The 288,358-nt window shown below is 41.4% G+C and overlaps 12 protein-coding genes across 18 annotated transcripts in view; 4 read left to right on the forward strand and 8 right to left on the reverse strand.

The window, feature by feature from the left end:
* Positions 1–9,354: 9,354 nt before the first annotated feature.
* LOC137293850 (BPTI/Kunitz domain-containing protein 4-like) lies at positions 9,355–28,219 on the reverse strand. Its single transcript, XM_067824624.1, has 5 exons — positions 27,852–28,219; positions 24,971–25,129; positions 15,821–15,911; positions 11,281–11,562; positions 9,355–10,823 (listed from the first exon to the last, which is right to left on the reverse strand). Exons 1-5 carry the CDS (start codon positions 27,900–27,902, stop codon positions 10,786–10,788), a joined length of 621 nt encoding a protein of 206 aa, XP_067680725.1. The 5' UTR covers positions 27,903–28,219; the 3' UTR covers positions 9,355–10,785.
* Positions 28,220–85,175: 56,956 nt separating this feature from the next.
* LOC137293630 (dipeptidyl peptidase 3-like) lies at positions 85,176–110,409 on the reverse strand. Of its 3 annotated transcripts, none has more exons than XM_067824291.1 (19): positions 110,345–110,409; positions 108,411–108,578; positions 107,045–107,161; positions 101,700–101,789; positions 101,281–101,418; positions 100,757–100,831; positions 99,603–99,699; positions 96,580–96,734; positions 95,665–95,795; positions 95,420–95,478; positions 94,158–94,352; positions 93,378–93,484; positions 92,396–92,488; positions 91,708–91,770; positions 90,176–90,300; positions 89,233–89,353; positions 88,231–88,410; positions 87,342–87,504; positions 85,176–86,829 (listed from the first exon to the last, which is right to left on the reverse strand). In XM_067824291.1, the coding sequence occupies exons 2-19, from the start codon at positions 108,564–108,566 to the stop codon at positions 86,696–86,698; spliced, it is 2,199 nt and encodes a 732-aa protein (XP_067680392.1). In that variant the 5' UTR covers positions 108,567–108,578; positions 110,345–110,409; the 3' UTR covers positions 85,176–86,695. The 3 variants fall into 3 exon arrangements, with proteins under 3 accessions (XP_067680392.1, XP_067680393.1, XP_067680391.1); XM_067824292.1 differs by having other exon boundaries at positions 110,137–110,391; XM_067824290.1 differs by lacking the exon at positions 110,345–110,409 and adding an exon at positions 110,019–110,122.
* A 1,280-nt stretch (positions 110,410–111,689) lies between these two features.
* On the forward strand, positions 111,690–118,485 carry LOC137293903 (mitochondrial chaperone BCS1-like). 2 transcript variants are annotated; one of them, XM_067824713.1, is made up of 5 exons: positions 111,690–111,996; positions 112,477–113,272; positions 113,789–113,944; positions 117,435–117,552; positions 118,178–118,485. In XM_067824713.1, exons 2-5 carry the CDS (start codon positions 112,540–112,542, stop codon positions 118,431–118,433), a joined length of 1,263 nt encoding a protein of 420 aa, XP_067680814.1. In that variant the 5' UTR covers positions 111,690–111,996; positions 112,477–112,539; the 3' UTR covers positions 118,434–118,485. The 2 variants fall into 2 exon arrangements, with proteins under 2 accessions (XP_067680814.1, XP_067680815.1); XM_067824714.1 differs by having other exon boundaries at positions 111,745–112,146.
* A 3,422-nt stretch (positions 118,486–121,907) lies between these two features.
* On the reverse strand, positions 121,908–127,526 carry LOC137294415 (uncharacterized). Of its 2 annotated transcripts, XM_067825423.1 has the most exons (5): positions 127,474–127,510; positions 124,270–124,435; positions 123,211–123,318; positions 122,902–123,066; positions 121,975–122,080 (listed from the first exon to the last, which is right to left on the reverse strand). In XM_067825423.1, exons 1-5 carry the CDS (start codon positions 127,508–127,510, stop codon positions 121,975–121,977), a joined length of 582 nt encoding a protein of 193 aa, XP_067681524.1. The 2 variants fall into 2 exon arrangements, with proteins under 2 accessions (XP_067681523.1, XP_067681524.1); XM_067825422.1 differs by having other exon boundaries at positions 121,908–122,080; positions 122,902–123,318; positions 127,474–127,526.
* A 3,365-nt stretch (positions 127,527–130,891) lies between these two features.
* LOC137294416 (uncharacterized) lies at positions 130,892–137,432 on the reverse strand. The gene is made up of 4 exons (XM_067825424.1): positions 137,258–137,432; positions 136,127–136,292; positions 133,623–133,931; positions 130,892–131,214 (listed from the first exon to the last, which is right to left on the reverse strand). The coding sequence occupies exons 1-4, from the start codon at positions 137,295–137,297 to the stop codon at positions 131,109–131,111; spliced, it is 621 nt and encodes a 206-aa protein (XP_067681525.1). The 5' UTR covers positions 137,298–137,432; the 3' UTR covers positions 130,892–131,108.
* Positions 137,433–141,420: 3,988 nt separating this feature from the next.
* On the reverse strand, positions 141,421–161,548 carry LOC137293902 (serine/threonine-protein kinase VRK1-like). Its single transcript, XM_067824712.1, has 13 exons — positions 161,438–161,548; positions 158,913–158,975; positions 158,242–158,379; positions 157,492–157,544; positions 156,986–157,055; positions 152,999–153,192; positions 151,823–151,927; positions 151,505–151,637; positions 151,021–151,141; positions 150,709–150,767; positions 149,391–149,566; positions 148,847–149,054; positions 141,421–145,908 (listed from the first exon to the last, which is right to left on the reverse strand). The coding sequence occupies exons 2-13, from the start codon at positions 158,935–158,937 to the stop codon at positions 145,781–145,783; spliced, it is 1,410 nt and encodes a 469-aa protein (XP_067680813.1). The 5' UTR covers positions 158,938–158,975; positions 161,438–161,548; the 3' UTR covers positions 141,421–145,780.
* Positions 161,549–161,645: 97 nt separating this feature from the next.
* On the forward strand, positions 161,646–197,763 carry LOC137295459 (protein phosphatase 1 regulatory subunit 37-like). 2 transcript variants are annotated; one of them, XM_067826839.1, is made up of 13 exons: positions 161,646–162,068; positions 177,259–177,356; positions 178,716–178,761; positions 178,903–179,003; positions 179,772–179,891; positions 180,367–180,517; positions 183,404–183,549; positions 183,732–183,857; positions 184,270–184,411; positions 184,925–185,091; positions 191,492–192,701; positions 194,197–194,280; positions 197,513–197,763. In XM_067826839.1, exons 1-13 carry the CDS (start codon positions 161,753–161,755, stop codon positions 197,560–197,562), a joined length of 2,757 nt encoding a protein of 918 aa, XP_067682940.1. In that variant the 5' UTR covers positions 161,646–161,752; the 3' UTR covers positions 197,563–197,763. The 2 variants fall into 2 exon arrangements, with proteins under 2 accessions (XP_067682940.1, XP_067682941.1); XM_067826840.1 differs by lacking the exon at positions 194,197–194,280.
* A 10,653-nt stretch (positions 197,764–208,416) lies between these two features.
* LOC137295460 (serine/threonine-protein kinase VRK1-like) lies at positions 208,417–219,016 on the forward strand. 2 transcript variants are annotated; one of them, XM_067826842.1, is made up of 11 exons: positions 208,417–208,535; positions 209,292–209,365; positions 209,642–209,773; positions 210,443–210,492; positions 211,660–211,729; positions 212,450–212,643; positions 213,397–213,504; positions 213,962–214,091; positions 214,759–214,879; positions 215,184–215,248; positions 215,811–219,016. In XM_067826842.1, exons 2-11 carry the CDS (start codon positions 209,332–209,334, stop codon positions 216,542–216,544), a joined length of 1,638 nt encoding a protein of 545 aa, XP_067682943.1. In that variant the 5' UTR covers positions 208,417–208,535; positions 209,292–209,331; the 3' UTR covers positions 216,545–219,016. The 2 variants fall into 2 exon arrangements, with proteins under 2 accessions (XP_067682943.1, XP_067682942.1); XM_067826841.1 differs by lacking the exon at positions 208,417–208,535 and adding an exon at positions 208,638–208,769.
* A 1,732-nt stretch (positions 219,017–220,748) lies between these two features.
* Positions 220,749–233,832, forward strand: LOC137295461 (actin-related protein 10-like). The gene is made up of 13 exons (XM_067826844.1): positions 220,749–220,924; positions 221,852–221,924; positions 222,460–222,539; positions 223,857–223,965; positions 224,674–224,781; positions 225,333–225,400; positions 226,457–226,536; positions 227,239–227,274; positions 227,498–227,577; positions 228,512–228,585; positions 231,024–231,105; positions 231,837–232,038; positions 232,679–233,832. Exons 1-13 carry the CDS (start codon positions 220,848–220,850, stop codon positions 232,819–232,821), a joined length of 1,212 nt encoding a protein of 403 aa, XP_067682945.1. The 5' UTR covers positions 220,749–220,847; the 3' UTR covers positions 232,822–233,832.
* Positions 233,833–238,990: 5,158 nt separating this feature from the next.
* On the reverse strand, positions 238,991–248,366 carry LOC137295391 (uncharacterized). The gene is made up of 3 exons (XM_067826730.1): positions 248,046–248,366; positions 241,096–241,174; positions 238,991–239,259 (listed from the first exon to the last, which is right to left on the reverse strand). The coding sequence occupies exons 1-3, from the start codon at positions 248,364–248,366 to the stop codon at positions 238,991–238,993; spliced, it is 669 nt and encodes a 222-aa protein (XP_067682831.1).
* Positions 248,367–278,940: 30,574 nt separating this feature from the next.
* LOC137294453 (uncharacterized) lies at positions 278,941–279,288 on the reverse strand. The gene has a single exon (XM_067825473.1). The coding sequence runs from the start codon at positions 279,286–279,288 to the stop codon at positions 278,941–278,943; it is 348 nt and encodes a 115-aa protein (XP_067681574.1).
* A 2,155-nt stretch (positions 279,289–281,443) lies between these two features.
* LOC137294455 (uncharacterized) overlaps positions 281,444–288,358 on the reverse strand; it is a 17,808-nt gene continuing 10,893 nt past the window's right edge. The window contains exons 3-4 of the mRNA XM_067825475.1: positions 285,856–285,940; positions 281,444–281,718 (exon numbers count right to left, since the gene is read on the reverse strand). Coding sequence (XP_067681576.1) covers positions 281,444–281,718; positions 285,856–285,940 — 360 coding nt within the window. The remainder of the gene's footprint in view (positions 281,719–285,855; positions 285,941–288,358) is intronic.

Consider the following 288,358-nt stretch of genomic DNA (forward strand, 5'->3'; position numbering starts at 1 on the left):
AATGTTAGTAATGACGCAACACTGATGAATTTATACAATCAATCTATTGCTGGCCACCTTAATGTCCTAATGGCCTTTTAGTGGATGACATTAAGTCTCTTTGTAGCCACACATTCAATACAACAGGCAAATGGTAGTTTTTCGACTTCAGACACATATATATTAATAATCCCTGGCACGTAAATACGTCTTCCAGTATCAGGGCATACAAACGCAGATAGTCTCACGTTTCCTTTCTAACAGTTATGACAATATCAAACAAAAACCTTTCAAGTCTTTCAAGTATTTTCGTTTCAGAAAACAAGTTGGTATCGGCACTATTTGATGGTGATTCATAAACTCTGTTATTTTGTCACATGGTACAAATCACTGGATTGTCTTGTCCAGACTCGATTGTTTGAAAACAGCACCGTGCAGCTGTAATACTGATGAAACGACTACATACTCATGATAAAGTCAGAATCATATATATATAATGTGGAAAGGGGTATGTCGCTTTTTGCGATTCAAAGAAGAACTTGATAGCACATCGTTCAGTTGCCAGATTGTTCTTAAATGATAAACGAAGAGGAGAAAGTAGGTTTTCATCTTGTGCATGGATAGATTCTCTTCCTGCTCATATTGCCTCGTCAGAGAGCTCGTATCGGATCCTTTGTCATTAAACGGAACTAATTAATATTGTCACTTGAGGAGGTGGAAAGAGAATTTAAATATAAATGGATATACAGGAAACAGTTTTCAGGTAGCCACGGTCCGTATTTATCGAAATAAAAACACATTCGGGCGTCAAACGTTCAACTGATGTGACTTTAATGGGAATGGAAGACACAGTGTGCGCACTTATGTCAAAACTCCAAAGCAACAGGTTGAGTTAAAGAAGTGGATTCAAAAACAACTAGACCAGAAGCCAATATGAACAGCTGAAGCTACCAAGGTAGTTAAAACATTTAAAGAAAACTGAATGCGGTTGAGATAAGTGCTCCGTAAGAGCAGTGTCGAAAATCTCTGAGATGCACCCCTTGTTCTTTCATCTGCGTCCCGTCTGAAGGTTTACATACGAACATATGTGACAAATATAAGGGTAGGGTTAATAATGTTTGTGTGTCTTCAGAAACTCAGATGTGGGATAAACATATACGTTGCCTCACCCCTACGGAAGATGCCAGCTGGTCACGTTTCTCGTCCTGCGGGGGCGCTCTGGCACCATCAACAGGTGACTCGGGAATTTCATTGATAAACGAGCATACTTCAGAGTTGTTTTGACACGTACAGCTTATTTACGTTGCGCAAATGGTGGGATATAAATTATGAATCATAACAGAAATGTGGATAGGTTGTGAATTACAGGAAAGGAAATGGCTATAGTTAGATTTGTGAATGCCATAAAACAGGAGTGTCGGTGTGGGTTGGGAGGGGGCACCGTTAGGGTCAACGTAGGGGGAACCCGTGTGCGCGTGCCGAGTATTGTGTTTACATGCCTTTAATACATCGCAAAACAGATACTGTCGAATTCTTTAAATAATCTGGAAGATGGGACAGGAATAACGGAGATTATTCTCGGGTCATGTTGTCCTGCACGATGCATCTTTACGAACACAACCATAGACACGTGTTAGGTCTAGGCTCTCCATTTTCTTTCAACACATTTACAGGGGAAAGTTATTAGCTTAGAGTTTAAAAACGGGTATTTCCATTTTGTGGTATTTGGCAAAATGGGCACAAAGATAAGATAAAGCTGTTCTGGATATTTAGGAATGACATAACCGATAACGACCATTCTGCTGCAAGGATTCGAATAAAAAAGCGTCTTCAGACGGTTTTGGAATATGTAACCAGCAAGAGCCGACAATCCAGGGTTAAACCAGTCAACAGTTCTCTCTGCATATTGTACGAGGGCTGGTCAAAAAGAGCTAAGCCTACTCTTCTAGACTGGTGACATCAACTAATCTGAGGAGTGTTGTTTGGCAATGTTCTTCATAAGCATTTCCAGTTATTTTACTCAAACACTCCTAAGATTAGTTGGTGTCACCAGTCTAGAAGTTATGTAGGCTTAGAACGTACTGACCAGCCCTTGTATCATCTAATCACTGGCACTGGTGCTTTGGGACATACAATTCCCATTTGCTGTCTGCACAATTGCTTAAGATAAGAATACAATTAATAGTGAACATGAGTGCCCAAATCCGGTTCGTCAAACATGTCACAAACACACATATAGTTTAATAGCGTACACGCCGTCGTACACACGCAACGCTGGTTATTGCGCATGAGGGACGATTGGGTATCCTAGTGGTTGAAGCGTCCGTTGACCCGGTTCGATTCCCCACTAGGGTACACATGGGTACAATGTGTGAAACCCATTTCTGGTTTACCAGGCCGTGATATCGGCCGTGATATTGCTAAAAGCGGCGTTAAACGAAAGTCACTCACTACTGAACATGCTGTGAACCAGTGGAGTGGTTTGGTCTAGGCAACAGTTGCTTCTCGTTGTATAAATGTGGGACTCAGTTGCAACCCAAAATCATGGTTCATGAAGTGCAACGGGGACAATTGTTCACGGCATTTTACCGCAACGCTGATTTGTTCGATTTGAATCTTAGTAGTCTAAGTGTCAGAAGAAACGCACGAGCGAACTCACCAGCGTTCATCAAAGACAATTTAGGATTCGAACCTATTACCAAATAATCCTGATACACCCACTCATTCTCAAACAAGTAAAATCGCACCGTATGTATTAAGTCATCAATAAAAATCTCTAAAAAATATTTCCAAATCTTGACGTAATAGACGCGGCAGTAAACAAACCAAGATGGCGAACTGTACAGGTAAATTGGATTATATTTTTAAATTGTGGGGGAGTCGTTTCTGTAATCTTGAGCTGGCGAATATAATTTCTGTATGGCAGATGTTTAAATACCTTCCCATTACCTCCGCCATAAATCAGTCGCAAGGTATGTTTACGTGGGAAACTGATGCGTGAAAATTTGTTTGGAATTCTAATCCCCTCTTCACTCCAGCGTGAAAACAGCCGCAAAGAAGCCAATTATTTTGCCTCCTAAAAATACTCCAATACGATCTATTTTAAGTAATCACATTAGAACCTTCATTTAACGAGTGCTTTTATATTGCTGGTTTGATCTCGTGTTTCCCACGAGGCACTACAGTGAAATTCTCCTCTCTGATTTGTATCTTTTCCCTGCACCTGTTTATAACTGCGATTCCCTTACACATTCAACTACATATTTGCGACATTTTATCTGTTGGTTTAATTCATTTTAATACGATTATGTTGGGTGTTGGTTTGACCTTGTCGCATGAACCACGCCCAGGAATGACATTAGATTAGGGAATGTTTAAAGTGTGTGCATGAACTTGTTTAATGTTCACACCTAACGTGCAGGGTAAACAGCACGAGACGAGTTATGCGGCAACTGGAGAAGGGTATCAAAAACTAAGACCGGGTTTCCTGCTGTAGTTGGTATTGTCACTGAATTATGGACTGAAACATACTAAAAGGTTTCTGTATCACGATACGTATTGGTTGTATCACGTGTATTAATTGTATGTCGATATGTATTTCTTGTATCACGATACGTATTGATATGTAGCGATACGTACTGATTGTATCAAGTTACGTGGTGATTGGATATGGATGCGTATAGGTTGATCCAAGATGCGTGTTGATTACGTGACGATACGTATTGATTGCATATCGATGCATGTCAGATGCATAATTTTATATTATGATACGTGTCGATTGTATCCCGATCATACAACGATAAGTATTGATTTATATCAATGCAAAATGAATGTATACCGATACGTATTGTTTTTCGATACGTATTGTTTTTCGATACGTATCGGTCGTTTATCGATTTGTTTCGATTTCTACATGGAACAATATTACTCCGTACAGGTTATTTGTCCGTAACAAAACATGGCTGCTTGGTAACATTTTAAATTTGTAATTACAATGAAACGTACCAAACTAGTATTTACTCCCAGAAACAAAATGTTATCTCATTTATCAATATATATAATTATATATGCGAAAAAACAGGATCCAAACAGAATAATACTTAATTTCTAGAACTCAGGTAATGTAGATTTGGGAATCATTCCTTAAGTGATTTTTTTTGTAATTTATAGGGGTCTGTGTGACTAGTTCCCTGCACAGACCATACGTCTGAGAACGTCTGGATAGTGTTACCTATAGTTGTGACTAGAAATATAATGACGTACATGGTACATTGCGAGACCTTAGTACTTCAACGTTTCAAGCATTTTCGAATGGAGTCGTGGTTATCAGTTGACAGTAAGCAACCGACTGTCCTTACAAAAATAACAAAGTTTTGATCTGACCATCCCCAACTATGACGACTGTCAAGAGCTGTGACAGCCAAGCATGGTTGTTCACTTGGTCCCGTCTAGTAAAGTCCGACTTAGCGGTCGCGCAATTTGGAGCCAGAATAGCTTCATGATGATACGCTTGTCACCGGAAATTTGGTACCGGAATTACGCTATACCCCGGGAATCAGCTTAGTACCGGAAGGAGACTTACAGTACACAGTACAGTACGCAATGGCCATACCACTGACGGATTTTAACGGTATTTCTTAGAGTTGTTGCTTATCTTCCTATTTGATCCTACTATCGTACATGCGTATATTCTCTGTGTGCTGTATGTGCGATATTCACAAGAATTGTAGAACATCTCAGCCATGTAATATATGTGCCAACGTATCACTCAGTGTGTAATATACCGTTGATTCTGTTTGTCTTTACATACCGAAAGGAGACTACACTTGATTCCACTTCCATAAGGGGATTGAGTGAGTTTGGTTTTACGCCGCTTTTAGCAATATTCCAGCAATATGACGGCAGAGGACACCAGAAATGGGCTTCACACATTGTACCAATGTGGGGAATAGAACCCGGATTTTCAGCGTGACGAGCGGACGCTTTCACCACTAGGCTACTCCTCTGCCCTCCATAAGAGGAATCACGGTCGGCGATGGTTAAAATCAATTATTACGTGCTATAGATTTGATATACACACACTGATTATTATTTTCTTCAGTATCAACATTGCAGGACAACAAATATTGCTCACTGTGTCAACCTCTAGTTTGCCTAAACCAGGCTCGCACACATACGCGAACTAATATCGCACTCATGGCTGGACAACCGCTTAAAAGCGAATCACATTCAAACGGTATGGCTTGTGCTATTTAATACCCTGAGACGGATGTTTCTACTATTTGTCAACAACTGAAACTATGTCAGAAAATGGAGGGACATAGCTTTTGTAATAGCACGGAAATTGAAGCCAAAAGCTACGTTAGGATACTTCTACATGTACGTTGCAATGTCAGCCATATCGATAAGATGCTAACAACATTATGTTAAACAGGGATCTCTTTGAGAAGTTCCAGACACTTCAAAAGAGTGTTGTTATGACATGTTGGTGCCATATGATCCTTCCACATCTCCGATGGCTACTAAATGCAATATCAGTAACGGGGCAAATGCTGTCGAAGATTCAAACGCACTAATATTCTTCCACATCGCAATGTTTCGTGGAAGGTAAGTAAGAAGGAAGTTAGAACAAGTTTATTCCTGTATTTTGTGTCAGAGAAGTTCTTAAACTTGATAAGATACTACATATATAACTTTTCATATTCTTACAGGGTGCCTAAGAGGAAATGGTTTAAACTACATGCTTTTAAAAATGACTAAAGACAACAAAAAAGTTAATGTTTTGCACTGGGGCCGATGGGGAATACCATGGATATCGGGGAAATCAAGGAACAAAACTGAGGAAAATTCAATGATATCCAGCCAGAAACCATGCATGCGCTGTGGGTGCTTACGTATAGCATTTTTTGTCATCTTTATGCCGTTTCCAAGTTGTTTCTACAAACTTTAGTTAAATAGATCGTGTCATGTCGTCTTATTTCAAAAATGACATCCAATTTCGATTAAGATCTTCCATTTAAACAAACAAAATGTTTACTTCTTGATGATATGATGTTAACCATGCTTAAACAATTTCTAGAAACGTTCCTATTATTGCAATTGCAGCCCCTACTGGCATTTTGTTATGGCGTATACACTTCTGCTGTCAAGCAGGGCAGATGCTCGGGGCCTATGTTTTGACAAAAGGACGCGTTTGATCAGCTACGCCTCAAGTTCGGCTGTCAGGTCTCCGAAACGTAACCAAAAGAGTTCTTATGTGAGCGTACGATCAGTCTTAACATTTACATCCAGGTAACTGCCCTGGTGCGCGAGGCATGCAGAGTGCTTAGTTTCCTGACGATGAAAAACCGGTGACGAAGTCGTCTCACATTCCTTAGCGCATGTCAATTACGACTTCCGGCATATACCTTACAAGTTCCAGTTACAGATTACTGTGTAACGAGACGTTCAGGGCATGTTTTCTTCAAATGCATGTTGTCCGTCTCGAGTGATCCGCCTCGGGGGATATCAGCAATTTAATTCATTTTAATCCAGTGGCATTTCCTGAACTCATGACAATCAGGATATCGTGTAATAAAAGCACATGCCAACCTATGCACATCGCGGGTTGACATCAATCCTCCTTGCGTAATGTTTGTGGAAGCCTTGAAAAATTACGCGTTTGGGTAGATGGCATTTCTAAGAGATATTTACAGTGGTTTATTGTCCCACTCTCACGTTTTCTCGGCACTGTGAACGAGATCCACGGAGCAGACGACGATCATGGCGCCAGAGTGTGATGTGGGGAGTCGGGCGGTATTTGTGTTATTCCCTTGAGGTGTTTTTTGCCCAGTATGAGTAGATAGAAATGATGGACAAATGATAAGATTCCCCTTTGTTCCTCTCAAAGACTTTCGCTCGTGTCTGCTTTATTATATTCTCCATATCTTATCTCAGGGCCTCCGAAAGTCAGTTTCTCTATGACTTTCCACACATCTCTGAAATAGACATTTTTGACTATGATGTATTTCTCCTCAGCACCGATAGTGTTAGAGCTTTTTGACTTAATGAAGAGTTTTGTGGATGGTTTAGGAGTTTATCAATGTTCATCGTCTATTTCAATACCACAATATCACAAAGCGAGGAAAAACCTCTATTCTCGTCCATCATAAACCGCATGATAGCAAACCCATTTACTTGATCTTTGAATGCAGGACGATACAGGGTAATGGCACAAGTAGTTCAGAATGATTCTGTCAGTGGATTGTAATGGGTTGTAGGCTAGATCAGCGGGTAATACGTCCTTAGTGAAGGTGGAGCGTTGGGGAAGTGTGTCAGTAAAGACGTTCACTTGTACCACCGAAGTCTCAAGTTCGATTCCCCACTCCCCACATGAATACCAGGTGTCCACAATTTCTGTAGGCCCCGCGATTTGCTGTTATAATGCTCAAAGCGCCCTACAACCGTACAAACTCTTCTACCCTTTGGCGTCAGATTTTTAAATAATATTTAAGTCACATACGGACAACAGCAAATATCACCAAAAAAATCATTCAAGTCAAATATGGTAAACATTTTGTATCAACGACCGAGAATACTTGACTAACTGCCGAAACATCCTATGCCACATTTTACGCAAAATATATATTAATAAAGTATGAAAATCCGTGATGACACCTCGTGTTCGTTGAAAATGGTAAACATGTCTGGCCTCAGATCCATTGGTCAGAAGGTTGCCTTACAGGTCTAACTTCGCGCCTCACATTCTGACCACTATATAAAGTGGATTTCTACAAAAAATGTTTGTATACTGAATAACATTCTGCTCAATGCCTTTACAACCCATTAAGGATTTGAAACCAGTACCAATGGTAAGCGAAGGCAGGTACTCCTGAAGAATGTTAAGCTATTTCCGTCTGATACAAGATGAACGTTCCTCGATAAATGTTCGGATGAAATGCTGCTTAATGATATAGCTGACAGATTTGGGTCATGGTCAGGTAATTTGTTATATATCCTTTCTTCGGTTTACCTCATCAGACATTTACTACTCAACATCAGTTCAGTCTCATATTACTTCTGTATTTGAACCATTGTATTGTGGCTGATGGGTGTTGCAACTCACGTCTTTCAAACATTGGGTGTTCTCTAACATGTGTTGATAAACTACGATTGAGTGATTTCAACCAGAGGTGGTAGTCATGGCACAGATTCTCGTGTTTGAGTAGATTATATCGAAGATTCAAAATCAGTTTTCCAGTGTAAACTAACACCTACACAATGATTCCAACAACGCCTCAAGCAACTCATAAAATGTGTTACAAAGATCAAGCCACAAAACCTTTCACACGAATCTCCTCTCAAGGTTTATTGTACCATTCCAACTGTACAAGCTTGTCACCTCTATTTGTGAATCATGGAACAAATAGTAATAATACCAGGTGATCGCAAATAGGTAAGTATGCTCAAGCGTGAATCAATAACACACGCAAAGACACCTTAGGTGTGTGCCTGCGCAAACACGGGAACAGACAGCACAAGTCAAAGGGAGCATTGTATCGGACATAAGTTCAGCGGAATTTTGACATATATTCCACATTTGAATTGTAATTTGTTTCCAAACTTCTAATGTTTTGAATGCAGATGATCTGATCAAACAACGAATGTATAAGTGTCACAAGCCTTTCTTAAAATCTCAGTACCAGAATGCTTGATTGTGCATGAACGTTGTGAGAAACGCCATATGATGGAACTACTTGAATGCTGCCCTACATGATGAAATGTTGCAATCTTCCATCTTACTGATTTGTCTGAGTGCCATTCCAGAAGTAAGTGGTATTGGGGTATAAGCTGTTTGGATGATCAATTTCTGTATTTTCACACTAGCGACGTTTCGGTATAGCCTCTACAATACCACACAAACAAATCACTCGTCGTCGTCGTCGTCGTCGTCGTCGTCGTCGTCGTCGTCGTCGTCGTCTACATGACCATCAACACCTTCATTCTTGAAAACGGTATAAGAAGCTATACCGCAACGTCTTTGGTGTGAAATTAAGAAGTTGATCATCCATGAAGCTTTGTCAGATGTTCATATTAAGACCAAAATATAAAATAGATGTCTCGATTTTGGTCCATGTATTTCTGGTTGAGGTGTTCAGTCCCAAACTGACATGTGTGTTGCTTGTTGTTCTACGTGTAGTGTAGCGTATTGTACAGTTGTCGTTGGGTGTGTGAGTTTGGCCGTTTCCGTTTACTAAATCATTGTGTTAACTCCCGAATTTTTGTTCTTATGTTCTTCCCATGTATATTCGCATTAACGGATCCGAAGAACCCAACGAACAGACACATTTGACGCTCAGTATAAAAATATTAGGTTTAGTTGAACAAGTACAGTTCATAGAGCAAAGAATTTATTTTCGAATCGACATATCCGCTAAAATATTTCCCCTCGACAGTTTGTGATGTGACCATTTCTCATGTGAATCTTAAATATATATGTTGTGAATTCCAGGACTGTATGAGAAAACGACACACGTGATTTTGTGAATATCTTTCAAAATGGGCGTCGCTCACCTGTTAATGTTCTTCCTACAAATTTTCACCTAAATTTTAGAAGTTTGTCTTTGACTAATATTAGTGTTACAGCAGATGTATTACACAACAGAAAATATTCCTTTGAATCAATACATTTCAGTATAAAGTAGGGGGTTTATTTCAAGTGAGTGCTGAAGAGCACGGACCTACGCCATCCAGAGATTGTCGCATCACACAACGCAATTGATCGAGTCATACTATGATACTAAAAAGAGCGGACTGATTCCCTTTCCCTTTCCAGCATTAACATTTAGAAGGATTCCATGAAAGGGAAGAGTATGTGATGAAGTTCAAACCCGAGCTCCAGTTGCAATGAGCGAACACTGTCAACTTCAGGTCTTTAATCAACCATTTATGTCATGTTGGTATTTGACTCATTACCACAATGATGACAAAAAACTAACACAAACATATGCTAGAGTGAAGCATGTATTTTGATACTTAAGTGTACAAAAATAAAATTCAAATAAATATAAATAAACCTTGCATCTGGTATATAATAATTCCAACAACAATGATCAATATGTGCAGTCATCTTTGTTTAGACTTGTACACAAACTGCCTATACATATTTACATCGTTGAGAAACCCAACACAGGAGTATTCTTAGGAGACAATGGTCAACAATTACAGTCTTTTTCTGTCGTACGTAAAGCACCCGTCAACACAAAATCCAAGGGATGGAGAACGCGAGAGCCAAACGCAGCTGGCATGTGGATTTCAACATCAATAGACTCGTTCTTGGCAGCCTCACAACGAGGGCCGCCCTACTGGTGACATCATCGTGACGTCATGTGTGACGTCATACATCAAGCAACGCCCACAGCGCTTTGTCAAAGTGTATCCGTCTTCTTACTACCTCTTGCAATAGCAGCAGGCGTGGCACTGACCGATGAAACATGTCCTTAAAACAGAATACAAAGTGAGGAAGGATTTCTAGAAAGTAAAGAGGCGATGAATACCCTAGCACTGTTATTATGCCCTCAGTAACCGCTAGCTGAGACCGCACGTTGCCCTATGGCCTGATACTGGGAGCGAGAGAGCCTATCACAGCCGAACATGTCCTGCCCAAGGGACTTTGCACGCATGTGCGAAGGCAGCGTCCTGTTCCTTGGTGCCCGGATGTAGACGATAGGGTGAGGAATACTACTTCCGGTAGAGACAGGGTATCGTATTTAAACATTTGATGGTGTTTGTGCCATATTTTCGGATCAGACGACCTTCCCTCGTTCTTCACTCCTTTGCTCTCCTTCTTGCGTTCTTACCCCTTCCTGAAAATAAGATGTTATGTTTAGTTTCACTCAAGATTTGCTTATTTGTTTGTTTGTTTGTTCGATGGTTAGTTGACGCTGCATTCGGGAATATACGACAGGTATGGGTTGATGAAGACCAATTTTCGCTTTCGACATGTTGAAGATCAAGGATAAATATCAAAACGGATTTCTTGGTAATGCACTTTTTACATTCATTATGATATTCTTATTGTGTTTAATTACATCTCGACTTATGAGCGAAAATTACATATGAGATTCCAAAAGATCAGATACTAAGAAACATTATCATTGCAGATTTAAGTTTCATACTTTCAATCAGAAAATATGTCTGGCTTTGCTGCTCAAGCTCTGAGAATATGAAGTCTCAAAACCAACTCTATCCCCCGCAAGCTTTCCATTCAACAGAAGCTTGCCGCGTTACATCATAAATACAATGAATTAATGCTATTTTTACCTTTCCGTTTGGGTGACCTCCGCTTCCGTATGCACTTCCTCTTGCACCTCTTCTTCCGGCCAAAGTTATTTCCTCCCGTTTTGCATCCTCGGAATTTCCGGCATTTTCCAGTCTCTGGATCAAAGTACCACCTCTTCCTCATCTTCTTACAGTCCTTTGCCTCTTCCGTGAGGGGTTGGAGACATACGGCATTAGGGCTGGAGGCGTGGGTAGACGCCGTGGCATCATCCGACAATGGTGTGGTATACAAGGTGATCTTCGTACGGCCCTTTCCGCCAATATCTGAAACAAAACACATACATGGTCATCTTCACAGTTGAACCTTTTGTATTTGGAAACTTATTTTGTCGTATTGAGGCCAACCATGTGATTATTGAAACACCTATGTATGTATCGAACACGTAAGTATTAACGGACATTTGATCTTAGAATTAATGCCCCTTCGAGTTATGTCCGTGCATTGTGTATCGAAAATTCGACCGGTTAGCAATGATCATTGAGTTGGCGTTTACGCAACTTTTAGCAATAATCCAGCTACATTGTTGCCAAATGCCATACACCGATATCGGTATGTGGTCTCTCTGTCACTATGGAGACGCTGAACCGCGTTTTACGGGATGTGCTCATAGGATACCGCTGCACCTTTTCGGATCCAATTTGAATATCGTGTGGTATTCGAGAAACCGATTGAAACATGTACAATAAACTTTGTTCTATCTTGAATTACAATATCCAATGTTTGCCAGAGTTATGGCATTAATCCACCTCACAGAGGCCAAGATAGAGTTGGCAAGTACAGTTTATGCATTTATGACTAATGTATGTACATCGTAATAGCCACCAAATACTCCTAATCATCACGTGAGTAATCAAGCAAATGCCCTCCCTTCCCTCCTTCTTCCATGTAAATCAATTTAATCGCCTTGTATGTCAGTATCTTTTCCCCCGGGCCAAGACCTGAACCCTAGGGCTCGGGCCACGTGCCAACAGATTACTCTCAACACCATCGCCCTAACCCCTAAAGCTCCATGCACCGACACTACGTCAACTTATCATTCCCGCAGCGAGGTGGAGCAGGAGAAAAAAATGATGGCGCACCAAAACACTCGGCTCGTATATACTTGTGCGTCCCGGTCGCATCCTGATTTTGACAGTAGCTGGAGACTGAAGTGACAGAGGGCACCACGAAACATCACGAACGAAATAACGAGAGCTCCGTGCGAATCAACGTTTTCCACACACAATTTTAAAGAATGTAAATTATGCGATCATGACACTTAAGATCAACACCATATCTTTAGATACCGCCCGTGTCATCACATATATAAATATGATCAGCTGTTATTACGTAAATCACAATTTGCATTTCTGACTGTACTCAGCGAACCCACGTTTGGTTTGAAGCAAGGCGATGCTCTACCCCCTATCGCTTTACTGACAACGTTGCACAATAAATTCGGCGGTTTGTCGAGTGGACACAGAACTGGTTTATACACATGGCAAACAGGAGGATGTGTATTTTGTCAATGTGTGAAATATGTGAGGGATGTGGGTCCATATATACATCAAGTACAACGACCGTACTTACACAAACCACCCGCGCCTACAAGTTCTCATGGGGTGATAAGCCGCGGTTTGATTACCTTGGACAATAGAAAGCGCTCCTGACTACTTTATTAGTTTGACCCGAAATACTTCAGGTGAAGGTAGTTCTGTGCATTAAGATGTCTTTGGTGAGGTGTGGGATCATAGGGTACATACTTGTGTATGAGGGGCACCTAAGGATAATGAGGTTGCTAAGTTCCGGAATGTTACTTTGGAATGTTCCATGTGCTTCAACAAACATATGAACATGAACACTTCTCAACTGTATGTCATGGATATAACGTAAGGAAGTGTGAACTGTTCTATTCGAGATCATGGAATACTGAACCACAGCATGTTGTGTATCTGAAAAATCTTTACCATACACGTGTTATATATCAATATCCACGTGATGCTGGCAAACACACCCACAAACATATTGTACTGACTGAACTTTGTTAACCTAACATATTTGCAAACTCATCTAATATAACCACTTATCAAGACACTTAGATACGCTTCACGTATCACATGATGTGCTACGAATGACTGTATGTCTGTATGTTATAATGTAAGCATCATCAGCCACTTTCGGATCACAAACACAAATACTGTTGAAATACAAAAGAAACAGAACCTGATATCAAAAGACTTGTCCTGTTCATAAAGAACATCGAATGAGTGAGTGAGTTTTACGCCGCACTCAGCAAAAGTCCAGGTATATGGCGACCGTCTGTAAATAATCTAGTCTGGACCAGACAATCCAGTGATCAACGACATGTGTTAACCAGGTCAGCGAGCCTGACCGCCTGATCCCGTTAGTAACAAACTCGCTGCCATATTCTTTTTGGAAAGATGACTGACTCGCTGCTGCTCGCAGATGCACCATATATTCAATTTTGTGCTTAAGTACAAAATGTTTATAGTAAATGAACCCCAGGTCTTTATTCACTGGGAGAGTATGCTTCATAGAACCCCATCGTTTGGTTCACACATCAACTGTCACCTCCTGCTGTGGAGAATGTTATCTGAAAAGTGTACTTCTTTCAATATTATATAGTATCAGAGACCGTTTAATTGATATGTCTGTGGTTGCCTTTCACATAATCTGTGGTTCGCCCTGGATTGTGTGTGTTAATGGTTCCACGTCACTTCAACATGTGCTTAGTTCGTCGTGACAAATATAGTTTATATCTCACCGTGGCTTAGACGTGGTTATGCTTCGCCGAGACATGTATGTGTCTATGGACCACTGTGACTTCTGCTTGTCCATGGCCCAGCGTATCGTACAGTGAAATATGTTTGTAACGAACAAGAGAATAATGAACTGACGGATATCACAAAACTATGTTTTTAAGTACACGAACGAGCTACAAAAATGTTAAGTTTAATTATTTTTTCTTTTTATTTTCTTTACGATTTTTATTTTTTTAATATAAACTTTAATATGACTGTGTATGAATCACAGTCTGTATGTAGTCTATGGTACGTCGCAACTCAAGTGTATGTATACGGTTACTGACCCGGAGTGGAGCACGCCTAGTGTCCTGACAGTTTCAAGTGCTACCCAGTCACTCTCAAGTAGATGAGGCCTCCAGCTATGTAACATATCACCGCGATTATCCTAAGGAATGTTATAATTGCATGTTTATCTCCAGCGAGATAGCATCCCCGATTTCACTCACATGCATTTAATCTCCGGTCTATTCATATCCTTCATCATGACGAGACTGTGTGGAGGGTGTGTGTAGTCGGAGACAAGAGCATGTCTACACGTTGCTCTTATCAGAAAAGTAGTCATATTCGTACACGTTATCTTATCACTCAAATTGTTCACTCCGACTGGGTGTCTTGCAACGATTACGTGTTTACGTGTATTGATGACATTACGGTATATGCATAAATGATAACGTATGTCCAATAACATTTCGGGAAATCAGTAAGTAGGTTAATGCCATTTGCGATATTTCGCACTGTTTACGACGCGGCTGTTTGTTTATTTACCATTTTCTCGTGAAATGCTAAGCAATGTGGTAGCCAAGCGGTAAACTATTTTCGTTCGTCACGCCAAAGACCCTGGTTCGAGGTGTAATTCCGATGTCCTTGTATGGAATATTGCCAAAATATCTCCAAAGACTGTATAAATTATTACTTAACTGAAACATAGTTAGGTATATAAAGTATACGTATTGCCATTCACGTCATTGAATGCCACTGTTGCTTTGACGTATTCACGTATGCGTGTCCCCATGACTATCAGCTTGTTATTCAGTAGTCACGACGTCATAAATACCAGACAATACAATGCAGCAAGTTTTCAATTAGCTCTCCGGGAATACGCCTACATTTTATTACATGATTGGTGGGATAATCCTTCAAGCGGTAAACTTCCTATCACTTTTGACTGTTCGTATTAACATGTCCTTCTGATACAGTTATGATGTCGTGCATTGCAGTGAGTTACATGGTGTCGCGTTAAATAATATACACGTTCTGCAGAATATTCAAAATATTTAAAATGATACATAAGACATAGAACATCCATATTGTCTAATTCTGTATATGTTCAAGAGTGTCTGATCTGATAACGGCATGGCACCGAATGTTGGCTTTCATGGTTTTGAAAGTCTTTCACACCTCAAGAATATATTAATTGAATCCCACCCAAGTCTTGATACACACAACGATTCTAGGACGCCTCCTGAAAATATTAAGTGTTCTTGTATTCCGATTTCCATTTTCAGATGTGTCTGTTTATTGAAAAAGATTAAAAGGATCACATGTAAGTTTCATTATTGACCTTAATACTATACAAGATATGGGTACGAATGAAAATATCTAATTTGTACCCAGAACGAACGCTCTTGAGATACCAGTATCTTACACGTTGTTACAGAGAGGACAATACTATGTATTTAATTTAGACATTCCATTTAACCAGTGGGTTTCAACTCACCCTTGCAACCTGCTTTTGGCCGGCACGTTTGCCAGTTACATGTCTTCGGCACGTGGATGACGCACTTCGTCCCTTTCATGCAGTAGACATACTGGAACAAGAAGAAACATATGTCACTCTCATTGCAAATACTGGCATTCAAAAACTTGAACTCAGAATTAAAGGTATTTAGTGGAACCTCATGGCGCCAGTGCAAAGAGGTTTTAATGAGGTAGGACGATAAGAGATTATGTCAAGAAGTGTTGGAAGTAGCAATGTCATCTATTAACGCCCCACTCTACGCATTCATTTCTCTGATAATTAAGAAATGCTTGCTACCTCCCTTTGATCTGTAATCCTAAGTGATGTACTTACTTACACACCTGCATTGATAATGTGGAACTTATTGCTTGATAGGAGCTCACTATTCTCCTTTATCATACGGGGTGATGGGATAGCCTAGTGGTTAAAGCGTTCGCTCGTCACTCCGAAGGCACAGGTTCAATTCCCCAAATGGGAAAAATGAGTGAAGCCCGGTGTATAACTATATTCACTCATTCCTTTGTCGTCGTATCTTTGTGAATCTTTTAACACAAGGAGTGAACGAGTTGTGCTTATCGCCGTTTTGAACAATATACAGTTATCATGACATGTCAGTTTAACTTGTTACGAATCCAAGTGATGTTCTTCTCAGAAGTACGGGTACGACGCCAACAAACCAACGAACATAATCGGGGTAAGACGGACTGCGAACGTGATTCTAAGAGAGACAATTAACTCCGTCACCAGAAGCGGTTGAGCCACCAGGCTCTCCTAAAGACAAGGAGTCAGTCACGTCCGGTCACTGCTGGCCACGCTGACCATAAAATGACCAATCAGAACGTAAAATCATTTTAAATTGTGTCTGTTCTTCTTCATACGCAAACTCTAACAAACTCATACCAGCTGCTATTGAATTATCTGTCTATATGTCGAAGAGGGCATCTAAATGTATACAGATGTTATATACAGCAGTAGTCTGTTATGTCAATACAATGTTTCATACGAATATATACAGTCGTGATATCTAGAACGTCATCTTCTCTCCGATCAATTCGAGATTATGGTATGGTTGGGTATATATGATTCACTACTGGCTATGTATGTTGTACAGCAGTACAGGTAGCACAGTTAGGTCTTTGACACCAGTTGGAGGTACTTGATCCTCTTGTTGAAAGGTGTTCAGGTAATCCAACCCTTCACAAACCAACCAGGTTGGGCAGTGTTGGAAAGGGTAGGGTGAGGGAGAGAGAGAGAGAGAGAAAGAGAGAGAAAGAGAGAGAGAGAGAGAGAGAGTGTGTGTGTTGTGGGGGGGATGTCCGTTTGATGTGCAGTTACCCACGAGCAAATGACAACTGTTGAGTTGGAGGAAGGAATGTTCGGGGAAGGCACGACTGCCGAAGGGGACAGGTTCAACCGTAAACAGGTGTCGGGGTTATTTGTGGAATGTTTGAAATACGCAGTTGTGATCCTCATATATAGCCAGGATGCACTATGGCTGCGCATTGTGGACACCACCATCCAGGATCTTGCACAAAAAGTCAGGCATATATTGATCCCCTATGTCGCGGAAGTCATTTCGCGTCCTCGCGACTTCAGAACTTAGTGTATCCCTGTAAACACCTTTACGGCCATCAACTTTCTATGGCAGTCGTATCCTCGGACAACAATCCTGCTGTACAGAAAACTGACAGGCCTGCAATATATTTCAGTAACTGAGTGAATTTAGTTTTACGAGGCATTTTAGCAACATTCCAACAATATCACGGCGGAGGACACCAGAAACTGTGCGCATGTGGAGAATCGAACCCGGGTCTTTGGCGTGACGATCGAACGCTTTAACCACAAGGACCACTAGGTTTCGTCACCGTCCCCAACGTATTTAAGACTCGTGTTCATGTAAAATAACTACACTTAGGGAGACTAGTCTCTGGATTTTTACTTGTCTCGTCCTAACATTCTAGTAGCCGTGCCTATCCCTGCATAAACTTCACAGACCCACCATAACACGATATAATGCCTATGTTCAGCAATAGCTTTGGAAGAGACACTGATGTACATCAATGGATGAACTTTGGTCCTCATTCGGAAGCTTCCCATCCATACTCTCTGTTACTTCTGGAGAATATAACGAGGTATCCGGATGCGAGTCTGACGATGAACGAAGGAGATAGATCACATCCCCGGTCTCGGTATCTGCTGCCGACTGCTCTGTGGGCCACAGGAAGCAGTCTCATATTCCCTAGTTAGTCTTAACGAACAGGATGCTGACTTGACATCAAGCCTCAAATTAGTCACATGAAAGTGCAGGTCATGACCTACTTCAATACACCCCTGCTCTCAGTGGCATGAACATGTGCAAGACTTTCATGGCCTTTCGTCGTGTGGAATTTATTTGGCGTTGAAAGAAGCACGGGCTTGTGCCCGAAACACATTTCGAGTGTCGATCTAGATATCGCGTCTAAGTGTCCTGTTGCTCATTGACACTTCATGTTCTGAATGCGGCTGATAAAGAGGATAATGGAATGCTTACTTTCATACATCCTATGATTAGGTTTTCAAAGACCAGAACATTTCTGAACAGTTGATAATAATATCAGAATCATAGAATGTCTTTAAGAAACACGGGTAACAGTGTTTGCCCATAACCCTGAAAAGCTGCAGACCTTAAGGACAATAAACAGTTGTGGGTCCTGATCAGAATATGTAGAAAACACACTAAGTCTCTCGTAAAGCGTGAGTTTCTCACAATACACGCTAATTTCAGGTATCCTCGATTATACCTTCTCTTGTTATGACTAATACCTCTATGTACTACCGTGACCTCGTTCTGATCCCGATTTGGAGCGTGCGATGCTAGAAATAGATGCCCAGATAAACCGTATGTCAGGTACTGCATAGTGATTTCACTTCCTAAACGAACATACAGTATCAAGTGGTCAAAAGGTATTTGTATTTGTCGTAATTGGTAGATGTTCTCATACCCTGGATTGTCCTGGGTCATCTGAGTGATCAGTAGTGGTCGAATATAGTTTTACTCAGCTTTTTGCAAAGTTGCAGCAATATCACGAACGGGGACACCAGGAATGGGCTTCATACAGTGTAGCCATGTGGAGAATCGAACTCGGGTCTAGGGCGTTCCGAGCCAACGCTTTAACCACAAGGCTACCCCACTGCCCTCGATCATCAGGATGTTTCGCCATTTGACGATGAAACAAGAACGATGCTGTCTTGTGACAGTGAAGCGTACTTTACACTGGGTGTAAAGTCATACTAGGTTAGTGCGCTTTCTCATACAAAAATAGCCACTATATCTTGAGACTAATATTGGGACGTATGGGATTCATATCGCAGTGTCCTCTCTGTAGTAGAAGCAGTTTTGTTTTCAGTAAACTTATCTTGAAATACCTTTACGATTCCTATTAACAGTCAGAAATGGAACAACCTTTGAAATAAATCAGATCTTTAAGTCTCTGATAAATTTTGTGAGCTAGATGTTGGTTTTTATGGTTTTACAGAAAGTGGATGTATACTACAGGCTGCTCGCTTTGAGTGTACACTATGTAGCCTCTTCAGCAATGGTTATTACTCTAAACCGCGTGAGTTGTTTAGTGAGAGCCCAGAAAGAACTATAAATGCCAAGTTTAACCCGCATAATCCTGTTTACTGATTATTAGTGAAACGTTCATTTAACTGTCAACACCCTTTTCTCATGTGTATGTATGTATGTATGTATGTATGTATGTATGTATGTATGTATGTATGTATGTAGGTATGTATGTATTGTACCACGTGATGATACCGTGTCTCATAATCACCACAACGAGCTGTGACACCATGTTTCATATTCACCACTTCGAGCGATGAAATCATGTCTAATATTCGGCACTACTAAATATGTTATCATGTCCCATATTCACTCCTACCAGTGATGACATCATCTCATATTCACCACTACGAGCGATGATATCATGTCTAATATTCGGCATTACTAAATATGATATCATGTCCCATATTCACTCCTACCAGTGATGACATCATCTCATATTCACCACCACGAGCTATGGCATCGTCTCATATTCAACACTACGAGCGATGATATCTTGTCTGATATTCACCACTACGAGCGATGATATCATGTCTCATGTTCACCACGACAAGCTATTGCATCGTGTGTCTTCTTGACCACTACGAGCTATGACATCATTTCTCATAAGACTACCATGTCACACATTCACCACTACGAACCATGACTTCATATCTCATAAAAGCAAAGAAACCACTAGGGACATGGGATTCACACTCAGTACTGCGATCACGGACACGTAATTCACAGTCAACATATTTCGTATTCAACGGTACGACTGATGAAAACGATTCATACTCATCACTACGACTGGTGAATACCTGATCCCTAACCATCGGGCTAAATTGGTGTGTTTCACTGCGTGCTGCAACCGATGAAACACCTGTACTTAAATACTACTTCCGGTAAAACCTCTATCCATATCAAGTGCTACAACCGATGAAACACCTGCACTAAAAATACCACTTCCGGTAAAACCTCTATCCATATCAAGTGCTGCAACACCGATGAAACACCTGTACTTAAAATACTACTTCTGTAAAACCTCTATTCCATGTCAAGTGCTGCGACCGATAAATTGTTGTTTTATGCCCAGCGCCCTGGGAATTGTAGATCGTTCATCGCTCATGCCTCCGTGTGTACTTATGTTGAATGAGAGTACATAACGACTACCATACTCAGGGTAATTATCCCCCCTGCTGCCTGGTTCACAAGCGGTCTATAAGAAGACCTGGCAGCGTCCCAGAGGTCTAATTCTAGACTGCCTGCCATCGTGAAACGTGTCTATTTGGGGCGAGTTACCAAGATACTGGTAAATAAACAAGCCACGGTGACTGGACGCCAGTTGAAACTTGTTTCACGTTGACTGTTTTCTGAACTGCAGAAATGTCAGATTGCATTAGTATATACAAGTGGATTTACATGTGCTGTGTGTTGCACGTTTGTGCAGAAGCCAGAAATACCAACCTTGAACAGACTCCCTGTAGTGCAAAGCATACACCAACAATCTACTGCGGAGAAAGTCAGAAAATGCAGTGGAGACCATACGATAAACATATAGTCCCTGCACGCCGATGGCATATCCAATACACGTGTATAATCTGTCGCAAGATTTGGGTCTCTTTCGGTTGTGTTTCTCTATTACATCACGCAGACGCGTACAGAGCAAAAATACGTTCATTAGGTTCACGAAGCGGCATTCGAACTAGCAGGGTTTCACTATACCTGATCAAATATGACTGATGCGATCCTAATTGCATTAACCCACAGAGTGAAGAACAAGTTTAGAACGCTTGGAGGTTTGAGTGGGTGGCTGGTACACATCGTCGAGTCCGTCCTTCACACCGAAGGTTCAGGTCTGACTTCCTTTGTGGTGGAAAGTTCCAAACTGCATTTCTGGGGTTCCAATCCCTCCGTATCAGTACAGGAATATTTACGAAAAAGGCATAAAGAAAGAGCAATTTAATTCCCTTGGCTCAATGAAGTATTTCAGCGCGAACTTTAATTACTTATGAAATACCAGTAAACTCCCTGTCAATAGGAAATGTCAGTACACTCCAAACCTATCAAATAATACTGAATCAACTCTATGGCGTCCTTATTGTTCCCCAGTTCTTTCCTTGTGTCATCATCCATTCCCAGCTCTCAATCCAATCTCAAACTCCTAAGATCCTCCCGTCAAACCACCCAGACCTTACATTCCTTCCCGTGGACAGCAGCAGTACCCAGACACCCCTATCGCCAGGTCATGGCAGGCTGTCATCGCCATATCGCCGTGCCCATCGACGTATGGGTCACGTCGCGACGCCGAGACTCTCGCAGGTAGGTGCAGGCGTTTGTGAGCAAGGCAACGGAGTGTCCTTATCGCCTTATCGCAAAGCAGTGACAGATATTCACGGATAAGAACAAGCTTTTGTTGACAAGTCGTTACCTTGTCATTCCAATGCCGACAATATTCTTCATAAACAAAACCGAGGTCATGCGTTGACATGTGTGGTGTAACGCGACATGCCATGCAGACCAACACGACAGTGGGTGGGGTACGGGACGGGAGGGGGTGGCTGTAATCGACGGCAGCTAACAGATTTACCATACCCCCAGACTCAGTCACAAATAAACCTTATTTGCTGAGCCTGTATTGTTCCCAGTAGAACAACGGCCTCGAGTTAAATGCCCCACGAAACCTTCACTGAAACATATCATCTCCGCATTGGCCTAGTGGGCAAGGTTCCCCAGTGCATACTGCAAATGTATGTTTTCATTCTGTAATCATCCCATGCTGTCAGGGCCAGAGGCAGTAGTTTTGGAAGTACGATGTATGTTCCGACCTGTGTTTCCACACACATGTTTGTGATCCGTTCTTCGTCACACTAACGAACTTGTATAATTTGTAATGATTGTGTCACGTTTTTCGCCGACCGGGGAACAGTTATTGATTAACGCTGAATTCATTCTAACCTTTTCTTTCCACGGATGATCAGTTCAGAATAGAAAGAATCGCGTTACAACGAGGGTAACCTGACATCCCTAGAGACCGACAACGTGGTATTTGGGTGGGCTTGAATGTTTCTAGCCTCGGGTTTTACACTAGTGGAATCTTGCAAGAAAATATCCTCCAGTCCAACAACACTAAGAACGGGACTGATTATAGCCTAGAAACACAGCAGGAATCTAACTGTACCTGGCTGTCTCTAGCCTAGTAATGCCAACAATGAGAATACAACAGTAATTCGATAACGCTGGCATAGTTTCTTGCCTAGAAATTCCGTCCCTACAAGGCAGTATCTGGCCTGAGCCACTAACACTGGAGACTGGTCTTTGGCTTACTGACACCGACTTTACCTGACAATTATTCATTGACCTAGGGATGAACATTACCGGATAATATTAACCTTACTTACTTTTAGCGTAGTCTTTACCCAAGCGAGTCTATGGTAACTAGTCAAGCAACACTGACGGTAGCATCTATCATATCTAGGGCTACAAGACTACAGATTTAACCTAAGGACTGAGTACTATGCTGCTTATCCGCAGCAACACAAATGGTGGACTTTCTGTCAAGGGACATACAAAGCTATTGTAATAAGCTTCGCGACTGTTAACATTAAAGGCTATAGTATGTTGCCTAACGACAGCAGGGCAGTAGGGTAGTGACACTAACACTAGAGGCTATAGTAGCTTGCCTGGCGACACTAGGGCAGTAGGGTACCGACATTAACACTAGAGGCTATAGTAGCTTGCCTGGCGACAGTTATAGCAGTAGGGCAGCGACACTAACACTAAAGGCTATAGTATCTTGCCTAACGACACTAGAGCAGTAGGGTAGTGACACTAACACTAGAGGCGACACTAAAGCGTGCAAACGAAACACGGCTGACAACTTGTTGTTTATGACAATTCGATATAGTTTTCACACCCTTGCTCAGCCGAGAGACACTAGCACATAAAAAGGTAGTCGGGCTTTAAGGGATATCTGCATTTCATTTAATCAAAACCAGAAACAAGTACATAAATTGGTGGTTGTTGTATCAATTACGTCCGTCCCATTGTATAAAATACTGCTATTTATCCTCGCACGTGAGGATTGTCATCTATGAGCCCGTCGTGATAAGGAACGATAACTCTCGTCAATGGCGTCTTGTGTTTCGGGGGTGTGACGCGCTGAGATCCCGGGAATGTAAATCAAATATCTAACATTGTTCGGAACCACCTTGACAAATCCCCGTAAAAGCAGTGCCGGGTCTAAACAACACTTCTTGAATACAGCTGACCTTAAAAAATCCAACAATTTAAGAAACTTTATCTTAGAGAATTTAAATGCCACTTGAAACAGTGAAGGTAAGTTGATACACATTCCAATTTGGCAGATCCCACGTAGATTTATGACCCCAACCTTTTTCTATTAACGCTTTTACCGAGCCAGGTGATAAAGCGAATGTTTGGTTGGGTCTTTGTTTTCTGTTGTACTGCACTAGGGAATAAAACTGATTTACAAGAGTTCTGGTAGTGGAAATCTACTCGAATGAGTTGTAAATCTTGCTCTGGGATGTTAGGTCAGATCGTCGGAATTGTGACTCAAGAAATCTTGACATCACATCCTCCACTCTATACGTCCAACAAAGCACTATCTTTGAACAGTAAATCCTGGCATTCTATGCCTGTCTTACACCACAGTGATTCCCTACTTGAATTACCATCGCTCATAATGCTGGATGTAATGGTGTATATGTAACCGCTACGTGTAGGCGTTATCTGGGGTTATATATTACCTCCTAGCCTCTTGAACGTCTCATTGATACTTAACGCCTAGTGATTTCCACAACAGCTGCTTTCAGTTTAAAAATGTACTGTTTGCTTCAATGTTGATTAAATATGTGCTCTTAAAACCTCCTGTACTTCACATTCGGGTTATGCGTGGAATTGTAAATCGCAAAGTGTACTTTTAAAGCATTAAACGGCGAGGGGTAGACTTTTTAATTTAGAAGATTGGTGGTTAAAGAGTTCGCCGTGCCCACCACCCACCGTGATTGTGCTGAAAGATTGTTGCAAGTAGTGTAAAACTCTAATCACTCACTCACTAATTCACTAACAGACTGGAATTAAACTCACATCAGAGTGTAAAAAGGGCATATGTCTCAGATTCACAAAATGGTCAGGTACTCAAACGGTTTCACAAAGCTCTCGTAAGCCTAAGATCTCGTAACTTTCTCTCGTAGCTATCGTACCTGCTATACTCTAACATAGGCAGTCGTACTGCTGCAAGAGTTTGTGAAACAGGGCCCTTGTTTGTTTTGTAAAGTACTTCAGTTATATAATGGTGTGTTATCTGTCAGGAAATGACGGCGCATCATTCCCTATACCTTATCGGTCTTGTACCACGAACGATGTCTTGCTGGCAAATATCAAAACAAAACCAGAGAAAATATGAGATTAATAATCATAGGTTCCTGTCACGACCAGGGGACGCAACTCTGGACAGCGAACTCAGGCGCCATAAACGTCTGGGTCCCCGTGTCCCGAGGGAAACGTGTTGAGACAGCTCTTACCTTGCAGGGATCGTGGCACTTGCAGATAGGATTTCCTTCCACGTCTGTCTCGTAGCCATATGGGCAATCTAAGAAGCCGCACTTGATCTTGAAGTACGGCCATAACTCCTTGCTGTTCCCGGAGAAGAATGTGGATGCATATGTTGGCAACACACACAGCTGAAACCAATGAGCATATCGTGTACATAACCATTCAACAGTCGTCATAACATCAAACTCGTTTTCTGGAAAAGAAATTCTCAGAGGAAATGGCATATGGCTTATGTTTTCCTTTCACCTATAAACTGCAAAAAGCTTTCTCCGTTTATGTCGAAATCGGATAGATCGAATTATCAATTCTGAGATCACAAGGTCGTAGGTGCGAAATCATTGTGTGAACAATTTTGACAATGTAATGGTACGTTGTAACCAGGTTGATAGATGAGGGTCGGTGTGTACATATATACAGCGTTAGATTGGGCGGATGGTTAGTCTGTGTTAGGTTGGGCGGATGGTTAGTCTGTGTTCGAAGTCCCTGAACCATATACTTTTTTCCTACAGCCCACCCCATTCCTGTTGTGCTGAATCCTTAGCTCAGGAAAGATTTCCCCTGGTCTCCCTTGAACTCCTTCTCAATTTGATATGGTTTATTTGTTATAATCAAACTTATATATTCAGAGACAAAGTGTTAGTCTTGGGCATGAGTATCGTAGTCGAATAAGGCTGTACACTTTGCTTTACAGAGTTGTGTCCCGTGTGTGCTCGAATTAAATATCTATTCCTCTTGATTTGTTTTCAGTTTATGATAACTGTGTAACTTCCGGATTTCCTCCCACATCAAGTCTACAACCTACGTGAGCACTGCAATATTTGCAAAGCAGTGTAAACCGACCTCATACTCTTACTCGCTCGAACACTCACTCGTACACTCACTCACTCACTCACTCACAACTGTAGCGTTCGTAAACAACAGTATCTATTTTTTTCAATTTAAGAGAGAGAGAGAGAGTTAAGTTTTACATCGCTTTTAGCTTTATTCCAGCAATATCATGGCGTGGAACACTAGAAGTGGCATTCGTGCATTGCAGCCATGTTTGGAATCGAACCTGGGTCTTCGGCGTGGCGAACGAACCTTATACCCAATAGGCTACCCCACAGCCGCTTCAGGTGAATGAACAACACAGAAAAGATAGAGCAATAATACGTTCCTAATCTCGTGTTTGAAGTAAATATGGGAAGTATTCCACGCTTTGTGACCCTTCTGATCGCTAGCTTGCAAACACACGTGCATGTTGAATTCGCCAACATTGTTTCAACGTTATTGCGTTTTGCTGTTATAATATTTGAGACATAATCGTTCTGATCAGAATATAGCATCTCACTGGGCTCCTTTTAACTTAAAATGAACCGTTAGATTCTATCAAATATAGACATATCAGGGACTAAGTGTTATTCCAGTTCATCATATGTGCCCAACAGCTTCCGATTTGCCAATATAGAAAGCTGAACATGATTCCACACCAGGAAATTGAAATGATCACGTCTCCTGGCTGCTGAAGGCAGGGCGTCCAGTACAGATGATACATAGTTCTGAATATCACCCCAGCTCGTGCTGTATATACCAACGCCCGTGAATGTCCATATGCTGTGCCATGTAAACTCGCTCCTCTGACAAAGTGTTCACACAAAGCCCAGCTATGTATACCCCTGTGGGCTGTTGTTCGTTTCCTCGATCCACAACACTGACAGCCCGTGGCCATGAGGGCATACCGAACCATGCTAGCCTCATTAGACGAGCTATGTAACAAACAGCCAATGGAAACAATGGCGTACGTATCACACACCTTGGAGGATATATTTGGGGTCTCAGTGCTAAATATATCTTTTTCGCATATCGCACATTGTCAGAGAGAGAAAACAATTACACACCGCCATGAATGTTACGGTTGCTTAAGGTGAACATTTTAACACACAGTTATAGAACGAATGGGATTCGTCTTCCCTATCCTGAGATACGAGGTGTTGTTTTAACGAATCTTGATCAAGACTCCTTTTGACATGAGTTAGACTAGTCACACGGAACTGTGTGCAATTTCTGGTCAAATGAGTCATATGGCATTTCAAAGGTTGGCATGCGGAAACATAAACTGTCTGTGAACTCTCGGTATTCCCGATTTCATATAACTTAAAATTCAGTCAAACTGCGTAGGAGTGCATATTTCATTTCCTTGAGCAATATTAATCAGACATTGCACATCCGGTTAAGAGTAATGTATCGCTGCTATTTGTAACTAGCATGAAACAGTTTATATACCATCATGTTTCAACGGCTGATAATGAATGAATTTCACCTTTTAAATGATACGTTACTGTTTTCTGAGAGCTTAGCCGTTCATATATACAAGTACACAACATCATACCTTCAATCTTCATCGTATCTGTCTCGGATTTCAGTGAAATAGGCGTCACGCCTATGGTATTTCTTCCTGTTATAATATTGCATTGATGATACACAGGCCTTAGTAATGTTCGTATTTTTAGACTTTTTCGACATCAGAGATCACATTTTTTCATCGCTTATGTATAAACCGTAGTAATACGGTCCTACTTTTAGACATCAGAGATCGCATTCTAGAATATACCTTAATCACAGATATTACAACGATAACAAGCTAATAACAGGCGACAATTAAAAGTAAGAATCTCAAAATTCTATAACATTCATATATCATGGCAGAAAGTTCAAAAGTATTTGAATTTATAGCAAAAGCCGTGAGGTCTACCGACTACATAGGTTCAGCGCTCGCTTGTGTCAATACCCAGCAAGTATGAATGAAATCTCGCCCAGCGTGTGTAGCGAGTACTACGTTAGGCAAGGAAGAACTGAAGAAGTGCTACTTACAATTAAAAACACAAGTCCGTGAATAGGAAAACTGGCCAGTAAGTAATTCATATCCAGTTTGGTGTAACGGAATGGGTGTCGGTGGATGACAAAAGTCAATCTGTTGTGCACGACTGATACAAGACGACCAGGACAGTGTGTTGACCAGAAGGTGCACGGCAGACGAGAGCCGATGTTATGTGCCGCCCCATTCTCACGTCGTGATTTATAGTAGAGCCAGACTAGGCGCTAGACGTGGCGGGGAATTCCTTCATCAACACGTGTGTACAGAAATCGCTTCTCCCCCCGCCCGCTAAATACCCAGGACAGTGTTTACGCTCAAGCGATGGGAGACTTCAATTCAACCCTTTTTCCATATTTGTCACAACATCGTTCTGACGTCACGGGCAGGTTTGATGTGATTGGCTAGCCGTGTAATGTTTCTCACGAGGGGCGGGGTCTTTTCTTATAACCTTCATTGTTATGCGCTAGGCTTCTATGACTATTTTAAGGTACGTTTACACATCTCGTGACCTGAAGGATAGATTCAACTTCTCCGTTGTTACTGCGATTGAAACTAAAGTCAGAGGAATGTTGGAGACACGCTTGAAATGCCCTTCATAGCTAGGGATTTACACCATAACAGATGGTGAACACGCCACGTCAGGCGATTCATTCACTAAACTACACGAGCGCGCTTCCTTCTCTTGCTTCCCCGAAGACTGCCCAGAAGCAACTACAAAATGTTCCAGTGTTTCATGCAAACAAACATCACACGCTTTCACGAACCCTAAGATAAAGTGTTGTATATTTTGTGCGAGAACGTTGTCCCTTTCTATCAATGAATAATCCAAAATATAAAAAATAAGGATAGATCGTGACAATTCTTTGTGGTTTATTGGACAAAAAAACCACTTCGGAACAATTCTCACCGCCGCGGAGGAGGGTGGGATTGACAGACTTGCAGGTTAAAAACTATCGTTTAGAATTACAAGAAGCTAATCAAAAGAGGTTTTGATCAACATCTAAAGTAGATAACAAATGCTAACATTTGCAGATCTTGCACTATGTACATTAACATCTAGTGTCTCTATTTCTTCACAAGTTCAAGGTTTATTCCTCTAAAACATGAAACCCATCCATGAATACTTCTAACGGCAACGTTTCCGTTCCGCTGAATCCTACAACTGATTTCATTATCCTCGGGATATTTGAATCCGTGCCATAACTGTATGACGCCATTCAGACCATCGGGGTTGATTGCAATTGACGGGGGACTTTCCTGTGATAGTCTGATAGATAACATCGTTGGTGGAAGTCGGTCAACTCGTGTTTACTGTTGTTTATCAGCCATTGTGTCTGTCTGTGGTGAACCGCTGTCATACTGAGGGATGGGACACTCAACCGTGGAACATCGCCTTGTGCTTGGGACTGTGTACATAGGATAACGATAGGGGAACGCTGTCACACATAACTCTCTCTCTCTCTCTAACATATTGTCAGAATCGTTAAAATTAGTCTCTCTCTCTTTCTCTCTCTTCTCTCTCTGAATGGCGTTTGCACTGTTTTTCCACGTGTCCAATATATCCTATTTTCAGGGTTCACATGTACCTTCTTTTACAGGCCAGAGTAGGTCATATTTTGTGATTTAGTACTTTCTAGTGCCAAGAAATTAGCTCTCACATGATCATCTCTGCAGGATGCTTTTTATTCAAATATTCTGTTAAATTGCATATACATATCAGTTGTTTTCAATACGTGAGGCGCTCCCTTTCGCAGGTCACACGTACCAAATGATTGGTTTATACGCTACTAAGGATTCTCCAGTATCTCCTATGGGCGATCCTTCACCAGCCACACATCACACAGAAAACACCCAGGTGACAACATCGACGCCAGCATACAACTACCACAAGTGATCAAAAAAGGACGACAGAAAGTAGACACCCATGTTTGATGTTACCTGGAGGAAACAAACCGGAAACGGCCATTCAATGTAATGTGCATAGAGAAGAAGGTATCGCCGTGATTGGGTTGGTCCGCATTCAAAGGACATTCAGCCTAGTAACGTTTGATAACGTTTGTAGTTTTCTAATTTTTTTTCCCAAATCCAACGTTTGTCCCGGGCATATTAAGACAAGGAGATTAAGTCAGTTTAAGGAGTGGCCAAATGCAACACCTTTGCGATTTCAGTTATCACTCATTTCTAACCGATGCGGACAAAGGACGGCTTTAAATGTGGGGCTTCAGAAATATCACAAACTTGATGATCAAGTTGTTTGGATCAATGACAACAGAACTAGCGAGAAAATGGAGATTTTTTATCAGTGACAACAGGACGGGCGAGAAAATGGAGACTTGATCAATAGCCATGATCAAGGAATGCGTTACCGTCAAGGACGACCATCTAGTACGTTGCAGTCGCCTTATTCTTGAACTTGCTTTTATTTCTGTGTCTATCGTAACTGTAAGTCTGTGTTCAAAATACGGCAACAGTAATTTGATCACATTCTTATCGTAACAGAACCCGTGCGTCATCTTGACTCAAAAAGATAAAGTTAAAGAACATCTCAGGTGATAATGTTACAGCACATCTCACAGAAAATTATACAAAAGTAGAATGTCTGCATGTATATTAGTACATGCAGACATGGCAGGGCAAACATAGCAAACACCCGGGAAACAATATAAGTGATCTAGAGCGTCGTATTCTTGAACAAAACACGATGAATCCCATTACCACAACGTATCACAGAACATAACAATGTATCACAGAACATGTATCACAACTTGTCACGCAACATCAAACGGGATGTACCAGAATAGTAACGGAATTTCTAAGACAGAACATTTTGAACATTTTAAAAATGATCTCGCAGATCATCTAAGAGAACATATTACGGAATGTCTCCTTGACCATGAAAGATAACACCCAAGAGACAGTCTGTCAGAGCAACATATTTACTACAAGTGTGGTAAAACATGACGTTCATAGCTTCTAGCTCCATGTTCGTCTTTTTACATCAATATCTTCAGATTCAAGTGCAGGTCACTACACTGACCTTAATGTACCTAAACATTCTAGGATTTGATGACTTCAATTTTTTCTCTGAAATTAAAATTATTTTGCTGACTGCCACTTCCTGTTTTTTTCCTACCACGTGTTTTTTACCTCAACCCTAACCTCGAAAGTTCGTAGCAACTAGTAGGTTTAGCGCCTGGAGCTGAGCCAACCCCGTGCTGTTACTGAATAGAGCTACATGATCTCTAAGCTTCATCATGTAAAAACTCTTTTGCCCAATTAACGTCCCTCATTGATGTTAACTGAGACAGATACTATCTTCGGTTCAGTCAAAGGGACGCTCGGTAACTGAACGGCTCGGTGTTGAAGCTGAAAGTACACTCTCACAGTACGGGAAAAGGAAACGGATTGTGAATGAAGCCAGTGGGGTATTTTTAACTCAGAACTTGTTAAGTATGTTTTCAATGGAATTTTCTTGCGAAGGCTTTGCCTGGAATTAGTGTCAGTATGAAGCTCGACTTTTAACTTAGGTGAAATTATGATGAGCGGGTAAAGTTGATGAGTATACAGACTTCACGGTGTTAACGTCATTTGGGATCAGGTTTGTATTTGTCATCAATTCCACCCGAGAAAATGAAATCTGTAGAACCCTGTGAATAAAACAAAAGTACGTGTATTCTCATTGTCGTATTGTTAGTTCCATTCCCCTGTGCTGTACTTTGAGCTAGAGTTGTCTTTGTTTAAGCAAAACAATAACTGAAAAAATCATTCTGTCCGTAGCCGTTGCTGAGGTCTGGTTTTATTCCTTGAAATGGTGTTGTTGAAAGAAAATATCCCCCCCCCCTCCAGAAATAAATAAATAAATAAATAAATAAATAAATAAATAAATAAATAAATAAATAAATAAATAAATAAATAAATAAATAAAATAAAATAAATAAGTGTTGATAGAAAAGACGATGCAATTTACAAGTTCACCGAAAATAGAAATCGAGAAACAGATCAGATTAGGCCAGAACCCCCTGGAGTCTCACAAGCATTAGCTACGCCCTTATATAGTTAAAATCGTGTGTGTGTGTGCGTGCGTCGGTGGGTGCGTGCGCGTGTGTGGGGGGGGGAGATAAAACAACATTACTGAGAATAAATGTTTTCCTGTGTGATACATCGAGGTTCCAAAATATAATATGTGTAAGATCTCAACGGTTCAAATAGTGTTCGAATTGCATGACAAACACGATTATCTTAATGTTAATCTGAAGCATGTAATATATTCACACATACGTCCGGGCTTCACTACACATGCCTTGGCGATGAGCACACAGCCTGATTAGCGCTAGAAACACTAGCCGTATTATCCTGCCTGCATTGGGAGTACGCTTGCGAATGAGTCGAGAGCGACAAGGGTGATATACTATATCCGCATTGTAACCCGCGCAGGCGTGTCATATTAGGCATTCATTACTCCGGAATGTAACCATGGCCTCCCACGCAATTTCGGTCTACCTACTTCACTGACCACTTATACAGAATCTACACCAAACAACAAAACAAACGCAACTTTTTTAACGTTTGAAAATATAAGACATAAACATGAACGCTTATGCTTTTGTGAGATTTCATTTTTAGTTGTTCAGTATACTACGTATGATTAACCACCGTCAAAACTTAAATTTTTCAACTTCTTGTGTTGATATAATGTCTGTTAAGACATTAACAGAATAGATCTGCCTTAAGTACCTTTTACCATACAAGCACTAAATATTGTTTCTACATGATCTGCAGAGCCATCACCATCTCATTCTGAGTTTGTCTTGTTTGGTTTAAGACAAGGACTTTGATTACTTTGTGAGACAATTTATGAATCACTTCATGTATGCTAAACATCAAAAGAAACGCTACTCTTTTTTGGCAAGGTTTTAAATAGAAGACAAAAACACGAACGCATACTTTTTATGAGATTTCATGTTTTGCTGTTCAGTGTACTCCATATGATCAACAACCGTCAAAGATTTAATTTGTCAAATTCATGTGTTGATATACTTCACGGGTTGGCAAAAGAAGAATTCTGGATTCTTGACTCTGTAATTATTTAATCATATATATATTTAATCATATATCTTTACTCTGGGTCTAAACATCAGTCTGTATAGGAGGCAACGTGTTGGCCAGCATGTATCAAATAACTTCTCCACATGACGTGGATTATGTGATTAACACTACAGCACGTATGTTATGCAATACACGCACATTACAAAGCAAACCTATAAAGTATTGCCCGGAATCGCAACATCGCCACCACTTGAGCACTGAGTGGTACCAACAAAGACACATGTAATTTAAATGACTGTGAACAATCTGAGTGTTTCGTATACACAAGTCATTAACGAGAAGAGCGCTAGCGTCATGGAAGAAGCCGATTGTGTATTGCAACGCTGGTTAGAGAAGGAAGGATTTACCCCCGTTGTGCCACACGTGGGGGATTTACACCTCACCCCAAACTTCAGTCCGCGGCGTCGGGTATTGATTGATATGTTAACCAACAATACATTATCTACCGGGTACGTAATCCCTCTCGCAGGGTTTGAAAACTCCACAAAGACCCGGAGTCGAAAAGTGTTGGGAATGAGACTACACTGGCTTGACTGGTCCCCCGTGGAGCGAGATAACGATCATGGGGCGGAATGTGGCAGAGAGTTGAAGAACGCTGGGTATGCGATAACGACCAGGTAGCCGGCAGCGAGACACGCGACTCATCCACTGTCGCCATATCTCGGCGCGTGACATAGTCGGGCCCCGGTCGTAATTAACGATTTATGTGAGCGGTCATGTCGACTTCTCTCGTGACAATAAATGTAGGACTGACATCAGGCGCATGATTAAATCGCAAATGTAAGATGAGTGCTTAACATAACGGTTACATTATAAACAACCGCTAAACAGCTCTTATGTGAACTCTTTTCATAAATCACACTTATGCCATGCTTAAAAGCTAAGTACTTCTGTACCACTGCAGCTTTTTCTAAAGGACGCTGAAAGGGGCTCTTTCCTACATTGATTACAGACAAGAGTTGTTTTACATGTCTAATATTTAGAATATCCTACAAATTATACACATTTGGCGGTTAATAAGAGCAGGTTCAAATACAAGTGTTTGGAGTGCGTGAGTGATACAATAATGGATTTAGACATATTTCACACATACTCAATACAAGAATGTATTTTTTTATTATGTTTTACAGATTAAGATAGATATGCAGCAGAGAGAGTTTGGGTGATCCTGACACAGTCAGGCGGGTAAGGCTCATCATCAGCGCAGGGTCTTCTCCCAGGAAACACTGCCTAGTCGAACCCAACAAGAACTTTCCGGAGAATATGGAACCAAAACAAAAATCGGATCAGTTTCCGGCTTTGACCAAACCAAAACTCAGATCGTTGCACCAAGCAAATCCAAATACAATATTATCCCGAACTATATCTATGCAGATCCTCAAATTTTCCAGGGAAGTTACGTAACTGATGGCTGAAAACTTCAATGGCAATTCAATCATGACAGGAATGTGGGCGTTGAAATCTATACCATTGTTTGCCTGGCCTCTCACACGTACGTGTCATTCTTTCTAAGTAAGGGTAAAAACAACGCCGTGGATTAAGTGACCTTGGCAGATCGAACTATCAATGAACATGAGTACATTCACGACGCAAGGCCAAATGAGTGAGTGAGAGTTTGTCCTAATGTCGTTTCCCAGTACACTGTATTGCGCAGTTACACAACGGCACGTCAGCTTCTTGGGTGAGGAATCCCCGAAGTTAACGCTCTCGCGATGTCACACACACGGGTATGGTGTTGAATAATTGTGAAACACTAGCCGGGCAATCTCCTATTCTAAACAACTATCAAAGACTATCTAGCCAACTGTTCCCACAGAAAATCATGGTGCCATAGACAACCAAACAAACCACTTGTGCCTTCGACAAGGTAATGGGTCATCCTTCAACCGTTGGGCCACTGTGCGCTAGAAGCTACGGGTAGGAACATCCTCATGGCAATAGGCCACTGTGCCTCCGATGTGATGGGTACGGGCATCCTTGGGGCTGTAAGTCACTGTGCCTCCGATGTGATGGGTAGGGTCGTGCTTGAGGCTTTGGGCCACTGTGCCCAGGATGTGATGGGTATAGTCGTGCTTGAAGCTATGGGCCACTGTGCCTCCGATGTGATGGGTAGGGTCGTGCTTGAGGCTTTTGGCTACTGTGCCCCCGATGTGAAAGGTAAGGGTCGTCCTTCTGGCTTTGGGCCACTGTGCCCCCGATGTGAAAGCTAAGGGTCATCCTTCTGGCTTTGGGCCAATGTGCCTCCGAAGTGAAAGCTAAGGGTCATCCTTCTGGCTTTGGGCCAATGTGCCTCCGAAGTGAAAGCTAATGGTAATCCACGAGACCACTGTGCCGATAACCGCCCACCTGACCCAATATTCACACCTTAAAACACACTTAACCTAATAAAGGTCTACCCACATTAATGATGTATAACTGGAAGTGATACAAGAGTGAGAAAGGGCACTGATCATGGGGGCTAATGTGTTGAGGTTATATGGGAGCTGCGTACGTATTGGTAAACCTACAGTGACTGTTACCATTAAGAATGCATTCTGTTATAGTAAAGAACGCTTTCGTTACAGCAAAGAAAAATCAAAACTTTAAAGAGGATCTTTGTAATAAATAAAATGCTTATGTCGTGAAATATTCTGTGGTGTGAGTGGTGGTAACTCACTCTTTTGGTTCAATACAGTGATGGTTAAATAACAGATAAAAACATATTGATACTGTATTGATTTTGGTCTTTCCTGTAACACACATATCTTTTCCGTTTCAACGGTATTTTTACATTGATTTTATTGATTTTAACGAGGCATACTAATATGTTTCAAAACGTGTGGGTTGTTCATTAACATTGATGTAAGAAAAAAAGGTGTCTTTGAGGGGATGAGACTTTGCTGAAAAGTCCAAAATGGAAAATCAGCTGTATCTGTCGTCTTAAGAAAAATGTATATAAAATGTTGTTTGAGCAAAACAAACCAATGCAACATGCATGTGGATATACCTGAAATCTAACCTCATCTTCACGTCTGTCCCACCACAATAATGCACAATAATCCAATTACCACAGATCTCACATAATGCACCACATCTTAAAATGCTAACGGTAAACGCATGGATGATGGCGTTAACTTAAGAACAAGTGTATGTCTTGTAACAAACATTATAAACCAGCGCCGAGATATGCTCTTAAAAAGTGAATACTCTTCGTATAATGCAAATTACACGCCATACACCAATCATCTTTCAAAAGCGACTGCATTCCAAATAACTGTGGTTGTGAGGAAACTTTATGCAAATGGTGATTCACCCTCAAAACATTCAATAATATCATATCAGATTGATTGGCTCCAATAAATCTCCTAAATAATTTTAGACGTAATAAAAGCAACATGAAGATCCCCTACCTTTTTATAAGAGTATATATATATATATCTATCTGCTAAAAAGTCTTGCATGGGAAGACTGACGGTTGTGAACTGTACGAGACAGGAGGGGCAGTCTGGATCATCAATACCGCGGTGATGTCGGCTATTTTGGGGAAATCAATGTCACAGCATGACGGACGCTTCCTCCACGTCATCAGCGCACGTAACAACGCCTACTTCTCCAACAACAAATGTATGGGATTAAGTTTCGACAAGCCTCGATCATAAAGTTGTGTGCAGTAATAGCTTAGGCTTCAACGATGAACTCCTCGAACTGAGGACATGTACATTTATGATCGTCCTCGTGATCCCATCTTCACGGAAAACTAGCAAGTCGTCATTGTCGTCACCCCTTCGTGGAGCGGGCAATTAATGCGTCCTTTGCTCTCTGCTGATATATATCAGCGGAGTCAATAAGCCATGATATAGAAGGATTTCCTCAAGTCATTTATAGCTCATAACCTCATCATAAATCTCATCAAACCAGCTCAGACTAAGTCTTTGCTATGTCAGATATGTGGCAGGTGGGGGAGGGACGGGGATGGTGGGAGGGGGCATTGACGTTACGGTTTCAGATGGGTACAGATGCTGAAATGGGGTGAAGCTTTCGATTTATGCATATTACTCACATGTTTAGGTTGTTGTCTTTCGGCGCACTCTACAACATTAAACCCACATAACAAACAACCTGGTGACTGCCCTCGGAAGCATTGAAGTACGGAGATGGAATAGGGTAGCATGCATTAACCATGTCAGCGACCGTTGGACGAAGCGATCCTAGGGCTAAAGTGAAAGGAACTCCCATACCTTAACAAAGTCGTGGCGTTAAGCTGATCGAAACTCCTATACCTTAACAAAGACGTACGACAGTCGTGGCGTTAAAGTGACCGTAACTGCCATACCTTAACAAAGACGTACGACAGTCGTTGCGTTAAGGTGATCATAACTCCCATACCTTAACACAGACTTACGACGGTCGTGACGTTAAGATGATCGTAACTCCCATACCTTAACAAAAACAGTACGACAATCGTGACGCCAAGGTGGTCGTAATTCTCCTACCTTAACACAGACTTACGACAGTCGTGGCGCAAATGTTGCTTTGCACCATAGTCACCCAATAGCTAGTGACTCGTCAATGTTTACCAAGGGCCATTTAAACTGTTTTAGGTAAAGGAGGTGTTATACACTGATACGTATATCAATAAACCGATGGAGACAATGCAAGCTGCATTCACACAACATGCATATAACAACATGCTGTTGTCTCCATTCTATTCAACCGAGACCCGTGAAGAGCCGGGTTAGATTTGGCATTCAGCAATCCATGCTTGTCGTAAGAGGCGACTTACCGTATCGGGTGGTCAGACTCGCTGACTTGGTTGACACATGTCATCGTATCCCTGTTGCATAGATCACTGGATTGTCTGGTTGTATTATTGCTGCCATATAACTGAAATAATGCATAGAGGGGCGTTAAATAATTGACAAACCAAACCAAATGTGTTCAAACGAGCGTTTGGTCAAATTCACACTATAGTTCTTCAACAAACATTACCAACACCTTCACGCTGCTATTTGACTATCTACTTTATATAGCTTGCACACATGATCTCCTACCATGGTTTGTTAGACTCGGTAGAGGGGTGTAACGAATGATACCGAGACTAAGTTTCTTAGACTGGGTATATACGTTCAATGGGCAGTTGTCTAACTCTAGCTACTTCGACGGGAGGACTTTGTCCCTTACTTACTAGGATCCGCTGCACCATCCTTGTAAGGTATGATGTACCTACAAACCAAGCATGCATGACTCCGGAACCATTATCCAAGAAACTGAACTATTTCCAGCTGTACTATTTACACAACGTATCAAATCATGAACCTAAACCTTGTCCCCATTACAGATTATAACACTAGTACAGATTCAAGCTTAATTTAAAACTGTAACACCTGGCAAATGTACTGTGGATATTACAACGCGCACCATGTGGCTTAGTCGAGGGGAGCGGGCATTCACTCCTAGTGTTATTCCAGAACACCCCCTGCCTTTCCCACTCCCCTCCCTCAGAATGAGACAGCAGGTGGAAGCTGTTCTTCCTCAGGGCTAGGCCAATGCCCGTAGAACGACAACAAGCATCCAAGATCAATATTTCACTGACAAAACAGACGTTTCGTTCCGGAAAGTTTTTTGTTTTTGAGAAACGTTTCAGGGGCTCCTAATGTGTAACTCGTTCATCAAGTTCTAAACATCTGTTGGCAAAATATTTTATTTACGAGCCACTGTAACAATGTTGTTTGCGTCCAAATAACCAGTCAGAAAGCTAGTGTGTAATAACGTTTAATATTTAAACGATGCTCAAGTTTGCAATGATGGGAAGCATACCTAAAAAGTACATGGAATCAATCTGTGATTAGCAATATTCCAACAATATGATGGCGGGGGACACCGGAAATGGTCTTCTTTTGCACCCACGAATCGAACCCCGGTCTTCGGAATGACAAGCTAAAACTTTTACCACTAGCCTACCTCACTGCTCTGGAATCAGTCTGTGATTGCAGATCAATGAGACATTACTCGGACAGCGCTAACTACAGTTTCAGGCACGATCTTTAGAAGATTACGAACATCTTGAGACGAACATCGTGGGATTCACGAGTGAGTGAGTGAGTGAGTGAGTGTGGTTATACGAAGTGGGAACCGAACTCGGGTCTTCAGTGTGACGAGTGAACACTTTAACTACTAAGCTACACCACCTGTTGTTGCTATCTTGATTGCAGACTGGTTATATTTTATGTTTGGGCCAGAGTGAAAAGTTTAATGGACCAAAAGTCCAGTTAATGGTTAGAAATCAGGAAGGTGTAAGAAAACAAACAGGTATGAGAAAAGCACGATTTCAACTCAGACACTGGGCGAATGTAAAGTTATTATTTTTATTCTGGAGCTACACATCCATAACAGAACCATTTCGGAGTAAGTGTGACTGAGGAAGAGGTTTAGCTGCTTTAGGACAAAGTTTAGTGTCGACAAAGGCGCTACTTTAACTTTTGTATGTGTCTGGAAACCCGGACCCGGAGTGGAAAGCGAACACATTGACATCAAGACTAGCACTGAGCCTCAGTCACTAGTTGAAAGCGACGTGAATAAATATTAACCTTTCGATCATCAAAGTACTTTGACTACAATCACCACCGCCACCGCCCCCTAACAAACGTATATAGCAATGATCTGTGAAACAGCCCCGGGGGACCTGTGTTCAGCCCTACCCAAACTGAATTTCATACAATGGGTGTGGTCATATGGCCGGTGTCCTCACGGCTAGTGTCCATATCTGCCTCCCTGGTGTCTAGGTTAAGGCATTATTACAGAAATGCTTGAAAGCTATAACTAATGTCAACCTCTTTTATTGCCCTCGATAATAGCTTTATCCCAGTATGTACCCACCTGTTATTGTGCCAGAGGTCCATCGCGACTAGGCGCCGTGACTTAAGTCTATCTGATACCAGTCACTAATACACTTAGCACCTGATCGTTGAGCGGGGCCAGAGACCTATGAAAGGCGGGCAACGTGAATGGTATTGTCATCTTCAAAGCTTGTGGCTATTTTTTGCTAAATGTATGACCCAAAATATCACCTGTTTCTATATCTGGTAGGCTGTCAGCATATCTAACACAACTGTTTGCTTGTGTTCTTAATTATAAAAGTACGCTCTTATTTTCGTACGATTGATGTCAGTAACCCCAGATAGGTGTAAATGATAGAAGAGATTTAAAACTGGGCGTTCAGTTACGAAAAGAAGAAAGAATTTGTTTCTTTTAAATCTGACAGTGAAGTGTTTATAGTTCCTAGTCAAATAGACAAATTGACCAGCCACACCTCATGACACAAACACACTCTTCACGCAAAGAGACGTCAGGAACGGGCAATGTTGAGGATACGTCATGCAAAAACGTCGCCCCGTTGATTTAACGTCAAACCACGTGAGCCATCTCGCGTACACCTTGAGGACGCTGACATCTATAATGAGTGTTCGCATTGTTAAGGTGATTACAGAACGACAACTTGAACACAGGTCACATGGCTACCCTCGGATTCTATATTTCCTAGATTTCACTGATTTCACAATTGGTGGCCATTTTCGTGATTATCCATGCATTCCCCATGGGCGTGTTGTTCAACGGGATTAAGTAAAAATGATCTGTGGATTACAACCTGAAGCCATAAACCACTCAAATCTCCAACCTAGGATTTGACATTAGTGTGAAACATTTTAAATCCCCATGTGTAATCCGGCACTGGCACAAGGGCCTCTTGACAGGGAGTTAAAACCTGGGGCTAGTATTACACCAACAACAACAGATTAAACAGCATTAAATCCCGAGTTGTGTCCGCCCTAATACCCGATACCCACCCGGGCTTACTTCGGAGGCAACCCAATCCCCCGAACCGCAAAACTATAGCTCATGTAAGTGGTGATCTCAGGAATACTATCTGTTGTCGGAGTACTAAGCTTTGGGATTACAACCGCTCGATACAAAATACAAGATAGATGTTCCGATACAAGTCTGACATGCCTTCGCTATATGGCCATATTGCGTGTGTAATGTATCTTTATTCTACACAATGGTTGGCCTTGACCTATAATCAATGATGGATGAGTTGTTAGGATAATAGTCCCAGAATCTTTATCCCATCATTCCTAAGATAGTTCCGGTCTAAGGAAACAACCCATATCGTTTGTAAATATGCAATTATTTAGGTATGCTGACCGGGTCTGTTTGCGATAATGCTTGTTATTGTTGTACTAGCATAGATGTAAGTATATCACTGAAACAAAGGCAATACAATGTATTCCATGTCGAATGTATGCCATTGAATTAAACTGTAAATGTGCTAAATGAGACTCGCATTCCCTATCACTGAAGCAATTTTTTTATCCCTATTGAATAAGAATTTCCTCTTGAGCATGTGCCTGTACAAACTAGCAACATGCTAAATGTAAATCCATTGCCTATTACATATGTCACTTGATTGTAAAAACAACATTATGATATTTCTTGACAAATGTCAAAAATGTCGCAGTAGGCAACACAATTCATTCCTTGCCGATTCTGTCAAGGAAAAAAACGGATTCATATTGAACTAGAATTCACTCCTCGTCAAATATGATCCTGTAACATGCTGAACGAGGATTCATTCGAATATGACCCTGTAGAAGGGGCAACATGTTGAGCGAGAATTCATTCTTCGTCGAATATGATTCTTTGCGAACATGCAGCCTGTTCAGAGAGGACTCATTCACTGTCAAATTTTACTTGCAACTGGTCAGATTCCCTGACGCTGATAATTTGAACTGTAATAATCTGAAGACAAAACGGTTCCGATAATGGAAGATGCATTTTAATTTAGTAAAATGATACATATTGGTCAGGCAAACCCAAGTTATGATACATGTAATGAATACCGTCCCCCGGAGAAAATGCATATGAACAACATGATGGTTTAATTACAGTCGGAAAATAATCGATCGTGATGGCGAATGAAATCCACACATCCACTTAAAAATTGCAATCCCATGCATCAACACAAGACAACATCTGTACATGTACACCCGCTATGAAAATATGCTCACCATTCCAGATAAATGAAAATGAATATAGGAAGTGAAGGTATCAGCATGTCTTTGAGACATGGAGATATTCATTTGTTTCCGCATAACGTGCTCTTGTAGTGTTTTATGTTTAATCTGTTGGAGAATCATGTTCCGAATGCTCATTTGTTTTTCACCCAAGAGCAGATCGTGGTGAATTGCTGTGTGGGCTAATGAACTTAAATCCACGACTGTCAACATAATTTCACTCATGTCGAACCATCAAAGACGCAAACCGTCTCGAAACATACTGATCAGATCCGGTTTTTGACCACCATTTCCGGTGAGGATTCGCATAAGCACGTGCGGCACGCGAGTGACCGGTGATGACGTCATGACTGTGTGAAGCAGTCTAATTGTTCTATAAAGGATGTACCGGAGTGACTCAAGTCGAGTTTAAGCACATGACAATCTGACGTTGTCAGTAGTTGTCGATTTATGTCGGGAGTGTTAGAGTGTATCCGGATATGACGTCACGTCATTAGGTCAGTAGGAGCGGAAATGACCCCAGACGCTTGGCCATATTGAGATAATTAACTTTCAACAAAGTTAAGTACTTATTTAACACATTTACTCGATTCCCTTTTGCTAATGGTGCATTAGCAACTTATTTTCAAACTTGACCAAGTATAATGACATAGTACATTTCCACGTAATATGTGATATTAACGGTACAACTAAGTATCAGCTTTCTTGCACGACCTTTCATAAAGTAATGAGGCTGCAGGCATGTTATTGGTTGTGTAAACGCCAGCTTTGCCCTAAACACCACGCCACGCCACGCCACGCCACGCCACGCCACGCCACGCCACGCCACGCCACGCCAGTGTACTGACAGTTATCCTGAGCTCCTCACAACGATATCCCGTTATCTGTCGTGTTTAAGAATGTGTCACGTGGTGGAAAGAAGTTTGTGCCATGACGATTTGTTGTTTTAAGAAGAGATGGCTTGTGGTTATGGAAGGGTTTATCGGTTTATTTCCAGGTGGGACTGCTGGAGGCCAAATGGTTAATGGTCCCGCTCCGAATTCGATACCCGATGTGAGCATCATGGCTGGAAAATCACTCAAAACAGGCCTGCAACAACTCGCCCTATCGATGGCACTCTGTTTCAATTGCCTCGTGACACCTTTACGATATGTATACCAGGAACATTCTCGTCAAGATCTCGTCACATGAAGTTATTTCTGTAAGACGGATTTCCCTTTAGCGTACGCCCGATATCATCTCACTGGGCAGAGCAATTATGGCCATATTGAAGGGACTGACCTCGCATGACAGACCATATAGAGTAAACAATTCACTCAATCGAAACAATATGATCCTAAATGTAACCAGTAAATCAAATTTATTGATTTGATATACATACTGTTTGAAATCTGATCCGGAAAGAGCGGTGTTCTAGTATGCACGTGCGTGAACACGCGCAGGGAAGTGCAGCTTACATGGCAGCATTTGTTGTGTGTTACAGAGTGAGTGGCGTGGAGGATTCAACATGCAGAGGATCCTCTCCTCCCACGTACCAAGGTCGGCTAACAATAACATGGTTTCCACAAACCATCACGCCCAAGTACAGCCCGTGTGTGTATAACGATCGTATTGAAGATTAATAAGCGTTAACATGGAACCGGAGCTACATATATTCCGAAGTAAATAAGGAATGCTTTAACCCTGCATGTCTTATCTTAAAACGTTTCGTATACATTGATGGCTGTTCATAACCTTGAACACAATATTTAGTTTTGTGCAACAGAGAAGCGTCCCGCCTGTCTGTCTGTCTGTCTGTCTGTGAGTGTGTGTGTGTGTGAGAGAGAGAGAGAGAGTGTGTGTGTGTGTGTGTGTGTGTACTGAAGTAGGGCTATAGACCATGCAAACTTTCTACGAAATTACGATTTACCTATCGTTACTCCATGTAGGTACGTACAGGACGAATATGTACAACCAATCGTACAATCAACATCTGTTCTTGAAGGTCATTGTGCCTAGCACCATTTGCCTGTTGGATCTAAATATATGAATACTCTAAATGTCATTAATAAGTAAATTATATATGTTATCCTTTTCTAATATCGAACTGAAAAATGAAGTCATTTAAAAGACGGCACAATAACCTCAAAATTCTCAAATTCGAGATAAATATATTACATGTATGTACCGGAAGGTATCAGTTAATCTTTCTTTGCCTTGTGCTCCATATCAAAGTGAAATAGTGAGGAGTGGTTAGACTGGCTTCCGTACTGTCGATTGGCATGCTCAGGTGCTCATGGTGAATGAATGGGTATCGCCATAAAATCGCAATAATCTTTTTGTGGAAACGCCTCATTTCCTCACATCCCAGTTGTAGTCTCTTGAATAAGTAAACATTCCTTTCTTCTTCATCAGATGCTTCAGACGTCCCGACGTTCAATGCGGCGTGATGACAATGTTGTGTGACGTATTAACTACATGACGTCTTCACGTGACGACTCTGCAGGTGTCTGGACAAACGGTGTTTCACTGTACAAACGCTTAAATACGCTCCGAACAGCCTCAACACCGATGTTGACGTCTACGACGGCGATGTTCGAGCCAGCCTGAGATCGGACTGTGTCTGCATTTGGCATGCAGGTGGCAATACAAAGGTTACCTCAACACATCCCAGGTATGCCCAATACGCACCGCGGTATCACTATAAAGCAAACATTTGCATACCAGTTGTTCATCGAAAGAAAATCCAGGTGGAGCCACCAAAACATCTTACACTCGTGCACGTCATAGGTCACGTGACCCACACTGCTCCAATATTGTTATTCACATGTAACTTGTTTTCCGAGGCACCTTTCCGCGGACTTCCAAGCGTATGATTTGCAGATGAAATAATCGCGCCAAATTTAGCAAATACTCGTAAACGACACACCAAATCTAAACATACATTGAAAGAGATCATGTATGACCCCATATATCCCTATGTTATGTACTAAGGGTTTATCTTCACGTCGTGTGAGTGTCGTATTTGAGGTAAGGGCAGTCCTTTTCTTTCTGACATTTCTAATGCCCATGTATTATGTGAGGATAGATTAGAAGCCTTGTTTCTTGGGTGGAGTGTCTATTCACCAACGACAAAGTTCCACCCAGTGCGCGGCGAGTCAGTGTATGTATTGTATTGCTGGTTGAATATGAGAATGTATACAGTAAAATGGTTCAAGTTTAATGTCTTGAAGATTGGACTTGCACTTAAAAGAAACAGAAACACCCTTTGCTATATGCAAAGAGATGGCAATAATGTCGAGGTGAAAAGAGCACCGTATGACATATCTTTTTCAGTCCTCTTGACAAAAGGGGCACCATTTACTTGGAAAACGCAATTCTGACGGCATATGTATTGTGTATACATATGAGAGAATGCTGTTTTAAGCCACCTTCAGCAATTTTATAGCTATTTTGTAATCGAATCTTAGCCAAACGAGTGACTGATAGCATGAATGCTTATGCAATGAGGGCAATATATGACATGCAATGAAGTCAGTCCAGTTTATTTACGGACGGTTTCTGTAATGGTTGGGGACAAAACATTATTTGAAATTCATTCGGAATTTGCATTTGTGATAGAAAAAACACTGGATTTGTTTGTTTGTTGTTTAACGATGCTCTCAGCAATATTCCAAATATATGGTGGTGATCTGTAAAAAAAATCGAATGTGCAGTAGACGATCAAGTGATCAAGATCATGAATATCGATACACGCAACTGAGATACGATGTCAACCAATTCCGTTAGTCCCCTCTTACGACAAACAAGGGTTGCTGAAGATCAATTATAACCCAGATCTTCACAGGTACGTAAATACTGACGTACTTGCGTACATCAGTTGTAGAGTTCAGCAAGCAGATTCCACCAAAATATACTATCCGGAAGAAGATAAATCTCAATCAACTTTTCATATGACTGTACTGGAACTTGATCATCCCCTCCCTTCCCCGACATGGTGAGCCTGTGCCCGCTCGCACGCGCGCACGCACACACACGCGCACGCGCACCAACATGACACCTGATCCTCCATCCCGACACAGTATAGCCTGAGCACACCTCGCCCCAATACCTGAAGCAGATACATGGTACTGGATCAACACGGAGCAGACCCCTTCCTAACCACCACCCCACCCCCCATCCCCTACCCCCCAAAGCCCCGCCCACCCACACCCCTCCGATATAACTAATTCCTCAGGACACGTCCAAGGTGGCCTGCATTCCTGTCGCCGGTCTTGACGTACAGAACAATGTACGCTCACAATGTTTGTGACTTGTAAGTCTCAGTCAAAACATTTACGTCCTTTCTGGACAAAAAAACCATTGGTGTACGTTTTTTTCTACCCCAGTATATAAACTGACACGTTGATTTTTACAATTCATTGCCTAAAACAGCAATTATGCATTTTACCACAAACAACTCTCCACATACTTACCTTCCCTATACGACATTAGCCGAAGTTCAACACGCTCACAGAAACCTTTTTCTGTACATAAATATAACTCTTTCACGCCGTGCCCCATTTCGTCACCCCAGGAGATTTTCCTTTCCCCGTCATTGATGGCTCCAAACGCATTTTGTGTGTCCGTCGTTACAGGAGACCCATCACCCCACACTGACCTTAATTCAACCGCCGTAAACCCAAGAGTGCTGACCCAAGGGACCTGATGTCACTTAATGTCACTAAAAACACGTGCAACATGGTGATTAACATTTTTAGCGTTGTTCGACCAATTTCCTTACTCGCCACTTAACATTCCTCTCCTTGCGATAACATCTCTCCAGCCAAAGGCTGCCCACGCTCCATTTTAGCTACATCCCACCTGATACGTCTACACTGACATGGGGTACTAAAGCTGTCCTTTAAAGCATACCTAGACAGACTAAAGGGCCCAAAATGCGTCTCCACCAACGACACAAGGCCCCAAGGACGTCTGTTGATACGACCACACCAACAACATGGTACCTTTGCAACGTCGACTTACACTTCAACCCATACTTGCCATAAAAGGCGACTCAGCTTGTCGTAAAAGGCGACTAACGGGATCGGGTGGTCAGGCTCGCTGACTTGGTTGACAAATGTCATCGGTTCCCAATTGCGCAGATCGATGCTCATGTTGTTGGTCACTGGATTGTCTGACCGCCACCATATAGCTGGAATATTGCTGAGTGCGGCGTAAAACTAAACTCACTCACTCACTCACTCACCCACTGACACATAAACACTGACGACACGTGGCCGTATAGACATCCTTGATGCATCTACACTGACAACTCGTGCCCCTTGGGAGGCCCTTGAGGACGATGACAACAAGAGACCGACGCTATGGACAGCCCTTGATACACTAACATAGACCTCACGGAAAACAAAACACCTTACTTAATCTACACAAACAACCTAATAGCACAAGAAACCGGCTTCACATGATGCACATAGTGTGACATACAGGCCCTGATATTATTATAGTATTATATTCAAGCCGACGTAAGTCTAGAAGACGTGGCCAATCTAGATTTCCATAGCTTCTGAAAATGAAGAAAGTCCTAGGGATGCTTATATGAACTCTCTTTTCTGTAAAATACGTTCATTTCAGAGTTAGTCTAACGTTGTTCTATGTGGTAAATGGGTTCATTGTCTTCGGCAAGACTGTAGGTTACTCGGGGCGGTGGGGTAGCCTAGTGGTTAAAACGTTCGCTCTTCACGCCGAAGACCCGGATTTGATTCCCCATATGGGTACAATGTGTGAGGCCCATTTTCTGGTGTGCCGGGCCGTGATATTACTGGAATGTTGCTAAAAAGCGGCGTAAAACTAAACTCACTCACACTCACTGCAGGTTACTCAGCCACCATTTAAATCTCCCCCTCTCATACACCAACATCGACGACGTGAGCCCCATGGAAGGTCCTTTGTGTCGGATCCACGGTAACTCCCCTGACCCACCCGTGCTGACTGTACATTGTATGAATGACGACAAAGGCCCCAAAGACGCTCCTAAATGCATCTAATTGGACTGCTCGAAACACTTGAGTCTTGTCCAGATTGCGTCTACACCGATGACCGAATACAGCGACGAACGAATTGTCACATATTCTTCCTATGCGAGGAATGGAACCAGTGTCGAGTGAACGCTTTAATCATTAAGCTACCAACCACTACCTCATCCCGTCAAGTCCATATATACACCTGGAAATTAATCCAGCAACACCCCAATTTTTTCTATTGCAGCAACTTTGAAGTGTTCTGACAATCAAAATATGCCGGGTTGATATAGTTTGACACTTTTTTATTCAACAGACGATCTCTGACAAACAACTTAAAGGGAAAAAGTATCAAGACTTTGCTTTATTGCAACGAAATCCAAATTCTTAAAACTGTCTTAAATTCATGAAAAAATGGACACAATTTACTATTCATCCACAGACGTTGTTGTCAGGTGTATTAACACAAATGTCACATGGAAAGAAAGAACAGTCATCTGAGAGTCTGCACACCGACTTTCATCAATATCTAGTGTGTCCTCCCTGCGCACGCACCACCGATTCCAGACGCCTCCTCATTCCTTGGATGAGTCTCCGGATCTGATTCTGGGGGATCCTGTTCCACTCCTCATGCAGGGCAGCCGTCAATTCGTTGAGATTATGGACTGGTGGGTCTCTCTGCCTCACACGACGGCCAATAAAGTCCCACAAATGTTCAATGGGGTTGAGGTCAGGGCTCATGGCAGGCCATGGAATTCTGTCAATTGCATTTTGCCGCAAAAAATCATTTACAGCATGCGCCCTGTGAGGTCTAGCATTGTCGTCCATAAATATGGGTCTCGTTGCCAGAGGATGGTTCTCAAAATGAGGTACCACAGCCCTGTCAAGAACCTCCTGTTGGTAACGAACACCGTTAAGGTTGCCACGGATGGTAATGATATCCAACTTGCAGTTCATGGAAATGCACCCCCATACCATAACGGAACCTCCCCCAAAGGCCACAGTCTCCTGGATGTTCCGTGGAGCCATTGCTGTGTTCCTCTGCCTCCAGACCCGAGTACGACCGTCCACCATGTGCAGCAAGAACCGGCTCTCATCTGAGAAATGGACCTTCCTCCAAGAGGCAATGTTCCAGTGCAAACGGTCATTACACCAGGCCAGTCGGGCTGCCTTATGGGCTGGAGACAGTCTGGGTCGCTTGATTGGCCTCCTTGCCCGGTATCCTGCAGCTTTCAGACGATTCCGAACAGTCCTGTTCGAGATGGGTCTCCCTGGAAGCCACTCCTGTCTCAACCGAGAGCTCGAGTCGAAGGACCTGCGCCGTACAAGTCTCAGTAAAGCTCTGTCCTCCCGGACTGTGGTCTTCCTGGGTCTTCCTGGTCTAGGCAGGTCTTTAACTTCATTAGTGGCCCGGTATTTTTTCAAAAGTTTTGAAATTATGGAATGATGTCGTCCGATTTGAGTCCCGATTTGTCTTAGAGACATACCAGCATTCCTCATGCCGATTATTTGCCAACGAGTGGCCTCTGATAATTTCCTACGTGCCATGACATTGAAATGAATGAAAAACCGAATGCAATCGACAACCTGCGCTTGTAAACACCCCAGGGAAAAAGTGCATTTTTCGAAAGTTGAGGTTAAAGCAATGCACGTGCGCTGTGCAAGCTTCACGCGCGTCATATCAACCCATGAAAAGCTCATGCTGTATGTCAATACATCAAAATTGAATAATCAATCATCAAAATTACTTCGTTAAACTTTGTTAAGTTTTTATGTGTCTTTGAATTTGGTGTTGCTTAATTAATTTCCATATGTATATATACCAACTATATCGAGTTCTGTTTATCAGACCCCCTTGACTCTCCCGTGTACATAATATGTTTGTCTGTTTAATGTAACGGAATGGGGTCATTGCGAGGTTATAGGTCATCACATAACCGTATATTGATAGTTGGCGTAAACAGGCCTACGCTAAATCCACCGAAAACATGTTTATGACGGACGGACACATTGTAGGGCGCCCATTACATCCTTATTAGGTCAAATATCGCTGGATCGCTGAGAGAGCCCCTGCCAGATTGAGGTTCCTGAACCTGATGAAATCTAGACTTGTCCTTTAGACCTTTACTATTGCAGAAAGGGCTAGTCAGAAGGGTAGATAAAGGGTCCAGGGTCTGCGGGACTGTGAGACAGACTAATGTAACTGCTGCTTTCCCGTTGTTGTTGTTGTTGTTGTTGTTGTTGTTGTTGTAAAGGTTCGTATGCTTTTTTTCATTTGCTGCATGCGTGCAGTGGGGTAGCCTAGCGGGTAATGCGTTCGCTCGTCACGCTGAAGACCCTGGTTCGATTCCCCACATGGGCACAATGTGGGAAGGCCATTTCTGGTGTCCCCGCCGTGAACTTGCTGAAGTAACGTTAAAAGCCGCGTAAAGCTGCATGGCTGGCCCATAGTTTTAAAGCTCGGTCGTGTACAGTTCCTTTTCATATTACATACGCCTCCGCGAGTGTGGCCGAAGTATTCCTTCGGGGAGTTTCTGGAGATATAACTGAAGCTCGTATTTTTATTTGTCTGTTTTTGTTTTGTTTTGTTTTTTGTGGGTTTTTTTGTTTGTTTTTGTTTTGTTTTTGTTTGTTTTTGTTTTTTTTATTGATAATCCATATTTTCCTTGACAGATATTTGGATGGTACTATGAATTACGACGTCCCATATTCATGCTACGACTCAGAATATTATAGTATGCAAACGACTTTTCGGCTTGGTGATGAGATATCGTCTTGGAACGGAGACCATTGTGACCAATGCCATATTGGGAGATCGCAAATAGAACCGTTACAATACCATTCCTCCAGGGCGTCGCAATGCCTGAACTTGGTGGACACCTCACCTCAAGGAAGATGTATCACCTTTATCTCCACCGTATACCCGGACGGTGTCGGTAACACCTTCCCGTAACCTACAGCAGGTGCTGGGTATGGATTGTGCTGGGTATGGATTGTGCTGGGTATGGATTGTGCTGGGTATGGATTGTCCCGGAATTGCATTAGCAGTTCGTCACGACCCAAATGGTCGTTTTCATGTGCGACTTGTTCTTGCGCTTGTTTCTGAGACAGGAATTTTCCTACCATTCTGAACGTGAATTCAACGGTTGATTATGCCGGATGAACATACAGAAAACGTACTTTACGTCAGAAAAAATCACTCGAATCTCTTAACCTCGGGCCTTCCTAAATCAGCAGATTCTCCCGACTTCCCCATTACAGAATAAAGGATATTTTAGGAACTGTACGCATATCCAGATAGAATTTGTAATTTTACATTTAGACTGACAGCTAGTCGCTAAAATGTCCACTGTAAATGAATGCTAGTAGGTATAGGCATAAAATATCTGAGGGACGCAGGACGTGGAGTTTCAGATTCATACCTTTACCGTGTGAGTGCACTGACTACATGATATTTAAGTGGATTGCCAAGCCTTTTTATGAATTTAATGCTTCCATAACCAACGGATGTCTTTAAACACGCCTTTTTTTGGACTCTAGTGTCAGTAACAACAGATAACTAGTTCCCGTAGTTCAAGCTTTTAAACTGCGATCGCACAACGACATTTTTCTATTAAGTCATGATTTATAAGTTATCAGTGGATGAGAGGTCTATCAATCGTGGCAGTTTACTCTCATGTTGATAAGGGAATCAGTATATCATAGCGCCTATTGATATAATCCCTCCACGATCCCCTCTGACCACGTCTCAAGCTACGACTTTCATCCCCTCCTTCGTCTACTCTCAGATTACGCACAGCCCGAGCACCGGAAGCAGTGCGGGGGTGAGCATGCGCACCTGTGATAATCTTATCTTTCATCCTCATCAAGTATGCTAAGCTCATCAGAGAAGGAAGTTGTAGCTGAATCATATTTGGCAAACAACTTGTTAGATCTGACAGGATTCCAACGACTTCTGTCATCCTAAGGGCTTCATTAAATCCTGTGATGGCAGTTAGATTGGAAGTAGTTAACAGGAGGTTATCTTGTTGATGTGAGGTAAAGTGGAGTCACTGAGGTCGAGAAATTTCGCCTATTTTTAAAAGCTATCTGATGATCTCGACATTCAAAAATATCCTTCTCTGCGATACGCGAAGATAACTACACATGTCAAAACATTTTTTGAAATGCGCTGTTTATAGATTTCAATCGACTGACGGCACGCATGACACGGAATTCAAATGACACCTCTACGCCCAGTCGCAAACTTGACAGCTGAAACACCACAGTACTAGAAGAAACTGCGAGTATTTTGAAAAACAAAACATGAAATATTTGTTAAGATAATTATTGTCGAGTGGAACGTGTTGGGGGGTGGTCAAACTGCCGTTTGGAGAATCGCGAGGAATGCAGCGTTCAAATAGACGGAGGGAGGGTTCCGGAAAGGCAATGATCAAACATCCCGGTGGAGAACCGTGAGGAAGGCAATGATCAAACAGACGGATGGATAGTCCTGGAGAGGCAATGATCAAACACGCGGATAGAGAATCGTGAGGAAGGCAATGATCAAACGGCCGGGTGGAGCGTTGTGGGAAGACAACGTTCAGACAGACTGGTATAACTTTATGAAAAGGCAACGGTCAAACAGCCAGTTAGAAAGTCGCTAAAGCCATGATCAAACAGCCGGGTGGAGAATCGTCAGACAGCAACGATCAAACAGCCATCGGCGAGTATCAACGTGAAGACAGTGATTTGGGACGCTCGGTTGGATTGTCGTTGAAGAAAAGACAATGCGTAGACATGCTGGTTCAGTGTCGAGAGAATACCCTTTGTATGGGATCTTTAGGGATTTTATTGAGTTACAAGTGAATTTTATCACCCTTAACCACAGACGCCCACCGCAGGTCCGAAAATCGATAAACTAAGTTCCGGTTTACCATCCAAACCCCATTACTATATAACCTATAAAGGGGCATCACCAAATCACGGCGACGTGATCGAAAACAGGACAATTACGCACTCGTCTTTGAAAATATCGTATTTTTACAAGTCTCACGCGTATCAGAAGCTTCTGTCCACATTTTCGATGTCTGTGGGTGCATGTACACGGGCCTTTCGTGTACCTTAGCCCTTAACCATTTTTTTAAATACAGCAATAACATATATACTTGGCAAGTTACCGTCGTTTAAAGGAGGTTGTCGTGATCAGAAAAACTTTATCAAAACAGTCAAGAGATTCCCACTACTGTTGAATGAAGTTCATGAAGGCTATGAGATGAGATGCAAGGTGATGAGTTTTCTAAGTTGTTACGTCCTGTTACGTTTTTTTTTTCGCCTACCCGCCCAAGCACCAATAATCGAGGGTCCTTGCTGTCAGAGGTCAACAAATGCGTCGGATGGTCTGGGCAAAGTGACGGTTGGGACGTGCAGATCAGGTTACATCACCTGTGACTGCTACCCCAACGAGCAAACAGATGTTCAGACAGAGGTATCCAAGTAAGACGACCACACACAGAACCTACCTACGCTGGGCAGCTTCATTGTGCTCAACGCTTACGATGGGTCTGTAGACCTGCCAGATTTACACAGGGGCAATGGAACAGGGCTGTTTACACTGACGATTCACGCTTCACATTGTGCTTAGCCAGTGACGTGGTGCAGTTGGAAGAATGTCACGAAGATGTGTTCTTGAGCTTGACTGATTTGAATGGAATTGGGCAACGTTATGTTTTTTTGTGTCTGTCTGTGTGTGAGTGTCTGTCTGTCTGTCTCTCTCTCTCTCTCTCTCTTCTCTCTCTCTGTGTGTGTGTGTGTGTGTGTGTGTGTTGTGCTAATGTCCTCCTGGGCCTTCTTGCACGTGCACTAAGGTGACTGTACGTCACTTACGTAAACGTCGAGATATTGCTGAAATATTGCTAAAAGCGACCTAAAACTAACTCCTTTACATTAAAGTAACCTTAGTGCAATGTTAAAGAATGGGAATTACGGTTACCCTTAGTAAAGGTTACCTCGTGAAAAGAGCCCCAGGACAATTCTGTCGCAATACAGTGTAGACACACAATTAATGAAAGTGTTCCCTTAAACAACGCTTTTGTCAGTATGAAGTTCGCCTCGGGGTAACGTCACATCATTCATCAGTTTTCCAATAAAATGCATTGCAATTTTCATCGTTTGTATTAATTTGTTATCTATAGCAGTATGATAGACATCTATTTTTATATTAATACACCCACTACTTCCATTGTGGGATTCAATTTAACAAGTGTCATGTTTTTAGTTTGGCTGAGGATATCTACATGAAAACATCAATAAAAAACATCTGTTCGTACGGCATTTGTTATAGTTTCACCCGTTTGCACTTATCTTATAACACAAGTCCTTGTGGGAGTTGATTCTTAGTACATATTTCTAAGTTCATCGCACCTACGCACACCAGCTTTAGTTACATTTTCAACATTTCAGTCACCCATGCGTTGGTTCTTCTTTTCGCAAGACATATTAACGGCCAGATAGTAACAGATTTGAAGTGGGAGTGGGCGCTGTCCGTGTTTGCTCAGCTGGTTGTGGTAAACCGATCCATGTTTTAGGATTCCCAGGTCAAGGTCAGATTTGCTGTCTTCCTCTTCCTCGCTACCCCCTCTTCCTCGATTCCGTCGCCGTTACTCACGGCAGATAGCCCCAACAGTGGTGGCAGTGAATCACTCTGCGTGGGAGGGAGAGCTGATACGCCATTTACTTCGCATTTACGAGAAATAGTTTGGTGCTGATACCACACGGCCTCGTTTCAAAAACCACATTTTGGGCCATTCAGTTCAAATAGGTTGCACATTAATTCTGCGGTGGAACATGGAATGTATATCAGTATGTTGGTTTGTTTATATGAGGCTAAATTAGAAAAAACAACGACGGTATGACATGGTGTTTGTCAAAATGTATTGGGTAACGTCAAGGGTATGACAATCCAGACACGACACTGTATCGCACCTGAATATTAATAGATTAAGCGTCGAGAAGGACAGTCGTTAAATAGTTGTTGTCGTAACAGAAATTCAATGTTTCTCAAACATTGATAAACTGATGAAACACGTTTTGAAGTTGCTTTCTTTGAAATCATAACCCTATTTTGGAGGTACGAATTCGTGCTGAGTTTCGAATTATTTGATAAATCAATTCTTAGTACAGTCAACAACAGAGATAGCAATTATGCCTTTTGGGCCAAAATACGATAGAAACATGTTTAAGCAAGGAATAGGAGCTAAAGTTAAGCTCCTTCATTTCAGCGGTGGGGGAAATGCGAGGAATTCCCCCATCCATAATCCGACTACTTGTGCAATCCCTTCCGATGTCAAAGAGTGACTGCTGCAAGGGGTGGCACCACGAGGTACTGACCTAAACGTCCCCTTGTGTCCAAACGTGTTGTGTGAGTGAGTTAATGCTGACAATAATAGGAATTAATAGGTTCATCCATCGAATTTCCCTCATCTGTGGTACACTTAAATACGTTTAACATATTTCCCTATTTTGAAAATTAATTTTCAAACATTTTGAAAACTTTTGAAAACGTTGTCACAGATTGAATGGAGCCACACATATAGAGTTTCGTTGATCCTCAGGCTTCTGGGGAGATGTTCATAGAGCATTCAGTTGGGAAAACTGGCTTTATGTTAACGAGTGAGTGAGTGAGTTTGGTTTTACGCCACCTTTAGCAATATTCCAGCGATATCACGGCGGGGGACATCAGAAAATGGGCCTCACACATTGTACCCATGTGGGGAATCGAACCCGGGACTTCGACGTGACGAGCGAACGCTTTAACCACTAGGCTACCCCACCGCCCCAAATATGTTAGCGAGTACATGTAGATCAAATCATGGTCGCAGCATAAATATGACCAAAAACGTGTTTTGTCCCTTTTCTAACATGACCAAAACATTTGAATTTGGACAGAAAGGAGAAATGGTACCTTTGGTTGCGAAATTTTGGAAAGAAATCTGTAAAAAAATATTTATTGTAGCATATTTGAGTTTGTCAATCGTTTCTGGTAGGATGCAGTCAGATTTCAGTGATGATCAATGGGCTGATAAATGCAGCCTTCTGTTCAGACTCGGGGAATTTTTGCTAGAAAATATATGTGGTCAGGATTAACATTCAAATTTATTTATGATGTACGTGTGGAGGACACAGTGTTGCTATGGTAGTTTGACGATCAGTAGACTTCCTGCTTCGCCTCCATACCATGGGCCCGTGAAGGTCCCGGGGTAGAATAGGCCTGCAGCAACCCATGCTTGCCACAAAAGGCTATGCTTGTCGTAAAAGGAGACTAACGGGATCGGGTGGTCAGGCTCGCTGACTTGGTTGACACATGTCATCGGTTCCCAATTGCGCAGATGGATGCTCATGTTGTTGACCACTGGATGGTCTGGTCCAGACTCGATTATTTACAGACCGCCGCCATATAGCTGGAATATATTGCTGGGTGCGGCGTAAAACTAAACTCACTCACTCCATACCATGCTATGCTCATAGGGCAAACTGTGTGCTGTTACCAAGTCTTGCAAATATTTATGTTGACGGTGTGTTAGCCTTGCAGAAAAAGTACACTTTAATGTCGAAAACGAGAATTTTGAAAACGAGTTTATCGATCATCTGGATAAAGAAACAGACACTATGACATGTGCAGTTCAAGAGCTTGTCTTAACTCCGAAAATCTTCTCGTATGGAGTTCTCATTTGCTGGTAGATCACTTGTTGAAACAGAATCATCAGACAGATCACTTGTTGAAACAGAATCATCAGACAAATTGCTTTAACAGTCACTTCGTCCAGTTCTAGCTCCCTGATCTACATTGTTTTAAAGCCCTCAGTTCCCTTTAGTGCTCATTTAAGATCGGGTGATCGGATTCCAAGTGATGGGCGTGGGCTTGGTGGAGTGGATCTTTATAAATGCTGTTAGTCACCGGTTTACTTGTTCCAGCTTCAATTACGTACAGGATACCAAACCAAAGCCGAATATTGCGTGCTAATGCCATTAACGAACATGCGCTTGCACATTGTTGTATTCAGGATCTGCTTCCCCACAGTATATGCCCGTATTTAGCCTCGGACAGTGTCGGGAAATTACATTCCTACGGCCAGACCGAGGAACTATCTTTGTGTACGTCTGGATATGTGTATTCGGAGTGGTGTGTCTCATATATATATATCGTGAAAGCGTTCTGGCAAGTGAAATTGAACAAGTGTATTATCATTCATGCAGACTTCTGCCGCCATATAGCCGGAATATTGGTGAGTGCGGCTTAAACTCACTCACTCACTCACGCAGATACAGGAAATCATGTAATCCACTGGCTGCAATCATAAGCAGCGATTTAAGCCATCGAAAACGATGTCATAGTCTGTCTCATAGTCCCTGAACCACGTTTTTTTTCCTAATGCCATGCCTTCTCTGCAGTGCTAAAGCCTTAAATGAAGAAGGTTCTGAATATCTGGTCTCCCTGGGTCTCCTTTTCAATTAAAATGGGTTTGTCACTATATCAAAATTATATATATTCGGAGATGTAGTCTAACGGTGACATTACTGATCAACCTTTTACTACAAGCATCTACTCAGTCTGTGAGTGTTCCAGCGACTATATATGGCAACACTTTATCAAGAAATAACACAGATAATCCTAAAATTAATTGAATGATTTGCACCAGGAGAAAAGGACAAGCCCAGTTATTATCCAGGGTGCATCGGGCGGCTACTTCCGGTGGGCGGTCAATGGGCTGGATCAAAAGCTGAAATAGCAAGTGAAACGGACTTAGGAAATTTGCGAATTATTTCCGCCTTAATAACTCTGAATGAGGTGATTCCTGTGTTGAGTGAGGAGAGACCAACAATAGGGATATTTATATACAATAAACACACAGCACGCGCGACAACAATATTTGCCAGCATCCCCCGTGTCACGCGAGCAGTGTCAGAATAGAAGTGCAACTTCCGGTATATAAATACATTGGTGAAAACAAGACATAGTCCCATAGTTTGCCAATTGCAGCTTTCTTTACACTGCTTTGTGCGTGGGTGCAACGTTAGCCATCATGCTGTAACAACATGTAACTTCAAGCGGCACGTTGACACCTCCAGTAGCTTTCTGGCTGAAGTTGATCTGTTGATGACATATTCTTAGTCTCCAGGGTTGTTTCGAGTCAATGATGTTTCAGTTTCATACAACGATGCAGCGTGTATATGTGTACATATCGGAATGCAGCCTGTGAATGCTTCAGATATTCAATGAAGTCCACGCAAGTCTAAAACAGTGGTCTAGACTTCCACAGCTTTGAAGAAATGAAGAAAATCTCAGGGCTCGTCATAATATTACATTTTCTAACTGTGACCTATTTTTTCTGTAAAATATGTTCATTTTATAGACTAATGGAAATATGGTGTCTGTGCATGTGTACACAGGGAATCCTGTTCTTCGTACAATACCTGCAGACACATAATGTATTTCGACTCCGTTCATATTTAAACATATTCCATACTCTCAAAGTAGAGAACAGTATGTTTCAGACGTACCCTTCTTCGAATTAGAATCCGTATACAAGAGACAATACATTTTTATTATCGTCAGAAATCTAACAGTCGGTTGTACAATTCACACCATATCCCTTGTGATTATGTACAAGGGATGGACTTATGTAATTTGTACATGTGGTGCACATAACAGTTTGTTGCATCTTGGAAACTGATGCATCTTGGATACTGATGTATCTTGGTTACTGATAATGCTTTGATGACGATATACGGTTGCCTTTACCTGCAAAGCCTAACGACTTTCAAAGACTGTTGTTTATCATTGAATAAATGAACGGACGACTAACACTAATTTAACTATGGTCTATGAACTATGTTTATAAAGAACTGACGGGCAATTTGACCTATTATTTTGATCCTGGCCACTTGCTCTGTATTCTACCCAAAATGCATATGACAAATTACGTTATTACCTGTTGTACTGTACATTGTATTTCGTAATTTGTATATAAAGATGGGAAACGACTTTGCATGATAACGTACCTCTATGCATCATTGATTCGTTGGATTTCGCTAACTATTTTGTATTTTAGATTTTACATTGAACCCGTCAGCGCGTGCGTCGTTGGGTTGTTTCTTTGTGTTGATTTGCATCAGTAGTTAAAACAGTTTCTTGCCCGAAACGTTCCAAACATGACCAAAATAGACAACCATTACCGGAAGTAGTGTGAAGACCTAAGCCGTATGTAAGTAGATCTCTGATCAGCGTTTGATAACAATCTACAATCTATTCATAACAAGTGCACATTGACTAAGGCACCTTACGTCACCCCTATGATGATTTTTTAAAGATAGTTTAACACAGGATGAGATGAACAAACAACGTATCCCTTTTTAGAACCACACTTAGCTAAATCTGTTTCAAACAGATGGAATTACAGCGTTTTGTTGATGCAGTTGTCACTAACACGTTTAGTTTCTGAAGAGATATTTTTATTCTGTGGACACCAGAAATATACTGTAGTCGACAGTACTACTTGAGTCCACCCACGCAATCCTGTCCATATGCCGCTATCCCGGAAGAACATATTTTGATTACTGAATGGTTTGTTGCAGTTTACTAAAAAATGGTATTACTTTAATTGTTCTTGTACCGGTTGGAGCCACGAAGAGCTGCATTATAGTGAGCGGATGAGTGATTGAGTTTAGTTTTACGCCGCTTTTAGCAATATTATAGCAATATCACGGCGGGGGACACAAGAAAATGGGCTTCACACATTGTACCCATGTGGAGAATCGAACCCGGGTCTTCGGCGTGACGAGCGAAGTATAATTTTACAAAGCTTTTATCGGCACTCTAGCAATGTCATGGCGGGGGACACCAGATTTGGGCTTCATACCTTGTACCCACATGGTGCATCGAACCGGATCATCGCGGATAAGACTATGTTCTGACAACTTGGCTGACCCATCTTGCTAGCATTATGAAAGAAAAACTATATAAGATTGCATTGTAAGATCAGACACTTGATCATGCATATGGCACAGGAGGCCTACTGTTCAAACGTTGTGCAACATGTCTTGGTAAAGCTCAATTTGCCATCAAAATACCTATGCTCTTGGGCCCCAAAACATTTTCGATTCTACAACCTGTTTCATTTCTTTTATAACTTCCCACATAAGGTTGACATGTTGCGGGAACAACAGAACTACTTCCGATATTAATCTGCATTCCGCACACCAATTTGCGATGTACAAGACGGGAACCTGCTTAGATCAGATTTCCGGTGACAAGTATATATTTAAGAACCAGTTCTGGCTCCAAATTGCCAATATTGGTCGCCAAATATATAATCGGACCATTCTACACCGGACCAAGTGCACAACCATGCATGTCTGTCACAGCTGCTGACAGTGGTAGTTGGCAAATTAGACCGGAAGTTTATTAATTCTTCAATGATTATCGGCTCCATACTGTCAACTCACAACCATGAGACCATTCGAAAAAGCATGAAACGTACTAGGGTCTCGCGAAGAGCCATGGCCTTCTTATGGGCCCTATTAAGTAGTCTCCACATAAGATTTTTGTACGTCAGTACCGTAGATCTCAGTACCGTAATATACCCAGCAAGGGACCCACAGTAGGTGCCCCACATTTCATTGCCTTAAAGATGAGCATTGGGTTTGGAATGTTATGGTTGATGGTTCTTGGCAGGTTTCTCTGTCGCTATTCGGAATGGCGTCACCGAATTCGTCAGGTGTTTTAATGACTACCAAAGTATCAAGAAAACAGATAATGAAAATGTAAATTAATCCAGGTTTGTATCTATATTGGTAACGTATGTAAAGTTCTGATGTTTTTCATCGTGTACATGTTATCTTGAAAAGAAACATATGAGGATATATAATTTATGCCTATACATTACCTGAGAAACTTCCTTTCACACATCTGATAGCGAGTAGAGGAGATGTGAACAGGATGGCCATAGTTAAGATGAAAAACATGACAGATGATTTCCTATTGGCGTCAGGTAATTCATCCTCGCCCATGCTTAGATGGCTCCTGAATGGAGCTGTGATTCCTGTCAGCACCTCGTGGTGACTGAACTATCCTTTCATTGGATGTATAATGCTTTATTTCTATAACAGCTGAGGTAGGACTTCCTTCTTGAAGGTGAAAGCGTCCCAGGAATAAATTATATATTCTAATCACACTGGTATGGGAACTCAGCCAGTCTATCTTTCGCGTCGTTATTTGGAGTTCTGAATGGAAACGTTCAGCCAATAATTATGCATAAGTGTTGGGAATCTGTTTAAATGCCCGCTTCTAAATACGTATTGTTCTGTTTTTTGCTTGTTTGTTTTTCTTTTGTTTCCTGTTTTGTTTTGTTTTGGTTTGGTTTGTTTTTGTTTGTTTTGTTTTTTTTATTTTATTTTTTATTAATTGTCTGAATCAGTTATAGATTATCGCGGGTGTCGACGCTCGTGATTTTGCTACTTTTTCAGTGATACCACTCTCGGGCACGTGACCCTGTTTGTCACTAACGACGTGTTTGCTTTGACAGGGAGTACATAAATATCACATATATAACCCTTTTAATATCTTTTAGTGTCTTTTAATATCGATGCATAGATGGCCATTTTGTATTAATAAAGTATTATGTAACCTTAAATTAGCTTCATCGAGATGAGATCTAAAGGACTGATCGTTCTGTCAAAATCGGATTTTCTCGGATATATCTTATGTTGTATTTTCACAACCTAATAAAATATACCCTTCATCGAGGCGCAACAACTGACTGTGACGTCATAGTATCGCGTGCACATTATGTTCCATAGACTGATGAGCAGTCTCTGACTACAAATAATTTTTAAAGAAGCAAATAATTTCTTTTAATTTATAAAGGAGCCCCAGTGGGGGAGGGGATTCAGAATCTAGGCAAATCTGTTTTTTAACAATACAGGGAAGGCTCGCAAAAAGGCAAAGTATAATCTGTCTCTCAGTCCCAGAACCACATTGTTTTCCTCGCCGCCTCGTCCCGACTCACGGTCATGCTAAAACCCTACAAATAAAGTCTATGTTTCTCCCATCTCTCTAGAGTCCCGTGTTTATTTGTTGCTATCAAACGTATATATTGGAGTCCCGGACTGTGAGACAAACTATATCTTCCCTGAACCTGAAAACATATATAACAGTATAATAATATAACAGTACTCATTTATGCATTTATGCACTTTTATGACTCCTACGTATCTAGGTATAACAATTTGAACACAGGTTTAAAAAGATGCAGTTTATTAACCAATAATAAATGAAATCACGATTTTGTAAGCATGGTACATTTGCTGATCAGTGTACCACACCTTCAGTTATTCGTCGAGCGAATCCAGACATGTATGCATGTAGTTAGTGTTATGTTGATAGAAACAGGCGTTTGTTGCCTGTACACACTTTCGAAACGAATGCCATGACTATTTATGGCAAAACACAGATTCGAACCCAGACAAACTCTCTCCCTATGGTCTTATAACAGAAAACATAAGCTCCTAAAAGTAGCGTGAATGTATGTTGTGTAGGTGGTAGACATCTGACTCACATACCTCAGGGACCAGTAAAACTATACCGCATAGCTCAACACAATCTTTTTCACAGATCATGATACTAACGTATGGCCTTGGGTACAGTCTCAGGATTCAAGTTCATGCACAAATGGTTTAAAAGTAGCTGCATTTGCATTTTCTACCAGATTTCATCTCATAAGTATAACTCGTATTATAGACTGCGTTGTGAATAGCTGACATATTTAAGAATAAAAATGTACTTGTTTCTGAGGGCTATCTAATTTGAAAGTCGTTCATCGTGGAGGTATGTCTTACGCGTTCTTTTCGTGGCCAAAATACCAATTGATATTTTCTTTAGTTTGGAAATATGTTGAAAAATACAAACATGCGTCTTGTGCCGTCTGCAAAATTTGTATGTAACAGTTGTGTAAATACGTACGACCGCCCTCTTGCTGCTGTTACAACAGATCAACGACCATATCTTCACTGCAACGACTTCAACATGCACACAACAGCTGTCTACATTCGTATTATGGAGCCGACCACTAACAGCACGTGCAAGCCGTGAAACATACAGCGAACTCAAGTCAGAGAGGGTTTAGTTCTATGTTTTGTTGTCTTCGTTACTAACGGCCTGTCTCTTGCGTTAGTTTGGTCGAAGGAACGTTTGGAGAACAACACCATCGACCGAATTAGAGAGCCCACTTGATATTTTGATATCGTTTACTGATTCACTGTAGTTTAGTTTAGTTTCTGAATATATGTATTTTTATAGCAATAGATAGCTCGTTTAAATTGAGACGAAGCGCCACTGAGAGGGGATATTCATATCTGAGGAAATTTAGAATTGCTTCATTTAGCGGTTTTGCATTGCGATGAGAGTTGCGCATTTGGGAAAACAATGTGGTTCAGGGACTGTGAGACGGGCTAAGGACACAGCTCAGATTTGGTCTCGTGTCAGTGTGAATATCATCTGGTATTCCATTCCGGTATTCACTGTGAAAAGTTATCCCCGGTCAAAGTGAACGCCACTTCAAGGAGTACTTAAAGCCAGTCCCATTCTGACTTTCTCTGCCATCGAGACCACATGAGGTCTCAATACCAATACAATTCCGGGGTGCAATGGTTGTTCACTGTTTTGTATTCAATCCGCCAGTCAGAAGAGAGTATACACTTAAATTTGATTGATCTGACCAGTAAATTATAAATGTTATCGAAACATCACTAAACTGAAAACAGTCCTAAAAACCAACTAAACGTCGAAAAATAACTTTGATGGACGCATCAAAACCTCTTCGTCAATTAATAATAATATCAAGTTATTGTAATCCTTAGCCGAACTGTGAAGACCATGGATAGAGTTGGAAATCAGCAACCCATGTCAGCTGGGTTGTCATACTACTCTGTCGTCGTATCCCAACTGATGATGTCGAGGTTTATGATGTTCATCACAGATTTTGTCTGGTCCAGGCTCAATCATTGACCGAACGCTACCTTGGACCTATTATGAATGTTGCTGAGTGCCGCGTTACACAACAAACAGACAGAAAGACAATAGCCTCCACCTAACATTATGTGCATATTTTCTTCAGTTGGGCAGTTTAATAAAGGCTAATAAATCGATTACACTGTCGGTAAAGTATCACGTTCATTGGGCTTTGACTGGTTGCTATGAATGGAGCTTATATTATGCGTTGGACGTTATGCATAGGCAGATTTACTAAATATATGCTCAAACAAACCAGGAGTCCCTAGGCCATGAAAAGTATATTTTAAACAATTGTAGCTACACTGAAAAGATATCTTCAAATAACTACTGAACTGAAAATCTCATATCTCACGGTTTTCTCATATTTTCTCTGAGCGCCCGTAGGTTAGCGGAAGTGCTATCATTCCTTGCCGTTGTTTGAAATCAAAGTAACGCTTACCTGCAGATTTAGAAAATATACACTTCATGAGAAACATTATTTCATTTACGTAGCCTAACGATCTTTCACCAGACTTCATGCTGTTGCTTTTCTACTCTCGGAATGGTGCCGAGGTGTACGGGCGTTGTGTGGCGTTCTTCTGACGCCCGTGACATGGAACAGATGGAGCTCCAGATGCTATCTGACAGCTTCCGCCCGTGTCATGCTGACATGGAAACATTCATCATAAATCCCAAATCCTCGCTTTCTGACGTCACCCCCATAATAGCTTTAATTACACTCTATACTATTTATGTTCGAAGGTCTGCGAAATACCAACTGACATTTCAAGGACTCCGCTTTTAAACGTTTACCAAAGAATTTGTTGAACCTGGCAGTTTACCTCACACGAGGGGGTGGGTGAGCATGGCGCCCCTGGGGGACCCTAGCATGACATAGACATTGATTAGTGTGTTTGTTGTTTAAAGCCGCATTCAACGAATTTTCAACCCTGCCTTACCGATCTTCACGGTAACACAGGCATTGGAATATATGTTAAACACCAATATTGAGCATCGAAATCATTGAACGTCTCTGCTGTGAAATTGATGCTAGGTCGTTAAACTCAAATGTACTAAGGGCAGCCTGGACGGTAACGTGTTCGCCCATCACACCGAAAACCTTGTTTCGATTCCCCACGAGGATATAATTTGTGAAGTCTGTTTCTGGTGTCCACCGACGTGATATTGCTGGAATATAACTTAAAGTGGTGTAAAAACTTAAAATCGCTCACTCACTCAAATGTATCGATATGCCGGTGTGATTGAGTCATCTAGTCGGTGTGATTGAGTCATGTCTAGTTTATCAGTCACTCGAAACCCGTGAAGATCCGGGTAAGAACTGGGCCTTCTTTCACAAAGCACTAATGTGATCACAACTCACTAGAGTGGCCTTGTTGCAGCGTTAAAGAATGGGAGTTAAGGTTAACCTTAGTAAAGGTTAAAGGACCCCCTAGTCTTCAGTCTTCAGAGATCATGTGGTCAGACTCGCTGACTTGGCTGACACCCGGTATCCCGATCATGTAGACCGAGGTTCATGATGTTGATCACTAGACTGGACATGACTCCGCTATTTACAAACCGCCACTTTATAGCTGGAATATTGCCAGCGTTAACGTTACGTGTGACGTTAAACAAACACCATTCGCTCTTACACCTGGTGCCATCGGTATGTGCTTCGGGCAAATGAACCCATGGAAATAGTACAATAGAACCTGATTTTGTTGGTACTATTCTTTTGTTACTTGGTTTGTTGCAAATTGCAATAAATATGCAGATTTACCAATTGCAGACTTGTGAAGATCCGGAGTCTCCCCGCTGCTTGTCACAAAAGGCGACTTTGCATGTCATAAGAGGCAACAAACGGGATCGGGTGGTCAGGCTCGCTGACTTGATTGACACATGTCATCGGTTTCCAACTGCGCAGATTGATGCTCCTGCTGTTGATCACTGGATTTTCTGGTCCAGATTCGATTAGTTATAGACCGCTGCCATATAGCTGGCGCAAAACTAAACTCATTCACTCACCAATTACATGCCTCTTCCCGTAAACACTGAACCTTTCAGCTGGTACTACGCATGAAATTTCGCAGTTTCGTTTATCGCAGATATCAACAGACTTGTTGATACGGTGTACAGTCATACTCATTCATTAACGTGATTCAGCCTGACATTTAAGAACATTATACAATCGAATAAAGTGCCAAATAGCAGATGCGTGTTTCTGGCAGGCGCGCTACCGCCACACTGTTCCAGCCACTTCACTGAGCCGTTATATATGGGCTGTGCGCAAGCGTCTTCAACAAGATCAAAAGGAAAATATATACAGTGGTAGGTAACAGAGCCGAGTCCTCTCTCTGCCTCCCACCCACGCCTGTAAACACTTCAGCTTCGGCCTGCAATGCTGAAGATGACATCGATTACATGATATTTACATCCTCCGATGGCATCAGGACTGTGATCCGCAGAGAATGATGGGAGTGGATGTACCGGAAACAGACCCGGATCCAGTCTCCCCCCACACCACGACATTTATTTCCCAATGTTTGGGGTGTAACCCTGACAACGCGCATGGCGACTATTTTACAGCATTTTCTTGAGATTTCGCATGTAATACAACCACGTCACATCTGTATTGGTACTCTGAGGGTATGAAAACGCCTAAATTGATAAAGCGTTTGGAAGACCCCTAGCCAATGGATGATGGGTGAGGGAAGGGGCGGGAGGGTCTGGGCAGCGGACGATGGGTAATCTATCACAGGCAAGTCACATGATACAACAGGAAAACAAGGCATGCTTTTCAAATAAACTTCTGACAAGACTGAGATTACACGAAACCAAATCCAGAAGGAATACTCAAAACCTGGCGTATTTGTGATTGAGTGTATAAACACAATGATTGCGCCACTGTTAGACGGGACCGTGCCAGGTGCTCAGACCTTTCGCAATCCATATGTCTATTTTTACCCCGCTAATTATGTTCCGTATTTAAGGAACAGGACATATCCTCCATTTCCAGATTTGCAGAATTCTCCATGAAATCCTCATTTGGCTTCGCTATAGGATGAACAGCAGTCCAGTTTGCGTGTTATCTCATGTGTGCAAGTAATCTCCCAGAAATCCTCTAGTGTTCAAAGAATTCATTTATTTTCAATCCAGAGCGATGCAAAAAATGAAATTACATGAAGACGCCATCCGTTACACGAGGTCTAGATTTTACACAGGAAATCTCTTTTATCCGAAGACATGGGATCACGGCAAATGTATAGCGTTATCCATGTCAAGACTGGGACAGGCAGGGTAATGAGATTAGGTAACGAGATATATGCTACCCAAAATAGATAAGGGACGCGTTATTCTTTTATATTGCTATAGTTGATATGTCGTAGTTTGGCTGAAGAAATGGGAATGTGGAAGAACTGGTCGTTCTCTTGTCTGTAATATCAAAGAATCGATGCTTCACTCATTCACACACTCTGCATCGCATGTGCCTTTAAAACATTTCTAACCCATTATGTTGGATAGGTTTCATTGTATCATATTCTGATCTATGATCTCATATCAAATGTCCACACGTGACCGCATGCTACATTTCATTGCTTGTATGCGTGTCTTATTTTGAAGTGTATATTAAATGTGGCACTGTAATAAACAGTATTCCATTTCCATACATAGCACCAACTATCAAAACAAACAAATGATAACAGATGGTATTGGGTTAACCACGGTTAACTACGGGCAACAGAACTGTACCTGTTTTAAGATACAAACGATGATCTCCCCTTGCTCTGTTTCCTCAATACACTTGGATCCGCATAGACTAACAACTAGTCACTGAAATGGACATAGTTTACTGAAGAAAAGTTGATAGTAATAAAAATAATGTAATGAAATGGAGCCCTGAGATTTTGTTCATTTTCTGTCTGAAGCTAAGGAAATCTAGACTTGCCATATTTTCTACACTTGTGTGGGCTTTCTTGGATATATTTGCTACAGGATCTGCACGACAGACTAGGATCCACACTTGTCTTCATTGTAGATGGACTCTACTTTCTGATGCCAGTCAGCAGGACTGTGATCAGCTGGCGTTCCCTGATTCTTCACCACCACAAAATTCGCCATAATGCGGTTTCCATATAGCTGTAAACTAACAAATGTGGCACCTATTTGTATCTATGACTATATACATTAATTTTGTCAATAACTCTACCATGCAGATATAACAATTCCGGTCTGTATTGGGAGTGAGTGAGTGACTTTAGTTTTACGACGCTTTAACCAATATTCCAGCAGTACCACGGCGGGGAATACTAGAAACGAGTTTCTCACATTGTGCCATGAGGAGAACCCTTGTCACACGTGATGCGCATGACGAGCGAATGCCTTAACCACTAGGCTACCCAACTAACCCGCTCTGAAATGGACTGTGACGGCCATTAGTGGGGTAGAACATCTACAGTGGTTAGGAGTAAGTTGGTCTACTGTCTGCCTCGCGAAAATAGCTGAAACTCGTTTCAGCTGTCCGCGCAGTGAAATACTTAGAATAATGTTCAAGTGTTTTAAAATTTATTCTTGAACAATTTATGCAGGTTCTAAAAATAGAAAATATTCGAAGCAGCATTAGTAACACATTTCAAGGGTGGACCTGGTGATAGGATTGAACACAACAGTTTGACAAATATGTTTCTTGCTGTATTAGTAGAATCCGTCCGCCAATGAGCTGACACAACCGTAAATTATTTCACTGATTTAGAGTATCATCGAGGTTATCATCGAGCTTCAGTCGAAGGTTGCCAGACTGTAAGTACCACGTGGTCGCCGTAGGTGACAATGGTTATTCCTTTCGGTACAGGGAGGGTCAGGGCGATTAAACTTTTTCAAGTAATACCGATCTCTTCATGAAACGACGATCCGATTCATGGATGCGACAGAAACGACTGTGCAAACTGAAAAGGCGTCTCCATCCTAATATCTAATATAGCATGATATCATGGAGCACTAATAAGAGGGAGTAGGTTTGGCTCTTGTGGCTTTTTAACTTCGTAGTAAGATACTTATCGGTTTTCTACGGAAGCGTATCAGGTCCACGGTTAAAAAGTTTTTTGGTGTCACTCAATCCTACGTAGGACATACTATCTCCTACGTAGGACTTACTATCTCCTACGTAGGACTTGGTATCTCCTACGTAGGACTTAGTATCTCCTACGTGGGACATTCTATCTGCCACGTAGTACTTAATATACTCTTCCAAAAAAGTAGGGGATCTTCATTTTTCATTTACGTATTAAACGTATTTAGGAAATTCATCGAAGTCAATCAGTGTTGATATGATATTATTGAATGTTTTGAGAGTGCATCACCATTTGCACTTCCTCACAACCATAGTTATTTGGAATGTATTTTGAAACATGATTGGTGGATGGCATGTAATTTGCATGCATACGATTGTCATTATAAAAACAAAAAACACTAGAAACAAACACTAGCAAATATGTGATGCAAGATGAGTGTCAAATTTAATGTTCTAATTGATTTCTCGACCTTCTTGAAACAAACGTCAAAATCAAGAATGGGAACCCATGCACTTGTATGGGGCTACTGCGTTGTATCATGCGTTGTATTTAGGGGTGGTAATACAGGGAAACGGTGGTGCGTTCATAAGATATCTGTCCTTGAAACGTTTGTTAACGTTTACAGTTCCTATCCAAATTGAAAGTTCAGGTTTCAGTATACATGTATATCCTTTTAAAGGTTCGGATTATATGAAGTGTGGTTATTGAGAAATGTTTGGTTATGCAGGACGTTAGATAGTAGAAATGCACTTCAATGCATATTTATGACACTAACGCAGGGTTACTACACAGTGTTATTGTATGGTGTGTGGGTGTGTTGGTGTGTGTGTGTGTGTGTGTGTTACGTTTGGGTGACGTGGACCTTGATCTAATTGCAGTTGTGGGTATACACACACGCACCCACGCACTCACGCACGCACACACACAGAGGAGGGGGGAACAGTTTCCGATATGAAATTCTCGTTATGACACGTCCTCCGAAAGTTTTTCTTGTCTTCATATGAGGCTAGGTTGGATCAGATATAACGCTCATTCGCGGTTTGTTTTTTCGTAATCGTTTACAAGGTGACTTGACTCGAGTGGAAAAGTGTTGAATGCGGCGTAAAGCAACACGGAATTAAAAGAAGGCAAAAGATTGTCATTATAGTTGCTTGTATAAGTATAAGGATATAAGTATGCGTGGATTGCCACCTATAGACACGTCTGTGCTCGCAGATTATGTCTAATGCGCAACGACCTCTGAAATATCCAGCACATAATAGAAAAATGTAACTGCAACGCGTAACAATAGGGCAAACTGAACGCGAGGCAGTAAAGTACAACAGTCGGTCCAACACATGAAAGTAATATGCAACAAGTATACTACCCATCAAAAGTCTAGACTCACTTGAAACACCCACTATATGTTATATATGTATACATGGTTACAACGAAGATGAATTTCTCCACCAACTTGGGGGAAACTTGGGAAAAATTGCAAACCTTATGCAGATTAATTGCACGAGGATGATTTATCAAATTGCTGAAAAGTATGTGCAAATATCATGCATGCGAACTGCTGCGTTTTGGTGTAAAGTTTTGATAAGAATTTGCCATTTTTCACCGAGTTGAATCATTTGTTGAACGCATGACAATAATCTTGTCAACGTTACGCATTTGTTTTGTTATACATAAGTTCATGTGTGAACAGTACCTTTAAACAGTATGGAATATTTTGCAAAATCTAGTTTAGAACAGTTGATTGAAGTATGTGACTACATTTACACTAGTGAGCCTAAACTTTTGATGGGTAGTATAGTTGAACACAAGAGTCTAATGGTGAAGGAAACAGTAGACTCTTAGAGTAAATGAAACACATGATAGTAGATTCCAATGGTAAATACAACACATAACTGTAGACTCTAAACGTACATGAAACACATGGCTGTAAACTCTAAAACAGTGACGGAAACAGTCAAAAAGGAACTGGTTTCAATGTCTTGGGGAACTAACTTGGCCATTTCAGATTAATGTATATTAACATATATCGAGCATCTCCAACAGGAGATACTAAGTCCTACGTAGGAGATACTAAGTTCTACGTAGGAGATATTAAGTCCTACGCAGGAGATAACGAGACAAAAAATGTTTTTCACTCTGGCCCTAATACGCTTTCGTAGTTTTCAGAGCGAGTTTGAAGTGATCAGACGTTCGTCATGGGAAATGACACGGGAGAAAAACTATTTAAAACATGTTTCACTTCAAAGGTTCTTTGAGGTACACGAGCTAATAAATGACTTAGTAATATCTTTATTCCGAACGTCGAAGTCAGTGAGTTTTTTCAGTTGCCTTTTTCTGATGAACGATTCTACTAAGTTGATTTTTAGATCGCTTGCAATATGTAATCCAAGTCATTTTATAAAGCGCCCGTTTCAAACGTATTGTCTTTGCATCAGGTCAGTTGTCGCGCTCACCCAAGTGGCGTAAAACTTAGATCGCTTTGCGGCAGGTCATCAAGGATAAATTGTTTTATTCGTCACAACATTTGTGACCAACTCATGTGTTTCAGGGACAGTCCAATTAGCATCTCCGTGCACTTTACGGAAAGGAGCGAACGGGGACGTCGTCAACACTTGACCCTTTATCTGTTCGTCAGCCCTCGCCCCTTTCCGTAACCTGCAATCAGTATTCGGGCTTTCTCATGGGATAACACGATATTGGTCACGAAACACGAATAAAATGAATTCATTAGTATCAGGGTAGTAGGCTGGGATTGTGAAAGTTGACAAGGGCATGATGAAAGACCACTACACCTAGAAATTGACATTCATGTGTGGGAGTTGGTGCCGGGCCCTTATATGAAACAGTGCGCATTTCTCCTCACATGGGGAACATGTGTGGTCATGTGATAGGCTGACATCTTTTCTTCGAAAAAGAGATTACTTTTTTCCTGTTTGTTTTAACCTGGGGATAAGGCCTCCGTTCCGTATCTGCGTCTCTGAAATACATCTCTCGGTCTCCCGTGTTTCATCAGCCTGGAACGCGATCATTCTTTTAGCGTTAGTTAAAGAAAACTGCCGGTCAGCCTTGCTCCAGGTACTGAATGCTGAGCCATGGATGTGGGGTAATTCTATCATTCGAATAGGCAAGTCTAGATAAGCAGACACCCTGTTACTTATCATTCAAACTATTAATTTTTACCTTGGAGACAAGTCTAGTCGGAGAGGCGTGCACCCATATTTGATGGTAGCCTGAACGTGGAGCAAGAAAGAAATGGTGATGAGACTGTGATGTATTTGATAGCGGTAACGGGTATAGCTGTTTTGAGACGGGTTTTTTTTTTGTTTTTCGTCGACTGTTTTCTACCCATGCTTCCTTTTTTACCACGTGTCTAATGCTTTAGGTCACTTCCATTTTCAAGTGTATCTTTTCTCCTTTCTTATCCCGACGGTTAAGTTGATAACTTATTGTATGACCAGAAATTATTGAGAATTTCTAGGAACATTCTTAGTTGGATTTCTAGTATAACAACCTTGATCAGCTGTCAAGTGTTTGGTTTCATTCAAGAGAGACAATTCCGTTAATCTTTTTTCACTAGTTTGTGAAGAGCTATTCTTTCTCCCTCTGGCCTGGTTTGGAAGCCAGCATATGACATTATTAGACTGGCCAAGCTATAATCCTGACCTACATCCAATAGAAGATGTTTCGGAACTTAGGAAGGAAAGTGTCAGTAAGAAAAACCTGACAAATATTGCTGAAATGAAAGAAGAGGTGGTTCGATATTTGGGAGAGCATGGACCACGACTTTCTAACTCCCTTGATCAGTAGTATGCCCCACCGCATTGATCCTTCCACTGGTGACTGCTGCACATGGTGACTTGACAAATACTAACTGTTCACCCGTCTTTGAATCTAGACTCATGTTCTGATAACATTCACATTTGATACGTGAGTAAAAAAATTAAAAGATACAATCTCAAAATTGTCAATAATTTCTGGTCATACTATATGTTTACTAGTGGTTCAGTATCGGATGCATTGAAAACCTTCATTGCCATTAAACAACAAAAACGCGAGCAAAAATTGCTGTGTAAGTTTCTTTCATAATCGCAACAAACGAGCTTTGGCGGAAGTCGCAAAGCAAGCCGGAACCAGCCAGGAAAGTGCGGATTTTGGTCTTTGGAGTGATCGTGACGTCATAATGTAGACATCTCTCCACTCGCGTATAACTATCCAAAGTTTGTTGCTATCGACAAACATGTGATTCAGTCATAGTTACATATCAAGCTATGCTCAATATTAGCGGCTTCAATTGAAAAGAAAATGTGAATATGCTGTGATATGAGGGCTAAATTCATTATTGTACATTGTACAAATGTATTGTTATACACACCGGATGAACAGAAAAAGGTTTTAGTAAAATTCGAATGCAATCTATCATCAGACAGCGCCTCTTCGTACCCAAGATAGAGAATATTATGTTCGCTCATGATATCGACCACTGGTATGCCATTCCCAGACTCAGTTATCTACATGCAGTAAGTTGCATGTGTCTATAATAATTCTGTCTGACAAAAACAACAACTTTAATTACTCTCATAATTTGGTACATGATGGAATTCAGTACTCGCTGCAAGTCTAGATTATAATTTGTAGCCCGATATTTATGCTTAACGTCCGAGGCGACTTTTTGGATCTGATCTGGACAACTGGATAACATACCTGGACCGTTGACCATACATAATATTAATCACCATCTTGTCCGGTCCAGAATCGAGAATTTACAAACTGGCGTGATGTATTCACCTTTTTTTAATATTCCCGAGGTCGGCGATAAACAACATACACAACAATCAAATACTAGCTATACGTCCTGATAATGTTTTTAAAAGACGTTTAATGATTGGCACCCATTCCAGGAACTCAGCCGCCACATTCTTTAATAAGGATGGACTTTAAGAATAACAAATAAATTTCAAATAGTGTATGTGACTTCTAAGATGTAATTCATAAAAAATCCACACCTTCCCATTAAACACTTCGATGTCATAATAATGAAATGAGTTCCGTCTGACAAAGTAGATTAAGCGGGATTCCTAAATAGCATGCATTCCGTCACAGCATTTGTGCATCGTGGTCTCAGAGAAGCCAATTACTACGTGATGCTATTCAATTATGGCATTTGACAAGGATGGATACAGAAGTGAAGCAACTCAATTAATCTACGTTTTATTGGACTTTTTTTCCCTGTGCGCAATGACCTTAGATAACCCACGCCATTCTTATCACCCTCCGTCACAAAATATAGTTTCTTTTCAGTCACCATCCTTTCGCCTGGAATGTGGTGGCGTGTATTTCAAGAATTTTATCTGTCCTATCGATCAAATCTTTCATCCTGTAACGAGAAGAGTGCTGATTTCTGGGTAATATGGTCATAATATGTACTTATAATTGGGTAAAGGTTTTCGCTAAGGTCAACCCCTTGTTTGTTTTTCTTGTCTTGTATCCTTGAGTTAATAATATTACAGACTAAAATTTCCGAAATATTTGATACCATATGGCTGTTTGGTCAACTAGAGGAGCTCCAGTATGGTCACCAGGGGAGCATGTGTCTGTATTTTGACATTTTTTTCAAAAATTGACACATATTTAGAAAGACTGGAATGGCAATGACAAAACGGCACACTGTAATACTAAGAGATATTTACCAGCAAAATGGTGGGAAACAATTTCAGTATCTACAAAATGTCATTATTACTCAGTCTTTAAAACTCACATTTGTACTGAGCGTTACTTATCATTTGTTAATGTGAAGAAATTTAAATTATCCTCAGGTCCTTTCTGTTGTTCATCACATGATCTATCTATTGAGTGAGTGAGTTTAGTTTTACGCCGCACCCAGCAATATTCCAGCTATATGGTGGCGGTCTGTAAATAATCGATTCTGGACCAGACAATCCAGGGATCAAGAAAAAATGAGCATCGATCTGCACAAATGGGAACCGATGACATGTGTCAACCAAGTAAGCGAGCCTGACCACCCGATCCCGTTAGTGGCCTCTTACGACAAGCAGAGCCGCCTTTTATGGTAAGCATGGGTTGCTGAGGACCTATTCTACCCCGGGACCTTCACGGGTCTCTGTCTATTGAATAAGGTAGGTTTATGAATAGCAAAACAGGATACAGAATCTGTTGTTGCAATAATAATGTTAAAGTGGAAGACGAATATCATTTTCTTCTTGTATATGAAGCATATATTACTATACGTAAAAAATATAAGAAATATTTCTATGTTGTCCATTCATCAAGTGATACATTTTCTTCTGTGTAGAATTGTACCAATGAAATTATATTTCAGAATGTTGCGTTTTGTAATGTTTTATCAAGCCATGATGATAAGACAATTAATTTATGTATGAAAGGTATTATAGACTTCTGGCCTCCTCAGTACTGAAATAAACATTGATCGACAGGCATCTCCTGTGAGCTGGTCACACGTCCACGAAAAAGGGATTATTTTATGGTGACTCTGGGTTAAACTGCCGGTCTAAAGGAAGAATTAATAGGCTCATGTTTGATGACGGCTTCAAGTTAATCAAACAAGAAATGGTTGTTTGATAGCGATGGCTCGATATGTGTGTCGTGGTTACATTGTGTGTTTCACCGACTGCTTTAGCAGTATTTTGGCCTGAAACAACAATTATTGCTTTCTTTGGCCTGACCCGTGAGGGTCCTGGGTACAGGCCTTCAGTAACCACTGCTTGCCGTTAGAGGCCACTAATGGGATCGGGTGGTCAGGCTCGCTTACTTGGTTGAAACATGTCATCGGTTCCTATTTGTGCAAATCGATGCCCATGCTGTCGATCACTGGGTTGTCTGGTCCAGTCTCGATTATTACAGACCGCCGCCATATAGTTGGAATATTGCGGAATGCGACGTAAAACTAAAATCACTCACTCACTCTCTTTCTTTGTCCAGTGTATCTTACGATAAGCATATCTGTATGGGTTATCTTCATGAGTTTGAACGATACACATACGGACTATTCATGTTGATGCATTCTAGATTCTAGATTCAAAATGAAGGATGTGATAGCATGAAGGACGATTGTGATGGCATATATTTTTCCGGTCCTTCCATTTTCAACCAACTCTCACAGTGCATTAATAATTACAAGGATGCAAAACTGTTCTAAGTCACTGGTTTGTTTATTTTTCCCTTGGGCAAATCAGGATTGTTGATTCGAATCCAAGATTATATTTCGAGTTACTAAGTTTGTCAGCACCAGCCCGTGTTCGTTGTTTTCACCAAAGTGACAAACGTCTGAGACCAGCATTACTTCTGGTTTTCCTCCCAAATGAAGCGAACGTGTTTTGATAACCATGGAAATAACCCATTCCAAAGATGTTGTACGTAACACATTATGTTGGTCACGGGTTTGCCTGGTCCAGACAGAAATAACCATAGACCAGTGACCGTATTGTGAAACACTAAACACACAAGCAAACAAGTCCAGACTGACGCGAATGTCCAACACGTGATTGATATTATTTATGCAAGTGTCTGAATCCATAACAGTCCAACAACCTCCCAACTCTACATCTGGAATCTCCTGTCACGCTGTGAACAACAGATTAAACCCTTCCTGACACGCAATCCTTCATCTATAGAACATATGTTCATTGCTGCGTTCACGGTAGTGCTGGAGATGGCGTTTTTTGGAGGTGTTGTTGATGAGGACAGACACACAAACTGTCATGTGAACGAGGATACTTGCCTCAAAATACAAACATAGTGATGGAGTGTAATCATTACGAGAACAAGGAAGTAGAAATGTTTCAGTTCTCTTCTTTCCCATGGTCTTGTTGCGAAGTGTGCCAAATCGTCCAAGGTCGACCCAAACCCGATTTTCTGGCATTAATGACTGTGCAATGTAAAATAACATCACTTAGAATTAAGCACAGCAGAGCCAGATGTAGACTAACAACTAGTCTCTGAAATGAACATATTTTACTGAAAAAATGCCATAGTAACAAATAATAACATAATGAAATGGAACCCTGAGACTTTCTAGGGGAATCTAAGCTTGCCACATTTTCTAGACTTGCATGGGCTTTCTTGGACAAATTTGCTTCAGGGTCTGTAGGACAGACTAAGCCAGATGCAGCGTGGAGGTTGACTGAACATAAAGACGGATTAAATGTACAGTCTGTAGAAAACAACATAGCTTAATGAAACGGAACAGATACAACTTGCAGTCAGGTACGAGATGTAGGGTACAACGTACTATCAAGTACAACGTATACTATCATGCACAGAGTTGAGTCAAGTATCACACATATAGTTAGGTACAACGTAGTACCATAGTGACCCGTGAAGATCCGGGGTAGAATAGATTTTCAGCAACCCATGCTTGGTCAAAAAAGGCTACTATGCTTCTCGTAAGGGGCGACTAACAGAATAGGGAGGTCAAGCTCGCTTACTTGGTTGGCACGTGTCATCGGTTCCCAAATGGTGTTGATCACTGGATTGTCTAGTCCAAACTCGATTCTTTACAAACCGCAGACATATATCTGGAATAGTGCTGAGTGTGGCGTAAAACTAAACACAGTCAATCAATCAATCACTACTTTCATAGTATCAGATCCATTGCGTGAAGCATGGCTTAGAATCAAGAACAACATAGACTCCTCCAGATATTCGAGACATGCATAGTATTACTATTAGTAGAATTACTTATTAGCTTATTACTTATTAGCTATAAGTACAACGTAGAGCTAGGTACAGGTACAATCAATTTAAAGGCACAATGTCACACATTTTCGACAAAATGTTTGCGTAGATTATGTCAATAATGGGATACATGCACTCACATTGGCGACCTAAAGTAAAATAAAATGATGAAATAGATGACTTAATATCCCTTAAGACTTACTTGAAATCGAAATTGAAGCTTCAAGGCGAACAACTTCGATACTGATAATACGTGCCATATTTCTATACATGTATGTGAAAAATATATGAGTTATCGCTGTTTGCCGAACTGGTTTAAATTACACGTTGTGAGAAGGATATTCGCAAAGAGAGCCCCCAAGGGACATAACTCTATGGGATTCGCTTGAAATACTTGTTCGGCTGGGAGAAGGAGCAAGAGTCAGTTAAACACAACTTAATTTATTCATTAGAACCTTTTAATTCAACATTGTCATCAAAATATGTAATTGCTTTTGGAATAAATTATATGATAGTATTATTGAGAGAAATGCATTATTTAGTTTTTGAGAAGTGTGGTATGATATAGTGCCTTTAAACATAACGTTACGTAGATACAAAGCTGCAGCGTTCATAATCACACGCGACGATGAGAATACATCATTTGACCCAAACACGCCCTTACCCCAACCTGGTAATATAGATGAGCTGCACCTCTTGCCACGACCTAACAATTATCATATATTATGAGGTTAGGTTGACAGCTCTGATACTGATCATGAAACCCTCACCAAACAGGCCAGTGTACAGCATTGACACTGCTGCGTCGTTATCTCCTGTTCGCAAAAAGCCTCATGAATTCATTTCACTCATCTAAACCAAGGTCCATTACAATCTTACAACCATTATTGTCTGATGTCATGTCGTCCGTCAGTATATCACGTGACAACAGCACGAGATTGCAGCCAAATTACGACCTCCGTGTCCTACCGCCACATATGGCATCAATAAAAAAAACTCTTCATTCAGACGATAAGCTCCATTCTCCTCAACTATTGTCAGTTGCTAAGTGAATTAACTCGTATAGTGCTGATAGATATACGAATACATATCTGAACTGGTGAGCCGCTCCTCCAGATGATCTAACTTAAAAAAAACTTTGGGGAGTCACGTGAGAATTCATTATAAAGATTTTCTAAATACAGTCGAACCCCGTTCATCCGGACGTCTTGGTTTCACTCGAAAACCGTCAAGATGCCGAGACGTCCGGTTAAATGGATCAAACAAGCAAAACGTGAAAATTAAGTGAAAGCTATAGGTTGTACGTCTATCAATAAATGATTAGTCAGTAGTAATAACAGTGAATCTCTGTTACATGTTCTTTGAGTTCTTGTGGTCCATGACATACTAGCATAGTTGGAGCGAAAATGGCCTTCATCGAAAGACAGGAGACTTTAACGTTGTTGTAACAAATTATGGACGCAATAGACATTAACAAATGAGTGAGGTTTTTAACGGCATGTTGGTTAAATTAATGTCATCAACATTGTTTCAATTTGTCGCATGATTAGCAAGATGAAAGGCCATAGAGATAAAGAGATTGGCGAGAGTAATTGACAGCCATGTTGAAAAATGATGGTTATTGTCTTATTCGGCACTCTGTCATAACCGGTATTTTTATCGGTCTCGTTGGGTGCCGGTTTAGACAGGTTTCACTGTATATGTCTGTAAAATACGTTGGTCCAGTCCAAACAATCCAGTGATCGGGATGAGGAGGTTCGATTGCTACATGGAATACGAGGACGTGTCATCAAAGAATTTACTGGGCCTTTAGTTTCGATCTAGTTAGCAGATTCATGCAACCATGGGATGATGAAGAAAGGTTGAAACCCGGATCTTCACGGACCCAGAGTTTTATGAACGGGTACGATCTGGGATTCAAACAACTGCATCCTGTCACATTGAGGGAACGCACCTCTGCACAGCGTAATTCCGCACCTCATGCCATCAAGTGATCGATTCGTGTTGGATTCCTGTGACTATCGGGACTGTAGGGTGGTTAAAGTGTTCGTCACGCCGAAGAGTCGGGTTCGATTAGACATGTTTGAAATGTGTGAAGCCTATTCTGCTGTGATACTGCTTATAAAGAGGCCCAAATCCACACTCACTCACTCGCCAACTGAATAGTATGCCAGCGATACGATAGCGTGTCACCTTCGCGTGAAGCCTGCAAAACGTGTAATGGGCTATGTTATTTGGCTGCTAGGTCGATATGTTTGTTTATAATATCAATCAGTCGCAGTCGGTATAATCCCAAAACTGGCAGTCTCCAGATGACGTAATTAGGGAGGTGTTTTAATACAATGCAGGAAATGGGACATACGGAAACATCTCTGCCAGCATTTGGACAACTACCATCACTAAAAGGGGCTAATTGGTCTGTGTGAAAATGGAAGGAGTGATAATCTCACTGGCAGAAATGGGACTAAATCAGCACGGCCATCACCAACGAACACAGCACGATTACTCACAGACCGAGTTAAACAGAGCTAGAGTATTGATGAGTTCGTCATTACACAATCAACAAAAATACATAACCGCAAGGCGGACTTTTAACTAAGTTCGCAGATCCCAAACAAGAACTAGTAAGTCTTATTTATGGTTTGAATCATGTGTTTTCCATATTCAAACGCTGACCTTGACCCCAAACACCAAGATGGAGAATATGCTATACAGTACCCCAAGTTCCAAGTATGTGAATCAGTCTAGACACTGGTAATTAAGTCCCGATAACTAATTGTCCGTATTTCACAATCTGGCGAGATTTCCTGCTCGAAATACGCGGCACAAATTACTCAAGGTCACTCTGTCCATTTCTACGGAGTGACTTACAACCGGATGTCGTCTGTTGCCATAAGGGGTCTACTTTCGCTGAAGTGGTCCATTCGATACTATCGCGGGTTGTATCAGTAAGTTACAGCATGCATGCTTTCTGTCCAGTCCACCATTTGATCAACTTGATATCACACCAGTGAAAGCAAGCCTAAATAGGCCCATTAAACCCAATCGAGGAAATGAGACTTTTAAACACTGATAATATCTGATTTTAAGTTCAGGCCAGTCAAAGTGTCAGTTTCACATGAAAAAGAGAGCGAAAAAAGAAAGGTTAAGCTCGACTAACTGAGGTTGGTTGGTTGTTTAAAGCAGCACTCAGCAATATTCCAGCTATATGGCAACAGTCTGTAAGTAACAGAGTCTGGTGCAAGACAAAATCAATGGTAAACAGCATGAACATCGTACTACGCAATTGGGAACCGATGACATTGTCAACCAAGTCAGCGAGGCTGAACACCCAATCTCGTTGGTCGTCTCATACGGCAATTAAGCATGGGTTACTGAAGACCAGTTCTAACGCGGAACCAAACGGGTCGACTCCCTGAGGCAAGATTGCTGTTACAGCAGCGGTACTAGTTATAAAGGTTAATGGTTTGGTATCCTAGCCTCGGTCAGTGATATCCCAGGCATAAGTATTAATTATTGCATCGTAAATAATATACTCCGGCTTGAAAACCCGTGATTGATAATATGAACATCGTCCGCCGGGATTAGAATACTCGCAGTCAACTGATACATCGCACCTGACGGACATATATGCAATTAGTTACTTCGTACACTTAATGACGAAAGGTCTGTTATTTGTATTATTTTAAGGATTTTACTTAAACTATTAATTTTTACTTTAGCGACAATGTTAAAGCAAATGGTCTATGAAATTATCCAAATCCCAGCATAATGTGCATTACGAATGTTTGAAGTGATGTGAGTGAAACCTGCCAATGACTTATCACATTACCCACACTGAAAGTAGGCATGATCTCTTCAGGGCCGGGTGACACCACTTTATATCCATAAAAAGTGTCCTCATTCTTCGCCTGGTGAGTGGCGTCGCAACATTTCAGTTACATCCCTCATTGTCATAAGCATTTAAGAATGACCACTACAAAATGACCGTGTGAAATTAGTCTACGATGTCTTCGACTGAGTGGATTTAGTTTTACGCCGCATTCAGCAATATTCCACCTATATGGCAGCCATCTGTAAATAATCGAGTTTGGACCAGACAATCCAGTGATCAACATCACGAGCATCGATCTGCGCAATTGGGAACCGATACCATGTGTCAACCAAGCCAGAGAGCCTGACCACCCGATCCCGTTAATCGCATCTTACGACAAGCATGGGTAAATGAAGATCAGTTCTAACCCGAACCTTCACCCGTAACGATGTCTCGATGAAACCCACGAGCATAGCACTGGCAGGCAAACACACGCAGCGGATCCTGTCTTCTCTGGCCGATCATCCCTGTTGGACACATCGAGTTACGGCGCCTTACACCACTGTGTCATCAATACCCATGTTTAACGCCCTACGCAGCAATATTCAAGATAAGATAACCAGAGAATAATCGCGGTTCATATTTTACAGAGGCAGTTGGGTAGCTTAGTCATATGACTTTTGCCCGTAGCTCTGAAGACCCGAATTCCATTTACCACATGCACACATTGTGTGAAGCCCATTTTTGGTGTCCCCTTCCGTGATATTGTGGAATATTGCTAAACGCGGCGCAAAACCCAACTTACTTACTGATTTTTACTTGATCACTGGATTGTCTGCTCAGATCTTAAGTATTTACTACAGCGTTCAATGTGGCATGAAAACAAAACAAAGACACTGAAAGCCTCGTCCGCGCTTCAGCGCACATTCCATTTCGAAGTGACCGCTCTGAACTGTATCATTACCATGAACATATTCTACACTTTGCTTAGCACCGAGAATCTGGCGATGTTCATATAAGACGAGTATGTGGATGACAACTTCTTCTTTACTGTACAACATGACGTTTTCGGAGTACCTCTTGCCCCTTCTTCATAAGCAGCCCAGAGTCGTGTTATACATTTAAGAAGTAATCGTCCATATACTCGTCTGATATATTCACCAGCGTCTAAATGCCTCTCAAGAACCTGGCGATTTCAGATTCCACTCCATGGCCTCAATTAATCACAGAAGAAAATATTATAGTCGGTTTACATTTAGCTTAATATCACTAACGCTCATTATCCGATTTAAAGTTCGCTATATATCGATTTAAGTCACCCCAAGACATTTGAATTTAAACCGCCATGAAAACCCAATGTGACATGTCCCGATAGCTCCCACAACGACTTATCCAAACAGGAAAAGTTTACTTTCATCGAATTACAGAGCGAAAACGTACATTATCTTTGATGTGGCAATGTAGATATATTTTGAGAGCCCACAACACAGCGCGCGGCAACCAGAGAGGTCATCAAAGACATTCCTGAAGCGAAGTAAACTCCACGACACCACCTTATCACGATTATCAGCGACATGGAGCTTGAAACACCTCAACATCAATGGAACATGTTCGGTTTTAACGTGGTTTGGAGCTATTAGAATTATTTTGGGGCTCTTTATGTCGCCAGAGGGCGATTTGTTGCGTGCTGCAATACGAATAAACATTAATTAATAGGGAATAGATTCGCTGAATCAGAAGACGTTTGAGGTTATATTAGCGAGTGAGGGCGAACTGCTGATTGTATGACCGCTTTATTTAATAGAAGAAACCTTGAGCTGTTGGAGTTACTTCCCTTGGGTTATGTGAACGCGTTTGCCGCAATCCCGTACTTAACAGTAATTAATTAATTTATTTGAATGTTAACAAGTAGAAAGCTGACTTTACTCGTGTCCTTTTTTCAAAAAGTTTATACATGATGTTAAAGAAATATTGATTAGTATATTAAATATCAAATGTACTCAATAGCATAAAAATCTGATGTCAACTTCTTTACATTGATGGGTTTCCGACGTTTCCGAGGATATTTACCAATGAAGGATTAAGTATACACTTCGAAACAGCATGTCCATCAATACAAATATGCTGACGTCCATAAATTCGTGCCAGTGCATGTGTCACATGTGAATGCAGTTGAAAAAGTATCATTATTTGGAGAAAGGCCATCACGGAAGGTCGAGGACATGATGTAATGAAACCTGCAGTCATTGTGAAATTGAGGAAAATTAGCAACCTGGATTTCCAAACCATAGCGAGTGTGTGAGTTCAAATGGTTATATTTCTGCAAAATCATGGCAGAGGAGAACACTATAAATTCACACATTGTTTTCACCCAGGGAATCGATCCCAACATGTCGAGCGAATGCTTTACTCATTCGGCTAGTGCAGCGACCTGCACTCTGCACAGCAACAACTTTTGATACTTTGGAATTTTAACATGTCTTTTTTAATCCACCGCAACAACGATATAGCAACGGTTTCCATGGAAACATGACTTGGGCCAATCATACAAATTTTAGCTTTATCAAACTAGGTACTCGTCCACAATGTTCCGCATGACCCCAAGATATGCCTTTCGTGGTTAAGACCAGTGTCTGATTTTTTTGTGGTTTCCATGACAAGAAGTTTGAGTTTGACTGAAATTGATGGTTGTGCTCTTTTCCGAAGCAGAACCTTAAAACCGTTCACTCTTTCTCCACCAAACTTGGCACATAGACAAGTCGGGTGGTATCCTGATGCCTTTTGGGAGGTTTGGATTTGTTAATAAATTTTGTTTGCGTTTTAAGATGGACCTCGACTGAATTTGGTGGCAGTGTCCTTGTCCGCTGCAGAACTGTAAAACTTCAAAATATCCTCTTTCCACTCTGTCATATGCACACCAAAACATTGACATGCTGTAATCATAAGTAGAAGACATATTCATGAAGAGTATTTCGCCGTTGCGGGGATATTGATAACTTTGTCTTCTTGTTTTATCTGTCCATGGCAGCAGCAGTGATTTAGACTGAAAATGTGGTAGTTATGAAATCAGTCTTTCACTCCCTGACGACGTGAGAAATATCAAAACGGTATCCATCAAGTTCAATTCATCATCAAGATGGGGCGGTAGAGTAGCAGAGGCGGATGCAGCCTTTTGAGAAAAGGGTATGCACACTTCATTTTCAATGGTCATTTCATAAACTTTCAGGACAAAATGGGATGGGGTTGAGCACCCCTGCACACCCACGCTCACACATACACACACCCACATATCCTGGATCTGCCTATGGGTAGCATAGTGATTAAAGAGTTCGCTTGTCACCGAAGACCCAATTTCCATTCCCACATGGGTACAATATGTGAAGCCCATTTCTGGTGACATCTGCCATGATATTACTGGGATATTGCTAAAAGTGGACAAAATTCACACATGATGAGCAGGTCAGGTTCAACACAGCCAAGGCAAAGTGACTTCAGTGTGTCAATTTGGTGACAAACCACTCGGAACACAAATAACAACATGTGACCTGTGAGACAGGTTTATTAAAAATGTTTCAGACGCCAGATACTGGCACCTGGACTACAAAATAATCCATTTTACCTTCCAACCTGCATCAGCTGTCACAGTATAACACAATGCAAATCAAATACCATGCCATGTACAATTTGTTAGCAAATATTGTTTCCTTAAAAATTTATGTTGTTAAGGATACACAAATTCTGAGTACACCTGGAATCAGAACGACATTGTATTGATTTGTTAAACTTGCATTTGTCTTTCAACAAGAAGGAGAATAACAACATGTATTGCCTGATTATGTTTTAATTACTGGGTCACTGCGTACAAATTCAATGAACATCTTTCTCACCATATGATGATAACAGCCATAACAAAACAACATTATCCCATTACCTGTAACTTTGCACAATGGTGAATCTCAATGCTTAATGAAGAATGAAATCATGATGAACTTTTCGAACATGAATGTAGATGTGCAGTTTATTCCCCAAAGTTGGAGTACTACTGGCATTTTGTCTCAGCAGAAGTGCTCTTACAGCTAAACTTACATCTAAAATAGACTAAAGTAATTTGATTTAAGCCTGTCTCAGAGGGGTCGAAATTCCAGGCAGTTGTCTACACATTAACAAAACAGTCTAAATGACCTGCCTGTGGTACTAATCTTACAAGCAAACACAATGACTGTTTCTGTTGCCATACATCAGTTTAGAACAAATTCCTTCAAAATGATTTCAACTCCAACATATTTGTCTGAGAACAGATTAAGAATAATGCAAATCTGCATAATATCTTCTCCAGTTATCAGAGCAGGGCCATAAATAAACCAGAGTTTCAGCGGGGCATCTGCCCCCTCGCACTGTTTTACGGATTACTTTTCTGCTTCAAAATATTGACAAAACACTCTTTAACGTTGATAGACCCCCTTATTAACAAAAGCTAACTACGGCCCTGTAGAGGATTGCTACCAACCATGTTCACTGACAGAAGGTGACATTTTGTGAATGAATTAGTTTTAAATCATTTATCAATGGCGCCTGTTATTTTTTCCATCAAAACATAACAATCTCAGCCAACACTGGTACATATGGCACACGGTGAGAGTAAAGTGGTACTTAACATTACATTATACAAAACAACCATAGCAACCATGGTAACTGGAATGCTGAATGGATTTCATTTAATGAGATTTTGACAAAGCTCTGTGAGTAAACCATGGGCACAATAGCATTGAAATAGAGGAAAACAATTCCCTGTGTTGTATTTCAAAGATTAGAACAGGTGAACTTTCATGAGTAAATTCAAACATTAAATAACAAAATTTTGAATTGCTAAGTCAGGTCCTCAAAAGCAGTTATGCGATTACAAACGCACATTGTGGACTTCATCATGAGACTGGCCCTCGACCAATAGTCTTGGATATGAAACAGATTCACAAAAAGATGATCTGTACATTAATCCTGTTGCCATGGGGTCAGAATATAGAGCTTGTATCGACAGGCTTGTAGTAACGTGGGTGTAGTGCCATCTAGAAGTGGGGCTTGTCATTGTCACGTAGGGTCAGGATCTCGCTGTCAACATCGGGCGATGGGAAGCGATCCACGAAGGACTGGATGAGTCCAGCTGCGTTGGCTTCATAACTCTTTAAGGTCACTTTTCCATCTGACAACAGACAGATGATAATGATCTGAATGCTCTGTGTGAAATAAGCACTGAAGTCAAGGACCCACATCTAAACACTCATGCTTATGTTTCAAGTTAAATATGTTGACATTCTCAAAATCACAGGTAGCACAAGATGCTGCTTAAACATCTTGATATAGCCCCACTTGAGTGTGAGATTGGACCACATGATTGTGAGATTGTATCACATGGGGTGGGAGTTAGGACCACAGTGAGCGTGAGATGGGACCAGAAGAGGTGGGAAGTGGGACCACATGGAGCGTGAGATGGGACCACATGGCAAGTGAGATGAGACAACATGAGAATACAAGCCTTCTCAAAAATAGATACATATCTACTGCTAGCCTCTAAAGACCCTCAAACATGTTTCCATAAAAAAAACCCTTCTTCTTATACATGTAACACGTCTTTCACAAAACTGACCGCATTAACGCAACAACTCAAGCAAGATTCAATATAAAACTTTTGAGCAACAATAACTGTTACATCACCTTGAACAGATGTGTGGTGTTGAACAAACATCTTGCGAGGTTGTTTACGAGCAAGGACAATCTCGCGAAGACTTAAGAAGTGTGGTTCTGCATTGTCATTGACATCAGAATAGAAGTCGTACATCTTCTTCCCTTCCTCAACATCAGCGGTGGATTTGTACACCTGGAGCACAACAGCATGACAATACAAATATGAATGACTCTCATATTACGGTAAATGAAATAACTGAGCCAGAGGGAACTTCCTATCTGGTCTGCCATTTATCCCATCAGGTGTTCCTAACTTATTTATTTATTATTAATTCCTAACAGTTTTCACCATTTGTAAAGAGACTGATTTAATAAACTGAGGATTTCAAGTACAAGATGCAAGTAGCATTCAGAGTCCGTACAACCCTCTATATGTCAATAAACTGACCTGCTTTCAGCTGAAGATTGCAGAGCAATTTGCACAAATCAATCCATTAGGTCATCCATAACTCAGGACCCCTGCATATAGTCTAAAGGGACACAAAAACTTTCCAACGACCATGCTGGCAAGACATTCTTCTCTTAACATTTCTAGTAGGTAGAAAATAGGTCACCTATTTGATGACATATAAACAAGGGTGCAGTTGTAAAAAAAAAGATATCATTCAGTTTGTCAGATGTTTATTTTTCTTGATATTAGATCCATCTGATGTTCAGGGAGGAATGTAATTACATTTCACTGCTGCATTGCTGAGTGAGTGAGTGAGTGAGTGAGTGAGTGGGTGGGTGAGTAAGTGAGTTTAGTTTTATGTAATATCCCAGCAGGTGACACCAGAAATGGGCATCACTATTCCATCTGTTTCTGAAAGAACCAAATGACATTAGTAAAGATTATACACTTTGATTCACTATTCATTACCTGAAGCTTCCGAAGGAACTTCCCAATTGCAGGCTTGCCCACTTTAATGATCTTGGTGCGGTCAAGTTTGATCCTGAGATCAGGTTTACCATCCTCCCCTGTTCTCCTGGTGATTGTGATGAAGTCTTCCCCTGCCTCAAGCATGACCCGCAGGATACAGAACCTCGCCTGCATGTGAGCCTGTTACACACAGAGTCATAACATCACATATGGAGGGTCAGTTGGGACCACATGGAGGGTCAAGTGGGACAACACGGAGAGTCAGATAGAATAACATGGAGGGTCAATTGGGACAACATGGAGGGTCAGATAGGACAACATGCAGAGTCACATAAGTGTACGATGAGACCATATTCAGTGTGTGATGGGACCACATTTAGTGCGAAATAGGACCACAGTGTCAGGCGGGACCAAACTGACTGTGAGATGGGACCACATGGTGCATGAAACAGGATCACAATGTTTAATGTGAGGTAAGACCACACGGAGAGTGAGATCTCACGACATGTAGCGTGAGATGGGACCACAAGGAGCGTTACATGGAACCACACTGAGTGTAACATGGGACATGGAGTGTGAGATGGAACAACATGGAATATGAGATAGGACCACATGGAATGTGAGATAGGACTACATGGACTGTGAGACAGGACCACATGGACTGTGAGACAGGACCACATGGAGTGTGACATGGGACCACAGTGACTGTAAAATAGGATCAAATGGAGCATGAGATAGGGCCACATGGAATGTGAGACAGGGTCACATGGACAGTCAGATGGGACCATATGGAAGGTAAAAGATATAGTAACACATAAGTATGTCAGTATGGCCCAATCATCTTAATGCCAAGCACCAGAAGGAGAGGCAACATGTTCCATGTTTGACACAATCCAACAGATGGGAACCTCTCACCTGGTAAAACACTTAACATACAAAGGAGAGAGCTTCAGTAAAAGGAGATAACCAGATTCATCTTACTATAGTCATCTGACAACTCACCTGTCTCCAAGCACGTGTCTCTGGGGAGTAGAACTCCAGGGCTAGCAGACCAGCACGGGCCATGTTCAGCCAGTTGATGTAGATGATGTCATCAGCAGAGTCTCCAACATGGCCAAATATCCTGCCAAGTCAGAATTTCATATCAGACATCAGTTATAAAGGGACCAATCATATCTCAGGAAATTTAACAGGGACCAATCAGATGTCAGGTAGATGCAAAGAGACCAATCACATGTCATCTATTCATGTAAATCCAACAGCTGGTAATAAAGAGACCAATCAGGTGTAAGCTGGTGACATTGAGACCACATAAGCTGGTTGCATTGAGACCAAGCTGATGTAATCTAGTTACATTGAGACCAACCAGATGAAAGCTGGTTACTTTGAGATCAGTCAGACGTTGGGTGGGTATAAAGTGACAAATCATACAGGTAGATATACAGCAGACAGCAGTCTCATACTGCAAAGTTATACAAGAAATTGTATGGTTATAAAAGGGACCTGTTTGCTTAAAACAAAAGTGATGATTACAATAGGGACAGGACACTAGATGAGTGTGGTATGAAACATCCATATACAGTTATGTCAATCTGGAGTGTACAGCCTAACACTGGAAAAGCTTCCCAGTGCCAGACATCTTCAAGAAGTTTGTCGTAAGTTACATTGAAATGGATAAGGTCAAGACAATCTGGCAAATCTTACAATACACATGCTTTGCAAATCTTATCGTTGACTGAAATCACCAAGCCAGCTGCCAGTTTGTTTATGAACCAAATGTCAAGTCCTTTGGAATGATAGATTATTGTCATCAGAAACCTGTATATACAAGTTTTGTGTCATATGTACAGTTGTAACAGGTCTACTATAGCCATGAGCTCCTTTAGCATCATAGAAAACAGACTTTGATATATTTGTATTGGTAGCGCTAATTCCTATATCTTACTTTAAAACATCGAAGGAGAGGCAAAGGTAGATTCCCACGCACTCAGCCCGGCACTCCTCGTAACTTGACGCCACTGTGGAGAACTTGCTGTCCCATGTCTCACCTGGGCAGTACCACGTTGTTATCTGAACATCACAAATTCATCAAAACAATAGCACTTAACACCTTGTATTGAAACATTTTACTTGAAGTCATACAGTTGTTGTCTGAATATGATTATGAACATTTGTTGGTACAAGACTATGAAGTGAGGTGAGGTGAACTGAGGTTCATCACCATACTTAAGAATATGTCACTCATATGAAGACATCATGCTTGAGTCTGTGTGGCTGCTTGTACTTTCCCAGACTGAAACCTGTTTTTAAAGTGCTAGCTCGCTTAGATATCATGTCACATGCAACATGAATACCCTACTCAGACACATTACACTGACTCCAAGCCAACCAGTCAACAAGACTAATGAACTAATCACAGCTGCTCATTTCCGTCACATGTGGTTGTTGAATTATCAATCACGTGACAGATGTCAGAACTCCCTAAAATGTATGTTGTGCCAATCATCATGATTTAATGACACTTGCAACTACACAGACAGAGCTTAATGTTAAAAATGTACATTGTGTAACCTGCCAGGATTAAATGGGGCTGTCAAAGTTAAAGAATCCATGAAAAAGTGGATATTGTGATTCAATGGGTGACTGGCAGCTTGACTCCTGAGAGTTTCTAGGACGTTGGCCCTGCCCCAAGTGAGTTTGTTCTGAAACCTTGTATGTAATGCATACAGCCAAATTTGCCTCTGTTCAACCAGCAGAAGATGGGTACCCAGTGGGATAAGACATATGACTATTATAGCATTCTTCAACCTTCAACTCTCAAAATTAGTAGTTTGACCATAAAATTAGTAGTTAACTAAATAAACAAAATCATGATGGACTCTGAGAGAAAAAAAAAGAATATTGCGGTCACATGATTAAATTATTTCCACCAGAATTAAATGTATCAAATCGCAAAGGTATTGAAATCAGCTTCGCTAAAATTATGTTTGTTACTCGCAATAATTCCAGTTCAAATACGTCATTAAATATGATGAATGGAATGTCTACATATCCGAATTTTAATGCATTTTATTCAAATTTTGTAGGATTTCTAGTGGAATTGTATTTGAAGTTAAAATTTGTAGTGACTATGATAAAACCGTAGAGGTTGTCATCTCTGACCATCCCCGTAACCTGTGTTCTTTGCGCATCCCCATAACCTGTTCGCTTTGAGCATCCCCATAACCTGTGTGCTTTGAGCATCCCCATAACATGTGCGCTTTGAGCAACCCCCATAACGTGTGCTTTGAGCATCCCCATAACCTGTGTGTTTTGAGCATCCCCATAACCTGTGCGCTTTGAGCATCCTGTGTGCTTTAAGCAGCATATGGAGCCAGGAAAGGAGCATTATAAATGTTCTGAATTATTTATCATTTTTCAAATCTTAACGCTAAAAATCTATGTTGGAAGTCGACTGGATTATTAGACAGGACCTACCTTTTCCCCAGTTTCCGTGTGTTCTACATTATCCTGGTCAAAGTTGAACTTCCCATCCTCTTCCTGACAACACACAATCACATTACAGTTCAACAGCGTACACATGCATTGTGTTAAACAGATGTCCATTTATCACAAATCATATACTCTACGAATTGTTCAAACATCCATGATTATATTTAGCAAAGGAAAACATATGTACAGATGTGCCTTGAAATAATATATGCACTGTAATAAAATCCAATATGCGTTGTCATCTTTAATGAACAATCTTAAATCACTGATATTATTAGCTGAGTGTGTTTCTGTAATGTAAATATTATTTGAAATACTGATAATTAAGACGATAGTCAAACCTGCAATTTTATGGACAAAACTTCTTGTGTCACATTTCTGTGTATGTTCTTACACTTTTATCAAGCTAAAAGTGACTACACCCACGTCACAAGAAGCAGTGTGGAGTAAGAACAACAAATAGTATGTGCTCAAAGGAGCAGACAGGAGTTGGGGGAGGGGGTTTGGTAGGGGAACACACACCATGACCTCAACCTCTCTTCTAGATCAGCCGGTGACAACAATGCTATCCATCATATGAGAAACGGTTACTTGAAATCCCAGGATAAGTCAATACTGGGCTTGAGCGATTACTTGTGTAGAGAATACAAAGACAAAATATTGAAATGTTCACCTTTTTGAAGAGCTTCCCACTGCCATGTCCCAGCAATTCATGGAGACCAACCTGGACTTCAAATGACGCGAGTTTCAACTTCGCGTACAGCTCCTGGAAAGGGGAGATAATTCAATAACTACTACATACAAGGTTTCAGAATTTCATGTGTTAAAGGGACAATGGTACAGTGTCATCAGACACGGATTGTCTGATTCAGAAGTTGTGTTTACTAGTATTAAATCCAGTCATGCAGCTAGGACAAAGCAGAGTGCAGGGCTAAATACACCACACCAACTCACCCACATATCTGTTCCCTCTCACGCCAATTCAAAAAAAATCCATTTCACCAAGAATAAATTGAAAACCATGTGTCTATGTGACAATAAAACATATCAATTTGATATCCATATTAATCAACGTGTATCAATACATCACTGAAAATGTTTTCCATGGTGATCAAGCTTGCCAACTTGGTTAACACATATGATAATTGCGTGTATGATGCTCATGATGTCGATCACTGGATTGTCTTATTTTGACTTGATTATATCTAGATCCCCTCCATATAACGTGAATACTGCTGAGTGCAGTTATGGACAACAACCAAACCAAACCAAAATTGTGGACACCAGTACTGAATATTAAGGGACAATACTACAACAGTTAAAAATCATACATCGAAATTATTTCCATGTCATGTCATACTTTTAGTTCATGCTTCATTCAATTCAGTCTCAATCACAGCCCTACACAGTCATCAAAGCCCAATGAAGAGCCAGCATTATGGTCATGTGTAAAGTTTCACTATCATACACCTCACTGTCGAGGTTGTAGTAGTAGATCTTTATACTGATGCAAACAGTATGGAAAGCAGATTGAATGGTTTGCTTTAAGTAACTGTCCACAAAACACTGCATCAGTACAGTTGACATACTGTATCTTTGACTGTTGTATCGGAACCTACGTATTTAGAGAGACGGCACTTAATTAATGTCTTCACCTTGTCTTCCTCATCCAGGAATGTAATCTTTGTGTCCTTGTAGCCGGACGTCAACACATTTCCTAATGACACATTCTTGAAGCCCTCGTTCTGCCGAATATCATCATCTGGTTTGTATGTTAAGATTACAGAATTAGGAAAACATATGTACAAACGATAAGTATCTTTGAGGTGAGGTGAAATGTATTTTGACGTTGCAATTAAGAATATTTCTCTCATATGACAATGTGCATGCAGGTTTAAGTGTAGCTCCTTGAACTAGACCAAACTAAAGATGGCTTTGTAATGCTAGCTCAGAGATACAATGTCCCAGTTAAGCATGAATATCATACTCAGACATTATCCTCACTCCAAGCCGACCAATCTTTGTTTCACCAATTCATGCCAGGGACCAACAAGTACCATATTTTTACGCCGCCAGGGACTGAGTAGATATATTTGAGGGAAAGCTTACCAATTAGCAAACTATGAAGTATCTGTCCAAAGTGTATGAGTGATTGTCTGGTGATGACTTGATTCTCTACAGACCGCTGACTTTGCTGGAATATTGCTGAGTGCAGCATTAAACAACAAACATACAAACAAACCAACACAAATGATGTAACTGTGGCCACAGGTGTCTGCAAGGAAGAACCACTCAGCTTTGGGCTGATGTCTCCCACTGTACCTTGGATTCACACATTTCAGTTACATTTTAATATGAACACATTAAAATCCTCTCTGTTCAACACCTTCAAAGGAGCAAATTGATAAAAGGTTGTTAAGACAGAGCCAACTCACAGTTAGGAATGTTGATTCCTGCAGGGATGCCACTGCCACCGAAGCTGAGGACGTCAAGGGAGGTGAAGTCTGGCCGCAGGAACTTGTCTTTCTCATACTCTGCTGGCCATGGCAACAGTGCTAGCAAGTGTTCTGCACCCTCCACAAGGGATCCAAACTTGGCACTCATAGACTTGTTCACAACCGCCACAAAACCTGGACAGTATGACACACAAGTAAAAACATGTTGTCCTGCATAATGTCTGACAGAAGTATCACCAGGATGTCTCACAGAAACATGACTGACAGAAGTGTCACCAGGATGTCTCACAGAAACATGACTGACAGAAGTGTCACCAGGATGTCTCACAGAAACATGACTGACAGAAGTGTCACCAGGATGTCTCACAGAAACATGACTGGCAGAAGTGTCACCAGGATGTCTCACAGAAACATGACTGTCATAAGTGTCACCTGGATGTCTCACAGAAACATGACTGACAGAAGTGTCACCAGGATGTCTCACAGAAACATGACTGACAGATGTATCACCAGGATGTCTCACAGAAACATGACTGGCAGAAGTGTCACCAGGATGTCTCACAGAAACATGACTGACAGAAGTGTCACCAGGATGTCTCACAGAAACATGACTGACAGATGTATCACCAGGATGTCTCACAGAAACATGACTGGCAGAAGTGTCACCAGGATGTCTCACAGAAACATGACTGACAGAAGTGTCACCAGGATGTCTCACAGAAACATGACTGGCAGAAGTGTCACCAGGATGTCTCACAGAAACATGACTGTCATAAGTGTCACCTGGATGTCTCACAGAAACATGACTGACAGAAGTGTCACCAGGATGTCTCACAGAAACATGACTGACAGATGTATCACCAGGATGTCTCACAGAAACATGACTGGCAGAAGTGTCACCAGGATGTCTCACAGAAACATGACTGACAGATGTATCACCAGGATGTCTCACAGAAACATGACTGGCAGAAGTGTCACCAGGATGTCTCACAGAAACATGACTGACAGAAGTGTCACCAGGATGTCTCACAGAAACATGACTGACAGAAGTGTCACCAGGATGTCTCACAGAAACATGACTGACAGAAGTGTCACCAGGATGTCTCACAGAAACATGACTGACAGAAGTGTCACCAGGATGTCTCACAGAAACATGACTGACAGATGTATCACCAGGATGTCTCACAGAAACATGACTGACAAAAGAGAAAACACAATGTCTGACATTAGTGTTAACTGACCTTCAAATTCTCCCCTGACACCATAAGGGTCTCTGTAGGACTCTATGAATCCAATATATCTGAAACAAGACACTTGCAGACTTAAGACAAGATATGTAAAAACAATATGTACTCTTTCATTTCTATTTTAGAAGTTGTAAAGGATATGGGTTGAATTCTGTGGACGTTCCTAAAGAAAGAAAGAGCTTAAACATATTCACATGAGAACAAAAGTGATGACAGCAAAGCATCAGTGTTATACTTACGTTTCTACTATAGGTCCCTTGTTTTTTATCCAGAACCTGGAACCATCTTTGTGGGCTGGTAATGAGCCTGTGGTAAAGCTCTGAACATACTCTTCCAACATTCGCACCTCATTGTCTGTGGCTGCATATTTCTGGAAGAAAGAGTGACTGGTTTAAATCAGCTCTGAAGAGTATTTCAATCATATCCAGTAGGTGATCATGACACGAATGGACAGCAAGATGTCACTGACATCACAGATGCCACAGACATTTACTACTGTCATTAAACCCACATGCATGATATTCATATTCCAGTATCAGGATGACCTAGATCCCTATGAAATAGTCCCTTCTCTTATGAATATACAGCATTATCAGTAAGGAGGTGTGAGCAAGATTTTAATGCCTCTTTTAGCAATATTCCAACAATTTCACACAGGGGATACCAGAAATGGGCTTCACACATTGTTCCCATGTGGGTTTGCTTCATGAGTAAACACTTTAACCACTTGGTTGTCCCACTTGGTTGCCTCACCACCCCCAATTTGGAGGGATTAAACTCACTTTTCAAACATGTTAACACAGAGCGCTGACAGAACATATGTTGAATCCACTGTCTGGCCTTTTCAGTGTTACATCTGAAACACCTCATCCACAAGCTACAACAGGGACTTGAAATAAACATTCTTCACTGATCAAGGTTGAACTATCATGTTTCAATTCCATGACATCCCATTGTCTTCAGAGAGGGTAATACGTGCAAAATTAGTGGACTTATTGAAAGTCTTTTGCATCATCCCATCATTTGAAATTTGTTAGCCTTTGTTTAAAAAAAAATTTCAAAATATTGGATGATGCTAAGTGACAACATTCCAGGCTAACTTGTGCATATAAAATCAATTCTGAACCACTATTAATTGTTTACAAAGAACATACCTTGGCCTCATTAAGGTTATCTACAACACGCTTGAGAAGAGGAGAGTAGTCTCCCCTTGTAACGTTGAACGTGACTGGTCCGGCAACATCTTTTGGTGTAAATTTATGTTCTCCGAGCCCATTTTCAGATGTTACACCTGGAATATCTCCACTGGCTGGTGAGAAAGATGATAGACAGGAAATTATCACATTCGATATACAGTCATTTTCCACCATATGCATATCCTGTTACATAACATATAACTTTCAATCACACAGGACACACTTGGTGATTCAGTTCGATTCACCGAAACTCAAATTTGGTACCTCAGTTTCGATTCTGATTACTATTTTGATTTCATAATGGAATCCCTATTTAAATTATTGCAATGCTGCCAGAACGTAATTCTGACTTGAACTCATGCAGTTTTGAACGCTGGAATGGGGCAAAACGTGATCGGTTGACGCCAGACTAATTATCCAGCGTATTGTTCTTAGTATCTTTGAGCACCCATTTAGTGGGTGGATTTAACCACATATAAATTTAGGCAAATTTGGACCAAGTCCTGGGCGGGTACCAGGTTGGATTTCTTGAGGTTGATGATCCATCCCAGCCAAACTAGGATATCTATCACTGCTTGAGTAGAATCTAGACTCGCTGGCCTTGGGTTATGTCCAGCAAAGCCTGAACCTTGTCTCACAGAATACCTGCTTTGATCGGAGAGGACGTCATTGGACTGTGCCTTATGCCAATAAATTCTGGCGGACCTTGTGTCCACAGTGGGAGATGGCTTACGCAAATGGTGGACTGCACCCAAGTATTTCACGTTGCCTTCTCCCATTCTGGTAGGTAAAGGGAGAGGCGACCACCCACGTAAGTAGTCCCATGCATCATGGGTGATGGAGACTGCCCCGCAGAAGCAGCCGGCGAGTTAAGCAAAGGGTCGGGGCAGCCCCAGCACCCGTGAAAAGGCTGCTGAGAGCTAGATGAAGACACCCGCTCTTTCCCCTTGCATGTGGCGCCGCAGCTCCTCTTCCTACTCCTACCAGCAGCCAAAGCCAGCAGGCAGACTCAGACATAGGCTGCGTCCCGGAAGAGGAGCTCGCTACAAGAGCGCCGGGGGCGAGAAAACAACGGCTGCTCCAGCAAGGCTTTCGAGTATTGAAAAGACGTCGCAGCTGGTGCAGCCTCCCAAATGACCTGCTGTACCCCGGCAACAATGTCGCTCCCAGCTGAAACGGAAGGGCCAACAAGGTCTGTAGTGTCGTTGCCGAGTAGCGAGATGTCGACAACCACAGCTTGCACATCCCCATAACTGCGCACATCACCGTAGATGCCGCCGATCTTAACGAGTTGCACGTCAGGTGGGCCTGCACTTCGGACAGTTGACGTAAGAGAACTACATTCGTGGAAACATCCCCAGGGTTCTCTCCCACCTCCAGCGCTGACCTCTGTAATGAAGAGAGGTAAGCCGCATGGACCACCACCCTAACCTGCTGCATGGCATTCCGATAGACCGCCTCATAGGTCCGGTACGCCTGGGGAGCACCCGGCTGGGTAAAAGGTGGCACTAAACGCCCTCGCTTGGCAGCCGGAGCTGCAACCAAGGAAGCCGAGCCTCAACCCAAGGGCGACCGAAGTGAACACACATTCATCCACAACTGGTACTAGGAACAGAGAATCGTCCCCCAGCTGCTAGCGCCGCACAAGCTCTGGTAGATCAAAGCAGAGGCATGTCCCAGCAAGGAGGGGATCCATCACATCCCGCACCATGGAAGGGAGAATGTGGAGCTGCGTCTGCCAGGGTTGCCTAGGAGCAAACACCTCGCCTGGCAGACAGAACTCAGCCGGGCTAGTCCGGGTGGCTAGTCGGGACTGCGGCATGGGGAATAGCCTGTGCGATACGATGACGCATCTCCCTCATGGCCGAGGAAAAGCTGAAAGCTCCCTTGGGCTCCTCCACCTCCCCAACATCCATTGCCTCGATCTCCGAGCCTGAGGCCGAGGCAGAATCCTCAAGAAAAGAGGACCCACACCCGGACCCCGTGGACGATTAGACCACAGCAGGGAAGGAAGAGCCCAAGGCACCTCCCACTCCAGTCACCAAACCAGTACCATCCGAACCCTGATCCCAAGACGCACGAGGAAGCTCGGACGGAACCGAGTCCTCCGCTCTCATGGGGAGGGGTGGCACAGAGACCGGAACCCCAGGAATCCTCCACAGACCCTTCGCCAAGACCGAGAGAGGGACTGGGAGTGAACCCTCCCACACCGGGGTAGGCGAGGTGTCTGGACCCAATGCCAAAGGCAAAGGATCAACAGACATCTCCAGACGAGCGGAGCGAGCAGAGCTCGGCGATTCGCTCCCCTAGCCTCTCTGTCCCCCACCCAGAGTGAGTGATGACCTCCTGCCAGAGACCTCCAACCGACTCGTGGACAAGGGACTTCAACGAGGCCATGTGCTGCCGAAATAACTGGGTGATAAGTGACCTATCAAAACCAGATGTACACGAAGCGGCCTGCGGCGTATTGACAGATTTAGGGTTGCTAGGTTTAGACTTAGGTTTGTCTTTACAATTATCATGATTAGCTCTCTTAGTCTTAGACGGGGGAAGCTTCGGCTCCCCTCCCGCCTCCCGTAATTCCTTGTAGAATAGGAAATCTGCCGCCCTCCGTTTACAGGTCCGGGGGGAGAAACCCAAACAGAGTTTGCACACCCTGGGCTCATGGCCCGCTTTCTCCAGACAGCATAAGCATTTGTCATCCTTATCTTGGGGAGGGATGTTAGTCCCACAAGACGCACACGCCGTAAAAGCCTGTACAGCAGCACATAATTGACTAACATGTACAAAACACTGAAAATTATGTGGCTACCCACGACATGAACTAGTTGGTACTAGATGTAATATTTCAACACTCGGGGGCGCTGACTTCCCGACCAAATTGAAGATGGATTTCAAGCAAAAATAATGCTGATTCTGAGAGTTAAATGACATCTGATGCTTTTACTTGTAAAATGGAAAATGGATTTAGTTGTGCTTACCTGTAGTCTCGACAGAGGCTAGTCTGATCTCATAAACAGGGAGGTTAGTACTCATGTCCTCAGTTTTGAACAGGCGTGTGTTATATGGACTTAAGTCCTGGAAGAGACAATATGTAACAAGCAGATTAGGCAATAACTAATACACCGAGATACTCCACAGAATCGATTTCACAAGTGTCCGCATGAAAGGTGATATTCCGCACATCCTTACACATACCCTCCTATATGTTTGACCGAAATACTGTAGTTCTGATCAGTATCATCCATACAAGCCATGCAGATTCTATTTTGAAATCTTCTTTTCTGAAAGTCAGCAGCAGTGGTTTTCTACTCATGTGTGATTTCTTAACAAGATTATGCATTAGTCCAGTTACATGGCAATGATTTGTGCATTTATTGAGCCTGGAGCATACAATCCAATGAGGAATCAATGAACATATTTCAGATATGGATGATAAGTGAGTAAGTTTAATTTTATGCCACACTCAGCAATAGGTCTGTATAAGAAGTCCAGTCTGGAACAGACAATCCAGTGATCAACAGCATGAGCACCAATCTGAGCAATTGGGAATCAATGTTATGTGTCAACCAAGTGACCACCCGATACTGTTAGACGTCTGTTACGACCAGTGTCGTCGACTTTTGTGGCCAGCATGGGTTGCTGAAGACCTATTCTACCCCCAGATCTTCACAGGTCTATGATGATAAGCATTAACCAAGTCAGAATGACCAGCCAAAACGGCTAGCTAGAATTCACACTAACATGTTGCTTAATATGACTCAAACCGTCTAAACATGGTCTCAAGCATGTAAACAGTGTATGTCAGAGATGCCAGTTTTAAGCCATAACATTATAGGGACTAATTCCCTTTATCGTGTAACAGAGTACTTGAGAGTTACGCCATAACTCTCTGAATACATGACCCTTTTCAAATTACTTTCCAGGGTCTCCTTTCACGAAGCAACCTTTACTTAGGTTAATCTAACCTCCCAATTTTTAACACTGCACTAAGGTCACCTTAGTGACTTACAATCACCTTAGTGCCTTGTGAAATCCATAGCCAAGGTTTCCTTTAATAATTGCAAGAGCTATGTTAGAAGTATCTGACAGAATGCAAATCACATGACAGATTGTGTCTACAGTATAAACTTACCAGTTTATTCATAAATTCTTGAGCAATTTCCCCATCTCGACTGTCACAGTTCTGTGAGAAGTATGTTGTTGTTCCCTGAAGGTGGATTATGATATTAGGATTTTCTCCTCATCAAGATTATATTGAGGTCATGTTTTGAACTAGCAAGGTAATAACCCATACAACTGAACATTACAACCTAAAGGCTGGTTCATATGCCTTGATTTGAAGTTAATTAATATCACTAATAATGACTAATATTGAATGAAAATCTAATGATGAAAACATGTCACATAGTTAATGACTGACACATGCAATCATTTTGAACATTTTAATGAAACAAGATTAAAATAAAATGAACAATTTACACATTTCAGACAAAAGGCTTAAAATATACCACCAACCATGAACAGTATCTTTTAAGGCACAAGACATCATGTCACATACTGGCAAAAAAAAATCTATTTTTGACATTACATTTTCTAAATTTGTTTGACTCATTACGTGGTCACTGTGCTGTGAAAGTAAGAAAGCTGTATAATTACCTTCTCCCCAAGCCCAAGTTCTTTGTCCCTGGCATCCAGGGAAAACATGCGGTCCTGGACAGAGCTCCACAGGGACTGAATGCCCCCTGGGTCGGCAGTAGCAGCAGCACTGTTTAGGATCAGCTTCTCCATCTTCTCCTGCACAAACAGATACAATGTCATACACTGTGTTGTGTCAATAAGTGTTTGCTGCCCAGTCACATCATCAGCAATATATCTATGAATATTCTATCAGCAATTTCAGCTGACAGGAGCTTTTCCTAGTCAATGTGCTCATCTTGACAAACTATAAAATTTATCTAAACTAACAGAAAATAAAGTCATGGACAAAACATTTGAGAAGTTGATTTCACATTTTTGATGACAAAACACATTGAACTTTGAAAGCTTTCATCATTTGTTCCTCATATTTTTCTTACCTTTGGCAAATTGGGGATAAATTTGCTATCACCAAATGACTTGTAATTCCCCATATTTGAGTAGAAGCCTGCTGCGTAAATCAGCACCGCCTAGAGTAAAGTAAACATAGCATCATGACAATAATGCAATACACCAGCAATATGGTGGCCGTCTGTAAATAATCGAGTCTGCACGAGACAATCCAGTGATCAACAGCATGGGCATCAATCTGTGTAAGTGGGAACCAATGACATGTGTCAACCAAGTCCATGAGCCTGACCACCTGATCCCGTTAGTCACCTCTCACGACAAGCATAGTCGCCTTTTATTGCAAGCATGGGTTGCTGAGGGGGCTATTCTACCCTGGACCTTCATGGGTCCATGACTATAGGAACCATGAAGATTAGGGAAAGAACTGGACTTCAGCAACCCAAGCTGGTCAAAGGAGGTCACTAATGGGATCAGATGTCAGACTCACTGGCTTGGTCTACACAGACACTCACTGACAATCACTGGTCCAGGCTCTGTTATTTCCTGATCATCAATCTCTGTGATCATCATCAGTACTGACAGCTCGCCCTATACACAGTGATACCATCTTACACAAGCTAGTTCCAAACTGGGACTCTAAGCATTATCAGAACATGTTCACACATCTTTTAAACTTATACAAACCTGTAGAGGTTATGAATTCTTTGAAGAATGTCCTACTTGGGGTACATATATAGCATTAAAATGTCCATTTTAAAATGCCTACGACAGTTGTAACAATATTCCAATAAATATTTTACAAAACAAAAAACTTGTTTTTGTCTTGTGAGACCACCCCTACAGTGTCCCTTCCTGGGCCCCCAACAGCCAAGAGCAAGTAACTCTCGCCATCTACCTCGTACCTCACTTTTCATGCTGAACTTGTAAGGCAGAATGTGGGGAGGTGAGTGGCCGTACCCCAAGGAGGACATTCTATAAAGAATTCATAACCTCTACAGGTTTGAATAATTCTTTTTCAGAAGAAGTCCTCCTTGGGGTACATAGATAGCATAAGACAGACTCCCAACGAACTTGAGTCGGGGAGAGGCATTCTGTCTGCTAACGTGTACCCTTGACACACTCTCACTCACTGCTGAAGCTGCAAGAGGCACCTACCCAATCACCGAGACCACAGATGTCAATCGTAGCGTGGTAAATGCGGGTAATAAGCCAATCAAATGAGGAGCTCAGGAGCAATTGACATATGCCTACGCCCTATGCTCTACACTGAAGTTCCCCAAACCAGCAAAACAGTGGGAATAACAGTGCATAAAAAATATTGATAGCGTATGTCGACACTATAATGGAAAAATTCTATTATTTTTTTTTTACCACCACCAGTGAATATCCATCACCAACAACGATTCTGTGGAACCCACCACTGAGAGAAAATCGTACAAGGTCATGAAATCACAAGCTCATTCAGCTAGGGGGGTCATGGTCCTGCCCACTGGTGAGAACTGTTTGAACACACCAAGCACGCTCCCTTGAGTGATTGTTTAACTGGCAGTGACGGATGAACGTGCTCGGCCAGCTCCAAATAGCCGCTGAGCAGATCTCCCGAATGGGCAGTGCCACTGCATAAGCCTGTGATGTAGCCACTGCGTTAACCGAATGAGCTTTTAGCCCATTAGGTATGGTTAACCTCTTATGAGTGCAAGCCATACAAATGGCAGAGACAAGCCACCTAGAAATGTTTTGCTTGTTCCCCGGCAGACCAGCTCTCCCTTCGCAATGACAGCAGAACAACTGTTTATCCTTCTGGATATCAGCAGTTCGTTTGATGTAAGCTATGAGAGTTTTACGGACATCTAAGACGTGAGCACGTCATAGAGAGGTACTGGACAGTGGAGGCTGCAAGAGCGTAGGTGGCTCGATAGGCGTTGTAACATGAAAAGCACCTGCGATCTTAGGACGGTAAGAATCCGGCAGTCTAATACTGACCCTGTCTTTATGAAAGACAGTCAGAGCAGGATCCGCTGAAATTGCATGAATGTTGCCTACCCTCCTGTCTGACGTTACCGCCACAAGAAAGGCAGCCTTCCAAGTTAACAGCTAGAGAGAAAGAGAAAGAGAAAGAGGACCGAACAGCCAGTCAAGAACAACTGACAAGTCCCATGAAGGACTAATCCGCCGGACAGTCGGACAGATCCTATCCACACCTGCTAGAAAGCGCTGTACAAGAGGGTGCTGCCCCAAGAGATCATTATCGACAGGCATATGAAAGGCTGAGATAGCCATGGAATAGCCCCGGATGGTAGATGCAGCTAAACTGGTCTCTAACCGAGACTGTAAAAATTCCAACACTTCAACTAAAGTTGAAGAAAAAGGATCAAGAATTCCCCTGTCGACACACCAGCGCGCATAACAGGCCCATCTATCCTCATACTGAACGCTTGTTGAATTCCCCCGTGAAGCCAGAATTGTGTCTGCAACTGGTGCAGGAATTCCGCTCGCCTGGAGGTGATTCCTGACAGTGGCCAAGCCACCCACTGAATCCTGGGATTTGAGTGCGGCCCTCCTAATAGGACAGGAGGCAGAGCCAGAAACCTGAGAATTACCTGAAACCAGCCTTGAGATGACCAAAGCGGTGCAAGAAGCACAAGTAGCCGAGCTAGTTGGGTGGCAAGCTGCAAGAGGACCTTGGGAATGGGAGGGAATGCCCACAATACCCTGTCCGTCCAGTCGAGTTGGAAGGTGTCCTGGGCAATGCCTCTCGGATCCGGTATCCGACAGCAAAACACCGGAATCTGGTTTGTCCCACCAGAGGCAGACAGATCCACCTGGAACGACCCAAACAACCGGGAGATAGTCTCGAATATCTTCAAATGCAGCATCCACTCGTGCAGGGCCAGAACACGTCGAGAGAGCGCGTCTGCTCGAACATTGTCCACCCCCAGGAGATTGAACTGGTTGCACCACAGCAGAAACTGCCATGCCTCCTATAGGAGGGATGGAGACACCGTACCGCCCTGTTTCAGGATATAGGTCATTGCCATCTGGTTGTCCATCTCCAGACGCACCACACAGCCGCAAACCATCTCCTGAAAGTGTTGGAACACTAAGCGGACTGCTCTCAATTCTAGCACATTGATGTGCAGGCGTGTTTCGCTCTGTGACCACTGGCCCGAAACTGATTGACCGCCCAGTACAACCCCCCACCCTGTGAGGGAAGCGTCCATCTGAATTGAGAGATCTGGTGAGGGAATGTCCAGGGGCAGGCCCCGGGATAGATTCCCTATCACTGTCCACCACCGTAAATGAGGAACTAACCATCCCGGAGGGTGGAGAATAATCTTGTAACTCTGGGAATGAGACCACATCCAAGCCAAGATGTACTGAATGGGTCCCATCCTCAACCACGCTCTCCAAACAATGTCCACTCTCGCCGCCATGTTGCCTAACAACAGGAGCCAAGTCCGAGCCGAGGCCAAGGGGGACTCGAGAAATTGTGAAACTTTGGAGATTCGATCCAGAGACAGGGAGACAGACAAGCCTCGCGCTGTTTTGAATTGTGCGCCTTAGAAGATCAGATCCTGTGTGGGAACTAGGTCTGATTTCTTGAGATTGATAATCCAGCCCATCTTGGTGAGAATACACATAACTGCGAACATCATGTCTCAACTCAAGTGAGTGGCAAGTGCCTGAATGAGCCAATCGACCAGGTACAAGTGACAGCACCTGCCCTGTGACCTGGCCTGTGACGCTGGGATCAGCCTAAGCTTGGTGAACACCCTCGGAGCCGTACCAATGCCGAAGGGAAGCACCCGAAACTGATAGCATACCCCGTAAAAGGAAAACCAAAGGTACTTCCTGAACTCAGGATGCATGGAAACATGCAGGTACGTGTCTTTGAGGTCGATGGGCGTAAACCAGTCACCTCTTTCTACAGATGAGATCACTGACAGTATTGAAGGTACGAATGAATGAAGGTACCTGCAACATCCTGTTCAGTCCTTTTAGATTTAGAATAGGTCTGAACCCTCCGTCCTTTTTGGTGACTAGGAAATAAGTGGTATAAAATCCCTCTTGTTCCTGTCCCCTTGGAACCACCTCAGTGGCCGCCTTGACCAGTAATGACTGGACCTCGGCGCAGAGCATGTCGGCTTTCTTCGGAACTGCCAGCACTGGAATGCAATGGATCCCGGAAAAAGGAGGTGGGTCTCGCTTCCAGCAGGGGCCGATTTCCCTTCCCTCTGAAAAGGCTGCTGGGGCCCGGCCTTTACCCTTGCCTTTACGCGCCTGCAATGGCTGCACAAATTTAGCAGCGAGAAGGAAGACCCGTCCAGCCCACCCCAACCCTCCCCCTCCTCCATAGTTTCCTCGACACGATCCCCCAGAGGCGACGTCTCTGAGTCGAGAGACAGCTCCGGAGGATCAGTCGAGGGAACACCCGAGTGTGAGACAGGCTCGAGCACAGCCGAGCAGCTCAATGCTAACGACCCAACACCCGAGATGGAGTCCGGGTGGCGGACAGCCGGTAACGCTTCCAGTGTAGACATGACAGGCGTTGCACCAATATTGGCTGAAACTGAAACTGAAACTGAGGATGAACCCTATTTTTCTTATTCGACTCTTTTTAACCTTTTTTGGAGGGTGGCTCTTGACTTATGAATTCCTAATAGCGCCCCTGCGTTAAAAAGGAACCATACATACAGAATTGGGAGCTTTCTCACTCATATTCACTTCACTTCGTAAGCTTGCAGTATTTGTAGAGCTGTAGAATGGATGACTGTCTTGAATGACGACAGCGTGAAAAGTGAGGTACAAGGCAGACAGCAAGAGTTACTTGCTCTTGGCTGTTGGGGGCCCAGGAAGGGGCCCTGTAGGGGTGGTCTCACAAGACAAAAACAAGTTTTTTGTTTTGTAAAATATTTATTGGAATATTGTTACAACTGTCATAGGCATTTTAAAATGGACATTTTAATGCTATATATGTACCCCAAGGAGGACATTCTTCTGAGAAAGAAACTAACAACTTGACATATACTTCAGCAAACTTTGTGCTCTAAACCTTTAATTCATGAACTGATAAATGATTTTCTGCAGTTCTAAGAATTATGTTCTTTGTCTTTTCAGATTTCTTCAGATTATTTAAGTCTTATAAAGTTTGTTGATGTCATCCACTAAATAGTAAAGCAAGACAGTGATTTTGGTTTACCGCCGATTTTAGCAATATTTCAGCAATATCACTGCAGGTGACACCAGAAATGTGCTTGGCACATTGTACCCATATGGGGAATCAAACCCAGGTCTTGGGTGTGATGTGTGAACGTTTTGACCACTAGGCTACCCTACTGTCCCTATTCAAGCAAGAGGTGTGAATGAGTCCCACCTGAAACTCTTCCTTGCTGAGGCCATATTGTGTAGCTATTGCCTCAAGATCGGCTATCGACTGTGCCCGGAACACTCTCTGCAGCAGGACGAAGATGCCTGGGGATTCTGGGGAGGTCTGCAATACATACACACAAGAACTGACACAACTTACACTCAAGTCTGCTGGGACACCACCTATCACTTCAATCGGTCGGGATACTACTTTACTGGGACATCACTTACCTGGGACACCCCTTTCCTGGGACACCTAACTAGGACACCATCTTACTGGGACATCACCTTCTTGGGACATCACTTTTTAACTGGGACACCAGTAACACCATCTTACTGGGATACCATCTAAATGGGACAAAAAGGTACTGGGACATCACTTAACTGGGACTCCACCTTACTGGAACATCACTTAACTGGGGCACCACTTTACTGGGACACCTAACTAGGACACCGTCTTACTGGGACATCACTTAACTAAGACACCATCCAACTTGGATACCATCTTAGTAGGACACAATACAACATGGATACCACTTAACTAGGACACAACCTAACTGGGGCAAAACCTTACTAGGACACCACCTTACTGAGACACCATCTAACTGGCACACCATCTAACTGGGACACCACCTTACCAGGGCACCACCTTACTGGGATACCATCTAAATGGGAAAAAACCTCACTGGGACATCACATTACTTGCACATCACTTACCTGGGATGCCATCTGACTGGGACATCACCTTGCTAGGACAACACTTAACTGGGACACCATCCACCTTAAATACAACCTTGGTGGGGCATTATCCAACATGGATATCTATCTGGTACAAAACCTTACTAGGACACTACCTTACTGAGATGCCATCTTACTTGGACACCACCTAACTGGTACAACTTACTTGGACACCACCTAACTGGTACAACTTACTTGGACACCACCTAACTGGTACAACTTACTGGGACACCACCTAACTGGTACTTACTGGGACATCATCATATTCGGACACCATCTTACTGGACACTGTCTAACAGGAACACCATCTTACTGAGACACCACCTTATTGGGACACCACCCAACTGGGACATCAATCTAACTGCAACATCACCTTACTGGGACACCATCTTACGCCACCTATCACTTTAGTCTACAGGGACACCACCAAGCACTTTAGTCTGCTGGGACATCAACTCACTGGGACACAAACTTATACTTGAGTCTGTTGGGATATCACCTTACCGGGACACCAAGTTACACTGAAATCTGCCACAACACCAGATTATTGGGACATCAGTTTATATCTAAGTCTGGTGGGTAATCATCACACTTTACTGTGTTGTCACAGCCTCAGACTTCAGTCATGCACTTACCTGTAAAAGTACAATAAGACCGCCATTGAAAGAGGCCTGTGAGATATAGTGTGCGTAGAGCTGCTCCTTGTCCGTCAGATTATTGAAGGCTTCCTCACAGTCCAACAGGCAGATGCCAGTCTCATTGGACAGTACATACTGCGACAGGTCAGTCATTCTGCGGGAGTACTGCGGACACAAAACAGTGGAAAATATATTAGCATTTAAATATCCACACTGACTCTACCTGCATTCTCTGTATTCATCAGAAGGGTCATGAAGTGCCTCTGAAATATTGTTGTGAATGAGCTAAAAAGGTGATCAATCAAAACGGGTGATATCTTCATGTTTTCACAACTTCTATATCTTTGTCAAGGACTTCTGGGTAGAGATTATGTCCTGTGGAATAGTCATTAAAGAATACACACCTCTGGCCATCAACCCTTGAAACAAAATCTCTTCAAATCCACTATCAATATAAGTCAGAGATATGGACCAGTATATCTAGTCAGCTATTTTAGCATGATAGCAACATAAAAAAGAATTCATGAAAGGCTACGTTTCACCTCAACAATCAACCGACATGACAGACATTTCTACGCTGGGTCATACTAGTTATGAGTAGTGAGCAGTTGGTTGAGAACTGTCAAAAGTACATTTCTGAAGTACCTTGCGCCTGTTATATTATATCTATCTTACAACTTTCCCTTCTAATATAGAGGGTATCTGACATATATTCATGTCATGACATTCTATGTGTGATTAAATAGTTTCTCTTTCTACCATGCTTCAACTGTTGGATTCCTTCCCATTGTGTTATAACAGATATCAAAATAGGATATTTCTATGTAGTGCACATATCCACACAACTAGTACATGAAGAAGGCTCTGTATTGGGGGTGTTTAATGGGTTTGGTCAGAAATGATGATCATAGCTTGACACAATATAAAGTCATCAGTTCAGTCACCTTCTACCATGGAATGTTCTAGAAATGAAATGTAACAGAGAGTTGTAACTGATCAGGTAATGACATACTTAAGTACACTAAGCTGAAAATAGTTTGTTTTTTTAACTTATGTCACTACCAGCATCAATAGCTGCAAACAATAAAACAAGTTCTGTGCATTCTTTTTATACTTGAGAGTGGGTGACTTAAGATTTATAGTCACTTTTAAGGCAATATTTCAGCCATACCATGACTAAATTCATACCTGTGGGAGAATCTGAATAAGAACATAGGTCCAGCAACCCATGCTTCATAGGAGATAAACAAATGGAAACAGCAGTCAAACTCAGATGCACGTTATTTAGTCTCAATTACATTTATAATTGCCTGTGATAGAATCACATGACTGTCTGCTCTAGACTCAATCATCTACACTTACAGACCACAAAAACATGACTAGAAACTCACAAAGAACACTTTTTCAAAAAGGTTTTGGTCAAGTTTTTTAAAAATGGGAAGGCTGTTTAGTGTTGCATCTAATATTATATACTTTCTGCAATGACAGCTGTATCGCAACATATCTTTCATACAAGTAGAAACGAAACGTTATTAATTCAGTTATATTACACAGTGATAAAATCATAACAATAGCCATCTTTACTAATAGTCACAAGTAACCAACCACTATTTCCGCCATATTCTGCAACACCTAAAAACAGTTTTAGGAGTACATCTGATTAGAAACACGCAGCAACATGCATACAAGGACGGAAACCGAAAGTAGACATTGTTTATCTTACTGATTGTGACAAACTACAACTTCTTGGAATCTTCAAGCTGTTGACAGGTTTCAACAGGACATTTTGCGTTTCCCTTTGATTGGTGAATCAAATACTCTAGACGTCAGTGTGACAAAATGTTGAACTATGTCAAGACCGATGTATGTTATGTTGTCTTCCTAAATATGAAAAGCATTACGCTTTGACTTGCACGAATCATATCACTCACATGTGGCACGATCTCGCACCGATCTCACACCGGAAAAGGAAAGGTTCAAGGGAGATAATTCAAGTGAACTAACTTCAGTGTGGGAATATTACACACTGGAAGGACTATACCTATGGAGCAAAGTTAGTATGTAAAAAAGTGTGAGGTACGGGCGGAATTCTTTCCCAGATTGGAGGTCCATCCACAATAAATGCTCTAATAAGTAATTAGACGAATTACTAATGTTAAACCCTTTGATGCGAGGCGTACGTAAAAATTGTTAATGTAACATATTTATAAAGGGGCGCTGATGCGGAGCAATTTCCGTGGACTGGTGTTTTCTTTTGTTATTGTTTTTCTCCCTTGAGTACCCGGGTGATATCCCAGAATTCGTGACACATTTGTGTGCATTTTGAAAGTTAATTTTAAAAAAAAAAACAGTGTCTGCTTATACGTACAGTGAATTTCTAACATGATTTTAATAAATTAAAACAAAATGCAAATATTAAATTTAAGACAGACGAAAGTTATAGCAACAATGTCAGGCTATTACCTCGTTCATTAATGTATCCATCAATATCCACATAAAAGAACAATATTCCATTCATCTGATGGTAAATAATCCTGCTCTATGTCTTGTGTCTTTCAACAGTGTAATATGCGAAAATGTGACACATCGTTTAGGAAATTGTCACACTGGTTTACATGTATATATAATCTCACTGGTCACCCAGGACAGCACACCTGGCAACTAACTGTAGCATATCCGCCATTAGTTAGCCAATAACGAGCAACACTCAATCAATCAAGGCAGTGGCGCTTAATTCTTTGTAGGAAAGATGTTGTTTTAACACTCGTACTTTACGACAGGGTGTATTCAGTATTGATTACGTAAATCTACACTCATAAACACTGCCTCTATGACAAATCCGCTATGGAAGTAATAAATCAATCATTGTGTTATCGGTTAATCCTTTGATCGATGTTTGTTTTCGTAACTCAGCTGATAAACCCTCTTGCATCACTTACACGCACATATTACATAACATGCAATACATTTGCCACTACAGACCTTAATTTATGATGTTGAGTATTTACTCCAGACAGGAGAAATGCCAAATGGGAACCTATGTCGAGTAATGAGCTTAATGAAGTCACCCAGAGAAATTATATATATATTAGATCCATTAGGTAAATACGTTAGACCCTTCAAAAGCACAGTCCCTTCCCCCACCACACCCCATCCCCACTCTCCAAACATAAGGCATCAATTGGTTACAGTCCTGATTTGTAACTGTTGAAGCAGCTGTGCATTTTCAGCTTCGAGTTGTAAAGCCTAAATCTGTTCGCAAGACACCAAATCCTCGATTAAGTTTTCAGGCTGGGTTCACTACTGTCGCGCGTGTAACGGTGGCGGAGTTGTCTCCCTTAACAAACATGTCTGCTTCCACGACCCGGCGTGACTTTGACACTACATTCATAACAAGACGCACGAATATCGGCATTTTGTAAAATGATGATGACAATGTCCATTGTATCTGGAAAGTCTTATTTATTTATATAAGGAATAGTTCGCGAGTGCAAAGTATAAGGTTACTCAGTAGTTGTCAATTCTATGCCTCTGTTTAGTTTGTTGAGTGCCTAACCTTGTGGATCTCAGAGTAACTTCACCAGTAAGTTAGTAATATTTACGCAGATAGTCGTGAAGAGGAACCTAGAAACAATATCTGCGGAGGATAAGATCAAACATTTCCATAAAAATCATAAAAATCAGGATTAGTGGAAATACAGTCACGACAAGTTACTTTCTTACGGTCACTGTGGCAAGTTATATAATTTTTTTTTTAATCTCTGTAAAAAACTGAAGCCCTGCTCTTCTTCTCTTATTGAAAAATTGCTTGTTTGGCTTGTTATCAGCAGTAACTGGCATCTGTTCATCACAGGCCAATTTCAGTAAGGGTTATTGTTCTGATATGAATGCGTTTGAGATTTTTTCAAGGTATATTTCATATGCATCATGCAGCCAGCTTGGGAGTGCAGACATGCAAATGCAGAATCTAGATATGGATGACACAGGCCATCTGAACAAATGAGTAGACAGAAGTGAAAACAGTGTCAAGAATGAATTCATGTTGCTCATTTTGCCTCAACAGATATCTTGTATGAAGACAATCAACAGATGACTCCACAGTTCCTGCAGCGACAGACAGTAAACCATGCCTCTAGCAGATATCATTGCCTCACTGAAAGACAACCCCTACTTTGGAGCTGGGTTTGGTCTGTTTGGTCTAGGGGCAGCAGCAGCGCTTTCAAGGAAGTCTCTTCAAGTCGGTATGGTCATGTTTCGTAGACACTGTATGATCACACTTGAGGTATCAAGTAGAGACAAGAGCTACTTTTGGCTGTTGCAGTGGATCTCCACCCATGCTACACGTACCCAGCATCTCAGTGTTCAAACAACCTTCAACCAAACAGAGACTGGCAAGGTCAGCACGCAGTTTGACTTTGTACCAAGTCCAGGCAGCCATTTTTTTCGTTATGGCAATAACTGGATCAGAGTTGAAAGAAATCGAGAGAAGCAGATGTTAGATCTGCAAACAGGAGTTCCCTTTGAAACTGTCACTTTGACATCAGTTGGCAGGAACAGAGAAATGTTCTTTGATATCTTAGACCAGGCCAGAAAACTGGCCCTGCAGAAACAGGAAGGGAAGACAGTGATGTATACTGCCATGGGGGCTGAATGGAGGCCTTTCGGCTACCCTCGGAGAAAGAGGCCAATGTCATCTGTTGTGCTGGATAGAGGGATATCAGAGAAGATATTGGATGACATTAGAGAGTTTACTGAAAAACCGGAGTGGTATATCGAAAGAGGCATTCCATATCGACGTGGGTATCTGTTGTATGGCCCTCCAGGATGTGGGAAAAGCAGCTATATTGTGGCTTTAGCAGGTGGGTAACACCCTCAGTCATTCAGGAACATCCGGAATTATCCACCAGTCTCTGTTCTCTTATAATTCATATTGGTGGTGTAACGGTACATCAATACAATATTGAATCCCACTGTAAGTACCTATGATACACTACATCGATTTACAACATCAGTATTGCGCACATCTGATGCATGATATTACAAGTCTCTTTGGTGTTAAACCTTGAATATGAGATTTTGAATGATACTCAAAATTGTTGAACAACCATTTCCCAGTTAGCTATGATCATCATACATTCCTCATCAGTACCATCTTTTTAACCCACCCATCTCTCTCTCTCTCACTCACTCACTCACTCACTCACTCACGGGGACTTGTATGTATCAGAAGACATTTTTTCTTCTCATGAACTCTAATGTTAGGATATGTGTTTGTCCATGTACTAACAGCTATTCTGGAGGGAAGACCTAAGTGTATTGTAATTTCAGCCTCTGTATTTCACCTCTGTATTGTATTGAACACACTCATGTTACAGGTGCACTAGATTACAGTATCTGTGTGTTGAACCTGTCAGAGCGGGGATTGTCAGATGACCGCCTGAATCACCTCCTCACCGTTGCCCCAGAACAGAGCATCATCCTCCTGGAAGATGTAGACGCAGCCTTCCTCAGTCGAGACCTGGCCAAGGAAAGTAGGTCACCTGTCAATCATATGGAGAATCTGTAATTGGCACATGACAAATATATTCTCCTACATAACACCGTTACACTCAATAAGAACAAAACACATCCATGGTCAACATTGGGACACGCTAGTTATTATGCATGGCCGAGTTTATTTTCATGTCACAATCTGTTCATAATCGCACTGACAATTCATTCACCCAAACAAGGTATTACACGTGTTTATCATAACCTAACAGTCCATTGCTGAAGCCTGACACGTAAAACCTCCATGAAGAAAACTCTGAAACTGTGTTCCTTCAGCGTATGCAACAACAACCTGTACTGGATTGTCTGTGTTCACCTTAGATAGACCCGTGAAGGTCCTGGGTTAGAATAGGCCTTCAGCAACCCATGCTTGCCATAAAAGGCGACTATGCTTGTCGTAAGAGGCGACTAGCATTCATCGGTTCCCCATTGTGCAGATCGATGCTCATGTTGTTGGTCACTGGATTGTCAGGTCCAGACGCAATTATTTACAGACCGCCACCATATAGCTTGAATATTGCTGAGTGGGGCATAAACACTCACTCACTCACACACTCACACACTCACTCACTCACTCACTCACTCACTCACTCACTCACTCACTCACTCACTCACTGACCCACTCTAGATATATGGTACTTTACATGTGTAGGACTACACCTTACCTAACAATTTATTATGATAATGTCATTCAAACAGAGCAATATGCTATTATCAACAATAGTAATGAGTAAATAAGTTTTGTGTAATATATAATCCTCTCTGACATAGCTTTATAATGGCTCTTCAACAGCCACAAAACAATTTTCATAGTAACTGTATAATAATGGCTCTTCAACCTCCAAGGCATATGCAGTTAGTGATGAATATATCACTCTGTATGAATATATCTCATCTCAAATATTACAATGGCTCTTCAGCCAGCTACGTATTTAGACCATCACACATGCTAATGCATGAATAGCATGACGGCTCTTCAGCCAAACATATATATGCATTACAATGGCTCTTAAGCCTACCACATACACATATATATTGTGATTAATTTATGTCAATACATAAATGAAAGTATTATCATGGCTTTTCGGCTCAACAATTGTATACTATGTGCAAATTCGCTTTATTTCAATATACAGACTTGTAAGTATTAATAATGATAATAATAATAATAACTAGGTATTTCTATAGTGCTAGTATCCAGTTTAGGAACTGCTCAGAAGCACTTTTGGAGCCACCTCAAAGATTAACAATATGTTTCGTCGAAAAGGTGGGTTTTCCAACTTCGACTGAAAAGTAGCTCGTTCTGTGGTGGCTCTGATCTCCTGTGGAAGGCTGTTCCAGACAACAGGGGCAGCTGTGGAGAAGCTGTGGTCGCCAAAACGTGTTTTGCTGGGTTTTGGAACACTGAAAAGATTTTGTCCTCTTGACCTGAGAGCCCTGGGTGGCTCATACTCATTTATCAGGTCTTGTATATATAGGGTGGTGCCAGTCCGTGTGTCACCTTGAACACGGGTGTGAGGATCTTGTACTTGATTCTCTCTGCAATCTTGAGCCAGTGTAAGTTCTTTAAAACTGGACTAATGTGCTGATCCTTTCTTGTCTTGGTCACCAGTCTGGTAGCTGCATTTTGGCATCGCTGAAGCTGGTTGATAAGGCACTTCGGGATACCGTACAGGAATGCATTGCAGTAGTCCAGGTGGGACAACACACAGGACTGGACTAGAGTGGCAGCAGTCTCTACATTCAGGTATCTTCTTACTTGGCTGATGTTTCTGATGTTATAGAATGCTGTTTTACAGACTTTTGAAACTTGAGATTCTGCACTCAGATATGAGTCAAAGATAAAACCAAGGTTGCGCACTTTGTCACTTGGAGGAATGAGACGTTGTCCAATCATGAGGTCTGGATGGGTTAACATGCTTCTGATAGACTTTGAACACATGACGACAAGTTCAGTCTTCTCACTGTTCAACTTGAGAAAGTTTGTGGTCATCCACCTCTGGATATCTTCCACGCATAGCTTCATGCGAGTGAAAGCATTCTTGACTGATAGACTCTGTGACGGTTTAAATGCCAGATAAAGCTGTGTCATGACAGTGGAATGATAGATTATGCATTTGTGCAATGTCACAAAGAGGGGTAGTGTAAATTGTAAAAAGAATCGGTCCCAGCACAGAGCCTTGAGGGACGCCATATGTAAGAGGAACTTTGCTAAAGATACTATCCCTGATTTTCCCTGACTGGAATCTTCCAGAGAGATAGGATACCATCCAGTCAAAGGCACTGTCCTTAATGCCGAATCTATGCTGGAGAGTGTTCATAAGAATAAACTGGTCAATGGTATCAAACACTGCGGTAAGGTCGAGAAGTACCAGGATGGCAGCCCCATCTGATTACAGTGATTGCAGTATGTCGGAGAAGTGCTGTTTCTGTACTATGGCAACATCGATATGCTGACTGTAGAACCTCTGCATACGTGTTTCTCATGATATGTTCAGTTAGCCTGGCTGCAACAATTATCTCAAGGACCTTTGAAACAAAGGATAAATTTGAGACTTGTCTATAATTTTTGAACACATCAGAATCAAGGTGAGGCTTCTTGATTATTGGTGTGGTCAAAGCAAACTTCATTGCCCGCGGAACAGTGGACTGTTGGAGCGATTCATTGACCAGTGAGCATGATTTTGTAGGACTCTTCATGATTACCTATCTGACTTCATTGTCAGTGGTAATGTGAAAGTTCGACATGTCTTCGAGTGCCTGGACATTGTCAATGATGGGGTTGTTTTGGGAGACTAATGCAGCTGATAGTTCAAGATTTTCATGTATACTGCTGATCTTGTCTGAGAAGAATTCAGAGAAAGAAGTTGCCAGGTTCCCATCTGTGTATTCTCCGGGAGGGATGCAGCCATCTTACATGTATCATCAGGGTAACCAACACCTGCAACATAGGAACATAGTTTCATTATGAATTGCAAACATACTGAGGAAAAGAAAAAAAAATATAATGAGGAAAATGTTTGTAAGGTCTTGTTATGGTGTGAGAGACAAGCTTGGATTCACCACTGAATGAAGTGAATGTTTTCTTCACTGGTTCACTTCTGGGCATCAGGTTCCAGATTGCTTTTGCACATCAGTTGAGGGTGGCAATGATGGCTTATTTTGTCAGGGTGTGATGGCAGGAGTTGTAATAGATGTAATGGACTGTGTGTGTAGGTTTCCAGTATACAGATGTTCTCAGCCTTTTTTCAGTATTGCAGAAGGCTGATTCTTTGAACAATGTCATGAAGATTTCAGTGATGAGTGAAAATAAAGGGGATCCCGTCAACAGACTGTGTATTTCTTTGTAGATCCTGCTGCAGAAGGTGCAGTAGGATCTGCCAAAACAGCTGGAGGTCAGGTTGATGATACTGTAAGTTGAATTCTTTATTTTTTTTATGTGGTATGAACTATCATTGTTGTCTCCCTTAGATCCTGCTGCCTTCCAGGGTATGGGGCGGCTCACCTTTAGTGGTCTTCTGAATGCACTGGATGGAGTGGCATCTGCCGAAGCTCGTATCATCTTCATGACAACTAACTACATAGACAGGTTGTGTATGCTATCAACCAATGGTTTATCTGCACCAGATTATTGGCCACTCTCATTACAGATATTGCTGATGAGGATGTAAATCAACACTGGTTCCTTCTTTAAGTGAGTGAGTGTGTTTAGTTTTACGCCACACTCAGCAATGTTCCAGCTATATGGTGGCAGTCTGTAAATAATTGAATCTGGACTAGACAATCCAGTGATCAACATGATCATCGATCTGCGCAAATGGGAACCGATGACATGTGTCAACGAAGTCAGCGACCACCTGACCACCCAATCCTGTTAGTCGCCTCTTTCGACAGGCATAGTAGCCTTTTATGGCAATCATGGGTTGCTGAATGCCTGTTCTACCCTGGGACCTTCACTGGTCTCCTTTTTTAAGGTGTGTCCCTTCGTGGTCTATGGAAAATGAAGAATACTTTATTTTGAAGATGTATGCTTGTTACATTCTAAAACTCATTCATAAGAACACTTAAGTCTTACAGATATGTCCTTTTTGTGTTGTATTTCATATTTACTTCCCATGTGTATATGATAGTTGGTCTATCTGGTCCACTGCAGCATTGAAAATCTATCAAACAAACTTGTCTTTGTCTAGTGGAAATCCCCACTGTCTTTCTAGACTTGATCCAGCTCTGATCCGCCCTGGACGTGTTGACCTGAAGGAGAGGATTGGCTACGCCAGTGAGCACCAGCTTCGGCAGATGTTCAGCAGGTTCTACCCTGATCAGCCAGAATCTTCATCTCAGGAGTTTGCCCAGCGAGTTCTGGCAGACGGTCGACCAGTGAGTGTGGCACAGATACAAGGCTACTTCATGATGCATAAGGCAGAACCAGATCGGGTTCTACGCCAGACCGAGGAACTATGGACTATATGATCAGCATGTATATTCAACAATAAACTCAACCACACAGTGGTATTGTGCCGTATTGTGTATCATGATTTACACACACACCAACAACTTTCTTGGAAACAAATCATTTTTGAGTCTAGTAAGGTGTTTATGTTGATGAAAATGGGAGATGCTACTGCTGCTGCTGCTGCTGCTGCTGCTGCTGCTGCTGATGATGATGATAGTGTTATGCTAGTCTGTGTGCATGTGTAAATACAATAATGTACACCTGGAAAAAGGTTGAACACCTCTCTCATGTATCTTAACTTAGTAAATACTACCCAAATAAGATTATGGACACCTATTTGTTCCATGTTACTATAGTTCATCTGTATACAGAGTGGGTATAGTAATAGCAGAGATTCAGGTGGTCATCATCGACTCATGACCATAGTAATACATTGGAAATCGAGTGGTCCTTAACAAATTTTGAGTAGTTTATCATATGGTGCAAGTGAAAAGAGAAAGATGTTGTAAAGGTAATACCTCATTCTCTTCTCACTGAGGTTACTTGTCATATCTTCCTACGAACCTGTGTTCATATATTTTGCAGTTCTCATAAAATCCCCTAGCAGCGAAAAATGGCAGCAGATTTATCTCCCTTTTTGCTATCCAATCAGAACACGTGTTACATTTGGCTAGATTCAACTTGTATAAATGCAAGCAATGTGGAGTTCTGTCTAGAAGAAACATTTGAGTATCATGCTCGGGAAGAGGTTCTAGTTTTCACGATGCATCCGGAAATTACCGAGATCTTGCGAACAATCACTTTTGAAACAAGGTAGCTGATTGCACTACTAAATCTGATTGCCTCCAATCACGAGTCTTGAACACTCGCACCATGAAAGGGTTGAATTAAAACAGAGGTTAAGGAAGATATGACAAGATAGGAAGATATGACAAGTAGCCACTGTGGGAAGAGAATGGTAATATCTAGGAATCAAGTGGTCCTTAAATTTTGAGTGGAGGTGAAAAGAGAAAGATGTAAAGGTAGTCAAATAACAATAACACAATGCCATCACAATCTATTTCAGTGACATTATTTGAAAATGAGTTTGTCAGTTTGTAAACAAAACAAGGTGTTTCACAAGAACATGAATGCGAGATACATGGTGTTTTGAATTATTAGTTATGTATGGAAATATATCCCTGAAATCTTTAGAGGTATAATCATTTCTTCATACCATTTATAATGTACATATGCGACTCAACATTGATAGAGAAAATTATTTTTTCCATTTCATTTAAATACAATGTAAGGTAGTTGTTTATTATAACAATCCACATTAGTAGTGAAACAGTATATATAGCAGTCCCTACTTTGACACATTTCTGGTGTCTTCCTGCTGTGATATTTGTGGATTATGGCTAAACTCACTGATTCATGACTTCATGAATAACAGTATACAACAGGGGTGTGTAAATATATCTTCCAGGTGTGTGTGCGATTGTACTGTTAAAGTATCATTTCTGAAGTAAAAAAGAAAACTCTAATTTCCTTCAGCTGGTTGTGCTTTGTTTGTGGAGTTACCAGCTCTTTGAAACAGATATTTCTCAGAATTTGAAGGATGATTTGGACAAATTTGTTGGTTGGTTGTTTTGTTGGTTAATGCTGCACTCAGCAATATTCAAAAGATAAGGGGACGGTCTGTAAATAATCACGTTTGTCCCCGACAGTCCAGTGATCAACATCATGGGCATCAATCTGCACAATTTGATAGGATGGCATGCATCAACCAAGTCAGCAAGTCAGCCCTCTCGATCCTGTTAGTCACCTCTTTAGACAAGCATGGATTGTTGAAGACAATTTTAACCCATATCTTCTGGTGTCAAGTCAGGATATAACTGGAATATTGCTAAAACAGGTAAAACCGTACCCACTCACCCACTCGCTCACTTGGATCCCAACATAATCCAGTTCAGTTGGGTTAAGATCAGTGTTTCTCAGAGGAGGGATTTTAGTCTGTTAGTACTTATGTTAATACATGTGTGTCTATAATGGTCTTCATCTACAGGATTGTTGTATTTACTGCTACGTTTGTGTTGCACCCATGGAAAGGGGTGACCGAAACAGCGAATCATCAACAGCTGTTTTAGTCCAGTCATCATGCTTTAATAATCAACAATGGCGATGGCGAAGGTATCTAAAGTCATTCTGTGACGTCATATTTTGTTATCCTTGCTGAAACAACTAGTTATGACTATAAGAGACACATAACCCAAGCATCTGTTCGTTTTTTACTAGATCGACCGGTTACCCCTTTTATGGGGTACCTGATATACCGGCAACATAATTTTAGCTTATTGTTACTGAAAATATGTATGTCAATTCTAAAGGGCTAACATTTGACAGCCCCCAGACTGGACTGAAAGGCTGCATATTAACAGGGATACTCTATAACACTCTCTATATAGGCTCCCTGATATTAACACCCAGTGTTAATAACGATACTAGATGTATGTATTGTATGTATTGTATGTATTGCACAGCGTGACCACATCATACCTGGAATGGATAGAGAATGGACATTGGCAGCAGAATGACAGTGGCTCTATCCTGTTCGTGTAATATAGGAAGACATAATATGTGAAATCAAGGCATTCAACTTGAGAGAAAACAGCTGAGGAACTGATCGTCAACCAGATTAGGATGTGGTTGATAGTGTATCATACTATTATGAGGTGGCGGTGACCTCCATCAAATAACAAGCAGAAACCTTGTCATACTATCACGAGGTGGCTGTGACCTCCGTCATATAACAAGCAGCAACCTTGTCATACTACCATGATGTGACGAGGACCTCCATTATATAACAAGCAGTAACCTTGTCATACTACCACGACGTGGCTGTGACCTCTGTCATATAACAAGCAGCAACCTTGTCATACTAGCATTAGATGGCTGCGACCTCCATTATATAACAAGCAGTAACCTTGTCATACTAGCGTTAGATGGCTGCGACCTCCGTCATATAACAAGCAGTAACCTTGTCATACTACCATGAGGTGGCGGTGACCTCTGTCATATAACAAGCAGTAACCTTGCCATACTACCACTAGGTGGCGGTGACCTCAGTCATATAACAAGCAGTAACCTTGTCTTACTACGACGAGGTGGCAGTGACCTCAGTCATACATCTGGGATATCTATTACCCGGGGCCTAGATTTTGGAAGCTCTCCTAGCGCTAAGATAGTCGTCAGTGCCACACATTAACATTAACTTCCAGTCTCTTAGCGCTAAGAGAGCTTCGAAATTCTAAGCCCTGGGCTTGTTTTGTTTCTTTAATTACCCGAGTTGAGGCCACGGTAATATTTATCTATTTTCTGAAATTGTAATGTTTGAATTAAAGGTATGACCTTACCTGCACTGATCAGAAAGGAACTGATAGCTCTACAGTTCCTCTCACCAATAAGCATGATAATTCAGGGGTCACACAGAAAGTGCTGAACAAAAGCTAGTGTATACATGTTTTAATATTATGGTTTTGTGTGGGACAGACTGCTCGCCTATGGTTATCGCAGAGACTATGAGGTGGGCGTGGTCTTCATTGTCACGCCTTTCTCCTCACAGGTTGAGGCCTCTGCTACCTCAAGGTCAACCTTGAAGCACTTCGTCTTGGAGAACATGCATCTGGAAGATAGGAGCTTATTGCTACTGGAAGATCATGGTGTATTTGTGAATCAGTAAGTAAAAGGGTCTTAGCAGATGTATTTACCCGTGGTTGAGTCTTGGTATGAATTGAGGCCTAAAACAACCCATGGTTATTGAAAGAAGCAGCTGAGTAGATCGTTACACAGACTAGACGACTTGGTTGGAAGCTGGTTTTGTATTCCAGATAGATGGTTACATGCTTGTGATGCTTCAGACACCATTATTCGCCTGCCACTGTCGTATACCTGCGGTATTACAAATAGCCATGTTGAACAAAATCGTGATCGTGAAAAACTGACTGGATCCTTTGAAGATATGTTCTTGTTTGTTCTTGCCACTGTCCTGTCGGTGATGTTAAGATCTGCCCTTTTAACTGATCTATTGTAGATGTTAAAAGCTCCTCATGTTATTGCCCTGTGAGTGATGTTAAAATCTGGCCTTATTGACCTGCCTGTGATATTTCCAATAGAGTTTTTAGACTGAGGTAACCGCTCATTGATCTACATGTTTCATACGTGAAATATAACCAGCAGGGTAGTATAGACAAGAAACAGGCACATCAGCAAGACATGTCTGCATGGGCGGTATGGGTCATTACACTCGAAGCCGGGTGCGATTCCCACATGGATAAATGTCACGTACGGTGTCCTACAACGTGGTATTGCTGGAATACATGTATTGCCATAAACGGTTTGGCACTCGCTCATTCAAAATAACGAAAGAGAAGACCAGATGCGGATATGGACAACTAATGGGTTTTCAGAGAAAGGTAAAATGACAGCAATTGTGTTGACCCTTACTGGCTGTTGTAGATGTTGCCATCAGTTCCACAGATGTTGGCTGTGACGACCGTTCCACAAGTGATCTGATGGATGTTGTTACAGAACACATCCTTGATGACAGCAAATGCTGGGTCTACGCCGGTGGGTTTAACAGATGCAGCGGCAGCAGTAGTCGGGGTGCCATCAATGGTTGACATATCAACAGTAGAGAGCATGCCACCAGTAGTTGGAGCGCCACCAGTAGTCGGAGCGTCACCAGTAGTCGGAGTGTCACCAGTAGTCGGAGCGCCACCAGTAGTCACAACGGCACCAGTAGTCGGAGCACCACCAGTAGTCCGCATGAAACCAGTAGGTGCAACCACTGGCAAAGGGCAGTCTCCTTTATTCAGCATGGACAGGGAGTGATCTTTGCACCTCGCGTGAGCAAAGACACAGCTGAAATGAACAAGAGAATTGAATGTATTTTGGGGCATATTGTGTCATCTGAAACGATGTGGGAACTCGACGTACATTCTGATCAAACAACGTTGGCAACAACATCGTTTGGTTTTGTATTCGTTTTGATGGTGTCGTCTTTAAAGTCGCAGTCAGCAATTTTCCAGCTATATGATGGCGGTCTGTAAATAATTGAGCCAGATTTTCGAAACTCTCTTAGCACTAAGATAATCTCAAGTTAATGTTAACTTATGGCACTCGCGACTATTTTTGCACTACAAGAGCTTCGAAAATCTAGACCCTGGACCAGACAACGCAGTAATTGAGATTTAAAGTCATCACTCCTTTAAACGAACCTTTGAATCGAATCTCGCGAGTCGCCTCTTACGACAAACTGAAGGTCAGTTCTAATCCGAATTCTAACGAATTACCTAGTTGTAGCGTGTCCTTCACGCCCAAAGTATTGTTTAACAAAATAGATGTTTTCCTATACGTCATGGAACAGTTCTTGACGTATCCGATTTAGACTATACTGGAAAGACCTATGGGATTCCAGAGCTCCGTCAATAAATATCGTATTATGTCTAGGAATATAGCTTTCCAATGGCCGCTTATTGGAGATCCGGCCCGGTGCGTTACGTTTGGGACTGTTTAATTTTATTTTTATTATTTTTTACAGATTAGAATGAAAATGCAGCAGAGAGGGTTCGGGTGATCCTGGCACAGTCAGGCTGGTCAAGCCCTGAGCTTATTATTATTATTTTGTATTTTATTTAATTTTATTTATTTATTTATTTATTTTTTTGATTAAGGGAATTTATTTATATTAAAGAAAAAAACACGTACCCAGGGTTATTAGATATCCGGCGCTTATTAGGGAAAATACGGTTGTACAAGTGTAACACCACCTCCACATATGGCACTACCAATAAAGGACAAATCTGCACTTACAAGTTATCATACTGCACCACGTCTGTCCCACACAGTCTCTCAGAGTGTCCATGCACCACGTGTGTGCTACAGTCAATAGTCAGGAGATGCTGACACAGACGATCATCATAATGCTGTGTTATCTCGTGGAATTCCTGGACAAGAGGGTCGTACTTGGATAAAGCATCTGCAAGAATAGGCGCAACCTGGTGATGGTGTAAGGTGAAATAGAGTTTAGGTTCGCTATATATTTATACAACATGTGTGCGTGCCTGTGAGCGAATGCACGCTTGTTCAAATCCGAACCTGTGCTGCTTTTATAGTGTCAGCCAAGATGCCATTCACAGTTGGACATCCAACTCAAAACAACATACTCTGTATATTGACCCAGTGCCGACCTACCCTTGTTTAGTCCGATTCAGGCTGAAGCGGGGCAACAACAATTTTCACCCGTTTTACACCTTTTGGCATGGGAATCGAACCAGTTTTTAATCCCAAAGTCCGACGTTCTGTCCCCCAGACCACAAAGCCGGTCTGGCTTCAAATTAGAGCCAGAGGTATATAACGTAGTCCAATTTTTCCTCGCATTGCCAAAAGCGGTGTTAAGCAGAAAGTGAAAACAAGTCAGTGGGCCTTGGCAACCATCCTGTGACAGCCTTGAACAATCCCATCTCATTTGTCACCACTTGCCAATTTACCCTCCATCAAGACACGTCCCCCTATCGAAGAACTTTATGCGCCAAAATATACTCAAAGCCATTACAAACACAACTTCAAAAACAAAGCTTCTTCCAACAAATTTCATAAAAAAATCATAACATTTGATAGGAACGATGCAACAATCATTTATGGGTAATTTCATGAATAAATTCATTTCAAATGGGTGAAATTGGAAGGTCCGAGATTGTTGAAACACTTGAGGGGTCAGTGTCGTGTATGTCCACTTTGAGCTCTGACACATACCTGAAGCCGCCTTGGCATGGACTGGCACAGATGTCGCACTACACGCTGTGGGATAGCTTGCCAATGATTCTGGAGTGCCTGGGTCAACCCTGCTAGTGGTCGTAGTGGCACAGCTTGGGTTCGAACCCGTCGTCCAAGTTTATCCCAAAGTTGCTCTACTGGGCTCATGTCAGGCGACATAGCGGGCCAATCCACAAGACGGACATTTTGATTGTTCAGAAAGTCCCTCGTTAACCATGAGGTCGGGCGTTGTAATGCTGAATAAACGAGCTACGTACGGACACCATTGACAGCAGTGGAAGCAACACTTGGCACAGGATGTTATCAACATAACGTTGAGCATTGAGGTTGCCTTGCACCTCCACTAACTGTGACCTGAAGTTGTCATTGATGCAGTCCCAAACCATGACGCTACCACCCCCGAAACGATCCGTTTCCTGCACACAGTTACGGGCGAAGCGTTCACGTCGACGTCGGTAGATACGCTGACGTCCATCAGCAACACTGAGGTTTAATCGGGATTCATCAGAGAAGATGACATTCCCCCACGGTGTGTTACCCAGATACCCCCGATTTGCGGCCCATCGTTGTCTGGCAAGTCGATGACGGTGCAACAGGATCTGGCCAATGTACGGTCGACGACAGTGTATTCCTTGTGCAGCCAGACGTCTTCGGACTGTTTGGGGACTGATCTGACGTTGCCCTGTCCCAATTGTTCCCCTTGCAGTGGCAGCGGCTGTCTGGAACCTGTTGCGCAAGTGCCGTAACCGGATGTGACGATCTTGAGCAGCGGTTGTCACAGGTGGCGCACCACGTCGGGTTCGGTCTGCAACTCTTCCAGTAGCGTTGTAACGTTGTCTCAGACGAGCAGTAGTGGATGGATGGACATGAAAGTGTCTGGCGACGACTGCCTGTGTAGCACCCTGATCCAGCATGCCATGGACTTTGTTCCTGTTCTCTTGTGTAAGGCGTGGCATTTTTCCAGAAGACTGAGGAATGTTCAAATTTGCAGCGGTATTTAAAGGGCCATTGTGCATGAATTGCACGTGCAAAAGGTGGTACATGAGTTTTCTCAATTTCCTGCAATAAGGCAATTGCTGCGTTTGCACCACTGAAGTTCATGTTGGGTTCAAAACCCAAACTCCACAAAAAAGGACCCAGCATAAGGGGTACCCGTGTGCCATTAGTAAAAGAAATCCACGGAAATCTTGACTAGAAATATTTCCCAAATTAGGCATAGCGTTTTTAATGGCTTTGAGTATACGTTCGAACGAGTTCAGTCAAAGAATCATTCACTGATAATTCGGATACGTAATTAAACATATACCCAACATACATCTCATTGTTTAACGTCACTTGCCTGAAAGTAACTTGTCCTGACTATTTTTCCACTTGTCCTGATTTTATGACACAATCATGATGACGTAATCATGAAAGAATAAATGAACATGGTATTTGATGTTAATATTTACTGGACTAGTTATCGAAAAGTGATAAATGACAAAGAAAGATAACTGTACTTTATTATCATTGCGAAATTTAATAGCTACATTTGGAGCAGAGATTAAATTAAATCCAAGTCTATTTGAAGTTTGATGCTATAAGTGGAACGTATCTAGCAGCGTATATGGACAAATAAAATACCATTATTTGATTGCCGGAATTGAAAACTGATATGTCCCCGGCGTCGGCCAATGGGATTTTTAATCAATGATTTATAATCATTTATCTATGTCAGCCATAGTATCTGCAGTATATATGGGGAGATATGTGTTAAACATTATGAGAAAGTTGTCCCCGAGTCTTTACTGTGCCCGTTTATGCCTAGTCGATACCCAGCCGGAGAAATAGCCATGAAAGATACAATAACACGGAATAGCTCCCGGAATAGCTCCCGGAATAGCACGGTTTGTTCACGAACCCCCCGCTTCTTTATGGCTCCACACTAAAATGGACATACTGGTTTCCCCCAAACGCTGTCCTATAACCGTGAACCTCTATCTCCCAACACTGGCACTTGGAGAAACCGTATTGTGCGATTTTGTCTATGACATCCATCTCGTTTACGACCACATTGAAAATAGCCTGTACCAAAATCAGCCCACTTACCACGACATTGAGATCACAGTGCAAGTGAACACATTTCTTTCTTTTTTTTTCTGTACATTCCTATAAAACTCGCATGAAATTGCCTCTTTGGTCTTTCACAAGTGCACGGAAACGTATGGAAAGAGTTTGCATTACAGAGTCTGGAATACTTACATTGACACAGAAGCAGAAACACGACTGACGACAACATCATGGACAGTTGGAAGGACTCTGTTCTGTTATCTTTGGTGTGAGTTCACTTCTGTTTAATATCTTTGATTAAGGGCGTGAATATTATTATCAGTGGCGAATATTTATAACCAGCGTAAACCGAATTGTGCCATAGTACAGTAAAAGTAGGACCCAGTAAAGGCATGGCTGAGTATCTATGGAGATTATCATGAGATCTCACTACAAGAAGGAATGTAGTGTCATGCACAAGATGAACATTACAACCACAGGCAAACAGTAGCGGAAATGGGGTTGCGCGGCATAGAGAATATGACAAGTCTACTTATATGCGAACGAACATAGGTTGGCAAATAAGATATCGACACGATCAAAAGTACACTCCCATTTATTCATTTGGTTGTGCTCTCAGATTCCCAAACCCATGTTTAATAATTTCTCACGTGAAATATGTTTTATGCAACATTTTAAGCGCCACTCGTGGTATTCAGATCGCCCCCATTACCCCTGCCAGCTCCCGGTTGAACGTAGTGACGGAACAAGAATAAGCAGAAATTAAAAAGAAATACCATATTGCTTAACTTTATCGTTAACCTGTTGGAGTTTATTTGTCTCATCTGTCGTCGCTATTGGCAGAAGTTTCGTAACATTTATTCTACATAAAACACTTCTGGCATAATGGGCGAATGAAGCAAGGGAGGTAACTGTAAGTATTCCATATGGAACAATACCCTCCTGTTCCTTCACTCCGTTGAACCGGAAGCTGAGTGGAGGAATTGAGGCGAAGAACGCTCTGATATACCACGAGTTGCGCTTAAAATGTTGAATAAAACATATTTAACGTGAGTAATGCTTCATCATGGGATTAGAAATGTGAGAGCACAACCCAGTGAAGACCTGGGTGTGTACTCTTGATGATGGCGATATTTCATTTTGACATGAAACATATTTTTCGAACTGAAGCGGGGAAACTACATTGCCAACCTTTGCTCGCTTAGCTAGCAAATACGTCGACTTGTCATTTTCTCTACGTTGCGCAACCCATTTGCGCTACAGTTTGCCTGTGTTACAGCCAAATGACCTGTAATGAGTGAGTGACCCCGCCACGCGATCCTTCAGTCAGATGATCAAATGTGTGAGTGACCCCGCTTTGATAAAGAAATAATCCATAGAATCCACAAGATGACGATCCGTCGTACAACAAGCGATGATATTATAGGGTGGCTTAGTCATCCTCAGAACCACGAGCAATATCCTTGTCATGCCATGATGAGGCGGTTGTGACCCCGATCTCGCCTTTGAGTACATTCCGAGGTACACTCGGGCTCCCCATCTCGGTGCCCTTGGTTTGGTACCTCCTCATCTCTTGTTGCAGACCAGGAGAGTGTCTGGGTTCTCAGGAAAGTTATTGGTGAGCTCGACTTGGCTGTGCTTCCTGGCAGAAGTCCCATTCGCTGTCTTGCCTGCGTGTAGAGGGACATGTGCCTTGAGTGTGCCAGGATCACCCAAACCCTCTTTGCTGCATTTTTTAATCATAATGTGTTAAAATCTGTTAAAAAATGATATGCAAATCGGTATTGAGCATTGTACGGTGAGGGAACTAAAGTACTCTAAGTTGTTTTACGAAAAGAGTCACAGATGCTTCTGAGTGTATGCTTATCTAAAGAGATGGGCTTTTTACACCCTTTTGAAAAATGTCAGAAGGTTATAGTTTCTCAGGGAAGATGGCAGGTAGTTCCAAATGATGCTGCAATCTTGTTGGAGCGTCTGTCACCATGCTTTACAGTCCGGCACAGTTATCAGTGTTATCAGGGAGGCATATGGTCGATTCCAACGAAAAGTGTACACAACATGTTTGGGTCCACATCAGTTTAGCATTACTATCGTCATTTACTTTGGGGTGCCCATCACATCGGCTCAAGTGAGACAACACGGGTCATGTATAACTCGACAATTTTTATTATAATTAGGCATCAGGGAGACCAAAAAACACCAGGCCATTATTTTTCATTTAGACTTATATATTACAAATGTTTATGTGTTAAAGACCCTTGAAGATCCGGGGTCGAATAGGCCTTCAGCAACCCATGCTTACCATAAAAGACGACTATGCTTGTCGTAAGAGACAACTAACGGGATCGGGTGGTCAGGCTTGCTGACTTGGTTGACTCGTGTCATTGGTTCTCACTTTCGCAGATCGATGTTGATGTTGTTGATCACTGGATTGTCAGGTCCAGACGCGATTATTTAGAGGCGACCGCCATATAGCTGAAATACTGCCGAGTGTGGAGTAAATTAAACTGTAATTGGTTTCTGCAATATTGCATTCATTAAGACTTTATTGTACTACTGTTTTGCCACATGACATTTGTGCAAATCTTTGTCATATGATGCACACATGGTACTGTTGAGAAATTGAGGACAATTTGCTGGATATGGTAAAAATACCAGGAACCAAGCTTTTGCTCGAAGCATATTCCGATATGAGATCGGGTCGTTTGTCTTCCGGGAAGCCAGGTTAGTCATTCGTTTTTCGTTTTGTCTAAAGTGTGTTGAAATCTGACATGGAAGCCGAGACCTTTGACATATTTAGTGGAAACTAGGTGAGATATATACTAATCAGCAAAGCACTGTCGTCTTTTTCCGACGTCACAAAAAGCACAAAACATGCCATGACGTCAACTAAAATGTCGCATTATTTTCAGTTATTTTATGTCATTACATTTGAAGACGTGTATGTTACTCCATTAATAGAGATGCAAAATTAATCACAACACATCTACACAAACAGGAGAATATGGGAATCTAAGAACTAAATTATGTATCGGATATTGCCATCCAAATCGCTTTCTCATGTAGTACATTGGTATCTTTCCTTCTAAACTGTGAAACTACCAAAGGTATCCACTCACATTGGAGAAGTTTGTATTGTAATAGTTTGGTTCACTAGGAACAAAACATAACGAAAATGTACTGTCCGTATTCACAGCAAATTCTCTCCATGTGATCGGAGTAACATTGACCTGATGTAAAGCATACCGGAGTTATGCCCCCTTATGTTTATATACGGGCATCAGCTGCCGGTCAACGTTTGACGTCATAGAAGAGAATCCATTTTTGACATATATTGCGGGCCAGTTTTAATGTTGAGCGTATAACGTTGTGCATTAGCACATTAATCCATTTCATATACACTTATGTCGTTCTGACATCAGGCTGTGCAACGGGCGTATCTTTTTTTTGGTGATCGTAACTCTAACCTTAGTGTTTAAGGCTGATCTTAGCTACGGTTGTTTTGAACAACGGAACACTGGTTCTGACCAATATAAGGCAAAAGAGAAGTCATCACAAGTCAGACATCTATTACCGCGGCTGTTTTGTTAGTTCCATTACCTCCTTTGTGGCCACTTTTATATCGATTTTATTTAATGTTTGAATTACAGGTATGGCGTTACCCGTACCCATGTACAATTCATAAATGAATTACAGAGCAACAATTCCTCTTCGCCAAGGAGCTTGATAAATAAAGGGACAATCACAAAATGCGAACAAAAGCAAGTTGTATTCATGCTTTAATGGTATGGTTTCGAGTGAGACAGACGGGCTCGCCGACGCAGAGACTATGAGGTAGGCGTGGTCTTGATTGGCATGCCTTTCTCCCCACAGGTTGAGGCCTCTGCTACCTCAAGATCAACCATGTAACACTTCGTCTTGGAGAACATGCATCTGGAAGACAGAAGCTTATTACTATTGGAAGATCATATATGTGACAGGATGAAATATTTGTAAATATTCTGTGTTTTTATTCTTTAGTTTTAACAGAATTAAATATTCAGTGTAGCATACTTTTAAACATACTTCACTCTTCAGTTTCTCTAGCACTTTTCTCTCAACTTACAATCACCCTGAGCACTGCCACACAATAGCCAGCCCAAGCGGTCCCTTTGTCATGAACCTTGTAAGCTTACCGTCCCCTGTTTAAAGTTTGCAGTCTATTATCATTTGAGATTAAACATTGCTACTGTTCACTGATCACATTTGGATAATTTGCACATTTAGTTTGCTGGAGGTTTCGGGATCATTTCCAAAGGTTAGTCTCTTTCAATACTTTTTGTGGTTTGTACATATTCATGTCATGTGTACAGTTTGTTTATGCTTTGATAATTTGGCTGCTTTTGTCATATTGTAGATATTGAGTAGTTTGTGATAATTAGTTGTTTTGCAGAATGCAATGCATTATAAGTTCAATTATTTACAAATGGTAAATAATTCTGTACGTTATTTATATATCAGTGTTAAACTTAATCTGTACGTCGTATACAGCTGTTGTACGAATGTGTGATGCGTGAATGTGTGATGCGTGAATGTGTGAGTATGTTATGTGTAAATGTGGGTATGCATAATGTGTAACTGAATGAATGCATATTGTGTGAATGTAAGAATGAAGCGGGGTTTTACCAATAAATATTTTTTAAGTGTTCCCCATTATCAACAATACCTAAACGTATTTGTTTGCATTGTTGCTGCTGCCATTCGATTAGTCTGCACAGTGTGTATATACATGTATGTTTCATTCATTCGTGCAGATGTTGCTGTATTGCTCATGCAGCTGTCAGTGTCACTTTCTCAGCATACCCAAGTCCACACACCTGGTGAGTTCACTGTATTTTATGCATTATGTAATGATTACTTGATAATAAATGTATGGTGCTAGTTTGTTTCTCCATATAATGTGTACATACATATTTATGTTCTATGTATGAATTAAAGTATACTAGTATATGGAATCTGCTATCAATTAAGTGTTAAGGCAATGTGTATGAAATGGCTATCTATCTATCTATCTATCTATCTATCTATATATATATATCTATATATCTATATCTATCTATCTATCTATCTATATATATATATATATATATATATATATATATATATATATATATATATATATATATATATATATATTAATGACTGATATTATCTATTAGCATATAGGTACGCTTTGTCTCAAATGATGTTATAATCGTTTCAGGGTGTTTTTACATGATCAGCAATAATAAAGTCCATACTGCGAACACCACCGTGTCTTTTCATATGTTGAGACAGTTTCGATTTCATATATACCCGTGGATGGGTCTTGGTAGGAATTAATGCGACTAGAGAGTTCGATCGGACAGACTCGGTGGGTTGGTTGATTGCATGTTTTTGCATTCCAGATCCATGGATTGATGTCCATCACAGGGTCGTTTGTCTCAGCGTCCGATATTTGCAAACCGATACCATATAGACATATTGTTGCGTATAATGATGTTAAAAAGTCCACCGTGATCGGTGAACATACGCCCTGAATACACCTTTTGCCGATATGTTATCTATCCCTGTGAAAGGTTCACTTCGTCAGGGCTATGTTGGCGGTGTTAAAAATTCTGCTTTTGTTATTGTCCCGACTGTGATGGTAAAGTTTGCCCTTGTGATCGACCTGTTAAAATCTGGCCCTCTTATAGAACTGTCGGTGATGTTAAGAATCTGCCCGTATTTTGCCTTCCAAAATCTGCCCTTGTCACCTGTAACAGATGTTTTAAAAACTGCCCTTTTTACTGACCTGTCGCTAATGTTAAAAATCTGCCCCTGTCATTGCCTTGTGGATGATCTGCCCTTGTCATTACCCTGTAGATGATCTGCCCTTGTCATTACCCTGTAGCTGGTGTTTTAAAGATTGCCCTTGGTATTCACATATCGGTGGTGTTAAAACGTCACTTGTTATTGACCTTGGTATTGATGACTGTGAACTCATAGACAACCAGAAATGCAACATTTACCAGAAACAGGCTCGTCAGCATAAACATGCAGGGCGGTGCAGTAGCTTAATAGTGCAGGGTCCCAGGTCCGATCTCATACATGAATAGGCCTAAATATGTCAATCCCATTTACGATGCCCTCCACCTTGATATTGCTGGACTGTTTAAACTCAATCCCACGCTCTTTAAAACTGGAATGTTGCTAAACTCTTAGCTCACTCACTCATTCACTCACTCACTCACTCGCTCACTGAAACGTGCAAATGCTAAACAATTAGCTCACTCACTCGCACACTCACTCATTCACATGCCAGTAATTGTGTTGACCCTTACTGGCTGTTGTAGATGTTGCCATCAGTTCCACAAATGTCGGCTGTGACGGCCGATCCGCAGTTGATCTGATGGATGTTGTTACAGAACACATCTTTCATAATGGCAAATGCTGGGTCCACGCCGGTGGGTCTAACAGATGCAACGGCAGCATTGGTCGGGGTGCCATCAGTGGTTGGCATATCACCAGTAGCCAACATGCCATCTGTAGTCAAGGCGTCACCAGTAGGTGCAGCTGTGGCTAAGGGGCAGTTTCCTTTATTCAGCATGGACAGTGAATGGTTTTTGCATCTCTCGTGGGCAAAGATACAGCTGAAATGAACAAGGAATTTGAATGTTCTCTTTATGTTGTTTTAGAACACATTGTATCATCTGAAATGATGTGAGTCCTCCACACAAATTCTGATCAAACCACGTTGACAGCACCAACATTTGGTTTGGCCTTTGTTTGTTTGGATATATCACGGGGGTATTTAAATAATCGAACCTGGACCGCACAATCCAGTAATTGAGATACATTGATATGCATTAACATACTCAGCGAGTCTGACCACCCGATCGAGTTAGTCGCCTCTTACGACAAGCAGAGGGTAGTAGGTCAGTTTTAATCCGGGTCCTTACGGGTAACAACATCAGTTGAATCTCAACATACTTTCAGGTTGGACCACACTGGTCGCAGTGTGGAAAGGATCTCAACATACTTTCAGGTTGGACCCCACTGGTCGCAGAGTGGAAAGGATCTCAACATGATACCCGAGAAAACAATCATCATCAACTTAAACCGAAAAAAATATTATTGATAAAATAGATCGTGTCCTGAATTGCTTGAGAAATATTTAGAAAATCTTCATACTGATTAAAAGGAAACTGACAACCACGTGAATTCCATTATGTTTTTTCACGCCCACAGTTGATTGATTGAGGTTAGTTTACGTCGCACTCAGCAATATTACAGCTATATGTGGCGAAGATCTGTAAGTAATCGAGTGAAAAGTAATCTTCACAAGTAAAGTGAGATTTAACGTATCGACGCCCTTATACATATATGTTACAGCCAGATCAGTCGTGAAGTGACTAAGAGGGTCAGCCATTTCGATCAATATACAATTAACAATCAATATACTTGAGTCATTTAATGAAATTTTACTTACTAACTGGACCACAATTTCAACAACGCTTATTGTCACTAACAATGAAACTATTGTGGCAGCGACTGTTGCACTGCAGCTTGGCTTTTAAGCAATAACACCTGTTTGTTTGACCACAGGTAAACTGTAGCGCAAATGGGTTGCGCAGCAGAGAGAAAATGACCAGTCTTTTTACATGCACGCCAAGGGAGCAAAGGCCGGTAACGTACTTAACTCTTCGGTTCAAAAACTATTTTTCATGTAAAACATGTAAAAAAATAGCGCCACCATCAAAGGTATACACCCATTTCTTCACTGGGTTGTGCTCTCACATCTCCAACCCCATGTTGAACAATTACTCACGTGAAACATTTTTATTCAACATTTTAAGCGCTACTCGCGGTGTGTCAGTCCGTTCTTTGCCTCTATTCCCCCGTCCAATATCCGGTTCAACGGAGTGAAGGAACAGGAGGATATTATTCCATATGGAATACTTGCAGGTACCTCCCCTGCTTCATTCGCCCATCACACCCGAAGTTTTTTCATGTGGAATAAATGTTACGAACATTCTGACAATAGAGACGACAAATAAACTCCAAGAGGTTCATGATAAAATAAGGCAATGTGATATATATTTTTTTATTTCTGCTTATTCTTGTTCCGTCACTTCGTTGAACCGGAAGCTGGCAGGGGTAATGGAGACGATAAACGATCTGGATACCACAAGTGGCGCTTAAAATGTTGAATAAAACATATTTCACGAGAGTAATTATTAAACATGGGGTTGGAAATCAGAGAGCACAACCAAATGAGGAATGGGAGTGTACCTTTGATGGTGACGATGTTTTATTTTGACATGAAAAATATTTTTCAATCCGAAGAGAGGGAATTACGTTGCCAACCTTTGCTCGCTTCGTTCGCATTTAAGAAGACTTGTCATATTTTCTATGCTGCGCAACCCCGTTTGCGCTACACTTTGCCCGTGGTCACATTAGCTGCTCTGGAACTTTCCATGAAAGTCTTGGTTAAAGAACTTTCCTGGAAAGGCCTAAGCATTGCAACTCTGTCTTAATATAGTACAACACAACAAGTGTAAATACAACACAGCACTGTCCACTGTTGGGTGTTAGCTAGACTAAGAACTAGTCTCTGAAGTGAACACATTTTACAGACAAAAAAGTTCATAGTAAAACAAAATATAATGAAAATGAACCCTGAGACTTTCTTCATTTTCTGTCTGAAGCTGCGGAAATCAAGACTTGTCACATTTTCTAGACTTGCGTGGGCTTTCTTCGATATATTTGCAAGGTGTCAATGCAATGCACATTCACTAACACCGCCACACGCGGTACTATCAGTAAATGACAAATTTGCTCTTACAAGTTATCATACTGCACCAAGTTTGTCCCACACAGTCTCTCAGAGTGTCCATGCACCACGTGTGTGCTACAGTCAATAGTCAGGAGATGCTGACACAGACGATCATCATAATGCTGTGTTATCTCGTGGAATTCGTGGACAAGAGGATCGTGCTTTGACAGTGCATCTGCAAGAATAGGCGAGTCGGGTGATGTTGTAAGGTGAAATGGAGATTAAGAGAAAGTTTAACTGAGTAAATGCTTTCCCTCTTGTGCATATAAATGGCGTCTGGTTAGAGCCAAACAAGAATGTGCATGAGACAACTGGTGCTTGATGTAAAAGGTTACTAATGGGTGGTCAAGCAAGTTGGTTGATGCACATAATTGTATCACAAATGCGTAGATAGATGCTTATAGTGTCAGTCACTGGAGTGTCTCGTACAGCCTTGACCATGTTGACTTACACAGGACTTTCGTCATATAGCTGGTATATAGCCAGTAGCGGCGTGAAATAAAAACTGAAACCAGGTCGCCGAGCTGGAGACAATTCGAACTCATTTGTCACCACTTGCCCCAAATTTAAAGACTCCTTCGTGAATAAAAGGTGTATCTAAACACATATACCCAATATACAGCTGGCTGTGTTTAATCATTCGTTAAGTCAGTCGAAGCTCTGATGGCATATGCAATATATATGGCGAAGTATGTAGGAATCTATATGCAACGTTGACAACTCTTTGTCTATCTATTTAAGCTTTGTCGACACGAGAGGATTATTAGCCGCTTTCCTGGCATATCCTGGAATAAAACGACTTACTCACGAATGATGAGTGGGACACAGGTGGGACGCATACGTTTTGGGTTCTCCATATCGTCCCATATCACCCCGAACACTACCACTAGTACAAACCATGCATGATTGTGGATTTTTGCGTTGGCGACCTGTTCTTTTTTCCACACAGAAAATAGCCTGCACCAAGATCAACTCTCTTTCCGCGGCACTAAGGCCAAAATAACAACGAAACAGTGAACATATATTTCTGTACGTAACTGGTTAAGGCTTCCTTTCGGTACGTCGTGTGTTTGTTTTTCACACATAATTGTATGGAAATTGTATGGAAAAGAGTTGCACTAAAGAGTCTGGAATACTTACATTGACACAGAAGCAGAAACACGACTGACGACAACATCATGGACAGTAAGTAAGACTCTGTTCTGTTATCTTTGGTGTGAGTTCACTTCTGTTTTAAAGGCTTTTTGTAAAGAGAGTGAATATTTTTATCAGTGGCGAATATTTATAACCAACGTGAACTGAATTGTGCCATAGTACAGTAAAAGTAGGACCCAGTAAAGGCATGGCTGAGTATCTATGGAGATTATCATGAGATCTCACAACAAGAAGGAAAGTATTGCTAAGAACCAAGATGAACAGGTGTTATGCGATGACCAGATGACCCCATGAGTGACTGACTCCGTTGGAACCCGGTCTTGAATAGGTAATCAGCAACATATGCTTGCTGTACGAGGTGTCCAAATGGACTCGTTAGTCGTGATCAGATTTGACTTGGTTGAAGTAATCGTACCCGGATACATGGCATTACACCAAATGCCACCCATAAAGACACGATGACAACATTTTGATAGCATGTCGGTTTCAGTGCCAATGTGAAGCTGCAGCAGACTTTATGAATGACAGGCACAGCCGACGGAAATGATCCAGAGAATTCACTGGGTTCTCATGATTGACCTGTGAAAAACTGAGCGCCATATTGCCAGCTCAGCAGGCACTACTCATAGTAGAGCGTATTTCACTGTCGCAGATAATTTGGCAATGACATTTGCCAAAACCGTAGATACACATCATGATATTCTGCTTGACACTGATCCAGCAAGATTCTTGCAAGGATTCTATGTGTTCATCCACTGCTTGTCACAATGCCATCTAAGGTGCCATATTTCGCTATGCAGAGTTCATCCACTGCTTGTCAAATTTCCAGAGATCCCATAGACCTCTGCTTTCCGTTTACTAACTGGTCACAGCGGAACTATATAGTTGCTCAAAAGACTCACGCTGATTTGTCAAAGCACCCCCATGACATCACAGTAAGGTCAAACGATATGTATCAATCAAGCAGTTTCTTCAACAGTGCGGAGTTGGCGCCAAAATCGTCAGTCGGGTACAACAGTGGACTGGATCTCCTGACTGTACTGTTCATGGATCAACATCCTCTCAACGCTGCAGCTGTGGGCTTTGTTTTCATGTGTCAGCGTCAAATCGTTCAAAAAGATGCACTGACCCTTTAGGTCCGGAGAAGAAGACATAGAAGACGACGTCGTTACTAGGTTCGACCGTGCATGCAAGCTGATATGAGGCTGCTATATGGCACACCACCAGACTCATCAATGAACCGAGAATGGAGGATTCTACAACATTCTTCAATCTGTTGAGATTTACGCCAGAATGTTTTGAGACAACAAGACTCACGAAGGGTGCCAGGAGAACCCCTAAACATGGTCTCAAGTTAGCCTGCACCTTAAAGCACCTAGTGGCTGGCGTCGATAGCCATCACTGTGGTACTGATTCAGGGTTGTTCGAGAAACCATTTGCAAGTTAATCCCCGAAGCCACAGCCGATGAGTATGCTGATGAAGTGATCCAGTGTCCCACTCGCTGATTAAGAATGACATGCAATTGCTGGAGAATACGAGAGGTGTTGGAACCTTCCACATTTGATGATGGTACTTGATGGCAAGCACGAAACTGATGAACTCTGCAGTTTCTACCAGCCTCTACCTTAAATTATACATTTCTTCTCAGTGGTCCTCATGGCACTTCTTGGTGCGAACTATTGGTTTTGTGGATAGACACCAGTGGTAAAGGACATATGTCTGACGCACAGCCGTACATTGCATCTGAGCTAAAAGAGAGAGTGTATTGTGGTCAAATAAGATTCCCACAACTAAGCCTGTGCCCAATGACAATCAGAACATGCCATACTTCATGGTCGGGGATGACAACAGGAAATGCCAACCACATTACAGGACCCTACACAGCATAGCTTGAAACCCTATAACGGTACTTCTGGAGCTCTCTTGGAGGAGCAGTAGTATGGCAACAGAAGATGATTTGGGATAACTGAATACAGACTGTTTTGTTACGTGAAGTGGACTTAGATAAGGATGGCAACGGATAAACTGTATTGCTAACAGCAACTGTTAGAGTGCCTCAATGAATATTGAGCCTAACTAATTTTCATATTGAGCAATGTTCATGATTTGTAGTTTATAAGGACTTAAAATCTTAAACGTCTGAGCTGTGACGCGTGTGTGTGTAAGAAGATTCAAGTAAAAATGTTGTGAAGTGGCAATTGCAACAACTGTCATTGATAGGTCTTCGAACATTTCTGTTCATTCGTGGACCCATCTTCAGAATGTTGGTGTGGTATTGTCAAATGAAAATCTTTGGAGTGAATATCGGTTGTCACTCGATTTGGAGTCCGTTGGCAGTTATATGTCAACGCTTTCTATACAATATGTGTCGAATGGCAGATGAGTTAATGGGCGATTACCCTCCGATGTCGGATAGCAATCGGACGATGCAAATTATCACGTTACCCTCCGATCGAACTAGTGATAGGCGGCTATCAGGCGCGTGGGTTTGGCCAAAGTTTGCAATCAGATGAACGCCAGATGACTGTTGATCATTGGACACTTGCCATATAGCCGTCAAATGTCGGCTAGACACGTCCGATAGCTGCACAGCACGAATCTGACTCGACATTCATCCGACAATGACTTGTGATTGTACGATGCCATTTAGAAAGTGGTCAAATGCAACATATGTAATATTTGGGATTTCACTTACACTGGTGGAAGTCGTGGTGGCTGAGCGGGCTAGGCGGCTGACTTTGTGTGCTGGCGATTAGGTGCCTGACTCTGAGGGTGCGGGTTCGAATCCCGGATGGGACTCAACCCAAAAAGTACTAGAATTTGTACTTTACTAAGAAAGTGAAATCCCAAATATGACACATGTTGCGACAATGACTTGATTTGCAACCGGAAATAGCGTCCGATGGTGAACTAAGCTCTGGGCTTAGTTCCTTCATCGGACGATTTCGTCTCATGGGATGACGCCCGATCAGAGACTGATCCGATAGTCGACAAACACAAATCGGATAAATCGGACTTGATACGATGCTCTTTGGTGGGTTCCAGACAGAAAAATATTTGCTTCCGATGAGTGACCGATGACGCCGTAAATTATTGTGGAATGGGGGTGTAATGGTTATAATAATAATCCATGTTATAGCGCGCATTTATCGATGCACATTGCATGCTCAAACTTGTCAAAGCGCTGACATATTACCCCTAGTCAATGAGTGGAGAATACAACTGGTCGCCTGTCAGACGCTCCAAACAGCATGACAGATTAATGGGAACTGATCCAACCAATATTTGCTCTGTACCAGGGTTATATACTTTGATGTGATTGGCCGGGATTAATGGAAACTAATGCAACCAATGTTTGCTCTGCGGGTTATAAACTTTGCTGTGATTGGCTGCAAATAATGGAAACCGATCCAAGCAATGTGTGCTGGTGCAAGGGCGATAAACTTTGGTTTGATATTGGCTGCGGTTAATATGAAGTGATTCAACCAATGCATTCTCTGCGCAAAGGCCGATAACTTTGGCATAGCTGACAGCATGCCACATTTATGAGTTGACACTGTTCCCTCCCACTAGAATTGAACCAGTTCCGTCATCCTTGTATACATTGTCATATGGTTCTCTCAGTTACTGCACACACTGACTGAACTCACTTGACTCACATACATGTACAAGTATACCCATACTGAACTAAGGTTAACTTATCTTTGTTGTCAACCATGTACTTTCAATGCATGATTAATTTGTGACAATACACATCCGGCTGACTAATTGCCACGTGCAGGAATAAACAGGGCTAAATACTGTAAAACACGTATTTGGGCGGCTCATTTCGTGATGAGATCCAGAGCTGACAGCTGCTGGACTGCAAAGCTTCTAATTATGATGAATGTACATGCCATGGACGGGAGTGAAATCTTATGCATCTGTTACCAACTTGCCGGATTGGACAGCTGCCAGTTTTGACAGCTTCCACTCCATATATGACTCCAGACTGACCATTCCTGGTCAGTAAGCTTTAACACCATCTTTCAACATCTTTTGGGATTATGTAGCTGTGTTTGAACCCTGAACTTCGGCTCTCTCAGACGTTCTATCCACAAGAACATGCACTCAGTCTTTGAGAATCAATCTAGATAGACACAATGCATTAACATGGGAAAATAGTTTATTTACACTGATGAAAATAATATGAAAAAACTACACAGACAATGAAAGGCAATGTAAGACAGATTGCCTAACTTGCATGAACATGAATTTTAGAAGGTGCAATCTGATATATTGTATGTGAATTGACTATGGACATAAATGCAGGTGTGTTATTTAACTATACCTGTATGACTTATGCAAACATGAAACAGTTGAAATACATACAGAAAATATTTAGAAGATGCAGTCTGACATATTGCATGTGAACGGACATAAAACAGCTGAAAAATATACAGAAAAATAACATTTGTCTCTGTTCTAACAAACCGAATACTAAACACTCTCACATGTTTACTCATGTTTAAACCTTCAAAATTCCTGTCTAAGATAAACAAAACTAAAGATCAAGAATTCAATACACATTCTGTTATTTCATTGATCTTTAACTATTCTTTTAGACCAGTTTACAGTTTTCAATAACATCAGATTTCCAACCAGTCATGAAAAAGACACATAACCACCAAGTTTATATTACCTTATGACAGTGGACTACTTGACTGTACTGTGATAAACATCATAACCTACACAAAAGTCACAGCAAAGGATCAGGAAACATTCACCGGTTCAACTGTCCAAGCATATACAGGTATGTACCGTCAATAACATATCACACCAGTGTATGAAATAGCATCTGCCTGGCAGCCTGCTGCTTGCTACTGAATATGCCGGGCTTACAACTTTATTTTATAGCCCGCCCTGTGGGGAAAAATACATTTTTAAAGAGTATATATTTGACTATGCCACGGACTACGTGAAATATTTCAAAAATAATTTACAATTGGGGTAGCTTGACAGTGTCTGTATAGCTCATGATCAGTCAAATCGTAACTTCTACAGATCAGACTACCCATCTAACACTAAATGTGACTGGTCGAGACAATCCTTTCAGAGAATGAACAATATCGTTCTTTTCCGCTTTTCTGATTCAGATGGCAGTGAGACTAAATGAACACTGACTACCAAGTCATGGTTTTATTATATTTGATTTTGCACATATTTAAGTTAACCTCACTAGAAGTAATTCATTAATTACATTATTTTAACACCATACCTCAATTACCTATATTTAATACAGGTCTGGTTACTTGTCAACAGAGTTTCATACACTGATCACACATGGTAAATTCTAGTTACAGCCAACTGCACCATTTTTTTAAAGCCATACTACTGGTTTCTTATTATTGTCTAGCATTACAACCTGAAAATGTACTGATGTTATAGAAACATACTACATGAAATGCATCTTATTTCAGTTGCTAATTCTTGTATATGGTCAGTGACGCCTCTTGAAACAACATCATAATGATACACTTAATGACACACCAACACAGGGGATTAATGTTTATGACATTATAAACCATAACTCCTAATGCATTGATTTCTTGTGGCTGATGAAATAAGTGTAGCATATAACATGACCAGTGGGCAGTATTGAAAAGTAAGCCAGCTTTCCGCACTGGCATTTCCCAAGGGAAGAGGGCTGCCGTTCAATAATACCCTTAGGTCATGTTATGTCCAAACTTAAACCAACTGAAGATATGCTTTAGATATAATTTCAATATTTGGTATTCACTGATTATATCAACTGCGATAAGACTGGCAGCCAATGCCTTGCCATCCCCGTGCAATGCACCTGCTCAACACTCGCTACCCGTGCATTGCACATGAGCTGCCCGCACTATCCGTCTTGTGAGCGACCCATGGTGCATACCAACAAACAATCTCATTCTTCACAGCAATCTTTGGTAGCCTGGTAGATGAAACCACCAAAATAGTGAGCGATGGGCTGGAAACTGGGTGATGGCACTACATGTTGGAAACTGGAAATAATGTTATATTTTACGATCATATTCAATGATGGCAAGTCGAAGTGGTATCTATCTTCAAAACACGTAATAATTCAAAGTTCAAGGGAAGAGGGATGTTATTAAGATAATGCACGGGTCACAGGAACATTATTCAGTGATGACAAGACAAAGACATATCAATCTTCAAAACAAATAATAACTCAAGTCTTTGAATGTCATTTAGAAGTGAAAATACATAAGAATGAAGATTTTTATGGATATCAACTTCTTTATGAGAGAACACAACGTTTCGGAGTTAATGCTTACTCCTTCATCAGGTTACCATGTGTGATCAGTGTATGAAACTCTGTTGACAAGTAACCAGACCTGTATTAAATATAGGTAATTGAGGTATGGTGTTAAAATAATGTAATTAATGAATTACTTCTAGTGAGGTTAACTTAAATATGTGCAAAATCATCCTCCTGATGAAGGAGTAAGCATTAACTCCGAAACGTTGTGTTCTCTCATAAAGAAGTTGATATCCATAAAAATCTTCATTCTTAAATAATAACTCAAAGATGCGGGCAGTGGGACATTATTAAGATACTGCCATGGTCAGGGGGACCTTCAGGCAATTGCTCGAGGAAGTGAGATTGTATCGGATTTGACGGAAAAGTGTTCCCCAAGAAGAATAGAGAACACTGTGTGTTCAACCATGCTTTATGAGTGTCTAAAGCCTGTCCTGTGTCACACCAAACAACCTTGGAACACAGTGGTATACAACCAATTCTGGCTCCTAAAAGGAACAAAATTCACATTTCTGGCATCTTTGACATAGCCAGGGTATATGTTCCAAAAAATCTCCACTACACCCTGGATGCATCAACAGCTTGGTCCAATAATTTTATTTTATCAGATGTCCATGCTGGGAAGTTGAGCATACCAATCACAACTCACTTTTGCTTTTAAAATTATCTAACTGATTAAACCTGGCAACACAAATCGTGCAGAGAACTCTGAAAGAGGTAGAAGGAGTTCTTGGGCCTGACAACTTGTATGTATGATTTCCCGTCAATCTGAGTCGCGCTGTGAACAAACCTTGATAGCTGGGACTGCTACCTTTGTTGACACTGGCAAGCTCGGTTGTAATGGCGACTTAGCTGATTGGTTACTGAGAAAATACAGAGCCAGCAAAGGCAGGTAAAAGAATTATTGGGTCGAGCTATAGATGCATTCAGGGTATAGTGGAGATTTATCGGAACATATACCCTGGAGATATCAAGGGTGCATTTCTGGGTGTCTTTATGGTTTGTTTTTATGGAATTTGAAACTCAGGGCCCAAAAAATCTTCAGCATCTGACCTCCGAGTCTCCCACAAAGAAAAGGACCACACAACCTTTTGTTTTCATTTAATGCTCTAGCATATACTGCCATAAATCATCATTTCACACTGATCAAGTGTATATGTTAGCAAAAACACTGATGAAATAAGACAAAACAAAAGAGCGAAAAATGAGACCTGAGTATAACAGAAACAAGAATCAGAAATGTGAAACCTTAAGTCAGATGGTTAATGAGTGAGTATACACAAAAAATAAAAGTGATTACAAAAAACGTATCACCAGGAATCTGTTGCAGTAAACTAAGTTGATAACAAGAAGACACAGTCATCAATATCCCACGCATTACCTCTAATTTCAGTGGAAGTCAAACTAGTTGCCATGGAAACACCAAACATATTTTACTCAGAATTCCAAACCTCTCAAAAGGCACCAGTACACCATCTCTTCTCTCTACTGTTTTCTAAGATGTATACAATTAAAAATGTCCATATATAAATATTAGGGAGCGGGTATTTTAAGTTGGATAAGTTGTCCCCAATCCTGTTCACATTTGCGAATAAAATATGTCTTAAATCAAATCACACCACCAGACCATTCTATGTGTCAAGTTTGGTGAAGAAATATTGAACGGTTTTAGAGTTCTGCTCCGGAAAAGATAAACGTGTATGGACGGCCAGACGGATGTGGTGGATTTAATACCTCCCGCAAAACGTGTTGCGGGGGATAATGAGTGCCACATATGAACTGACAGAATTAATAAACAGACATTTTGGTTACTGCAATTTGCTATATATCTGAATCAAAATGCTTGTGATTAAGTATGGTCTTAACAAATTAGATTACTACATGTAGTCACTCTGAGTCCCTTTAACCATAGTTCACTGAACATGATATGTTGTGGCCTTGGCAACATACACACTGTTACTGCCTGAGTCCATCTGTCCATCTAAGTGTATGCTGGTGAAATATACCTGGGAACACAATGCAGCTAAAGAAACAGTAAAGCAACCAAGTATGACACTGACTGGAATTGTTATCATCAGTAATGATCCTATCACATGTTCTCGTGTTATCACGTACATAGGGGATGTCCATTTGTCACAACAATCAACCTGTTCCCTTAATTCTCTTGATCAGTATGTACACTGAGCACTGATACAGAATGGTGTTATCGTTTCCGACTAAGACTAGGTGTGGTTTGGATTGAAGCGTCAGCAGCAACTACTTTCTTTCTCCGTCTCCTTGTTGTTTTCTTTACGATGCCCGGAGATCTGGCACTGAGTGGGGATCTGGCACCTGTGAGGGACAAGGTCAGAAATGGGCATCAGTCAAAGGCACAAAATAAGAATGGGAGATAAATCTGTGTTTGTTTAATTTGGGAATAATGGTCAGATAAATGAGTGAGAGATCAGCAAAGTTGTCCAATTTATTTCAAAAACTAACCAGTCAGGTGAAGCTAAGGATACGTCTGAGGGTTAATTGAGGTATTGAGTGCATGTGTGAGCAAATGGACAATTTATCAATAAAGAGTCACTGACACCACCTTGCACATAGCTTCTGTCGCAACCATAAATTTGGACACATGAAGATATGTTTATAGCAAGTCTAAGGAATGACTTGCACAAAGAAAGACTGGCACATTTCCATGGTATTTTATTGCATTAACAAGTTATCACATCTTCACAAAACCATCTCATGAGAAATTTCTGTACCTAACGTGTTCGGTTTTTTAATTGAATTTAGCGGTCATAATCAGTGATAAAGGACTGCAAAATTGAAAACAGAGTAGCTTTATGTTTTAATCAAGACATATTACAACATTTCATGTCTGCACACACAATCTGAATTTGTACACACTGTATTATCTTGATTATGTATGCATTAACATAGACAGAATTACAGCGTTGTATGTACCAATTTTTTTTATCTGTATATGACCTGTGAAGGTCCAGTGTAGAATAGGTCTTCAGCAATCCATGCTTGCCACAAAAGGTGACTATGCTTGTTGTAAGAGGCACCTAACGGCATCCAGCGCTTAGACTCACCGACTTGGTTGATACATGTCATCGGTTCCTAATTGTGCATATTGGTACTCATGCTGTTGATCACTGGATTGTCTGGTCCAGTTTTGATTATTTACATAATGTCGTCATATAGCTGTTATATTGCTGAGTGCAGCATAAAACCAAACTCACTCACTTTTATCTGTATGTTCTATATGGCTCTGTATCTCTAAAAAAATTCAACCTGTGAAGGTCCGTGGTAGAATAGGCCTTCAGAAACCCGTGCTCGCCGTAAAAGGCGACTATGCTTGTCGTAAGACGCAACTAACGGGATCGGGTGGTCAGACTCGCTGACTTGGTTGACACATGTCATAGGTTCCCAGTTGCACAGATCGATGCTCATACTGTTCATCGCTGGATTGTCTACTCCAGACTCGATCATATACAGATCGCCACCGCTAGAATATTGCTGAGTGCGGTGTAAAACTAAACTCACTCACACAAAAAATTCAAAGCACTTTTGCAGCATATTTCTACATTATTTTCCATTATAATATGGTGTGACAAGATAATTTAACAAAATCAACTTCAACCTCACACCATCCACAATGGCATATCAACAAATGAATCGTCAGGTGAGATAAACATTTACCACAGCTCCAAGCAACATGAACATGAACAAAAACATAATTAGGGGTTAATAAAACAGTAACAAGCAAACAATATGTAAAATACATTCACACAAAGATATGAAACTTTGCGTTTCCAAGCATACACCAAAATAACATCCAACTTATTTAAATTGCAGTCATGGCCTGGCATTGTATTTACATTAACACAGTACAGCTAGCTGAGATGCTGGAAATGTTACCTGGTGATGTACCATTTGTAAATATCATCACAATTAAATTTATTACTGTAATCTTTCATTATAAGATATGTACACAACAAACACTGACATTATTTTCCATTCTTCAATCTGACATTCAGCTTGTTGTCTATGTCCCCATGCATACTAGTATTTTCTTAGGACATAATACTAAGAAGCTCAGACCTGCTTCCCCATGAAGAGGCTCAATAGACATATTTTGGTCTTATTACTGTTTATGTCCTTGTAAAGGTCTTACAGCCACTTCTGTTGGAAAACATCTTTTGTTGTTTGCAAGAAATGATCTATGGCTCCTTGTATTTCAAGTTTGGGACATTTGAGAGGTGTGTTATAATGCAAGTAAACACTTGAGCCTGCAATGTTACAACACAGCTGATGGTGGCGTCCTTCCCTGATAGCAACCTACTGGTGAGTGAGTGAGTGAGTAAATAATCGAAACTGGACCAGACTATCCTGTGATCAACATCATCAACATCGATCTGAGATGTTGGTAAATGATGCAATCCTGAACCCGTTAGTCGCCTCTTACGACAAGCATGGGTAACTGAAGATCGAGGTCTAGGTTGAGACTGAGAGAGGATGAGAGAGAGATGTCTAGGTCAAGAGACATCAAGAGGTCAAGGCTGAGAGACTGTATGCCTGTTGTGTGTGTGAGTGAGTAAGACAAAGTTTGTGTATGTGTGTGTCAGGGAGAATAGTGTCCCAACCAGCATGCTAACTAAAGCCGTTTGGACTGAAAGTTTGCAGTACACACAATTTTCATAACTAGTGTGTATCTGCTACTGACATTAACCTAACTAACAACTTTTTGTGGAGATAACAATTCTTAAATTGTTGTCACCTCTCATCTTCCCTGGGCCATCCCATCAAACTATCTCAACACTAAAGTGATTGTAACTCCCAAACTCTAATATGGGCCTATTGTAGCACAATCACTTTAATTGTTTCATAAGCATTTTAGAATTTGGTACCAGTAGTCAAAAATGAAGCATACAGCTTCATGAAAGATAACTTGTTCAACGCTTAAAGTGATGTTTCAGTGTCACTTCTAGCTTGATAACAGTGTAAGAATCTACACTGAAACATTGCTCTATGCAACAAACAAGAAGTTGTCATCCATAAAGTTGCATGTTTCAAGGATTTCTTTAGGTAACAGGGTCACAGGTGAGGTACAAAGTGACCCTAGTTGTTTGGTGATCAAGCCGTGGCATATGTTTATGAAAGTCGTAACGTTGCTTTGTAAAACAAAGTAAAAAGCCAGTTATCCTTCAGTTAATATGATCACAGTTTTCCAGGGTTGACTATCCAACCCTATCTCATGACATAGCACATATTTCCAAACCTTGAGCCTTCTTCGGAGTTTTGGGTTTCTTTGGTGTCCCAGTCTTTGCTTTAACTGGAGATACCACAATACGTCCTACGACAGGGGAGGTAACTCTGGCAGCAGGAGAGCCCCTTCGTTGTGCACTTTCTTTTACTCGTGATGTCAATTTTTTCTTTGGTGTCGATTCACTGTCATCAATGTCACCATTGCTTTTCCTTTTCCTTCCCTGAAAAACATATTCCAAATGAATAACTATCATTTTAACAGTGGGGGTATTTTCTACCATGAAATTAAAGCTAATTGGTTGGATTGTTGCTTGGTGTTCAATGCCATACTCAGCAGTATTCTAGCTACATGCCAGTGGGAAAGAGAGGAAAGATGCAGTTTCCAGTATCAGTCGACAGTTTGTAGTAGTGTTACTGTGCCCTGAGAGGCAAAATTCTGCCCTGGAATTAGTAAAGGGAGACAAACTAAGACGACTGAGAACCTATTCTGCCATGTTTCTGTCTGAGATCAAGATGCATTGCCTAAGTATCTGCTGCTTCTGTCCAGGATGGTGTACCTTGGCTGCTGTGGGTTTGGGACTGGTAATGGCTACATCAGACAGTTCCAATGTCCACTCATCCTTCGTCCCTAGCTTGGTCAGTCCTCGTCGGAGCACCTGTCTCAGGGCGTTGTAGTTAGGCTTCTCGTCATAGTCTAGCTTCACAATGCTGCTGAGGTAGCTGCTGACAGCGTCTGAGAAAGCAGCAGTAACAGAAATCACCCCTCTATTACATCATCACTATGATCCAGTTTTGGCTGTCATTTCACTATGAAGAATGTTGGCTACAAATGCTGTTCTCTGCATCTACAGCTGACTATAGATCTATAGTTCTGTGGATTAGTCTGTACTAATGTTGGCTAGGTTAGGTTGCCGTTATCTTACTGGAAGGTCATTACAGATTATGGTACATCAACAACACAAATTGAGTAACTAAATATGTCAAACAAGACGTGAATCATTAGATAACTCATCATTACCAGCTTGATCAGTTTAGCTTTCATTATCCTAATCCTTCAGCAACAATGTTTCAGTTACATGCAAGAATCGATGTTACAATCTGTACTAATTTTAAAGCTCTCACACTAGAACACCTGCTTAGGGTACAGCACCTACATGAGTTACTGCCCTTCCTGATGTAACAGCCCTCACACTAAAAGCTTCTATATATGTTACAGTCACTATTCATGCAACAGCTACAAAAGTTACTGTTTGTCCATGTTACATACAGCCTCTATCAGTGTCAACATCTACATGGCACAGACCCTACCAATGTAACATCCCTTACAAATGTTAGTTTAACAGATACTACAATCTCTACACTTTCTACAACCCCTGCAAACGTTACATCTTTTACAAATGTTACATCCAATACAGATGTTGCATCCCCTACTGCTGTTACAGCCTCTACCAATGTTACATCCAGACAGCCAGTACAGCCTCCACTAATGTTACATTCTTTCCAGCTTTTCCAGCCTCTACCAATGGTACATCCTCTACAGCTGTTATAGCCTCTACTGATGTTGCATCCCCTACAGCTGCTACAGCCTATACCAATGTTACATCCCTACAGCTGTTACAGCCTCTACCCACGTTACACCCCCACAGCTGTTACAATGTCTACCAATGTTACATTCCTTACAGTTGTTACATCCTCTACCAATGTTACATTCCGTCCACTGTTACAGCCTCTACTAATTTTATATCACCTACAGTTGTTACAGCCTCTACTGATGTTACATCCCCTGCAGCTTTTACCGTCTCTACCATTGTTACATCACCATCAGACGTTACAGATCCTACATGCTACACTCCCTATGTAACTGCTCCATCCTACCTGCAGCGTCTCCATCCACACAGCATGCCTTCATCAGGGACGGTATGTTACGCATGTATCTGCAATCAACAATCTACCATACTTTATCCTGTCTTAAAAAATGGTGGAAGTTAATCAAGACTCCGAAGAGTGCAGAAAAAGAGAGAGTGCATATGTGTGGGGTGATAGTGTGTGGGGATGTTGGAGTTGGGATTCAAGAAGGAGGAGGCCTATGGTATTTCTATCAAATGTATCATACATAAGATAACGCCTCTGCACAAGATATTGGTACGTCAAACTGGAGAGAGTTCATACTGCTTCTTTACGTCTTACTTTATTTTTGAATCTCTGACATAGTTTCTGTCAGACAGTCTGTCCTCCCACGGCAACCGCCCACACAGCCACTGTAGCAGACAGTAGCCTAGGATTTCTACATCTCCACGCCGGGACGGTGCTATAAAAAAACAGAGATACAGTAAGTCTGGGATACTGGAAAAACAACATCAGGCAATCGTTCTAGAACTGAGGGCTAACAAGAAATAGTTCATTCTCCCACAATATATTCTAAAAATCTGATAAACATTTACATCCAGTTTCTCAGAGTTTAGTTTTATAAGTATGATAAGGTAAACTTGACTTTTTGTATTACACATTTTACTGGTAAAGCATCACATCAGTGTATGAAAAAATAAGCCCCAAACCCAACCCATCCATCAGAGATGGTCTCGGGGTGGGGTGGGGGGTCAGGCAGGCCTTAATTCATACACTGATCACATACCACACAATGTGTGGTCTGGAGACTGAGTCTAGCACTCACCAACACCATTGTGAGCATCCCTGCTTGTGAATTCAATGGTTCCATCATGAGCTCTCTTTGGGTCCTCCTTGTACTCCTTGTGTTTGTTGTCTGCGATGTAGCGGAATGCCAGTCCGTAGTCCACTAAGTACACCTTGATCCATGATAGAGGCAAGACAAGTGAGCGTTTTACTCCATCATAATGGTAAAGTACAATAAGAAAAGTTTCTAAAAGCACTTCTTTACTTATTTCGTCCTTTTGTGTTCCTGTGAGTGAAGTGAAAGTTAAACTCATCCCATTTTGTAACACTGAGCAACCTATTTGGAAAATGTTCTTACTTCACTGTTGACAGTTTTGCCGTTCTTGTATCCTTGCAAAATATTGCCAGCCTTGATGTCTGCATGGACATATTCATGCTCATGGAGATACTCCAGACAGTCAAGCTACAACACAAAATAGCCATGTATAGTCTGTCTGCAGACAATACGTACCAAAGAATTTTACTTTAAACAAAAAAGTAAATCGAATAAAGTGGAAAAAGATTGCTAATCTTCATAATTCTACCTTGATAATTGAACATGTAAATCTCACAATTTTATTCAACTTAGGATAAAGTTGTTTAACAAACAATCATAGTTTCAAACTGCTTTATTTATTTGCAATACAAGGGCGTATGCAGATTAAATGGAACACCAAGAACAAGTAGGTTTGGTCGTTGTCAACACTCATCACGCACCACATGTGCATTTGTTTCACTGTTCCAACTACTGCTCTTACCCCCTTGCAGTACAAATCAATAATAAAATTTGAATCTATGATCGTTTGTCGGACAACTTTTAACCTAGGTTGAATGAAATTCTGAGCCTTAAACTTTCAATTGGCTAATTGGCAAGGTAAAGTTATGAGGTCTTGCAATCTTAATTTCATTATATTTGGTTCACTTTTTTGTATAAACTGAAATTCATTGGTACATTGTCACTGCAAACTATATGCATTAGATCAGCTACAAATAACACATCCCCATAGGTACTGCATCAGCTAGAATAGCCATCACAAACAGTGTCCCTTAGATGGCTGAACAGAGTGGCAACATTACTTTGGTAAAATTCTCAATGGACTATTAACTGTCTACTGTAGCATTGTCATTGTATCTGATTAAAACACTTGACTTGACAGATGCTATTATCATTAGAAGTACCGCTTTATCAGAAATAGGTACCAAAAACTCAATGAAACCCGAACCCATTGTCTACAAAATGAAATGGGGTTTACTCTTGTTTAGACACATACATCATCCTCTCTATGGGTTGACACTGCATATATTAAGACCAAAGAGGTAGGAGATTCTAAAACTAAACGCGGTGGTGGGGTAGCCTAGTGGATAAAGTGTTCTTGTTTGATTCCCCACAAAGGTAAAGCTGGAATATTGCTAAAAGTGGCCTAAAACAGCACTCACTCACTTTAAGACTAGTCATTCATAGAAGCATTAAAGACACGACAAATGCCATGCTTACCATACGTATACCCAGACAAAGCACTGTTTTATGAGAAAATCTTCTTGATGCATAGAACAGCTTCTGCAGATCAGTGCTGAACCTCTGCATTACCATGAAGCGATACTCCTTGCCCTTATATGTGTGCAGGCCAGAACCAGTATACTTTGGTATACCCAGGTACTTCAGCTTATGACCCCTCAGCCAGGCATCCACTGAACATAAGTGAAACAACATCATTGCTAAAACTAGAGTTGTGAAGTGGTAGAAATCTCGCAATTGATGACTGCTTCCTTTTGATCAACAAAAAGTTGATTAGAATCAGTTTTCAGATTTTCCTATCAAGGCTGTTATTGCAGATATGTATAGCATGGTGCAATTTGACAATGTAAAGTGAAGACTAATATATCATGAACATACGCCTCCTGGAGTTTTCAAGAAATATTCAGTCATGACTTTTCAGTTTCAGTTTTTTTGAAAGAATTAAACAAGTTTTCAGGCCTTGACAACTTTAAAGATACATTCCTTCATCGAGTGTTTCAAAGACTATAACAATAGTTCAAAAATTGTATATGATCAATTATGAGAAAATGCAAGTGGTTGGTGTTTGGTCACTGTGGCAAATTTAGACAAACCTGTAGAGGTTTCCAATTCTTTGAAGAGAATCGTCCATGGGGTACATATATGCATTTTCTGCTGCCGGAAAATGTCATGTGACAGTCATGTCAATGTTTTAATAAAATATTGAACAATAAACAAGAAGTCTTTTTTGTTCATTATACGGCCAGTCACCACATGGAGGCACCCATCTGCCGCGCATGAGCAGGCAACCAGGTAAGCATCCTAGCCCGTATCATCATTCCTTCTGCTGCATAATGCAGTAAACAGAATTGTGGGGAGGTGGTAGGCCCTACCCCAAGGACGATTCTCTTCAAACAATTGGAAACCTCTACAGGTTTGTCTAATTCTTTTTCATAGAGATCGTCCTTGGGGTACATATATGCATAAACTCAGACTCCCAAAGACCGAAGGCTAGGTAGGAGGGAATTCTGGTTGATTCTGGTTAATTAGAGCAACATTAATTGCGAAAATTAGCTTACACAAAAGTTCTCACCTGTGTACTCCCGATTAGCTTCCGCGAGAGGCATTATGGGAGAGGACTGACAGGGAGCAACCGCACCGATACCGACCTCAGAGCTAAGCATGATATAAATAGCACTGTAAAAAGTGCACACATAACCCCACCCACATTGTATAGAGAGCACTATAAGGACGAAAACACAACCGAAGACTGGCAACAAACTGATCTAGATCACAGTCGTGGGACATGTCAACAGTGGAGATATGCATTTATATGTAGTATAACAGCAGCGTCAACTGTCAATCAACCAAGACTCTCCTATAGAGAGCATGACACTGTCCACTGGAGAGAACAGTACGGAAAATCGTGCACGCTCACATGAGTGAGCTAGGCCTGCTCCAAATAGCAGCAGAGCAAATCTCTTCAGTGGGCAGTGCCGATGCGAATGCTTTGGAAGTGGCTACTGTCCTGAGTGAGCCTTCAACCCCTCAGGGGGAGGCTTGCCCTTATCCTGGTACGCAGTACAGATGACCGAAACTAGCCACCGAGATAGTGTCTGTTTGCTAGCCGGCAACCCAGCCTTCCCACCACCGTACCAGCAGAATAGATGGGTACCTGTAAGGATCCCTTGTGTGCATTTGATATAGACCTTGAGGGTCTTATGGACATCCAGTGGGTGAGTGCTCGTTGCACGGCCTTCCATGTTAACAGCTAAATGGAAATAGCCGACAGACGTGAGAAAGTAGGACCAGACAGCCTACTCCAATACTCGGGACTAAATCCGCAGAAAAGGGATCTGCAATCCCCCTATCTGAACGCCAACGCGCATAGCAGGACCACCTATCCTCACAAAAAACGTTTGTCCAAATGGAAATTGGCCAGAATTGTGTTTGCAACTGCCACGGGAATTCCGCATGCGTTGAGGCTAGACCTGACAGAGGCCAAACCACCCACTGAATCCGGTCAGGCAACAAAGACACAAGACCCTGATGTGTTGTGAACCTCGCCCCAAGAAAAAGCAAGTCCTGGGTTTCTTGAGGTTGATGATCCACTCCAGCCGAACTAAAATATCTATCACTGTGTGAGTAGAATCTAGACTCATGGGCTGAGATAACGCACTGAGCAACCAGTCATCCAGGTAAGGATGACAACACCTTCCTTGCGACCTGGCTAGAGTAGCCGGCACTGGCATAAGTCTAGTGAACACCCTTGAGGCAGTGGAGATGCCGAACGAACGGAAGCACCGTGAACTGGTAACACACCCCGTCGTAAGCGAACCAGAGGAACTGCTTGATTGATGGGTGTATCGGCATGTGAAGATACGCATCCTTCAGGTCGATAGGTCTGGGCTGAACAGCGAAGATCACCAAGCCAGTGTCTCCATCTTGAAGGATCATGCGGTTCAACCCCTTGAGGTTGAGAATGGGGCGGAAACCGCTGTCTTTCTTCGGAACGAGGAAGTACGTGGAGCACCTGGGGTACACGCTCTATGGCAGACTTGTCCAGCACAGCCTGAACCTCGTTTCGCAAAATACCTGCCTTGATTGGACATGCCGGCACCGGAGTGCACCTTATGCCGACAAAATCAGGAGGGCCTCGCTTCCACTGTGGTAGATGGCCAACATGAATGGTGGACAGCACCCAAGGATTTCGTGTTGCCTTCTCCCACTCCAGTAGGAAGAAGGAGAGGCGGCCCCCCACTGGGACATGGGGCAAGAGGGTGTAAGTAGTCCCGTGCAGCACTGGATGTGACTGGGACTGCCCCACGAGAGCAGCCGGCGGAATTAGTGGGGGTCGGCGCAGATCGTGACAGTTGCCACCGAGTACCAAGACGTCGACAGCCACAGGCAACGGATCAACAGACATCTCAAGGCCAGCGGAGCGAGCAGAGCCCGGCGATCCACTCCCCCAGACTCTCCTTTCCCCGTCCAGAGTGCGTGAGGAACTCCTGTCGGAGACCTCAAACGGACTTATGGACGAGGAACTTCCTCTGGTTTGCGGCCTGCTTTCTCTAAGCATTTATCGTGGCGATCTTGGGGAGGGATGTTAGTCCCACACGAAGTACATGCCGTACAAGCCTGAAAGCCAATATGCAAAGCACAAGCTAACGGCGAACACAGCAGCACATAATTGGCAACTAACACATATAAAACATTGAAAATTATGTGAATACCTGCGACATGAACTAGTTGGTATCTAAACACACGGGGACGCCGGCTTCACGCCATGGGAAAGCAACACTTGTGTAACCCACGGGAAAGCCAGCGCTAATACAAAGTCACAGACTACAAGTTAACTCTTGGTTTAAAATAAATGTTCTGTTTTGTATTAACGAACGAAGAACCATACATACAGTAGAGGAAGACTCAGACATCTTCAATGTACGTATAGGTAGAGTAACTTTGCAAAACTTTCCAGCACGTCTGTACAACATGGTGACAGCAATGGGATGATGATACGGGCTAGGATTCTTATCTGGTTGCCTGCGCATGCACAGCAGAGGGGTGACTCCACATGTTGAGGGGCCGTATAATGAACAAAAAAGACTTTTTGTTTATTGTAATATTTTATCAAAACAATGATACAACTGTCACGTGACATTTTCTGGCAACAGAAAATGCATATATGTACCCCAAGGACGATCTCTATGAAAAAGAACTTTGATTATTTCAACTAATCAAAACACCATTGATGACAATCAGGTTATAATGGAAATGTATGATTGATTCATTACCCCATATTACTGATATCCAACTTTAGTACACTTTAAGTTTTCAGACTCGAAAAATAAAAGCCATGGGAAGAGCCCTTGACTTGTGGTTATTTCATAAAAAGCGTGCTGATATATTTATCACATTAAATCAGTTACGTTCAGGTAGATGTCTCCTTTTACTAAGCAGGTAGGTAAATCATTGAAACAATCTTACCCAAATCTGGTTTACATGCCCTCTGATAGAAGTGAAGCTCACAGAAGAGTGGGCCATTACCCTTGGGTTCCTGGAACAAGCAAAGCTTATGCAATCCCTTCCAATGCCTTCACATACTCAGACAATCAAAGACAACTCTTTTTTCAGACTTTCTTACCCATTCTTGCACCCTTTCAACCAGTTCTTAAATATTCAACTAAACCAGGTTTTTAACAAGAACAAGTTACAGTTCATAATTGCTTGTTTTGTAATGTCATCTTCTATATTCAAACGTGCATGATGAATCTTAATATCATTGAGTCTGGGCCAGACATACCAGTGACTGAAATCATGAAGATCAATCAATGCAATTGGGACACTATTACATGCATAACCAATGTCATTAAGTCTAACAATGAAAACCCATTTGTCACTTCTTTTGTCTTAGTGTCATTACTAAAGACGAGTAACTTTATAGGCGCCTTACATAAGTAATTTGGACTACTGGCTTTGCTAAATGTACTCACAATTTTCACAACATATGGTGCAGTGTTTCCAACAGTGCTCTGAGCCTCATCAGCTGTGGAAAATAATCATGTAATACTAAATATCCTGTGAAAGTATTATGAGTAAAACCTTTTGAAACCTTTGTAATTACAAACAAAAGTCAAGAGTTGATGACATCACCCCCGGTCTGGTGAAAGTCTGACTTGAAGTTTGACTACTTATACCCTGCTTTTGGTTAATTACAAATGAATACCTTTTGTTCATTGACAATCAAACAATAATGCTATTGAGTATCTTTCAATATGTCATATAATCAAGATGCAGGAAACCCAAAGTTGCCACCATGAACACTATAACAATGTACACTTCCTTTCAGTGGTTAAGGCTCTCTGAAAAAACTCACTATATGTTATGCATGAAACTGATCAAATGTACCACAGGTTATAACCCTTAATCACCATACAGGGGCAGATACAGCTTTTTTTGTGTGTGTGGGTACACGCGCACACACTCTTCATTTTCACGGAGTTTCAATGGTCATATAACCAACTTTCAGGACAAGGGAGGGTGTGCACACCTCCTCCCAATCCGATCTGCCTATGATGATCACAGCATGTTTCATTCAAAATCAAAGCATTTTTTCACAATGTGTAACTCTGAAACATCCTCTTAATGAAAAAAAGGGTGACTATTCAAAATGACAAAATATCACATTGGTAAAGATTAGCTGAAAAAGTACAAATTAACTTCCACAAGATGTTCAACCATACCTAAATATATGAGTCCAAATCCACCTTGTCCAATCACAGGGCCTAGTTTCCATTGTTTTTTCAAGATATCTTGTAAAATCTCGCCTTTTGGGAAGGTTTCAGCTAACTTGTGACCTTTAGGAGCTCTTGGGACTTTAGCTGTAAATTTACAACATTTCATACCTGAAAGAATTTGGTCAGCATAACCATGATTACTAAAGTGTAGAATCAATGTCCAGTAATCTTTTATCTAAAATTATTCAGTGATCAAGTTTGTTAATGCATGCTTGTTCATAACTGTATTCACGAGTGTTTGCCATAACACACAAAACCTGTATTATGTATATTTAACCCACAAATTATCTCATATGCACAGTGAATTTAGAAGTTTGCATCATTGTACACAATGCAACTACGCCTTGTCTTGGTGACCTTGAAGATAAGGTCCAACGTCACTCAAATCAACTGGTATCTGCATATTCCCTTAATGTAGGCCAAATTTGAAGACACTGGGTACAACACTTCAGGAGATATCGCATTAAAAAGAATCAGGATGAGCAAACAAACACTGCTGAATACAGTACACCCTTGGGACATCTGCATGCTCACACAGTGCGTACAGTCAAACATTGAAACAATGCACAATATGATAAATCATCAGGGATACAGACTGCATACAAATCTCTCCTCACCAGCAGGTTTTGGTGTCCTGGGCATTTTGGGAGAGCAGCAACCTTCAGTTCAATTGGTAAATTCTGTAAAACATAACAAAAAGTTCTATTGTTTAAACCAGAGAAAAATATAGTGAGTGAGTGAGTGAGTGAGTGAGTGAGTGAGTGAGTGAGTAAGTTTAGTTCTATGCCGCACTCAGCATTATTCCAGCTATATGGTGGCGGTCTGTAAATAATCGAGTCTTGACCAGACAAACCAGTGATCAACAACATGAGCATCGATCTGCGCAATTGGGAACCGATGACATGTGTCAACCAAGTAAGCGAGTCTGACCACCCGATCCCGTTAGTCGCCTCTTACGACAAGCTTAGTCGCCTTTTATGGTAAGCATGGGTTGCTGAAGGCCAATTCTACCCCGGGACCTTCACGGATAGAGAAAAATATAATAAAAAGAAGGAGAACAGTGTTTTCACATGATCTCCTGTCCAGAAATAAGAAACAAGTTAAAAAGAGTAAACAGTTGATATCAATCAAAAAGTTATTTAAAACTGGAAGCAAAACAATATATGACCAATCATCAGATGATGGAACTGATGTAAGTTGTAACTCATGCCACATCTACCCACAATCATGGCTTGCCTACCTATTTAATATTAGGAGGAAATAAACAAAACTATATCAAATTGGGATTTTTTAAAAAAAATTTTAACCAGAAGAATTTTTAGTTGAGGGAAAAGAAGTAGAATTTTAACTTTTTGCTTTAACTATGTGCATGTCCATGTTCACACCTGGATGAGGTGAGGTGAAATAGGGTTTAAGGTTGTACTACTGAGTGAGTGAGTTTAGTTTTACACTGCACTCAGCAGTATTCCAGCTGTATGGCGGCAGTCTGTAAATAATCGAGCCTGGACCTGACAATCCAGTGATCAACAACATGAGCATCGATCTGTGCAGTTGGGAACCGATGACGTGTGTCAACTAAGTCAGCGAGTCTGACCATCCGATCCTGCTAGTTGCCTCTTACGACAAGCAGAGTCGCCTTTTATGGCAAGCATGGGTTGCTGAAGGCCTGTTCTACCCCGGGACCTTCACAGGTCTTCAATTTGTACTAAGAATATTTTGCATGAAGATGTGCGTGTGTGTGTGGCCGCTTGTACTAGCCCAGACTTAAGCTGTACATACTATAGGAATCACGGAAAAACATGGGTCATTTATCACACTAGGTTGGAAACAAGAAGCATACACAAAACAAAACAAATAGCTTAAATTTCAGCTTTGGCAGTTTTCGTATATATAGCGAGAAAATAACTTCAGCAAAATATCACATATACACATAATCTTTGTCACACCATTTCCATTTATTTTCTTTTAACTAAAATTCACATGCTGTTACCATGGCATGACATCGACTTGATAATTGTATGTGTACCTCTCTGAAAGTGAAATATTTCAACACATCACTCATGGATGTAATTAAGTCAACACCACCTAATCAAATTCTAATTCATTCTCTTGCCAGAGAGGTTACTCAAGTCATATCTTCCCATGTAACCTTTGTTCTAATACGACTGTATTTCCCAGTTCTCATAAAATCCCCTGGAGGCAAAAACTTGTCGCACAAGTCATCCTCCTCCTTTCTAACCAATCAGAAAATTAGTTACATCGTCTTAGATTCAATATAGCAGCTGCCATGGAGCTAGTTGATCAATATGCGAAGGATAGATTTGGTATCTCATGTAAATCAGAAACTAGCAATAGAAAGTAGGCCCACAACTCTTGTACGACAAAGAAAAGATACATAAGAAGTTATAAACAAGTAAAAAAAAGTGATTAATAATAGTTAATAACTGTAAGAACCAGATGCAGATTTATGTAGAATATCTCATACTTCCTGGTTAGATACATGTATACAGTAGAATAATCTCCACTGAGCCCTTTAACACCTAGCCATCATTCAAGTGACAAATTACACCTCATTCTAACTTGAATAAACAGTGCTGCTCAAAAACATAAATAAACTATTAAACACAACGATTAAACAATGAATGCTATTTTCAATTCCTACTTTCACTTTGATGCAACAGACCCAGGGAAGATCTATTTTAGAATAGGGATTCCACAAATCATGCTTATCTGAAGAGGCAACATGGGCAACAATGGTATCAGGTTGAAAATACCATTGCTTCCCAACTCCATAGACCGATGCTCGTGCTGTTAATCACTGGATTTAAAGACAAGCGTAGAACATGCAGTCGAACAAGTGATGCAGTGAAGTAAATTGAATCAAACCCTATATCACAAACGCAAATTTAAAAGGGTAGCAAATAAGAATGAAACCATGTTCATGGCCTACCCAAATATATTTATGTTTACTAAGAATGATTTATTTGGGAACAGATCGATTTTTAAAATAAGGACGTGCTGTCGGATAAATTAAAATTCCTCTTTGTAGTTGTTGCAAGGCACAACTCTCACCCTCTTTCAGTGACTTAAGGCAGAAACTTATCAACTTTATAGTCGACTGGGAGAAGACACGGCTTCTTACTCGTATAAGCGTTCTTCTTACAGATGTCTCTCTTTTACACAATTAAGAGACTTCAACTCACAGACGAATGTATCGATACAAACTCATTTCCTTCAAAACAAGCGCCACAGTCAGGAGATAAAACGCCCTCGCTGATTGGCCAATAGGATACACATATCCAATCATAAATCAGATTGTACAGATGGACCGGAAGTGGCGTGACGCAAACCACAAAATGGAGTATTCACGAGAAAGAAGCAGATGAGTTTCCAGAAATGCTAATTTCTGTATGACTGTCTCATTTTAAGTAATCGACGTAGAACGAAATATGTAGATATGACAATGACAGAACCCACTAGCCATTCCTCCGACACTAAAACCGAAAATGGTCAGCTGAAAGAATTTGTCAGTGCTCAGAAAGATGTCCCGACGTCGTCCTCCGGACAGGAAGTAAACAAAGTAGCTTACCAAAGTGGGGGAGGATCCCAGCCTTGCGAGGATGGGGGTCCCCTCATGCGAAATGACGATTCAGACTCGTCATCTGAAGAGAAAGCGTTTCAAGATTCCTCAGCCAAGTTTGAGAAACGCGGAGTTAAGTTTCACGAAGGAATCGTCGCAGGATACAAGGACGCTCCCGACCCATGGAAGGATGGTAAGAAGCTTTCAAGAAATCTCCTGTATGCATTGTCAGGCCATACCTGTTTTTACATACCAAGGTGTTCTTGTCAACAGCTGACAATAGTCTGTTAATGAAGCACCCTAGTGTTTTAGTCACATAGGTCTGAGCATGTTCTCTGACATGTTGTGACATTTATCTGTCACGTGCCATGAGTGATAAAAAACACTATTTTCATAAAGTGTTTACTGTTTATGAATATTTTATGATGTTATTGTTCACACTATGTTGTATCAGTCCTTAACATGTGTCAGCTTTTTAACGTGTTACAACACTGGCCCAGCTTTTCCAGAGAATTTTGTAGTAAGTCGCCTGTACAGTAGCCTTGGCATGGTATGCGGAATTAACAAGGCACATGAGAATCAACAATTATAGAAATCTTCATCAATATAAAATGTTCATAGAGACATACATTTCAGCATTTGACACATCTCTAGGCTTAGTAGCGGGATGAAGCCATCATCCACACAACAGTATCAAACTCAAAGTCGACTGCGCAAGGACATCAATGTTTGTGAATTTGATAGCTGAAGTCCGGCCAAACAGTATCGTGAATAGTTTACGACAAAAGCCGATGCTGATGTAGGATTGAAGTTCATGTCTCACAATGCTGATAGGAAGGTTTTAGTCAGGAAATCTTCAGAATTTCTCTACTTTTGTCTTTTTTCATCAAAAGATGCATTTAAACAAGCAAAAGTTCCAGTAATCTTGAATGAAAATTTAAATGATATTCTACATGCCTAGGGAGACATTTACTAAATAAACACAAGCATATGTTTGTTATTCAACAATTAAAACCATTTCATTTGATCATAAAAAGTCATATTAATTGTTTTTACTTAGTAACCTTTCATGAAAATTTGTTATAAAGTTGTAAGGATTGTGTCTAACATTGGCTACCGAGGTTATTTTTCCCGAAGAACACCCCACCTTCTGGGGTCACGACCTTTTAGCATTACCATTTACCAATACAGATGTCTGGCAGATCAGTGATTTCAGGAATGAAAACTATTAAATTTCGTCTTGATGTTTTTGCATTAGTGCAGAAAAGTAAAAATTCGTTTGCTGGAAAACTTTGAATAAAAACGTCTACTTTGAAGTTTGTGATTTCCGAAATATGACAGCAGGGAGAAGAAGTCGTTTTGTTTACAAACACGAAATCTTATGTCACAGTTTTATGTGTAGCAACCGCGTAAATCCAGAAGTGATAGGTGCACGAAAATAGATATCCACGAATTTACATTACGCCAGGATACTTTAATTGCTGTACATGGCCAAGTGAATTACAGCGATACTCTCAACTTCTCACCTTTTCCCTGTGCTATATTCTGACCTTTCACAGTTAAATTCAAGACACCCTTGAGACTGAGGTAAATTTAACATATTCTGTCATGAGAAGAGTGAATGTTATCCTGAACCTCATTGAAGCTGTATCATCATCGATAGCTGACAAGTTATGTTTATATGTGACAAGATGTTGTCAAAGTAATATTAATCACTATTGAAATTTGAGATTAGGGCTCTCTATTGGCAAATATATTGTATTGCAACATACTGTGATTATGGTACCCGTATTCCAATATGTATTGCGATATATTGGGAGCCTATATCAGTGAGTGTATGACAGTGGCTGAATGAGTGACATTGATTGTACATGCAGAGACGTCTCTATTTTCTATATACAAAGGCCATAAAAATGTAATTAATTTTTTTAATAACACTAATAACAGAAATTTTGAATTTAGATTTGATTTAGTTGTATTTTCTTTGTCATGAAATGTGTTGTATGTACAGTTTGCTGTTTCTCAGTAAATTACAAGGGACTATGTAATTATAAATGAAAGTCTCTAAATTTGAACTTAAACCATAAAGATAATCAGAAAACTCCATATATAGTTCATTATGAAATGTACCGATTCTGAGAAAAAACATTGCAATATGTATCATTTGAAATGTGTATTGTGACATACTGGTATACGCCTAATATTGCACAGTCCTGAGATATTCTTGCATAAGTTAACTGCAGCTCTAGTCATTATCAATTATAGCTGAAACTTGCTATAAGTAATGAGATATTTACTGAGATTATTGGTATTATTTGCCCTAAAGTTCTCAAAGCCCATAATAATGTAGTGATCATAGCTCTCCAATGATTGTAGCTATATGGAAAAGAATGGGAGTGAAGATCAACTAGCACTATATATTAAAATTCATTATTTAACATGCACAGGAAGTTTCTGAATCTCAGTGTGTGCGCTTATTGTTATTTGTTTTTCACTTGTTCACAGTTTTAGAGTGCAGATGTTAATACCTGAAATTTGAATTATCATGGGTACTACTATATGAATTTGTTAAAAAAAAGTGTTGTTATCAAATTACCAAAATATACATTATTGTATGTTAACAAGCAGCTGTTCGAACTTTTTAATATTCACCTTTAGTCCTTTTAATGCAAGTGATGTAGCATACAACATGATATTCTAAAATATTCTGTGACATAATTTGTGGCCATTGAAAATGATGTTACTAAATACCTGTTGTGTGATTTGGAAAAGGTATGAGTATTTTCTACAGTATAGCGAAAATAGCATACAGTTGGATTCTGTGACAGTTTGCAAAGTAACCATAATTAAATTAACCATTTTATGTCTGATAAAAGTTTAGGTCCATTCAGTATGATCATATAATACTGTATGAAAACACTTTTAGGTATTGTTGATAAGGGCCAATTTTAGGCTAGTCGATAAATATGTTCGACTTTGTTGAGGGATGACATCATTTCATAGGAGCTGTTATCTGTCACTTTTCACTATACGATATACAGAGATAAACTTTATTGATTCAAGGATTATATATGTATACGATAATGAATCATACAAAGAACCGGTATCCAGGGTATCAGCTGATTGGTCTGACAATATGCATACTGTGTTATGTTTTCTTTTCGATTCAAACAACCTACTGGATGAAAACTGTAGCTACATGTTGCCACTGACTGTTTTTAACACAGACCTGTGTCTGCTGAGTCATACAAACCAGTAAATCATTAAATGCAAAGATGCTTGTCATTTTTAGTTGTGCTATAAACCTGACAAATCTTTAGAAAATATGAGTGCGAGTTGTCTATGAATAGTTGAGTATTCTGATGATGTTGACATTCTCTTAACTCATAGTCATATAATATAGTGTAAGTTTGTCTGCTTCCTACAGAAAAAGGTTTAATTTTCATAGAAACCCTGGCAACACATGAGTAACATATGTCATTAGATATTTGTTATGGATACAAATGACATAGTATGATTCAGCCATTGTTTCACAGAGTTTTAGAATGATGTAAAGTAAAGAAAATTGTCAGTAGTGTACTTAAGGATGTAATATTTACATGTGTAACAGAAACTTTATAATAATTCTCCAGAAGTAGGCTCAAAGTACATTACTGTTCATCCATCTGGATGCCTTATACATTTTTTCTGTATCCATTCTCTGAATTTGTGCATACTGGATACACATTTCTGCATAGTGTTACACCCTGTGTTTTGAACTGTTGCCTGTTAACCATTGTTTACAGTATGTTAGATGGACAGAAAACATATCCTTTTCAAATATATCACTTAAAATTGCTCAATATTTTTCATCAAATTTGTGAGGGTGGAAAACGTTGGTGACTACACAGTATTAAAGTGTCTTCTACCTGTCAGATCCCAAAATATCCTGATTGTAATCATATTTGGAGGTGATGCTGTAATACTAGTCAACAACTAAGTGACTTACTATCATCAGTCCTCTTTTTATGCATTCATTCATGTCATCCAATAACTTGAAAATCTATCAATGATTAGCCAATTTTGTCCAATTTGTTCATTTGTAGGCCAAGATCATTGTAAGTTTCACTCCAAACTTGCAATTGTATGTCATGTTATGACATCGCAGATCACCACATGTATTTCTTTACAGTTATGTTTCTGCCCATGATTTTGTTTCAGTTTATCATTAAAGTAATTTACAGTTAGATAACGTACAAAATTATGTTTCTTTCTAACTCTTACACCAAAAATTGAATCGTACGAATGATAAGAGTATTAATCTTGTGTTCTTCAAATAGGAAAATATGCTTGTTTAGGCACGTGAAGATTAGAGAATAACCCACAAGGCATGAATGTTTATATATATCTTCCACAGTGTCATTTCCTTCAAACATTTGTGGGGTTTTTTTTGTCTTTTTTTTCGGCGGTGGTAGGGTTCATGAAAATTCTGCAAGGTGCGATTGAGGAAGGTATGTCAGTTGTGGGCAGTAACCAGTTCCACTTCCAGGCCCCCCTAAGTAATTGAAGGAATTACAGCAAATTTGAAGGAATTGCATCTCAAATGTAAACAAACGCAGCCCACTCGCGAAACAATTGCAGCGATATCGGTAATTTAGCGGTAATAACAGAAACACATCGGCCCTATCGGAAGCAATGTCGGTAATACTGGAAACACGATCGGCCATCTTCGGAGATTTTTCGGTCGCGAGCGGAAACTCACGCAGCAAAACATGGCGTCGTTGGAACAAGCGCCCGTCTCGGTGAGATTTGTTTTTAGTTCCAACTATTACAATTTTATACTTATCCATCTTTGACCACCCGTGTTGAATGCGTTTAGGTATGAGGTGTTGTCGGGGCAATAACTTATGTTTTTAGGAAAAGATAGTCACTCTAGGAGAGTGTCACAAGTCATGCCCCTGCAGTTTGTTTACATCTGAACATCGAAGTCGTGCCGATGATTACGAACGTGCGCCAGATATAACATCATTTTTTTTTAAAAAATGTGTTTAAATTTGTCAGTTGCACTTCATAGCAAGACAAATTATGGCTCATAAACTTCTTCATGGCGCACGTTCATGATGTTCGTAATCATCGGCACGACTTCGATGTTCAGATGTAAACAATCTCCAGGGGCATGACTTGTGACACTCTTCTGCAGTGACAATCTTTTCCTAAAAACATAAGTTATTGCCCCGACAACACCTCATACCTAAACGCATTCAACACGGGTGGTCAAAGATGGATAAGTGTAAAAATGTAATAGTAGGAACTAAAAACAAATCTCACCGAGACGGGCGCTTGTTCCAACGACGCCATGTTTTGCTGCGTGAGTTTCCGCTCGCGACCGAAAAATCTCCGAAGATGGCCGATCGTGTTTCCAGTATTACCGACATTGCTTCCGATAGGGCCGATGTGTTTCTGTTATTACCGCTAAACTACCGATATCGCTGCAATTGTTTCGCGAGTGGGCTGCGTTTGTTTACATTTGAGATGCAATTCCTTCAAATTTGCTGTTATTCCTTCAATTACTTAGGGGGGCCTGACTTCTGATTTGCGCAACATGCTATGCACACTTGCAGACAACTATAGACAGGAGTCGAGTTTAAGAAATTCCTACCTCCACCTTTGAAGAGTTCAATCTTAGTTAAGATCGCGATCTTAAATTCATGCCAACTTCCATTCGTGCTAAGATCAGCCTTGTGCAAGCGGATTAGGGCAATTGCATGGTGATTGTACAGTTGATTATAGGGGTCTAAGATTGATTGTAACTAAGATTGCTCTGTGCAAGCGGGCCCGTGGTTTTACCAAATTTGGTCTTCAGACTAATTAGTAGTCTCCAATTTTGACTTTAACTGGCATTGCCATTTCACTAATGCAGTTGTTGACTATATCAAATGCTTCTCATTTCTGATTGGTCCTGAATATTTTCATTGTGAGTCAAAGCTCTGGATAAGATTTAGCTCATGTGGGTGCTATACCCACTGTACTTTAGGTATTATGAATGTAGAGTGGGTATTTTCTGTTTCCCACTGCTTACTGCTTTCAGATATGTGGGTATTCTAGTGATTTTACTCATCTAATTATATATCATTGAGTAAGTTGACTAAGCAGTTATCATATGCACTGCCCTGTATCAAATATAGTGGAAATGATTCCATAAAAAATCACTCAACACTAGTCATATATTAACAGTACAACTCGATAGCAACCAATGTCTTTTTTAATGCAAGTAATTTGTATGAATTTATTCGGGAGGCATATGTTTTAATCTTATATTTTAACTGTATCTGACACTTATATGTGTAATAGGTACATAACAATTATTTTTCTATGCATAAATGGGAATTTTCTATGGCCTTTGGTGAGTTCTACTTCTAGCAGAACTGATGCAAACCAACTTTCAAAATGTTTGTGTTGGGGAGTGTTCATGCATGTGTGCACAGAAGCAAAATTGCTTGATTGTGTTAGCGAGTGAGTGAGTGAGAGTGATTGGTTGAGTGAGTGAGTGATTTGACTGAGCTCTGTAACAATCATATCCATATTGTACTTTATGCACATATTGTATAGTGTGTGGTGGTATGAACGCTTACTGATATTGGTTGTTGTTAGCCAAATGTTTGCCTGTGCCAGAGAAATCAATTACTTCCCAAATAGAACAAGTATGGCAGAGGGCAGTGAAAAATGGGAACTGGTGGAAAATACTCCCACTCTCCTGGTTGTCTGGTTGCAATTTTCATCACATGCGAACAGTGGGTTACACTGATTTGTAGTTAGTACCCTTGAATCATGCTAAGGTCTCACACAGTTTTATATTCCTACTTCCCATAAAAAAACAACAAAACAACAAAAAACATGCCAAAGAACATATGCACATAATTCAAAACTGAAACCATGTGTTGAGAGATGACAGGTTTCTATTTATATGTATCAAGATATTACTGTGCCTAGAGTAAACATATTGTAGCATGTGATTTATCAGATTATATTTCTGTGTTATAAAAGTCACTTAGCATGCATACTTGGAATTGTTCATTGTGTCATGTGAGAAATTGTACATTTGTAAACCAAGACAATGCTTCATGTTTGGAAAGAAAGCATTGCATTGAAGCTTAGCACTTAAAGGTAGTTAATGCTACTCAGTCTCATTTGGATATTAATCAGATCTTGATACCAAGTTTATGAAATTGGTTTATCACATCGAAAATGCAAACAGTTATTGCACTATAAATGTATTATACATACATGCTCACCTTTGTGTCTAAATAGAATTTCAACAGAATTTGGACTCACATGTGTTCACTAGATCCACTGAAGACACTGAAAACAGTATCTAATAACAGGGTTTTACTCAAACTTTGTGAAAAGAGAGTCATGGTGACTCAGTATCTATTTTGTCGAGTCCTTTTCAATATTTGAGAGTGAAGAATATTTTAGAATAATATTTGTTTGTGGATATAAAAAAAGCAAGAGGTTTGCAAAGATTTTGTTGTTTTGTGTTATATTTGTCATTTGTGTGTTAGTAAATAAATAGTATATTTTCACTGTTCAATTCAGTCATAAACTCCCACATACTGAACAAATGTCATGCTGTGATTTATTCACTGTATTATTCAGTTATCAACATGACTTGAAAGAAGTATCTAAATTAATGAAAAAACTCTCAAAAATTTATTGTTTTCTTATCAAATTGATTTTATTGAACAGAAATCTGAGGGTCACTCGTAATAATTATGTTAAGCTTGACTCATGATAATACATGATAATATTTTTAGAGGCTTGAACAAAATTGTTGTGTCATATGCTGGAGTCATGCGTCATGTAAAACCCTGTAATAATTATGCAGCAATTAGCATTGATCAGCAAATCATTTTTTAACCTATTTTTAAACCAGTGATATTCAGAAAAGGAAAAAAAATGAAACTAAAGACGTAAGACTTATCTTTGTAATTACATCAAAATCATCAAATCATGACATTTCTTGAAGCAGTGTTGTTAAAATGTGATTCATATTGGACCTCACTATGAATATCACCTGTCTAGCCTTCATGTGAACTTTACATCAAGGAACATTAATGGTGATGTACGTGATGCTGAGTATGTCACAGATGGCCCTTTGCATGTATGCATGTTTGTATGTATGTATATCTGAGACTAGTCAGCAGATGCTTGTCACTAGCTTACTCATTGCATCATGTAAATTCTTTTTTGAGGACAAAATTCTGTGTATAGCCATTTGTGGATATATTTTGACCCAGAATCTACAGTTAGTTTTTAGTTGGATGATGATCAATCCAGGATATTATTTTTTAAAATATAAAATTTTTCCTTATCCTGGCTCATGCTCATTATGGTTGTTCTTTCTTCTATCTGAACATAGTGGGACACTTGAATCCCTTGATGTTCCTTCATTAAAATGGATGTAAAATCATTACCCACCCACGAGTAGCCTCCCATGAGCCCGTGCATTTTGGCGCGCAAATCAGTCACAGCCTTTGACGACGGACATTAAGGCCCTGAGGTCCCAATGCGGCAAATATTCCTTTCAGTCTTTAAAGAACAAATAAACTCAATTTTTTTGTACTCTTTTTACCACTGCATATGAAAGACTTCTGGTTAGTCATAAATGGAACACCATTTTTTTTTTAAAAAAAAAACCCTTATGGTTAATTAATACCAAGCGCTTAAAAGTTGCTAAAAAGCCTCCTTCTTCTCTCTCACAAAATCACAGACAGGTTACGTAACTGTCGCTAGAGCCCTGCAGTGACGTCATAGAAGGAACAATTTTCAGTTAGCTGTATAGAAAATGTGTAGAAAGCTCATCGTTTTGCTGATTTCTCGACATCACCAAAGACATGCCGAATTGTTGTGTTGCTGTCATTTGCTCCTTGGGGTCGGGTGATGGTGTCACTATCCACAGATTTCCACCAGACCCAGTAGTTTGTGCTTAAATTGGTTGTTTGTGTGTGTGAAGCAAGCATTGTGGAAGCATGTGCTATGTACTAGCTGGGATGGTTTGCACCCAACCACGCTTCCAGGAGTTCAAGTTTCATCAAGTTTATAAAATCAAGACTGCTTACTACACATTGCTGACCAAAAGGATTTTACATGAATTTAACGCTATCATCCTCAGAAGCAAGGCTGTAGTCGAAGTGACAATATTATCATAAGTAATATAATATCGACCCCGGCCTTGCTTCCAAGAGTGAAATTGTTATAAGCAATGTCATGTAAAGTCCTAATATCCATCAGTGAAATACATATTTTACTACCAGTGAAAAGTACTTTTGATTTTGTAAGACTGTGAAAACAAACTTAAATAGCATTTATCCTCAGACAGGGCACCGCCGTTTTTGAAAATCGTGAACTCACGGACTAAAGTCTGTTAGAATTATTGAGATTATGGTTTGTTTTCATCAAGTTAGAAAATCAAAACTCCTTTTTACTAGTAGTTAAATATGTATCTGAATCATGACCAAAAGGAGTTTGCATGACACAACCTGTAACATAACAATTAACATAAGTGAGTTTGGGGTCGAAGTGAAAATACTGCGCCATAAATTTCCTCACTTGCTAAATTTAGTTGGTTTGTAAATATTCACTCACCAGTATGTAGACACTTGTCAATATACGTCTTTATATTTGGTCTCATAATCCCAATTTCATTATAATCATACTTGTATGCATTTTGATTGAAGCTTAATAAAAAGAAGCGATCTGTGAATGTATAACAGGAATGTAATATCTAAACATTTTATAGTTTGCCTATATGAATCATAACTTGCACGCACGCCCTAGTGCATGTCGTCTGTATCATGACAACTTCACGACGAAAACAGTGATTCTGTTGAAAGCGATGACAACTTAATAAAAACACAATGCAAATATCAAAATAAAAACAAATGAAAGTTATAGCAGCAATGTCAGGCTATTACCTTGTTCAGGGAAAGTATCCATCAGTATCCACTGAAACAAGTGATATTTAATTCATCTGCAGATTTCCTAAGTGATGGGTCTTTTAACAGTTTAATATACGAAAACATGACGTGTCATTTCAGGTTTTTCACATTGCTGTATAGTCACATTGGTCACCCAAGATAGCACACCTGGCAACTAATTGCATAATGTACTCAAGTCAAGCTGTACAAGTGATGCAACATTTCCCCTGTCTGCCGAGCATCTGAGATCATTGAGCACCCTCAGTAGAACTGTCTCTGTGCTCTGTCTGGGCTGGCAGGCAGATTGGAACTAGTTGAATAGTCGATTCTGCATTTAGTGTAATGACAGTCTGATATTCACTGCTTTTTCAATCAACTTGGAAATGAAGTTTAAGTTGGAAACAGGTCGAAAGTATTTCAGTATGTTAGGGTCAAGATTATCCTTAAGCGACACAACATTTGTCATCCCCTTCATCACCACCACAGAGTTCAACGTAGAGCTTCAACCCAGTTATGGAAAAGGTGATGACCATGATGGAGCAATGCATCACGGAAGAAAAGGCCGTCAAAGCTGTAGTCTTCCACTCCAGTGTTAGTAACTCTGCTTAGCAGTGCTACAATTATGTCGACGCAAAAGGACCAAGAATATAGTCTGGTTCATAATTATTGAGAATTTTTCTTCTTACTTTGAGCTATCCTAACAACCTCAACTGATTGACTGATACTTAAAACTAAGTAATGGTATAAGGGAGGTAACTCATCTTGGCCTACTGAGTATAGTACAATTAGAGTTGCCTCCCCTGAATTTGTAGCAGACGTCATTTTCCTCAGCACTGTCAACAATGTCTGCTGAAGATAAAAGAAGGTTGATTTTTGAGTTGTGTAATCAAGGAATTGATGATGTAAATACATCGGCAGAGAGAACAGGAACTCCTCTTTCTACTGTGTATAGGATTAGGAAGGATTTTAAAGAGGGAAAGGATTTGGGGCACCAGAAAGGAGCAGGGAGACCAGAAAATTGCACTTCCCAGATCGCGTCCGGCTGGGAATTTTAGCGTCTAAAAAGGAAAGGGCAAGCATCTCCAACATCAGGTATGAAATGATAGAAAGGGGATCAACAGTTGTATCAAAATCTACAGTTAGAAGAAATTTGATTGATCTTGGATGGGAGAAAAAGACTGGAATTCCTTCTCCTCTCATGAAACAAGAACATAAAGACAGGCGTGTTGAGTGGTGTTTGGCACATGAAAACTTTGACTGGGAAAATGTGTTTTTTACTGATGAAAGCTCAATATGGGTATGTCCCAATAATGTGAAAATATGGACAAAGTCTGCGTCAGCACCGTTGTATCGACGACCTAAATACAGCCCAAAGTTTCATGTATGGGGAGGGAAATCCTTATTAGGAACGACCCCGCTGTGTGTGTTTGAGGGAAATCTGACAAGTCAACGCTACACTAACATATTAGATAATTTTCTCCTTCCAAGTGCACATGTGTTTTATGGAAATGACTGGATTTTGCAGCAAGATAATGATCCTAAACACACCGGAAAACATGCCAAGCAGTGGTTTCAGGAGAAAAATGTGACTGCATTACCATTTCCTGCATATAGTCCTGACTTAAATCCCATTGAGAACATTTGGGGGATGATGAAGGAATGTGTGAATCAAAAAGGGTTGACAAAAATTGAAGACATGAAGAGAGAAGTGGTCCGATACTGGGACAGCATAACTCACGAGACACTAACCTCTCTGATAGGAAGTATGCCTACCCGTCTTAGACTGTGCCGTGAAGCTCAAGGAGACTTGATAAAATATCAAATTGTTACCTACACAACATGAAAAGGTCAGTTCACTTTCACAATACATTCAATTTTATCTGATTTGTTCTCGTTTAATAATATGAAATGCTTTAGCTATTCTCAATAATTTTGAACCATACTGTACATTAGTCACAAGGTCATGCAGGAAGATGCTACTTACAGACGATCAGAAGCTCACCTTCAGACTGATGCCCTACATGAAGACCTGCACAGAAACTAACACACAAGTGTACAGTCCAAGTCTGCATCACAATGCAGCAGAAGTTATCAGTCTACCTAGGAGGAAAACTCAACCACCTCCAGTCGCCAGAAACCTGGGTCTTCATCGCTGTCAGACTTGGAGGATCATCACAACTTAGCGCACAGGAATCATCATCGAGACTACTTATCACAGGATTTACCTGCATGAAGACATATGGACTCATCTAGAGATGATTATCAGGATCGCTCACCTGCACGCAGGCCTTCATGCACAGATACTTAGTTACAAGTATGAGGATGAAGGGGATGTCATTTCTCCATACACAGAAGTAACATCATGGATCGCTGATAGTTTGGACTTAAACATCACCTTCCAAGGAATCTAATGATGCACATATTTATAAGTTGATTAATGACGATTTTGACAAGGTCACCATTCCGCCAATTGAACCTGTCTGTAGGGTTCCGGAACATCTACACACAGCGTTTGATAAAGCACTGCACTGCATGGGACCGTTTACCAAGGCTCCTGATGTAGATGAAGACTACAAGCTTATATCAGAGTCCCGCAGCAGGTTTTATACGGTTGAAGATAAGAAGTTGGTGCAGATGGATACAACTACCCAATGTTCATTTGATGGACTTGCACAATCAAGATCCATCAACAAGGTCATGATTTCATGATTCCAGGATTCAAACTCCGAGGAGGATCAGATGATCTTATCTGCATTACTGACCCCAAAGAAAGACCAGATATTTATCTCAGAGCATTTGGCATCAATCTCTACTGGACTAACCCTTTTGAGGAGACAAGGTTTACTCTTGGCATGTACTATGTGTCTCAAGTTCTGCACAGAAGATACAAGGTAGAGTTAAGAGCCATCCAATACTGACAAGAGCACCAATTGTGTTCAACTATGCAACCGACACCTGGACGATGCCATTGCAGCTCTACTTGCAAAGAATGCCGCCAAGGAGCTTGACCAAGCTCACCTTACGCCAGGATTTTGATCATCAATTTTCCTAGTTCCCAAGAAAAACTCCAGAGAAAAGTTTCGTATACAATATGAAGAAATTCAACATGGAATATTTACTAAAGGCTGCCCAAGTTCAAGATGATACATCTTCCTCAGGTCTGACTGTTCAACAAACAGACACAGACATTTGTGTCACCAGCACTGGATGCACAAGCCTGGGCAACAGATACTCAAAGGCGCTGAGAAACTCTCAACCTATTTTTATCACATGACTTATCGATGCCAATACACTCCGGGGAATAAAATGGTTGAGAGTCCATGTGCACGTCTCAGAACAGAATAGCATGAGTTATCATACCCCTGTACATGTAGGCTTTATTTGTCCCTGAAGAAGGGATTGCATCTTTTTCATGATACATACATCAATTGATGAAGTTGCTATAAAATAACTATATCTAAAGTCACTATGATGAAGATGTGATAAATAACTTTTTTAAGAGTTTTGACAGTTGTGGTCCCCCTAGATACAGAACAAAAGTTGAAAGTCTGCAAACCTACAGTGCCGTTTCAAGTTCCCATGGGGGGTTACAGGACGTAAAATGCATGACAACTAGAGAATCCAGGATGTGGCATGACCCACCACAGTTTCTGGCAAGCATAATAAGCTTGAGTCAGGATGAAGAAAAATATGTAATGTTCAGATTAAAAATGATATTTTATACTTACCCTGACTCATGAGATCAAACCTCCTGTCCTCCCCTCTCATGACACTCTGGATTTCTATGTAAATCCGGGTGCCGGGCAGGTATTCAGAGAGAGTGAAGAGCATGGCAGGTCATGTGACTGATTTGCACGCCAAAATGCAAGGCTCATGGGAGGCTACTCGTGGGTGAGTAATGATTTTACATCCGCTTTAATGAAGGAACTTTGAGGAATTCAAGTGTTCCTCTACGTTGGGATAAAAGGAGACAAGCATAATAAGGATAAGTATAAGATAAGAGTCTGGATTAGTATAAAATATTGATTTTAATCAGAAAATTACATTTTTGGTGACATGTTTTAGTACTCAGAATCTATTGTCAATGTCATAATATGGATTTGGTATAGGTTGGTGTTGGTTATTGAACATTTGGCAACAAGAGGAAAAAATTATCTACCTCTCACTATATTTCCACTGATTATTGATCTGAAATACTGCTTTTGTACTGCAGGTTATCTGAAATGAGAACTGATAAGTTTTTTACTAAATTCAATAAATGCAATGTTCAAATCCAATTTATATGCTTTTAGCATATCACAAGATCCTTCATTATCAAAGACAAATCTGGTATTGTCCTCAAAATTAATGCTAGTAAGTTGGGCTATTTTATTAAAGTTTTAATGCAAACATAGTAAACATATTTGTCTTCTTGAAGCAGCACAATCTACAAACTAAGATGTAATGTGTACACGAGATAGCATATTGTCTCTTGTACGTGAGACAGTGTGCTCCGCACTACGAACTGAAGCGGTTAAAGTACTGTAAAATTGTTGTCCTCCTGAGAGGGTACATAAGTCCCAAAATATTTCAAGTACATTAAAAATGTCCACCGCTTTTGACCGTTGCATATGTGTATTTTTAATGTTTAGCTCAATGTATCTACATTGTGAACAGCTGAAGGGATGGTGTAAATCCAACGAAGGCCCATGTAGGAAGCAAATCTGTTTTTCTCCATGGTCCCTAATATGGTGATCTATCTTCAGTTGTTGGCGATCTATAGCCCATTTTTATACTGTCTTGTCTGTATTTGAAGTCAAAGTTTAGAGATACATGCTAGTTATACTTCTAAATTACTTTGATTTTCTAGTTGGTTTTACTGTCCTTCGTTGACACTAATGACAGGTTTACATTTACATGTATTTATGGTGAATTTACAACATGTTATAGTCATGATATGGCTGAAATATTGCCGATGTGACTTTCACTCACTCACTCACTCACTCACTCACTCACTCACTCACTCACTCACTCACTCACTCACTAGATAAGTCTTTTAAAACTGAATATGGCTGTCAAAGCCTTGGCCCATTTCACATAACACTGCACATACTTCATTAATATGTTTTTTTCTTGGAAGGGACTAGTGGTAAAATGTTAATAGTATACTGGTCAGTGTCATAAAAAATCATAGGCTGCCATCTGAACCTGCATGCTTCAAGAGCTGCACACTGCAGCTCAACTTTTCAGGCCCTCGTGTGAAACAATTCAGCTTACTGTAGCATGAATCAGTACGTACATTTACTGCAGGCCATGAGGACCAACACAAGTTTGAAAATCAGGTCCGACACAGATCTACCAGCAACAGGCCAGTGGACAGGCACTTACATGAAACACTGATACTTATCCTCTGGACTAGAATTAAGTAATTTCTAATGTATGTTTCAGCACGAGGATGGACATGGCACGAGGTGATGATGGCTTACAGGCTGAGCTGTGAGAAACACAACACTAAGCCCCTCAGTAGGATAATACAACAAATTCAGGTAATGCCACACACTTTGGGGATCAACTACAATTCCATGTGTTACAGGATTATAATCAAAAGTCTTATACATACATATGTAATTCCGGATTATTCTACTGTGGAGTATTGCTAAAAGCAGTGAAAAACTAAATTCACTCCGTTACTCTGATTATTTGAACATCATCCTAACATACAGAGATGTGTCATGAGAAGATTCATGAGGTGCTTAAGATGTCATCAGTCAAGGTCAATTTTTTTTCATCAAAGAAAGTCTTACTTGACCCATGTACATGTGAAATTGTTTCTCTTTGTCCCTCTATCCAACACAGGGTGGTGGGGATAGCCTCGTGACCAAAGCAGTCGCTCGTCACACTGAAGACCTGGGTTTTCTCAGTTTTGCTATTTTTAGCATCAGTGGGATGTCCTGCATAATGTGTGTGAAATTTGTTATTGCATAATAAGGGGGAATTCCAGAGTTTTATTTCATTTGTTACCTTTGGTCTTCAAGCCTATGTCTATTGCTTGATAATAACCTCTAACGGAACCCAGGGATGGCGGTTGTTCCACAGACCAGTGGAAATCTGCGGATTTACATGCTTGGGATTTGTCTAAATCTGAGGAGATAAGATTTAGAGGGACAATATTTATCAGCATCAAGTACCTACATCAGTGTCTCTTCTGCTATCAAATATCAGAATTACGCGTCCCATAAATTTGATTATAAAATCAGTAAACAAAGCCTTGCTGCCACATTCAAAACTGCTTGCTAAGGTAATATATGACTGCATCACTTCAGTCAACACAGCCAATTAAGAACCTCCGTTTTAGACATACTTCAGTAAGTGCAAACGGCAGCGCGTATGATGAAAGTTGCTTTTATGAAAAAGTTGGTGAAAAGTTTGACCTGTGATCAAGGATCGTCAGTCAGTAATATCGATAAAGAAGTGAGGAATATATTCAGGTGGAAATGGCTTGAAGAAAGTAACTGTCAAAGTAAAAATCAGAAAAAAAACTTCAAAGAAATGTCCGACAAATTTGCGAACTTTGTAACACAGGGTTTTCTAATCATTCCACGAATCCACTGATTTAAATGCAAATAAATCGATCCTGGACCCTGCCCCCAGACCCCTAGCTGATTTTCCATGGAAATCACTTTCACCTGTTGCCATCCCTGTGAACCTGAAGTTGTTCAATTGTCAGTCTCAGAGTATCTGTTCTGACAGCTTCTCTGTATCATCAAGAACATTGATTCTATCCATTTAATACAAGTTGCAGCAATGATATTGATTTATTTACTGCCTAGTCATGTCATTTTGAGAATACAGCCTAAACAGTGTAACCATGGTTACGATACAATCACAATACATCTTATTTGCAGGGTCTTGTTGACAATGGAAAGAGACAAGAGTTATTCAGTTTAAAAGGTAAGTTTTTCGTTCAATATTTGAAGTGTTTGTGCATTAATATTTCAAAAGTATTTAACATGTCCAGAAAATAACTGAAATGTTTCCATTAGATTTTGTGCATGTTTATGAAGGGATACTGAATCTTAACCTTTTTGACAGGGGAGAAGCTGGATCACAAGCATTGTGAGAGCATCGAGGAAATCTTGCGGCGTATACAGTTCAATGTTATTGATCTCGAGGGCTGCCACCTGGAGGATGAGGTACACTTTCAACCCATTACAGTCTAAATAGGAGGGATCATCCTCTATAATCCAGGGAAATCTCTCTTTATGACTTCATGTGTCCTGAATGTTTTAGAGAAATGTCTCAGGGCAAAATGAGTTACCACTTAAACAGGAACCCAGTGAACACAGATCACTGACTGATTGTGAATGACTTTTTATGAAACACAATTCCATTTACTGAGGAAGTGTAATAACAAATATTTTTATTTCATATTCTACTAATCAACTTTCTGACTGAACTAATAACAGCTTTCAGACATGTTTATTTTCTGTTTTCCGTTTCTTGCTCATACTGATCAGTTAATTGTCTGGTCCAAACTCAGTTATTCAGAGGCCACATTCATGTGGCTGGACTATTGCTGATTGGGGAATTGAACTGGAAACAAAGAAAACAAAGTGACAATGCCTTTATCATGGTGGCCAGTAAGTTATTAAGTGTGGAATAAAATAAAACAACGGTTGAGATTAGGCAGTCAGTGTAGGATGTCAATCAGCAAAGCTTTCATTCCTTGTCACCATCTGGTCAACCAGCAATGGTTGTCAGAGGTGTTATACTAACCAAGGCTTGCCTCACAGTTATGAGCTAGTGAGTGTATGTTGTTCACAGCCCTAAAGTCAGATTGCCCACTCCAAATGTGTTTCTCCTTACAAGTACAGGGAACCTGTTCTAAGTCGGGTCTCTGTTGGGTATGAGGAATCTTATACATACAGGTAGTTGGAATAACAAATGTTTTCTGTTTTCAGAGTGCTGTAGCTCTGTTTGACATGATTGAATTCTATGACTCGGCATGTCAGTTGAACATATCCTTCAACAAGAACATAGGACTACGCGGATGGCAGGCTTGTTCTAAGCTTATACGAAGGGTAGGATATTGATCTTTAAGTGGCATGATCTTTGTCAGCATTCTGAATGTCAGGTCATATGTTTGAATCATAGCATAACACTTTTGTATCAAGGGGATAATAAAGGATGATCGAGAACTGAAACTGGTGTTGTATTTCTGATTCAGGTAGCTTAATTCTGAAACTCAATGTTTCATTTTCCTTTTGCTACATACCCTGGTATCAAATGATATTTTCTATGTGAATATTTTCATGTAATTTACAAACAGAAAGCTTGCTTGGTTTTTAACACTCAAGAAATGTTCAGTGAACACAGTAATTATACTGAAATATTTATATTTATACATAATATCCACTGTTTTAAATTTATCATGACACTAAAGGGGACATGTTCTTGTCATAGAAGATGATAGAAGTTAAGGAGACCCTGGATTCTAAATCGGTTGAAGCACACCCTCACTCGATGGAATTCCTTAACAATGTCTGTTTGTTTCAGACCCCTCATCTTGTTCATCTAGACATGAGGAACTGTGACCTGAATGAACGCTCCATCCCAATCATTGGCCGTGCCCTGAAGCTGGGCAGTACTCTCACTGTCCTACACTTGGAGAACATCTCCCTGTCTGGCCGAGCTCTCATCATACTTGGTAGGTTGTCAATCATAGTGCCACCACTACATGCATTTTCATTACTGCCTTGGAGGTGAATGAAATTGGTGCTTCATCATACTTGGTAGTTTGTCAGTCAAAGTGCCACCACTACATTCATCTACATTACTGCCTTGGAGGGTGGATGATATTGGTGCTTCATCATACTTGGTAGGTTGTCAGTCATAGCGCCACCACTACATTCATCTACATTACTGCCTTGGATGGTGGATGATATTGGTCCTTCATCATACTTGGTAGGTTGTCAGTCATAGTGCCACCACTACATTCATCTACATTACTGCCTTGGAGGTGAATGATATTGGTCCTTCATCATACTTGGTAGTTTGTCAGTCATAGCGCCACCACTACATTCATCTACATTACTGCCTTGGATGGTGGATGATATTGGTCCTTCATCATACTTGGTAGGTTGTCAGTCATAGTGCCACCACTACATTCATCTACATTACTGCCTTGGATGGTGGATGATATTGGTCCTTCATCATACTTGGTAGGTTGTCAGTCATAGTGCCACCACTACATTCATCTACATTACTGCCTTGGATGGTGGATGATATTGGTCCTTCATCATACTTGGTAGGTTGTCAGTCATAGTGCCACCACTACATTCATCTACATTACTGCCTTGGAGGGTGAATGAAATTGGTGCTTCATCATACTTGGTAGTTTGTCAGTCATAGTGCCACCACTACATTCATCTACATTACTGCCTTGGATGGTGGATGATATTGGTCCTTCATCATACTTGGTAGGTTGTCAGTCAAAGTGCCACCACTACATTCATCTACATTACTGCCTTGGATGGTGGATGATATTGGTCCTTCATCATACTTGGTAGTTTGTCAGTCAAAGTGCCACCACTACATTCATCTACATTACTGCCTTGGATGGTGGATGATATTGGTCCTTCATCATACTTGGTAGTTTGTCAGTCAAAGTGCCACCACTACATTCATCTACATTACTGCCTTGGATGGTGGATGATATTGGTCCTTCATCATACTTGGTAGTTTGTCAGTCAAAGTGCCACCACTACATTCATCTACATTACTGCCTTGGATGGTGGATGATATTGGTCCTTCATCATACTTGGTAGTTTGTCAGTCAAAGTGCCACCACTACATTCATCTACATTACTGCCTTGGATGGTGGATGATATTGGTCCTTCATCATACTTGGTAGGTTGTCAGTCAAAGTGCCACCACTACATTCATCTACATTACTGCCTTGGATGGTGGATGATATTGGTCCTTCATCATACTTGGTAGGTTGTCAGTCATAGTGCCACCACTACATTCATCTACATTACTGCCTTGGATGGTGGATGAAATTGGCCCTTCATCATACTTGGTAGGTTGTCAGTCATAGTGCCACCACTACATTCATCTACATTACTGCCTTGGATGGTGGATGATATTGGTCCTTCATCATACTTGGTAGGTTGTCAGTCATAGTGCCACCACTACATTCATCTACATTACTGCCTTGGATGGTGGATGATTTTGGTCCTTCATCATACTTGGTAGGTTGTCAGTCAAAGTGCCACCACTACATTCATCTACATTACTGCCTTGGAGGGTGAATGAAATTGGTGCTTCATCATACTTGGTAGTTTGTCAGTCAAAGTGCCACCACTACATTCATCTACATTACTGCCTTGGATGGTGGATGATATTGGACCTTCATCATGTTCACTGCAATGTTTTGAATCCAAAAAGGGCTTAAGAATTGTTGAAAAACATTTCATACTACTCATAAGAAGTTAAAGACCATCCAAATCCTTCGTATTACTATATTTGACATATACTGAACAGAAAAAGAAATGCAAGGTTTGAAAAAATGACATCTACTAAAAGTAAGTGTTCAGGTTTATGTCCTCTATTCAAAGACTTGGCAAAAAGCCAGAGTTGCATTTCTTTTGCTGCCCAGTATAGGTAATCTGTCATAAGTAATAACAGAATCTGATTAACTATGGTAGTATTAAAGAATCTTGTGTTTTTCTAGTTTCCTCAGATGTATTATGAGTTGAAATATATTGAGATTAATCATTTCCTCTCTCACCCACTGGAGCTAAAGTTTTATCTGCGTATGTAAGGGTTTGTTCCATATCGTCAGCAGTATAAGCTTCAGGACCAAATTACTCTGCTCTGAATTAAGAGGAATTTCATGCCCAATGCATTAGCCAAATCCCAGGCTGAATTCAATAACAAACTATTGAATAAACATGTTGAATGTGGATTTGTCATTCATTGTATTCATTGACTATTCTTGCACAGTTTGGTCCAGCATAGCACATTTGCACTAACAAATGGTTTGAAGTACACACACAGACACACAGACACACAGACACACACGCTCGCACACGCACATACACACATACACACATACACAAATTATGTTCATTATAACAAGAAACATCCTGGATGAGTATTTTGCAGGTGCCCAAAATAACATGATTTCTGATTCAGTTCCCTTTTTTTAACTTCTGTCAAATGTTCATATGTCTCAGGTTAACAATTGCCCTGTCTTTGGGTGTGTTTATGATGACTCATAACTGAAAATACGGTCAGCTGTTACATTATTATGTAATGAGAACCGACCTGGGAGATTTCTCATGCCGACTGTAATAGTTGTGCCTTTATTTACAGACTGTTTACACATCACAGTTTAATTATTACAAACAGACATTTCATAGTTTTGCAGGTTTGGATTGATATGGTTGATTTTTTTTATCCAGTAAATGAATGATATATTTCTGGTAGGGTTGATGTACAAAGTCTGATTTCATCTGCTTAAGCTTGACAACTAAAACTTACATCTCCTTTGACTCGATTTTGTAACGTCTGAATCAAAATGTTGTAGTTGCCGCTCTGAAGATGAATGAGACATTGTTGGAACTGTTTCTGGCTGACAACAAGCTAATGCCGAGTGACGGAATACAGCTGGGCAACCTTCTCAAGTACAATCACAAACTAGAACTGCTTGATCTCCGCAACAACCACCTTCAGGTCACTTCATTTCTCACTTCTTAAAACTCGATCATCAATTACATATGCCTTACAGAATAGCTATTTTGAGTGTTATTTACAACAGTCCTGTGAAGTGTAGACCAGATTATGGTTTGTGTAGGTCAGTTATACATGAGACTTGGCCTCCATCATCAGCTACATGAATCTTGTCTCTGTTGCAGGATGTAGGAACCAGTCATCTGTGTGATGGTCTGTATGAACAGAACCTGGACACAGGGCTGAAGACACTGGTGCTGTGGAACAACCAGATCACTTATCAAGCAATGGCCTCTGTTGCTAAGGCACTGGTATGTTAAAGCAGGCTCATGTTTTTAGTTGGTATGAAACCATACTGTTATTAATATTTGCTTGGAAGTTTCAGCTTGAGCTTCCGATTCAGCAGGTCAGTGGGGTAACTTAATTGTTAAAGTATCCGCTTATCAAACTAAACTCCCAGGTTTAAATCTCTACATGGGTACAATGTGTTAAGCCCATTTCTAGTGTCCCTTGCAGTGATATTGCTGGAATATTGCTAAAAGCGGAGTAAAACCATACTATCTGCTGTGATTCAGCACAACAAAGATATTCAGATCTTTAAGATGTCACTTAGCTACAACATTTTACACTGCCTACCATTAAAAAAACCAAGCGTAGCACAAAAAAAAGTTGGGTTTTTTCTTTATCGAAAATCTGTCTGATATTTGCAAATTCTTCTAACAGAAATCAGCAGAGTGTTTGGAAACACTGAACTTGGGGCACAACAATGTCACCAATGAAGGGATGCACATCGTCAAGGATGGGTTGCTGAAGAGCAAAGCTCTGTTGCGACTGGGACTGCAGGGAACGAAGGTCTCATGTGAAGGTCAGTGTTGGAGGTTTGAAGTGGAGATGGGTGGTGATTGGGTTGGGATGGGTGTGTTTGGTGGTGATCATTTGATAGGATATGGAATGACCTATAAGATACTATAGTATTAGTTTACCTTCCCAAGTGCCACTACACTGGTGTCTCAGTGTTCCAGTTGTCATACCGATGATATGTGATGAGAAGGCACTGATGTCATCGTCTATACCATTTTGTTTAATGTTATCATTAGTACCATGTCTTGACTTCAGCTGTAATGTTGAATATGTTCATGTGTACACAAATGTTGTGAAGTTTTGAGTATATTAATTGTTCATTGCCTTCACGATCAACACATACAAATCCAAGCCTAGCATATTTTCTTAGGTGTATCTATCTGTCTGTGTGTCTTTCTGAGTGTCTGTCTGTCTGTCTGCTGTTGAGGCATCTTTTTACATTGTTAGGAAATATTATGATGTTGAAATTTGTGCATCTATCTCTTTTGTTGTTATATCACCATATTTTTCTCAACAGGAGCGGTAGCCTTAGCTGAGTTTGTGGCAGACAGCCCTCGACTTGTTCGTCTAGACCTGCGAGAAAATGACATCAAGACAGCTGGACTTATGGCCCTGTCTCTGGCCATGAGAGTGAATGACACGGTTGTCAGACTTGACTTGGATAGAGACACAAAGAAAGAATCTGTAAGTCCTTGTTCATGTACATTCTGAAATAGTCTTACCAACTGGAATACTTTTATTTTTAACTTACCTTACCATAGGTCTTATGCATATTACCTCAAGCTTCGCTAGAAGAGATCAGACAGTCGTTGATTCGCCATTCCCTAGATGGCTACCTCATGTAATCTACGAATGTAGTCACGGAAGTGACGTGATCTCCCCACTCACGCAAGCGCGAACAATCCAAAAATCACTTTTACTTCTAGCGTTCGTCTGTTCGGACGTTTTTGGTTCGCTTAGTTTACCTACTTTGTGGTTCAATAAAGTTGTTTCCTCACGGGTAGGTATGGTTTGTATCCCTTAGGTGTGCGTGTTAAGGTAAGTTATCTTTTAACTGCACTTACTTTGCTACCTCGTGTTGTTTTTTCTCTCATTTCGGGGTGGGTTCGCCCGCGTCGTGTGTGAGTGCGGCATGGCGTCCGTGGGGGTATTATATCTTGCTGGTTTTCTCCCTCCATGTGGTTTTCCATGTCGATTAGTATTTTTGCCAGGTTTCACTGCATTTATATGTTTTTTCGTGCCACGTTGCGATGTACGCAGGCAACCTTTTTGGTTGTTTGCCCTTCGCTGTCACGAGCTTATGGGCGTGCCTACTTTATAGTGGGGGTGCGTTGGTGCTGCATTTCTGGTATAGGGGTGTTTTTTCTACCGCCTAGCGTTGGTTTCAACGCATTGTTATGTTTTGTATGTTGCACTTAACTGTGTATGTCTCACCAGTTTAGCACCGTCTGCTAGGGGCAGGAATCGGCGAATTTCCCCACCCTTGGTGCCCGGATTGTGTGTCTCTGGCCTGCTCTTTTGACGGACGCTGCCAGTACTGCGAGGCGTTGTTGGTTGCTGGTTTCAAGGCTTCTTTTGCGGCTAAGAGGAAGCATTTTTCACAGCGGAAGAGAAGGTTGTCGTCTCCAGCGTCGTCGTTGGGATCTCTGCCGGACGACCCTGACTTACAACCGCCTTCAGCGCCTGTGCCGACGCCTGGGATGGGGCGTTCGTCCAAGACGCCTGTACGTTTGTCCCCGGAACCACCTCGCTCGGATTCCATCGTGGATCTGTTTTCGTCCGGAGGCTTGTCTCATCCGGAGGTCCAGAGGTTCCTGCGCTCCCTCCTCACGCCCGGTGCTGCTGCGATGCCAGCGTCTGTCTCGACACCAGCGCCTATGCCGACACCAGCGCCTGTGCTTACGCCAGCACCTAAGCCTACGCCGGCGCCTGTGCCTGCGCCAGCGCTTACCCCAGTACCTATGCCTGCGCCAGTACCTATGCCTACGCCGGCGCCTATGTCTACGTCAGCGCCTGTCCCGACACCAGCGCCGACGCCGGACCCTGTGCCAGCGCCAGCACCTGCGTCCTACCGTATACCCAGGGTGTTGCATACGTTGTCCAGGGAAGAGGTTTTGCAACGACAGTTGGATGAAAGGCGCGCTCGGCGCTTGGAGGCAGAGAGCTCTCGGCGCAGATCGCGCTCCAGGTTCCCTGGGAGTCGGCGATCCTGTACCCTCCACAGTAGTCTTTGTCGGAGTTCTCGGTCCCCGCGACGCCCTTTGAATGTGGACTCTCGCTTTACTACCAGGTGAAGATGTTACTTGCTCTCCCAGTCCATATCACCTCGACATTCCTCTAGAACTCGGCGTTTGCGGTCACCGGAACCACCTTGGATCCCGTCCAAGGAATCTGCTGCTCATGCATCGACTCCGTCTCTTACACTGCTGCGTGATTCGAATTCCATGTCCTGTGAGGACCTGGAGGTACAAGGTTTTTGCCCGGACTTCGACGAGGAAGTAGGAGGCGACGGCGATGGTGATGGCACTTGACTACCCTTATCAGTCGTCTTCGAGTGGATTGCTGACAGGTTACCGGACTGCCCTTCGCCTTCGGCTGATTCCAGCAACCCTGCAGCAATTCATTTATCACCGGAACTACTCATCCCGCCTCATCCTATGGTGGCGGACGCCATGGTTGTATTACATGCGGTCTATGCGAAATTGTCAACTAATCCGAATTTCTAAGCGTGTAAGTCGAGGAAGTCAGATTACAAGATAGACAGCCTGGTTTTCGCGGACAGCGTGGCTGTCTTGGTTGTATCTCTGTAGCGGTTATTGGGCTCCTCGCGGCTCTCTCATAGAGTGCAGGATTCTAAGCAGGTGGCCATTGAGACTGAACTCAAGCGGATGCTTAAGCCGTTGTCTGCGCTGGCGTCAGCTACCTCGGCGGCGGCGATGGACTTGTGTGAAGACAACGCCTCGAGGATCGATCACCGTACCAGATATTCCTACGCCGGTAGGTGGGAGGGACTGGTCGCATCCCCGTAGATCCTTACGTTACAATTTGTCTACATATACTTCAAGCGGAGAAAGTTTTCTTTCACGTGCTTTACTCATTTCGTCACGAAGATTTTACGAGACAACAACAAAGTGACATGCCTAACTACACCTCTTATTACAAGAGAGGACGGCATTTATCTTCGGGGAAAATTCCAACACATCTATCTGAAAAACAATTTGTCTACGTCAGTTTCAAGCGGCGGAAGGGTTTTCGCGCGCTTTACTCATTTGGACACGTGCTCGCAAACAGCATGGTTACGGTCAAGCCTATAGGCTAGCAGGGTATCACCGTTTACAAGATTTCATGATGATCAGTTACCTGCTACACCGGTGACGTCACGTCTACATTTTGATTGGTGCCCGAGAGACAACGCCCTGCAAAGGATCCCAGGGTCGTTACATCTACAATTTGATTGGTCATCGAGGGACAACGCCCTGTGCAGAATGTGTTGTTATGATTCTAGTGTAAGGAAGTTGTCTGCAGTGACTTACAGTCATTTTACAATGGAAAGATGTCGTTTACACTCTAGACTAGCAGTCTACAGCGGCATTGGATTTCTCTAGTCGGCATAGAAATCCTCTAACAGTAGTCTCAACGCTGCTTATCAGGAGGCGTGCAGCGATGTATGGCAGTTTCTGATCGGACAGACGGCCAGTTATAAGTAGACTTCTTGAAATGTCAACACATTCATAATGTACAGCTTGTTGTTCTGAAGTCGAAGAATGACGCATTTTTATGGCATACAAGCTTATCTTGAGAGAGTTGTACTTCATTATCAGGCTGTTAAGTCAGCTTCAACTAACTCCGCGGGATTTGATTCATCACATCGCCGTCCCAGGTTCAGGGGTCGAAGTTCAAGGCGATGTTAAAAGCAAGCTGTACTCTGTCCGTTATCACTATGTCAGTGATAATGTCTACTCGATTTGCTCACGTCACCTTAGGATATGATCAGACGTAGACGTCTACTATTACGTCTAAGACAGGTTTAGGACTTTGGACGTCTTGACTCCACACCAGTGGTAGACTCGCTGGTCAATGTTTGGAACTTGCATATTAGAGCCGTCATTCAACAACCATCTTTAGGTTGACACGTCTCTACCAGGATTGAGTGCCTATCTAGTCAAGGAGGTTGCAGCAGGATTCTGGGGGAGTGGAGCTCTATCTCTTCACATCACCCAGTTGAAGATAAAAGCGGTGATGCATGTCTATTATTGGTTGACAGCACCGAGAGACAAGCTACTGATGATCCATACGGTCAACTCAATAGTAGCCCTTTAGGTAAACAAGGGTCAAGGAGGCCTCGACCTCTACTACACTTGTCGTTTCTACCCTTCGACGTGGTCGAGTCTGATCCTCCAAATAAAAGTATCTCACATACCAAGAGCCTGCATCTTCATGGCAGACGCCTTATCTCGCCCCCTACGTCTATCTCCAACAGAGAATATGTTGTGTCGAGAGACGTTTCAAATAATCTGCTTCCAGAGTGGGACCAATTGTTGTACCATCCTCACAATTGGACACTGCACCTGGATCCGTCACGGTTTCATCTTTGCGCCTGGACCATCTGTGATAGTCTTGAGGGCCAAGGGGTACTCATCTCAAGTGGCGAAATTAATCACCCTGGAGCACAGGGTTTCCACTCAGTCACTTTATGGACCTGCAGGCGTGGGCGATCGACACGATCCTGCGACTGCTTTTGGTCGCACCTTGGTGGCCAGCCAGGCCATGGTTCCCCGACCTGCGTCATCTCGCCAGCGGAGAGTCGTACCAGCTCCCAGATTAGTTACGTCTGCTTCGACATCCGCACAGTCGGCAGCTGCATCCGGACCCACTGAGATTTCATCTTCACAGTAGGGTCATCTGCAGAAGGCAATAAGAGTTAAGGGCTACTCCTTGTGCGTGGCAAGCGTCCTAGCTTGTACGCATCGAATGTCCACTAGGTCCTTATATGACGACAAGTGGCGCTCATTTGAGAGTTTTTGCGCTCAAAGATCGCAAGACCCTATGACAGCTTCTCCACAGTATTTAGCAAACTTCCTCCTGTTCCTGCATAACTGCAAGCATCTTAGAGGCAGTACCTTGGGGACTTATCTGTCGGCTTTGAACTCTATTCGATTAAAGCAGATAAACAGATTTCCAAGGTACCAGATCTTATTGCGCTACTCAAGGCCTGCAAATTGGAGGACCGGAAAGTTAAGCTTCGTCCTCCAGTTTGGGACCTCAACATCGTCCTACAACATCTTAGAGGACCTCCGTATAAGCCTTTAGAGGAAGCCTCCTTCGTGTATTTGTCTCAAAAAAAAAAAAAAAAAAGGACGGTCTTCATTCTAGCGTTAGCTACTGCAGATAGAGCTAGTGAAATTCATGCCCTGGACGTCACGCAGGTTCGCTTGGATCAGTCGAGGCATGGACCAGCCCACTTGGGTCTCCTGTGAGATTTTGTGGCCAAGAATCAGCTCCCTGGACAGCCAGACAGGCTGTTCTCCATTCCTCTGTCATCTGCAGTCTTGGGACAACATGACTTGGAGGAGGAGCTGCTGTGTCTCGTTAGAGCCCTCAGATGTTACATCCGGAAGTTGGCTTCTAAGAGACGTTCCCCTAAAAGACTGTTCATCCCGCTTTCGACTACCTGCAAAGGGGAGGTGAACAGGAACACAGTCGCCTTATGGCTTCGATCTACGATCCTGGCGGCTTTTGATGCCAAGCGTCTACCTCATCCAGTGGCAAACAACCCACACGAGATCAGAGCGTTGGCATCTACCATGGCCTTCCATAGAAATTGCACAGTGCCACAAACTATGGAAGGCTGCTTTTGGAAGTCGTCTACTGCCTTCGCTTCCAACTACCTGAGGGACTTGGCAGTTGAGGACATGGAGTGGGAGCTGCTGTGTCTCGTTAGAGCCCTCAGATGTTACATCCGGAAGTTGGCTTCTAAGAGACGTTCCCCTAAAAGACTGTTCATCCCGCTTTCGACTAACTGCAAGGGGAGGTGAACAGGAACACAGTCGCCTTATGGCTTCGATCTACGATCCTGGCGGCTTTTGATGCCAAGCGTCTACCTCATCCGGTGGCGGACAGCCCACACGAGATCAGAGCGTTGGCATCTACCATGGCCCTCCATAGAAATTGCACAGTGCCACAAACTATGGAAGGCTGCTTTTGGAAGTCGTCGTCTACTGCCTTCGCTTCCCACTACCTGAGGGACTTGGCAGTTGAGGACATGGAGGGACTACAGTCTTTCAGTCCGTTGGTGGTTGCCCAGCAACTTACCCGGACGTCCGCCCATTAGGTAATAACACTGTTACTTACCGTTGGTCTTAAGATTAACCTCACCCTCAGGGTGCGTCGGTTTTTCTTTGGAGTTCCCTTGGGTTACTCTTTGTCCTGCTTCCAGGTTTGTCCTGTGACTGTTGGCATTGGTCTCCCAGGTTCTCCTAATGCATGTGCACTGGTTGCTGAGGGATGGTCCTCCGGAGTCCACACCACCATCCATCTGTCGAAGCCATATGCATAAGACCTATGGTAAGGTAAGTTAAAAATTTATTAAAATCTAAATATTTTAGATATTTAAATACTTACCTTACCATAGGGCGGTGACTCCCTCCCAACGCTGGATGCTCCTCCCCACTCTGGACTCTTCGGACCTTCCTGTTGCCAGTAAAAGTGATTTTTGGATTGTTCACGCTTGCGTGAGTGGGGAGATCACGTCACTTCCGTGACTACATTCGTAGATTACATGAGGTAGCCATCTAGGGAATGGCGAATCAACGACTGTCTGATCTCTTCTAGCGAAGCTTGAGGTAATATGCATAAGACCTATGGTAAGGTAAGTATTTAAATATCTAAAATATTTAGATTTTAATAAAATTTGCTTTGAAGAATAAATGCCATTGTTTCCAGATACACTGTACATTAGCATTGTATGTCTGTTTTTGTGGAATGGAAGAGATAATATGGCAATATAGTTTGAGAAAGTCCTAGAAAAATTCTCAGTCTGATAGAATTTGTAGTAAGGACATAATTACTCATCTTTTTTGTACAGGGGATGAAAGACTACGCAGAGCAGCAGCGCCGCTTACACCAAGAGATTTTGGTGTACTGCGAGCGTAACCAGAAACAAACTGCGGAGAGGGAAGAACGTCAGAAACAGGAGAAAGTGGAACATGCTCGGCAAGAAGCTGCACGTCAAGAGGTAGTGAATGTAGTGAGAGCTGCACAAGAGGCTCTTCAGACAGACATGGATTACATTCCCTCAGCTGAAAAGATCCAGAGACCAAAACTTCTCTTCTCTAACATTCTGGCCCCTCAGCGGTCTCTGGAATCGCCAGGTGACTTCCATGAGGACAACATTCCAGTCACCTCCCCACCTGCGTCGTCCCAGAACCTTTCTCTGTGTCTCCCTGCCACAACAACATCACAACAGTTGCTGTCTACTCCACCAGCAGACATGCTGTTGAGTCCTCAGTACATACCCAAACTAATAACAGCCAAGAAGATTTTTTCTGTGAACAGAGTGACAGAGAGCCTGCCTTCTCCAACCCTGGTTGCTGGTCAACCAAGTGAAGCCAGTTCCTCTCTCAACCTCCTCGCAGCTAGTCAGGTCCCTGGGGCAGTGCTCTCCCCTGCCATCAGCCCCACCACACTGTGTCAGGATCTCGCCACAGAAACTGTCAAGGAATATATAGAACAGATTGTATCCGAGGCTGCAGAGAGTGGTACAAGACCTGTGCCAGATGACAAGACAAGTGTAGACTCTGAACAGACTGCAAACACTTCCTCAGGAGATGGACAAAAGGAAGAGGGTAAGGCTGTCGGGAAGGACAGTGTTTCAGAACAAAACGAAGGTAGTGAAGCAGATAGTAGTGCTACAGAGGACATGCAAAATATTGAAGCTGCCTCCGCAGATGGAGTGGTTGTGCGTGATGAGGAACCAAGTCAGTGTGATAAATCAAAGGATGAAACTCAACCAGAATGTGCAACTGAAGGACATAGTGCTCTGACACAAATTAACAGTCAGAACACTAAAGAAACATGTGTGAAACCAGATCCTTCCAACCAGACTGAGACTGAGCAGTGGCAAACCGTGGACTCATCTGACTTGCAACAGTCCGGACAGTCCACTATCACCACAGGGGAGACAGAGAAGCCAGATTTCTACACCAACCTTTCTTTAAATGGACTTGCTCGTGAGCTGGCCAGTGCCTTGGACACTGTTGATGAACAGACAGATAAGGAAGTAGCTGCCACTACAAGTAAGTAACTCATTATTCACTAGCATGCCAATAATCAGTATTGGAGAATAACAACAAATAGTGTTTCAAGTCCTGCACTAAAATATTAATATTCTCACCTTTATATAGAATTTTCTGTAACATGACCCAGCATGGCCCTAACATTATCGATATTATCATTGAATATGATCAGAATTATATCATCATTATCAGTGTTCAAAGTTATGAAGGCTCCTTTCATAATTCTAATGACATTGTGTAATATCAGGGGTTCAAAAATCCCATGGCCCAACGCCCGGGACAAGTCAGTTTTCATTTCAGGCAGTGGTATCTTCCTTGTCCATTGGCTACTAGATAATCTCTGCCAATGCTTTCAAACGGCAAATAAACGTGATAAACTTCAATTTAATTTCATATCTGCTCTGTAGCTGTTAAATTTATTTATAATCAAGTAGAGTCCTCCTTCGTTGCTGTTTATCACTTCTCGATTGATAGTCCTGTAAACATTAACATCAAATTCCATGTTGAGTTATGCTTTCATAATTACATCATCATGATTATTTCATAAAAACCAGGGCAAGAGGAAACTTAGCAAGGACAAGTTACTTTCTTAAAGTCCCTTGTCCTGTGGCAAGTGGCTTTTAAAATAACTTTTGAACCCCTGAATATTAGGGTTGTTCTTCACAATGAACATGCATAAACAAACCTATGAATACCACTTCAACAACCATTCCAAGTCTTGCTAGTACCTGTGCCACACACATTTCAGCATGATAATAACTCATAAAGTCAACAATATGTATTGATAGTTATAGGTATACAGGTGTTCTACTGTTTGTACCATAAGTCATAAATGTTTCACAGTATCCTATTTTCTTTTTTTTTAGCAATATATTGATATCTGGTTGTGTCATGTCTGAGTTCAGTGAAACTCACTAGAACATGTTTTAACAGATTATAACAATGGTATTTTGGAATGGCATTGGAAGTGATACATGTAAGAAGAGGGGTCAGGGATGGAAATATCACATTGCCCAACATACTAGTGTATATCTCTTTGTTTCGGTGTCCATTTGACTTTCCAATGTAAAATATGTTGCTTATTTTAAAAATAAACAAGAAAATCAGTCGGTATAGTGGAAAAATAGTCAGGGCAAGTGAATTCACACATGTCACTGTACCGGAGTAGACTAGCTGCTTTAAAGCTATTTCCACCCATAGGGTAGTTGTTAGAATATTTGGACGTCAGCCTCTGTGCTGTGAGGAGCACACTGTTAAGAATGTAAGAATGTTTTCCTCACAAGTAGAAGTCAACTGCTGTATACTTTGTGCCCTTTTATAACAAAACAATGAACACTTCAACAAGTTCACTAGACATGATTTTCTTTATTTTTGTTGTGATACTTACATTTAACCAGCTTCCCGTTTTACAAAATGTGACTTTGATCAGTGCTGATTTTCAACATCTTACACGGTGCACTAGCTGAGCTGTAGTTGTATGTTTTAATTTCATCAGATGAGTTTAGTACGACTGATGACTTTGAAAAAGAATTAGACGCCATGTTGGCAAGTGTTGGTCTATATTTACCTTCACAACTGCGTAAGTATTACACATGAGCCTTCCAAGGGATTAAGTCTTAACTGCTTGTTGCATGTTGCTTTCGGATCCTCATCAACCCTTTCAACACCTTCCTGTACAGACACATGCAACTTTCACTTCTAACTGACATTCTCTTCACTGTCTTCACGAATGGTGTTTTAAAGCTGCAGGACATTGGGGCCTGTAGCTTAGTGTAACTAACTGTAAGTTTCAGGTGTCTGTCTGACCCACTGAAATTTTGGTGAAAATACACAGGGCCCATAGAATGAAATATAAAGACATTTCACATTTAATGTTTCTTATAATTGCAGTTGAAATTATTACAAATGTAAACTTTAGAAACAGCAAACATGTACCGTCACTTATAATACAGTCAAATCCCAATGTGTCAAGTGCCAACATTTCAAATATTATGCATAACTTGAAGTACCTGTCGGTCCTGACCATTCCCTGTTACAGTTGTCAGCATTTGATTTCCACTTACAAAAATTCATCTCATGACTCGAGAAGGAAATTTGGTTTCGTGAAATTCAAACAACAGCTGTCTGGTATACATAAGCTGAAGTCAGTCAGTGAGAAGTGTATTGGTGTAGCTAATCGATCCAATTAACAAACCAGCGTGGCTCTCACCTTTTCGCCCTTGAGGGGCGAGTTCAAAAGGCAGATTAGTAATTAGTAAGGAAACGAAACAATTAGCACATGACATTGAGTTAACTCAACTAAATCAGTGATCATCTGATGATTTAGTTTCTGTAAAAGTCAGGAGTAATTTCAACATTTTCCTTGCTTGGAAAACATCCACTAATTTGTGGATAAATGTAAGAGTAATTCACAGAAACAAACATTAATGTCAGACTTTTTCCAGAAGTGATCTCGTCTTTTTTGTTTCAACAAGATTCAAGATGGCATCATGCAAATCTGTCGATTTCCAGTAAATTTTGTTAATGGATCTTAAGAGGTACATGTAATTTGTATTTCATTATGCTAGTACTGAACTGTCGTACTAAGGGAGTTGTTCAATTTTCAATCATTTTTTTTCTACCCTCATATACATACCTAAGTCTCAAATACATTGACAGGTCAAATTCAGTACTTGGACCCCAGCGATTCAACTCATCAGAATTGGACTGTACTTTAGTCAAAATCTGTGAATATACAGTCAGAGACTTGCCCTGGCAGGTTGTAGACTTCAGACCATCATCAAGTCTGATGAATTTGTCCAAGGATCAGACGCCATTCATAAACACTGTCTTCATGCAGTAAGTTAGAACAATTCAGAATAAACATGGTAAAAGATTTGATTTTAATCAGTTTGCACTGACATTGTTAATATGGTTTATGGATTATATCTAGAGGAGCATTGTCCCTTCGAGGCAGCAACCTCTTGTGCCACCAGTAACGTCGATGTTCATAGAGACGTCATGCGTATTCATGTTGTCAGGTTTATTTCATATGTTCATGGAACTCAGTGACTGTGTCAAAAATATTTATGTCACTCAGTTGGCTGTTTCAGTTACTGAATGTAATGTCCTGTCTTCCTCTGCTCAATGCATCCACATCTCCTGCCTTATCATTGACTGAAAGTAATAAATGGTCCAATCGGATTTGAGCTTTCACATTTTTTGAAAAATTGTAACTATACTCCTGAAGATACAAGAGAGGTTTCTACTTACAATTGATCACAGACACGTCATCCACTAGTTTATGTTAATACAGTCTGAAAAAGTTGCAGGTATCAGTCTGCAATTCATTTTGTAGTGACTGAATGACCTTCACTGTGTTTGTATTTTTGTCATGAAGGATTAGATGATGAAATAAGTCCCAGATATATTGTTGTAATGATGTTCTGAATCATCTATATCATAACTTCTGCAGACTCATTCATATTCAATGCACATAAAAGATGTATTGGATAGGGTTTTTTTTCCTTTCCATTATCATTTTGTGGGATGTATATGAGGTATTGTATATTCATGATGATTTCTGGATTCTTGGGTCTTCTTTCCATTTCCTATTAGCATGTCTGCGCCATATTTATGAGAGTTTTGGAAAACTGTTTTGATGATCATCATCATTTCCTGTTTGTTTGGTTTTTTTCTGGGTACAATTCACAGCCTTGGTTAATTACACCAGGAGAATATGGTGAAAATGTGTACTAAAAGGACTTAGCATGCAAGATTTGAAAAGGAATAATTCATGGTCTACTGTATATGCAGTTCATGAGAAATGTTTTAAAAGCATGCTCAATTAGTCAGTTTTGTATCAAGTTTAAAATTAAGATATAATGTTGTACTCTTTATTTTGTTATTCAGTATATTTATTTTTAAATTAAACATGTTAAAATAATTTTAGACATATCCAGTTTATTCTTAATTGATTAGAGGATAGTGCTTATGTTTAAAAAAGCAATATTGAATTCCAGTCTTACAGTGGTTATAGGTACTTTCATGATTAGCAGTCTGACCTATGAAGAGCCAGATTGGAAGTGGTCTGTGGTACCCCATGCTTGTCATAAGAGGCAACTACTTGGATCGGGTTCACTGACTTGGTTGACATATGTCATTGTAGCCCAGTTGCTTAGGTAGATGCTCATGATGTTAATCACTGGATTATTTGGTAGAGGCTGTTATTTACAGACTGCTGTCATATAGCTGGAGTGCTGAGTGCAGCATTACACAACAAACCAACCGGCCAACAAATTATGGTATCATTCCTGGATAGAATTTGTCCTCACCAACCAGTGTTTGTCATGAGAAGCAATATATTGAATAAAGGGATATGGCTCACTGACTGTTCATTGGTTGATTGTTCCACACAACAGCAGTCAGTTGTTGCTCTTAGTATGAAGCCCTAGAATAGTGTCTATTGCTACAAATCAAAACAAATAACAACACAGATGTTGCCACAATAATTGTTTTTGTGATTTGAAAGAATGGTGATTCCAAAGCAGGGTTACTCAGATCTTTATACTCAGTTGGTGAAACAAAGAATAAAATAGATTAGTTCAAACAGGAAAATTATAACTAACATGAAAACATTTTTAGGGATTGAGATTTCCTTCACTATGAGTTGCAGATGTAATTGACAATTGCTTGCTTATAAATGAAATAAAATATATATACCTGCAGTGGAACAAATGATTTATTTGAATGTTTTATCACACATCTCCCATGAAACATGACAAGTGAAAAGCTCATGTTCATCATGTTGTTGTTGTTTTTTCATTTTTCAGAATTAACAAGTGAAGAGAATACCACACCAATGGGAGATAATTCAAGTTGATGGACTTTGCCCTGCACATCCGTATCCCACAGCCAACAGAAGGTCCTTGGCCAAGTCACTTGCAATACTTGGAACTTGACAGAAGCTTTGCCCACTATATTGCTTGGTTGGTCTCACACCCTACAGTCCATGTGCAAATGCTGTCTTGCTCAATACTGCAGCCTCCATGCTACAGATACAATACATTATACACCCCACAAATATCTTGTTCATCATTTTTTGCTTTCTCTTCAGATGTGCTTTGATACTTTCATTTTTGTGATAGACAGGGTGTCTATAAATTGATTGTATTGCAGTTACAATTGATAAAGACTGGAAGCAAATACATCAAGATGAACATTGTAATCCAGAACAGAGGCTTTATGTATGAAGTTAGTATATTTTAGATATGAAATGCATTATGATTGTAAAACTTTATAATTATTTTGCCATTGACTTGTTTTTGTATATTGCAAAGGGTCAGTGACATAAGTATTTTTGAAGAATCAAATGTGAATTTTGATACTGATCATGAAACAGAATTTAAATGAAATATTTGTTAACCTAGTGATGTTTATGAAAGAAGTGGTCCAATGTTGCCATGACAGTATGTGACTGGAGTATGAAAAGAACACCTTGTATCTTACTCTCTATCTACTCTCAGTGGGTTCTATGTGCCCAAGGGATCAGCTCAACATGGCACATTTTACATGGCTCTCTCATTAATGCATGTAAGACAAGATACAATGAAGATGAAGTTAATAGTTGCAGTAAGAGATGATATCAGGAAAATGCACACATTATTTTCACCCAAGTTCAACATTTATGTTGTATTAAGTATAATAGTGATGATTAAGGGTATGTTTTTGTTCTCCACCAAGACTTGATTGTCGGCATGAAATATAAGCTTTAATATGCTTTCCGATTACCACTTAATGTAAGGTATTGAGCTATTTTATCTCATGTGCTTGAAGCTCAGTAACTATAGCTTATGATTTATAGTAAGCCAGTCTTCCAGTACTAGAATATATGTCCAAGACAGTTAAACTGTCGATTTGGCCTAAACATAACCATGGTAGTTACGTGTGTCAATATGTAATGAACATTCTGTGTACTGTAACTGAACATTCTACTGTAGTGTAATTAAACATTCTACTCTAATATAATTGGAACGTTCTATGGTACTGTAACTGAACATTCTATTGTCATTGTAACTTTCAATTGTTCAGTAACTGAACTCCCTACTGTAATGTAACATTCTCTCTCTGTGATTGAATGTGTTACTCTAATGTAATTGGAATATTCTATTATACAGGAATTGGAACATTCTATTGTAGTGTAATTAGTATTATGAGTATATCAATTTGGACACAAGCACAGTCGAGGTGAACATGCTGCTACTGAATGAAGGCGGATACCCATGTGTTGTGAAACTTCTGGTAGTTAAATGAACAAGGGTCTTGAAAATAGGATCAAGGCTTGCTATCATTACTGTTTCATAGCCACAAGATAATATGATTAAGAACATTATCTGTTGTACATCTACTCAATTTAACTAGTAAACCTCAAGGATGAATTGTCAAAATGATTTGTCTACATTTATGTTCATGGAGTCTCAGATTGCATGTCATCTCAAATAACTTTGTGTGTAATGAATATTCCATCTGTAAATGCTGTGTATTGTGTTTTGGTCTGACAAAGTTGTCTATTCCGTTGCTGATGGGAGTGTAGTAGCTTTTCCCCCTTACGTCTAATATCAGTTCACCTAATGGGTTGGTGAAATGAGTTTTAGCGTTGTGTTCAATATTATTTCAGTCATATGATGAAATGCATACATGCTGTTTGTACTAAACCAGACTTATGCCAGTTTTTCAATTCCAGTCATACCATGTCACTGTTTTAATTGAGTAAATAACTCAAGACACAGTAACTGACTCCGAGCCAACCAGTGCTGGTTTTTATCCTCAATGCTTTGCACCAGGCTGGGCAACAAAATGCACCATCTTTCAAGAGTGAGATTGAAGCATCAGCCTCCCCCTCTCCGGGCAACACTCCTTCCACTGAAGCAAAACATTGGCATCACCACTCCAGTGTTTGCAGTATGCAAATGGTTTGATTCCCTGACAATATATAGATCTATTATTGCTAAGGAAATGAACAGATTCGCTCAGAACCAAGATTTAGGCTTCAAGGAATCAGTGACTGTCCTGAGATAGGTTGAGTTTGTAGAAACCATTAGTGTATCAGTGCTATATTTAGCTTAATATGTGTTTCTTCATTCATTTAACTGTAAGATAAATACTTATATGCTGTCTTTTGCTGGACAATGACATATCAATTGAAGTGTGCCCCATCTCTTCAAGGTTGGTATTAGACGTATTAATCATTGTAGATCTGTGTGTTTGATGTGGTGTTATCAGGGCATTTGGTTTCAGATTGTGCATATGGTTGTGTTGGAGTAAACATTATTTTTCTGGATGTCTGTGGTATAATATGTAATGTAGTTTCAACATGCTATCCAAGTTTCTGTTGCCAAACCTTTTCCTTGTTTGTAGTAGAAAGAATTCACTAAAGGTACCCTTGAGGAATATGAATCTTAGGAATGCTATAATATTTGCTTATGAGCCCAGTTATTAATAGAAAAAAAATCAACAACTCTGCTTTTGATAACAATGCTTTAAAACCCAAGATGTGACAAGGATTTTGTGTCTTTTATCACATGTGTTATCAAAAGATTCAAGGGTAAGATTCTACCATTCTGATCAATACAATTATCAATCGTTATCATTATCAATATTTGTTTTTTTGTATTTTCATTTTATAACTGTAACTACTCTTGTGTGTAAAAGGTTTTATATATATGACTTCAGCTTCAACACAGTGAAATTGTCATGTTAGAATTTATCATACTCTTTTGATTCAAAGATCCAGGAAGTAGTGTCATCTATGGGATCCTGCATCAGTGGGATTTCTCATTAAGTACTGATGCACTGGATGAGTTGTCCCTTTTCAGTGGATTATGTAAATATTTCCTGCAATGCCGTACAAAATATGCACCTCATTCAAGAGCAGTGCTGTGATGACAATAGTTTTCTTGTCATTTGTCACCTTTGTGTTTTGTAGAACTCTTGACTGTTTACAAGTTAAGTTGTTAAATCATTAATAAAAGTAGCACAGGCTCCTTCCATTGTGCGAAATGGCCACTGACTTGCTACCCTGTGAGTAGTAAAACGTTCAGTCGGCCCAGTAAATCTTCACCATCACTAGCCCAAATGTCTATGAAAATGTTCATTATATTATCAGCCTAATGATGACTTTCTTGAACATGAGCAAACTATTTCAGTCCTGTATTTTCTTATTTGATTTTGATGGTATTTTGCCATTGATCTTTTCTTTAGTTTCCACATTCAAATTTTGGACTAGTGAAATATTTTTTGGGCTTGTAACTTTCAGGCATGGTTAATCTGACTGGCTAGCCAAATTTGGCAACTGTTTTGCACTTTGGCTCCTTCAACTTATAAAATACCTAATTTGGGGGATGTATTGAAAAAAACGTATTTTAACTTTCTAGTAAGTGCTTATATTCATGAAGATGAATTTTTAATCACAACCAACTATTTGATTAGATCTGCTGGATAAAATCATGAAAGAAATTCACATTTTAGAAAGGTTATACATTGAATTAGATTGTCATAGTGACATGAATTTTGTGATGTTATTTTAATTTCCACTTGGAGATTCTTAATTCAAATAGGCACCAGATATGTTTATCTATTGCCAAAGGCAGTGATGACCTGTTACTATGGTGATCATTGCATTGTGTTGCCATCCTATGTGATATGAACATGACTACTGGGTATATACTGCATCAGTAGGCAAGATATAAAATTATTATATGTATATATTGTTGATATAAATACCTATGCTTGGTGTAAGATTGGTTTCATCTGACAGTTTGATTGTCAAGATAATCTTTTGAATGAAAGTGCATGTTATGTGTTACATACACATCTTATGGTGCAATTAATTTCTAAATCACAATTTGTTCATCACCTTGTGAAAGATATGGCTACATATTTGCTTTTGAAATAATATCTATGTCCAAAGTGCTGGTTACTGGTACATATAATTCTGATTCCTTACATAAAATTGTGTGGATCAAGCACCATTAATCATGTATGCCTAAGGATTCTTTTCATTGATGTTTGCAGGAACTACATGTAAAGCCATTTCACAAAATTTGTGCCATTATATTGATAAAAAATGGTGTAAAGTCCAGTCCACTCATTGGATTGATAGGGCATATACATATTCTATTTGCTTGTATGTATCAGGGCCCAAATTTTCAAAGCTCCCTTAGCACTAAGATAATTGTAAGTGCCGTACAGTAACATTAACTTGCAGCAATCTTAGCGCTAAGAGCTTTGAAAATTAGCGACTAGAAAATTAGTTTTATTCTTGAAGAGATGTGTGTGCATCAAAGATCACTTTGCACATTTGGCCTGTTTCATGCTCATTGTTATATATCACAGGTCTATATCATATACATGTATAAGAAACAAAGCCTACTTATATTCAGATGTTACCATATGTTTTAGTCCTCTCAATGTGGAATTGCATATGTTCACTCTTTGTGTTCTAGCTGAATTGAATTCATTGACCTAGCTTGTTCCAGTGAAAAGATTTGTTTGTGTAACTGTTGTGGTTCCCATTACAATCAAACATTAGCACAACCTTATCTTCCAGTATGGGGAGATTTGTAACATGCATAATCTTTATTGTGAAGCAGGATTGTTTGAGCTTTTGAAAATATATAGAATTATGCTTGAGAGAAAAGATCTCTTTGCCAATCCCCAAAATACAGTCAGATCTGTCATTTAATGCTTTTGTAATGCTTTCTAATACGTCATTTAATTCTTTTTAAAATACTTTCTGACTTGTTCATTGTTAATGCTTCTGAAATACATTCTAAACTGTCTGTGTTTAATTCGTCAAAAAGTACTTTCTGGGGGTTTTTTTTGTTTCATCTTTGAAAACACGCTCTGGTCTGTCAAGTTCTTTAATATATTCCGCAATATCCAGGGTCTGGTTTCACAAAATGATCTTTTGGCTGCAATTGTTTTAAGTCTTTGTTTATAAGGCATATATTGCTTGTGGGCCTACTCGAAACATAAGATCGTGGGTTCAGTGCCTGGTTTCACCCCAATTATGGTTAGTGGTTCGTCTGTATTACATTACTGCTTCATGGATTTACCACAGTGGTAAATGTTCCATAACACCTTTATTACTCATCTGGAAGAAGTGTAATATGTTTATGGCAATATTGCACTAGTGTAACACCGCCAGACACATGACATCATAAGGTTTCAGTTATGACGTCACAATGCTAGTACTGCTGTCGCAATGGTACTTGACCTTCTTTGACTTGTGGAAAGCCGAGAGTCATGCTAAGAGGTGTGAGCCGCAGTTTCCATCAGTTTACGCTGGCGAGTAATAAACAGAATGCTAAAGTTGCTTCCATGAAATACCAAGAGTGAAAGAGAGTTTGATACCAAATCATTAACTTGTTTAATACAAATGGTATTATGTGGAAGGTTGTTTAGTATCCTCTGTATATCACGTTAGTCTTTTCCATTGCATTAAGCTTCAAATAGAAGATATATAACTGGAATACTGTTTGAAACAGCATTAATCCCAACTCATTCACTCACTTACCAAGTCTGTCTCACAGTCCCTGAACCACATTATTTTGCCGAATGCCAAGCCTTCCCTTCAGTGCTAAAGCCTTAAGGGAAGCAAATCTAGATTTCCTCAGGTTCTGTATCTTTGGTCTCCCTGGGGCTCCTTTTCAGTTAAAATTATTTACATATTCAGAGATTAAGCCTTAGTCTATCAGTCACCCATTGTGGTGATTTTGGAATGGTTCCTGAAAATTCTGTACATTTCTGTCTCAGGCAGTGATTATTGAAAGGGGTGTTTTTCCTAATGCTAGTGGTGCTATAGAATATGACATGTTTGTTTCATTTAGCTGAAACATGCAAGAATGTTTATCCTATTGACTATACATGTGTCACATGGTATTGTAATATTAATATTAATTGAAAATCTGTACTCTCGGTACTGTTCTGAGTCAATTATACAAGTATTTCCACTGGACTGAGTTTTGTGGCTCCAAAGGTTTGAATTGTTAAGGTATACTGGACAAAATAAGTTAGGGATGTTGGAATTTTTAGGATGAATATTTTATCATTTTGTTAAGAAATACATAAATCATTATTCATAATTTCAAAATTTACATATATCCCTAACTATTTTCGTCCAGTATAAAATTGTAGATTTCAGCATAGTGAACCCATAGTCAAAATAGAAAGTATTCAATGTCCTGTTCCCTTACTGTTTTGATGTAAGTACACTGTTAGTGAACTATATCTTAGGTAGAGTTACCTTCTATGCATAGCAGTCTTTATTGCTTGTACGTAGAGACCTAGTGCTGTTGGCATGGATGGACACATTTACATTGAGATGCATTACACTCCCATGCTCTTTTGTCTTTCATTTTCCACTGTTGTTGCTTGCTGATGTCCACTGTGTATATTCACATTTGTATAGGTTGTACATATAGACTAGGTTTAGGCCCTGTTGTAAATATCAGTTTCACAGTTTCTCTTTCATAATCCAGATAAAAGAAAAGTTCAAATTGTGAATGTGCCATCTTTCACCAGCTTTCTGTTTCATACTTGTGATTCTGCCACTGTACTACAAACAATCATGCTCAACAGCATTCAGAACCTGATTGATAACAAAATACAACCTGCCAGTACCTGAAAATAACTTGTTTGTCCATCCATTTGAGACAGATTCCATTAGGTGGTAAGGGAAAATAGTTATGAAAGTAGTATGATTGCACAACTTGTGAGGTTGATTATACATGTATTTGTTTGGGAAGTGTGACCGAATGATTATCAGCTAAATGTCAGCACACTGACATGGCAAACCTAAATTTCTAAGTCTTCACCTTGTGTTACGAACTGAGGGAATGCTTGTTATCAGGTCTAGTATGATGTCATTTATCTTGCGGACAACGATGAACATTTCATGTGTTACTGTGACAGGTGTAAGGATAGGTGTGCCTGGGTATAGAATGTGTCAACAGGTAGAGATGGCAAGATCAGCTTAAAACATTTTGTGTGATATGCCTTGAATTTGAGTGAAAGATTTAGTTGATAGACCTAAATGTTACCATTATGCGATGTCACTTGCAAATGTGTCCAGTAGGTCTAGATGGTGAATTGACTATAGGTAAGTCATCAAGGTATCCTCCCCAGGTTATTTGTACAGGCAACTTGAAGCATCTTGCCGTGAGGTGTGGCATCTTGTGACTATATGTGATGAGATATAAGATGTCAGGAATGTTTTGATATCCGAAGAAGACAATCTCATTGTAAACTTGTATTTCTTTGGGTTGTAAGATGTCCGGGGTAGAAACAGGAAAGTTTCCGATGGTCATTTCAGCAAGTTTGATACACTTCGATCAGTTCCAACAATCACCGACTGTTGAAGATGATTAGAATGTAATTGTCTTAATATGGTACATGGGGTTTTTTTGGGTTTTTTGCAGGACAGGCAGACTTAATATATTGTTATGCTTGGTTAGTAATCCAAGATGATAAAGAATTTGAAAAAGTTAAGGTTTGAGTAAGTTTGACATTTCCAAAGTACAATCTTTTGAAATGAAAGTTTTAACCAAAATACAAAAAGAAATGTATTCATCCAACACTTCTTATTATTTGTTAAAAAAATGTAGCAATAATAAACAAAAAGATATTTCTTTGTCCATCAAGAAGTGTATATAACTATGTTTGAATTGTTAGGAACATTATTTGTCAATTGTTTCCATTGTGAACTTTTCAAATTTTTGTTATCCAAATAGCCTTGTTTCAAGGCTGTACTGAATGTTAAGCCCATGCATGTATAATAATTCTTTCCTTTAAAGTCTTAGTAAGGGACCTGTGCAAGTCTAGTATATTCTCGAAGAGACCAGTTTTGCTGACATATTGTCAACTGGAATAATCAGAGTATGAAATAGATTATATTTTCATCTCTAATGACGGAAAGTTAGTATTTTCATTGAAATCAGATAGTACAGTTTCTACAGGTTGGATATGTGAACTTCAAACACATTTTAAAGCAGTTCATTGAACCAGTATGTGCAGTATTGAAATGACTGCAGCTTTGCATGATTGATATGAACATAAATGTCTTGGCCTTTGCTGTTTATGTTCACATGGAGAACAGATAGTATGATAAGCCTGGGGGACCTCCATGCCCCACAGTGTTGTATTTTGATGTATCACACACTGTCTACACACTTATTGGCATAGAATCAGTATATTGATATTAAGTCATCAATCTTACCTAGTCAACGACTTTCAAATAAATGACAATTTTACATTTTTGCTTTTAATGCATCTGGTTAAATAGGAATTGACAAATAGGACCATTTGCTATGGAGATAATATTTTTGGTTTATTCAATCACTTTGTAATTAACTGTAATTGTGTGTATATTTTTATGAAAATTGTGTAAATCATGAGTCGTATCTAAATTATCTTTATCAAAATATTTTCTTTTTGCAGCTTTATGTTTTAATGAATTGTACAAAGGTGTTGATGTACCATGCTGTTTGGTGCAGAGTGCATTGTTAAAAGCAATCAAATTCCCATATGGGTTATTGTGATGCAGGGGAATGTAATGTTGATATTGAGATTTTTCTGTACAGTTATTATGTGTCCAGTGTCTGACAGGAGCTGCTCTCATTCATGTTCAAGCAATGAGTAGGGTATGTCTACTGTGAAAACCCATCACTGGAGGTTGTCCAGTCAGTCCTGTGTTTCCATAGGAATAAACCATTCATAGACCAATAAACTTACCAATTATAAAAGCAGACTTTGTTTTGTCTTTTGTGTCAGAATTGGGAAGGAAGGTGTTAATGTTTAAACAAGGTCACCATCAGGCCAAATTAAGAGAAACATTGGCTCTGTACTTTTGGCATTCAAGGGCACAGTTTACACTGAAGTACCATGGGGAGGTCGAGCAGCCTTGTGATTGTTTTAGCGTTCTCTCTTCAGACCAAAACCTTGCAATGGTTCACCACATGTGAGCAACGTGTGAATCTCATTTAGGGTCAATGTGTTGCCAGAGATGGGTTTAATCCATGGGGCATTCTAAGGAAGAATTAAAGGACATTATCAACTAACCCTTGTCATGGAAGGGCCTAAAGATATGGTGTGGTGGTGACTTTTTAGTCATCATATCCCAATTGTGTGGATTAATGCTTCTGTTGTCAACCATGAGATTATCTGGTATGACAATACAGAGTATGACAGCAAACATTTGTTCTTCAAGAGAAGATGCTTCATAGATAATTGATGCTCATTTCTGATGATATTAGGTACTGGAGGATAAGCATATCAGTGGATGCACAAGTAGTCCAGTAACTCATTTTAGGCTGTGTCCCTTAAGAATTAATCAGGAATTTATTGGGATGGCATGTATTTTTGTCAGACTGTACAGCACTTTCTGCATTCCCATAACCCTGGCAGTGGAGAATAGGATAATCATTCCTTGGCAGTTCATTGATGACAATCAGTGAAGATCCCGGTTAGAATTGATGGGAATATTGCCGATTGTGGCATAAAACTAAATTCGCTGATGGATGACAACGCTGGGCCTGGATGTTCTCAAGTCTTTATTGCCCAGAGCAATACCATTGATTCACTACCATCTAGGTAAGGAACATGGATATGAACTCCATCAATTTGTCTCTCTTGAACTCAAGATTCGGACAAACGATCCACCTGTTACACGTGGAATTCACGCACTCCACGATAAATTGCGGATAATTTCAATGCTGAGAATTCAATGTTTCATTGACAGTGTGAGAGTGGTACACCAGAAAAATTCTGATGTGACCGTCAGTGGTGATTCATACATTTACAATCATTGAGATCTGTGTGATTGGTTAAGTTCTTATATGTGCATACTTTCCGACATGGTTCACATTCACCGTTTCCTGATTTCAAGTAAATTCATACTTAATTTTAATTTGAGTTTTGGCTATTGTTTTGATCAGAAACTATTGTATTACAGGCATCCTACAAAACACAACGTGTGTTCAGATTGCTGCTTCACTACTGTCCGTGTGTATATATCGTTTTGAACTAAATCCAGCTAATTTTGTTAAGCCATTTGCAAGCATGGACGAGTGTTGGTTACACTCTGAAAACGTGAGACTAAACAGTGTAGGCAGTGGAAACCACAGCGGCGTGTAACGCTAAAAATTGCCATCAAGATATGTGCTGTCACTAACGGGGTCTTAGCATTATAGAACCGTGAAGGTCCCGGGATAGAATAGGCCTTCAGCAAACCATGCTTGACATAAACGGAGACTCTGCTTGTCGTAAGAGGCGACTAACGGAATCGGGTGTCAGGCTTGCTGACTTCATTGACACATGTCATCGGTTCCCATTTGCGCAGATCCATGCAGTTGGTCACTGGATTGTCTGGTCAAGACTCGATTTTTTCAGGCCATATAGCTGGAATATGGCTGAGTGCGGCGTAATACCAAACTCACTCACTCACTGTTAGCAATATATAACTCGATAGTGCTAAGACACCGTTAGTGACAATACATAGATGGCCGTTTTTACTGTTTTAGCCTTACAAGCCCCTGTGCAACAAACCATTTGCTCTTGCCCATATATATATTCTTACTTACTCACGTATGTTTTCCGCGGGGACGTACTTTGACTTCGCCATAACGTTCTGTTTGTATACAAACTTATCTGTATAGTTGACAAACATCCGGGTGAAAATAACTTCACCTTTGAACGGCGAACCCCAAGGATACAATTAATAGGCCTACACGCATTGCCAAACTAAAAGTAGAATCACTCTGGCGGTTTGTAGGGTATCACTTTATTGCATCTTTTCAGGTAAGTTTCTAGAAGCCCGCTGGCTACCTAGAATAGGTCTGCCTTTGTTTGGGTTGTGCGTTTCCTGACTGGCGTAAGGCTTCACTATAGCGAAATTAGGTGACACCCGGAAGTTCACTTTCATTACACATGGCGGACGAACCTGACATTCGCAACGACAGCGAGTAGTTTAAGCAGAGATGTTTCCTCTGACCAACACAACCGAGAGGAGCGACTATATCTGCATCTGATAAGGTAGCTGAACAAACTAAACCCCACGATCGATGCAGTACTTGCACATCACAAATCGCTATTCATGTCGACCGTACTGCCTACTTCGTACCAGCATGGCGACAGGCTGGTACAACACGATATAGTTAGCTGATGTCTCTTAATGCATAACTCACATCGATACACAAAATTACACTGTGGGCAGGATCGGGTAGGCTATTCACCAGCACACACTCACCATGCATATAAACGCACTTCTTGTCAAAATGCATAACAAAGTCACGCGGCACGTGAACACTGTGAAGATGCTCCCAAAGTCTCACCGCTTGCAGCTAGAAAACATGCCAAATCCATATCGTTCCAGTAACCACTGTTTTATGTTAGATCTTATTTAGGTAGATATATTCAAATGAATGTACGGGAAATTACACTAAACAAAAAAAACCCAACAACTTTAAAGTACATTTAATGGATATAGATTCTACAAATGTTTTGAATCCGCATACGTCCGTGTTGACAAAATGTATTTTGTTTGTCTTCTTTCAGCTGATGTTTGTATATAAGACGATTTCACAAAGGCACCGATATGAAGCGACGACTCCCCAAAAGCAAAAACGCTGGTTCGTGTCTATTAACCTATTAACCCCAAATAAGAGATTATCAGTTTCTGTTTACAAATATCGGTACATCTGAGAAGCCACGACACGCTGTGCCGAGTTGCTTCCCCTTTCTAGCTGGGGCAATACCAGCAATGATTTAAAGCTTTGTACCCAATTTGAAAGCAGAATCATTTTCACATTAAAATCATTTTTTTTTTTCGTACTCGGACCTTCATTGAGATGGCATTTCATGTTTAGTTATTTTTGCCTGTATGGTTCATTTTAATGTACTTGCAGAGCCAGTGAAATCGCCAAAGGCGAAAAGAGCCCGTCCATTCTTGACGGGCGAGGTACTCCAAGACACACTGGGGAAGAAATGGCGTCTGTTATCGGAACTAGCTGAGGGCCACATGGGACCTATATACGCAGGTAGTTTTCTCGTTGAAATTTATATCATGCTTTTGTTTGAGAATTTAAATACTTTCTGTGTGGTTAATTTGACCTGGAAACAGTACGGATTTCACATATGGTAAAAATATGAGCTCGAAACAATAGAGCTGGTGAGCTTGAGAGATAATAGAAGTCAGATGTCAACCCGGCTTGGATTGTTGTGCCCATGCTTATTATTGGTCAGTGACCCAGTCGGTCATGTCACTGTACCCCATCGGAATGGGTCGTTTGTCATGCCACCACCGGCTTGCTCTCCTTGACCAGATCGCCTTATGTACATGCAGGTTGTGCAAAATATAGTGTTATGCATACACTAACGTATAAACTACTGAGGAAAACAAAAACAGGCATCAAACTGTGAATGCTGCATTATTGTGTACTGAGAAATTGCGCTTACGTTCCCAGTGATGTTATCGTCGGCGCCTCATCTGCACGTCACCTGTTGTGAGACCATCGCAATATATTAAATACCGTTTTTAATACCTATCATATACATCATAACTTCAATAAACCATGGATGTGTGCTTCCTTTTGCCTGGTCTCCTGACTAAACTAAACAAGATATCTTAATTCGTAATGATTGATGTCGAATTACATAAGCCCCAATTTTCAAAATTTTTTTTTAATGCTTTGAATCTTTTTTTTCAGCGACATCCGATGGTGCTGCATCAAAGTCGGAAGAAGATGTCGTCAAAATTGTGAGACTTTTAACATTGACTGTTTAGGGTAGCTCTCTGAGTATTGTTTCTTTCCTAAAGTGTGCAACTTGTTTGGATAATGCAAGAAGGCTGTCCTCAGGGTCGTTCCCAGGAATGTTAATCATATAGTGGTACCATGGCAACCCAGCTGTGTAGGCATATGGACCATGCAGTTGGTGTCATTTAGCCACTTAATGCTGATAGTGCATGGTTGTTGATTCAAGATGTGGTTGGTGTGTATTATCCATGGATATTAGCTGTTGTGTTCTCTCTTTAGATTGACTGTGGTATGTAAGTGAGAACGTCCGGTTAATAAATGATATTTTTCCAGTTATTAATATATAAATTTTTCCAGAATAGTAGAAAGCGTGAGCAATAAATCAATGAGTTTTGTACAAGGCTACTTAGAACATTATAACAGCTATATCACTGCTGTGATAGTTTAAAGGGCATAATGAATCGGAATCGGCATCTAGTAGGACAACCTGCAACTGAAAATGCCGATAATGAATGCTTGGCAGCCTGCTTAGCAGTATTTCCAAGCAGGTCAACAACCAAAAAACGTAACCACAAACACACAAATCCAAACGGACTCATGGTGCGATCTTACTGGAGGTAAAACACTCCGGGCAATACACCAGCAGATCCAGATTAAAAGTGAGTCTAGCTTTACGCCGCAATCAGCAATATTCCAGCTATATGGCGGCGATCTGTAGATATCGGAGTCTGGACCAGACAATCCAGTGATCAACAACATGAGTATCGATCTGCACAATTGGGAACCGATGACATGCGTCAACTAAGTCAGCGAGCCTGACCACCCGATCCCGTTAGTGGCTTCTTACAAGCATAGTCCCCTTTTATGGCAAGCATGGGTTGCTGAAGGCCTATTCTAGCCCGGAACCTTCACGGGTTAACAACAGTTAAGCAGATGCACAAAGTGTCTTTGTTCCATCTTAAAAAGTACATAGGCTGTGACGAACCTTGAATAAGGTGCAAGGTATAGGTTTGTTTGTAGTATGCACTATATCGGGACACATTTATTCTTTATCGCTGTATTAACGAAAAATGTAAGTTACAGACAACACGACGCAAGGGAAAATGGGAATGTTGGCAAGCACTGGTTTGCAACAGCCGTTGTGGCACTGCCTGGGCTTTATTTTTCAGGAAATAAAGAGCAGTGGCCACCTGTTCAACGAGAATGTGGTTTACCAGGGAATGGGAGTTGCCAAATTAGGTTTGTATATGTTGATATTCCTTCAGGAGAGAGTTGACCATCGGGGATGAGTTATATTGATGAGTGCATAGTGTTTTACGCCGCTTTTGGCAATATTTTAGCAGTATAACGGCGGGGGACATCAGAAACGGTCTTCACGTATTGTAACCATGTGTGCCATCGAACCTTCAGCGTGACCAGCGGATGCTTTAACCATTCTTAGTTGATGAAATGTTAACCATTCAGTATTGATGATTGGGAAATGGTTTAATAGCAGAGTATATATTGTACACAGTCTCAAGTCAACTGACATGAAAACGCGGAGGATTTGCTCCCAAAATGAGGCTCTGTTCTGATGTCCTCTATTGCTCACAGTGGCTTTATAGCAAAGGGCTTATTGTGTATTTCAGATACACACTAAGCAATGTGTTGTGAGTTAAGGATCTACAGTAAAGAAAAGCACCTATCGTCAATACTTGACGAGACACTGGTATTTTTCAGCAGTCAGCGACGAGTATTGTTTTTGCTTCGCTTTTAGCAATATTTCAGCAATACCACGGCGGTGAACACTAGAAATGAGCCTTAGACAGTACCCATGTGAGGAATCAAACCCAGGTCTTCAGTCAGACGATCGGTCGCTTTAACCAGTCGACGCTTTAAGCGATCAGCGACACGAATAACGTTCCATCACGTATCTTACGTGTCCGTGTAGCTTATGTCATATACGTGTTCATATTACAGCTAAGAAGTGGACTAAGGATCGTGGCTTGTCCTATCTAGGGATCCCTGCACCCCGGGGGCAGGGGATGCATAACCATGAGGGTGAGGTCTACAGGTTCCTGGTGTTGCCGCGGCTTGGGACTGACCTTGACACGTTGCTGGGGACAGGGAAGATGCTGGCATTCAAGGACGTTTCCAACATGGCCATCGCTCTGGTACAATAAACCTTAAGGATTTCCTTGCCAGAACGGACCCACCCAGCACACCCTGCTTGTCCAGGGAACAGTGCAGTAGGGATAAAGTGTTGAGTGTTGTGGTCATGTGACTGGGCGTTATCATGCCCACATGGAACGTGAATTGAACCTGCTGATGGGCAGCGGAATGTCCTAACTTCTTCAGTCACTGTCGGTTCATTTTATCTCTTAACGCAAACAATTTGACGTTTGACTTTTTAAACATTTTCTACACCAGTTCCAATAATTACTGAAACGTTTTCCTTGAACCTACTGACGGGCAGCGGAATGCCCTCACTTCGTCAGTTACTGTCCGTTCTCATTTTCGCAGTTAAAGCAAACGATTTGACGTTTGACTTTTTAAACGTTTTATTTCACACCAGTTCCAATAAACTTTGAGCATGTTTTTCTTTCACCACTTTTGCAACCCCATGATGCCCTTAGAATTTTCTGTTTTTAAGTTCAGTGGGTTACTGACTGAGTATTGTCTTGTTTTAATTCTTTGTCCCTCTAAGGAAATACAAAACATGATGAATAATCAGCGAGTATCGCCAGTATGTCATGACTTTTTTCTGTTTGTTAGGTGTCAGGATGTATGGGATGTTTACTGCAGATATGATGGGATCTGTTTCCATAAGCTGAACTTATCTACCATAAAACTCTAAAGGAAGGTTAACACTCGTTTTTCTCTTCAATCACGACAAACCCCCATTTCTTTGCCTCTCCTTTATGCAGATAGACTGTCTAGAGTATATTCACGAGCACCACTACGTTCATGGTGACATCCATCCCGCCAACATCATCGTCGACGATAGCAAAGGGACTACTGGCAAAGAGAAAATGGTTAGTATAAGGGTCCACCAATAGACCAGTAATAGCTAGTTGCCCGCAGTACTCTAGTCTGTATGTTTGGGTACCGTCCCGATCTACCTTTAGAAAATCAGCTGTATTCTAATCGTGTGAACTGTGATCCGTTTTGAAATTGAATCCATACTTGTCCAAAGAGGCCACCAACGGAATTGGTGGCCAAGTTCCCGTAATTAACACATATCTTCCGGTCTATGTGCCGTCGGTCTATAAATAATCAGAGTGTGGATCAGACAGTCCAGTGATTGACATCACGAGCATCCATCTGATGTGTGCACGACTGGATTGTGTTTCAGACCCGTCCACACAGCTGTAATATTGCGTGTATTATAACTGTGTATTATAAACCAGTATCTATACCTTGTTCACAATAAATGCCCACTGTAATACAGGTGGTCTTTTGAAGGGTTGCCAGGGTTACTTATTTTTCCAGGTGCACCTTATCGACTACGGCTTGGCAAAAAAATACATGGTAGATGACAAGCACAAGTCATACCAGGAAAGCAAGTTCCTGCCGGATTGCCCCACATTGTACATGGGCGTGGATGGGCACAGAGGAGCCGGTAAGCCAGTAATCGTCTGACAGTGTACAATGCCCGCTGCCAAGATCAGAGTTGGAATTATTCTTCAGCTGTCAATGTCGAAAGACTTCCGCTGACATGGTTCATGCACGTTATCGTGTCTCTCTTGAGTAGGTCCATGTCCACAATGAACTGTAGGATGGAGCATGTCAGATTGTGTCTCAACAGACCATTACCATGCAAATCCCGACCGTCGCACTGATTGAGAACAATCCCTTAAGATGTTCTCAAAATTTAATAACGCCATGAACTGACTGTCATCTTTATGATTACAGCATCTTAACATAATATCAAAATTGGTGAAGTAGGGTTGACATTTCACTCTCCCTGTTTGTCATTTCTGTCTGACGTGACAATACCTAATATGTGGAATACTAATCATGACAGTATTTTGTAGCCCTCGTCCATAAATACTAATCATGACAGTATTTTGTAGCCCTCGTCCATAAATACTAATCATGACAGTATTTTGTAGCCCTCGTCCATAAATGCTATGACGCCTCATCGAATGCTCAGGATCTACACCGTTCTGTCAGGACATGCAATCGGTCATCCATATGTCTATCTCCTGGGTTATTCCCAAACTATATGGTGTAACAGTTTCCCCCGACAACCCTGATTCCTGCTATAATCTCTGATCTGTCCACAGATCAGTCACGACGTGGGGACCTTGAGATGCTGGGCTACTGTCTGCTGAAGTGGCTAAGTGGCAGACTGCCCTGGGAGGACAAACCCCAGGACAAGAACTATGTCCGAGATTCAAAAATAAAGTAAGCTACAAAAATTATATATTTTTCAATTTTATACAAAGGACCTTAACCCTGCCGTATGTGTTGTTCTAAAAGCAACCAGTAAAACGCATAGGCGATTTCATTATAAGTAACTGAATTCTGACAAATAACCATGACTTTCATAGTTCATCTACTAGCCTATCAGTATATTAACTAGGGTCGCCTGGTGCCAGTAATTGAGTTCTTGGTTTCCACGCACATTTGATTTACTGTATTTACTGGGGACACGTGTTTATTTTAGACTTAATCCTGTAATACATGCTCTTTTCTTGGATTGGGTCAGGTTCAAGGAGGATATAGCATCAAAGTCGGATTCACTTTCATGGATAGATGACCCGCAGGCAAGAGGTACTGACATTTTTCAAGCAGAACCTATGTATCTGGTGTACATGTATATCCAGTGATACTAACACGGGCTTGTCAAGTTAAGATCATCAGCACAAGAGGTGTCATCCTCTGCACTTCCAGAAATCTACAGTAAACGATATGTGAGCCCTGGAGATAGTGAGGATTTAAGATATAGAACTACAAGGGTGAAATTAACACGGCAGTCTCATATTTACCAACTAAACTACTGTGCTGGTTGTTTATACGACAAGTGTCACTTTGAGTTTTTTCTTTTTGTATTTTTTTTATGTTTTTGTTGTAATTGTTTTCTCACTAAAACCAGTTTTTCATTATCAATGTTCCCGGCGTCGTAAACATCACTTTATTAGTAAATATTAGTTGTATGAGAGAATGACAGATCGCCTTGGAAACATTATTTCAGATACTGAATGAGTCGAGTCAGTTTTCATTTTAGTCATGCTGAGACATCAGTGATGATTGTCATACCGAAAGTAGGATTTGTATCACAACCATCGGAACCCTGCTATGATAATCTGGCAAGGTACCTTTTTGTTTGTTCCAGGAGTGTTGTTGTCCTACTTTGACTATGTCTGTGGTCTAGACTATGAGGAGAAGCCCAGCTATGACACTTTGAAGACCTTACTTCAGGATCTTGTCAAAGGGCCAAAGAAAAAGGAGACAACAGCTTCTGCCAAATCCAAGGGTTCCAAGGCTCGTCACAAAACCCCAGAACCCCAACCCGTTTCCGATATATCTAAACCAACTGCAGGTGTGAAAACAACCAAGACAAGTAAAGCTGCAGGCGCTGGTGTATCAAAGGAAACACAGGTTGACGACCAAATAAAATCCCCAAACGGTAAATCTCCAAAACAAGCTTCCCATGCAAAAGAAACGAATCCTAAAATAAAGAGGAGGAAACCCGTAATGATAAGTCGAGGCAGTGGGAGGGACACGGGCGAGAATTCTAAACCTGATAAAAAACACAGCATGAAAACGAGGCCCACCACGAAGATTACCCTCAACGTCGGAGGTACAGAGTTTGTGACATATTCGACGACTCTTCAGAAGTATCCCTCCAGGCTGGTCGATATTGCACATGAAGCTGTAGAGCATCAAGACATCCCTTTCATTGATCGTGACCCGACATTGTTCCCATACATCCTCAACTTCCTGCGCGACGACGGGCAGACGACACTACCTGAAACCACACAGGACCTGAGAAAACTGCGCCAGGAAGCTCGCTACTTTAATCTCACGAGTCTAACGGATGAAATCGACCGTCTTGTTTTAGAATAGGTCAGTATATACTGACGTTTTGTTTTAAAGTTTTGATGAAACAGTATTGTTCATGGCTTTTAGCCTTGATAATACATCTGCCCTCAATTTTCGATGAAGACCGATCTTAAACGTTTTGAGGAGAACCAGATTGTTGCTTATGAAGACTCTTACAATATTTCAGATAGCCCTGTATTGTAAAGTACGCTCTCAGAACAGGGTTTATAGTTATAGGGAAGGGATATGGACATCATACGGTCATGGTAAATTCTGACCAAAACAAAGCCTAATTTTATGAAGTACACTGGTCAAGTTTAACATAGAATGGGTGGGTCAGTGTTTGCCAAAACATTATCATTCATTTATACATCATATTTTAAATACATGTGGAGCATTCCCGCTCTTTTTTATATTTTGATGTACATTTATTTACATGAATCCCTCGCCAATTTGTATCGCTTGATTCGCTTGATTCCTCTCTGTCCCGAAATATGTTGGGGAGCTGGAACTAGGGTTCACAACATAAAGAATACAAGTCACAAATGAATTTCGTCACATATACTGAACCGCAAAAGAAACGCGAGACATGTAATAGTCAACAGTGTTTTAATTTCATTAACACATAGGTAAAAAATGATACATGATTAGTTCCTCAGCTAGCATACACTATCACAATGTTGTGTTTTCATGAGAAAATCTGGCACAAAGTAGTCATGGCATGCTTATTACCGGGTATGCCCTCCCTGACTATTTAACACTGCCATACAACGTCGGTACATCGAGTGAATGAGGCGGTTCACGAAACCCATCGGTACTTGTGCCCACACTCTGAGGAAAGCTGCCTGCAAATCAGCACGAGTTGTCGGTCTTGGAACCACCTGGTTCAGACGCCTCTGGATGTCATCCCAGAGGTGTTCGATTGGGTTCAGATCTGGACTGAGGGCTGGCCATGGCATGGTTCTGATGTTGTGCTGACGTAAGAAGTCCATAGTTAGCCTAGCTGTATGGGGACGTGCACTGTCCTGTTGGAACACGTGATTCCGGTGACGTGCAAAGAATGGTACGATGTGAGGTCTGAGGATCTGGTCGATGTACCGCTGAGCTGTGATGCCATTCCCTCGTCCTGCACCAAAATTTTGAAACATATGGGGTCCTATCCTCTGATCCAGCCCTATTGCACCCCAAACCATGATGCTTTGACCACCCCATGCATTTCTCTCCACAACACAATCGTCTCTGAAACGTTCACCCTTCCTACGCCAAACCCTCACTCTACCGTATCGGCCCTCATTACGAAAGACTATTGACCTCCATTGTCGATGCCGCCAGTGCTGGTGTTGTCTAGCCCATTGCATTCTTGCTTGACGGTGACGGGCGATGAGGATTGGCCCTTGAGCAGGACGACGGCAACGAAGATTGTGTGCTGCAAGGCGCCGTCGTACTGTATCCTCGCTGATGGGTCTCTGTCGGGTGCCAATAGTCTGTCGAGCTGTCAAGGAGGCTGACCTGAAGGGATCTCGAAGGTGTTGCCTATGGATGAAGCGGTCCTGTCTCGGAGTGGTCACTCGGGGGCGTCCAGTGCGAGCATGGTTTGCAGTACTGTTGGTGGTGTTTGAACGCTGTTCAGACGGTGGATGGTACTGACGTGGACATTGAAAACGTCTGCTGCTGTCAATCGTGGCATGCTTGATTCTTCCAGACAACAACTGCCAAAAGTCTACTCTCCACTCAGTCTTATACCCAGAGGCAACATGAGATGCACGTGCATTTTGGCTACCTCTAAAAATGTCTGCAACCTCTATCCATGGCGCTCAGATGTGCTCCGTTTTGGCGTTACGTTTCAGGATCCTAAGGTTACTTCCTGCAGTTGTTGCAGAAAAAAACTTTTTTTATGTCTTGAGTTATCTACAGTTTTATTTTCAATAAATTTTCACTACATTTTACACTTGAAAGTACCGTTTGGAAATTTCGCGTTTCTTTTGCGGTTCAGTATATTTGATAATTGTGGGACAGTCGGTGGGTGTAGTCGGGAGTGTTATTCAGTTAATGCTGATGACATGTGAACTATAAATATCAGCAAATATACTGCATAGAATTATATTTTATGTCAGAGTATGTTCCTGGTGGTGTGTTAGTTTTATGTTCACGTTACCGTTTTAAAAACGGTTTTACAAATCTCATATAACATGGTGACAATACAGTGTTTTAAGTATTATGACAAGATGGTATAGACTCTGGTACTGTTGTGAAGACTCTTGTTTGACAATGACATCATTATTACCGTAACGTCGCATCATTATATGAAAAGTTGTCATCCATAGGGTATCTTGCTGTTATAGTTACTCACCAGCTTCTAAAGCGCCAATCAAAGCATGGACTGATGACAGCCGAGGGAAATATTGTCCTCAGCAGTGTGCCATAATTGTTCGTCATGTTCTGTGTTCTAATTGTTTTCTTGTCCATGGAGATTCAATAAACAGTGTGAAAATAAAACATTTCGTTTATACATATCATATTTACATTGTTTAAGGTAGTTGGTTCATGAGACCCTTCCTTTGTGGAGCGGGTTGGTGGGGTTGCCTAATAAACAAAACCTTCGCTCGTCACGCTGAAAATCCGGGTTCGATTCTCCTATCACTGTGACACGGTTTCGATTCCCGTTATGGGTATAATTGGTGAAGCCCATTCTGGTATTCCCCACCATGATATTGCTGGAATGTTGCTCAAGAGGTGTAAAACCATAATGGCTTACTCATTTGAGAAGGAGCTGTTTCTTAGTGAACAAACGTGAATGAATTTTCTAAGCATACTTGAGTGAAAATGTTAAAATGTTTGGAGATAAAACAGCTGATTCCATAACAAACTAAATGACGTGTGTGTGTGCGTGCGTGCGTGAGTGCGTGCGTGCCTGTGTGTGTACTTAACAAACGAAACGCAAGAACAGGTTCATTTGTCTATTACTGTAAAACCTAACGCTATATAATTCCCGATTTCATTTGATAAATGAAAACGAAGTTGTTTTTTTCTCTCAAGTATTGGCCACTACCATGGACGAACAGTACTAGAATTGGAACGATGAAATCGAGAGTAACGCCACTATCAACATAACATTAACAAAGTTTATTTGTGTCGACTAGTAGTGCTGGTGACCTTGCATGCATAACATCAGTTTGGGACACTGAATGAACAAGTCTCTCGAAGAAAGCTGGACATAAATTGTTTCATTCTCGCATACCGGTGCCTATGCCTCGTTCCTCCCACGGTAGACCAGTGATGGTCCGGGGTAGAACAGGGCTTAAGCAATAAAAGGCGACTCTGCTTGTCTTAAGAGGCGACTAACGGAATCGGATGGTCAGGATGGCTGACTTTGTTTACAGCTGGAATATTGCTGAGTGCGACGTAAAACTAACCTCGATCCGAATACGACAAACGTGCCATCTTCTCGTTCTCCTCGAGTCGAACGCAAGCTAGATGCTCTATTTGATTTCATTGTAATGGGATCCGTGAAGATCCGGGGTAGATCAGGTCTTCAGCAATCCATGCTTGCCGTAAAAGACGACTGTGCTTGTCGCAAGAGGCAAGGCTCGCTGACTTGGCTGACACTGGTCATCGGTTCACCATTCCAAAGATGGATCCTCACGCTGTTGACCACTGAATTGTCTGGTCCGGACTCGATTATTTACAGTCCGGACTCGATTATTTACAGACCATACAGCTGGACAAGTACTGAGTGCGACGTAAAACTTAAACTCACTCACTCATTGTAATACCTAAGACACAATAGCTATGTACCTTAGCAAGGTTTACACAGGACAGAACGACTCAAAATTGCGCATTATTTTTCAATTCAGCATGGCCGCATGTATAAAACGATGAGAAGCAGAATTCAGAATTTCAGAAATTGGAAATACAATACAGACCCAACTGTATGGATTAGAGCTTCCTTAATTCGTGAGCCTTTCATAGCGCGGCCAAGCCATAGGTTAAATTGAGATTCTAAGTCAATGATCAAGTATGTAATGTAGTGACTGGTCACGGAGGGTATAGAATTGTGTTTGTGGTAGAACTATGAATACCTGTATCCTTGGCTTGTCATTTTCAATATGACTTTTTAAGACAGTCGACGAAGACTGCGGAACATCTCAGCACAACACTTACAGAACGATCATTCGTAACTACTCGTCTCCAGCTTGCCTGAATGACGCAAGTAGTTACGAATGACAGAACGATCGGCAGAGTTGCCTCCCCTTGTCGGCAGGTGGCACATAGAACTTCCGGGACAGAACTGTAGCTGAATTATTATAAATACATGTAGTGACTGAAAATGCCGTTATACGAAGGTCTTGCGTATGGTGGGGACAAAAACGTAGTTGTCGTTGACATTGGCAATGCCTATACCAAGTAAGTTATTTCTTATCGAAGAGCATGTGTGCACAGTAAACATAGTTTATCAAGTATCGGCGAAATGAGTCAGTCACACTCAGTCACAGTCACCCCTGGACAGTGTTTGGGGCCAAATGTAGATCTACTTGCAGACAAGTACGACGCCTTAGTACTGCCAGTACTTCATCTACTTTCTTATGAGCTATACTGAACTATGGCTGGAAATGCGCTGATGTCATTCACAATTTCGATGTATGTCAAAATAAATTAGGACTTATGCGATACAGTTGGTCCACCAACAACTTGCATAGATCCTTCAGTACGTTACTGATGACAAGGACAACGATCCATTATGATTCAGATGTCACACCTATCACAAATATTAGAAAGCGAATGCGAACAATGGCTAATGCAACAACAAACAGTTGATGTATCATTCAGTTTGTTCAATGAACAATACCTTAAATGGAATGTGTTTATCATGTTGACAGATTAATTTATCATGCAATGACCACATATCTGTCATGTCAAATATATGTAATTGTTGACTCATCACAAATGGCCTGGTTCTATTTAATCCAGCAGGTCCTGTTTTATCACTCAATTTCAGTTTAAAATATGCCTTTGAAGAATTGAATTCATGATGAAGGGATATAGCTTGACTCTCCTTACAAAGGTTAGGCACAGTTTTGCAATAGGTTTTATAGTCGTTTATGTCATCACAGAAATGACACAAATGTTTCATATGTGTTCAAAAACCCACACTACAAGGATACATGATAATAATCACATCAAAAAGACAGATGACTTTATTGATTGGTTTATGTCTAATTGGTATTAGAATCAAACCAAGCAATGAAAGTTGGTGCTAGTCCAGTTATTGTCAATACGTTATCATGATCCTCATTGAACTTTCTATAGAGGTTTGACTGGCTCATCTTATAGGTGTGGTCTGGCAGGAGAGACTGGTCCAAGGTGCATCATACCCAGTGAAGTGAAGAGTTCCAGGACAGGGAAGGTAGGGAGTTACACAGAGTTCATCCGTGGATACCAAAAGCTACCCAGACCTTGATCAAGGAATTGCACTAAATCTTGAATTTCCTATGACCAGGGAAGCAGAACTGTTCGATGAAATGAACCATTGGTTGATTCTAGGTACAATTGTCAATGTCGGTACTTGTAAGAATCTTCACATTGCCTTCTCATAGTGATACAGGATGTATTGTCATGCTCTCAGACTCCCAGTGAGTCCACAGGATAGCATGCCCTGGTTGAATTATTCCTTTCTCCCTCTCATTCACAACACTGTTTTAAGACAATAACCATGAAACCATTTTATTCTGAAGTAATAAACATGTTTCAATGTTGAAACATTCTGAGAAAATGTCAGCACTTCCTTATCATAGAAAATCGTAGCGTAAGTTTTGGAAGACATCATCAAATAATGGTCTACCTGATGATTGTATGATGTACCTCTTGTGTATAAAGCATATGAAATAATTACATTATCTACCTGATGGATATATTGCATGTATCGTGTGCTTCTGTTTCAGATTACGAAACTATGGGATTACACATGTACAAGTGATTTGCATGACAACCTGAAAGATTTCCTCTATGTGCTTTACTTTAAGTGAGTAACCAAGCAGTAATGTTTGTCCTTTGTTCCCGCATGACAATAAAAAACTCATTAGGCCCTTGGACTGTTAATGAATGCAAACTTGATCTCATCACTATTTGGCTAGAGTAATGCTGATGTGACATAAAGCTTTACTCCGTTCAACTTTAGTCAGTTGAATCTGTCAGTATCAAACAAACTTGTTCTACATGATGCCAATTGTCCAAAGTATGATTGTTTCTGTTTCCCACCATTGTCACTTACAGCAACAAGTGTTGGTCAGTTTTATTTGGGGCTTCTTAACCAGGGGGAGATAACTCTATCTTGATTTCCAGCTAACTCGCACAGTTATACTCTGATTTCAGTTGAGACTGATGAAGAGTTCACAAACACAGAATCTAATGACTGCAAGAGAAAATAAATTTTTCACAGTCACATGAAATCAACATGTGGCTGTAACAGATCCTTTGTATTTTAGCACTTTGTATATCAATTAGAATTCATGTAAATAATTGACCTGTGAAGGTCTGGGCTAGAAAAGGCCTTCAGTACCCATGCTTGCTATAAAAGGCGACTATGCTTCTCATAAGAGGCAACTATTGGGATCGGGTGGTCAGGCTCGCTGACTTCATTGACACATGTCATCAGTTCCCAATTGCACAGATTGATGTTCATGTTGTTGATTACTGGATTGTCTTGTCCACACTCTTTTACCCATGTAAATAATTAATTCAAGTGTCATGGAATGATTTTTATCTTCCTATTTTGTCATATTATACAGCCTTTAATTACCCAACACTTACAACCAGATCACTGAGCATGCTTACTTCATGTTCACTGCGCCACTCAATAACCTGAGCCCTTAAGTCTTTTTGTCTTCTAAGCCAGCATGGGCAAATAGCTAAGCTATATATTTTCACACATTACAATGTTTGTGGTCACTCCACATTCAGTTGTCAGATAAATAACATTTCATGTGGATTTTATTGACAAATGTTTGGATCACATTCCGAGATAAGCATTTGATACAGCAACATCCTCAGGTGTAAAATAAATGTATGCTCACACACCTGGGTTGTTGTTTTCTCTGTTAGACACACATCTCCAAATAAACCATTGATCATTGATGAACAAAAATTATCATCTGTTCTCTCAGTGTGTGACTGACACAGCCCTGCTACTAACAGACCAACTCTTATTGTCTCATAACTTTGGACACCTGAATAAAAACGTTGTTTAACAAGCTATCAGTTTTTTTTTTTCATGTGGGAGTACCACTTGCTGGTAGACCAGAAGTAGTGAGGCTAACCTTGTTGAAATGTTTGCTTCCAGGCACTTGCTGGTGAATCCTAAAGATCGGCGTGTAGTGGTGGTGGAGTCTTTATTGTGTCCATCAACTTTCCGAGAGGCCCTAGCTAGTGTACTCTTCAGACATTATGAGGTTGGTGCAGTTTTGTGATGATGGCCATGATTTATGAAAAGTTTTAGAAGATTGTGTGGCTGTATTATGTGTTTATGAGAGTGTCTGTGAGTTTGGTTAGCATCTGTGTGTGTGTGTGAGAGGGAGTGAAGAGAGGGAGATTATGAATTGCCTTGATATCCGCCATAACCAGCTCAAGAGTCCAGGTACTGATTTAGAAAATGCCACTCGCAGAACTTAATTTCGAACATTAGGGTGCCAACATTTTGAATTGCAAGTCTCTTGAAATTTGACACACATGTGACTATGGTTCTCTCTTCTTGCCCTCCTGAGAAAGTACTTAAGTCCCAAAACATTTAATGTAAATTTAAATCTACCAAGTTTTTAATCATAGTATTCATGTTATTGTAATTTTGGCTAGCATTTCGTACATTCACCAATGGCTGAAGGGATGATGTAAATCCAACTAGGGTGCATGCAGGTAGCAAAGGTACTGTAAGTCCCCATGGTCGCTAGTATGGTGATCTACCTTCAGTTGTTGGCGATCTATAGCCTGTGTTTTATGTTGTATTGTCGGCTTTAATTACTAGAATGTTTCACTTTTTCACGCCAGTTTTATACCCATATCTGTGATGCACAAATATTTTTACTGTGCATCGTGACAGGTTTTTTTCTTGAAAAGTTTTCTTTTTTCTCATATAAATTGTTTTCGTCACAATATCTTGCCAGGCAAGTTCAGTGCTGTTTGCCCCGAGTCACATGGCATGTCTTCTGGTGCTGGGGACAAGCACTGGGATGGTGATGGACATTGGCTACAAAGAGGCACTGGTCATACCTGTATCCTTCTAATGAGGTAGCTCAACATGGCTGATTCTAGATTCTGTAGCGTTTCTGTATGTTCTTATTTTTTATTATGCCTGGAAGAATTGTGCAGAATCACTCATGAGTTCGGTTTCTGGTTTCTTCAGTTTGCCCCAGACATTGTGTAAACATTTCATGCTCAAAGTGAATGTTATAAACATGACAATGCAGCTTTGTTTGCAAGTAATTGTGTCTGTCATGCTCAGTATTTCATGAACAGAAATTTTGTAACATGGATTTTTTTTTACTTCACCACAGTGCTTGGGAGTTCTTAAATTCTGTAAATCCATGTCATGTCTATTCTCTTAAATCATGGCAAATGGTAGCAGAACAAATACAGTTCTTATTTTGTTACACTTTGCATCTTTAATACAAATTTCTTGACTTAGTTATTGACATTGATATATATGTAGTAATATATAGATAGCTTGGAAAAATGTGTGAGAGGACTAAATATTTGTTCAAGTCCTTGCTGATGTTGATAGAATTCCATCCACATTTGTTACAACACCCTTGACCATGTGAAGGTATATGAAGGAATTCCAGTGCTCAAGGCGTGGCAGTCCATACCTTTTGGTGGGAAGGCAATTCACAGGTGAGTGACTAGATTTATGTTAAAAGTTACATTAAATGATGCAAATTAATCAGTTTAGAATTTTGTTGTTCCAGTTCCCAGACATTGATTTCCTGCATGATTCATTGGAACTGATCATGAAGATCTGTGATAAATGTTTACCGGTTGTGACAGTGTTTTCTAACATTTACTCTTCGGGGGTTTGGTAGGGGGTTAATGATGAGTGAGTGAGTGAGTTTAGTTTTATACCACACTCAGCAATATTCCAGCTATATAGAATAAATAATCGAGTTTGGACCAGACAATCCAGTGATCAACAACATGAGCATTGATCTGCGCAATTGGGAACCGATGACGTGTCAACCAAGTCATCTAGTCTGACCACCTGATCCCGTTAATGGCCTATTACAACAAGCATGGTCGCCTTTTATGGCAAGCATGGGTTGCTGAAGGCCTAGTCTACCCCGGGACTTTCACAGGTCGGTTAGTGAAAAGCATGTTGAGTATAACAAGTTAAAATACTACAGATTCATAACATAGACGATTCAAAGCATAATTCTGTTTCTGTGAATTCTAGTCATGTATATGTACAGAAGTAAGACTTGCTCTACATTATATGAATTCTTTTGTTCAGATACCAAAAGGAATTTCACATTTTTGTGTGTTCGCAGTTAGGAATGATTGTTATTTTGGTCATTTGAATCATCAATTCATCCTCATCTGAATTATCAGAACGGGTGATTTTTCTTAAAATTTTATTGATTTTCAAAAACTTATCAGTTATCACCCATATGGTATTTAGTTCCATATGTTCTGATTTACAGTAGGCGAGGAAGTAAGCTACAAAAACTATGGGAACAATTGCCATGTATTCAATGAAGCTCTAGAGGATTCAGAAGATCCAAGCTGGGAGAGTCCCCCATACAACATGTAAAGGGACACTACTCTTTTTAAATGATCAGTCACTCGCTCCTCCCGGGGAGTGTTCTGACGAGTGAGCCCCATCTACTGTTAGTCTCACGAAACTGTCCAGTTATTACATGATTTTACATGCTGGTATCCATGGTTACATTTCAGCCAAATTGAGGCCCAGTTGAAGGAGCATGCTACTGTGACAACGTCAGAACAAACCAACAAACCCTTTAGTTCCTGTACAGGTCTGTGTCCTGACATTGAAAGTCCTTTGCGGCATTAGTTCTTGAATTTCCCAGGGATGGTTTGAATTGAAGTGAAGTAAAATGATTCTAAGCAAACAGCCAGAATTAATGGATTTTAACAGTCAACATAAGAATTTCCATTTTGGTTGCAGTGGTTTGAGCTCCAGATCTGCTTCATTGTTGCAAACAATATATATTATGTACCAATACTACTCAAGTGCATATGTACAGATGTGTATGAAAGGTTTAAAATTGCAGTATTTCAACAACACTCTTCATATTTACCCAATAGGTCCGTCCAAAAATACTTAGCTGTGCTTCTTAGCAAATATGTATTTACAGATCAAATGGTGGCTTAAAACAGAAATGAGCTTTACTGCATTGAATAATGCAGGACAGTCATCACTAATAACATGTTTAATACTGTCATCAGTTTATACAACAATGTAGACACAACAAACATATACAAATATTTAGTAAACAATTTAGAACATTGATTTTTGTCTTGTCAGTATTGAAGGGCAGTTAGGTAACATAGTGGTTAAAGTGTTCACTTGTCACACCAGAGATTCCAGTTCGATTCCCCACATGGGTAGGGTACAATGTATGAAGCCCGTTTCTGGTGTCCCTCATCGTGATGTTGGTAGAATATTGCTAAAAGCAACGTAAGACCTCACTCACTCATTTGCTCTTTGTTTTCAGATGATCTGAATGAAGAAGTTTTGGAAAATATTAAAGGTAAAAATATATTTAATTCTAACAATGCCCTGGTTTTCAAGTGATGCTGTGGATTTCTGTTGGGAATTGACCATTATTTCTTTTAAGTTGTTTATGCAACAAGACTTTTTTTTTATTTTGCTTTTTTTATGAGAGTACCCAATTTACCAGTATTTGTTGGAAGTTTGGCGATAATGTGATATTAATGGTGAACATCCTCTGTGATGATTTGAACTGTTTTCAGTGCAGTGCTGCTTCGTGACCAGCCACAGTCGAGCCAAGCAGATTCAGGATGTCCTCGTGAAAGGAGCAGACATAAACAAGGTAGGGGAACATAAAACAGAGTAGTATGAACATAGCTAGTTTGTGTTTTAAACATTAGCATGACCAGTTGAGACAGAATAGGGAAAATCCTTATATGCAATAAAGTTGTATTTGCAAGAGTATACACAAGTAGAGATAAGTACCGTTGGCATCGCTGCTTCCTATGGTTATTTAAGAGTTACCTGATGTACATGGATCTCCATTTGACTGAAGTGACATGAAAATAAGCTCAGGTAGTGGAAGGGGCCAAGGGTATACCAGTATGTTATCATAGAGTTGAAATATGATACACCGGATGCTGGGGATTATGATTTATAGCTTTTAACTCTTCTTATGAAGTGTTAGCGGTAGCCATTTTAAAATTAGAGTGAGTGAGTTTAGTTTTAGCCACTTTTAGCTATTTTGCAGCAATGTCATTACAGGTTACCCCTGTGATGGGCTTCACACATTGTACCCATGTAGGGAATTAAACCTGTGTCATCAGCTAGATATGCGATAGCTTTAACTACAAGGCTACCCCACCACCCCTTATAAAATTAGATGGACATGCTAGAATTGTGTTGTTACTTCTATTATTGTGATTTTCAAGAAATAAGGTTGAAATATATCACATTTTAATTCTTAAGCTAAAACAATAAGTTAACCTTAAAAACTCACATTACAAATCACTACAAAGGAAGTACAACAGCAATTCAACAATGTTCAAAATAGACTGTACTTCAATTTGGAGGCAGTACAAATACAGAGATAATAAAATATAGAAACCTTGATTATATCAAGTAGACAGTGATGATAACATTAACAAAGCTGAAGTTTCCAAAATAGATCTAGGCTGGGAGTCTTGCATCACAGCAAAAACAGTGTAATAGTAATGGAAATATATGTCACTGTCACATATCCTGGACTCTGCACAGTTATTTTCTACTGTTGCCAGTTGCCAACACCTCCTCCAGATGTAGATTATCCATTGGATGGGAAGCAAATATTACACATCAATGGCAAACTCAGGTATGTATGTGCATTTAGAGAGGAACAGGACCAACGTGATTAAAGGTGTGGAACGATACTGTTGTACAGTGCCAGTGATCTATGGTTTGAGATATGTTAGTACAAGGGAGGGCCTTTGTATAGGTGAGGTAAATGTAATGTTCTGAATAAAATTTATATTTTGTACTTATCCTGACTCGTGCTTAATTGCGTATCTCCTCCTTCCTGGCGAAGGTAGTGGAACACCTGAAATCCTAGAGCTAGTGTAGAGGCCAAGGCTCTGACTTCATGTGGGTTGGAGGCTCGCGGAGGTTTCAATCCTGGTGATTTGTAGGCTCTCGGTATAACAGCTCTGATCCACACTGAGATAATGTTGCAGGACCAGTGATGGATAGCATGAATCACCGCTTTCATCTCCAACTGGTTGTTGTGAAGAGCTTGATCTTCCTTCACTCATGATGAGCTTGTATGCAGAGAAGATGCGTTATTCTTCGTCTTTAAATCATCAGCACTCTACATTATGAGCAAGTTGACATTCAAAGGAAGGCTATTTTTAGCTGGCTGCCTGTCCGATCATTCAATGTTGCAAGCCTCCTGATAGGCAATGTTGAATCTGCTGTTTGAAGACATCTGTGCCTCCTAAAGAATCAACTGACACTGTAGACTGCTAATCTAGTGTGTAATCAACATCTTTCCAGCGTTGAAAGTCTGCAAGTGAATGTTGACAACTTCCAGATACTGGAACAATAACACCACATTCTGCGCAGGCCTTGTCTCTCGGGGACCAATCAGATTGTAGATGTGACATTACCAGTGTAGCAGTCAACTGATCATCGTGAAATGTTGTTCAGATGGTGACATTCGCTTTGACCTTTGCTAACATTCGGGCTTGTCCTTAACTATGCTGTTTGGCGAGCATGTGTCTAGATGAGTAAAGCGCACAAATAAAAATGTCTTGAGCCAACCATCTTTTGCTACCTCTTCAATCTTCCCATCAAATATTGTAGGCGCTGACCAAGGAGCTTGATGTAAGGGCCTTGTAAAATTCTCACTCCATGATGAGGTGGACAGGAGACCTTGTCAATGAAGTAAATTCAGTCCCGCAGTAGTTGAGGCGAGGTGTTTGAACTGCTGATCCTTCTTCTGTGTGACGAGTGCTGACAGGTTCATTCTCTCTTACTCATTGACAGGATCACTGAACTTTGAGATGAGAGTCTTGTTGATAGCTCTAGATCGAGCTAGTCCGAAGAAGGTGCTCCTTCGACGAGCTGGGCAGACGGATGAAGATCTTCTGCGTTGACGAGGAGACCTGTGAGTCCACTCACCCGAGTGAGTGTCCTCACGCGAGCATAGTCACTCACGATAGCGCCGTCACCCGTGTGGGGGCACTCACTCAATGAGGGTGGATCTCTCTCCAGACTGCGACAGGATAACAAGGACGACGGTGATGATCCTCTCGAACGGGTGCGTGTCTTCGCTTCCTCTTCATCCTCTGGTGTGGGTGCAGATCTAGTTGAAAGTTCACACGGAGCAGCAGTCGACGTAGTTGAAGATCACAGTTTTCATTCTTCTTCAAAACGCCACTGTGTCAAGCTCATCATGTGCGTGGATTCTGCGACAACTTCGATGAAGAGGACTTCGTCTTCGACGACAACGATCTAGACTTCTTAGACTGCGACAGTTTCTGCTGAAGTTCTATGTGACACAATAATCACAAATTTAACAAATTATGATGCATATACATAAGCCAAATACTGCATACAACATAAATTTAGTTGAAAGGACTGAAATAATTGAAAGACTTATCACCATATCTGGGACCCCAGGTGCCTCCTCGTCGGGCGATGAGGAGAGAGTGACAAGCATGGTTAGTCATGTGACCAATTTGCTGAGAAAAGGGAGGCTACTGGTGTGTGAGTGTATTTATGTTCACTTCTTTTAGAAGGGAACTTCAAGGGATTTCATGTGTTCCACTTCCTTCGCCAGGGAGGAGGAGATAAGCAATTAAGCATGAGTCAGGATAAGGAAAAATAATGGCGCTGTGAAGATTATTTCACTTGTAATCCAATGAGCGTCTAGCTCTCTGTTATTGTATGTACTAGTTGTGATGTACAGTGATGTTCGCCCAATGAGACACCATAGCATAGTTTAACATGATACACAACTCATACCCATTATACTGACTTCAAACTAACCAGGAGCTCCTTTCACAAAGCAACCCTAACTAAGGTTAAGCTTGACTCCCATGCTTTAGCATTTCACTAAGGTTACCTTAGTGACTTACGATCACCTTATTGCTTCGTGAAAGGAGGACCATGTCTGCTTGACCAGTTTAGCAAGAGCCAGTCTGTTCATTGAACCTGAGACTATCTTTTCTCTTAGGAAATATATAGGATTTTACTGCTTCACTGATATCTATGTGAATGAAGATGGTAATATTTTGTATGTTTTCTGTACAGAGAACATGTTTGTGAGATTCTGTTCGAACAAGACCGTGATGAGAGATCAGTGGCAACACTCATTCTGGATGCTCTGCTTGAGGTTAGTAACAAATCACCTCTAGCTGCATTCCCTCTCTGCAAATCCAGTGCATTTCACATCTGTATAAGTAGGGGAGTAAAATGAAGTAAAACTATTAACATTTAAATTCAAACTATTCCCCCACTAGACATTTAGTTACCAGGTGTTCATCATATTGTATTTATATCTACCAGCTGATGTGAATTGTAGTAGATTAAGCTTGAAATGTGTTGACATGGCAGAGATGATGGAAAAGTGATGAAAGATCTTCTTCTGGAGCAGAATAAAGAGTTTTAATGTGTAGGTTTGCATTATGATTGTTAGGATCTGGTAACATTATTGTGAATAGCTGCAACATTTTTCATGGCAATGAAGTAGTAATACTCACTCATTATTTGTAATAGGTATTTGCCTGAATTTTGTGTTGCAATCTTTTGCAATGATTCATGTTCTGAAATATGTATCACATTATGGAACATATGAAAGCTGTAACAAAGATAAATATTAATGGTCCTGTACACAGGACAGCAGTGTATCAGTCTTCCACATGTATGCTCTCAACAGTATATAGCACACTGACAAATCTTGATGGTGCAAATATGCTGAATGCACAGAATTTGCTTATTTATATCCATGCATTGAAGGAAAAGCATTTTTGAAAATCATGCAAGGATGTCGATAACTCAACCAACATTCAGACTTTGACTTACATGTTTTAAAACATGAATCAGTGATTGCAACTGCTTTTGCAGTGTCCAATTGACTTGCGTCGGAGCCTGTCTGAAAATATTGTGATAATGGGCGGTACAGCGATGATACCAGGCTTCCACCACAGACTAAGGGCGGAGCTGTATGAACTCCTGCAGAAACCCAAGTACAAGGACGCCATTGCTCTCAAAGTGTTTAAGTTCCACAAACCTCCATCCAAAGAAAACTATACTGCATGGCTTGGAGGTGAGATTTACTGTATGCTTGTTTAGTGTCATATGGAAAGTTGCTTGCAGTTATGTCCTGGCTTCTTGTAATACAGGAAAATAATTATTGAAAAAGACAAATAACAGATGTCTTCTTGAATGTTTATTGAAGTGAACACTTATATCATTAAAATGGGAATTATATTAGTAGGTAGTTATATGTAACTGAAAGTGTACAACCTTTGCAGTTAAACAGTAAGTTGTGTCAGAATTCACATCAGTTAGTGACCAGTCATACTTAGTGACAGTGCAGTGGCATTGCCTTGTGAACTGCAACTTTTATCATGAGGTAGATAACAACTCACAATTGGAATATTTTTGCGATATTGTTGAAAACACAAAATTATCCCAAGCTTCTATAATATGACCTGTAATGATGCATTTGACTTTATGGCTAACAACTTGTTTGGTGCATAGAGTGCCATTTCGGTGTAGATTGCATCAAACTTGCAAGTGGTTTAAGAATCCACACTGAAACATCACCCTATGCAATAAACAAGAAGTTTCTTCATTATTGACTGACCAACATCTATGATAACACTCAGACAACAACCTATACATGCTGGGCACATTAACTGGGGTCCACAAATCACCAATACATGATGTTGTCTTTGTACCAGGTGCTGTAATAGGAGCACTAGAGACCCTCCAGAGCAAGTCTCTTTCAAGAGAGGCTTACCTTCAGACAGGCAAGGTTGCTGATTGGTGTAACATTGCCCATGAACCCGAGACAGAAGAGCTCTCACCTGTTAAGGCTAAATAGGTCCATGACTTACTTGCTGGTGATGTGTGCACATGGAACAATTCTCTAAAGTCGCCATGACAACTGTGATGTCATGCTTTGTGAAGTGTATGGTGCTGTCCAGTTTGCAAGCTGTTGTCATTGGTAATGGCGTTATATAATACAAACATGAGATGCAGTTGTTGTAATGGTGTAAGAAATACTTCGATCAATGGAAGTAGTAATACATCTGAGGTATCATTTTGTATTTATTGAATCATAGGTCAAGTGGAGACATGGTACAGATTTTTTAAAAAAAATTTTCTTTGTATTTATTTGTTTATTTTTATCCCCCCCCCCCCCAGCATGTAATACAGGGGGATATAGTTGACGCCTCGTCTGTCCATGCATCCGTAATCATTTTGTTTCCGGAGCTTAACTCAGAAACTGTTCAATATTTTTAGACCAATCTTGACAGATATAGTAATCTCAGCCTATGGTTGTGCCTTTTGCTATTTACAGATTTTTGGCATTTATATTTTTTTTGTTTTTCCATGAACATTTTGGTGTTAGTCTAATGGAAGGGTGGGCTTCGTTCCCAGAGCACAACTCGAAAACCATTTCATATCTTTCAACAGATTTTGGCAGACATATGAGACAGATCTTGAAATTGTGACTTTGCTGGTTACAGATATATGGCATTTATAATTTTCATGAATTCCATGGAAACAATTAAAACTTAGTCTGAAAAGACATTGAGTAACTCTCAGATTATTTGTCCTTTCAAACATGTGGGGCCGAGTATATGTTTATTATTATTATTATTTCTTTTAGGGCTATTTACAGAGTGTAGGTGCTGGTTTATATTATTAATGTAGACATCCCAACCATTAAAGACAAACTAAGTCAAAATGTTTTTTTTGCCAGTACAAAAACTGTTGTACTGAAGAATGAGGCTTACACTTGCCTTCCTAATTTATTGTGTCTCTTTGCAGCTTAACATACATGTATTGATAAATTCTGTACAAAGTGCAATATAGTATTATGAAATCATTGATTTTCTTGTTTCTTGTTGAAAACTTTGATCGTCACTGAAGCTTGGTCCATGGTGGGCCAGCATAGGTCTGAGGTGGCAGGCAAGTGATCCAGCGAGCTTGAGGTGCTGGGGTCGAGCACTGTGTGTAGACTCTTTCAGTGTTGTCACAACCCAGTGTACTTAAAAGAATGTGCGAATCTGTTGTTATATTACCAGATAGTGGCCACAAGAATACACCTAGTTGCAGGTACAGCAACGTGCACCAAACTTGAACAAAGTACTGTGACTATGTGTCCCATTCCACCCGGCCTTGAACGGGTACCTCATAAGGATAGGAAAGCCAGATTAACACCTATGCACCAGCTCGTATGCAGAATCTGATCGTAATGACAAAAAAATTTCATGTTAATTATAAGTTTCCTTGATTTGTTGTTTGACTCCTCACTCGACAGTATTACAGCTATATGGCAGTTTTAGAGATAATTCTCATGCCATGTCTTTCAAATGTTGAATGTCAATGTGCAATTGGCAGGCCTGTTGTGACTGCCAGGACAGGCCAATCTCATGGCACGTGACAAAGTCACAGTAGGCCACCCAATCGCACGTTCACATTCACCTTTGGAAGGCATGGCATGAGCATTATCTCTCAAACCGCCATGTATAGCTGGAATACTTCTGTGTGCGGCAATTATCATATGGTCTCTGGTTACACAATGTTTAGGAATAACTGCCTAGAACGTGCGAAACTGCTTACTTTGCCAAGCTCGTGCGAAACCCCAGTCCCTAAGAAATAAAAAAAATGTGACTTCATCGTGCTACTGTTGATTGTGGAGGGTGCATCGAGCGGGGGGCATTATGCCTTATTCTGTATTAGTGTACGTTCTCTATGTCCATAAAACGGATCTGTTCCTCTGTTTGGGAAAGTAACCCATCTGAAATTTCTGTTTTTGTTTAGTGTGTATGCACAAATTATTTTTCATTAAAAGTGGTTTGAGATGCTAAGTCGGAAGTGATCAGATGAGGTCAGGTTGAGTTTAACATTGCACTTTTGATGACTTCACGTGCATAGGTATGTGCATGCATGTGTGTGCTTGGTGCTTGCTTGGTCTGTATAGGCACATAAACTACATGGCGCCAGCATACTTTGATATCATGGCGTTTTAACATGATTAAACCATTCAGACACACCACAATGACCCGATCTCGATTAATCCATATCGTTGTTTTGATGTGCACCGTGTTTCGATGTGACGCGGTCGAAAGTCTAACCATTGGCCTTCTGCTCTCTGGGCAGAGGCTTTATCCACAAGACCACACGGATGATGTATACCTTTTGTCACCTAGAAAACCAAGTATATATCTTGTGAAACATGTTCACTGGTATTCCAATTATATCCTGAGTTCAGCATCATTTACCATTCCCACTGACAACTACAATCAAACCCGTGAAGATCCGGATTAGAATTTTACTTCATTAACCCATCGTAAGCAGCGACTAAGGGGATCGGGTGGTTAGGGTCGCTAACCTGGTTGACACACGCCATCCTGTCCAAATTGCCTAGACCGATATTCATGCGGTTTATGACTGGTATATCTGTTCCAGGCTCGACTATTTACCGACGACCGTCAGTTAGCTGGAATATTGCCGCGTGTGGCGTATAAATCTAAACTCGCTGAGTGAAATATAATCATGAATAACAGTAAAAACTCAGGATGTTAGCACATATTTAATAACTAAGCATACCGAGTGCTAAATGTACAAGCTTAATGTAAAACAACACATATATATAAATCAATGAAAGCGAGTTTACCAATAGGTCTACAATTAGCATATATGCATCACCAGCATTATTGTCACACACACTTTCAGATAAAACTTTAACAATACAACTTTGTACCTGGCATTCTTTGACCTATTTATACACGCGTTGTATTCTGGCTATGGCTATATGAACACTTTGAAATATACTCATGGAAACAAATAAGGGAACACGTGAAAGTACAAGTGTTCTTTTATTTATTTCCAGAATTTCACATACAGTGCAATACATAGCTTGAGAAGAAGCCAGGAAAAGAATAAAGGAACACCGGTACTTTCACGTGTTCCCTTATTTGTTTTCCTGAGTATATACAGTTGTCCCTAATATGTACATGTTATCACACTATTAATGTTCATTGAATAAATCTTTATCAAATTATGTAGCACTATATATTTCCTCAAAAGCAGAACAGAGTTAAAAAAAAACATCATATCATAACAAAAATCATCGAAATCCGATACTTCAAAGACAGAAACGTGATGTTCAGAAGATGAAGAAACTTGGAAAGTCGGCGTCCTTTCTCGCTCGTCTGCGTGGAGGAGGTTGGCTCAAGCGGCTGACTGACGCTTCCTCTCCGTCTGGAATGGTTTGCATCCAACGCCGGTCTTCTACATTGGAAGAAGGGGGAGCATTGCTCCTTTCATCACATTCTCCAAGGCGTCGTTGCTCAAAGTAATCATAGAGATGACGCGGTTTTAACGATGTTGGTTCTGCGGGTGTGGCTGGACGCCTACAGACCACAGGTGCAGGTTGGCTACAGGAGGCCGAGCCTCTGCAGCCAGAGTTGGTTCCCCCTGTATCAGAAGCCCTTCTTTCCGGGGGACCTTTCACACCATCTCTAGAAGCAGTGTCAGTTACACTTTGGTCTGAGCTTGCTTTCTTTGCTTCCATGCTGAGAGCCATCACACGGTTGTGATATGACCGCGGGCGTGTTTGAAAAGCTTTTTGTCCAGCCATGTAGTTGCTCTCTATTTCATCGATGTCCTTTAAAATGGATTCGTCCAAATCTATTGGTTTCCTTTTCTGAGAAAGTGCATCTTTCTTAGCATTGCTTCCTGGACTGAAAGCGTCCTTGTGTGTGATTTCCCCAACGCATTCGTCTCGCCACATACGAGAGACAGGAATATCCTCAAATCTTTTCGTTGACGTCTGCCTGCTGTCATGAATTGAGCTTCTGCTAAAGGACCCGGCGCTGCCAGATAAAGACAATGGTGGTGGCTCATGTTCTCGCTTCCTTTCAGGGACAGACTGCTTGCAGAGGGAGCGGGTCGTATTCATGGTGGTATTCTCTTGCGAACACTTCAGATGTTTGTTTTTCCAATCACATGTGCTCCTCGGTAGAGAGTTCGGGGTTAGAACAACCTTATTAGCACACTTCGGCGTAACCGTCGCCTTACTTGGAATGATTTTAGTCTCTGCTAGTTCTGATTTGATGGATGTGTGTTGCACAGGGTGGCACCAAGTCTTCCCCTTTCTCGGGGCTTGCTCTTTTCCCGCGGCAGCACCCATCACGCGGCCTATGCGGCTGTCACCATCAAGAGAATGAATCAGGATTGTCATGACGTCAACTTAACAACACGGCATAGAGAGATGACGTCATGAATCATGATATGACGTCTCGTTCAATAACAATGACGTCACGATGAATGCATGTAACAGCCACGGCAGATTTTGTAGAAGTATCAGTTCCAGTGATAAATTCTTGCTTGTGAACAGTTTGATCATCTGTTGTAATGGGGTCCGCGTCGTCAAAGGAAGGCAAGACTTCTGGAACATCGGAAATTGGAAGGGGCTATAGTCATGGCGCCGTGCAAGTATATAGCCTTGATTCTGAGAGTGATACCATTGTTGAAGGATTTGTAAATACACTGTCTACGGGTAAGAGATCTTTTGATGAGACTGCTAACAAAGATGCTATCTCTGATGTGGCTCTCATGGCAACCAAACCGTGCGTACCCAACATTCATGAAGAGGCACCGCTTAGAAATACAGCAAAATTAGTTTTGGATAAAGGGGGTCGCCGTGCATCTCGTTTTGGAAAGGATAAGTGTTTGGTTGGACTTGAGAACCATCGCAAGGTTGGATCCCCTCAGTTGTTAATGGCAGCGAGAGAAAGCTACGGTCACATTAAGGACGCGGCAGACCTGATGTGGATGTCGCCGAGTCCAGTGACAACAGAAGGGAATATCCTCGCTGGTACCTCATCTAGTAATCATGAGACAAACAAAGCAGAAGTTACAAACCAGAATATATTCCGAGAAGTGTCAGACAAAGCACTCAAAGTAAAGGATCCAGTCGGCATGTCAGATCCTGTAAAACATTGTGAAGCTGGGCATCTTCCTCGCTCTCCGTTACTTGATCATCATTTGCCTGACAAGCGAGAACCCGGAAGGGACAGAATTGGTTTGAATACCCCGCCACCTTGGTTGATGTGTGATACATCCTCAAGTACACATAACAAACGTCCACACGAGTTGGACTGCATCTTACAATATCCAATACTAAATTCAAGTGACTATCAGATGGGCATTTTGCCAGAAAAAAGCGTTGGAACTTTGGGGCCTTCCCTTGGACCTCTGAAATATGGGAAACTAGGACTACAAGGGGGTGCTATCCGAAAGGAGCTCGAGAAGGAGGGAATTCTCGGAACTGGATCCGACGACCAGCAGAACCCGGATGTGGTCCTTCGCGAGCTGCGTCAGATGGGGATTGTTCGACAAACAAGTTGCGGCACTAGTTATGACCTTGAATTTGACGATGACTGCAGTTCACATGTTGCACGTGCATCGAGACTGCCGCCAATCGAAATCGAGACTTTGAGGCGGAAACTAGAAGAAAAGGAAAAGCGTCACCACGAGCAAGTGCGAAAGAATGAGATTGAGCGACAGGAGAAGGTTGAAAAGTTCAAGGAGCGGCAGAAGTCTGCCAAATTTCGGCGTCAGCATATTAAGCAGAACCCTAGTCTGACGGAGTCACCGACGGAGGCCGAGAGACTGAAACTAAAAATGTTGGACATGGAATTACAATAATACTGATTATCTGAATGATTCCTAATTTTTATCTTTGGTCACCCGTTTGAAAGAGAGGACAAAGACATGAATTGCCAAGGCTCCGCATGGCCCATAATGAGAGAGTAAACAGTTTGATGCATGGCCGCTAAGGTTGGTTCGGGGTGTCTTTACACTGCGACAACGTCTACATATGTTACACACACACCCCCCCCCCCCCCACACACACCCCACCCCCCTTATGCTGCAGAATCAATAATGACACATTTTGGATTTAGTTTCCAAATACAAATATACCTCATAGAAATAAAACAGCAACCCTTTCGATCCTGTTACTAATATGGTTCTTAACAATTGGGAATACTGCAGTGTTCCCATCGTACTGAGGGATCTGTAGTGTAACACCACGGTATATTGTCACCGTGTTCCGCCAAGCACCTGTTCCCCGCCTCCTCCATACTGGTAACTGTTTGCATGTTGCTTGGCGAGTCGTTCCTCCCGAGATGTTCATGGGGTGTGTGGGAGTCCCATCGCTGACATGTCTTGCCGCTCTTGGTCACATTGTGCATTCCTCCATAGAAAGCCCTCCCTCCTTCAAACTGCACACACAGCTTACCTTGATAGACACAAGTCAAGGTTAGGGCACATCGAATAGTATGGGACTGAGGTTTTCCTCCTGACAACATATTTATGAGTGAGTGGGTTTAGATTTTTTTCGCCGTTTTAGCAAAATTCAAACAATATCACAGCGTGGACACCACAAATTTGCTTTACATGTTGTACTCATGTGAGGAATCGAATCCGGGTCATCTGCGTGACGAGTGGACGCTTAACCCACAGAGTAACCCCATAGCCCCCACATTATCATGAAGGCGAGCGTTGTACAGTTTCAAACAGTATTTCAGTTCTGTTACCCTTACACACCGATTGGGTGAGATGTGAGTTAAGGAGATAAGATGGTGTTTTTTGTTTGTGTGTGTGTGAGTGTGAGTGTGTGAGTGTGTGTGTGAGTGTGAGTGTGTGAGTGTGTGTGTGTGTGTGTGTGTGTGTGTGTGTGTGTGTGTGTGTGTGTGTGTGTGTGTGTGTGTGTGTGTTTTGTTCACATTGGGAATCAAACCCGGATCTTCGGCGTGACAGGCGAAAATATTTACCGCTTGGCTACCTCACCGCCCGTTTAAGAAGGAAACGTGAGCTGATTGGGAGGCCAGTTACGTCATACCCAAAAACATAAATGACTCAACTCATATTTACCCTGTCTGGTGAATGGCATTACTGGGGTAACATGAGGACGGATCTGATGAGAGTCGGTATCTGTGTCGCGATGCGTTATTCATTTTGGGCATGATAGATCCATCAAGATCCGGGCTACATTTGATCGAAGCGACTAACGGGATCGGACGGTCAGGTTCGTATGGCTGACCCATGTTATCGGTTAAGAATGAAGATTTTTATGGATATCAATTTCTTTATTATGAGAACACAACGTTTCGGAGTTAATGCTTACTCCTTCATCAGGTTGTACCTGTTGATGGATGTAACTGCATCATCTCCATATTGATGTCGTATCAAGTCTTTGATGAAGGAGTAAGCATTAACTCCGAAACGTTGTGTTCTCACCCGATGAAGGAGTAAGCATTAACTCCGAAACGTTGTGTTCTCACCTGATGAAGGGGTAAGCATTAACTCCGAAACGTTGTGTTCTCACCTGATGAAGGGGTAAGCATTAACTCCGAAACGTTGTGTTCTCAGAATAAAGAAGTTGATATCCATAAAAATCTTCATTCTTATGTATTTCACTTCAAAGTCATGTTATCGGTTCTCAATTGCGTAGATCGATGCTCATGCTGTTGATAAAATTGTTTAGACTCGATTATTTACAGACCACCGCCATGTAGTGGGAAAACTGCTGAGTGTGGCGCAAAACTAAACTCACTCACTGTAGTACAGTATTTCACAGTGTTAGCAATAATTACCAGAAGTCGCGGTGGCTGAGTGTTCTTTGTGTGCTGGCGATTAGGTGCCTGACTCTGAGGGTGCGGGTTCGAATCCCGGATGGGACTCAACCGAAAAAAGGACTAGAATTTGTACTTTACTAAGAAAGTGAAATCCCAAATATAACATATGTTGCACCAGACGCCCAGACAAGCACAGACAACTACACCCTTTCATGCGTTATAGTTAATTTAATCACTCTCAACCGTGACAGAAGGGGGAAATAAGACTGAAAAATAAACACATAAAAATCCTAATAATTACCATTCCTTCAGTTCACGAGGTACTGGCACCATTAAGAGAAGATATAGTGAATTTTAGCAATTATGTTAAAACGGTAAACAAATCAAACGAAACATTCTAAACACGTGTATCTCGCACGTGTATCTCGTGTATCATGCTGCTTAGAAACAAATACCTGTTCTAAATCAGCACGAGCGCATGTTTAGACAGGACTTACGTTCTATGCATTGAGTGGTGCCGTGGATACAGACACTTCCCCGGGGGCAAGGGCGAGCAGCACATGTGCCGACAAGTGCCTGTAAGTGAGAGAGAGAACATTCTAAATGCCACCATCAAACCGCTTTCTACACGAAAACTCTTTGACATTTAGGAAATATTTAGCTGTCTGGTGTTTAAAACAATATGGTGTTAATTATTTTATTAAACTTATGGTATAAACATTCACTCGGCTGTTTTTTATGATTTGAAGTAAATGTAATTACATCGCTTCCTGTGATAGCTAGACTTGCGCAAGCCTCTGAGGTAAACAAAATATAGTTTAAGTGATAATTTCTGAAAAAATGACCAATAAAAGACACAAGTCCTTAGACTTGCACAAGTCTCTAAGGTGAAAATTTATAGTTTAACTGATAATTTCGAAAACATAATGCATAACAGACTTGGGTCCTTGGAATAACAAACCTGTGAGTTTACTAAGTTGGCTAATTACACGATGAGTATTTCATGTAAGAATGGAGGCTGTGCCTCATTTCTACCCAGGAACCTTGCCAACTTCCGTTCTTAATTTAGGTTTAAGTCCATACACGTATTAGTACGTGTTAGCTGGAACTGCGATTGTAGATTGCAAACCCGCACGCTAGGCATATACAGTTTGAGGTGTTGTTGAGGTGTCCAATTAAAGAACTCTCGGATAAAAAGTCTACTCTGCTGAGTTATAACTGTTCACAACAAAGAAAAAAATCCACAAAACATTTCATTATCCAAATATTGACAACCAGATCGACATGCAATGTCACGCAGAACTGAAGAGAACATCATACAGAGTGTACAGAGTACAAAGTGATGTAGGTGTAAGATGTGTATCACTAAATAGCGAAACCAAACACCACATATGCTGACAGACATAAAACACAAAAGGTTAGAACCTCAGTTGTGGCAGACCAGTGGACGGTTTGAACTCGTTTGTGTTCTACTGTCTGAATGGGGTTGCGCAACAGAGAAAAATGACCAGTGTTGCAGTGTGCCTGTGAATCAACATTGAACCCTTGTGTTTATGGGCACACACTTAAGCATAAAGTTGAATCCTTACTGAAAACAATGTCAAAGAGCAATGAGTTCAGTGTTTAGCGAAATTCCAGCAACATCACAACGGGATGGGCTTCATCAACATACAAATATGGCTAATCGAACCCGGGTCTTTTGGCGTGACGAGCGAACGCTTTAACCACTAGGTTACCGCACCGCCATCTGGGTGAACAAATGTGCTGTAGCTCAACAGATTCAAATTTTTCGAAATCTAAGGAAACATGAACGGTTTCGAGCGAAACTGCGCAGCCAGAATCTTGGCGTGTCTGTCTTCTTTGATAAAGCGCTGCAGTATGAAGAGGTTAAAAGACCATCTTGGGCACGTGTACCAGAACGGTACTGACACGTGTACTATGGTAAGTCTTCCTCTCTCTACCTGTATCATAGTTTGATTGTGTAACGGACGTGTGGTTGACAATACATGAGCCATTTGTACTTATGATAATTTGCACCTAAAAGCCTCCCCATCAACCACAGTATGAATAGTTCGGTGTGCAGCAACCAATGCTTGTCGTAAGAGGAGACTGACAGATCCGGTGACCAGACTCGCTGACTTGGTATTCGTATTACGTATATAGATGCAGATGATTGGCGTTGACAACGAGCTCAATTATTCGTTTCTCGTCGTTATCAAGTACATCATGCTTAAGATCTTTTTAGTGCCCAACATTTCCAAACGATCACAAATTTGACGTCAGATGACAAATTTGGTCCTTACCAAATGCTGAGTAGTGTAGTGCCACACAAGAAGATGAACGGGGTCTCTATCCACAAACCGTTCGTAACGCTACGACATACCGTAACCTACGACATATCGTAACCTACGACACATCGTAACCCTATTCTACATCACTCACTTGGGAGGTTCCAGGAGGTAGAGTACTCAATCGTATATGAGAGACGTTGTTGAGGATTAGGTGGTCTCAGTATTCGCCAGAACGTTGTACTCTTCATTAGTTGCAGCTGTTGCACAGAAATATATGGTGTCAGTTATTTGACGGGCCCAGCTTCTATTACTTCCAGGCCGCAGTGTTACAGCTGTATTGCGGCATAAAACAATATTCACATGCGAACTGGTCCACCATTAAGCCACTTTTGGCAATATTTCAGCAATATCAGGACAGGGGAGACTAGAAATGGGATTTACACATTGTACTCATTCATGAGAGGAATCAGGTCTTCTTTGGGTACTAGGCTACAACACAGCTCGTACTTCACCGTGAACTGAACATCTGACGCATGGTACATGGTACTATAGTCTGATTGCAAAGAAAAGAGGATAAGCGGAATAGTTGGAACAGTGAAACAAATGCACGTGCGGTAAGTGATTAGGCTTAGCTTAGACCGTCCCTGATCGTTCTCGCTGTTCCATTCAATATGCTTACCCCTCTGTAATGCAAACCAATAATTGCGAATCTACGATTGTTTGTAAAACAACTTTTATCCTCAGTTTAATGAAATTCTGATATTTATATGTTGATTTGGCAAGGTAAATTTATAAAGATTCTTCTTACGAAGGTGTTGTCTCGTCAAGAGTTTGGAGATAAGGTTTATTACACGGAGACTGGGGTGATTGTTGTCATTCTTTCATGTTATAATTATTAATAGTTAATTTTTAAAATTAATTAAGATTATCATACACCTAGGTGGAACATAAAACGGCTTCATCTATGTTTTTCTTCCCTCTTTTTCCAGCATACAAATCTCCGCTTTATCTGTGGTATTATACAGCTTTCAAACGGATATATTTCAAAGGAGATTATTGAAATAACAGTCAGTCCACCCAATTACTCTTCAGTTTTAGTCTCCAGACCTTGGTGGAATTGGGAATGTGGAAAGGTTAACAGTGCGAGAATAGGGACTTGTAACATCTTCCATGATCTCTGATTACTACTTAGATAGTTCAAAGAAATGTTTGAAAATAAGTTTTGCGTTAATATAATTTCACCCGAGCTTGAAGTAGAAATGTGAATGAGAGGCGAGAAAACACGGAATGTGTAAATTTTGTATTGGTTCCACTGGTGATTTTCATTTACGATTTCAGTTTGTCCATTGCCGTTGGCTCGACAAGTGATCAAGGAAAAGTTCTTAACTTATTTATAAATTAATCCGGTACTTTTATTGATTAACTATTAAAATTTTCTTTCTTGAGTGTTTCAGTGGAAGATGTAGTCCAAGGGACCGGTTATCGGAGACGAAGAAACAGAGTAATACGCTCCCCTGTAACCATAATAAATCCAAACGTGAAAGCAGGACTGAACCCGTAGTGAAACCGAACCCATAGTAAAACCAAACGTGAAAACAGAAATGAACCAATAGCAAAACCAAACGTGAAATGAACCCAGGACTGTGCCAAGAAGTGAACCCAGAAGTAAAACCGGAAGCGAAATTTCCATCTTGATATCAGTCCAGTCTAAGTAAATTTAGTCTCAGTGTTATTCGTTACACTCCACCACTGAGTCTAACAAACCCTAGTAGAAGGTCGTGTCAGGTAGCCTTTGAGCGACCCATGACCGTCCAGTCAAACGCAAGACGGTTTAATAGATTTAACCAATCAGACAACGTTTACTACTTGAGGGACTTACAAAATGTTCAGGTCACTGACACAGATCTATCCACACACAAAAAATCCGCATATAACTTACCATTAACTAATATCTCTACATTCGTAACTAACTCGCCTCTTTCCGTAACCTGCAAGAAGGCGCCCCGAAATTGAAAACTATGGGTAGCTATAATTCAATATCTGATGTATTACATGACTCAGTTGTTGAGTATACCGGACGTCGAATGACCAAATCTCGGTTGTCAGATGCGTGCAGAAACTTACAAAACAGCACGGAGTTTGTTTTTTGAACGAAGCGGATCACTCTCCTTAAGCTAGGAAATTGTTAACTTAATTCAAGTGTTAAAACAAATACAGAAATAGCTTAAATTTACTCAAGCATTTCTCAAGGGCGTTATTCAGAGCTGACACTCATTACACTGACCCTTCAGCAGACTCTTTTTGTTGATTCTGGGCTTGATGTGAACCTCGCTCCATTTCATCCCTGTCGTGCTCGATAGTGAGGACAGGTACGGAGAAACAGAGGGCCAGGGGAGTACCGGAAAGTTCTGCTGTCTCAGAAAATCTGACCGAAATTATCTTGCTGATGTGTGAAGGTTCGCCTCTGTGTTGTACGGCTAATTTTCTTGCTTATTAAAACTGATTCCTGTTGTGCGTTGCCAACACGGCATATAGTATCGATATGCTTTTTGTTATTGTGTTTCCCGGCTACATAGCGTGCTGGATATCTTTAAAGGATCACAGAAAATAATTCTAGCATTAAAAAAAAATATCAGTATGTCAATGTAACTCGGGGAGCCGAACACAAAAGGCTTCAGTGTGAAACCAACCACACCTGTTGTAGAATTAATAAGTTAGGTCTGTGTACAAATCAATACAAATTGGTGTAAAGTGAGATTCTTGACAGGCATTTAGAAGTCGGTATTCTAATATAAGACAAAGTTTACGGATGTCAAATTCTTCTTTATTGTTTGCACAATGTTCCTGTGGTATTCCTTGCCCCTTCGTCGGGTGGTTGGTAATTAACAGTTAAACAGGTCCTGCAATTTAATGGCAAAAATAATAGGAACAGAAACAAATTGGAAAATATCATTCACGTTGCAGAAACAGTGGTCAAGTTTCAAAAGTTGGCATATTCTGGACATTCTATGTGAATATACTATTTCTTCCACAGACTGGATACGTCAACGACGTCTCTCTTTAGGAATTCCTCCTTACTCCTATTGCAATACAATGGCTATTTGTCGAAGAGTCTGAGGCGTGTTTTGACAATGAGGTACTCGTCGATCGAATTCATCCCTTAGGTGTTCTATCGGGTTTAGATCTGGTGATCGGGAAGGTCATGGCAAGACATTGACGTTAGAATTGTCAAGGTATCGGACTGTGACACGTGCTATATGTGACGTAGCGTTGTCATGCTGAAACATTTCCACGTGTCTGCCCATAATCGGAATATAATGACTTCGTTGAGGTACCGATTTACTGTCACATTCTCCTGAACCACTACCATCAGATTGTTCGCTGGATATCGCACTCCACACCAACACATTGCCTCTACCGAATCTGTCGACCTATCGGATGTAGTTAGGAGCAAGACGTACATTTCTCTGAAGGGAAACACGCTGTGTCCCATCTCGCCCGTGAAGAAGAAATCGTGATTCATCAATGGAACAGACTTGACTCCAGTTTCAGAACTCCACCGCAAGCGATTTGCCCCTTCGTCAGGTGGATGCTAACTAACAGTTCCGGTCTCACTTATGAAGTCCACCCCGAAATAAATGAAGATAGTAATGTTAAAATGTTATGGGCCCAAACATGTGGTGTAGACTCTCTTTTTTGAATCGACCATCTTGCATTAGAAGATTGCAGACTACACTGCCCCCAAAAGCGTAAACATGTATTTATTGCAGAAATACACAGTTGCATATAGTTCAATGAAGAAATCTTAAGAGCAGGATGGAAAAAATAGCAACATTGTTTAACATTACATTTCATTGCCATGTTACGCGATATTGAGCTGCAATTGATGTGAGCTACAAAACATACCAGTTTATGTTTGAAGTTACAAAGTCAATCATGAGATCGTATGCATGTTGTTGTCATGAAAAGGTGACTTGGGAATATTGGACGAGACAAACCATTTTATAATTCAACGACTACATGAAAAATATAATAACAATGTTTGACCACACGATTCCATTTTAGGTCTGCTTGCGGACGAACGTGTTACAGGTCGCCTATTCCAAATCAGCATCTGCAGAATTTGAAACACTTAACTCCTTGTGCTAATAATTTCGAGGGTTTTCACCACAGCAAATATTTAATAATTTAAGTAGAATTGGAGGCAGCCCAGTTGTTTAAGACCCCTCACCTCGCTGCGTAGAGTTGCGTCTCTTTGGCTAGTCAGGAATCTGTCCTCGTGGGTTTTAACTACTGCTTCGCCAGATCATATTTTTAGGTTGGTCAGTCCTATAATTTTGTCAATTAGTTTCAAGTAAGAAATGTAGCTGCATCACTTCAGGCTTTTCTTCACCTTCAAGTAAGTGAGTGAGTTTAGCTTTATGCCGCGCTCATCACTATTCCAGCTACATGGCGGCGGTTTGTAAATAATCTAATGTGGAAAAGATACTCCAGTGATCAACAGCATGAGCATCGATCTTCACGATTGGGTTACGATAACATGATTGTTTATGCACGGAATACTCGCCATGTATAATACGATTCACTCGCCAAATAGATTTACAAGTGAATTATGACTACGAATTTGGGCTGTGATCCTCAATACCCACGATATATCACCGCTAGCATTGTATTTTATGTTACCGAATGTATAAGGCTGTTTGTTGTTTTTCGAGTCCAGACAAGCCGCTGATTTCTTGTTATCCCCTGCAACGCGTTTTGCGGGGGTATTGAAATGGACTTCACCGTCCGTGTGTCAGTCCGCACGTTTGTCATTTTCAGAGCAGAACTCCTTGGCAACAAGTTTGACTTAAATTGTTGGCAGTTCACCATCCATATTTCTTCAAAAAAATTGGCATATATATAGGTCTGGTGGTGAACTTGAGCCTATGGTAGTTTGGAATTTCTGAACATTTTTTTTGCATGTTCATGGAACACGTTTGCCTTCAACTCACTTTGGTTGCAGAGCTCCTTTCTGGAGCAGAACTTAAATACTTTCAATATGTTCCTTCCCCTTTGCTATTTACACTGTAAAACATTTGACATAGTCATAACTAGCAGACATATTCATGAAGAGTATTTTGCAGTTAATTATCAATACCCTACTATGACAATACCTGTGGTAAGCTATCGGCATTGACGTTAATCCATCCAGGTGCGTTGACTACCATTCCTGGTGTTGTAGTAGATGTTTCGTGGTTCAGCTCACACGAAGACGTATCTGTGTCGTAGTTGAAGGAGGTACAAATAACATCATACATGCACTGCATGGCACAATGGTACTGGGTACGTGAGGACTTCATAACATAGGTGGAGCCCGACAGACGCTGCTTTTGGAACACACTGCCGGAAAGTCTCTCTGAGAGTTCGGTACATGCCATGGCTGCTTGAGTCACACTCAGAAACAAAACTACCACAACAGATACCACATTTATCATCGTTGACTTTGTCACTGCGTGGGCAACGGTTAAGCATTCGTAGAGTCAAAATCACCTCTTTGTATTAATTGCAAGAAAATGTCACAATGTTTCCAATTATGGTCCAGAAACACTGTACTGTTATCTTCTTAGTCAAAGCTGATACCGCTAAGCATGTATTTTGTAAGGAACTCTCAACTGTCTCATCTTGCGTTTTCCAGCAGTAAATTGTTTTCATGAAGTTGTGACTGCGCAAGGTCCTGATGAGCTTGCGTTGTAAAGAAACTTCGAACTACATCGATCTTTGAAGTTTCCTTGGATACCTCTTTTGTTAAAGACACGGCGAATGATGATCTCATTTCTTTCACAGTCACAGACTGGAGTATGTCATGCAGCCAACACAAAGCCAGGAGAACAAATGCTAATTTATGCAGTGGTAGTCTGTTCAATGACGGATCTATACGGTTATTTGTAATCATTGTGAAGTGAAGAGACGACGTCTTTGTTGGCGGATATCTACCATGACGTTTTTGTCATTCATATTTTGATCGGCGGGAAGCCTGGTTGCGTTCACTATTTCCAGCATCAAGTAACAAGTTATTTTTTTGTTGTTTTGTTTCATGTGAAACGGAATGCTTTTATGTTGTTAGGGAGACACATGAAACAATCAACCCAGCTCATGAATGACTGACATTTAATGTTCTACTGTTCAATTCTCATAAACTTTCATGCGAGTGTAGAGACTTCACACAACCTATGCAGCATTTAACATCACCGGTTTACACATTTGCTGAAAATGAATGCAGCTAAGTGTACTACGTTTTATGATACTTAATTTCAAACAATTTCATTTCCAAACACATCATTTTCGTATAATGAAGCAATTTCAAAGTTTACATGGCAAGATCCCGGTAACCCTGAGTACTTTCGCCACCAATGCCAGAGGATATCCAGTTCCATTGACCACCAACAGGTAAAACCGTCAAATAGTAGGAAAAAGTCAAAACAGTAGTGAAAGGCAGTTATGGCACCCAGACGAATGAGCATGTCCTACTCTACTTCAACACTCTCATTCTGCACCATTTGACCAGAAAAGCAATTTCCTGTCTGTTTTCCAATACGTTAACAAAAGTCAGAACATGACAAGCCAGGGCTAATGAGTATGAACCATTAGAATGACAAGACATGTTTGTCGATGAAGCCGAAAATAATCTGACGGGCTGAAAAAACGGTACCATGGAATAAAAAACAATATCGTGCAATAACAACAAAAGAAAGTGAGGCAATTCGAGAATAGTAGACTCGGTCTCTTTACATACGAATTATTCGAAACGAGCATCCTTCCTATGGTATCTGACGTCGCAGTTCGTTATTCACACCTTTAATTAGTGTTACCTGGGACTCGTGGAGATTGCAAATCAGTTCGCTATAGCCATTAAGTACGTGATAGGGAATTTGTTTTTCACGACTTTTTGATATGATAACATATTGTGGTTTATTCGGGACTTTTAAAACAGTTCGCTATATCTGTCACTTCGTTATATCCGTGTTCGTTATAAAAGTATTCTACTGAAATTCGTATGTAATGAGGCCGAGTGTGATATTTTATTTATTCTCCACGCCATACATGCACTAAATTGACAAAATAGCGTGTGTTTGGTTTTTGTAGTTTTATTGTTCAAACTGAAATCGGTTTCATAAAGAGGTTTGGAAAGAATTTTGTACTGCAGTACATTATTTGCATGACGTCACACTAATGACGTCACCACGCCATTCTCGCCTGTCCTTAGTGTAATCTACACTAAACCTACACCATAGCACCCCGTTTCTTGGTTTGCAGTTGCTTATTACGTTATGTTTTTTCTACCGATATGTCTAAGTTCGACTGAAAATTAAATAGCGACACGGTATCGAAAAGTTTACATTCCCACAATGCAAGCAGTAGACTGAATGAATTCAGGTATTTATTATGAATGAAAAAGTAGTTTTGTCACAACGAGACTGACCTGAGAGGTCATCGTAATATTTTGTCTACAAAATATATAATTATGCCGAGGTGTTTTATTTTGTAGGTGTTGTTGCTACCTCAATTTCGAGTTACAATCAGAGGTCAGCATGGCCTTGCAGTCAGCTCCCTGGGGGGGTATATGAGCCTCGCCTCGGTCTGGCGCTCTCTTTTCAAAATTGTTACTATCTTGTGATCCATAGTAATATAATTCTGTATGTAAGGCAAAACTGCCTTTATTATTTGATTTGCATTAATTCCCATTTATGCATGTAATTTTCATACTTCCTTTATGCATGATGTAAGCATATATTATGTAAGTTGCAACATTATTATATATCGTTTATGACCACACCCCTGCAAGCTCAGTCTCCTTTTTCTTGTATATACTTCTCACTTCTTGGAAGAAGGGGTGTGGTCACTATTCATTTCTTCTGGCAATAAACCCTTAAACTTTTCATTGGTATTTTTTCTTACAACGAGGTTATAATTGGTATCCAGTCAAATCGTTAGAATCTCAGGTCAAGTCGTTACGACACAGGTCACGTCGGTGACATACGAGATTATTATGCAACAACGTTGACCACGTGGATAGAGATCACTCTTCCGTAAGCTCTGAACAGAGAGAAGAGGCTTTCATCCGAGAGGAGCACCCTCTGACATTCACGTCGCTGCCAACGTCGAATAATCCTAGTCCACCGGTCTTCATCGACGATTTTCTGCTGTCAGGTGCTGTCCCAGATAAGGTCTGTACGCCTGGAATCCATAGGACCTCAGTTGTCTGTGAAGGGGCTTACACGTTGACCCAGGCCATGCGTCGCTGATTCGTCGCTGAGCTTTGCGTTAAAACATGCAAACGATATTTGGAAAAAATGGTGAAAAAAATATATAACATGCCTTATTTCAAAGTGGAAAACTCACTGTTGCGTTTGGGCGTTGTGTTTGGGCGTTGTGTTTCCATGTGATGGTGATTGCAGTTAAATTTGAAGTGTTTGGTGATTTCAGTTATAATGTTTCTTTAGTCCGTCATTTTGATTACGATAATAAAATTTACAGTGAAGTATTTCTGTTGCGCTCCGGTGCAGAGATTCTTTACAAGCAAAGATGAATACTTTATTTAACAAACTTCATGGATAATAACTTCAATATTACGTACGTGTGACGTTTTAACACATATGCTTGTACCGTTGTCAAGCAGGAATGGTGCGCTAGGTACGCTGCAGCACTGCCACTCAACTGTGTAACATTATCACACTGGGGTACGCTGCAACATTGTCAGTCAGCTGTGTAGCATCTTGACACTGGGGTACGCTGCAGTATAGCCCGTCAGCTATGTAGCATCTTGACGCAGGGGTACAGTGCAGTATTGCCAGTAAACTGTATAACATGTTGACACTGGGGTATATTCTTGTACCGTTGTCAAGCAGGAATGGTGCGCTGGGTACGCTGCTGTATTGCCAGTCAACTGTGTAACATTATCACACTGTGGTGCGCTGGAGTATGGCCCGTCAGCTGTGTAGCATCTTGACGCAGGGGTACGCTGCAGTATTGCCAGTAAACTGTGTAACATGTTGACACTGGGGTATATTCTTGTACCGTTGTCAAGCAGGAATGGTGCGCTGGGTACGCTGCTGCATTGCCAGTCAACTGTGTAACATTATCACACTGTGGTACGCTGGAGTATTGCCAGTCAACTGTGTAACATCTTGACACTGGGGTACGCTGGAGCATTGCCAGTGAACTGTGTAACATGTTGACTCTGGGGTGCGCTGCAGCATTGCCAATCAACTGTGTAACATTATCACACTGATGTACGCTGCAGTATTGCCAGTCAGCTGTGTAGCATCTTGACACTGGGGTACGCTGCAACATTGCCAGTCAGCTGTGTAGCATCTTGACACTGGGGTACAGTGCAGTATTGCCAGTAAACTGTGTAACATGTTGACACTGGGGTATATTCTTGTACCGTTGTCAAGCAGGAATGGTGCGCTGGGTACGCTGCTGCATTGCCAGTCAACTGTGTAACATTATCACACTGTGGTACGCTGGAGTATGGCCAGTCAACAGTGTAACATCATGACACTGGGGTACGCTACAGCACTGCCAGCAAACTGTGTAACATCATCACACTGGGGTACGCTGGAGTATGGCCAATCAGCTGTGTAGCATCTTGACACTGGGGTACGCTGCAGTATTGCCAGTCAGCTGTGTAACATCATGAGTCTTTGACACTAGGGTACGCCGGAGTATTGCCTGTAAACTGTGTAACATGTTGACACTGGGGTACGCTACAGTATTGCCAATCAGCTGTGTAACATCTTGACACTGGGGTACGCTGCAGTATTGCCAGTCAGCTGTGTAACATCATGACACTAGGGTACGCTGGAGTATTGCCTGTAAACTGTGTAAAATGTTGACACTGGGGTATGCTGCAGTGCTGCCAGTCAAGTGTGTAGGACGCTGCAGTGTTGCCAATAAACTGTGTAACATGTTGACACTGAGGTTGGTTGCAGTATTGCCAGCAAACTGTGTAACATGTTGACACTGAGGTTGGTTGCAGTATTGCCAGCAAACTGTGTAACATCATCACACTGGGGTACGCTGCAGTATTGCCAATAAACTGTGTAACATGTTGACACTGAGGTTGGTTGCAGTGTTGCCAGCAAACTGTGTAACATGTTGACACTGAGGTTGGTTGCAGTATTGCCAGCAAATTGTGTAACATGATGACACTAGGGCTACGCTGCAGTATTCCCATAGCACCATGGGATCAGTGGTATAACACCACGACATAGAATCGTTTGACTCAATCAAGCACCTGTTGCCCGCCTCCTCCATACTGGTGACTGTTTGCATGTTGTTAGGCGAGTCAAACATATTAGAATATCCATGACGTGTGTGGAAATCCCACCACTGACATGTCCGGCCGTACTTGGTAATGTTATGACGGCCCAAGCAAAGGGTTCCTGTCACGAAGCGCTCACCTGGAGAACAAAAGTAAAGTTGAGCGTAAAGAAGATGACCCACGTTTCTTCATAAATGGTTACTTTACATGTATATGCCAGTAACATCGAAACGTCAAAGTGTATTTATGAAAAGGGTAATATGATATTTTTGGTTCAGGAGACAGGAGAATGATTAATGTTATTAGAGACTGCAATAGATAAACAGGAGAATGCTTAATGCTGTCAGAGACTGCAATAGATAAATAAGGGAATGCTTAATGCTGTCAGAGACTAACATAGGTAAATAGGAGATTCATTAATGCTAAAACAGACTGCTGTAGAATACAGCACTGCTGTTAGACTTGCAGTGCAGTGATGTCATAGCGTTGTGACGTCATCAAATTAATGACGTCATAGCATTGTGAGGACATTGTGCAAATTCTACTTAGGAGATAAACATTATGTGTTGGCCAATTTCCGGGTGTTATTGAGTATTTGAAGCACGGGAATGCATTTGGAACCGACGGCGTGAGCCGGAGGTTTCAAATGAAATATTCCCGTGCTTCAAATACTCAATAACACCCGGAAATTGGCCAACACATGATGTTTATCGACATTGTCAACACAAAAGTAAACCAAAGGGTTTTAGTGTCTGCACTCGTTTACATCGAGTACGGGTACAGCAGTGAAGTGTCATCAGTAGACCGTTTCAGCTGGTTCCCATGGTAACGTCTGGAGTTGCTCATTTATGACGTCATTCTAACTTTACGTCACAATATGATTTGAATGTCGTCACCACTGTTGATGACGCAACAAAACAATTGATTACGTGTCAATACGCAGTGAATAGTCTTGCAGTTTCCGGGAATCTAATACCATTTGATCATGTTTTTCGACCAATCAGATTACAGAACACGGTGACTTTTGGTTTACAATGTCAAAACAATATCTCCAAAGAGATAGCGTCTAATCCCACACAAGCGATATCTCCCGTGAAACACAGTTTTTGATGACAAAGAATTGTTCACTAACAATTTTGATTATTCAGTTATGAATATCAATAACCGCTGGATCGCAGAACCTTGCTATCCTGACTAAGATTCTGCTGCGAATGGCATGTTTAATTGCTTGGAATTCATGTACTGTGAACGAGTGCAGACAGTAAAAGCCTTTGGTTTACTTTTTTTGTTTACAATATCGATTAACATCCTGTGTTGGCCAATTTCCGGGTGTTATTGAGTATTTGAAGCACGGGAATATTTCATTTGAAACCTTTGGCTGACGCCATTGGTTCCAAATGTATTCCCGTACTCAATAACACGCGGAAATTGGCCAACACAAAATGTTTATCTCCTACTTTAATTCTAACCAAGTGAATAGAATATTATAACGTGGCATACTACACTGGTTATATCCTTGCGGATGTTAGAGATAGGATGAGGCAAGATATGTATCTGAAACACATTTAATTTAATGCTATATAGAGCTTAACTGCGTTATGTGAGTAAGTTATGATTTAGAGTCATATCTTCATTATTTCAGCCATATCGTGACTAAAACTAGTTAAAAATTCATAATACAGACAATATAAAATGTAAAACCCTGTCAATGAAGGACAAACCGCGTCGAGGGCCGCCTCATATTACTGTAGTTGGTTTTTCGTGACATGGCAGGCAAGCCATTGTAATATGTAAGAATATGCGATCCTAAATTTCTTCTGAATAGTATATATCATAAGGACGAAAGAGGACGTACGGTTATTACTCAAATTCAGTGTATAAGGTCGTGTAAATGTGAAAAATGTCTGCGCTGAAAACAAAATGGTAACACGACGTCGACTCTCGAAAGTTAAATGCAGTTTAGCATAAGTTCCCCTGCTGTTGTTTACAGTTTAAAAACCATTGCGGCTATCACAATTAGCAAAACAACTTAATTCCTTCAGTGAATGAATTTCTCGACTTTGCATGTGTCCCTAAAACTTAGGCTGTTTTGTCCAACGGCACAAAATCTGCACAGCCAGTCAACTTGCATAACTCTTGAATGGTCTTGTGCTACTCCAAATGTTCCTTTGAACACAGTTCCAGGTAGCGTTACGCCTATTAAAGCAACATACCAACAACAATACCTTGTGCATTGTAGCCATGTAAGGGACACTGGAATATACATTGTATCCATGTAGGGGACACCGGGATATATGCATTGTGCCCATGTAGGGGATATTGGAATAAACATTGTATCCATTCATAGGACACCGGGATATATGCATTGTACCCATGTAGGGGACATTGGAATATACATTGTACCCATCTAGGGGACACCAGGATATACACTGTATCCATGTAGGGGACACCAGGATATACATTGTATCCATGTAGGGGACACCGGGATATATGCATTGTACCTATGTAGGGAACATTGGAATATTCATTGTATCCATGTAGGGGACAACGGGATATATGCATTGTACCCATGTAAGGGACATTGCATTATCCATTATACCCATGTAGGGGACACTGGAATATACATTGTATCCATGTGAGACACCGGGATATATGCATTGTATCCATGTAGGGGACACCGGGATATATGCATTGTACCCATGTAGGGAACATTGGAAGATTCATTGTATCCATGTAGGGGACACCAGGATATACATTGTATCCATGTGAGACACCGGGATATATGCATTGTATCCATGTAGGGGACACCGGGATATATGCATTGTACCCATGTAGGGAACATTGGAAGATTCATTGTATCCATGTAGGGGACACCAGGATATACATTATATCCATGCTGGGGACACCAGGATATATGCATTGTACCCATGTAGGGGACACCGGCCTATATACATTGTATCCATGTGGGAGACATAAGAAATTATCATTATAATTATCTCACTATCAAAAGCAAATCTTACCTCAACAACATTTGGATTATAAGCAAAATATATGTGGTGTCTGTTTCGTATTTACTTTCTGTATTTAATCCCCCTTTTCTTAACCAGAATATTATCTGATGTCAGTCATGTTTCATTTTCTGAATATAATCTTCTACCTTCAGCCTTCATCAAATGCCCCGTTTTTTTTAAAAAAAAGAGTTCAAGATTCTTTAATTCCAGCAAGTATTCTCATTCAAATGACTGTTAACTGTTTGTCTGTGGTGTTGTTTTGTGTTTTCTTAATTTTAAAGCCATTTTAAATATTTAATCATGTGATCACTTTCAAATGTAAAAATGAATTCCCCTAGAGGGAAAAATAAAGTATTGTCATTGTCATACATTGCACCAGTGTGTGTCACACCGGAAATTGGCTTCATTAATTATACCCATGAGGGTTATAATGTGAAGAGCAATCATAATAAATAAGACTTACGCTCATATAATGCCACGTGAAACCCGATTGTAAGATCTAACAGCGGATTTCTAATTTATGAGGAAATTATGGTTTTACCTTCATTAATACTGATATGCCATTTTAGACATCAAGCATTTACAACATCCAATATTTTATATATATTCATTTGGAGCTCACAAGGCAATATCATAGCGTTTACCAAAATGGGCGAGTGGTTTTGGATATATCCGAATAGATTCGTTGTCTGTGTTGTTTATAATACCTGCCGTTTTACATCAAAATATTAGATAAGAGCAGTGTACAGCGTCACCCTGGTGGGATTTTCAAGATGGCCGCACTTCCGGTCACGTGATCCCCATGGTGACGTCATTCGATTGTTCTAGGATGACGTCATCAGTTGGTGTGTACGGGTGTGACGTCATTCGATTGTTTTGTGATGACGTCATCCGTTGGTGTGGCGTGGTCCTTAGCAACGGGGGTGTGGCTAAACAACGGTGGTTTGTGCCCGATCTCGCGGGATCTCGCTAGATGAAGCGTGTTTCAAGATGGCGGCGGCGGCAGACGGACGGCACGGCATGGCACGGGACAAGGGAGGGAAGGGGGAGAGTGGGGAGGGGGGAGGGGGAAGAGGACGACGGCAGCTCATAAAGAAAAAAAAAAGCCGGTTCGAGTGTTAAAAAGATTGTATGTCGAGTTTTCCTTTGGGGAGCGTTTGGGGTGGCCCTGAAAAGGGCCGTTGGTATTGTTTGGGGTTGGTTTATGACTGGTCCACTGCTGCTGGAGACATCATCGTCCATGGGTTCCAAGATGCGTTGCATGAGAGTGTACATGGTGTCCATGCGTTCTTGAACGAGGATGATCTTGTCATGGAGACCAGTCAGTATTCGACTGTTTACTCACTTTCTTCGGCGGTTCACTGGACTGGTTGGTGGGAGCCGAACGTTTCGAGGTCTTGTTAGGGCAGTTCATGCTCTTGTGCTCTTCATTGCCACAGTGACGGCAGGGATGTGGACAGTTGTAACTGCGATGACCTTCGTTTTTACCACAGTTATAACACGTGTCGTTATCGTGCTTGTTGGTACTGCCGTTGTTGGTCTTCTTTGGGCATATGTAATGGCGATGCCCTTGAACACCACACTCGGTACAGGTCACCATGGGGCAGTGCAGATAACTGTGGTCATCTGTTTCGCACAGGCGGCAACGAAAGGACACAGAGGAGGCGGTGGCAGCGACGGCGGGAGACGTCTGCATGCTTCAAGCTTCAGTCAGCAACTGATGAGAAAAGCTGGAAAACCTCGAGTTTATATAGAGTCGATGACGTCACGCTGGTGCGAACCGCCAATCGGCGTCACTGCCCTCGTGTGACGCGACGTCATAGGGGTGTGTGACGTCATGGGCCTGCCCCTCGGAAACAAAATCACTCCTCCAACTCCTGGTGCACTCTGCCAACTCCTGGTGCACTCTACCAACTCATGGTGCACTCCACGAACTCATGGTGCACTCCACGAACTCATGGATGACTGACACTGACTGACACAGGCCAACACTGCCAACACTGGCTCACACTGCTCAGCCTACGGTGACGTCATAGGGTGACGTCATAAACTGTCTATATAAAGCTGGCTCCGCGTGGATCTTGTCAGTTCTCATCATGCCGTCAACGACCACGAACAGCGATGAACTTGAAGCAGAAAAACAGGAAGAGGAGCCCGCGCCCTTCCAGTTGGAATCGGCACCCAAAAGAATGCTCAAGAAGTTCCAGACAGCCACCCACCGGTTCAAGCTCCAGTTCAACGCAGCTTGGCTACAGTGTCTCCAACCCGAAGATTTATCGGTCGTTCTCCGAGAACAGCTCGACGCCGTTTTGTTAGAGCTGAGAGACCGCGTGAACGGCCATGATGGTGATTGGGTTGGGTTAAGTTTAGAACGCCCCGCCCTGGATTCCGACATCCGAATCCCGTTACGTTGCATGGACGAGCTCAAGGGACAGGACATTATGGCTCAAGTAGAAAAGTTCAACAAAGCAGCCGTGAGTTGAACATCGATGACAGCATGGACATTTTCTTGCTCCACGTTGACGATCCTGAACGTATGGGCGAGGGATACGGGCGACCCAGACACATTGTTGGTTTAAACACTTTCCTAGAAAAGAAACAATGCATCATTCAAATCAAGAATGAAAACGATCCACTCTGTTTTGCTTGTGCCATCGTGGTGGCCAGCCACCATGTCCACAAACCGGATCCCGTGACGAAGGAATGGACCAAAGAATGGAAGCGTCTATGCGACCATCGGAGCCCAGTTCAACTGAAAGCAGCCAAGGCCTTATTTCGACAACTGAAGATCCCCGAAGGGCCGTGTACAGAGCATGCCACGTGGGAGACGTTTAGTCAACCTTTGGCTCCTTATTATCAAGTCAAAATCTACTCACAGGATACCATGAATCGTCTCCTGAATAAGAGCGAGGTGCCACAACCGACCAAGATCCTACACTTGTATCACCACCACCAACATTATGACGTCATCACGTCCATGCCAGCTTTCACAGGTGGTGTCTATTACTGCGAAACCTGTGACCAAGGATACCATCACCCACAAAATCATCGCTGCACTCGGGAATTTTGTTGTTCCTGGTGTCAATGTCCTGGATTCTGTGGCGACGTGGACAACGAAGGGCTCTCCTGCCTTCAATGGATGGTTTCGGAACCAATACTGTTTTCAACGTCATGCCAAGCATCCCAGCACTTGCTCCACCATTCACACTTGTCGTCACTGCTATGCCAGAGTGAACGTGAGAAAAATCCAGGGGATGGCCCAAGACAAGTGTGGCACGAATCGTGATTGCAAAATCTGTAAAGAGCCCTTGGAACCAAACCATCAGTGCTACATGCCCGTCATCGAATCAACCAAACACGATGAAGAAGAAGAAGAAGATGGTGAAAACAGCGATGAAGATGAACAACAGCAACAGTGTCAGTTTATCTTTTATGACTTTGAATGTACACAAGATCAAGGTGCACATGTTCCCAACTTGTGTGTTGTCCATCTGGGATGCGGTAAAGGTATTTCCGAGGCCTCAAGTGACCTTTGCGAAAAGTCCATGCCGCAAAGAAGGAGAAGGACCTAGCCGCATGAAAGTGTTTCGAGGGACGACCACCTTGAAGCACATGGGCGACTGGCTGCTCAGTCTGGCGGAAAAGAAAACCACAAAGAAACGGAAGGCACCATCATCAACAAACCGCCCACCCAAGAAACGCTCCAAAACACCCTCCCCAGATGATGTGGAACAAAATGAATACGATGACGAAGAAGAAGAAAACGTTGCCATTGACGATGATGACGTCATCGTCATTGCACACAACTACCGAGGGTACGATGGGCACCTGCTCCAGCAATACTTTCATCGTCATCTCATGAAAGCACCCCAGATCGTCCAACGGGGGAATCTCATCTTACAAATGAATGTGGAGCACCTCGTCTTCAAGGATTCCCTCAATTATCTCACAATGGCTCTCAAGCAGTTTCCAAAAACGTTTGGATTGGCGGAACTCAAGAAAGGGTACTTCCCTCACTTTTTCAACACCGAAGCTCATGAAGGCTATGTGGGTCCTTATCCTCCCGTGTCCACCTATGATCCTGACAGCATCAATCATGTGGTGACCCAGTGGGAATGCGATTTTCGGAAAGAACAAAAAGACAACGCAGATATGAGAGCATTCCTGGATTCCTGGATTCCACGGACGCTTTCTTTGGAGGGCGCACCAACGCTACCAAATTGTACTATGAAGCCAAGGAAGAGGAAGACATCAAATACGTGGATGTGTGTTTGCTGTACCCTTACATCTGCAAATATGGTACTTACCCCGTGGCACATCCCACGATCAAGGATCACCCTCCCGTGTCTGACTTGTTTGAGCTACACGGTCTCATCCAGTGCCGGGTCTTGCCACCCACCGACCTCTACCATCCTGTTCTTCCTTACCGCGTCCAGGGAAAGTTGTTATTTCCTCTGTGTCGTACTTGTTCTGAACAAGAGTTTGTTGGTTCCTGTCCCCACGGTGAAGAAGACCGAGCATGGGTGGGTACCTACGTCAGCAAGGAGCTTCAGTATGCCGTTCGAGACTGCGGTTATCAAGTGCTTCATATCTTTGAGGCTTGGCACTAAGACAGTCTCACCAAGTACGACCCTGACACGCAAGAGGGAGGATTGTTTGCCAAGTATGTGAACAATTTCTTCAAGATCAAGCAAGAGGCCAGCGGATACCCTGAAGGCTGTACAGACCCAGACGCCTACATCAGAGAGATTCAGCGAAAAGAGGGCGTCACCTTGGATCACGCTCACATCTGCAAAAACCCAGAGCTGTGGGCCCTAGCTAAAGCTTGCCTGAACAACCACTGGGGTCAACGTTTGGTCAACGTGTCAGGTTTGACAAGGCAGAGTACATCAGTTCCCCAGAGAGGTACTTTGCCCTTCTCCGAGACGAACGGTGCCTAGTGAAGGACATCCATGTTGTCAATGAGGACCTCATACGCGTCACCTACGAACATCAACCAGAATTTCACAACCCACATCCTGCTCACAATGATGTCATTGCTGCCTGGGTGACAGCACAAGCCCGTCTCAAACTCTACTCCTACCTGAAACCCTTGGATCGACGCGTCCTCTATTTTGATATGGACAGCAAAGTGTACCGCATGGTGTACACCAAGCAACACATGATTTACGATTCCGAAGGCATGCCCGTGGAAACACTGCGTCATGGCTATAAGGGCGAGTGACTATTCCTGTGGACTCAAGGTGGTGACTGTTGTTCCTGATCATTCATGAACAAGAAAACTGCTAATACTGTATATATGGTTTGTTTGTTTATCAAGAGTAATATAACACCATGTTATGTATTGATATTCATGTGTGTGTGTAGTGTCGTTTGTCTTCAGGGTTAGACGTGGTGAAGTCCATGGTCACCCGTTTATGTTAGGCACAGACCTGGTGGAGTCCATGGTCGCACACCGCCCTAGCACCTCATTGGTCAAACCCTGTTGTCACGTGTCATAAAGTCACGTGTCATAAAGACCTCCCCAACTCAACTCATTCAGACTTTAGTCGTCAGAGAGAACACGCATCTCTTGGTTTAAGTCTGTTGCACCCCCAAGCCAAAAAAAGCAAAAAATCGCTTCAGTCTCGTAGTAGCCATCAAAGATGTCGGAGCCGTGGTCGACAAATTGGTGGAGTTTAAACTCCTTACCATCTTCATGGAGGTACGACAAACCTCCTACAATCGGATCAGAGCTTTATTAGATGTCCTCCCCCGGCGAGGACCCCAAGCTTACACCCTCTTTTGCAAAGCTTTGAAGGAATGTGGCGAGACAGAAGCCATGAGACTGTTGTTAGTAGAGACTCCCAGAGAGACTCCCAGAGAAAGGCTCCCACAGAGGCTCCACTCACAGACAACTGACAGAGACGCCCGAGTGACGTCATCCAAGGTCATGACATCATCGCATGTGTGTATATAAAGAAGAGTTTGTGTGTGAGACTTGTCATTCATCATCATCATCGTCATGTTGTTCACGTTGTTGTTTGTGATCGCCACGTACCTGGAAGAAAGACACTTCTTAGAACAGTTCAGAGAAGCGGTGCAAGAGGCGGTGCAGAAGCAGTCACAGGCTCGTGACGTCAATGCGTGACTTCACAGCACGTGCAGCTGTGGGCTATAAAAACTCAGGATCCATCGAGACACCTTCATTTGTACCAGTTCAGTCAGCATGTCAACATCTCCACGCCAGCACAGTAAGTATGTTTTTCACTTACTTAACTCAACAAAGTACGTGACCGCACAGAGCATTTGTAGGCCCAAGGGCATCATGCGTGCACAATGCAATTGCCAAAACGTTGATTTTAATTTTTTTTTTCCCATTCCATGTTACAGGCGCTACAGATTGTCCACTGCTCCCTTCTTCTTCTTCTTCCAACATGGACCACATCATGAGGGCTGAATACATCAAATCCCCTTCGAGGTACTTTGCTTTTCTCCAGGATGAACATTATCATGTGAAGGACGTACTCATCATCAATGAGTCCCTCATCTGTGTCACTTATACCGTTCGTAAGTCGGAATCCTCCAAAGAGACAGAAGTCAAGACACCCAAGGCCGTCCCTCCTAAATGAGTGGTGATACCACCACCACCACCTTCCAAGACGACGACCCCTGTCACGATGAGGAGGAAGGAAGTGGTGGTGGTCAGCAAGAAGAAGAAAACACCCACCAAGAAGACACTGGCTCCTCCTAAGGACACCCCTGCCACGGCTCCTCCAAAACAAAAGAAACAGAAGAAGGCGGAGGAGGAGAAGGTTCCCGTCAAGGCATCCCCTAAGAAGGTGTCCAAGAGTACCTCTCGCAAGGGCACCTCTCCCAAGAGTGTCTCTGTCAAGGGTACCCCTCCCAAGGGTACCCCTACCACGATCTTAAAGAAGAAGGAGGAGGAAGCCCCTACCATCACCACCACCACCAAGGCAGCAGACCAACAGAGTGTCAAGAAACAGATGACTACTGATGACCTGTGGAACAACTATCAGCAAACTGCTGATGTTAGCCCCGGCAAGTCTTAAGTCTCCTCTCCTGCTAGCCCCGACGCAACACCCCACGTTGAGTTGCCTTCTGATCTTCAAGACTTGTATGATCTACTACCGATGCTACCACCAGTGCCTGCACCCCACTGGTTGATCATTGATGATTTGCTGGGCGACCATAGCAAAGAGGAAGAGGCAGAAGTGTTGCGATGGTGTACCAAGAAAAGTAATCATCGCAACACGTCCATGTTGTGCCTGACACAAAACCTCTTTGCCTCGTCGCCTCATCATCGCACCATTAGTTTAAATGCCCACTACCTGGTGTTGTTTAAAAACCCGAGGGATGACTCTCAAATGGATCACTTGGCTCAACAAATCTTTCCAGGAGAGACGGCTTTCCTTCGAGAAGCTTACGAGGATGCCACTTTGGCTCCTTATTCCTGGCCTGCTCCTACCTTCTGGCCTGCTCTTCCCTTCAGTCGACCCTGACCTGCCATGGGAGACAGACGAAAACGTGCTGTTGTTGCCACAGGCTTGTTTAAACCTGCTCGTAACCAAGATTACCAATCCACGCCTGTCTGTGGATGAACGTCTGAGTTACACCCAACTCGTCGCCAAAGGAAACCTCAAAGGAAACCTCAAAGGAAACCTCAAACGAAACCTCAAAGGAAACCTCAGGGGCGTCACTCCAGGAAACAGACCAAGAAGGGCAACGAGAAAACAGCCCCAGGGGCAGCCTTGACCCGCATGGTGTTGCGAAGCCAGAAGAACAAGAAGACAACAGCATTACCCCCACTTCCTCCACCAACGCTAAAATAGAGGTATCCCATCCTTATCCTCGTCAGTTCCATGGTAGCAGCAGTAGCAGCAGGAACATCATGTTAGCCCGTTTGAAACGTCACAAAGAAGCGCTCTGTCATGTGTGTAGCCCTACAGCAACACCAGCCATTTGAAACATGCTCCGTCTGAACTGATTCAAGCCATCTGCGAATGTGTGGTGAATTTGTATGGAGGTAACATTCCCATGACAGCACAGCAACGACATCGTTTACAAAAGCATGGACCACTCATGCATACGTTGATGAAAAAGAAAGTGTCTGTGGCTGAGAAATGCATACTGCTACAACAGAAAGGCAGGGGATTGGGTCTCTTGTCTGCCTTAGCATCAGTGGTGGGTCCTTTGGTGCCTCGTCTGTTGGGGCGATCATAAATACAGGGATCCTCTCGGATTGGGGTTAGTTGCCTCTGCACCATGATGAAGCATGCACGGAAGATGGTGATGGTCCCAGAAGAGGTATGGCAAAGTCTGCAAGACAAAAAACGACAACGTCATTTGCTCAAGTCTAACCTGTTGGAACAGAAACGGTTACACACGCTTCACGATATGGATACCCTCGTTCGTGATGACACGATTCCCTTCAGGGACAGAGAGCAGCAGTATAACACCTTGTTGCAACAGATGTTGGCGTTTCAAGACAAAGCAGCAACAGCAGCAACAGCAGCAACAAGAGCACGACGCACTAGCAACACACAACCATTGAACGGAATCCCTGCCAACACCACCAGAGAGGAAGGAACAACACCCATTGGGAAAGGAGGGACTCCCCCCATCTTAGCTGCTACCCGGTTTACTTACCGAGTCACACTCTTGCCTGTGTAGAGGTCGCCTAGAAGTCTTAGGGTCATCCTAAGCATGGAGAGCGCGAAGCCGGTTCCAGAGTCACTGACTCATGATGTTCTTTGATTCTTCTGTTTCAGAGCAATCGTCCTCCTCCTCCGACCTCATTCTGAATGAAGTGCTGCAAACGATTCCTAAAACGCTACAAGGCAAGGCCAAACAGCTGATGGCACGGATTCAAGCCCATCCTGAGTTGGGTTGGAAAGAAAATGGCCAATTCGTGGTGGAAGGGGAACCCATGCCTGGGACTCACATGGTGGATCTTATCAATGATCTGGTGCGACAATGGACCAAAGCAGATACTCCATGGGGTTGGAACGTTCTGGCTCAGTATCTCGCTTCCAGCAATGTCCCTCATGAACTGATTGGCAACCCTCTCCGTTGGTCCTGGATGATGAAAACGAAAGGGGCCACGCAGCAACAGCAACAGCACGCGCCTCCCACACCCGTGAAACGCCAGGCAGAAGGGACCTCCTTGTTTTTGACACCACCCCAATCTAACGTGGAATCCAAGAAGAAAAAGAAGAAGAAAGTAGCTGCAACGCCGCTCAAGGCTGAGACTCCCTCTTCCCCTCTGAACCGAGTTCATCAATGGATTCACTTTTAATCATAAAAGTGAGCAGATGGTGACATCAACAGCAGTGTTAGCATGAGACGTCCAAAGAGAAACAACAACAACAGCAGCAGCAAGTCATCCTCCTCCTCCTCCTCCTCCTCCTCTTTGTCACCTGCCTGGGCACGATGGCTTCACCATACCTATTACGATCCCAAACATCCGTGGCGGAGGGTGGCGTGGTTTGTGGCAACCCATGAAGTCCAAGACCGGCACCACGTTGATCGAAGCCTTTCAACAAATCCTGAAACAAGCTGAAGGATGTGTGCCCTCCATTTTACAGCCCGACAAAGGTGGAACGTTTTCAAAGAACGTTGAAAAACCGTAGGTGGCATTATTTCACCCAACATGGAACACGTCACTACCTCAAGGCTTTACCACAGCTGATGCATGCCTACAATCATCGGCTTCATCGTACGATCGGACAACGACCCGTGGATGTGCATCCCAACAACCCTTACGACAAAATTCGGATGTTGGATCACATGGAACAACAACGCCAGAAGCAACGGCAGAAGCAATGTCAGCAGAAGCACCGTCAACACCAGCGTTCTCTCTTGTTACCTGGGACCCGTGTTCGCTTGAACAAGACCAAAGGGACCTTTGACAAAGGGTATCTTCCCAACTGCACCACCGAACTGTTCACCGTGGATTGCGTCGTGAAAGGACGTGTTCCTCCTGTCTACCGAGTGACAGATGATCACGGAGAAGTGCTCCAAGGCACATTTAACCCGATGAATTACAACCCATTCAGAAAACAGATGACGTGTACAAAGTCAATCAGGTCCTGAAACGGCAGCGGCGTCAAAAGAAGGAAGAAGTGTTGGTGAGGTGGTCGGGCTACCCGGCCAGCTTCGATTCATGGATCCCTGAGTGTCGTACCCCTTCAACTGGTTTGTGCTTCACATGAACTTCGAACGCTTGACCAGGATTTACAGTTCAGGAGCACTGGATGTGACCATGATCGAAGAGAAATCATCCGAGCCGTCAGCGTAAAGGTGATCATTCCAGAAGGCATGTATTCCGCTCGGTGCTTCAGCGTGCGTGTCTGTGCACCATTGTTGGAAAAGCATACAGCTAATGTGTACCAGACGGATGCCAGAGGTCGTTACACCGTCACTGTAAACTACCCCAAAGAAGAACTCCAATTTGAAATGCGCGGCCCAACGCACGTCAACTTTTATGCTCCCACACCGAAAGGCAGGGTCATCTTGGGCTCTTCCTGCAAAACAGCCACCCAACCGGACCACGATGCCATCAGGTCTGCCTACATCACTCAACTGGTGTTGCCTGCTTCCTTGGTATGCATGCTAGGATTTATGCAGCTCCCCATGATCGACGAAGCAGAGGAAATAAGTCAAGTCTACACTTACCCTGTCCAAGTGAGTGTACGTCCTCTTGTTGTAGGGGAACAGGAAGCCGACCATCTGGCTGGCTTTGATATAGTGTACATCTACTCGGATGTGGTGGAAGATCAAATCGTCGGGGATACAATGGCTCCCTTACTGATGCATGTTCACGTATCTCGTCAGATGATGGAAGACAGCGTCGTGATGAAAACTCCCCAGCATGTACGCTACATGGGATTGCGCCAGGGAACCACTGATGCCATTTAAATCTATGTAATGGACGACATAGGACGTCCCGTGCCATTCCAGAGTGGGAAGACCATCGTGATACCCCTTTTCCGTCCCCGTCGTCTGGGCACGTACTGACATGGCAGGGCATCAGTGTATCCAACACCGGTGCAGCACCGGCTTGGGTGGCCAGCAACAACAACAAGGACGAGGTTTAGACACATACCAAGGTCGCATTCATCAACGAGGGAGAGGTCTCGGAAACATCTTGGGAAGCTTGGGCCATTCAGCCCTCTCCATTCTGAAGACGGTGGGAAGAAGAAGAAGAAACAACAAAAAAGTCGTCATGGAACTTTGTGTCATTGAACTTTGTCATTGGACTTGACATAAAAGGATCATTCCCATGGAAAAGTGTCAGTTCAACACCAGACACGAACCTGTCAAGACCTGTTGGACGTACCTGTTGGGCAGACCTGTTGGGCAGACCTGCCAAGATAATGCGTCAGGATGCTTGTGAATGTGCCAAGTCGCAGTTGGATCTCTTTTCGGTTCCCCCGTGTTGACATCAGTTCAAGAGGGTCAGTGGATTCGATACAGTCCTCTTGCACTCCCTTCGGTGGTGGGTCCCCCCCCAGTTTAACATTGCTAACATCGATTTGAATCAGTGTTACCTCCGCATCTGCCTCAAAATCAAGAATACCGATGGCACGGATGCCACTCATGATGGGGATGACCGACGCGTCGTGGGGATGAACAACATGATGCATTCCCTCTTTCGAGAAGTGCGTGTGCAAGTGGGACACAACCAGTTGGAAATCACCCCCTCCATGGGAACCTATCCCTACCGAGCCTATTTGGAAACGTTAGTGAGTTATGGGAAGGCAGCCAAAGGGACGCATCTCCAGTGCCCAGGATGGTACACCAATGAATCTGGGAAAATGGATGACTTCAATGCCGTCGCTCAGAATGTCAATGCAGGACTCGTCGCACGACGGCGGGTCATTCTACCCACACGAGAAGTGGAACTGACAGGCCGTCTCCACTGTGACCTGTTTCTCCAAGACCGGTATCTGGTGGATGGTGTCCCCATGAAACTAGAACTGATTTGGAGCCCGAGTGATTTCTACTTGAAGAGTGCTGGAGATGTGGAATGTCGATTTGAACTGACCAAAGCCGAGTCAACATCGATCCTGCCATCAGGGAACAGCACATGAAACACATGTCACCAGGAGTCATGGCCAAATATCCTTTGACCCGAGTCCAAGTCACGGCTCATGACATTCCAGGAGGAGGGCGCGATTTCCACAAAGATCAACTGGTGGGAGGACAACTGCCCAAACGAGTGGTGTTGGGACTGGTGGACAACGATGCTTTTGCCAGCAGCAAGGAAATGAACCCCTTCCATTTCAAGCACAACAACGTGACCAGTCTCAAACTGAAACTCAAAGGCCAGTAAGTGCATGGCACAGAAATCAAAAGTGACTTTCAGAACAACAGTGGTTCGCTCAAACAGTTGTACATGAACCTGTTTTGCAACACGGGACATCTGTGGCAAGAACATCCCTGCAACCTCACCCTAGACGAGTTCAGGAACGGATTCACACAGTGGGTGGTGGATTTGACGGCAGATCTGTGAGCAGACGAAGGTCATAACTACCCAAGACACGGGAAAGTTGGGACTCGAACTCCAGTTTGCAGAACCCTTACCTCGTCCGGTCACACTCGTCTGCTACGAGGAATACGAAAGCGTACTGGAAATTGATTGGTTCCGCAACGATCTGATGGTCTAAGGATGGATGGATTGATGACCAAACATGTGAATGCCTATGTCCAGCAGGACCCCCTGCTGCGACCCCTTTACCAAGGGACCTTTGCCCGAGCTCACTTTGCCATCACCGTGCTAAGTGAACGACACGGACCTTATCCTAAAACCTACATCGTCAACACGGACCCCAGTCATCTCCTGGGTGTGCGTGTATCATCCAGCACCGGGTGTCTTTGACTACTTTGACAGTTATGGCTTTGACTTTCGGAATATCATCACCTACAGTGGATAGCTCACACAGCGGTGGAATGTTCAATCAGTTCAACCCTGGTTCACTGCCTCATGTGCAATGTATTGTTTGTGTGTCCTGGCTCATCGTGCCCACGGATGGACTTTCGACGACGTGATGGAACAGTTTGATCCATATGCTACCCTCGGCAATGAAGAACGTGTGAAACGCTGGTTTTAACTCAGACGCCTGCCAGACAACAACAACAACGACGTCCAGAATCCGCAGCCCTGTCAAAGGGCACAACCTTATCGTTCTGATGTTATGATGTTCTCTTCATGTTCGAGTTCATACCGTTTGTAAACAAAAGATCAGGGACGTCCCTAATCCTGACTCTTTTGTCACCATGGTTCTTGTTAGCAGGGAAAATAAAACGTTGAAAAAAACCCAAAACACATGTCTTGTTATGATGGTATGAAAGCATTCTTTAGTGAGATGTGGGTGGTCCTGAAAAGGACCGTTTTTTTATCGTTGTGGTGATCACAACGACCACAGGGGCGGCATCGTGCATTGACATGGGGGAATGCCTAGCTTGGTTTTCTTGACGGGACACTTGCTTCCATGGGTAGCATGTAAGTGTCTTTGAGTCCCGTACCACAGTACACGCAATAGAATGCCATTATAGGCATTGGTACCGTTGGCGTACACAGGTAAACACCCATGGCCCTGGGTGCATTGCCATGCAGGCAGTGATGGTGGTGGCGGTGGCGATGGCGAGGATGGTTCCAACGAAATCAACTCTAAATCCCAGTTTTCTTCCATGGTTGTCCGCTCCCGTCCTCCTCCTCGTCCTATATAGCAGAACTCAGCCAATCACAGGACAACACCTCAAGATCATGACGTCACAACCTCACGCGCCATGACAACGTCACGACCTCACGCGCCATGATGACGTCACGACCTCACGCGCCATGATGACGTCACGACCTCCCGCGCAAGGACCACGTCATCGATGTGACGTCGTCGAGGATATATAAACGTTGCCATCACCCTCACATATCGCCGACTCCGTGTGTGACACGAAAAGTGAAAATGGCCCGACCAACACCTTACCGAAGAAACTGTGGACGAAAACAATGTCTCCGGTGTAGCCCGACCCTCCTCCACATGAAGAAGGAAGAAGAAGAAGAGAAAGAAGGGGAAACGCCCCTCATTCCCATTCCCACCACCACCACCACCACCATACCCTCACCACAACTAGAACCCATCATCAAGATTGAAGACGACGATGACGACGACGATGGGACGACGGGAGCTGGCACGACAGCGCGACCACCACCAACAACCACCGCGAGAACAGGCACTGCACCCCAGAAAACAGCAAACGCGGAAATGGCGACATTACAATAATTAGCAGACCGATGGCAATTCATCATGTGCCCTACCTGCCTGAAAGCCCATCCATCCGACCGATTCGATCTCGTCCCCACAGCCAAGTTTTATGTATGCCTCTATTGTGGTGAGGGTGTCCCCAAAGGAACCCAATCCATCCACGATGACATTTGTGTCGGCAAATATGTTTTCCGAGGACTCAAACTCGTCTGCCAATGTTGACTTTGAGGCACCTCACCTCCACACCTCCCGGCCCTTTTCAGGCCACCCCAAACGCTCCCCAAAGGAAAACTCGACGTACATGCTTTTTAACACCCGAACCAGCTTTCTTCATGAGCTGCCGTCGTCCTCTTCCCCTTCCATCCCTTCCCCCTCCCCCCCCTTTCCCTCCCTCGTCCCGTGCCGTGCCGTGCCGTCCGTCTGACGCCGCCGCCATCTTGAAACACGCTTCCTCTCGCGAGATCACGCGAGATCACGCGAGATCGCGCACAAACCACCGTTGCTTAGCAATACCCCCGTTGCTAAGGACCACGTCACACCCCGTACACACCAACTGACGACGTCATCCTAGAAAATCGAATGACGTCACCATGGGGTCACGTGACCGGAAGTGCCGCCATCTTGAAAATCCCGCCAGGGTGACGCTGTACACTACTGATAAGCACGTACAGCTCAAGCGTAACTACTTGCACATGCTCTGTACGTAATTCATCAAACGTTATCACATCTTTGTTTATCTCACACATATCCCTGTGCCAATGGCAACTCATTCTGTACTTTTGTGGTAGTTTTTCTATCTCGAACAACATTTAATCACGCATGATGCACGGAAATTTCCGATGTTTTGCGAGTGCAAATCGATGAAAGGGAGATAACTCTAAATCTGCTTTCCTTGTATCGTCTGCAAAATGTAGTGCTGGCCACGAAGATTTGCCTCTCATTCTAATGAATAAATTTTGACAAAACGTTCGAATGTTGGAATCATACCAACTCAAGCTTACTAAGACAAAACGTAAGAAAAAGAGCAAGAAGCAGGATTCGAATCATTTGATTCAAACAGGTTGGCTGTGCGATCCGATACCGATGCTTCAAACAGTTCAGAATTAGCATTGAGGTGTTCCGTAAGATAAATACATTGTTCACTGGTCACTGAACCCTCGTCCTTCGGGCTCAGGAACATAAACAAACATGCACGGTACATCAACCCATGCCGCCCTCGTCACCAGTGAACAACTTATATTGTTTATGTATTGTTTTACGCCGCACTCAGCAGTACTCCTGCTATATGGCGGAGGTGTGTAAACATCGAGTCTATGTCAGACAATCCAGTGATCAACAGCATGAGCGTCGACCCGTGCAACTGGGAACACATGACATGGATCAACGAAGAAGGCTCGACCCCGTTAGTCGCCTCTAACGACAAGCATGGGTTGCAGAAGACCAGTTCTAACCCGGATCTTCGCTGGTGCTACTATCATTAGCGTTATAAATGCAAGTACAGCAAGTGTTTCAGAAGTGACGAGGCAGTAGGGGTTGGCTAGTGATTAAAGTGTTTGCTAGTCAAGCCGAAGATTCCCATTTCTGGTGTTCCCCGCTGTACCACTGCTGGAATATTGTTAGGCGGCGTAAAACAATATTCACTCACTCAAAGGATGTGAACGCCACTATATTCCAGCTATCATCTGTAGGTTTCATAGGAATAACGCTGAATGGTTTTCTGTCATTAACTGAATGCTTATCAAAGACTTTTTTCACTCGTAAACTCGGTTTTCCGTGCACGCACCGCTGAATGCTTCTTGTGAAATGTAATAAAATCTTCCCTCTTGAGGAAACACTGTTTCATCTTGACTGCAAGTCGTCCGACCAGTAAGGTTTAGACTGATGCAAACGTCAATAGTTTCCCTATTAGGTTTCCCATTTGTCATTTTCATTCCAACGTGAAATAATGAAAACTGATACCCTTTTCTTATGCCTGTGACAATGTTCGTCCTGGTATGCTGAAAGACACACTCTTCCACTGAAAACAGATCAGCTTGTTTTTTCTTCATCCATTCGAGACATTTACATTTTTTCCGAAGGAAGACCAATTGATCGATAGCATGCATATTATTATAAAAAAATACAAACTTTATCTACTGTCTAAAAGTTCATTACCAATTTGTAAAACATTTGTCTTGGATTGGTCTTGGTGTGGTGTGGTGTGGTGTGGTGTGGTGTGGTGTGTGTGTGTGTGTGTGTGTGTGTGTGTGCGTGTGTGCGTGGCGGGTGGATGGGGTGGTGGCTGTGTTAAAGTTATTGATGATTTTGTAGGGGGTGTACTCGTACCCTCACCAATCTCACCAGATTTCATAAACCGCACGTGTCCGATAATCTGTAAGCTATTGTGCTGTCTTTATGAATACGTTACAGCATTCAAAGCAGGATACATGTGACACAAGTGAATGCGGACCATTGTTCTGTAAATCCAGCAAGGAGCCATGCAGGTAGCACTTTATCTCCCCACAGTCCCTGGTATAGTGATCAACATTCATTTGATGGTGATCTATACCCCTTATTTAGCACTGTACTGTAGTCTCTAAGGAGTTATTTTTATGATAGTATACTAGTTTCAAATTAAGAGCTGTGATAATCTAGAAATTATCCTTCGATGAGAAGTTTTACATTTAAAAGGTCATTGACTTCAGTATGGATATTAATCAAATTCGTCTCGTCACGACATCGCTGAATATATTGCCGATGTCACTCACTATCTTCCACTATGTAATCAGTTTCAGTGTTGCATTGTCATACAAGGCAGTTCCACGAAGTTCACAGAAGAAACCATTTTGTAACAGTCCTATAAAATGTTTGTTTTTGTTTTCCTGCGACCAGCCTAGTTCCTGATGACCAGTCCTACCCAGACACGTCCCTGGGGGTGAAGGTAACTACAACAGATGAATTGATTGTGTAGTTTTGAATTATGTTCCTATCGTCCCGCTCATAGGTACATAATTCTTCATTCTGGAGAAAACATTCACGTTGCAATTTGCGTATAATGTTCTTGATAAAAAGGGGCGGTGGGGAAGCCAAGCAGTTAAAGCGTTCGCTCGTTAAATGTGAAGTCAACTTCTGGCACCCATGTGAATGAATACTTCTTGCTTGAAGGTGGCTAAAACGTTCGTTCGTCATGCAAAAGACCCGGGTTCTGTCCCCCATGTTAGTACAATGTGTGATGCCCATTTAGTGTGTCTCCCGTCATGATTTTGCTGGGATATTGCTGAAGGAGACGGTAAACCATATTCACTTACTCACCCATTCACACACTCACTCTATGCCAGATAGTTTCATAAAGGGCGTTATCAAAGTGCAGGACTAACATTTCAAATAATTTCTCAGTACACTCCTGAAAATAATTAACTGACTCACTGGTCTCAGATACTGAAGCGTATTTATATAACAAGTCACACACTCTCTTGTGTATGTAGATGTCACACCTGGGTCGAGGCCCACTCACTTACTCATCAACCCCGTCAATACCTATGGAAAACTTTTCGCATTGGCGTTAATCCATCCGGGTGCGTTGACGACCATTCCTGGTGTTGTAGTAGATGTTTCGTGGTTCAGCTCACACGAAGATGTATCTATGTCGTAGTTGAAGGAGGCAAAATAACATCACACATGCTCTGCATGGCACAATGGTACTGGGTACAGGCTGGCAACAGATAATGTTATAAAGTGATAGGTACTGATAGGTGGTGAACCGTGATACTTTCCGTTGTTATGTTTGGGGTTGCTGCGTTTTCTGCGGCAAAGGGACTGGCCGTTTTAAGTGTGTGTAGACCGAAAGATTGAAGGGTCATTTCAACATTACAACTGCGGTATCGATTTCAACACAATTGTATAAGGAACACGTACACGATGTGTGTGTTTGCGCATTCGTGCATGCGCCTGTTTGTCTGTGTATGTGTGTGTATGTAAGTAAATTACATTCTTTTCTTAGGTACATGAAATGAGGAAATGAAGATCTATGACTACATATACGAATTTCCTTTGTCTTGTTATACTGGTTTAAAGAATTACATATACTATGGGCTGGTGAATAAAACTTCATCGTTGTGCCCCAAATAAATACAAAAAAATACTGAGTCTAATAATATCAACATTAATTTTTAAATACTCCTGTAATATGATTTTGTCATGCATCAGACTCGTAACATTTGTGTAATTACTTACTTCATGTGGCAGACTGGCAGTAGATGGGTGTCAACAGGCATCACTTTAAACGATGCATTGCCACTGTAAAGACATTGGGCACCATAGCAGGGTGAGCCCGGAACACTTGTGACGTTAGCAACACCAGACATAATACTGTGATTCAGCTGTGAACCGATTTGAAAGCTGATGCCCGCCGGCGATTGAATAGGAAAAACTAATTTAAAATGTTTTGATATATTTAACTAGTTAGCTTTAAAGTGGCAGATTAAAATATATGATCCAAACATGCTCATGCGTTTTTGACTGGAATGTTCAGTCTCTTGTTTTGAACGTTACGAAATTTTATAAGTCCCGTTAGTCTATCGACACCTCGGCAGGTGTTATGATCAGGTTTCCCCCAAATTTGATGTACAAGATTATGTTCCCACTGGCAAGCCTGAGGTCTGTGATTGTCAGTTCCAGTAGCATTTGCTGATAATGTTCCTGGCTTAACGGCACAATGTACTTTCTCTTAGAGTTTACCACCGTGATATAAATGAAAGTCCAACATCGCGTTGACTGTCTTAACTGAGCATTTCAGTTAGGGATTCTTCATCAAAGGCTGCGGAAACTCATTCGAAAGAATAATCCAAATGTATTCTAAATATTTCAGTGTGGCAGTACATTGTATGGCGCGTGTAGTTTGTAGCACTTAATTGAAGCGCTCGTGAAATATCGAAGACGACGTTTTCAAGATTCATACCGACGGCATGTGAAGGTTGTGGAACTGGTCCCTGGGTAAAATTGCGATCATTCCATTTGATTGTCGGGGCCACAATCACTGGATTGTCTGATTCAGACTTGCTTTTGGACCGCTCGCTCTCTCGCTTCCTTCCTCACTCACTCGCTCGCCAGCCAGTCCGCCCAATCACTCACTCACTTAATTTGACATTTCACCTCCACATTCTTTTGAAATATTTGACACGAAGCGTCTTCCAATATTAATCTACAATGTGTTTTTACTGAAGTTGAAAGTATAACTGTAAACGATGAACCACGTAAATTCATTCTAAATCCTCTCATAGTTTACCTAATGCGGGGAGTGTGGCAGATTCCCTTTGTAATGTACCTACAATATAAAATACATACTGCCTAGTATTGACTTAGAGCATTAACACATATATTCATGTCATTGTTATTCAATGCTGGAAATCCTGTGATAGAACAACCCCAAACCCAAACAATTGGGAGTTCACGCGTCGAGCATTTGTATTGATTTGGTATCGATCACGTAGGTGATCAGCATTTGTTTCTCGCTATTTTCAAACAAAGAGTTATGGACTTTCTTTTACATGATTATATAACGTAAGTTGGAGAAAAACGCCTGGCCATTAAACTACTTTCAAACCATTGTTATACCCACTGTATTAGAATAGATAAATCTAAGAGTTCACAGTTAATATAAAGATTTCAAAATGTCTGAAGAATAAAATGTCAAACATGAGCCAAAGGAACAAAATGTTACGTGTACAAAAGCTGAAAAATGAACACGTCTAACCTTTGAGTGTTGAAGAGCAAGAAAAACGCTTTTTGATTAATTAATAAAAGACCGTATGAATATTTTCAGGTTAGATGATTTCAGTACTACTACAAAAAGGTAAAATCCCCTTCTCAGTTAGATGAGATATATAAGACCACTGAAGCATAAAATAGGTAAGGCGTTCATAACATAGATCTCTCCTTTGACATTTTTCGAAATGCATCTGTTAGTTTGTAAACTGGACAAATGTACTTATGGATATATGTACATTTTGAAAATATGAATAATGATCTATATATTCATTGACACACTCGTGAAATATCAACCATAAAAATACCAATATCCCTAACTTATTTTGTCCAGTAGATATACATGTTTCAGTAGGACACATGGTGAGAAACAAATGGTTGAACTACAATGTATATTTGTTTCGTTTCCTTCCAAATTCTCAAGAAACTTGCATAAGAGATATGCTGTTAAATCATGTGCACTAACGTCACTATCTTTGACAATTGAACATTTTCTAAAGTCGCGTTTAGACATGAGTTCATTGTCTTCTGAAACAATTCAAGCTCGATCTGTGTCTAAAACCGCCAACTTCCACTGAACCATTGACGTAATTGTCATTACTTTTTGCCTTTTAAACCCACTGACTTTAAGTGTACATTTTTCAGTGACAGGTTTAGTTACATTGGACGTTCGATATCTCTGAACTGACGGCAAACATGACGATCAGCACGTCACTGCCACGCGTCAAGAATGCTGTTCAACAGTGCAGGCAAAAGGATTGAACTTTCTTGGCACTTTTTGTAATATGCTTTCATAGTTTATGATGTACTAAGCAAACATTGCTGGAACATTGTTCATGAGATAACAAAAATCATGCAAGACTGAATCATCCCGATAGGCAATGACTGGGAAATGCATGGACCTTCAGTTCATGTGAAATAAACTCCGCCATGTTGGTAGGGGCACAATCTGGACGAGTGCTTAAAAATAGCAGTAACTGTTGTTGCTACTAGGACCTCCAAAAACTGAATGCACTCATGCACCTTCACAGCCAAAGACGTCGTTTAACGAATTAGACTGATTAATAAGCATGCTTGAAACTCACTCCGCGCAACGTGACTTTGTAAACGATTACGTCGTCAGCCAGAATGTTATCAGGATGGAACTGAGTCAATATCCGGCGTTTGCATCAGCGCTATGCAGGTGGTCGACAGCATTCACCCACACATCTGGAAGACCAGTTCCTCCTGGTTACTTCAAGATTGCTACCGCACTCGGAAATGGTCTGACCAAACCAAATGGCGTCAATGTTATTGCTCGAAGTGGAGGGTATACATTCGCAACCCAAAGACGCAACGACGCCAACCTTAGGATTGACATGAATCAGGGGGACACTTGCGTACTGGTCTCCACTACTCTTCCGATACGAGGTACTGCCTAGTCTTTTACAGAGGGCCCTGCCGATGAGTGAAGTATGAATTAAGAATTTGGTTGATCATGTTCACTGTAGAGGGGTTCAACTGATTTTGGTTCAGCATAGCTGAATGAACCGATCTGCGTGTTTTGCAGTGAACATGATGTCAGGTTGCGCTACAGGGATGATATTCTGGACAAGAATGTGAATCGGATCGGCCTTAGCGAAGTCTGTAGTTCTCGGTTTTGCTAGGCCAAATATTCTTATCTATTTCAACACATGCACGCATGAACATATCGCGTAATTACGGTGATCCTAACCCCATAGTTTGGCCAACGCAAGAGGTCTAGATGAAACGGTATAGATCATCTAGAAAAATGGATCAGAGATGTGACTGAATGTAGTTCTCATGCTGCTGTATTTTAAGGCAAGTGGTATTTTGTCTTCTCTGGACCCTAGATTCGCCTTCCACTGATCATTAATGACGGATAACATTGCACCATGTATTTTTATTACCGATGTCTGACACATCTGTACTCATATGTGTTATACTAATTTACAGATTGTACGCAGTATAAACTGACGGGCAAAAGCAACTCCCCCTGGAAAAATGTTATGGCTTTAAAACAACAAGAACAAAGTGAAATATGGATGTAATTTGTTAAACAATGACATTGGCACATGTTCAATACAAAGAATTCAGCTTTAACAGAGACTTTGACTTATTTTGGTCGACATGGGGTCAAAATAGAGATTTCACTGTCAGACGGTCCGAACGTGAAACACAGCAATCTGGGATTTGAAGTCACTAATAGCGAGTGTGTCCATCTCTGCATTGAATACACGCAAACACGCATCTTCGCATTGAAGTGGTGAGGCGTCTGATGACGTCAGCTAGTATACGCCTCCATTCTTCGACAAGTGCTTGAGCCATTTGTCGTACTGTAACTGGTGGGTTCTGTTTCCGTTGAATCTGTCGATCGAGGTGGTCCCGCAAGTGCTCGATGGGTGACATGTCAGGAGAGCGTGCAGGCCATGGAAGGACGTTAACGTTGTTGACGTGAAAGAAGTTCTCTAGCAAACGTGCAGTCGAACATTGTCCTGTTGGAACAATATCCCCTGTCGTTGTTGTTGAAGGATTGGCAGAACTGCCGGTCGAAGAACCTGGTCAATATATATCGCTGGCCGGTCAGATTACCGTTGATGTCTTCTGGCCAGCGCAAATGGCACCCCATACCATAACGCTTCACACACCATACGGCTCTGCTTCCTGGAAGCAGCAGCGAGCTGTCCTTTCATCTCTTCTGTATTCTGTAGCCCTTCCATCGCTTCTAGATATACAGAATCTGCTTGGCCCTGATACCATGTGCACGTAGTCTTCTTGTTACCTTCCGTCGACCGACTGGGTAACCAAGAGCCGTTGCCGCTGATGACGTCACCGTCAGGAAGCGGTTTCTCAGTTGCAATAGCCTCAGGTGGCGATCTTCCTGCGCAGTTGTCACCCTTGGCCTGCCTGTTCTGGGTCTGTCTGAGGTCTGGTCAGTCTGTTGACAACGCCGACGAAGGTTCCTGACGGTAACGACAGAACGGTGGAACGTTCTTGAAACGTCACCCGTAGTGGCGCCCAGCTGCAGCATTCCGATGGCCCTCTCTCTCTCCTCTGGACTTAACCTTGTCATTGTTACGTGTTTTGTTGTTTGTTGTTTTCCGTCCAAAGTGGTAAAGAGTTGCGTTTTCTTGTGGTAATCAAACTAGTGTTTGAGGCAATAACGATGTAACAATTTATATTTGATACTGATTTTATATGTTGAAATTACGATACATTTTGCAACAGAAAATTTCTTTTGCCCGTCAGTATACATGGTTGAATGTATAAACCATTTACATGAAAACTTCACCCAACATGAGTCGTGAATATAAGAAGGCTTTCCCATCGGTAAATCATGTTTGACAATTTTCTTTTTTCAGTTGGCAATTAAGTTTTGCTCTCACATTTTCTGGGGGTTAGAATCGATGGTTTTGTCATGATTCATGTAACTGCCAATAAAAGGATTCAATTTGAGGTCTTGTAACTTTTTGATGTTTTCGTTTGTTTGAAAAACACCCTTTTACAATATAAATTGACCCCCTCAGTGAAGTATACCACATGCTAAACTTTTGCATAGGTGGTAGAAGATGCAACGCGGCACACTTGCAACAAGTACGTAGTTCGTATGATGTGTATTTGTGTTGTACGGAAGCGGTAAACTTGGTCTGATTTTTTAAATCTCTTAATTACGTAATTAGGAGATGGGTTCTTTTAACTGCACAGGGTTGTATACTGCACACTAATAACATGTACTGTACATGTACACTGTAAAATATAGTGTCCTATTCACAGCAAATCCTCCCCAGGGAAATGAGTGACAAAGACCTAATGCTAAGCAAAGCGGATTTGTTTTGTATCTACGAACTCACTGTATCGTCGATTGACGTCTTAAAGAATTTGTTTGCTTGTTGTTTACGCCGCACTAAGCAATATAACAGTTATATGCCGGCCCGTAAATAACACAGCTGGGAACTACAATGACATGACTGTGTCATGCAAGTCAGCGAACCTGACCACCCGATCCCGTAAGTTGCCTCTATCGACAAGCGTGGATTGCTGAAGGCCAGTTCGAAACCGGGTTGTCACAGACAACTGCTGAAATCAGTCTTTGCTTCCGAACAGAGAACCGCAATCAAAAGAACCTGAAATAGCTTTGAATTTCATCTCCAGCAAATACACCCGGAATACATTGATGAAACGATGTAATGACTGAGCCACCACAACCTGTATATTTGCCTTGTTAATGTGTTTGAACAAACAAAACTGAAACTAAAGACTGACAGCATCTGGACTAATTGAATCCATTAATTATTCATAATCACACTTAAGCCAAACATACAAATGATTTCGAAAAATAGACTCATATTTGAACAGAGGGATTGTCAGTCTCAGAGAATCTTTCGTGTAATATTTATTCGAGAACATAAACATTGTAAGTCCGTTTCAGTTTGAAATGCCTTTCAGTTATTGTTATTTAATGGGGTCAGTAAAGATTGACACACTTTGCTGAGTTTCGCCCTTGCTTCTGGCTGACAAACCAAAAATCACGATTGAAGTATAGCTTCGATTGACAATGTCCGTGTGGTAGGTCGTTTACGAAACTGAGCCCTTCACAGCTGAATGCGGCACGCGTGCCCGGCTTATGACAAATCTTTAAATGTAGATTTAAATATACGGCGTTCCCATCACATAAGACTCATACGAGAGGTCATCTTTTGATAAAACGAAAGATTACTGTAAGAACATACGGACGTGGAGTCTCTGTGTGTTGTTAATCGATACTGACAAAGATATACAACTAATCCTTATGTTATTTCAGTTGGATCACCTAGCCAGATTAAGTCAAATTGAGTTGAATTTAGTGTCATGTTAATTATAAACATACATTCATTCACGTACAACTTCCCAAACTTCCAAACTTCTCTCTCTAGAGTGTCTGGAATTTTGTGAGTCCAGAATTAAATTGTGACTCAAATTGTTCAGTCAAAGTGTCAGACGTTACCTTGCTATCATTCCCGTTGCTTTGGCATGCAAGTATGAAAATCTTTGTGACACAGTTAATCTTAAAGCTACAGTTCTGATTTAGTGTTGATTGCAGATTTCTGTCTGCCAATAGCATGGTGCACAACAACCTGTGCGTAAAATACAGTCCACTTGTACAGCGGTACCTATAAATTTATGGCACGCCATTTCTTGATAGAGGTGTGTCTCCCTCAACTGCCTGGTGCATTAGTCGTTTCTGGCATTCAACACTGAGGTACGTCGCAGTGATCCCATCGCTTAGCTGGGTCTGTGGTATAGCACCAGAGACTTGTTACACCGTCGGAGGTTGGTGAACGGCAGAAATTGGCCGCTGACTCCAAAGTGTCATCGTCAGGAAAGAAACTCGCGTGGTCACCATTGCCGGAGTGAGAATGTGTAGTGTGATCGTCCCATCGCTGACATGTGTAGCCCTCTCTTGTAGTAGACAGTGTGCCAGCATAACGAGCACGCCCATTCACCAACATGTAACATCGATTCACTGAAAAACAACACAATATGTATGATTTCAAAGTGCATATTGGTTTCTAGTCTCATGTAGACAAAACTGATGGCCTAATGCTAAATTGATAAAAAAAAAATAATGAAATAATGTGTATTTACAGCGCGTTGAATTCCATATAAAATATATGCTCAAAGCGCTCATATTTCAAGAACATACATAATAAAAACTTGTTTTCTGTGCGCAAAACAATAAAGTGGCTGGAGATATACGTTTGAACTGGTAGTGTGTTTCTTAAAGGGAGGCTTTTCTAGAACTTTCGAAAGTTTCAACAAAATGTCGTAGCCAGGACGTTTCGATATGAGTTAACATACGAGGGTTTCTTGACCAGAACGTTTCTAAATGAGTTAAGCCACGAGGAGTTCTTGACCAGAACGTTTCTAAATGAGTTAAGCCACGAGGAGTTCTTGACCAGAACGTTTCTATATGAGTTAAGCCACGAGGAGTTCTTGACCAGAACGTTTCTAAATGAGTTAAGCCACGAGGAGTTCTTGACCAGAACGTTTCTAAATGAGTTAAGCCACGAGGAGTTCTTGACCAGAACGTTTCTATATGAGTTAAGCCACGAGGAGTTCTTGACCAGAACGTTTCTAAATGAGTTAAGCCACGAGGAGTTCTTGACCAGAACGTTTCTAAATGAGTTAAGCCACGAGGAGTTCTTGACCAGAACGTTTCTAAATGAGTTAAGCCACGAGGAGTTCTTGACCAGAACGTTTCTATATGAGTTAAAATTATTTTTCGCCTGCAATACACGAGAAACCAGCACGACAATGTTTACCCCGCCACTTTGAATGCATTATCAGATACGTCGTTGCATATCCATGCGTGAGATTTCCAGTGTATCAGCCAATGAAATAATTTGTCATACATTTAACGTAAACGTGGTGGTCAAGCATGGCGGAGAGCAAGCCGCCCAAGTAGCAACTGCGACCAACATGCTATTTTTAAAAAAAATGGGGGGAAGGGAGCAATCAAGATGAAACTCACGAGAGAAAGATCCCTTCAAACGAAGAAACACCACCATCAGTTCACATTTCCCCCCTAAAAACTAACTTGGATGCTGACACGAAGAGGATACATACCAAGCCAAGTGAGTGTATTCGTGAGATTATTTTAACAATGATGGAATGATATGCAAATTGTGCTGTGAGTCAAACTTAACACGGAGTAATCCATTTGTGACAGATGATGGTTGTTAAAACTTTTACTTTGAAGAGACATTTTGAATCTGCTGATCATAAACGTCCTTCTGGTGACTTGTTAGCCGAGAGCCCCAATGCGGTCCTTTGTATCGCGATTCAGAGTCATGTCTTGACTGTATAGGTCCGCACAGACTGTATAGGGGCTATGGACTAGTGAATTGTCAGCATATTCAACCTAACAAAGTTCATGATTGGTTCAAATATTAAATGAACATATTATGTTTTCTATTCTTTTTCTATATATTGAAATTTTCAAATTTTCAGGACCCTCTAAATTTTCTGGTGTCCCTTACAACCTTACATGTACATGTAGGGGCCTTGGGGCCATATTTTACGAAACTTTGGAACAACACTGTATATGAGTTAACATACGAAGAGTGCGTGACCAGAATGTTTCTATGAGTTACCATACGAAAAGCTCTTGACCAGACTAGCTATTCTCCCAACGTTAGTTGCGCTGCGAACTTCCTAAGCTCATCCTTAACACATTGGTCACAATCAGAGTTAAGATTTCCTAGGGACCGAACGTTTCGAACATGAGGGTCACGTCAAAGTTACTGTTCGTGAGTGATAACACCTGCATCACTCCTTGTCATCTCATCGATACTGAAAATGCACGAAAGGACAATATTTTTCAGGGTAACCCTCTTTGTTAATATTCATTTTCAATAAAATGGAAATGTTTTATTTCCGATGTTTGAAATCGATTCTGTTGTTTATAAACCATATGCAGTTACCGAAAGTAAACAATGTGCACGCATATTTCAAATGCAGATGCGTGTATCTTTACACACAAATACACATCAGTGCTGTAGACATTACATCCCCAGCCTGTTCGAAACATTTGAGTTAAATAGTAGTCGTGGGAATGAAAACAGTAGGAAATATTCTGATTCTTTCACATTTACATATATATATCCAATGTATTCCAAACTCTAACAATTTTATTTATGTTTTGCTAAGAATCCGACGCCGACCCTCAGTAAACAGTCTTCCACTTACATAGTGTTACTTTATCTCAGCCTGTCATCAGGAACTTGTTACGTTGTATGAATGGTGAAGGTGAAAACAATCATTATTTATTTAGAGTAGTTTCATGCTGTGAATCAGACCTGAGTCAGTGTGTCATTTGACCTAAAGCATTGGTGTGGCATTCACAAGTAAGGTTAATTTTTACAGAGACCCACCAGAGAATACCATCAAGGAACACAGATGTAAACCAATCCGCGCCATGACATTAAACCGCCGACGTAATATGCACAATATAATACGATGTAAGTGACGCTCTATTTTCGATTCTACACAGTTCACTGGATATAAGTAAGTTCTAAAGAAGTCTCGATTGTTGCTGAAGTGAAACTGACAAGCAAATTATATAAATGTTTCAGCAGGATTGACCAGAACATTTCACTATTTAGCGACATGTCCTCCTACCAGGAACACCTCCTGGATTCGTCTCTGAATGCATTTATTAATACGAGGGGACGATGGACAGACTAGTGGTTAAGGTGTTCACTCATCACGTCAAAAACGCTAGTTCTATTCCCCACATGAGTACAATGTGTGAAGCCATATCTGGTGTCTCCAGCCGTCATATTGCTGGAATATTGCTAAAAGCGGCGTAAAAAGCAAACTCACTTACTCTTATTATGCTGGCTTGGCACATTCGTCACTTTCAACTCACATCAGATCAACTTTGCTTTTTTATCTCCCCCCAAACACCTTGCCCACTTTCTATTTCAGTACTTTCCAAACGTTTTCTATGATAATGGTGTGTGGGTTTTGTGATGGCTGCTTTGGAGTGCGTCTGTCATTGTCAGATCTGGACAGATTATCCAGGCTGACTTGGTCAAACCCATACATTAGGGCCTCAAACTACAGGGCCCGTGTCATTGCGAGGATTAAAGACATTTAAGATATATATACAATTTTGAGATGACCCCCGATTCCAAATGCTTCACAGTACAACATATCGTGATGTACTGTGAAGCATTCTGAATCAGGGGGGTCATCTCAAAAATAATATTTGTAAACTTTTATTCCTCGCAGAGACAGAAGTGCCTTTGTCTCAAACACCTTCATCAAATATATGCTTTTTTATTGTCCAATCACTAAATGTAACGTTTGACCGATAATTGCTAACTAGCCGGTGAAGTTCAGTGCTAGAATATGGATTCCTCTCAGGCTCTTGGTATGGTTTATCAGATATGAAGTTATTTTCTTGGACACAACATGTCGCTTAAACCTTATTGCCACAAGCGTCTTCTGACAGAAGGTTGGATTAGTCCGTGTTGTCATGTAACATCTCCTAGTGCCCGTCTTCTCTGCAATCTAAGAATGCGAAACTGTTATTTTGGGACGCTCAAATGAACGATGGAAATACTTTAAACACGCCTTGTGAAAAGGTTCCCCTGAGTTATGTTAGCTAGTGAGTGAGTATGGTCCAGCAATATCACGACAGGGAAAACCAAAAATGGACTTCACCCATAGTACCCATGTTTGGAATCGAACCCGGACCTTCGGAGTGACGAGCCAACGCTTTAACCACCGTCCCGTCCGAGTTAAGGTATCACTGCCTATTTTCAACAAGAAATAGTCTCTGATATGGGACTAACGTTGCTCATGTCAGCAATTGGTAATTGGTATTTACTCATGGTCAGGGAGTGTACTACCAAACGTCTAACGTTCAACAAACATTTAGCCCATGTTTTTTTCTTGAACATAAATTGATAACACAGAAAAAAAAATATTTTTCTTGAGTTTCTTTGATACATAGTGTTGATAACCTATGGTTGTTGAACAATTTGCATAACGTGATTCTCACAACATGATTCTCAACCTATGGATATCATTACTCGCAGTGACCACTTGGTAATGAGACCACTTATATTAAAAATATTTATGATATGATTACCTTTGATGCATGTTGCAACTCCACCTAGAGGCCGACATTGCTCAACAGGCCCACACATATGATTCTCGCAAACTCCCGCCAAACTCTGAAAGACAAAAGAGTTTGTAAGTTATGTAATCGTCTAGGAGATACTGTCGCACTGACGCCCGTACAACAACAATCGCCATGTGATTGGAATATTGCTGAGTATGACGTAACACTTAACTCCCTCACTCACTCACTCACTACAAAACAATTATCTAGCCTCTTGTAAGAATGCCGAGTTTTGATTGGTCCACGTAACCCTGATAAAAACCATGTATATCCATCACGATCCGCGAGCGGGAGTATAAAAGTCGTGTACTCCTGCTCGGGGAATACAACCTTACTCGGGACTGATAAAACCCCGTATTTCCCTCGACACGATGTGATAACTTATAGTGTAAAATGAACCAACTATCGACAGTGCGATATTTACATTGCTTTACATTGTCACATTGTCTGGCTCATATTCATAAGTAAGGAACGTATAAACTTTATTGGAGGGATCATGAAACCATAACAAGTCGGGATAATTTCATTTGAAAATCCACCAGCGGGAAAGGGGTCAAACGACCATGTCACAAGCTCAATAACGGGTATGTCCACTATCGGCATTGACAACAGCAGTGTATCGACGACGCATAGAGCCTATCAAACGTGCAAGGAAGGCTTGTAGAATGTCACGCCAAATTCAAAGTTCTGTTGCAAGGTCAAGGACGTTATCCGTCGGATGAGGAAGACGGCGTAGACGTCGATCCATCTCGTCCCAAATATGCTCTATCGGGGAGAGATCCGTCGAATTGGCAGACCCAGGCAGTAATTCAACGTTGTGGTGTTGCAAGAAATCCATAGCAATCCTTGCCGTATGAGGGCGGGCTTTGTCCTGTTGGAATGTTAACCTAGAGCCATGACGTCACAGAAAAGAAATTGTCACAAGTGGAAGAATCTGATCTTTGTAGCCCACAACAGTTAAGTCACCAAAGGCGTTCCCTGGCCTGCTGTTATTCCACCCCAAATCGTCACGGAATCACCACCAAAGCGATTCCTCTCCAAGACACAGACCTGTGCATAACGTTCTTGTGGCCTGGTAGCGTCTTATCAGTGCAGGTGTTCCGGTGGCAGTGGAAATGTGCATGTACTTGTCGTTGAGACATTCCACCACGGACCATCCCAATGGCCTCATGACGTTAGGCAGACGTTAGCCTTGGCATGCTGTGCGTTTCAATAGCCTTTCATTTATTTGGACGATTGCAGGGGCAGGGGTTGAGCTTTACAAAGTGACAGTATTGTGTGGCATTCATTTGCTCTGTTTTTCTTTCCTGAAAGACAACCACAAAACCACTGACGTCACGGAATGTGGCAAGTGCATGCATGTTGGATACATGTCTCTAATCTCTGAATTTAAATCCTTAGGTTTGATAAATTTAGATTTTTAATTCCTGTATGTTCAGTTTTCTTATGTGCTTAGTATAGCTGGAATATTACCGAGTAAAACTAAACTCACTCATTCACTTTAACAAAGGCAATGCCTAGAAACGTATGTCCGAATGGTGAATGAGTGAGTTTAGTTTTACGCCGCACTCAGCAATATTCCAGATACATGGCGGCGGTCTGTAAATAATCGAGTTTGGACCAGATAATCCAGTGATAAACAGCATGAGCATCGATCTCCGCAACTGGGAACCGATGACATGTGTTAACCAAATGAACGAACCTGACCGTCGGATCCCGTTAGTCGCCTAAGCATGGTCGCCTTTTATGGCAAGCATGGGTTGCTGATGTGCTCTTCTACCCCGGACCTTCAAGGGTCATGCTCAAATGGGCCCAAAGGCCAGTCTGAGGGTACATGATATAGCGTTACTGTTACAGTACACCCTCATGGTATCCTTGGTGCCGTTGGCTGGAGACCCTTGTCCTTCCGCGCTGACCATCCCATAGTAACGGTTTTTAGTACACGGATGTATTTAGAAGTGAATGTTCTTCTGAGATATAGCATATCAAAAATGCACAACTATAAACTGTCTGTTATTGAGCCGAAACGTTTTATCAGTGTAATTCGTTGTAATACATGGAGAAGCATTTTGGCAAATTTTACTGCAGTGTTCTTCCACCAAAGGTTCAACATGGGAGCATGCAATATGTGAACGTTTCTGGAAAATTATGTAAATTAATTATATATGGAGATGTGGAGATGAATTCCAATTTTGATCAGGCATTCAAGTTGAGAAATCAATGTTTACTTTGAAACCGAAGCATCTGTGAGAAGTAAAATTGCAAAGAAATTATATTTTTTAATTAATGTATATGTTTATCTTTGTTGTGTATCAACTGGATAAAGCATCTCGGCTCCTCTAAATCCCCATTTGACCATGGGAAGAGCACATTTAAAATCATCCTGCATGGTGTTGCAGGTCGGATCCCAGTTTCATCACAGGGCTGTTACAAGGAAGAAATTATAGGCTTGGAGTAGATTGCCCCGGGT

This window comes from Haliotis asinina, chromosome 8, assembly GCF_037392515.1.
Source record: "Haliotis asinina isolate JCU_RB_2024 chromosome 8, JCU_Hal_asi_v2, whole genome shotgun sequence".
Classification (NCBI taxonomy): Eukaryota; Metazoa; Mollusca; class Gastropoda; order Lepetellida; family Haliotidae; genus Haliotis; species Haliotis asinina.

What these genes read in the sequence shown, in the direction of transcription:
- LOC137295459 (XM_067826839.1), top strand. Translation starts at nt 161,753, where the DNA reads ATGACAATGACAGAACCCACTAGCCATTCCTCCGACACTAAAACCGAA. An exon ending in AGAGTTATTCAGTTTAAAAG is followed by an intron (nt 178,762 to 178,902) that starts GTAAGTTTTTCG and finishes CCTTTTTGACAG; the next exon opens with GGGAGAAGCTGGATCACAAG. An exon ending in AACGAAGGTCTCATGTGAAG is followed by an intron (nt 184,412 to 184,924) that starts GTCAGTGTTGGA and finishes TTTTCTCAACAG; the next exon opens with GAGCGGTAGCCTTAGCTGAG.
- LOC137295391 (XM_067826730.1), bottom strand. Translation starts at nt 248,366, where the DNA reads ATGATAAATGTGGTATCTGTTGTGGTAGTTTTGTTTCTGAGTGTGACT. An exon ending in ATGCCGATAGCTTACCACAG is followed by an intron (nt 241,175 to 248,045) that starts GTATTGTCATAG and finishes TCTCACTTACAG; the next exon opens with GCACTTGTCGGCACATGTGC. An exon ending in CACCACTCAATGCATAGAAC is followed by an intron (nt 239,260 to 241,095) that starts GTAAGTCCTGTC and finishes GTGTCTATCAAG; the next exon opens with GTAAGCTGTGTGTGCAGTTT.
- LOC137295460 (XM_067826842.1), top strand. Translation starts at nt 209,332, where the DNA reads ATGAAGCGACGACTCCCCAAAAGCAAAAACGCTG. An exon ending in AAGAAGATGTCGTCAAAATT is followed by an intron (nt 210,493 to 211,659) that starts GTGAGACTTTTA and finishes TTTATTTTTCAG; the next exon opens with GAAATAAAGAGCAGTGGCCA. An exon ending in AGATGACCCGCAGGCAAGAG is followed by an intron (nt 215,249 to 215,810) that starts GTACTGACATTT and finishes TGTTTGTTCCAG; the next exon opens with GAGTGTTGTTGTCCTACTTT.
- LOC137293902 (XM_067824712.1), bottom strand. Translation starts at nt 158,937, where the DNA reads ATGCCCAGGACACCAAAACCTGCTG. An exon ending in ATTTGGACTCATATATTTAG is followed by an intron (nt 157,545 to 158,241) that starts GTATGGTTGAAC and finishes TATTTTCCACAG; the next exon opens with CTGATGAGGCTCAGAGCACT. An exon ending in TTTGTCTGGGTATACGTATG is followed by an intron (nt 151,928 to 152,998) that starts GTAAGCATGGCA and finishes TTTGTGTTGTAG; the next exon opens with CTTGACTGTCTGGAGTATCT.
- LOC137293903 (XM_067824713.1), top strand. Translation starts at nt 112,540, where the DNA reads ATGCCTCTAGCAGATATCATTGCCTCACTGAAAGACAACCCCTACTTT. An exon ending in CTATATTGTGGCTTTAGCAG is followed by an intron (nt 113,273 to 113,788) that starts GTGGGTAACACC and finishes CTCATGTTACAG; the next exon opens with GTGCACTAGATTACAGTATC. An exon ending in TCGAGACCTGGCCAAGGAAA is followed by an intron (nt 113,945 to 117,434) that starts GTAGGTCACCTG and finishes TGTCTCCCTTAG; the next exon opens with ATCCTGCTGCCTTCCAGGGT.
- LOC137293850 (XM_067824624.1), bottom strand. Translation starts at nt 27,902, where the DNA reads ATGAATTACTTACTGGCCAGTTTTCCTATTCACGGACTTGTGTTTTTA. An exon ending in GCCAAAAGCAGGTTGCAAGG is followed by an intron (nt 11,563 to 15,820) that starts GTGAGTTGAAAC and finishes GTTTTGTTTCAG; the next exon opens with ATATTGGCGGAAAGGGCCGT. An exon ending in GAGGTCACCCAAACGGAAAG is followed by an intron (nt 10,824 to 11,280) that starts GTAAAAATAGCA and finishes TCTTATTTTCAG; the next exon opens with GAAGGGGTAAGAACGCAAGA.
- LOC137293630 (XM_067824290.1), bottom strand. An exon ending in TTATCCCCAATTTGCCAAAG is followed by an intron (nt 101,419 to 101,699) that starts GTAAGAAAAATA and finishes CTGTTTGTGCAG; the next exon opens with GAGAAGATGGAGAAGCTGAT. An exon ending in TGTCAGGGGAGAATTTGAAG is followed by an intron (nt 94,353 to 95,419) that starts GTCAGTTAACAC and finishes CATACTGTCCAG; the next exon opens with GTTTTGTGGCGGTTGTGAAC.
- LOC137294416 (XM_067825424.1), bottom strand. Translation starts at nt 137,297, where the DNA reads ATGATGTTGTCGTCAGTCGTGTTTCTGCTTCTGTGTCAAT. An exon ending in GTTTCTGCTTCTGTGTCAAT is followed by an intron (nt 136,293 to 137,257) that starts GTAAGTATTCCA and finishes CTATTCTTGCAG; the next exon opens with ATGCACTGTCAAAGCACGAT. An exon ending in TTGGTGCAGTATGATAACTT is followed by an intron (nt 133,932 to 136,126) that starts GTAAGAGCAAAT and finishes TGTTCATTTCAG; the next exon opens with CTGTATCTTTGCCCACGAGA.
- LOC137294415 (XM_067825422.1), bottom strand. Translation starts at nt 127,513, where the DNA reads ATGATGTTGTCGTCAGTCGTGTTTCTGCTTCTGTGTCAAT. An exon ending in GTTTCTGCTTCTGTGTCAAT is followed by an intron (nt 124,436 to 127,473) that starts GTAAGTATTCCA and finishes CTATTCTTGCAG; the next exon opens with ATGCTTTATCCAAGTACGAC. An exon ending in GTGGTGCAGTATGATAACTT is followed by an intron (nt 123,319 to 124,269) that starts GTAAGTGCAGAT and finishes TGTTCATTTCAG; the next exon opens with CTGTGTCTTTGCTCACGCGA.
- LOC137294453 (XM_067825473.1), bottom strand. Translation starts at nt 279,288, where the DNA reads ATGACAAGGTTAAGTCCAGAGGAGAGAGAGAGGGCCATCGGAATGCTG.
- LOC137295461 (XM_067826844.1), top strand. Translation starts at nt 220,848, where the DNA reads ATGCCGTTATACGAAGGTCTTGCGTATGGTGGGGACAAAAACGTAGTT. An exon ending in AGAGTTCCAGGACAGGGAAG is followed by an intron (nt 221,925 to 222,459) that starts GTAGGGAGTTAC and finishes CTTCTGTTTCAG; the next exon opens with ATTACGAAACTATGGGATTA. An exon ending in CACATCAATGGCAAACTCAG is followed by an intron (nt 228,586 to 231,023) that starts GTATGTATGTGC and finishes TTTTCTGTACAG; the next exon opens with AGAACATGTTTGTGAGATTC.